General features: G+C 42.0%; 2 protein-coding genes across 3 annotated transcripts; one reads left to right on the top strand and one right to left on the bottom strand.

Moving 5' to 3' along the window:
• Positions 1-65,915: 65,915 nt before the first annotated feature.
• Positions 65,916-205,342, bottom strand: LHFPL6 (LHFPL tetraspan subfamily member 6). Its single transcript, XM_035542456.1, has 4 exons — positions 205,065-205,342; positions 202,793-203,352; positions 81,152-81,250; positions 65,916-67,037 (listed from the first exon to the last, which is right to left on the bottom strand). The coding sequence occupies exons 2-4, from the start codon at positions 203,175-203,177 to the stop codon at positions 66,919-66,921; spliced, it is 603 nt and encodes a 200-aa protein (XP_035398349.1). The 5' UTR covers positions 203,178-203,352; positions 205,065-205,342; the 3' UTR covers positions 65,916-66,918.
• Positions 205,343-218,849: 13,507 nt separating this feature from the next.
• Positions 218,850-270,898, top strand: COG6 (component of oligomeric golgi complex 6). 2 transcript variants are annotated; one of them, XM_035542595.2, is made up of 19 exons: positions 218,853-219,061; positions 220,275-220,418; positions 221,217-221,288; positions 223,090-223,148; positions 234,872-234,983; positions 236,571-236,653; positions 236,886-236,956; positions 238,047-238,140; positions 241,501-241,629; positions 241,738-241,829; positions 246,181-246,245; positions 247,984-248,075; positions 249,765-249,882; positions 259,032-259,163; positions 259,684-259,851; positions 261,740-261,847; positions 263,388-263,441; positions 265,338-265,417; positions 269,014-270,898. In XM_035542595.2, the coding sequence occupies exons 1-19, from the start codon at positions 218,951-218,953 to the stop codon at positions 269,159-269,161; spliced, it is 1,932 nt and encodes a 643-aa protein (XP_035398488.1). In that variant the 5' UTR covers positions 218,853-218,950; the 3' UTR covers positions 269,162-270,898. The 2 variants fall into 2 exon arrangements, with proteins under 2 accessions (XP_050571404.1, XP_035398488.1); XM_050715447.1 differs by lacking the exon at positions 263,388-263,441 and having other exon boundaries at positions 218,850-219,061.
• The last annotated feature ends 17,460 nt before the right edge of the window (positions 270,899-288,358 follow it).

Raw genomic sequence — 288,358 nt, 5'->3', positions numbered from 1 at the left:
ATAAGGTAAGAATGTATTAGAGATTTCATCTCCTCACTATAACTGAACCAAGTAGCATTTTCATCATCAGCAAGTAATCAAAGTGCAGTTTATTTTACTACAAAGCCTGCCCTGACTTGGTTGGGATGTTGTTTGCTGTTCTGGACGTATAACTTGTGAAAACTACCTGTACACAACAGTGCAGCTTCCATGAGCAGGGTAGGAAACATGCCCTTCTCCGTGCTTTACACTATGGCAGCACTATTGGCTCTTATTGGGTACAGTCATGCATTACAATCTGCTTTGGACACCTTTGATGCTAAATAGGAAATCCCCTGGACAAACCTGGTCTGATCAAGCTCTTATTTGCCTACAGGATTTTCCTAATCCGCCATTTCCCCAAGCATGATATTAGAGTTGCTTTCATATATGGTGCTGAGATTGTCTGTGATACTTAGTTTTGTTCATGCTATAGATATGCCTAATTTATTCTCTCTACACCCTGACTCGTCTTTGGCATTGTATTTTCTATTCAAAATGCATTTGTTGTATTAAACCATATATTTGTACAAAGTGAATCTCCATTTATGTTTCTAGTCATTATTGTCTGTTTTGTGTGATCATATGAGCGTGGAGATCTTATTTATGTAACAATACTAGGTCAGTCTCTTGTTCTGTCATGAAGACATCCTGCCACCTAGAAGCACTTGAGTTATGACCCTGGCTTTGCTACTGGCATCTACTCTTGCTTGACAAGTTACTTAATATCCTTGCCTTGTACACATAAGAAATTTAAGATCAAGAGAAATCCAGCCAGTAGGGACTGCACCTGTGACCTTTGGCTTTAATGCATGAGCTTGTATTATTTGAGAAATTCAAGTTAGTTAGTCACAGATGAAACAAATTTACCTTTCTCTGGCTAAAGAAATAACAGGAGTAGGTGTGAATCAAGGGGAAATGTTGTCTTTTATATCCATTCAAAATCCAATGGGGAACGCACTGTGCTATTGCCTATAAATCATTTTGAAAGTGCTATACGTAATGGCAGCCATTAAGAGTCAACATTTGCCTACAGTTGTGGCGTCTGAGAAACCACGCTACGTTTTCTGAAATAGGAATGCTGGACTATCTCAGCACTATAGGCTGACATTGATGATTTCATGGCCACCAGTAAAAAGCTAGGACTGAAGTGCTAAATGTTACCTTCGGTATTGCTTCACTTTATGTCATTGCATGGCAACAATGGTATCATTATTCTTGCTGAAATGTTGTTTAATGTAGAAGCTGGGGCTGCTGTAAGCTCCTTCTGATGCCAATTGCTGCCAGTTTACCATTTCCAAGATGGACATCATGTTGCAGATGGTGAAGTGAATGAGCTTTGTCTGTGAACATAGCCACAGGCACAGTCAACAATTGTTTGCATGCTTGCTTTTGGCAAGAAAAGCAATTTCAGCCACCATGATTTACCCTTGAGTTCAGCATGAGAAATGATTAATTTGCTTGTCCTGCAAACCTTAGTGTTCCTTTGGGACAGCCAAATCCCCAGAATACTTCAGATATGTAGAGGTGCAGAAAGATCAGCTGTCTGCTGATATTGCTTGCATAGTTTTTGTCTAATGTATGGCAGGACCATGGTCTCCCTTTTAGAAGAAGAGGTGAGTCCTGATGAAATAAAAGCTGAGCTCGTTCACTGGACATTGGAGCATGGTTGTACTTGTGCTTGATTCCTGACCGCAGCTGGTTCTGATCTCACTGTGAGTTAGGTGCTAAACCATTGGCTCCCAAACTTCTCAGATAGTCTCAGACATTTTTTTATTTTATATATATATATATATATTTCTTTTTCACAGACTGCCCGTGAATCCTGAGGGAATTCATGAATTTAAAACCTATTACTGTGTACTATCATTTCACAGCCCAGCCAATAGCCCTCAGGACAGGACACATCCATAGGAAGAAGAGCAAGACGAGAAGATGGTGGGACAGCACCAAGCCCAAAACTCTGTAGTACCAGGCTCCAGCTGGTCTGTAGTTTTATGGACAGGTATTGATGCTGGACACCCAAATCCTTCTCTTACTTAACCGGCATAGGGTTGCAAACATTAGTAGGACTGTACCTGTCAGTGGGCCTTTCCTGAGCCTTTGCAGCAATTTTGGTAGAACCTTCTGTTACATACATACAGACTGATCTGTGATAAAAAAATGCTAAAGTGATGTGGTTATTCAGGTGCTACCAGGATACGGATAATAATGGGCATAATAGTAAACTTTCAAAGGTGAGCAATTGCCTAAGGTAAGGCTATGGAGCTTAACAGGCACAGCCACGATGCAGATAATCTGATAGTGTTCAAGCATTGGGCATTAAAAGCCTTGTTCCCTTGGGTTGCTTTGTACTACCCTACAGGCATAAAGGGAACAGAAAACCACTGAACAGTCTTTGCTTCGGAGCAGCAAATTCTTCAGATAGAGGAGACAGAGGTTGTCAAGAGACAAGGCTATATAACAACATGATACAGAAATTAGAAATATCCCAGCAGTGTCAGTCTAGCACAGGGCTTCCAGAGGTCCTTCTTCCAATTTATGACAACACTGAAGATGCCCTAGTTTAGATCAAGGTTCTCCTATAACTATTTAGCCAGGGGATTTGAAGGTCACAGGCCTACTGTAATGCTCCCCCTTGTCTGCAAAGGGCACCCCGTTTATTTATACCTTTAATTTGACCACAGCAGGTTTTTACTCAGGCCTGTTTTGCTTTGCCTAGCCCAGGGAAAACATATAGATTAGAGCTGGACAATATCTGATCAAAACTTCTGAGGCAATGAGAACAGCGTGTAAAATTTTAAGGCCGCACACAACTCTGCCTTGTGCCTTCCTGTGGTTATATTACATACATTTATTGAAATTCAATTTGTAGTTAGGGAATGAGAGGATTTTTTTTAAGGCAGTTTATGGCTGCAGGTGATAGAAAAGGCATAAATCTGCTAGTGCTGAAGTTTCTGGCCAGTGTGACTCTAAGCAGTTGTTACTACGAGTGTTTCACCAACCATGGGAAATCTCAAACAAATGCCATAAAATTTTTCTTTCACACAGACTCCGAGTCATTGTTAAAGAAAAGAAAGTTAAATCCCTATATACTTTTTTTTGTGAATTTTGTCTTTCTCCAATTTCCCCTTTTTGCCACCAGAAATGCTTGGGAAAGTCGCAGGAGCATGTCTTAGAGGGCATAGTTTAATGTAAATAAGACATTTTTAAGACCTTTTGTGGTGAAAAATTTCTCGACAGACATTTTCCTGCAAATAGCCCAGAGCAGTAAGTAATAGACTTTCCCTCATCTTAAATAGCTGTTTCTGAATAGGGGATAACAATGCAGTTTCTATATGCAGCTGTAGTTCTTAGCTGTTAAAGGACAAGAAACACAGTATTGCTCCCCAAGTAGCTGGCAGTGGTTGTCTCTACATATAGGGAGATAGCAAAGGTTCAATCCTGATAAAGATGATGAGACCTCCTACTGTTCTTTCTCAGCACAGGACATGACGGTCTGTGGTATTCACTAGGCATGGAGGTGCAGGGGCACCACTGTTCTGAGGCTGCAGAAAAGTGAGTCCTCAACCTTTCATGGCATTTGGGATAAAGAGTAGGCATGGATTTGTATAAATGAATGAAGCATGGCCCTAAGCTTGGGGAGCACCAAGTAGCAGTTTCATCAGTTTTACACTTCACGTGTAAAATATTTATTTTACACTTAGGTATATTGACACTTCACAGGTCAATATAAGGAAAATGGACATAAATGGAGGGTCTCGAGTTTGTGAGCACTTGGATAAACAAAGTCCTGGTGTAGATGTGGAAAGTGAGCCTCTCCTCCTCACATCATGTAAAGTTTTATAGAGAAACTGGAGGAAAAGTTTCTAGGGCACTGAACCAGGAGAAGACACTTGTGAAAAACATTGTAAATCCAATCCATCACACTACCTCCTCTTATTCCTCCTCTCCATCCTCTCTTCTTATGTTCTCTGTCCACTTGTTGCATCTTGTCCCTAGTTAGCCTGTCAGTTCTTTAAGATGAGGATAATCTTTCCTAAATGTTGTACTTACTCAGCGTGACAGAAGCTCGAGAACCTCTGGGCTCTCCTGTAATGAACGTAATATATAATAATAACAAGATGTCATTGAAAAATGAGCCTGGTACTGTGCAGAATAATTGAGAATAATGTTAGTTTTTAATAGGAACACTTTTTTTTTTTTTTGCTCAACTATATGTACATTTTGTCAGAAATAACGATTATCAAAATGTTGAGATTTGCAATTTCCTCCATCATTTCTTTTGCTGTTTCTTTTCTCCTTCATTTCATTCTGTCTCTGTTAGATATTTTTCCTTGTTTCCAGTCTAAAATGTAAAAGGGATAAAATTCAAATTCCAAGATAGATTTTTGAGGTTTAGGCTTCAGTAAAAGAAGGAAAATACTGAAATTCAATTTTTCTAAACATTTATTTTAATATCAATTTTCAACCAAATTATTTTAAGTCAAATATTTACACCAGATGCAACAAAATTAGTTAATATTTCTGGTGACAAAATATACACCCCCCTTCCTTTTCTAGTCCTTCCCTAATGAGCTATCTGTCTTCTCCCCCTCTATTTTCCTATTCCCCTGCATTTTATTCTCTCTCTTACTTTCACTTGTACATGCAACACCCACTGACACAGTTATTTTGACTGGTGCCTTGTATCTGTGCATAGCAGAGAGACTAAAGCAGAGCTCTGATTTTACGTCTCTGTGTATTCTCCAAGCTCTTGTCCTGCCTCTGCGATGCTCACAGCTACACAAAAGCCTATGGGAATATAAACATTGTTTTTCATTTCTTTGGTATCTCCTCCAGCGAAGAAGAAAAACAATCTTTTCTCCTTCCCTGCTTTGTCAGAGGTAACAAAGAAGCCATTGTCTTCATCTCTTGCTTGGCAAGTTTCAGAGGGAGAGAAAGTTGGGGAAAATCCCTACCTACAAAAATAATAGTATGCATTATTTTTACTGTTACAATTCATTACACTGAGTCAGTACCTGGGAGCCCTCCTTATTGCTAGGGGCCCCTCTATGCTGGGGTGATACACAAAAGGACTGATCCACAGAGCTTCTTTCTTTTTAGGCATTTCTAGCACAGACTGGTTGCTGATGAAAAGCACTGGCTTGGCAGCAATAGGGATAAAAGTCTCCTGTTCCTCTGCAGACAGCACAAGTTTCCCCTCCCTTCTCTCCCGCTGGCCATCACTCAGGGAAGTGAGAGCCCTTCAAAGATTTCCAGGTCACTGGGCCACCTGGCTGTAGGTGCAGAGGGCACAACAGGAGGGAGGCTTGAAAAGTCACTGTGGGATGGGAGAGGAGAAGACCTCCCCACTACAGCTCTACACTTGGATGTGTAGGGGCTTTGCAGAGAGGCTGAAATATTTCCTCCTTCCTTCCTTCTGCCCCTTTTCAGGATTCACGCTGGTAGCTCACTCACTGGAGCTGGCTCTAATGCAGTGTGGGGCACACAGCAACTGTGGCATCGTCATGCAGAGGGAGTGTCGCTGCCTTCAGCATCGTGCCCTTGAAACTAGGGAAAAACTTACATTCACAAGAAACAAAGAATTCTGCAGGGGAATTAAGACACAAAATTTTATGATTTTTTTTTTCAATAGCCTTTATTACTCTTAATCTTTCAGTGCCCAACATTTCTCTTGTTTACATACCTCTGCTTTAAGTATTCCAAACTATTTAGCTTCTGGTTATACTAAGTGGTTTTGAAGTGGAAAATGGGAGCTCAAATCCAGCATCCATTCATTAATTTCAGAGAAAACCATGGTGATTTTTAACGTAAAGTCTATAGTTTTGCAATTTTTTTTCCTTCTTTATTTTTTCTTTTTTACTGATGCACTTTTAGGAATTGAAAGTGTTAAGTAAATTAGATGGTCCAGTGAATCTTTTCCAAGCCAGTGTGTTGCTGGGAATTTGGAACTGGTCCATTGCATTTCTTTGAAGCTCTTACTGCTTTTATATTTTGTTTTCTGTAATAGCCTAGTTAACACAAAGCACATTCCCTTCAGAGCCTCTCGTCAGCTCTGCATTTTGTTTGGTTTCTATTTGATTTTTGGACTGTTTCTAATTGATTTCCATTAATAAGGTGCAAACGTAGGTTTGGTTGTTTCTTTTTTTTTTCCCCTAGTGTGAAAAGAAACAAATAATATAAAACATAAAGTTTATTTGGATTATATCCAAACAGTTAACTCCCTTTAGTTTATTCCCAGTAGAGGTTTCTTTGGGGATGCATCATCATTTCACCAGCAGTTTCTCTTCTGCTTCTGTATTTCTTCAATTAAAACTCAGAGTACAGTGTGAACTTTGTTGCCTTTTCATGTTAAAGAGTACCACACTTGCTTTGATAATACTCCAGAGTTATACTATGAACTGAAATTATGCTGAATTTTGCATTCTGACCACATTTTATCTTTCCTGTAAATCAAACATATGTATTTATTTGGAACTTAGTCCGTGTTAATTTCCTGCTATTGCATAGCCACGGAATCTTAATATTTTTTCTTGATACCATGTCATCCTTTATTTTTGACTGACTAGAGGGGGAAAATTAGAAAACAGACATGATCAAAAGTGTTGTTTCTGAACAGAGCTCAATTAAAGTGAAGCGTGAAGCATAATGCTATAAATAAATGATTGCAAACACGGTGTACTGTTACTTACCATAGATTTTTAAGTTGCTGTGCACTCTAATGCTTTAAAAATTATCTTAGACATAAATATTTCTGACCTGGCACCTTGCATTAGCACTTGCATCAGATAGATTTTCTTCAGTGTTGTCCTGCATTCCTCCAGGCCCTCCAGAGACGAATCAGGTTAACCTGGAGAAATACATTTAGATAAAATCTAAATATCTCCCAGTCTCAATATCCTCTATGAGGACCCCCAGGTCAGTGTCTGTGGGCACCACCAGCAACCCTCACCTCCAGCCTCCTCAGAACCTGTCTCCAGGCTCCCTGAAAGCCACAGGCTCTGCTCCAGACAAGTCTCACCACCAGCATTTTCACCAGTCCAGGAAGGGATTCATTGCTCATCTCTGCTTGAGATCATTTGGCAGCAGAGCAGCACCGCCAAGAGCTCACTTGTGCCTGCTCTCTGTGCCTTTCCTCGGAACAGCAGGAGATGGAAACAGGACAGATTTCACCCATACTGGCACAGCGTGTCCAACCTGTCTATTTGCTTCTCAGTGACCTACTTTGTCAGGCACTCGTACTCATGAACCATGAATGTTGTAATTCTTTGCTAGCCCAGCAGAAACGTTTGCTTACCACTGCAAGGTGATTTTAAGCTGAGAGAACCTGTGAGCAGAGCCCTCGGTAACATTAGGCATCCTGGTTATTTCCTTGCGGACAGTCCTGAGTGGCATGTACGATGTACACACCAGTTCACGTGCACTGCCACCCACCATCAGGTAGAGAACATGCTGACTATCAAAAAAATTCTTCTCTTTTTTTTTTTTAATTCCTTTTTTTTGTTTTTTTTTTTGTTTGTTTGTTTGTTTGTTTGTTTTGTTTTTGTTTTGTTTGTTTAAATTTGGTGGTAATTTTGCATTTATAACATTTCGTTAGCCTTTGCGGTGCATCATTTCATCGTGACCTCACAGCAAGGCTCTGTGTGCTTTCCCCCAGTGTGATTAGCAGTTTTAATAGAGGCAAGAGAAAGAAAACATGGCATTTGTGGGTAGTGGTCTGCTTCACTTGGTGTAGGGAATCATTTCCTTGTGGGTCATTAACATTCACAATAGTGTAGCTTGGTAATAATGTGGAAAAAGAGTCGTGTGTCTGTGGGCTGTGTGAAGTGAAGCCACAAGCCATGTCCAGACCTCTGAGTCACTGCTTCTGCCTCTCGACGCAGCTGAGCATGGGGCAGGAAGCCCTGGCTTTGCACACACAGTGCCCCAAAACATCTGTTCTAGCCCTCTTGTTGGGAGTCCATGAGAGATTATAGAGGGGCAGATTTAAGGAGTGGGCTGAGAAAGGTACACGTCCTCCTCAACTAACACTTCTCAACTCGGTATGCATGCTTCATATTTTGTCACAGCTCGTGTGCTCACTGGTGATTTTTCAGAAGCTGCTTAGGATTCCCCAGTGCTGACTGATTTACATGGGATATCCAGTGGTCCCCTACTGGAAGAGATGCCTCCAGTGCCATACTGTGAGAACCTGCTTGAACTACAAGAGGAAGGACTACTGGCACAGTGCTGCTTGTGAATGACCCTCAATAGCTCTGCATAGCTCCATAGCTTCAGAACAGCTTTGGACCATCCCCACACCACCTGCTATGATTGCCTGTACAAAATTCTACAGTATGGTGGTGACTATGGTCAAGGCTGAAGGATGTTCCTCAGTATGAAACTGCTGACAGACTGTGCTCTGGAGGATTACGAAGGGTCAGGTTCATGCACAAATTGTGCATGGATCAAGTAAATAATGTTATCAGTCTAGAAACCAATCCTGTCATTAACATTTTATTGAAAAATATAATGCCAGAAAATTCATGCTCCAACATTCCCACCATTCATCTGTGCAGTGCTACCTAAAAGCAACAGAACTCTTACAGAACAAGAAATGACTTTGATCTGACAAGGAAATAAAGATTTAATTTAAAATGGTAGAACAAAAGAGCCACCAGATTTGACTCGTGATTTTAGGAGATTGATTACAGTCACCTCAATTCCTGATCTACAAAGTTTGCGTATTTGATACTTGGCCACATTATGGAGCTCTTCAACAGTTTGGAGCCCAGCAACCGTTTTTTGACCAATTAACAACCTGCTACTTACATCCTGATGACCTCTGTGCATGGGCTTATGGGCACAAACTCTTCCCACAGTTGTTCCCATAAGTAGCAGATCTAACTATTTGCTATTCTAAGCAAACCTATTCTTTCAGCTCTGCTTAATGGATAAAGGTGAGCATCTGATAAAATTAGGGGGAAAATAAGATTTCTTTGCATATTACAGTGCTCAAAAGCAGTTCACACACTTCAGCTTTGTGGTTGCTGAAAGGTTACAAGAGACCAAAAAACAACTGAACAAATACATGAAAGAAGAATATAGTAGGGTAACTACATGCAAAGTCACCAATTTGGGGCAAGAAAGCCTCTCAGCCACAGTCCTCAGTAGTGTTCTGAAGAAGCATCTTGTTCAATTTTTTCCTTGGCCATTGCTATCAGGACCCTTCAGAGGCCAGATGTTAGGCCAAGTAAACCCTCTGCCTGACAAAGCAGGGATGTTCTTACAGTGTTATGAGGCATTCTGGGACCTGTGAAACATTTGGCACACCTAGGGTCTACGGATAATGGTGGGAGAGGAGGATGGATGTAGGCAGCTGAGTCTGCGATAGGAAGGGAGCTCCAGCACATTATCAGAAGGCCCAGCTCAAGGGCAGTAGTGAGATACAAAAGAGATACTATCCATCTCCTACGTTTGGCCCAAGCTTTATACAGCAGTAGCACTGAAGTCCCAAGGACATCTAATTTTAGATCAGTGAGGGCAAGACTGAATGCAGTTACATAAAATTCTCTCTTACCAAGCAATATCTCTGCTAAATATTGTTGTGCCGGGTATGAAATTCAGCTGCTATATCCAAAGCAGATCTGTTAAATAACTAGATATTATTCATCTGTGGTAACTAATGAGGAAAACAAGATAATTAATTTCAGTATTTTCTTGCAACGGGAAAGCTGTTGGGCAAAATATGCCAGACAAAACATCCATACAGAACCGTGTCAGTAACTTATGTGTTTAGTTCATTCGCATTCTTAACTATGAATAAAAGGGAGAAATTAAATGAGAATCTTTAATTGTCGCATAATTCTTCTTAATGAGTACATTCTTGAGTACCAGAATGATGATGTAAGTTTATGAAACAGAGATCTGTCTTCCCTTAATAAGAAAAAAGGAAACGATACTGTAACATTGGTTAATTATTGCGCAGCCTTTCACTGTGGATTAAAGGTCTATGCAAACTCAAACTTAGAGAAGCCAAAAGATCTAATACAAAGAAGTACGTGTGCTATCAGAAAAATGAGAGGGTTAGGGGGAAAAGTCTAGGAAATGAAGGGAAAATAAACAAGGTGAAAGCTAACAGTGATAACTGTGGTACGAGTAGATCCATTAAGGAATGTATGATGCAGGAATTACGAAGGTAATGGGACTGCTCACCTGCTTAAAAATAAACATGCAGAAGTACTTTGCTGGGTCAGGGCGAAGTGCTTAGAGAGTAAAACCCATGGTCAACAGAGACAGGAGAGCCCAAGTCAGTGAGACTCCTCCTAAACTGTATAGAAATAGAGCGGAGAATAAGTATGTTTGGAAGCTGAAAACTAAAAAGCTGTTAGAGCTCAGTGATAGCTTTTACTCCACCTTGTACAGCAATAAGCAATTGACAAAGCTCTTCAGCCACTGCCTAACTTTAAGCACGCAGATTTGCAATGACTTCAGGTTTAACTATCAGTATCTTCATTTTCCCACCTATGCATGCTTGCATGAAGTTCACTGCAGTGTGTTCCCATGCTGGCTCTTGACTTATTAGGAGTTGTCCACATGTATCGGCAAATTCCACTTACTACGTCTGTCAGACGTATGCTGTGTTGTCTCAGAGACAGGCTGTGAAAGGTGCTGAGGCTGCTGCTCATTGGATTCGTCTGTAGGGCTCATTGCTTACTTGTCCTCACCACTTTGGCTCATTTTACACTTGGTTGCAAGCTCTCCAGGAGGGAGCTGCTACAAAACAGCACCCAGCAAAGATCAGTGCTCCTCGAGGCTCGAAAGCAAGAAATGTAATTGATGGAGTGTCTCATTAAGCTTGGGTTTGGTGACTGTAAGAGGTGAATCAGTGCAGAATCAGTCCGTTTTGGGGCTTTTTTAAGATGATGCTTTAAGGCAAGACAAATATCTAAGTGCCTTATTAATTAAGCAGGCATCAGCAGGATAGCAGAAGTGCAAGATTTCTTAGTGTAAGGAGAAAATTTTCTTCCATCTTTGTCTTAGACGTGTATATACTTCTCACAGACAGATGTCTTGGATATGTACCCAGAGGTGCTACCTTGGTGGTCTGTCCACACCAGCTCATAACAGCAGAAACAACAAATTAATTGTGGAGTAGCTTTACTCGTAACCTTAACCTTGATGGGACCTTGGGCACATCTGAGGGTGGCTTGTCTCCCGTGGGACCTGTGATACCCAGTTTACCAGAACCGAACTAGAGCCATTCAGTGACACATCCACCCCTGCAACACCTTGGCTTTCTGGACCTGTCCAACAAAAGTGTCTCACTGAAACACTTTTCACAGGTACTGGAATGCAGTGAGACATTTTCGTCTAAAAGGAGGTGAGTGGAGCAAGGAAATTGTATTTTAACAAGAAAAAACAGTAACAGAAAGAATTTTGCAAGCCCTCTGCTGTGTAGGCTATAGGCAAAACTGTGGCTTCCCTAAAGTGAGTGAAGGTTTTGCCATTGCCTTTATTGGGACCAGAACATCCCACAGTGTATTCGCTTTGTAGCCAATATTTTGTACAAGACTAGGGATGTAACACGAGAAAGTGAAAAAGAAAAAAGAATGTGTTCAAACACTATTCCTATGGCCCGGAGGAAATCACCACCCTTCTGCTATGTGGCAGTTTCTATGTGTTTTTGTGAATCTGGAATGCAATATTTCAGTGGGAATTAAGCAAAAACAGAACAAAAGGAAATAATCACAAGGCATGAGGGCATTATTTATGAGTATGTTCTCTTGACATTTTCTGCTCCAGTAATAAAAAAAATAAGGGCAGCCTAACTCAAAGTAACCAAGTCATCTTTCAAGCATTCAACATAAATAGATACCACTGCATCCCCACAAGAGAAAAGAATTGGGGCTGAGTGTTTGACCCACACACAATACACACAGTCCCTTGTCTAGTTTCTGCCTCTCCATCCCTGCTGGTTCATTGCTCCTCAGGGACGGTGTGAAGCAGACTTGTGTGCCACAGTGGCCATGCAGACAGGTGGCGGTGGTGGAGTCCTTGGGAAGGCCACCCTGAAGGTCGGTGTGCTGTTTAAATTTTCACTGCAGTGCTGTGATGGCTCTAAACCTCACAGCTGGTTTCAGGCTCTGGCACTGAGCCTGGTTAAAGAGACAACTTGTAACTCAGCTTCTCCTTCCATGCAATGCAGTGTCCCACTCTTTCTTGAGGCAGTGCTTGTCAAGCCACCCTTGAACAGATCAAAGCTTCTGCTGACAAGTATAATTTGTATAATTTAGAAATCACCACCATTATTCAGATAAAAGTTTTGGAACACCTTTTTTTTTTTTTTTTTTGGGCGGGGGGGTGTGGGGGTGTTTTCATTATTGCTGACCTGCTGGCTCAGAATTGCTTCCAGAAGGTCAGGGTGTTCTTTAGATTGCTTTGTTGGAGCAGCAATATATTTTGTCGAGGCCTGAGCTGACTCCCTGCAGCTTTGGACCATTACTGAGTTCGAGCCAATAAAGTGTATGCCCTCTTTCCTTTGCCTGCAAGTCAAATCCTAGTGTTGCTCAGTAGGACACCCAAGTAATCCCTGATTAAATTAGATTTCTCTGAGCAGAACACTCAGGATGTAGCTGATGACACAGCCCGACAAACTGAGCAGCCAAACACTACTGTAAAATACAAGCAGCAAACAAAGGGCTGTCATAAAGACTCAAATCTTGGCTCAAGAAGCAAAAGGTACTGTTATCAATTTTCACTTACAAATGGTACACTAGTGACTAGAAAGAATAGCTAACCAGAGGAAACTAGTGCAATTTAGTCCTCGTATTATAAGTGCACCCCATGAGACCTTCTTTCTGACCATCCTCCCTGTATCACAGAGGGAAGGCTGACAGCAGCACCCACCCTGCTTGCTGAAGCTTGCTAGCACTCAAAGGAAGCAGTTGCTCGTATTTATGTTCCACATTCTTCCATTGCTCAATATCCAAATATTTCACAATGCAGATCCAGTTTCTAGAGTTCATTTAAAAGAGAATTCTTGTTCCAAGCTGAGTTTCCTGTTACAGCCTGAATCCCAACGCGGGTCATGTGCAGCAGTTGGCTCATGTCTCTCTGGAGATGCTGCACTGCTGATTTTATAAACAACACAGAGTAGGAAATGGGTGAATATGCTTCTGATTTGAATAAATTAAATCTGGCAGACGTAATTCAGCCCAACAAGAATACCCGTTGTTCATGGTTTCCAGAGCATGCTGTGCGACTTTCTCTGGAGGAACCTGGGGACAAATCTGTCTCTGCACGAGCAAAACTCCCTTGTATGCCTGTTGGAGTAATGCCGAGCAAAGACAGCCATTTGATACTGGAGTCTGAGTCCCTGCAGACCAGAAAATGAACTCTGACCGGAATAATGGAAAGCAGCCTCTGCTTTCAGCAGCCTCAGCACTGTCTGCCTAACTCTCCCGCTGCATGCGTGGAGCCTCTGGTGTGGTAAAAACATAAAACTTCAGTCCTGACCAAGCTGCTGCCTGGCTTGTCTGGTATGCGAGAGGGAGGCAAGCATGGCAGCGCTCGTGATGGTTCGGGGGAAGTTCGTGCCTCGGCTTCTCATGGGGAGGCAGAGCAAATCCTGCCAGGGACTGCAGCAGGACACGTGGGGAGGCTCTCAGGGAGCCTTGTGCAGAGTAGTGGCATTATGCATGGACAGGCATCTGTGAACACGCTTGGTTGGATCTTGTCTTCAGCTTGGTATTGGGCTCCAGTGCATGGAGTTACTCCAGCCAACAGGGACGGTCTCAAAGGCTTAGTGGGGTAAATCCTCTTTTGGATCGCTTGCTCAAGGGATACGTACATCACAGTTCAAAGGGCTATAGTCAAAAACCCTACCTGAGACATGAACGCATTGGTCTGGAGAAGAGGAGGCTCAGGGGCAACCTTATCGCACTGTACAGTACCTTATAGGAGGCTGTAGAGAGGTGGGGGTTGGTCTGTTCTCCCACGTGCCTGGTGACAGGACGAGGGGGAATGGGCTCAAGTTGCGCCAGGGGAGGTTTAGGGTGGATATTAGGAAAAACTTCTTTACCGAAAGGGTTGTTAGGCATTGGAATGGGCTGCCCAGGGAAGTGGTTGAGTCACCATCCCTGGAGGTCTTTAAAAGACGTTTAGATGTTGAGCTTAGTGATATGGTTATTGGAGGACTTGTTAGTGTTAGGTCAGAGGTTGGACTGGGTGATCTTGGAGGTCTCTTCCAACCTAGACGATTCTGTGATTCTGTCTTAAAAGACTAATTCACATTTCCTTCCCTCAAGTACCACCTGGTTGCCAATGGTGGTTGTGTGGGTACCTGAGCACAGCATGGGTTGTTTGACAAATTTTGGAAGATCATGGTCCCTCTACACTTTTGCAAGCCTCTTCTGTATGCTTGAAGTGGAGCAGAATGGAGAATTTTTTTCAACATTACCTCATTAAAAGTAAAACGTATTTGTTGTTCGACAGCATAGGGCCTGGTGCTCCAGTCCTGCTCCTGCCCAGTCTCCCTTTGCCCACTCTTCTCTGGCTCCATGAATTCTGCTCTCAGGAGAAAAGCGCTCACTCCCCCTCAGTGCCTTGTTGTCAGCAGGTCTGAACTGGTGTGTGAAAATTTGGAAAACTCCACAGGCTGTGAAAGGTCCCAGACCCAAGCCTCCCACATGCACAATGAGTGTAAAAACCGTGAAAATGTGGGTGGCACCACAGCACCATGCCAATGGAGATGCCTTAGGGCAAGCCCAGAGACAGCTTTTCCTCTACCTACCTACTTATTTGATTTTATTTTAATTTCCTGGCATTAGCTTACTTTACCCTCTATATGTAAGGCTTTGCCTAAAAATAGGTGTTTGGCTCCTTATATAGCCCATGGAGAGATGCGTGCTTCTCACCAGCTTCTTTATTATGGTCCTTGGAAATCTTCAAGGGCAGCTCTGGTGGAAGCTTGTGATGTTACCAAGTATGAATTTAACAATAAAAATATTACCTAGTATTAAAAAAAAAAAAAGCTGAAACTTGGGCTTGGGTGTGCTGTAGTTAACCCAGATCTACTTTGCTGGGGCTTTATGCATGTGCCAAGTACTTGGAAACCCAGTGAACCCAGGGGAGTTTCTCCTGAAGCAAGCTCCTGTAAAGGAGGTCAAAATGAGGGTGATGTCCTACAGCAGCCTTGTGCCAACCAAAAATACTCCTGCTACTAGCAGTGCTGGTCCTGCCTCTCTCCTCTGACTTTCCCAAGACTGATTGTACAGTTCTGGCAGCTTCAGTTTTCCGTAGAAAGGAATGGCAGCCTCAATTGATCCTATAACTTTCTTTGTTAATTTTCCGTGTTAAAAACACCAATACAACACGTTGTTTGTGTGTGAAGGAGGGAATTTCTAGGTGTATAATCTGTGAATGCACAAGCACACAGAGATGACCCTAACTATGCCTCCTGATGCATCCATTCACCAGCACGAGCCCTACTTCTCTCTTACTCTCATGAACATGAATCCAAAGCAATCCCCCCATATACTGCGACTTCAAATAAGCTGCAAAAAGTTGAACTGGGCAAAAAAAAAAAACAGACCAGCAGGTGTTTGTTTTCTGAAGATTGTCTGAAATAGAATAGTTCTTTAACCTTTTAACAACCTAGCTTTTGGCCTTTGAGCACTGCAGTCTGCACACATGCACCACTTCCACTGGTAAATCTAACTTGCAGCAATTTCGCACTGCTTCCCAATATTATTTGTTCAGACATTGAATGCTGGAGACATAGGAAGTGAAAAAAAAAAAAAAAAGGATAGCAGAGCATCGCAGCTAGCATGGCCTGTTGCCTCCTGAGCCCAGGGAAAGCTGCTGCCTACAGAGAGCGGTGGCTTGCTGCCAACATTACATGGACTTTTGACTCGCAACCCTACGGAAAGCTTCTCCTGTCTCTCCCAAGAGGTGTCACCATAAAGTATCGCTTTGCTGCCATGCCATTCACAAGCGTGCGAGGCCTGGCTTAGGGATGAAGCTAGCTGCCAGGGATCTGGCATGGTTTTTCCCCAGCTTTCCCTCTGATGTGCAAAGTACAAGGGCATGACTGAGAGCTGAGAAGTCCTAAATATTTATCTTGCATCTTGGCTTACAGAGCTTTGCAATTCAGCTGGGTTTCTCTGATCCGACAGCCTCTCTAGGCTGCAGGAGCAGATCTCTGATTATTTAAGAGGAACAGAAAGACCTGCTCAGCATCTGAGCCAGCACACAAAGTCCACACATGCAACGCTGCACTGCAAGCTTGGCCTCTCATTCCTGTCCCTCCTACTAAATTGTCACCAGCCTCCACCTCTCTTCATTCCCATTTCTTGTGTTTCTCTTGAAACCTGGAGGACTACAAGCTGCCTCTCACCACATGCCAGAGATCAGCCAAGCGGGGCTGTGGCTGTGGCTGAGATACCAGCTGGTCCATCCCTCAGCAAAAGGCATCTTCCCACAGGCAGATCTGAGCCCTCTTTCCAGCGCTGAGCATGGCACCAACTTTCCTGCAGACAAAAGAACAAAGATTTGACTCTCTCTGCTTCCTTTTTGCTTCCTATAAGCCCTCTGTGGGAAAGTTCTGTTTTATTTGAATGCGCCATTGTTTATTTATAATTTCACTCTAGATGTGTGACAGATTCAGCATGTGTCACCCAGCAGGGAAACAGTAGTAGGCTGGAGAGTTAACAAATACACTGCAGTGAAGCCAGATGGCCTGTTTTCATAAGGAGCCTCTGAAAGATACTCTATCACAGAGATTTTTTTTTCCTTTGGTGCCCAAGATTTTGAAAAAAATATTGTTGGTGCGTATTAACTCACCTGCGAAAGCATCACGGGTCTGTGCTCTACTCTGTATTTCATTTAACACTTGCTGTGATCAGAAAAACATGCAAACTGGTGCACTGACCCAGCCCACCAGCCCGTCATGCTTTGTCCAGAAGTGGAGACAATAAATAAAGTGCATAAATAAATAAATAAATAAAGTTCTGAGCATCTTCCCAATTTCAGCATACGAGGGGTGCTGAGGTCTCGGGGTGCTTGTGTCCACCATATATAAGGTCCAGCAATGCCCCCAGCCTGGACGGGGCTCCCTTGCACAACCAGCTCCATCTCTTTGCAGTCAGGATTTGCCCAGAGGGTCCTGCCTGACTTCCTCCTGGGAGCGCCCAAGCCTGTCAAAACTTCACTGCACATCAAGGGCACTTGGCTCAGTGCTTGGCTCTTGCCCTTGAGAGATTGCTCCTGGGAAGCAGCTGACTTGAAAGCAATCTCAGAGCGAGTACTAATAAAGAAGATGTTTGCTGGAGGAGCATGTAGTTATGCTTACGTTTTTCCCAAAGGACCCTAACCCCAAGGAACCAGAATTTTTCCATTTTTTCCCCCATCATTAGAGAATGTTTCATCTTCTTCCTTATTTTCTCATCTCTTCCTCTTTCCAGCTACCAGCTGGGGTGGTTCCCAGCTTCACAGAGCTACATGCATTTTTCTTTGGAGAGTGGTGGTACTGATTTCAAGCCCTAGCCAGAGGGGATAGCTCGACAGAGAAGGTGAAGAGTCCTGCTTTCATGAGCACTTTTCAGGCTCATGAAAAATGGAGCATGATCTTATTGCTTTAGGTTTTTGCAGCATCAGAACACCGGAAGGCTGGCTGCTTGGAAAAGAGATGGGAAAACTGATTGCTATCATACATGATGTGGCAGCATTTCTTGTGGTCAGCTAGGAGAACGTAGACACTGTTGAACAGCATTGAAACAGAGAGAGTACACAGCTAAAACTGAACTTACCATGTTCGGTTTTAAAAGGGAGATGTCTAAGGTGGCCCAAGAGGGGCTGCCCAGCTGAGATGGTAGAAGCACAAGACAATGAGGTGGTAGGGGTGGCTTCAGTCAGATGCAGAGATGCCAGAGTTAACTTCAAAGGGTTCAGCAGATAATCACAAACAGGCAGCCTAGAAATGCAAATAGCTATCTATATCAAAGAGTAATGCCAGCACAGGGCCTTGCTGGGCATTATACCATGTCTCTACAAGCTGCTTCCGCTTAGAGGTGAGCTTGGAGAGGCCCAGAGCAGCACGTGTGTAAGCAAACCACAGCGTTGTTGGGTCGCTATTGACTTTGCACCTAACTTTAACTGCTTTAAGGAGAGAATAAGTAATTTGTTGATTTGAAGGTACAGGCTGTACTGTGCCACTAACAGGCTGTCACAGGTTTTTGAAGGAAAGGTCTTTGAAGGAAAGGACTGTAAACTAGTGATTAGGTTTTGCTGTTGTTGTTGTTGTTGTTGTTTTAAGTTTGACAGCTGAACTGAAGTAAATATATGTATATGTACATTTATGATGCATCTGTAATGCTGGTCTGAACCAATTTTGGGAGGTATACTTGAAAACTGGAACTACTTATTGGAAACTTGCTTTTGTTCATTTTCAGCTTTTAAAAATAAAAGCAAAGGACTAAGTTCAAAGGGAATTTAGCTCTCACGTACAAAACAAGTGAGAGGTCACAGTGGCTGTCAATGTTAATGAAGAGAAAAAAAGCCCCAAATGATCCTTACCATAAAAGTCTAGTGGCACTGACTGGTCTCAGTCCACACTGTTTAAGCTTAGCACTTTCCATAAGAGATTTGTCTAGGATAGAGATCATTAGACATATCCCAAAAAAAAAAAAAAAAAACAGGGAGTGAGACACCTGTAAACTGTTAACTGTTATCCCTGATGGATGATCAGGGCTCAGGTTCTTTCCCTGGTCTTAGTTTGGCAGTATTGATATAGCTAGCATTGTCACTTCCCTTCCATTTGAAGCCTTATATTTAATAAACTTACCTAAGCTACATTTAAAATATTTTGCTAATTGTTTGAGAGCAAGGTTTAGGTATATCCTAGTTATCCAGAAAGTACCCCAAATTCCTATTTTGGGGTGAGCCATTCTCAGTCTGTCCTGCTGAGGCTGCTCCTTTTCGTTTTACAGGAAAGAAACTAGTCTTTGACCCAGTGGGGAAAGTAAAATGCTGAGAAACAGACATAAGACTGTCAAAAACAGACCCAGAAACAGGAAAACGGGTCTTCTAATGCTTCCAATATGTATGACCTTTTTTTTTTTTTTTTTTTTTGATAATTCCTGAGATTCCTTGGTGATTTCATCTCAGTTTAAAAAGAGTTTCAGGTCAACCTAAATGAATTTGCTTTTTAATTGAATTGTTCTTTGCCCAGATCTTTTGCAAGATCCAGAGCCCTGGTGGTCCAGAGCCCTGGAAGTTTTCCACTTTGAAACACAGGAATGGTACATAGCCAAGACCCTGCTTCAAGCAGAGGACAATATGTGCTTGCACTGCAAGAAATGGAAGTTCCTAGAGGAAAGGAAAGATCCTACATGCACACATGCATGGGAGCAGCTGTTCCAGGAAACAATATATCCAGGTAACTGCAGGTACAGATCTGTTCAATGTGGTTACAAAATCACAGTGATGGAAAGCGCTTCAAGAAGTTATCTGATTCTTTCTTCACCTGAAAATGATGCCACCCATAGGTACCTTTTTTCTGTCAAAGTTGATCTAGGTGATAATCAAGTAGGCTCTAATTCCTCTACTAAGTACTCTCTGCTTTCTCTAGCAATCACCTCTACTTCCTCTAGAATCACCTCTTCCTGGTGATTCTGCAAGCTATTCATCCTGACCTGTCTTCTCTCCTTTGGATTAAAGATGTGATTCACCCCAGTGGTCTTTACTTGTAGGTCTTCTTTTCTAGCCCTGTGATCACTCCTGGTGTTTTCCTCCTGACAGTCTTCTTTTGGATCCCCACAATCATATTGTGCAGCCCCCAATATTGGACACCACACACCTTGCCTGGGATAATGCAGGTGGGAGAAATCCTGGCAGCACCCTGCAACCTGCATTCCTGTTTCGGCATCCCTGTGTGGTGTTTGCCATCTCTGCATGATGCTGGTGGCCTGTGTTCAGAGACTTCAGGAATCTTTTGGACAGCACTTACATCACAACTTCAAACAGTGAATGCTTTAGATTTGAAAAGCTAAATGTTTATGTGGTCTTTGAAGCAGAAGCCTCCCTTAAAGTGGATGTTTACATTTATCCGATTCATGTAATTGCCAAAGCGTTTTGGAAATGTCTTGAGGACATTTTCTAAAGTGGGGCCCAGTCTGGTGGAAATGACAGGAGAGAGTCCCTAAATGTTTCAACAGTCCTACCTCTCTTTCTGTCTCTGGCTGCGAGGCAGAAATGCAAGAAAATGTATGCAAACTACAAAAATAAACCAAAAGCTGGGGTTTTGTTGTTTTTGTTGTTTGTTTCTGTTTTGCTTAGTTTTGTTTTGTTTTAATCACAAGTATGTGAGCTATGTGAGCTTGGGTACAAATTCAAAAATGTGAATTTCCCACTGGATTTCCTCTTATATTCCTTTATATATGCATAAACACTGATGTGTATGCACATGTGCATATACATGCATATTAATGGGAGGTATCTGGGCTATTCTATAATGTGCATTTGTACATATAACAGCAACAGTGGGTATTTGGTTTAGCACACAGATATACAGAAACTTTTCCAGCTTCAGTGTGTGCAATCAGGCAAAAAATAAATGTATGGCAGATGTACTAATATGGTGGATCATAAAGGTATGGTAAGAGCTGTTGTAATGTTTCAGAATAGTGTTTCAGGCATGAAATAACCCTAGTCTAATTTATTCATATGCTTCTGAGTGTAACTGAATATAGCAGCTCTGAGAAGCTGTACTTCTTAGAACTAAATATCTTCCTAGGAAATACAAAATAGATACTGTTCAGACTGTTGATCAGGTTTAGTTGCTTGACTTCTACAGGTTACACCAGAACAACACATTCACAAAGTTCTTTGCAGAAAGACAGAAAGAAAGGAGTATTTGGACTATAAAGTTTTATTCATTTAATATATTGGTATCTACCTCTGAAGGGGGGGGGTGTGGGGGGGGAGATGTTTCTGTATTAACTATGCTGCTATCATAGAATCATAGAATTACAGGATGGCTTGAGTTGGGACCTTAAAGATCACCCAGTTCCAACCCCCTGCCTTGAACACCTCCAGGGATGTGGATACTGCTTTTCTGGGCAACCTGTGCCAGTGCCTCACCACTCTCTGAGTGAAGAATTTCCTCCTAACCTCTAATCCAAAACTCCCCTCTTTCAGTTTAAAGCCATTACCCCGTGTCCTATCACTCCACCCCCTGACAAAGAGTCCCTCCCCAGCTTTCCTGTAGGTCCCTTTATGTACTGGAATGCTGCTGTAAGGTCTCCCCAGAGCCTTCTCTTCTCCAGGCTGAACAACCCCAACTCCCTCAGCTTGTCTTCATAGGAGAGGTGCTCCAGATGGTGCAAGAAATCTTGTTAGCAGATAACTGGAGAATAACCAACTCAGGCACTTTAGTCTTTTCCTTCTTTAGTTGGTTTCTGTACTTACACAGAGATTTGCAATTAAAAGCAAAGTCTGTAAATGTAGCTCAATCCGAAATAGATGCTGTCATTTAAGGAGGGTATTTAATCATTAAAGAACAGCTTCCTGCTGTCTCATTATTTTCCTGTTCTTTTACTTAAGCCAGTCTGTTTCCACCTACTATAAAATCCAGATTAAATAATGTATCAAGCTACTACAAGTCCTAGTTCTACTAGAATTTGGCAGCAGTCCTTGCCTTCATAAACCCATCATTGTACGAGATATGTCTTTATTGGATATTTTTTCTAAACATAGAACTGTGAGAATTTGGTTTGATATGGAGTAGAGAGAGACTGAAATTATTTGGTAAAATAGTTCCTCTTCAGAAGCCTTTTTTTTTTTTTTGTAAATAAAGAAATAAATAATATTAACTAGGTTAGAAACAAGCTGCCTCCAGAATCTAGAAGATGGGGCACACATATGGATTGAGGGAAATGTCCCTGTGTCAGTGAATATTTAATTGGTTATGCAAAGTGAAATAAGTCCAAAGCACATCAGGAGTCCCTCAGCAGGATGGGAAAAAATCCAAAACAGGAAAATATTAATGAGGTACAAAATCTGCTTTCTACATTCCTTGCAGTATGGCTACTCTCTAATGGCTTTTGAAGATCACAGATGCTTATAAAAATAGCCACTTTCTGAACTTGGAACCTGAAAAGATCTTACTTTAGATGTAATGGTTGCTTTAGAAGTGGTAAGTTATGCACATGCAAAAAGGATATATTGCACAGCATATTTTTTATTTCCGTCTTGTAATGTTGCAAGCAGAAATAAAAAGTAAACATGACTACTTGAGCAATTTGATATACTACAGCTTGCTTCAGGCTTCTCCACTCTACCGCAGTCTTCAATTTTATTGTCATCTTTACTTGAATGCAATGACTAGATAGTACACTAAAGCCATCTTTTGTTCACCTTGCATGTACAAACCACAATATGTAGTGCCGAGAGTGCAATGCACAATCTGAGACTGCAAGTCTGGAGCTCCTACCAGAACGACTGCAGGGCTGCAGTGTCCGATGCTATCTTGAGAATGGGAGGACAAAGTTACTGCTGAACCTTTTTGCTCCAGAAAAATACAAAAGTTACTTTTACAGTACTCAGTGATGGAGGTTTTATCATTGAAAGGAAGCACAATATGCCGCGTTATGCTTCTCAACAAAACAGTGCTCCCCCTCAGACAATTCTACATACAAAAAGGCTTTCTGCTTTAAATGACATATTTATTTGTGGGTTGGTTGGTTTTTGTTTGTTTGTTTGTTTGCTTGTTCGTTTTTATTGAGCAGCATGGCAATCTGGAGTCATGGTATCTCTGGCTGCCAGGTTCAGTTTAGGGACATGGTGTTAGTACAAGATTTTTCAAACTGTTAGCCCTGTAATGCAGCATGAAGGCAATCATCAGGCTGGATTCCTTCCCACTTGTACCTAATTGCCCATACCAGAGGCTCTATAGAGAGCTCTCCTGCATGTCTGAGAAACCAGGTCTGTTTTACAGCAAGGTAAAGTCAAAGAACAAAACATACAGCTAAACTCTGGATAACATTTGTGTCTTTATTTGCTGCCCAAACAAGTTTTCATCCATGTAGTCTGGTAAACAGTGCTGTGTCCTGGTCACTTATAACCAAGATCTTGGAGGTCTTTTCCAACCTGAATGTTTCTATGGTTCTGTGTTACACTGGTGAGAGGCTAGTCTCTCATGAGAGAGGTCATGTGGAACATGTGGAACAAGGTAGATAAGGCTGCAATTTGCTAGGTCCTGCTTTTTTGCCACCTAACCCAACCCATAAAAGTGGCCTAAAAGAAAGCCAGAGAGGGACTCTATCAGGGAGTGTAGTAATGGAACAAGGGATAACGGCTTTGAACAAATGGAGGGGAGATTTAGATTAGATGTGACGTGGGGAAGAAATTCTTCACTCGGAGCACAAGCGTACATGGGAATTAGGGCTGAAGATGCACCTTGCTTCTCTTCTTTTCTGTAAAGAATAAGACGAAATTACCTAAAAAACAGTGTTAAAAAAAAAAAAAACAGGGCACAGGATGGGAGGTGCAGGGCAGTCCCCGTGGCCAAGGGGTAGCCTTTCTCTGTGGCAAGCCAAATGGCCCGGGGGAGCCAGCCCCATAAAAGGCACTCTCAGACCCCCCAACGCTCCTCCTTCCTCCACGTGAGTGCATCTTCCAGGCCACTCCCAACACAGCCACCCATAGTTGGCCACGCTTGGGCCACTCCATCACAGAGGCTTGCTGAGGTCACAGTGGCCACCACTGCCCCACCTTTGCTGTGGGCCCTATAAAACAGGCCCCCCTGGCACTGGCCCTCCACTCGCTGAGCTTCTAGGCACTCTGACAGCCTGCTTGTGTGGCAGGAAGAAGAGCCGAAGCAGCAAGGCGAGTGGCAGCCCTCGTTGGTGTGAGAGGACAGCGATGCAGTCCCAGCAAGCACCAAGAAAGAAGGCAGCTGATGAGAAGGAGAGGCATCATGGGCGGAGGCAGAGCACCGGCGGCACAACAGACACCAGTGCCCAAGGGAGCTCTGGCGCGCAGCCCACAGACACCTATAAGCGGTACCATTGGCACCGCAACGATGCGGGGAACAGGCCAGCCCCTCAGCCATCCAGCGACAGGGGGCCTGGGCCTTCCCAGTGACGCAACGGCGGCGTGGGGAGAAGGCAGGAGGGTCAGGCAGACAGCCGTGTGGAGCACAGGCGTGCCTATAGCCCACAACAGAGTGCGGGACCCAGCCATGGCCGTAACACAGACGGCAGCGTTGCACCCACAAGTGGAAAGGAAGCACACAGTAGCACGGGACCATGGCGTGGAAGCGGACGACCCTGTGGTTCAGCACCCCAGCCTGGAAACTTCCCGGATGGAAGGCATCCCGTGCGGCCTGTCCCAAGAAGGGACGGGCTTGGTCATCAGCCACTCCGGGCCATGCACAGTCCTTCCCGGCAACTATACAGCAACAGGGGGTCTGGGCCTTACTACCATTGGCACAACGGCGGTGTGGGGCAAAGGCGGCAGGAGCGTCAGGCAGACAGCCATGGGGAGCAGAGGCGTGCCTATCGTCCAGAGCACAGTGCAGGACCCAGCCATGGCCGTAACACAGATGGCAGTGTCGGACCCATGCATGGAAATCAAACGCACAGTGGCATGGGACCTAGGTGTGAAAGCGGACAACCCTCTGGTTCAGCACCCCGGCCTCAAAACTTCCCAGATGGAAGGCATCCCATGCGGCCAGTCGCAAGCAAGGACGGGCTTGGTCATCAGCCACTCCAAGCCGTGCACAGTCCTTCCCGGCATCCATACAGCAACTGCAGGCCTCGGCCCTACTATTGGCGCAACAGCGGCATGGGGCGAAGGCAGCAGGATCAGGCAGACAGCTGCGGGGAGCATAGGCGTGTCTATCATCCGTACTACAGTGCGGGACCCAGCCAGGGCCATAAACCAGATGGCAACGTCAGACCCACACATGGAAATCAACCTGACAGTGCACGTAGGCATGGAACTGGACGACCCCGTGGTTCGGCACCCTGGCCTGGAAACCTTACAGACAGAAGGCATCCTGTTTGGGCAGTCCCAGGCAAGGACTGGCTTAGCCTTCTGCCCAACACCGAGGAGCCCATGGAGGTTGATCCACCAGCAGACATGGAGGAACCGATGGAAGTGGATCCACCTCGGCCAGAACAGACCTGGGACTACCGCGGCGCGTCTTTGCTCTCTGCTATCCGAGCACAAAAACAGTGTCGCAGGAGTGCCCAGCCAGCCCCCTACTGGTCGTCGCACAGGCTCCATCCCAAGCATTAGTTTGGAGCCCCCAAACACCATAGCCATCCCGCAGGCTCACCTGCAAAATGTCCCGGCAATAAACCACTCTGTTGCCAATTCTCAGGGGTTGTGTGAGTGCTTCTTTCCCATCCCCCAGTCCTTGTGCCAGAGGTGGCATCGCTTCTGCACAGAGCCTCGAGGAAGAGCGCAAGAGAGGACCCAGCTTCCTTCGGGCTGCTGCGCTGGGGTGACAGGAGGAGTCCGCGAGGGCCACCATGCACCTCTAACATTTGTGCAAATAGTAGACTGAGGGGTGAGAATAGGAGTGTGTAAGCAATTATAGGTGTCTAATTTCTTATCCTAGGAGTGAGTTTCTCTAGCTGAGTACTTGGTAATGACAGACGTGGAGAAGGCTGAGGTACTCAACAACTTCTTTGCCTCTGCCTGCACTGGTAGGCGGGCTTCCCAAGTCTTTCATTTCCCTAAACCCATAGATGGATGCTGGGGGATCAAATCCCACCCACTGTAAGCGAAGAGCAGGTTCGAGACCACCTGATGAATCTAAACAGGTACAAGTCTATGGGACCTGACGACATGCATCCCAGAGTCCTGAGGGAACTGGCTGATGTAGTTGCCAAGCCTCTCTCCATCATAGCTGAAAAGTCCTGGCAGTCGGGCGATGTCCCTGGTGAGCGGAAAAAGGGAAACGTCATGCCCCTACTCTTTAACAATTAAAACAAAGAATTGAACAAAGAGCAGTACTCTGCAACAATTAAAACAATCAGGAGACATTTCTTCTCAGAAAGAGTGGTCAGGCATTGGAACGGGTTGCCCAGGGAAGTGTTCGAGTCACCGTCCCTGGGGGTGTTCAAGGAAAGGTTGGACGTGGTGCTTAGGGACATGGTTTAGTGGGTGACATTGGTAGTAGGGTGATGGTTGGACCAGATGATCTTGAAGGTCTTTCCAATCTTAATTTTCCTATGATTCTATGATTCTAAGGTATTTAAGATATTAAACATATAATGCTGGGTGCCTGGATAAGAAAGTAATTTGTTATATTATCAAGGGAGAGAGAGCAGTTTCTCCAGAAGACAATTCAGAGGAGACTGGTGTTCCACATCACCACAGAGAGAATTGCAAGCTAGCTTTCTAGGCATTACAGTTAGATACTCAAAGTTGGACACTGTGGAAATATTTTTGCCACTGGAATATGGACAACACCCCCTAAAAGTAGCTGAGGTTCTTCCATAACATGGTAATAGTCAGACATTGCACAGGCAGACTATTCTTGTCCTTAAAGCATGTCTCCAAGTTAGTGGGATACACAGCCCTCTGAAAGTGCTTGTTTCTCTATGTTGCATGGAGAAAACACTCACAAGATTTCCACATAACAGATGCGCAACTTTTCCACGGCTACACTGAAATGGGATGAATCTCCTTAAAAGACAGTTCAGTTATGCAATTCAAATTAGGTTGGCAGACAGCTGAATTTTCAGAGTGAGGCTATGTTCCATTCAGAGAGTGAAAGATATATTTTCCATATAGGAATCCCTAACTTCTTACAAATCACTACCGAATTGTGTGCGCTTATCAGAAGATCTGTTATGCTTTGGACTTACAATGACACATACGTTGATGAGAGAGGAACACAGTATCTTTGAGGAGAAGCTGCAACAGTCCTTCCTATGTACCTAGGAGGCTGAGGATATGCTGTGTCTTTGAGGACATGCTGGGGTCCAGCACAGAAGGAATAGGGGTATGTTTAGGTGCTAGGACAGGAATGGGAAACCAAGACAGGGACAGAGCAAAGGTGTGGGCTGCTTGAGTTTTCTTGCAAAGGTGGCATTCATCGTACTCCTAGAAATGACATGCAGGCCATATCTGCAAAGGATTATCTCTGGACAGCAGGGACTCTGAGGAAGACACGGGTTCCATAGGTGGCAAACACCAGTCTCCCAAACTAAGGGAAAACAAGTCACATGCAGTCCATCAATGAATAACTTAAGGACTGGCCAGTAAGCACAAGAAGACAATTTTATCTCTGTATTGGAGCCTTAAACTATGGCTTCGTGCTTATCTCTGTGCTCCTTCTAACCTTAAAATTTTCCACATCGCTGCACTTAAACAAACCCCGTATTCAACATTCAAGAAGTGTGATAGGGCATGTGAGTTCCCCTCATCCATGTTATGGAGAACTACTTGACAACTAATCTCTAAGTATCACTAAATTCACGATAAGCTTCCATACTCAGCCCAAGGACAAGAAGCTGTATAGACATTTGCATATCAATTTTCTAACGCTGGTTTTTACAATAGGAGCTAGAGTCGGGCAGCTGCAGCATACATTTATAAAGCTTACAGCTGTGTTCAGTGATAAGATAAGAGGTTCTTTGTAGAGACCACAGCAAAAGCTTTGTCAGGGACTGAAATGACACTTTTATCTCATCATGAAAGATGCCCCTTCCAATGGAAGTCTATCTGGCATGACGTTATCATTTGAATTGCCTTTTTTTTTCATGGAAATGAGAGGAAGGAACCTTGCTGATTTATTAAGTAGTTTGTCTTGTTTTTATTATTATTTGTAACATTAAAAGAAAATTAACTGCAGCAGAAAGATTTTATATTCATCTATAAACTTGGTTATCAGCATCATAATATCAGCCAACATATAAATAAAACCAGTAACTCCAAATCTAGAAATGGAATATTTAACATCACTGTGCCACAGAGGAGATGCTCTGGTTATGGATGAGCAGAAACTTGGATTATAAAGCAATTTTTTATGATTATTTTGCTGCTTGCAATTTTCCGGAGCAAAAATTTCCCAGGCTTTTTCTAAACCCACAGGCATATTTGGGTTTTATTTTTTTTAAAAATCTGTGATCTCTTTCTCAGTTGCTTGATAGCAAAGCATCTTGAGAAGGATTGAGAGGTCATCCCATTAAGGAAGCCATCCATTAAGGAATGATTCTGATATGCTGTATACATTTGTTCTTACCTGTCTTTAATTATCTGCAAGGTAGGCATCTAGTTTAAGCTCATGATGTGGTTCTGCCAGTAGTGAGTGGTGGATAGAAACGCTAAGAGAACAACTCATTCCACCCATGCTGACACCTATTTTCCATTCACTGAAGTCTCTGTGTCTAGCTTAGATGAGCTGGCTACTTAACAGATAGTTTTAACATAACTGAGACGAATTCCACCCTGAATTTAAATTATTTCAGCTTGTAATGTTAAGGGTCCAGGACTTCTGCCTATATGGTCTATCAAAAAAAAAGGTAAATATTGTACAGGATCTTAGGGGATGTAACCTTTGATTGTGTTTGCTTCAGCCTCTCAGGGAAGCTTCTAGTGGCTGGAGGGTGAAGCTGAGGTACAGTTTTTAATTGTGAGTAATTAAGGAATGCAATGACTTAATTGTGGTGATCAGCTCTTTACTACTGGCAATTTTAAGTTGAATCCTATGTGGTTTTTGTTTGTTTGTTTGTTTTGCTGAAACAAGAATTAACTCCAGGAAATCCTTTGGTCTGCTATAGCAATCTTCATGCCAGGTTATATCAGCCCACCATACATCCACTGTTGTATTAAGTCAGGTTTGCCTCACAGCTTTAGCAACTTAAGGGTTGAGCAATCTATGTTGTCTATAGTCAATGGAGAGAAATAGGTACTTCCAGACAGACATTTTGAGTAACATCTTGTATATACACAATAGAGCTACTCTGCAAATGTGGGTCACCTGTCTGATCTCCACAGCTCTCTGTGTAAACAGTAATTCATATGCTTGAGCTTGTAACAATGGGGACCCTAAAGAAAGTGTAAAAATTTATGGTCTTGGAAAGTGCTGAGAGCCATATCCAGAGCACTTGCATATACATACTGGCAGATGAGTTGGACCCCTCCTCTATGCTGCTTTCAAAGTGTTTAAAACTCTGTTACTGCAATTTGGGACACATTTCTGATGAAATCTACATGAGAAATGAGTATGTAAAAACGTAGTAGATTCTCCTGATACACAAACCATATATTTGGATTTTGTTATCCACATTAATTAATATTCCTTGCAACAAACTGAACACCTGAAGTCTTTAGTTGGGAATAAAGGCATACGTGATAGGAACAGTGCAACTTTTATTTTCTTTTAAATTCACTTCCAGATTATTAAACACACTTTGCCTGAGTGAAAATTTAATATTATGGGCTATGGTGCTAACTATTGTATAATACAAATGACGAGTAACAGCGTGCCTCATTATTACACTCCTGCATTCAGTAACAAGAAGAGCTGTGGTGTTGCTGTGATCCTCACACTTTCATTAATCTAAGCATTGGAGATGAGACTAGACCTCTCGCCCTTTAATTCTGAGATCTCAATGTTCTGCTCAGGTAACAAATAACTCAGTGGTCCAACTACTAAAATTTCATCAATAGGTATACAGGAAGGAAAATATCCATCTGTACAGTATAGACCTGTACAGCATACATTTGCCCTCCTTTACCGATGAGAGAATAGTTCTTCTCAAACAGATGAGGTGAATATTATCAAGCCTCAGAGTTCACACTCCAGCTAAAAAATTACTATTTTCCAGAGAGCCATCTACCTGAAACTTCAAAGCTTTCTCCATTCTCTGGATTAGTAGACTGCCGTATGTGTAAAACTGCAGTCCAGCAAAGCATATCAGTGTGATTTTGTGTTGTATTTTTATCTGCTCTCACAAACTCCCAGTTCCTTCAACAAAACTCCTAACTTCCCAAATTTCCCAGTATTTCTACAGTAAGGACAGTGAGGTTCGTGAGCAATGGCACCACACATCAGACCCTGAACTAGAGCTAAACAAAAACTGAAATTCCTTTTCTATCAGTTTTGACATTTTCTTTCCTTTTAGATCAGGTCAAAAAGATGAAAGAGCAGAACAAGCTCTGAAAACAGACTTGAAAACTCTCTAAAGTATTCTTTTTGATACACAGAAATAAAAGGCTCTGCTGTTCCCCAGTTGAAAGGTTTCATTTAAAATTAAGGTGACATTGAAGTGCATCTGCCCAAGGAGCCCCGGCACACCCTGTACCTTGCAATTGCAGTGCCTGAGATCCTCACTCTCCCTGTGGATGGGACTACAGGCAGACTATGAGAGCCCAACACACTACAAGGAGACAAAGAGTTCAGGTAAAAAGCAGATTTGCACTATGCTTGAAACTTAGAATGCTCACATTAAAATATTTCAGTGAATCAGAGTGTTTTATTTTTGAGTAAAAACAATATTGACTAAATCTAATATTCTTGTGATGCATTTTTTTTCAAAGGAAGATTAGGAAGGCAGGAGGGCGTAACAAGGAATGCCAGATTTCCTCAAAAAATATTTATTTTGATAGAACAGCATTACCTTTAGAAAAATCATTTCATTGGAAAAATCACAACATTCAGAACGTAACAATTTTCGATGCTCTCTTTCACAAAGATATGAGAGACTAATTCAGTCCCGAGAGAGCTGGAGGGATTTGCTGTTTGTTTTGTTTTTAGAGGAGGATATATATGCAGTCCCACTGGAACTGAAGGAACATCACAGACCAGAATAAAGATGCATTCCAAGAGATGTCAAGAGGAAAGCTTTTCCAGAGCCAACCTCTTCAAGGGCTTATTACAGTCAGTGTTCTCAGCCAATTGTAGCTTTAATAAGAGCTGAATTTACACACAAACTTTTGGAAAGCAAATAAATAAATAAGAGGGGGAGAAGAGAACTTCTTAGCATTCAGTATAATGTTACAAGCATAGCATCAGAGAAAGCCATGCATCTGTTTTATAGCTGGTTTATATTCTTCTCGTGTGCGCATTTTATGCACATAAAAATTAACAACCTTTGACTATCCATTTGTATTTATAACATCTGCAGTACCAATGGGTGCAGTTCTCACTTCTCTGTCCCAGGCCTGCTAAGCATCCTAATTTGGAAAGAAAATGCCAGATAACTCTCCAGGGAAACATTCACAGTGTCAACGTCTCTTGATTCCTAGACATCCTAATGCCACCAATGGGAAGTCTATAACGAAGAAAATCCCAGTGGCAGCAAAGCATGGTACAGGCAGAAATGCTGGGCTTTGCTTTTTCTGTTCAAACCAGCTGAGGTATAACTAGATGCAGCCTGGGATTGGTGTGGTCTTTCTGCTTCTGGGGTAAATAATATATTTTGACTATGTAAGTGAAAAAGAATCATTGAGCAAGATGAGCTCAGATATTCAGATATTCATAGTATAAGTGCTTCCCCAGTGATCCTAATCAGAGCTGGATGGATTACCCCAGGAAAACAACACTGTCCATGAGTACCTGGACAGTGAGTTCTCTCTCCCACAGGTTCTTCTCTGTGGGTACTGGAGTTTACCACTGAATTACAGGAAAAAAATATATATATAAATGATGATGATGATGATGATGATGATAATAATAAAGACGTCCAGAGAATTGCTTGTACAAATCTCTGAATCCAGCAAGTGGGACTATTACTGTGATATTTTTAAGAGAGGTTTTAAAACAGAGAGAGAGAAAGGGGGTGAGCATTTTCTCCTCTGCTACAAATTGCTGCAATGAAAATGTTCCAGGTGGCATGCAGCTGGTTTGATTCAACTGTTTTCATTTGCTGAGAGGCTCTCTAGCTGTGAGGAATTTACTAGTTATTTTGCTGATAAATTCAAGATTTCTTTGGCGCATGCTGTGCAGGGCAGTATCTCCAGAGGGAAAATGAAAAGTTTCTGATGAGCTGCATCCAGGTAATACAGTTAAATTGCATCTGCCTGGGATTGCCAGCATGTACTTTGAATGTTAGCCCTTCCTCATCAGCAGCAGCCAGAAGTGAGGTAGTGGATTACGGTGGGAAGCTGTTTGCAGAGAAGTGTTGGTGAGGAAAAGGTCAGCTCACAACCTTCAGGTGAACAATGAGTCAGCTGAGCTGGGAAATTGTCTTCCCAATCTGTGGGGAAAAATCGCATATATTTCCAAAACAGATTGTACCAACCAGAATATGTGATAAGGCTGTCTCTGAGACTGCTGTTGAGGCTGGCCATGCCCGTGCCCCATGGCACTGCCAACAGGACTGTCTGCAGAACACAGAAGGTCTCAGAGTGCTTCAAACAGCCAACCTGCAGGGAGACCTTCATGAAAAATAAAGAAATAACCAAGGCATCCATGAGACAGAGAAACACATTTGGGCAGAGTTTCCTTCACATTAGTCCTTATAGTCAGCTGGGAGAACCCGGCAGATCTACTCAGTTGTTACAGAACCTCTCTTCCACTGACGGAATGACTCCTTTGCAACTTTTGCACTAGAGAAATAAGAACTGTGTTTGAAAATGTGTTTTGCCAAGCAGGGCTTGTTGTTTGTTTATTTGTTTGTCTCAGCAAGATGAATATCACCCAGCTTAAAAAAAAAAAAAAAAAAAAAAAAAAAAAAGCTCTACACATTTATTTTGCTCGTTTGCTGTGCTGTGGGGTGAGTTTGCCTTGGCTAACACATACTCACAGGAAATGAAATAAAGACTGCATGGAGAGGAATAACTCCAAAATGAGCAAAACAACTGAGATAATTCTTAGCAGTCAATATTGGCTGTGTGCAGCAGTGGAAAGGAACTGGGGCTCAGAGCTATCGGGTTGCTTCTTCTCTTGGACTGAATTAGGGGTCATAAGTTACAAGTAAAAAATAAAAAATAAAAAAAAATAATTAAATTAAAGGAAAAAGTGAAGGAAGAGCATTAGGAAGAATGCAAATATTTTTTTGTGTAGTGACTAAATCTCACTTACTATTAAAAAACAATGTTAATTTTAAGATGGAGCAGGTCCTTCCACCCTGTGTGCTGTGTCCCCACTCAGACTGGTGCTGCTGCAGGGCTCACAGAGAGCAGCAAAGGGTTGGTGAGGGCAGCAGGCTGCTTTTGGGTCGGCTGAATATGTTTGTGATGTCTTAGAGTGTTTGTCAAGCACAACCTTACTTCCAAGTCTTGCAGGCTTGGACTCTGACTCTTAACCAACCTTTGTTCCCTCCAAACATGTTTCCTTTTCATTGTCAGTAAATTATACAGAGCAGTTTATCCAATGACAAAGGCATAGATAAATATTTTCTTCAATGCCAGAGAATTCAGATTTTTTTTTCATTATAATAGGGTTCTCCAGATAACATTAGTGCAGATTTGCATGTATAGGAACATTAGTTTCTGACTAGGCCTTGGAGAATACTAAACGTATTATTTTACAGTAAAGGAAAATAAGGAAGCAAGACATTTTCAAAGACAGTGCTTTATATTTTATTGTGAGCTTAGCAGCTAGTAAAATTTATACATTTATCAAATTAGGAATCAGTTATCAAGAAGAGCAATTATCAGAAAGATTCTTCTCTCTGTTACAAAATTAGCTATTCAGCTTTGGAGGCTGCCATTTCAATAACCTGCGAGAAATTCCATGCTCATTTTTCTATTGAAGTAAATGAGGTCAAACTGTACCTGTGACCTTAATACTGGTGTGATTTGTGCTGCAGAATTCTGGAAGTCCCCTTGAGAATACTTTTCCAACTCAAGAGAAATATTACACATAATTACACAGCATAACAGCTCTGCTTTTGTACTTACTGCATTTCCAAAACCTGGTGTTATAAAAGCATAAACTTGTATTAACTAACTAGCAAATTCTGACACATGCACATAGCTATTTTATTTTCATCTTTTATACTAAAGTTGATTTCTCTAAATCATAAGATGCTAGATTCTGGCCACCAATCCATCCAGGCAGCCAAAGTCTGCTTTAGGTCCCAAATTTGAAATAACTGATTTTTTTTATTATTATTTTTTATTTTTAGCCCTTTGATACCAGCTTTGTTTTCTGACAACAAATTTCAAATGACTAAAAGAAGTTGTTCTCTTTCAGAGAACTGACTTTTTACAATATGCCCTTCACATGCTAAGCCAGTACTTGGGAGGCTTTAGTCAGCAAAACATGAAAGTATCTGCATGGTAATCCAGTGCCACTAAAATCTGTCTTTCCACTTCAGGTGTATTGGAAATGACTCATCAGTCATATACAACACGATATGGAAAACAGATAGCTCTGTATTGCTCTTTCACATCCCAGTATTCTGACTTTACTTGACTTAACAAATGCCTGTCTGCGATGAATACTAAAATCAATGAGCAGAAGTTCCTGAAGGCAGAATCCAGAATGTTGTTCAAAAGAATTACCAGTAAACAAGATTCAGAAGTTCGTTTTTGGAAAACAAGAACTTACCCTGGGCTTTTCTGTGTTCACATCCATGCTTCTGAAAATTGATGTAGTCAGATCTTCTCTCTCCAATTCGAAGCTGGCTGACTTTGCCAGGCTGGAGTTGGCAACTCCAGCAATTTTCTCCACCCCGTGAAGCCAGGAAATGTGGAAGCCAAGGAATTGTTTCTCCCTTAAAGTGTGTTTTCGACAATTCACATATGTGGTATTCAAGATACGGGCAAAAGTCTGCTTTGCTTAGCTAAATATCAGAACTGGGCTTCCTGCCATCCACATCCTCATAAACAGGTTTGGCTCAAGTCTCAGAACTGTGTGAAATGGAGGAAAACAAACCTACTTTTTCAGACTTTTGAATTACTTTGTGTCCTCTATACAACCCTAGGCCACATCCTATTTTAAGCATAAAGGAAGGTCCTTAAAAAATTTCCATTCCTTGATGGTAATTCTAATCCAGCATATCCCACTTCATTTATCTCCAGGCAGAAAGTCCAGTGAATGTCTTTAAAAGCATGGTTTTGCCAGTTACACCACATGCTTCTCACATTCTCAGTGACAGTACCAATCTAATTCCTGTCAGTAATAAAATCCCAGGAAGGTCTCTTGACTTGAAAGGGGAAACATAACCCCATTTTAAAAAAGGAAATAAAGGAAGGCCTGAGGCCAGTCACTCAGCCCGTAGAGAAGGCTCCAGGGAGACCTTACAGCGGCCTTCCAGTACCTAGAGGGAGCCTACAGGAGAGATAAGGAGGGACTCTTTGTCAGGGAGTGGAGTGATAGGACAAGAAGGAAATTATCCACTCAGAGGGTGGTGAAGCCCTGGAACAGGCTGCCCAGAGAAGCTGTGGATGTCCCATCCCTGGAGGTGTTCAAGGCCAGGCTGGATGGGGCTTTGGGCAACCTGGTCTGGTGGCAGGTGTCCCTGCCCATGGCAGGGGGGTTGAAAGACATCTTCCATCTAATTGGAAGATGTCTTCCAACCCAAAGCACTCTATGATTATTATGATATGATTCTTTCTTAGAAAATCTTTCAAGCAAACCACCCTTTTCTATAGGAATGAAAAAGAAAAAAACACAACCTTTTCAAGTAGAAAGAAATTAAAAAATTTAAAAAAAAAAAAGAGAGAGAGAGAGAAAAGAAAAGGGGGGTTGGCATGATAAGGTGGATGTAACACAAGATTATTGCAGTTACCCCAAGGGCTGCTCTTACACTTGTCAAACGGATCCAGACCACTCTTATGTTTCATTGACACTAGGCCCACAGAGGCTAGTCTTTCCTAATATGACCCTGACTGTGCATTCAGCCTCATCACTTGAGAAACGTATTTAGTTTTTCTAGTCCAAGAAAAATCACCATTTTAAATTGAATTCATGTGAGAACACAAAGCCAGTTTCCAGTGGTGCTTCCTTTCCCCCTTCCTTCCAGACCTCTCTCCACTTTGGAGCTACTAGGTTCATGATTATTTCTTTGCAATGGCCATCATGTTGTTGATTCAGCTCCAGCTTCATTTCTGTAGAATTCTCAAATTCTCCTGCAAGAACAGCTGTCTGTTTTTTCTGCTCCATAATTTCCACCTTTCAGTGCTTAAGTGAAGCTTACCCTTGTTGCAATCCATCCATTCTACTTATTTTAGTTCACTGAACCCATTTGTCAAGACTTTTTGAATGTTAATCTTCTCTTCCAAAAATTTTGTAGTCCTTCCCAGCTCAATGTAATTTACGAATTGTCACAGTCCTGTTTTCTATTCCTATACAGGTCACTGATGAAAATTTTGAACAGATCCTGAGATGGATCACTGCAGAGCCCTGATCATCCCTCCTTTCTGACAGTGAATCATTAAAAAATATTGTCTACATTTCATTGTACAGTTGTGTTCCCAACTGTGTTAAGACTTTCTAGGCCATATTCATTAACTTTTCTTTTAGGGCTGAGAAAAGGAAGGTCTGATATCCTAATTCCCACCTCTCCCACCCCCATTTTTTTTTCTGATTGTGTGGCCATGATAAAGCCTTTACCTATTATCTGTTTTACCCATTGTCAGAGAAATGTGGGTAGTGCTATTTGCTAACGTTCCTCACAGTTGTGCTGCAGGGCTTCATTACCTGAATTGGAGATGCTATGAAGGGAAGAACTTCTGCAGTAAATGCTCCAAATTGATAAGGGTCCTAGTGAAGAGCACCCATCTATAAAGATGGAAAGAACGTGATTACCTCTCATCTCCTACCAAAGCTGAACTGTTTAATTTCATTTCTTCAAGAATAACAACAAAAAGAACACAAGATAAATTCTTAAATCAAGGCAGTGTTCATCCCCCTCCTGTCAGCCACAACTCACTTCTATCACTGAGCTGTAGAAACTCAAAATGCGAGTTGTAGAAACTCTAAATGCTTTCTTTCATCTCAAAACACCACTTCTTTATCAATTTTATCTCTCAGAATTTTAAGGTATTCCCCTCAGAGCACTTGGAAACACCTCAAACTGGACTCCTCTGCCACCCTCTGTCTCTGATGTAGAACATAATTTCGTGAATGACAAGCGATGACCTCTGTCTTCCTGTGTGGGCTGTTCTCAGATGGTTTGTTCAGCACAGTTCTGGTCTTTATTGCATAGTGCTTCATCTTTATAGCCGTTATCAGACATTTATATCACTTTCCTCGTATGCTGGGTATTATTGGCAGAATGTCCATTGTACAGTGCATCAAACACATACTGGAAAATTGCTTTTGGCAACGATTCTGGATTTTTGTTGTTGTTGTTTGCTTCAGCAATCAGGCTGTAGCACACATGATTTGTACTTGTTGCTTTGCATGGGCTTTGGACTCAGAACGGGGAAAGACAGACATGGTTTTCATATCCTCAGTACTCCAGTCTTAGACAGGAATGACTCAGAAAATGGGATTGGATGTGATAAAAATCTGATACATCTAAAACTCTGTTTTATAGACTACAGTTTTCATATACACAAGGAATCATTATTTAAATATAGGTCCTATTTCTCTTGTAAAACAAGAATAACAACACTAAAAACATAGCTGCTCATGTAGCACAGCTATAATCTTTAAAAAGAATTTGCTGTCCTTTCCTTCCTGCTCCCTTTGTACCATTGAGGATGAGGAGGACATGTTGTATGTAGCATCACCCCGAATACCACAAGCACTTTAGAATGCTTTCATTGAAGATTAGCCTCCTTGCTCTCAAACACAAATGTTTTCTTCTATGTGGCAGAAAACGTCACCAGAGCCTTAGACTCTACCTAATCCAAAGTCTGGAGTTTGGAGAGAACCTAGCAGATGACGTGGCTAAACTGTCTAAATCAGGCATGGATTGTCCCTCCACTTATCCCCCAGTTTGAAGTGTATCACACGGTTTGACTGAGGCTCATCTTAGACCAAAACACCCTTGAAGAAGTCAAAGGCAGGTGTTCCCACGTTAATCATCTTTACAGCTGAAAATTCATGTTTTATTCCCAACTTGAATTTGATTGGCATTAGCAACCGTACAACGGTTTTCATCATGTCTTTCTCTGACAGGTTAAGAAAAATAATAACAACTTGAATATTTTCTTGTCATGTTAGAATGTAGGTTGCCTCTTGGTGGTGTATGCAATGAGTAAAGGCAAGTCCATGCACCTCTAATTATAAGGCACTTCTCTATTACGCTACAGTTTTTGTCACTATTCTCTGCATCGTTTCCAGCTTTTCACAGCTTCTTTAAGGTATAAGCAACATATATGGCTACTTGTTTTGGAGAAGCACTGTTTACGACTCAAACAACACTTCACCATTCTCACTGAAGATTATATTGACTATTCAGGAGTAGGTCATGAAGTAGTTTGGAGACATCATGCATCTAGGCTTCATGGCCTACCCAGAAACATTAGGAACAAAAATGTTCTTCCATCGTCTTCCTGTTCCAACTGACCAGGCACATAGGAAGAAGTAAGCCCCTGACACATCTCCCCCCACCCTCTGGCCTTTCCCTGTGAGGGATGGTGGTTTAGCTCCCTAAAAGGAAAGACTGGTACCCACCTGGATCAAAACTTCACAGACATTCCTGCTGTTTTCCAGGTATAGCGCTCTACAAAGGGTGGATTGCATCAGCACAATTCAGCTTCAAGCATTAGATCACTAAAAAGAAATAAAGGCAATACATATAAAATATTCTAAGTGGTGTCTCAAGCTGCTCACTATTATTTTTTTTCCCTTTCTTCTACTCCTTCTGTTACTTTGCCTATTCTAAATTCTGGTTGTAAAGTCTTTGGGAGAGGTACTTTTTATCTCTCTGTAGAGTAGCTGGCACAAGAGATCTGTCTGATCTAAACAAGGTCTTTGAGTGCTACCACAAGGCTCATGAATAGTGATTACAGCTTCCAACCAGTAGAGAACTCAGCAACTTTTTCAGAGAAGTTGACCTATTTAAATTGTATATCCAGGTAGTGCTTACAGCATTTTATTAATTTGCTCTAACAAACAATCATAGAGAGAAATGTGGAGGATACCCAGGTATCCTACAGGTCACATTGTGTACCAAGAAATGAGGGCCTGTAATTACAGAGCCAGTTTTGTACAGAGACACACTACTTATGAGCTTGAGACTAAGACTATCCTTATGGGAACTGTGGGACCAAATATGAAGTACTAACACTAGATCTTGTGCACAAGACAGTGACTGGTTTGATGGGCTGAAATAGCTGGAAAATTAACTCCTCAGAGCACATCTAGCTTGTCAAACATTGTTAGTGTGACCCAGATCTAGCACAGGCCCATGTAGTTTGACAAGGATTTGGCCTCAGCTAAGTGTTTATCTGACCCGCTGTTGTTCATTCCAGGGTTTTCAGATTCTTAGTTCATCTCAATGCCCTGAAAGGAGCTTCTGAGACTTCTGGAAAAATTATACCATGGTTCAGGAATGCGGTTTTAAAATGCTGTCATCAGACAGCAGATCTACTTACCATCTTTCAATCTGCATTTCTATTCCTGAATTGTATCAGAAGACAGAAAAAAAAAAAAAAAAAAAAGGATAAATAGCAACCAATAAAAGGCAAGATTCTAAAGAACTCCCTTTTATGAAAGATAAAATTTTTCAAAATGTAGAAGTTATAAACAAGTAAAAAAAAAAAAATAGTGAAACACTTTCCCTCAAAACACAGAACATAGATTAATCATTCTGGTGCACGTGTTACATAAATCCAATGTATGAAAGAGAAGAGACAGATGTCATACTGAAAAATAAACTACTAGGGTGCTTATCAAAAGTGACAATACTCCTACAGAAAAATATTGCTGCTCTGTTGCAACAGACATAAGATAGTGTTCCATAAGCAAAAATAATTGTCTTTATACTTTATGTCAACAATTTACCACCTCCTACAGAGATGTCAGCAAATATCTACCTAATCCAAAACATTTTACATATGAAAACAAAAAGCCAAGTTAGAAAAGTAAGTATTTAGCCAGATGAAATGTAATGGCTTGAACACTGTGTTAGAAAGGAATGGTTGTCTAGTGCTTGAACTAAACAACCTCATTTACATTTACAGATTGAGATGCATGGGGCTACATTTATGCTAGTAAACAAAACAGGGCAGTTAGCATACTCTTGTTATGGGGACAAATGGGATGACACATTTGGTATTCATATGACTACAGCCTCTTCTCCCTAACCAGAAGAACTCACCCACTCCACCTGTTGGGAAAAACCCTTGGCATGTGATGTTTCCTGAGATGTGCCTCAACATTGCTTGTGAGAGTGTGAGTTGGGAGGGTTAAAGCTGGGCAAGGGAATGTGATATCCATTTACAGCACAGATGTCCATGTGCAGGCACTGCTGTCCTGTTAAACTTAATACTGAAGCCATGATCAGGGCCAGAGCTGGCCTCAGTTGTCTGCAGTGCTATCCAGTAAAAACTGTGGGTGCAAAAGGGTAAAAATGAGAAGGCAATGTGAGATGTATCTCACCAGTCTGCAGGGGGTGTTATACAGATGACTACCTCTGTTCTGGTCCTTTGGGTTTCCCTTCATAGTCAAAGAAGACAGACATGCCAAGGCCAGGCGGTCAGATGACTTAAGGTCTAGTTGTACCCATTTTTCTATACAGATTATACAGGGCCTCTGGACTACTTTGTGTGTGTATGCATGCATCTGAAGATAGGAGATAACACTCCCACCCCAAAAGAACAAAAGAAAATGACAAATGGGATATTTCTGGTATGTTGTTCCCAAAATATAGAAAAACTAAGATTGCAGAAAAATGTCACTTCAGAGCTTTAAGCTATAGTAATTATATATGCCACACAAGCAAGAAACCACACACAATGTTAAACAAGCTTATTCTAAAATAACCCATTCTCCCAAAAATATTGCACTTCCTCCTTATCAGAAAGAGAATCATGCCAAGTCATGAACAGGTTGAGAGTTAATTTTTCATGAAGTGGTAACAATATTCAAAGTCTGTAGGGTAATAATAATAATAATAATAATAATAATAATAATATCTGTATGATTGATATGGAGTACAGATTTATGTGGGTCACACTTCTGTCCACCTTATAGCTGTCTACAGCTGTCTACAGACACCAATAAAGTAAGGTCAGGTTAGTATCTTATTGGTAACTGGGGCTGCTGATAAAAATCGCATGGTACTAAATGCTCAGCTGCAGATAGGAGTGCACACTGCTAATAAAAAGGGGTTAAAGTAGGACTACAATAAATCAGGCCAGATGTTGACTGATTTTGGCTCCATTACTTTTTTAATGTCCAATATTCGATTTTATGTGAGTGGGAATATTAATGAGTTTTTCTTCATTAACAAAAACCTGAGAGGTGAAACAGGGAAAAATCATTGATTAATTTTGAAAATTTTACTTCAAAGCTATATGTGAAATGTCTCTAGTCTGTAACAGGGTCCTTGTGGTTCTGTGTGATAAAATGTAAGACCTATCATTCCACGTAAATAATTTGTCTTTGTTAAATATGTAGTGATATGTCTGAGTGATTTTTTTTTGTCTTGCTTTGGTTTTGTTGCAGAAAAATGGGAAACCATAATCAGCAAGAGATGGAAAACAGTAATGTCAGCACAAGTACAAGCTCAGCAGAATAGGAATGTTCTACCTTCTGAATATGCAGCTAACATTAATCACAAGGCTATGTAGCCTTTGGCCAGGCTCCAAGGGTGGGAGATGTATTGCTTTAGCCAACAGAGGACTCCCCACCTCCCTTAGCCATGAGTGCTACAAAAAGATGCTGAGGATGGTTCCAAGAGCATTGAGAGCAACATAGCTATAGAAGATGTAACACATAAGCATGAACATCCTTAACATACACCAAGTCTTAATGGTAAATGTTATGGTTTACTTTCAAAAAAGTGATTACAATACTTAATTACGTGCAGAACATTCTTACAAAAGAAAAATGGTTAACTGTTAGGAACACAGTGATCTATTTTGCACAGACAATAAAAGATAAGGAATATTTCCAATAAAACCTTAGCTTCAGTAGAGTTTGAATCTTCCTTGGCTCCAGACAGTTTAAAAACTGCTGCTGGAAGGCCAGGCTCTGATCTTCTTTTAAACAAGTCTTTTAAGAATAAACTAAATTGATTTGGATTTGCCCCAGATTAAATTAAAGCAGGATATAGTCCATGTTATGGTCATTTATAAAAGTTAAAATGAAGCTCCAGGAATATCTATGCATTTTTTTCTATTTAATTATAAAAATATTTGATTAAAAAAAAATAGACCTACGTTTTCAGTACAGATTACATATTTTAAGATATAGCCTGTTCAGTTTTATGTTTTAAAATCCCATATTCTACTCAAGTTGATTTTAATTTAATTGCAATTTTTTTAGGTTCCATTAAGCTACAAAGCAAAACCAACACTGGCCTGAAAGGTCTCCAGACTTTTTTCTCAGGTGAATACACAGTCTTCCAGAGACAGCAAAGGCTGTGGCAGAAATTTAAACTTGTGTCTCTGCAGCCCCAGAACTTCTCAGCCTGGAGCTTTTGAAAAAGCTCCTCCAGGTCCTCTTTTATGTCTTGCTTGAAGGAGCTGAAGAATGCAAAGCTGCTTATAGACAGCGAGTGACTTCCTTAAAATCTTGTTGCTTCTTCTGTCCAGGGAGAGGCTTGGACGAGCCTTAGCTTCCTTAGGAGCAGGCTTTCTCCTGTTTGGAAAAACAGGCATCTATTGGATGCACTCTTGAATTGCAGAGGGTGATGGAGGGAAGAGGGAAATATTCCCTTCTCTGATATGGACACTAGTCTCTCCAGTTTTACTTATTTGTGATGTCTCACCCAGATCTAGAGGGAGGGATAGAGGGATAGAGGGAGGAATGGACGGAGGGACGAATCCTGCTGAGTCCCTCACCCAGTTGCATCAGCTGGGGATAATTGTTATGCATATCCTGTTAACCTTGGCATCTATCCTAGGAACTGCCTACTGGAGTGTTACAGAAAATTTAGAGTCAAACATTTTAAATATATTGATCAGATTTGGCTCTAAAATCCTTTTGAAATGGATCTGGATGGCAATGTGATGTGATACCATCTGGGTTTTTCTCCTGTTTGGACATAGAGTGGGTGGATGCTTTGGCACTGACAAAACAAGAATCTTATCAGAGCAGTCCATGTTGACACTTCTCCAACGAAGTCAGTGCCAAATCTCTTTGGGTGAAATCCTGGTCTTCTTGACACCAACAGGAACTTTGCCATTAACTTCACAATGACACACATTCTGTTTCTATCTTGAGTTAGCATAAGCTCAAGACTCATATCTGGAATAACCTCACAGGAAAGAACCTATGAAGCATAGGTCATGATACATTTTTTTATGTGGCCTTCTGGCACAGATAACGCAGCAAGGAGCACTGTTCACTAAAAATATAGCAGGTGTAAAACACTTATTTAAAATAAACTTATTGTTTAGCCTTCCTGCCAAGCAGCTCTTTGTATGCATTAGCTTGAAAACAATTGAAAAAGGCCATAGCTAGCTGAAATGTAAATGTTTGGGTTAAAGCACTTCATAAAAACAGAACTGGTAACTGGACAAAACAAAAGAAGAAAAGCACAAAACGCCCTTACTTGGCGTGAACACTGACAGAGTAATCTCTAAAAAAGACAAAACCATCAAATACTACTGTGTGTTCTACTTCTCCGATTACATTTTCTATTTACCTTGGCTATAGTCATTTAGCACCAATGAAGCTCTGACAGAGGAACAGTGATGACTAATGGATGCTATGGCAGGTGGTATACATTTGAACTTTCCAGACATCAGGCAATAATTGCTCACATAGAGCTGTGGAAAATATGTTAAAAAGGAAAATCTGGAAGGTCCAAAGGTCCTACATTAGAAGAAAAACAACAAAAAACACCAAAAAATGAAGATTCATGTTGCTTTCATTCTGGTAATAAAGCTGCAGATGTGAACTCTGAATACGTCAACAGCTAATTAGCTGCATCACAGCGGTGCAAATCATGTGCTGCAAAGAAATGAATGAGAAATCTCTTGCTGTATCATGGGAGTCATTAAAAGTATATATAGCTTGAAAAGGGAATACCAGATTTGTGTTCCTTAGTGACTCCTATTGTCATTAAGAATGCACCATTAATGCAGGCACAAAAGCAAGGGGGAAAAAAAAAGGCTTTAAGATCTTTAGAAAAGCATGTTCTTGTAATGTCAAATCTGGGGCAGATTATTTAATTAAAACCCTTACATAGCACACTTCACTTTACAGAGCAACACTTCATTTTACAGAGCACTTTTCATCCTGGAGGATGCAAAGTGCTTTCTGCACGAAGGTTAGAGCCGCCATGTAAGCCCAACAAAAATCCTTGAAAATGTGCAAATCTAGTTCCAATAAAGCCAATAGGCAGAAGCATAAATTACTGTGTGAGATTCAAGGTAGCATTCAAAGAACAAACAGCCTGTAAGAGCAAAGAGTAAGCATCAATAGGAGACAAATTGAGTATAAATGAAGTGAAAAGCCCATCAGTGAGACCAGTAGGAAGGAGCAGCTAATTAAAAGGAGATTGATGAGAATCAGGATGGTTCTCTGCCCCAGTTTTAACCACCAGAGTGGAGAGTGGTTCCGTGCCTCTCCTCCCTGATAGCCACAGTGAGGTACTCCTGAAGGAGGAGATGGCAGAAGAACAGGTGCTGGAATAAACTCAATACTTACAATACTTACATGGCATACCACGCCAGGTTCAGGTGATTTACCCCCAGGCCCCTTCTACAGATGCTCGTGCATGAAGTAGCTGAGCTGCAGACTGCATTTGTTACAAAAAGCAGCCATCTTTCCAGAGAACTGGGAAGTAGTACGCATTGCATACATTTTAAATTTGATTCTGGAAGTGATCCAAGGAACTACAGATCTCAAAGTTAATGATTTAGATGTGGGATTCCAGTTGAACTGATCATAAAGCGCGGAAGGGCATAGGCGTATGGGCTTGGCTCACCATCCCCCACTGACAATGCAAAAGGTTTGCAGTTGTTGTTCACCCCACAGTGATGTCCCAACATGGGATTAAAAAGTTATAATTTAATTAATAGTATTGTTCCACAGCTTCTTTTTGCACTGCCTTACAGAGCAAGGATGAACAAGAAAGTTACAGTCAAGAAAAATAAAAGGTGAGAAATTAAAATACGCTTCTTTATGCCTCATGGAAAAGACTGCTCTGGGAATTTACTAAGAGGATCCAGCACACCTGAACAGCAGGAATAGCCAGATCTGTCTGAACTGATGGCACCATGGCATTTGTAGAGGTGCACTGAGTGTCATCCTTCAGAACAGAAGCTGATGGCTGATCTTGAGAGATGAGTACCAGTGAGACTTATGGGGGGAGACAGTGCCCGTTTGACTCTTTCGGGGATTTAATGCCATCTGCTGAAGGCAGAGATTTGCTGCCATGTTGAATTCAGGGCTAGAAACTGACCTAGGCTGAGCAATGATCAGATCCACCGAGATGTTGCATCTATGTACCATAAATACTCGGCACACCAGTGGGAGGCCATCTGGCAGCATTTGAACTCCACATCACTTAAGTGATGGGATGTTCAGGAGAGGCCACTGGGTCACCATTTTTCTTAGATAAGCATATGGCATGTTCTGAATGACCCCCATACCAGGAAGTACTTCATGACAACCTCAAGTGATAGGCGGCTGCTACCCTTTTATCTGTGTTTCCAAGAAATCTAAGCACATTAAAAGCCACATCTAGCACCATAAATGAAACTGGCCAGAGCCATGCTTCTTCCCTGAGACCAAGTGGCCTGGTATGCCCACATCCATACAGGTAAACCATCTTTGTATCACTAAGCATTTTAGCACCAGTTCAGTCTGCCCAGTGGGAATAGCCCTTTGACCATGTTAGTCCCAGAGCTGTGCCTGGGGAAAGTCCAGAAGATTTGGGGCTGACACAAACCAAAATCACGCAAGGAGCCTGCTGACTTATGGTATGGGCAATCGTGTTAGTGCCTGGGGATGTGGCCTCGTTTTGTTTGTGTCTGCAGATGCAGGGCTTGTGACCAGGCACAGAGTTAATCTGATAAACGTGGTCAATCTTTTTTAGAAATGTGCACTCCCAAGGAACATAGAACAGGAAGCATTTCATCTCAGCCTAAGGTAAGGACCTAAAATAGGATCAAGCCCTTCAAAAGCCTATTTCTCTTCACTCGAATCAAAGAAAATTAGCTCAGAAGTGAGCATCTACAACTCAGACATTTACAATGAAGTGACACAAATCTTTCTCTGAAGCTTCTGAATCTGACTGTAAGAATCAAAAGCCCCTAATTCCTAGATTTGGCTCCAATGCTGATATTGCCTATCAGTATGCATTCCTTCCTCAGTTTACCTACCTGCAATTAGAGTTAGGAACAACTGTATCCTTCTGTAGCACTGAACCATAACAAAGATTAGCTAGTGCATGTTGCCAGCAATAGTTTTGCAGAGGAAGGGGGTTATTAATCAAGCCTGATACTTAAAGCAAGTCTCTCCATTGTGCTTTAACTATAGCAAAGCACACATCAAGCAACAAAGGGTAGGGGAGCCTCAGACATGGCATCGGCAATTTCCAGTACATTTGCTCCACATGCCATGGCAACCACATTATTGTAGCTGTCTCTACCCCTAATATGTGCCCTTGTTTCAGACGTTTACATTGTCATGTGTATTGGATATGCAAGCTTCAGGCTTCTGCCTCTAAGTGAAGGCATACACTCTTTTTAACCTGACCTCCCTCATCCAAATACTTGTTGGCTCTTCCTAATGAGCCCATCCATCTTTGCTTGGTGACAATTCAAACATGTCAGTTCTTTGAATAGCAGAAAAGATCTTTAAAACATTTAGGAGTGATCTCAAAGCAATAAGACATCTTGGCTGAGCTAATAAATACGCAGCTAATTTTACAAAAGAACCAATGGAAAAGGAAATGTATATATGCAGTCAATGGTGTCTCCAATTCTTGACATCTTTGGATAGATTTATCTTTTTTTAATTTTTTAATATTATTACTTTAATCTTACGTCAGCTCCAAATAGAAATTATTTTTAAACATTTCTGGGAACTAGAAAAGTTGAGTAATCCTTGAGATAAATTTATGGAATATCTCCATTTGGGGGGAAGGCAGGATACTGACCTTGTGTGCTTCTGACCACACGTGGTCGTGAGCATGACAAAGGTGGCAGCAGTTGGGAGGAGTGGCAGAGGCATTGCATTTTTCAAATCCTCTGAAAGATCCAGTTGCTTGTACTTGGGAGGGTGTTTGCTCACAGCTATTCTCAGAATGCTGCCACTTGTCCCATCAGTATTTCCCTTCCTTTCCAGAAAAGAGCTTCAGCCTGAAAGCGGAGAGAAATGGACTTGGTGTACACTGAATGCAAATTCTGGAAATGCTTCACTGAGGAAAGGCAGAAGAAAGACAGTTTCTGGTTCAGAGGCAATAAAGAAAGAATATTATACATTGAATTATTCTTAAAAGTTTTTTAACAGGATTGGCTAAGGTGGTTGTATAAACAAGATTCAGTGTTTTGTTTTGAGCATGGATCAGTTAGGCACAACCCTCCAGGAGATTCAGTTTGTCCAGAAAAAGGAAATTCCTAAATATAGTCCACAATATGGATATGTCATTCCATAGATTTCTTACTTTGCCAGTGAAAATTTTGGGCCAAGAATTTCCTCCTAAGAGAGCTCTGTACATTGCATTATGAAAAAGAAATGTTTTCCTCTGCAGGATGACATGTTAATGTACAGAATCATCAACAAAATGAAAAACACAAATCTAATTATGTCTTTTCATTTAAAAGCAGTCAGATATCTCAGATGAAAATGTGCTTTTTCTGTGTCTTTAAAGACTGTAAAACTCTGTAAACCTTACTGATATCTCTGAAGCCATAAAGAATAAAGACCGCATTACATTAAATAATTTGAAAGCTAAAAATACATTTTTATTACCAAGTACTTGTAGAGAGAAGGGACCTTAATGGATATATTCTTTTATCAATTCATTATTGCTATTGCTGTTGTTGTTTTTATTGCTATTACTGTTGTATTGTTATTCTTGTGTCTATTTTAAGCCACAGTCAGAACTGAGGTTTCACTGTAGTTTGTATAAGTGATCCATAAAATCTACATAATAGATTACTTGTACTGCAATACATTACAGCATGAAGGGGAAGGTTTACTCGGTGAATGTTTTCTCAAAGGACTATGAAAGAAGTCTCAGAAATAAAGTGTGACCGAGTGTCCTCCTCCCATCGCACAGCTCTGTGGCTGCATAGCAGCCATTTAGGCCAGCTTGTCTGGCAACACTTTTTTCCCAAGTTTTTCAGTCATTAAAAAGGCTATGTTTAGTGTACCCTTGCATTAAGGTGGAAAAATATAAATCCTCCCTGCCTTCCAGAACACACACCCAAGATATTAGTGCTTGGGATTTCAGTGAGAGCAGGGTCTTCTCAAGGGATTAAGTCTTCTCTCAACCAGCTGTGAAATCCTCTTTCATCACAATACGTCTTTCAACATGGGCTGCTGCAAGCACCTGAGTCCTGCTGGGAAGTGAAAAGACATTGGAGCAAGGGAAGGGGGGGATGTGCCTGTCCTTCCCCCCGTATGGGGTGAAGACACAGCTGGGATAGCTATCTGGAAGGGAAAGCATTCCCAGATACTGCAGTCTAGGCAGCCACTTCAATTCCAGTTATTCACCAAAAGCATTAAAATGGGGAACTTCCTCCACAACACCAGATTTCTCTATGCATGCCAGGCCAGACCAAGCCAAAGGAAACTGTCTGACTCTTACCTTGCCACCCACCCCTGATGCTCATGCCCTGGGCACGTCGTGCTCTCCTGTGAGAGTCTGCAGAACAACCGAACTCCTGGGGCTCAAGAGCAGACCAGGGCTATGGTGGTGTTACAGGCCCTCAGTCTGTACATCAAGAAAAACAAAGAGGGGAAAAGTAACTCGGTTCCAGAACATCATGGGTCTGGTGACAATGCTTCAAAGGGGAGCATAAAGTAAGGCCAGGTTTATTTTGTGCATCACCTATCCTTATGTGATATAAAAGCCCTTAGGCCTTACCCCTTACCCCTTGTTAATCATGGGTTATTTTATATAGCCCACAACTGTGGGCTCACCCGACCCCAGTGCAAAGTGGAGAGAAGGGGCTCCCTCTGAGCACAAACCCACACACGGTCACTGTTGCTGCTTTCTTGCGTCAGCCAAGGACAGTAAATTTCCAAACAATGTAGAAACAACAAGAATTCTCCATAGAAGTATTGTAACAACATGCTCCTCACACAGCTTCAGCAAACCTGCTCTGTGATGGCCGCTGAGGCTGGGGATACAAACATGGTTCTTGACAAATGCAGAGAAAATATTTAGCACAAAGCCGAGTGTCCAGCTGGTATATTGGAAATGTTTGACAGATGTCACTGTCACATCCATCTGGATTGATTGTGAGGCCTTGGCAACATTGTCATTTTCTGAACTACTGCTCGTGAAGAATGACAGTCCCTACTCCAGCCCTTGTAAAAGACATTTCGATTTTCAGTCCCTCCGACACTAACCCAGAGCAGACACCAAAAGTGCTCTCTGTTCATGAGCTACCTCCTCACAATCTTTCAGAGTCCTCAGCTCACCTCTCTATTCCCCTGTCATTACTGCTGCTCCTCCAGTATCTCTCCCTCCTGGATGTTCACACAGTTTTTAAAAGGGAGGAAATACCAGGAGATCCAGTCTGGCGATGCATCTCTGACCTGGGAGCAATCACCTCAACCATCAGCACAGAAAATATTCAGGAAAATACCTGTGAATCCATTGCAGGCAATCTGGGTCACAATTCAGGCAGAGATTTCTCTCTTCATGAGGATGGTATGTGGGCTCTGATCCTTACCAGACCCAGAGGCAAAGAAACATGATCAACAATGATGACACAGAGTTAATTAAACATATCAGATGAGGGTTGATCAGAAGGACTTGTCTTCACTTGGGAGCCAGTCACAGGAGCCAGAACTCCATAGATTTGTCTCTTCTTCTCCCTTTTCCTCCCATGTGAAGATAAATCTATCGCATTCAGCTATGAAATTTTGCTCTGTTTTAAACCTGGCTAGACCAGGCATGGGAAATAGCAGCCAGTGACACCTGAACTGCAGAGAACTCTGAGCAAAAAATATGACATGGGAAAGAGCTGACAGTGGATTGAGAAGAATCCCAACCCATGCATTTGCTGACAGCTGAAAAGGCATCAGGCATCTCCATGAAACAGCTTTCCCCCTCCTGGGCTGACATAGTGCTGTTGGATCCAAAGGGCACAAATGCCGGCTGCGCTGCCTGACATGCTTCAGCAGGGAGAAATGCTGCAGCCCGTGTCTGGCAGGGTGATGTGCTGTCAGAGAATTTCATAGCCGTAGGGCGCAATTACCAAAAGCTTTGGCGTCTGCTGTGCTTGATCTTTGTTTAGGTAGAATCAATAGGCTGGTACCCGAGGGGTGCCCAGCCAGAGGCAAAGGGCAGGGTGTGGGGAGCATGGGGTGAGCATCCTGCCCCACACAGGGCAGATGAATTTGTCATGGTGCAGGGGCTGTGGAGCAGAAAGGGGGATTACTGGGCTGCATTTGGTCCCGGTAACTGCTGAGGGTCCCTGGCTGCATGCAGGGCTGGGAGAGCGGGACCAAGCAATACGTGTATGCAAAAAGGACAGCCCCGAGGTAAATAGGAATGGGGGAGCAGAACAGGGGCTGGCGAGTTTCCAGGGGAAGAGGATTGAATTTTATTGGGAGTTGTTTTATCCAAAGGACTTTGATACTCTGGTGGGAAACAGATAAGGGGACTGTGAGGGTCCCAGGTGTGCTGTGCAGGTCTCACGGGTGCTGTGGAGTGGGCTGTCAGCCCATCCATCCCAGCTGCTTGGTTTCTGCTGCCCACCAGCAGAGTGAAGAGGCTTTGAAGTGAGAGTTGGAGCTGTGCGTGCCCCAAACTGGGGGATTGATGGGTTCTACCTATGGTGGGAGACTTGTCAGAGTGTCTCTATTTCAAGCTGGTTCAGGTACAGCTGATCCATTAAAGTCCCACCAGCTCCCAGGAAGACATGAAGACAATGCAGTTTATATGGCTGTAAAGCTACCATAAGCATTGGGGACCTCAGGATAAAGCTAATTTCACTCTCTCCCATGTTCCCTTCCTCAGCTCCACTGCACACAATCTTTGGCTCCTTTAAAGCACTCAGCAAATAAAATGTCTGAATATGTCAGATATTTTTTTTAATTCGAGGAGCTGGAAATTGCATGTAAAATCAAAATGAAAAAAATAATGTAGTTCAGTCTGCTTGCTTATGAAGCCTCAGTAGAACATTTTTCTCTGCAGTCTATGCATAGAAACAGCTGAAGATCTTTTTTTAAGACCTCCTTTACTGAAAAAATCCTGTACTGATGAGTGATGTTACTAAATATAAAAGCGGATCTCTACAGTAGCCACATTAACAGATTGCTAAGTATTATGAGACAAAAAGTGCTTGTGTAGGGCTGCAAAGAGGCAAAGATAATGCAAACTTTGGAATCAGATAAAGGTGACCAGCGGGACTGTGAGTCAGTAGTCACAGTATGTGGAGTCAGAGCCAGCACAATCTGGAGGAACCAAAACAAACACTGCAGTATTTTTGGAAGGGGAATGCTGGCAAGCATAGCTTTACCTGGGCAAGATGCAGTGCAGCAGATGGGAAGATCCTGAGGGGGAGAGAAACTCAAAGGTGGGAAATTAAGCCTCATGGTCTTTGGCAGTCAACCAGGAAGTCGAGAAAACTCAGTTGGAGCTGTACAACAACAGCGGCAGCTTTTCCTCCACCTACACACTCCGAAGTCATGCCCTGAGCAGATGCAGCAGTGTGCAGGGACACAAGGCACTGGCCTTGGTGGCCCGGTAGCTGCGCGTTGCTCACGACTTGCTGGCAGCCATGGTGGGCAGCCATCCTGCTGCTCCTTGGCTCTGGAAGGCTTCTTCTTGTAAGGAGCTCGCTCACTGCGACATGGTGAGGGAGTTAGAGTCCTGGGAGTGACTTTTTTTTTCCCCAAAACTTAGACCTTCCACCCAAACTGCCAGGAGTTAGGTGGAGAGATCCTTGCACAGCTAACTCCATTTGCTTGCAGGGCAAAGCTGTTGGTTTAGATGGGGCACTTATGCCTTATGGTTTCTGGGAGGGGTAAAGTGAGTGCCATTCGGCAATTTCTGCTGTTGATCATCATCTCTGCTGGCTTCCTCAGTAAAGAGAGTCTGAGATCTACCCTGAAAAAGTAACCTCTGCTGTGAACGGATTGGGGAGAGTTACAGAACTGTAGGCCATGAGAATTCGGGGATGAGCAAAACATAAATAAGCAGAGAAGGTACCTGACTCAAATCTCCAAAACCAAGGACCTGGGAAGGGAAGATGAGCAGAGCAGTGTACATTACACCCTGGAGGGCATCCAAAGCATCCAAGGAGATGGTAAGCTTTGCCCAGAGGCCTGGCAATGGCAATGAATGCAAACAGTCTCTAGAGTCACCAGGAGGGACTCCCTGCTCCCATTAACCCACCTTGCATCAAATCTCCTCCCCTTGTTGTGAGGTGAGGACAAGGAATTCCATCAAAGTTAGCATGGAGGGTTTCCAGAAAGGGAAAATTGAGAAGAAGGTAGGGCAAACTGACTCAGGGAAGCAAAGTTATTAAAATGCAAATCAATGTAGATAAAAAGGTTTGGGGAAGAGAAGTCTGAGTTTAATTCATTTAAGAGAGCAGAGACGTGAGGAACAGATCTGACACGAATTTCAACAGTGGTAATGCCATTACAAATGTTATGTGTGTTTGTGTGCTTCAAAACGGTAATAGGGGACACTGAGCTATAACGTTTGCTAAAATGACTTTTCTCGACACCTCTTAGTGCCCACTCCTGCACACACATGCACTGTGTCAGCCCATCCAGAATCCCAGTTCACATCACTAGAAAAGTACCCAGCAGATTTTTTAGGAGGAACGTTTATTGTAACTACTTCCAGTTAAGAGCACTTAAGCTACATTTATTTGCCAAGTAGTGTTGACTTCCTGATTTTTATGTCAAAGCATTTTTTGTTTCAAAGGCAAGCCATAAAAGTAGATTCCCCAGTCTCTTTTCTCAGCAGCCCAAGCAATGCAGCACTGAAAATCTGTCTTAGACTGAGGTGGGGATAATTTTTTCTGAAAAACCGTTGTTAAAATATTGGCAGCACAAAGCTGTTTTAACACCACTGATTCCAAACAAAAGGAGACACAGACATGAAGAAATTAAAAGACTAAAAACAGAAGCATATTTTGATTTCCCAGAGAATACAAGACATGCAGGAGTTGTGTTTGTGAAGGATTGGCAGGATGAGGAGTTGCTGAACTGGGAGCAGCTGTCATAGCAACCACATCCAGGCGGAAAACTGGTGTCAAGTCACCTGGAAGGAAATTTCCCCGCTCAGAGGAACACTATTTGAGAAGGAAAACTTTGGAAGCTGTTGGCTGAGGCACCTTCATAAAACCTGGAGGATGCAGGTGAAGGAGTGCCTACTAGACAGCAGTGATGCTTTGTAGGAAGGGCAATGGTTTGAGATAGAGACCTGGCTCACAGGCTTAGTTTTGCCTTTGGTTTTTACAGGCAGCTCTCAGCAAGACTACATGAAGGTCCACCTCATGTTCCTTCTCTCTCAAATGGGCAGAACCATTCACCACCTTTGCAAAGTTCTTGGAGATTTGTCAAAGGAAAAATACTGTGTATCCTGACGTGCACCTGCAAAGACGCTCAAGCTTTGATAATGACTTCTGGGTTTTAGCAGGTTGCCTTTTCCTTACCTGTGGGGTGGTTTTTGCACTCAGTAGCTGGGGGATAGCACCCACTGGGCACATCTGGCTCCCCTGGGAACAAAAACCTTCCCAAAGCAGCCTTCCTCTCTAGCTCCAGCTACACAAGATCTCAGGTCTTATGCATGCTGCCCTGGCACGGGCAGCCCTGTGCTCACAGATTCATTTTTAGTGCCCTGGTCCTTTTGCAATGTCAAATGAGAAATATAGACTTTCAATAAAAGATAAAATAAATAAATAAATAATCCACGGACAGACTCACAAGCTAGCAGGAGACAGGTACCAGGATATCGGGCATGACTATATGGCATGACTAGCTCATAAAGTAATATAGCTATATCTGAATGGTATTTTGTCTAGGCTAGTTTATCCCATTTCTCAGAGTACTCCTACCAAGTTCCCCTGAGTGACTGTTCAGAGGTGTCTCAGCATTCTTTTTGTAGTGCCATTACTTTAGTATAGATAGATGTATAAGTTACATTTTTATGAGAGATCCGATTGCTTGCATTTTAGTCCAGCCCTCGCACATTGAGAATAAAAATTGTTGTCATTGTGCAAACTGTAGAATGCTAAGAATAAGTGGGTACTTTGTCACCAACAGTAACACTGCAGAAAGCAGTCCAATTTTCTTCTTGCCTCCCTCAGGTTGCTCCTCCATCGCAAAAGCTCCCCAGTGTGTCCCCTCATCATATCCAGCTATTTTTGGATGCCACTTCTCCACAGGCAGTTGATCCACAAATCAAACAAAGCTAGGAGTCTCCCAGTGTTACGGAGATTTTCTGAGGTTTAGTCCTGAACTGATATCACATGACAGCTGAGAATATCTTGACTTTTTTCATTAGGCATGGCTCACAAGAGGGAGCCCATGCTGTGCCCATAATCCAAAGCCTCCTTAAGAAACCTCTGTCAGGTTGTGACATAACCTAAGTTCTGTCAGGTTCCGGAAAAGAACCAACTTCAGAGTTAAAGAATAATGATGCAACAGGGCCAGTCTTATTAAAGCCAGCTCTCATGTTCAGTGCAAGAGGCGTAGGTTTTAATATTGGTGAAGTCAACAGCTACGTTCATGAAACTCGCAGTATGTTTAAAGTGTTTGCAGCAATTTTTTGTTTTCCCTGCATTAATTTTCAATACAGCAGTGTACTAAAAAGAAGACAAGTGATACAATGGAACGCTGACAATGTGGGACAGTCATTATGATATCCTTCAGATACTTGAGGTGACATTGTTTTCCCACAAAACAAATGGCTTATCACAGACTCCATTACTCAGGAGACAGTAAACAGTTTCCACAGTGCATGCTTCTTAGGAGCTAAAAGGATCTTCAGGACATACTTCCCTTGATTGTTTGGAGAAAACGTTTTTATGCGAACAAGTCTAATTTCAAGAAATAATACTGAGCAACATAGACGTGTTTCTTCTTCCTTTTTTAACCCATTAAGAAAACACAGACGTCTGTAGATACCAGTGTAGATTTAGACAACTGAATTAGGAAGGAGATTGGTGAGGGGTAAAAGCTGCAAAGCTAGAGGTAAATAAACTGGGAAAAATAGCTATAATATAGATAACATCTGGAAGTGGTCTTCGGGGTATGAGTCTCACAAAGCTGGGCAAAGCAGAAAAGATGGTTGGTGGACTAGGTGTTGCAATTTGGTCTCCAAAGCGGATTCTCAGTAAAATGTAAGCTAATTAGGAAATGTTCCTGCTATATACTTGAATGCCCTTTTTAATTTCCATGGTGCTCAAGATTTTGGTAGTGAGCATTCGGTCAGTATTCTCAGTCAGGCAGAGCACAAGCACTTCAATTCACCTTTGAGTCAGCTCGAGGCATCTTGTGTGGAGACAAGATGTACTAAATCAGTCCTGCAGGTGGTCTGAGTTGTCATTTTGGACATACCTATTAAGGTCATGAGATATACTGGAATTTCTTATCTTCATGGAACTGTTACTTCCTCATCCCAGCTAAAACCATAGGCAGCTAAAACCGTAGGCATAATACCATAGGTAGCTCCCTGCCCTGAAAAACAATTTACAGAATCACAGAATCACAGAATCACAGAATGGCTGAGATTGGAAGGGACCTCTGGGGATCATCTGGTCCAACGCCCCTGCCAATCACGGTCACCTAGAGCACAGCATGGCATCCAGGTTTTGAATATCTCCAGAGAAGGAGACTCCACAGCTTCTCTCAGCAACCTGTTCTAGTTTGTGCTCCTTGCCTCTTGTCCTATCACTGGGCACCACTGAAAAGAGTCTGGCCCCATCCTCTTGACATTCTCCCTTCAGATAATTATACACATTGATAAGATCCCTCCTAACCTAAGATCCCCTCTTACCCAACTGTTAATTTAAAGATTAAAACATTGTCTTTATTTGGAGGATGACCTCTTTTTGTTGTGTCCTGGAGATTGGCTGGCACTCAGGGCAGTTAGGGTGGCTATCAGAGTCTGTGTCTACCTCCTTCCCAAACTACCTGCTGGCACAATGTGCACAAAAGTTCTCAATCACCTCTGTTTATTTGCTTATCTCAAGTGCCATGATTCAATGACTTATGGTCCTTAGGGAGCTGGTCTTTTTTCTAGCCCATTCCTCTCTTGCCTTGCAGAGAGATTTTGACAAACTGGAGGGCTGGGCAATCACCAGCTGCATGAAATTTAACAATCAAGTGCCAGATTCTGTACCTGGGATGGGGCGACCCTGGCTATATGTACAGGCTGGGCGACAAAAGGCAGCCCCACAGAAAGGGATCTGGGGGTTCTGGTCACAGCAAGCTGAACACGAGCCAGCAGCGTGCGCTGGCAGCCAGGAGGGCCAACCGTACCCCGGGGTGCATCAGGCCCAGCACTGCCAGCAGGCGAGGGAAGGGATTGTCCCGCTCTGCTCTGCGCTGTGCGGCCTCACCTCCAGCACTGTGTGCAGTTCTGGGTGCCACAGTGTAAGGAGGGCATAAAACTATGAGAGAGTGCCCAAAGGAGGGCTGCAAAGATGGTGAAATGTCTCAAGGGCAAGGTGTATGAGGAGGGGCTGAGGTCGCTTGGTTTGTTCAGCCCAGAGCAGAGCAGGCTGAGGGGAGGCCTCATGGCGGCCTGCAGCTCCCTCACGAGGGGAGTGGAGGGGCAGGCGCTGAGCTCTGCTCTCTGGGGACAGCAACAGGACCCGAGGGAACGGCCTGGAGCTGGGACAGGGGAGGGCCAGGCTGGGTGTTAGAAAAAGGTTCTGCACCCAGAGGGTGGTCAGGCATTGGGACAGGCTCCCCAGGGCAGTGGTCACAGCACTGAGCCTGCTGGAGTACAATAAGCGTTTGGACAACGCTCTCAGACACACCGTCTGATTTTTATGTAGTCCTGTGTGGTGCCAGGAGTTGGACTCGATGATCCTTGTGGGTCCCGTCCAACTCAGGGTGAGTATGATTCTATGATCCTGTGATGGGAGAAAAACATCTCAAAATTGCCACACTGTTCCTGAGGTCTGTCCCCACCCAAAGTGTTGCAGCTGGTTAAAACATCGTCTCAAGGTCAGCACGAGGGACCAATACCTGTGCTGCTGAAAATGCAGGACAGCTTAAGACTGGCCGCCCCAGAAGCTGGATCGTGAATTGCTGTGTTTCTTGAGCAATGCATTTCAAGGACTGTCAGCACCTTCACTCCGCATTGCTATAAAAGGAAATAAACATTCAGATTGACTGAAATGGCTCCAAGCAGCTCAAAACATTTTATAATTGTGCTGAAGGCAGCTCTGAATGGTCCTGCTGTCTTAGCAGCAATGAAAAAGGAAGAGCATGCTTTGCTGCTAAGTACATTTACTTCTTGACTGTTGAAATCATCTGTCTGAACGAGGCTCAGTCAGCAATGTTTCCTAATTATGAAAGCCAGTGAAGTGCCCTGCATTGAGTGCTGCATTCACAGGAGTTTTACTGTGGCTCCCAAAGGAAACTGTATAAACTAGACTGCCAAGTCTTTTGTATAAAGCATTTGTCTATTTAAAAAATACAACCCTGAAATGTTCATGTAGAGAGTGAGAGCATTTGTACCAATGAATACAATGGCTTCCACCAGGAAGGGCAACATTTTGTAGGAGCAGGATTAGAGGAGGAGAGAAGAAGGGACAAGTGCAAGGCTAATAAACATTTAATTAGACCTCAATCTTTCTAATATTGGGTGAGCTGGGAAAAAAAAATATAGATAGATAGATAGATAGATAGCTTCACTGTCTGAAACAGAAATTATTGAAAAAATGGGAAGCAGCCATCTTTTGTATATACACGAGTCTTCTGATGCAGCATTGGGAATTTCAATACCAAGGCTTTTCATTCAAGTGTATTATCAATATCACTTAAAAACAGGTTTTCAGTTTATCTTATTTGTAGGCTCCTATCATTTTTCAGCAGTTTCTGTCTAGTCATCTGTTAAGTCTCTCTGATTGCTTGTTTGATAGCTGCAAGTTAAGCATAGCTATGCTGCAGGCCACAGGTCACACAAAATCAGCTCCTGAAAAGGTATGCTTCAGTGATCTGACACCATCAGCTAAAAACTCTTTCAGATTCCCCTTGAGAGACAGACTAGCCCAGAAAGCTGCCCGATAATTCACATTACTAGATGTTGACAGTATGCACAGGCATAACAACCTACAGATTGAGAAGTCATGAAACTGCTTACCAGTACATGATAAAAACAGTCACTCTTCAGAGAGAGGCAAATATTGCTTCTACATGTTGACAACAAATGTAGATTGCTTAATATTTCATTTCAGTTTTAAACACTTAATGTGCTTCGTCTTGGAATGTCACTGCACATCTGGGCATGGCTGGCTTTATTTTCTATATGCTGCTGCCTTGTAAAAAGGTAACTTCCTTTTTTACCACAGATTGGTCTGTTGCTTGTGGTGTGACTTCTTCTTGCACGTTTTTTTGCCTCAAAAAAAATTAAAAGATATTAGTGATTACTACTCTATAGACATTGTTGGCATTGTCATTGTTGAATTGTTTAGACTTGGATATGACAAAAACTCAGGAAGTAAACTCACTTAATTTACAGCAGTGTACTATGGCATCTTTTGGTAAGGGATCGTCATAACTCTGAAACTAGGTACTCTGATCAGTTGGTGTGAAACACCTTGAAACCTTCCAGAAGTGTCTGCCATGCTCTGCAGTAGCAAATTGCAGCAAAGGGTTGGAATGTGTGATGTGGAGAAAATGGCAGCAGATGCTCCCTTCACAGCAGGCTTTTGAGAAGGGATAGGGTCAGGTTCCTGAGGGGGTTTTAGGGGACACGGACTTGTTGAAGTTAACACGCAGAAGCAGGGTGACAGAGTTGCTCTGCAAAAGAAGCTCTGATTTTAGCCAGAGAGGTCGGTGTAGCAATGCACATAGTCTTTTTAATTCCTGTGTGCACCATAATTAGATATTAATTCTAGAAGTGTAGAAAATTAACAATATGTTGACAACTATTTGAAAACAAATAAGCTGGCTGTATCTCACACTCATAATTCTTAACATGGCCCCTGAGCTCCAGAGAAGTATTTTGTCCTTTCCAATATTTTGTCCTAATTACAGCTTGTGTTTCAGTTGAGATTTCCTTTTGGTGTTTCCTTACCAATAACATTACCATTCAGCAGAAGAAAGTCCTTTACTAACACTTACTCTTGCTGGGAAGTGGGAGTTATTTTACTTTAGGATAGGAACCAGGAGCCCTATTAATAGATTTGGAAGTATTTGTCCCATGTGCTGTACAAATACAAAGCTTACTGATTATTTTTAGAGGTATAACATAGAGGAGAATAACCCCGATGCTTTATATGAAGAATTACTGAACCACAGTGAGTTGTAGGTACAGAGCATCTATTACCACCAGTAGCAGGGTTCTCAATGATCCCCTGGTATATGACCACATTTCTACTTTCTGTTCTTTGTCCTTTCCATCTGTCAGTAGACAGTCCCTTTAGACCAACCCAGCCTGGTAATATCAGCTAAGCACTGTAGCCTTACATCATATAACAGATTTTACTTTATATTCTTTGAAATGTTCATTATGTTCATTAATCCACTTTTAATTTTCTTCTTCTGGAACAGGCAAGATAAGGATGCACAGCTGGCTTGCATCACAAAAAAGGTGTGATGTGGATTTACTATCCAAATTCAGCTGCTTGTTCTGCTTGTAAAACCAGTAAAACATTATTTTTTTAAGTTTCTGATTTGTGAAGACAACTCATAAATAAAGGCTAATTGTCAATATTATGTTTTGTATATTTTGCATTTCTAGGACCTCGTTTTAGTTAATTCTCAAATGATGAGGAACATTTAGATAAGTGCAAAAACAAAAAAGGACAATTTTGTTTATAAATTGTACATACATATTTACAAATATGCCTGTGTGTTTTCTCTATAGGAAACAAAGCTGGACAGTTAACCAGAACATAACACAAAACCAGGTATAGAAATTTTATTTTTATTTTTTTCCCTCACTGAATCTGTGCCTGATTTAAGCCAGTGGGCTTTTTGCCATTGGCTTCTATAGCTTTTGGATCAGGGTCACGGAGTTTGGTCCAAGTCCATTGAAGTGACTGGGATCCTTAACAGAAAACAAAGTATTCACATGAACAGTTTGCTTTCCATTTAGCAGCTACCATAGGTCCTGAAAAGCAGTCATATCTGACGGAGGTTTAGGGTACAAGGTAAAATTAATGGGCTTAGGGGCAGAGGGATTTGAACGAAACCACACGCTCTGAAGTCCTGTGTAGCGTGCTGCCATCCGCGACATGATGAAGCACTCTTCTTTGATGATGAGCTAGAGCAAAAGTGTTTTGCAACAGGATTCTGTCTACTTAGCCCTACAGTCTAACATTATCAAGTGTACTTATGATTTTGCTGGCCAATGTGAAGAGGGTCAAAGTTACCCATAGCTCCTGGAGAATGAAAAGAGGGTGAAGACATTCGTGTATGCAGAGAAGGGCTGTGTGCAGTTTTGAAAAGCACCTGAAGCACCTGAGCACCATGGCCACTGCAATTGTCTGTACCCCTGGTCCATGAGCCAGGGTCTCATGCACCAGGGATGCCGTAGGATCTGTGTGTGAGCATTTTCTTCTGTCCAAGGTGGGACTGCCTCTGAAGGGGACAGGCAAGGTGGGATTGTTCTGTCTTTAATGTGTTCTCTTGGGAGCACAGGCAGTGGCTTCCATACATGTCCTATAATAAACATGTTTGGAAAAAGACCTGTTTACAGACTGACAGACTTGCTCCTTGGGCTGCTGACTCTTGCTGTAGACAGGAGCTAGTGGCCACTTCCCATGATGACAGTAAACTCTCTGTTCTTGTCCCCACGGATTGTGTGAGGCACAGCTTTGTCCCTGCAAACATAGACCTGCACTTAGCACAGGCTTCAGGTGAGAGGTGGCTGCTCTCTGCTCTAGAATTGTTTTACCATTCCCACTCTGACAAAGCCAAACTGATTTGTGATGACTCTGGTGGAAGTCATACTTGGGACATGCTTGGAGATAGTCATACTTCTAGAGATGCTCTTTGAGAAGACATCTAAGGGCCATAAGTTATCACTGTGTGGAGTATGCTTAACATATAGTTCAGCTGCAGCCAAGGAAAGGAGAAAGCAGTGCTTTGCGCCCCTGTGATGCAGATACACATAATAAAGTTGTGCCGTATGTTCCTTTCAGATTAACATTTTCCTTGTGATGGCTTCATTTAATATGCTCATCATAACAGCATATCCCTAACATACTCATATTCTTAGCAGATACATCTAGCAGACTAAAAGGCCATAAACTTGTCCCTGAAAGGAGTCAGATTCTGTCCTTTCTCAGGGAAAACATCCCTGTAAATTAGCTAAAGCATCCCTATAAATTTCATTTTGTTTCTTGGTGAGGAACCTGAGAAAAAGCTACTGAGTTATGTTTAACCAAATAACCATACTTCCTGCCAGTGACAGGACTGAGCTTGAAGCCATGTTCCAAATTTTTCCTCACTTTCTCTGATCCACCATTATTTAAAAAACAATAATAAAAACACTTAATACTTACTAGAAGGCATATATTTAAAACCCTGTCTGCTTAAGGGATTACACTAAAATGTCTTTTCTAAAAAAAGACATATCTAATTTCATCATTGTCTCTCTGAAAGGTTAAGTAGGTAGAATAGAATGAATGCTTATTTTGATGTACAGATTATCTGTCTTGTCATTCAGTTTGATGTCTTCCATAGACTATTTCAAACTCTAGAATGACAGATAAATTGCAGTTGCAACTGATTTATGAATTTTCTATCACGGAAAAGGAAATAGAGGAGTTAAACCAACACAGGAGCCAGCTAACTCTCATTTCAGAGTCAAAACATTTTTTAAGTTTTTGTTGTTGCTGTTGTTGTTGTATTTCCACAGACATACATTAGTATTTTTGGGAGGGAGCAAAGTCTATGGCATTTAGTGAAAAACTGTCATCTGTTAACATGCAAGTCTTGAAAAGTAATGGCTTTTATTACACAAAGAGCACAATGTGCTCTCAAACTCCAGACAGGGCCTTCACATGCCTCATATTTATGCAGGAAAGCTTCCCCCTTACTTAATGCTTAAATAACAGAATTTGCACTTTCCCTTTCAGGAAATAATGCTCAGGACAAGAAACTTGGCACTACACACCATGCTGTTTGGGAGATGAAAATCCCCAGCTCTCTGAGGTTCGGGTGGGAGAGTTTCCTACTCAATCTGTGTTCTCCTGAAGCCATTCCCAAAGACCTCACTTATGTAAATAAACTATTGCAGCAAGTTCCTCCACCTCCACTTGTCTCACTCAAATTTATGTATAAATTCCGAACCTCCACAGCTCATTTTTCCTTCTACCCTGCATATTTCTAGCTTTGTTGATGACCATTTTTTCCATATTTGGGTATTCAAAGCAAAAGTTAAACACACAAAGGCAACAGGAACCCAAAGTCTCATTTCCACTGGTAACCCCCTGTGACCTCGTTTCACTGACTGGGAGCAATCGGCATGCATTTATGAAGAGTAAATTCTGCCAGACCTAAACATTGACTTACGTGATAAAACAACTGCTTTTGTGATTGAGGGAAGAGCAGTGGTTATTATTTGCACTGATTTTAATATGTTTTTTCACACAGGCTCACAAAGTATTTTTGTACCCAGACTGGGACATTACGATCAGAACAGGTGGACAACCAGATAAGTAAAAACCTTATTGGATGGTGAGACTTGGAGAGTCTTAGTTAGTGGCTAGACTCGGATGTCTGTGGCAAGCAGGCTGTCACTGGTCTATCCTGGGACCTCCCCTGTTTAATGGCCTTATGAATGACTTGGAGAGGTGGGGTGTTCTCATCGAATTTGCAGATGACACCAAGGCGGGGAGACCAGTCAACACACTCAAGTGCAGGGCTGCCGTTCAAAGGGACTGAGACAGGCTGGGGTAGCAGGCCAACAGGAACTTTATGAAATTCAACAAGGAACAAATGCCAAGTCCTGTACCTTTGAAGGAAGAAGCCCCTGCCGTGATACAGGCCAGGGACTGCATGGCCATGGAGCAGCTCTGTAGAAAGGACCTGGATTCTGGGGACAGCAAGCTGCATAGGAGCCAGCAGTGTGACCTGGCAGCAATGGTGGGCAACAGCTTCTTGGGCTGCATTGACAGGAGCAGAGACAATATCTGGAGACAAGCGATTGTCCTCTTCTTGTGGCACTTGTCTGTCCTGTAGGAGCCAAGGGTTGGGATTTATTTGGTTTGGCGAAAAGACAGGTGGGGGGAGGGGGGGGTTGGTGGCGGAGGTATTAATGATGACCTGGAAGGTTGGACTAGAGACCTCCTGAGGACCATTCCCACCTGACTTATCCTGTTGTAGCTATCCTATGACTTATCTTAAGGTAGTATCTGATACTGAACAGTAGTCTATGGCCATACAACTTGTTTCTATATAGATCCAGTATTAGGAGTGAGGGAGGAAACTTGCTGCTCAGTGTATTTGTTGGAAGTATACTGTGATCATTGATATCCATGTTGCGAGTGAGCTCCGGAATAAAGAGTTACCTGGAATACAGAAAATGTCAAATTACCCAGCGAGTGAGACTTTGAAATAACAATGTAGTTGAAGAGGGGAAACTGCTTAAATAGTTTTAAAATAGAGCTTGATAAATTTCTGAACAGGATTACATGATACAATTGCCAGTAATGGCAGAGACAGAATTCAATAATCTAGGAGTCTGCCCAAGCTAACATCTTTTGTTTTGACAAATGTAAGGCCAAGCTCCTCATCTTCAAGAATAAATAAATGAAAAATTAAATATAGTAAATATTGTAAATATTTAATTGGCACTTCATATTGAGAAATTGAAAGCAGTCTTTTGTCCAGTTCAAAGTTATTGGAGTTTGTAGCTGTGATAACCATGATAATAAATGTTATTTATATTCTAGTGCAAATGGATATCAGAATGAAAATGAACAAATAAAGACAAACCTAATTAAGATGTGATTGGTTTATTCATATCACAGCAGCTGAAGGTTATATGATAACCAGCTACAGAGCAGGTGCAGCATATATATCATTGGCCTGATTATTAAAAATCAGTACTTCATTCAAGTCCAAATTAAAAAGGAGATTGTATACGGATTCAGAGAAAGTCAGTCATGCTATATTGTATGGCATTGTAACAAAAAATAATTTTCTTTGTGAAGTACTTGCATAGTTCCAGTTTATCATGATAAATCAAGCCAGAACCTGACCACAGGAAGATTTAAACAAATTCAAAATGTTCTCTATGATGCAAGGACTAGGATATAATCTAGGGACGGTCAAATTTAGAATAATAACACATATTTTTATAGCCAAGTCATTGAAACTTTGTACAGCAAACTGCAGTATCAGTGGAAGCAAAGACATTTCCACAGTTGCAGGCCGTTGAAAGGCAGCATTTTTCTATTGAGATACTTGCCAAAGATCTAGCTGGTGCCAGGGGAACCACAGCCAAAGTTGTGTTTATACCTCTCTTGGTGTTAATAAAGCATCAATCCACAACTTCAAGGGGCAAACTTGTACTTACCATGAAGATATACGGAATGCCACTGACCTCGAGCAGCAGGTTTGGAAGGGCCCTGAGTACTCATGAAAAGGGGTAAGCCTAGAAAACCTGGAAACAGGAGGGAAGAGTGCAGTGCTCCATGTCCCACTGTTGCTGGTGCCACTGGAAGATCTTACAGGGAGACAAACTTGGCATGGCATGGTTGGCATGGTTCTCCGCAGAAATGTAGTTGGATGTGATGTGGCTATTATGGGCTAATTTGCGAAGGGTAAAGTACAATTTTATACTCACCACACAGCACCATAAAGTGAATAAATACCACTTAGCCTATAATGAAACTCAGTAAAATCCAGTTCAGCAATATCAGGATTGATCTCTGTAACTGACGTTGCTATTTCCATAAACCTCTGAAAAGCTGCCCGGTGTAACGTATGGAGCAACCGCACAATTTCAGAGTTACAAGAGCTTCACGTGTTATGAACCAGAAGAACTGTAACTAGAACATACATGGTAGCTTTGAAATACACTATGACAGAAATATCATATTGAGAAAACAGAGCAGAAAAACACATTTGAATGAGCATAACGTTAGTTAAAGCCATGATTGAAAAGCTCTTACAAATTCCCATTCTTCAAGTTTTTTTCTTAAAGAAAATAACTTTTTTGTTTTGTTTTGAGTTTTGTATGCACAGTGACAGTGTCTTGTGGAGGGATTACCTCCTGGCAGGCATTTAATCAGTGTGGCTGCTATTAAAAAAGGAAGGGCTTCTTTCAGTCAACTAAACAGGGGTACACAGCACTGTGTGAGATGCTGAGTCGACAGCTGCCAAGCCAGAATGCAGAAGGTCTTCCTGAAGTCCTGCATCACGCCTAATAGCATCAGGCAAAAATGTTGGATATGCTGGCATGTCTCAAGTTATAATAGACATCTATCCTCAGGCAATGCAACTGAACCCTAAGTGTATGTGTTTTACAGGGAAAAAGGATACAGCATGGTTTAAAAGTCATGATTATTTCCGTGACACAACCACGAATTGCAAATATTGATCAAGGAAAAATTTATTTACAGAGATTTTTCAAATACAAACATAAAATAGCACATTTATATATATTTTTTTTTACAAAAATGAATATTGAAATAATAAACATGGTACAGCACAATACAACATCAATGAGCTAAACATAACAGCGACAAAAATCTATGTCTGGAAGAAGTTTCCTGTCAGTCATACATAACCAACAGAGTTCTACAGTACTGTAAGTGGAATTTTCAATGGACAGAAAAACGTCCATTTACTGCACTTCATAAAAGTACTATAGGCAAAGGCTACATATGCCAAGTTATTATGTTGCATTTTTTGTAATAATGCTGAAAACACAGAGGCTTAATAAAAGATCTATAGGGCTGAATAAGCAGTGGCTAAATGTTTGGGGAAGAGAAATGTGTAGAGAATATACAAAATACTGAAATACTGATAAAGTGGCTTATTGGTCCTTTTATTAAGTTTAATGTATAGATTAAAAAGTGTTGTAACACTGAATTTTAAACCACCAAAAAGAAGTTAAAAAATAAAAAATAAAAGGAAAAGAAAGAAGAATCGCACCAAAAAGGTTTCCTCTCTACTCATTTTGTGCCATGGTCATCATCTGTGTGTGTGTGTGCTTTCAGGAACACCATGCTGAAGGGACCACCAGGTACTACCCCAGGCCTCCAGCACCATCTTCTCACCAATCCCTCAATTAATTCGTGCACGCAGAATGTCACAATTTGCCAACATGGAGCTTTCCTTGCTTACACAGTCATGTATTTGTGGAGTAGACCACAGGTGCGCTCTGGTGAAGAAGCCCTTCCCCATCCAGCCTGGTGGGGTGGCTTTGGTCCACAGTCCACCCCGTTCCCCAGGGCTCCCAGCACCACCCACCATCCCTCCCTGCACCATTTCGGAGTGAAAGCACTTAAAAATTTCCTTTTTGTTGTCATTGTCGTCCAGAAGGCGCCTGCAAGCCCCTCATGCTCCTGGCGGCGGCCCATGCCCTGGGCCGCTCAGTAGGGGTACTGCTTCTGCTTCTTGCCCGAGAAGCAGGCCAGCCAGGTGCACACCAGCATGGCTGCGGCTGCGCCCCCACCTGTGCAGTAGTAGGCCCAGCCAATTTCGCAGGTCCCTGCAAGGGAAACAGAGAGCGACATTATAGGGAAAGCAGAGGTTGTTGTTTCCAAAAATATGTCAGCAGTGGAGAAGGCGCCCCTTGGCCTGCCAAGGCCAAAGAGAGCCTGTGGCACCATTTTCCACAGCAGCTGCTGTCAGAAGAGGGCTTTTCCCCCCTTTCTCTTTTTCTTCTTCTCCAGACAGCTTTTGAGGGTTTATTTGTTTGTTCCAGGAGTACACCCGGTGCCAATGCATGTCATACAAGATGGGGCCTGTCTCCCTTCAGGAGGAACTGGGTGGATCCACCTCTGCCATCACTCAAACTGAACTCAACTGCAAGCCATCAAGTGACAAGGACAATCATGTCCCACTCCCACTGGCATAAATCCTGACCAGGCCACATTGAAATGCCTTCTTTTATTGCTTTGCCCCTGCAACCAAAACCTCGAGGAAGGCAGGGCAGAGAATTATTTAGGAGCTATTTTCTCTCCCTAAATCTCTGCTCTAGTGGTATGCATTTACTGACCAAATAAATGAGCTACCAGACCTCTAAGCATATATTCGGGATGTGTGGTTTCATCTGTGATGGAGATGCTCCTGCCTGTGTAGTCACACGGTGAGAAGGGGCTTTGAAAACTGCTTTCCAAGAAGACTGATTTGGGGCGGCATCAGAAGCAGCACAGCTGTACCTGCCATGCCATGCTCCACAATCCCGTGCATTAGGACCATATGGCAGATGTCTCCATCTGGCAGAGCATGATATGGCGTAAGAGACAGAGCAGGACACTGGATTTTCAAGAGGTGAAATAGAGGCTCTCTAGGGCAAAGGAGCACAGGGACTTCTATGACAGTGGAATCTACAAGTCCTGCCTCTTACGTACGCTGCCAGTAGGGTCAGCAGGCAGTGTGCACGCAGAGCAGTGACGGAGACATCAGCAGTCCAATGGTATCATAACAGTATAGGACTAATAATGACAGCAAAATGGTTGTGTGCTGGTGCAGTGGAAGTAAAGATCCCAGTGGATCCCAGTACTTTCACAAGTTGCCACCACAAGCAGAAGAGGCGTAAGAACTGATCCTTAACTCCCACTAAGGTCAGAGTGCCAGTGAGCACAAGGTTTAATTAAAGTGCAAAAAGAGAGACACTTACCCAATACCCTTATCCCTACCCAATGTTTCCACCCATTACTTAAAACTTCACAGATCTTTAATTCAATGTGTTTTAATAGTGTCACAACAATATAGCCTTGAATGCATTCAAAGGCCTCAGTAATGGTACGGAGCCAAAGTCATCACCAGTGAATAGTGTTGGGGAATCCCACAGTGAACCATAAAGTCATTGCTCCCCTTCCAGGCACCACTGTGCCTGCAGTAGATGAGATGATCACAAAAACAACAGCTACTGAAGAGACTAAGCCTCCTTGCAGAGCTCTCAGAAAATAAAAAGGTGACTGCTGTTACTCCTCAGAATTTCAGTCCATCTCAAAAGTCACTTTCACTTTGGCTGCACCATGTTGGTCATTTTGATTTTGACTGCTTGGGACTCATTACAACTGAAGTTCTCCTTCTCCAGCTGAAGTGTCCCCGTCTTGGGTGACATCTCCCTGCTTTGAACAGTGAGTGCTCTCAGTAAGGTACAAGCAGCAATACAACACCTCTTTTCCACCCTCTGGAAAAAGCAGAAAAACCCATTCTCCTCCCCTCCAGAGAACAGGAGGTAACAACAGTTTCCAGCTAGAAAAAGCTGAAACAGGTGGCACGTCCATACTCTGTCCTAATGGTGTGCTCTAGGGTCAGGCTTTGGGTCAGGCAATTATCAAGTCTGCTAATCCTGCCTTAGGCACAAGATGCACAAGATGTCTGTACACCCCAACATGTCAAAAGCATTAGCATGCCTGAAGGCAAACAGCATGTCCATTGACTGTCTGCAGGATACTGGCAGCCTTGTAAAGAGATGTCAGTGGGAGGCAACGCTTATGTTCGTGGCTGCTCTGAAGACCTCAGGATGACACCACAGCATGCAGTATACTGCATCTTTTCTTCAAAAGTATCAATTTTTTTATTAAAATGAAAGGTCGAATGAAACAAAAATCCTGACATGACCGGAGGACTTCAGGAGCTGAGACCTTGGTTTGGGCTCATTAGTGTCTCTCCTTAATATGCTGCAGTAGAGAGATTTATTTGCTTTTGTAATCTTGTTATGCTCTGTATATCGACACCATTTTTGGCTCCATTACAGAAGACCACACAAAGAGTCTGACTTCCTACAGAGAAGACCATCAGAAACCACAGGGAGCCACCAAGTGCCTGACAATGTCTCTGACACTGATCCTTATCTGACTGCACAGCAGCTCCTAGACAAACCTGTCTAGAACAATTCATTTGCCTGTACACACAAATCTATGACTTATGTTGAGAATTTCAAAACCAGAATTAAGTAGATACTGTATGTCTAAATCCATTGGGCTGCTTTGAAAATGATAGCATTTATACTAGAGTGGGAGGTGCTAAAGCATTTCTTTTGATACTATGGAATCCACCTGATAGGTTTTTTTGAACGGCTAGGTATTCTAAAACTACTAAAGACTTGTAGTGGCAGCTTGAAAAATTAAATCTTTCTCATCATGATGCTTCCAAGTAGAGAAAATAAATGTTAAAACGCTACTTTAAAAATAGTTTAAAGATTTGCCTGCTTGCATTGCCCAAAGCTGTGACCTATATGGAACAGAATGAAGTAAATTTCACCTTTTGCATGGTGTTATTTCAACTTCTGTGCAGAAACCATGGGAGAAGGGGAAAGAGCACCTGATACATATTAAGAAGAAAGAAAGAACTGTTAAGTCAGTGTCAGAGGTGTGCCAACAAATACAACATGCACATTTCAGTCTTGAATGAGGAGAATAACATTTATTTCTCCATATCATGCTCCATTTACCCTAAGGACCACTGTCCTACTTAGTGCTCTAAGGCATGGCAGGCAGCCCCTTGATCTAACAAATGCAATGTAGTTCACAAGTGTGAGCTGGGTCAAGATGAACAAATGCAAGAACAGGAGAGTGCAGAACAATGGATGAAAGAGTAGGGAGCCTGACCTTAGAGCAATAATAACATAGCAATAAACCTGGCCATTATTTCCAGCCTGTGTCAGGAGCAATGGGAGGCCTCAGACAAAACAGTTTGATCTGTACTTGGATGACGCTGAGCAGAACAGCATTTCAAGCTATTGTGCTGAATAAGAACCTGCAGCAGGGAAGGTGTCTGAGGGTATAGGATTTAGCCATACTTTTCATTTTAAGTATAGCTAAGTCCTAAGTTCATAGCTAAGTATAGCTATAAGACCAGAGAGAATCCATTTCAAAGGTACCTGTTGAATGATTGTCTACACTGCTAGCCACATGGCAAACTGAAATAATGGTACCCCTTTTATAACTCTGTATTGCACAAGGAAAAATAAATAAATTTGAAGTTAATTTTTCTGATCTGGTATTCTCATTTTAATATGTGTATGAGCTATTTTAATCCACGGTACCCTAAAGAAAGTTGGTTGTCAATAATTGGGTAATTGAACTGCAATTTAAATTGCAGAATTACTTTTGTTTCACTGTGATATTAAATTCTCAATTTATAAGAAACATGAAGATTTATAAAAAGCAGGGTTGATGAGTAATTAAATGTAGCACAAAATGAGAAGAAATACACCTATAGAAATGTTTTATCATAGAGAAGATAGACTTCGCTTTCTAACTTCATATTTTTACAAGTATTGTAATAACAGGTGATAACAGGTGCTGTAGAAGAACCCTTTCTCATGTTCAGCTTTTATTTCACTGACATCAGTGGGACTAGTCATGTATTCAGAAGCAAGCAGATGGTTATGCGCCTTGTAGAACTGGGCTTAAATTTGACCATCAAGTAGGGCATTTTGCCTTCATAGAGCCCATCATATTAAATGTTAGAAACATTACATTGCAGTTTCCCATTTTCCTGATTTATGTCAAATCTGTAAAATGAAAAGCAAGACTACCTGATAGAATTAAAACAATTAAGTGAAAACTTGTCAATTTTCACGCAAACACAAAAGCTGTTGTTTTCCTCAAGGGAGCACAGGAATACATATATACGTGTCGAAGTGTGCCAGTCTGCTGGGGGGTGTGGAGAGGCATGCAAGAATGTGTACATGTTCTTGCTCATAAGATTGCTGGATCTGGTTTCACGCCAAAGTAAATTCCCCACCAGCTCAAGTACTCTTCTAGCTGATAGAGATGATGTGCCCACGGCAGCTTCCTTCTCTGCACAGAAGTGGTGTTGCTTTTAACGAAACAGTCTTTACCTAACAGGTATGGAGGAGAAGTTGTGGCTTCAGTTCTTTTTAGTTCTGGATCTTTTTTGGGGGGAAAGGTGGGCGGAGAGGAGAGGGGAAGGCAGGGAGGAGAGCATAAATAATTGGAGCACTTGCCTTCTGGTTACTCAGCGAAGCAGGACTGTCCAAGTCAGCTCAGGTAAATTTGTAGCTGGCCATTAAGAACTCTGTTCTCACATTTGGTTTTACTGGGATTGGCAGTAAAAGAGTGTCAGGATTAACTCTGAAATCAGAGAATCACAGGTCTCACAGCTATAGGGCTGGGTGGCCGCTTTCCAAGCAAATAAAAGGAGGCAAGAGTGGCAACATTATGTCCCTCTCCTTTATAAAAGGACTGAAAGAAATTGCAGCCCCCCAGGTTAAAGGACAAAAGCAAGGTGAATGAGGACAGTACCAAAAAAAGACTCAACAGAAAGGAGTCCCATAGAATATAAGACAGTACTTGCTACATTCAAAGAAGTCAAAGAATAAGAAAGGTTAGTTTTGCAGTGATGGATGAGCTTATTAGAAAACACTTCTACGCCTTGTCCTGATTTCTAAGGTAATCTTCAAGGCTGTGATATGTGTCCCCTAGTTCCCTCTCACGCTCCAAAATATAAGACAAATAAAGATTAAGACAAATCTGGGAGTGAGTGAACTTTGGCAACAGAAACTCTGTGGATACTTGATCTCTTGTGGAGCTGTGCCAGGATCCAGTTGCCGAAACAGAGTTTTACCGGGATTTCTACTCGTGATATCTTATAAAAAACACATAGTTATCAAGGTCCTGGAAATAACATATGATGTTCATCTAAAATAACTAATAATTGACACTTATCCAGAATATGAAAGTGTCTTGGATGCAAATTTGTTAATTGCAAGACTTAGTTTCTTAAATATTTGCACCTTCTTTGCTGTTAATGTTAAGACTATCCTGAGCGTGCAGACTGCCAGTATTTGGCAGACTCTATAATCATTTAACCCTAGCTACAGCCTCTTTTCCAAGATGAAGAAAAAAGGTTTTTAGAACTACCCAGGCTGAAGAATACAAATGATACAGCTTTAAAAATAAAACCTACAATTCTTTCTTGCAAAGCCTGTGCAGGAACTCTAATTAACAGCTTCATATGAGAGTCCAGTACTACAGGGGAATGTGAATTCATGTAATCAATGAGGGTGTTGGAAAAAGTAATCAGTGAAGAAAGCAAGGAATGTGATGTTAAGGAATATACAGGGATTTGGAGATGTGAAAGCCACAAATGAATGTAAAAGATAATCAGCTAATTAATAAGAAGGCATGATTATTTTGAAACAAAGCCAAGATAAATTAAATAGTTGAAGAATCTTTTTTTTTTTTTTTCTTGACACAGTTACACAACGAAAAACCATCATGTGAAATCAGCTACAAAAGCAGGAAAAGAAGTCAAAACTTGGAATGCATCCAGAAAGGATTAAAGTAGTTTCGTGAAACAAAGAAAGTGCACTATGTAAGGTAAAAATGCAGCTGAACAAATAGTTTAATATGCAATAATGAATTTGGCGAAGGTTTTTTCTCTCTGTCTGTTGTATGGATAGGACTTTCTCAAGGTCTTTTAAAAAATATATTCTTTCCTACACATGTACAGATCAAGCTATTTTGCTTAATTATAATTGGTCAAGTCAGTTGCATGGGCATTTTGGTATGTAATTAAATGCACGGTGTCTCATAAAGTCCAGAAGTGTAAAAATGGCAAAGGAAATGACAACTTTGAAATTCTCCAGCTCTGCTGTTTGCAGACACTCCCATGGCTAAATCTCCCTTTCTTTGGAGGATTGCATGATTTTGTTTAATCAAAACTCAAATTTGCTGCATGAATGTAAGGTGGAACAATGGAAGAGGAACCGATACCTCCTCCAATACCTCTTCAATGCTTCGCTGAAGAGCGAACTTCAAGCTATTTTAAAGACCTAGTGTATGAGATCCCCTGCAACACTGTCCTCAGGGACAAAGGAGCTGAACTGAGCTGGCAACTCTTTAAGGATGTTTTCCTTAGAGCACAAGAACTGTCCATCCCTCTGGGTAAAAAAGCAGGCACGGAGGGCAGAGAACCAGCACGGCTGAGCAAGGACCTGCTGGTCTGACTGAGGTACAACGTGGAAATGCACAGGCAGTGAAAGCAGGGACACATGGCCTGGGAAGAGCACAGGGATGCTGTCCGGGTGTGCAGGATGGAGGCAGGAAAGCCTCTACTCTGCCCTTGTGTGGCTCCACTTGGAGATCTGCGTCCAGGTCTGGGACCCCCAGCACAAGAAGGATGTGGGGCTGTTAGAACGGGTCCAGAGGAGGGCCACGAAGATGCTCAGAGGGCTGGAGCACCTCTCCTATGAAGAAAGGTTGAGAGAGCTGGGGTTGTTCAGCCTGGAAAAGGTTCCGGGGTGACCTCATTGCAGCTTTTCAATACTTAAAGGGGGCTTACAAAAAGATGGAGAGCGACTTTTTGCTCAGGCAGGCAATGACAGGACAAGGGGGAATGGCTTTAAACTACAAAAGGGGAGATTTAGATTAGAGGTTAGGAGGAAAATCTTCACTCAGAGGGTGAGGCACTGGCACAGGTTGCACAGGGAAGCTGTGGATGCCCCATCCCTGGAGGTGTTCAAGGCCAGGCTGGATGGGGCTTTGGGCAACATGCTCTGGTGGGAGATGTCCCTGCCCATGGCAGGGGAGCTGGAACCAGGTGATCTTTAAGGTCCCTTCCAACCCGAGCCATTTTATGATTCTATGACCTTGTGACAATTACAACGCTCAAAATCTCAAGAGAATAATAGCTCATGTCCTGGTAATGAGGAGCTCTCCTAGCTCACTGGAAGGAGTAAGCAGTAAGCTCACTTACTGCAGGAAGTTATATTAATTTCAACTCTCTTTGGACATCCACAGTGCAGAAATCCACACTGGACCACTTCTCCAGATTCCCTCAGGAGACAAAGGGGAGTTATAAAGTGTGATGTATTTCATCTTAAGGTAGTCATCTAAGGTACATATGGTGGACCCTGCCCTGGCAGCACCTATATTTAAATTCCTTTAACTATGAAGGGATCCCAAATAACTACTTCGGTTGCCCTTTTCAAGCAATAAGAAGCAGCAGGTACTTGCTCCCAGGTGGTCTGAGTCCCCACCTGTAAGTTCCTGCTTGTCTCCATTGACTCCAGAGGGTCCCTGCATGGTCTGACTCAGGCCCTTAGGTTAGACAGAATACATGTGGACCTTGACATAATCACGAGAGGCTTACAAAGAATTAAGAATAGAAGATAGCTGGGTAGCACCAGAGAGGAAAAGTTCCTTGATGAAACACTTTCTTTACTAGCACGTAGGCTGACTCATTCATTTATCTGAGAACTCAGCAGTTGTAGCTTAGGCAAGCTTACAAAAACTGCACTCAGCCACAGTCAAAAAACTTAACTGGTAAAATCTCGGAGTTGTTTGCAGAGAATCTGTGAACAAAGAACCTGGCTTTGTCAGACAGACTGCTCATAAAAATACAGCTTTGAAGCCCTTGCCTTTAATAAGATTCTAATAAATTGTCATACCCTCTAAACACTTTTCTTGATAGTGTTGGCACGGTATGTCAACACTCAGCCAGATGCTGAAATGATGCCACCTAAGGCCAATTAACTAGTTGACAAAGCTTTTTTTTTTTTTTTATTTCACTGCTTTCTGAGTTGTTGGTTTTTTTATGTTGTTGTTTTAGTAACTGCACTGTTTGCTTTTAAAGATCATTTACTCAAATATTTCTATAGCAAAAAACAATTATCAAGTTAACAGTTCTGTTTAAGATATTTCAAAGCCTCTATAAGTGGCAAACGAGAACCTTAATAATAACATTTTCTGGAAACAAATAGCCCTGCCTGCACTGAGAAGCTTCTGAGAACTTTTGAGGACAATTCAGCTTCTTGTTTAGTTCAAGATGGGAGCCAGCCTTTTAACTTTTTTAGCTTACTCTCCAGACAGCCACTCAGGCCAGGAGAGCCTTTTCATAGCAGTTCAAAGACAGACCACCACGGAGGGCAAGCAAAGGTGCGTGTTTGGAGCCATCTGCCTGGGTTGCTTTGGTTGCTGCTGCAGCCTTGCCCCAGGCCTAGGATGTCCCTGTGCGTGATGGGCAGCAACGGAGCATGACAGCTGGAGAACATGAAATAACTGGAGAGGATCTAGTAGGACTTGCAGAAGAAAGAGGGAAGGGGATGTTCCCAGCCTTGGAAGGATGGCATGAACTCAAACAAGCACAGAATTCCTTTCAGGCAGGCTGTGGCAGCAGCACCCAGGTGGGTAGGCAGGGCATGGCGTGCCTACAGCCACACCTGAGTCGTGCAAGCCCTTGCTGCCAGATCTGCGATTTTCACTGCCTTTATTAGCAAAGAAAAGCATCACAAAACTCAAAGATGGACCCCAAAGGTAGGTATGCACACCAAGCTGTTTCTGTGGGATGCTCCTTAGCACAAATGATCACCCAGCGGGGAAAAAAAAAAAAAAAAAAAAAAAAAAAAAGAGGGCTGAGGCAGGACACACACAACATAAAAAAGTAATATCTCACAAAAAGGAGTAGGACATAAAATATTCTGGAGCACTAATCACCCAGGCTGAGCCCTGGCTGCCTGAGTATGCTGTATCCCCTGAAAGGAAGAGAATCTTTTTCAACGTAGTTAAACTTTAAAATTGGAGTTCATCTTAAATATAGTGTCTTCATTCTTTCAGGTTAATAAGGTAAGTGCATAATATCATTTCATACATCTGATGGTAGGGGAGTGGCAGCTGGAGGTGAGATGAAATTTCCTAGGGCACCTAAAATGGCATGAGTCATCTACGTTTAGACAAATGAATCTCACTCTAGATAAGCATTTTGCTGTTCAGGCATTTAGGTGTTGGTCTTGTGTTGCTGTTTTACCAGATGCCAACCAAGGCTTGATTTTGTGAATTAAACTGAACATGTCCTGTCCTCTCCAACACTTCCTGTGGGATTTAGCTGCCTCCACACCCATCACAACTGAGATAAGCATGCAACAACTGAGCAGCCTCTGCATATGCGTCTAGGGAAATTGATGGCCTAAAATGAAGTCTTATTGAGTTTAGACATTCAAAGCCAATTATAATGTAAACACACATATACACCCACATTGTCCTTTAAAAAAATGTGCAAGTTCAGAAGTTTTCTTCACACAGTTGAAGTTTTGCAAAATATGCATTCCTTTGCAAATATCTGGTGCAGCCTTACTTTAAGGCAGGCCCCCTCACTTTAATGAATTTCCTGCTCAAAGAAAACCAAAAAAACAAAAAAAAACAAAACAATTTTTCAGCTGTTATTCTCAGGTGGTACACTTAGGAATGAAAACAAACCAAGGTATTAGTACCTCGAGCTTGGCAAAATTGAATGTGTGCTATATGATATGCTTATAAAGATGGTTGTTTTGGGGAAACTGCTTGCTAATTCCTTTTGCAGACCACAGGATTGTGCACACCCCCCAGTCAGCAGCTCTGTACCGCTGAGCCTGGCATGCCACATCAGTGATGTCCTGCATGGGCTCACAGGTGACTCTTGGGTGTAAATAATGCAGCATAACAATAACAGTTTGCACGGTGACAAGAGATTACAATTGCAATCCTTCCTTAGACGTTTGGTAGAAGAGAAAAGCAGTCACTTAGCATGTGCACTGGTAGTTTATAACTCCAGGCTCTACCTAAGGTAACAATAATTAGACAAAGGACTTTCACTCAGTCACTGACCAAACAATTAGGTTGGTTTTAAACAGTAACATCTTTCTTCTCACCCCTATTTACTAATATTGCCCTCCTTCTAGGAGTTACCACTCGAAAAACGTCACCAGAGGACTTCTCTGGCTCATAGTCTGATGGTTTGGTGGGAACTCAGCTCCACCCAGGATCCAAACTGGGATGCCACAGTATGGAGCACTGCCTCCACACAGGTCCCACCAAATGCTGGGGAGCTGGGAGTCACAAGCAGAGGTGCACAACAGAGACCCGCGAACAACACGACCTCAACCCTGCTGCAACAAAATTTGACAGAGGTCGTTTGTCAAAGTCCTAATTTCTCACTGTGTTTTTTCATGTTGGCAAAAACAGATTGCTTGAGATGAGCAGACAGCAGGTCCTTCTACAGGTGCACCAGTCTGTTTAGAGGTTACTCCCCATCCTCATTAGCAAAACAGCCCATCTATTGAACGTGATTTAATCAACACATGGGGTTGTCTTTGGCACAGTATCTTCAACTGAAGAATGAGTCCTCTTTGTAGAGATCGAGTTGTACAAATGCTTTCATTTGATTGAAAAAAAAAATCAGACCAATTAAATACACAAATGTTTAAGTAAACCATTTGGACGTAGTTCACTTAATAAAAAAACAAATATCCAATTTTAAAGAGAGCAGCAAACCTCTGGGCATTTCACAATGTCAGCTCAGGTTTTCTAGAAGAGAATAACCTAATCCACTTACATGTAAATGAAAGGCATGGTTATTTTTCCTGCAGCCTTTTTAAATATTGCTTTGGAATTTACACAGAAATGTGTGTTTGATAGGGGCGGAGGACAAGGGTCCCCTCTTCACAATCTGGGCTATTTCAGCACTATTTGGAGAGCCTATTAGTCTAATGCCTTTTCAGAGTGCCTGAAGACACAGAGAAGCATTTCTTATCTAGCACACCCACTAAGGATTAGGCTTTTTATGGGTTCTTAGCATTGCTATTTATTTCTTCTATCTAGTTATGAGCATATAACAGACTTTTTTTTGTCTTGTTTTGTTAAAGCCATTTTCATTTAATTGCTAATTTTGGAATATTTCTGGTTAGCATTACATTTCAGATAGCACAATTCAGCTGCTTCTCAACTGAGTCCTTGCAGTCCCTCCTCTGCACCTGCCTCCTGCCCTTCTCATTCTCCTGTGATGTACACGCAGCTCCTGGTTTTTCTTTTCTACATCCAATGTCAACCTTTTTTTTTCATCTTATCTTTTGCAGGTCCCCAGAAAATCTTACTAGCTGCTGAAGCCCTACCTTTGCTGGCTCTGTGGTCAACCCTGGTAAGCTTTGATTTTTACTAACACACGTGCTCTCCAAGGCCCACCTCGTCCGTGCTGCACCAGCTGCTCTGCCATCCTTGAAGAGGAGGCTGAAGCTGTCTCATGTTCAGCATTCCTCTGCTTTGAGAGTAACCACATGCACCAAATCAGGCTTCTGTTGCCGTCCTTTCTAGCACCCCTGGCAGCAGGAGGAGCAGGACCAGCACTCCCATCGCCACCATTTACCCCATCAGCAAATCAGCCCAGGGTTTACAGCAGCTCAGCTTTCCTAAGGGAAGATTTTGAATGCAATGCGTGTATGTGTGGTTCTTGAGGCAACTTGTTTCACAGACTCAGGAATAGAAAGCATATCATTGTGGCTTAATCAGATTAGATATTCAAATGAAAGCAATAATTACTAAAATTTGTCTTGAGAGTTGGTGAGATTAAGTCTTTGAAACATCATTTTTGGTCTGCAGGCTATAATGAGTAAACCAATCTCTAATGATGCAGAAACGACTAGAGGGTTTGGGTTATCATCAACCAAAAGATATTTATCGAACAAGATGAGCAGCATGGCTATTAAACAGACTTTGGACAGTACCGCTTCTTCACAAATGACCTTGGTAACACAGCATCAACCAAGCACTGACATTACCTTAAAAAAATCAAAGCCACACATTTAAATTCACTGCTGGTGTATGTGGAAAAGAAATGTTTTAGTGACAGAGCTGCCTGGTGAAAATCACTGCAGCAGATTTCAGCTCTCATTATAATCTGTTAATGAATGTGTTAACATACGATTCCTGCAGATCAGCATTGCCACCAAGTCTAGGCATGCACAGTACATGCCCTACACAGGTCCAGAAATAAAACAGGAGTACACACCTTCACAGTTAATATAGTATGTTCCCTGCTCATGTTCCTTATGTGTACCTAGATGGAAAGCTGAAATCTTTCACATGGGTTTCTTCACTGCCTTTAATGGTAAAATGACTCAATTTAGGCAAACAAATTACTCAAGAAGCAGGTGTTGAAGGTGGTCTCGGAGACTGCTTTGTGAGCACAACTGTTTAGGGTTACAGTTTGTAGCTGCCTAAGTAATGCCCTCAAGGAGTTCACACTGGCGTGAGACCCACCTTCTCACGGGTTTTCAGAGAAATAACCTGGAAAGGTAACCCTTTTCTGCACTCTGGGGAGAGTGGTGAGTGAAGCCTGGGAAGGGGCAAGTTATCAGGAGGCAAAAGCAAGTGTCATGGGAGCAAGTTTTCCATACTTCATTGAAAACAAAATTAAATATTAATAGCTCAAAAGGATATTGAAGTTCAGAATAACAAGGTAAAGCTACTAGGGCACATTACACACCCCCTGAGCAACACCATTAAGGAGATGCTGGTAACATCATCAGTGGCAGTGGTATAGATAGGTGTTGCTGTTGGTAATGAGAATTTCTGGTCCCATGCCAGAGCAAATGCACTTCAGTACACCACAGGAATAATGTAAGGGAGGGTGACCTGGAGCATCTCTTCCAAGTATATATATATATTTATATATATTTGAAGCTATTTGTGCAACCCTTTACCTTTTGATCTCAACTGATTTGAAAATCATAGAATTGTTTGGGTTGGAAGGGACCTTGAAGATCATCTAGTTCCACCAAATAGAAGAAACATCTCTGAGTTAGAAACAAAAACCCTTGCTCCTGAAGCCTGACAGAAATATCAGGACAAAATAAAAAGACAATGCAGTAGGATTGCATTTAACCCCAGGAGACCATTTTTGTCCATTGTTCTTTGCACTGTGATTACTGCCAGGCTTCCATGAGCTGTCCACACAAAGCTATGGAAAGAGTTTCTGACAGTAATCACAAGGCTTAGCTTGCAGGGTCTCAAACGGAGAGATGTGTGTATGCCTTCCTGGGAGCTGGAGCTCAGTGTGTAAAGAGCTGGGATGATCAGTTTCTCTTGCTCCTGCAGGAGGATTGCGGATCCCTTTCTTCCTCGAGTGACACAGGACCAGAGAGTACTTACAGAGCAGGATAGCAGCAGCTGCATCCATCCTTCTCGCTAAACAAGGACTTGCATGTTCATTCAATCAGATCCTGATCATTCACATTGCTTGCTCCTTAGCTCCCCGCTTGGCCTCTGTTTTCTATCACCCCAATGAGCTCTCTACAAGATCCTCACCCCATGCTGTGTGGGTGTGAGCCCAGCTTCACCGCATCCTTGGCTCTCATTTAGCTCAGTGCAGACATCACCAGTAAGACCAGTTGCTTGCTGCAGAAAAGGCTGTCATAGGGAGCAAATGTTATTTACCAGCTTCTTGAGGTTGTGAGTAAGCAAAACCATATTCCTAAGCTTTGTTTAGAAGGCCATATGCATGCCAGACTGCAGAGACAGCTAACTGCTCTTAATGTGAATTGCCCCAACCCGTGACATGATGTCTTTGATCTGTCCCTGTCCAGATCTCTACAGATGTTAACTCACTGATCACAAGACTATCAAATCTGATGTCTTAAATGTAAATATACATATATAAATTTCTTCATTTATTTTACAATATTTTGCTGGAAAATATTTCCAGAAAGCCTGAAGTCCCCTGCCTTAGCACCACGTCAGACACATGCAGTATGAATACCCTACAGCACACAACTGGGCTGCTCCTCCAAGCCTGCGCTCGTCTCTTTTGCTTTCATGGACAACAAACAGAAGAGCATAATGTCCCTGAGATGCTCTGATGATGACTTACCCAATTCAAACTGGTTGGAAAGGTTACCACAGGTTTGTCTGACTTCTTCGCTGTCCCAGCCAAGAGGATAGAGAGCACAACCAGAGCCAATCAACAAACCTACGAGAGAACAGAAAATAGAAGTTTACACAAGCTGCCCCTTCAGAATCCCAGATTTGAAACAAAACAAACAAACAAACAAACAAAAACCACTCTTTTTGTCCCGAGAACAGTAGGAAATCATTTGGACTTGTACTGCTTTAACCTGCTACATGGTTTTACAGCTGGTCGGTGTGCTGGAGGCAGCCTTGGCGATTCAGCATCAGATGCTGTTGTGGTTTAGCCCGGCTGGCAGCCAAACACCACACAGCCGTTCGCTCACCCTCCCCCCTCCCTCTCCGGGATGGGGGAGAGAAACGGGAAAGTGAAGTCTGTGAGTTGAGATAAAGACAGTTTATTAAGACAGGGAAAAGAATAACAATACTACTACTACTAATAATAATAATATTAATAGTAATAATGTGTACGAAATAAGTGATGCACAATGTAATTGCTCACCACCCGTTGACCGATGCCCAGCCTATCCCCAAGCAGCCAGCCTCCCACCCCAACCCCGGCTAGCCACCCCTATATATTGTTCAGCATGACGTCAGATGGTATGGAATACCCCTTTAGCCAGTTTGGGTCAGCTGTCCTGGGTCTGTCCCCTCCCAGCTCCTGCTGCATCCCTAGCCTGCTCGCTAGCAGGACAGAGAGAGGCTGAAAAGTCCTTGGCTTGGTGTAAGCACTGCTCTACAACAATTAAAACATCAGCATGTTATCAGCGCTCTTCTCATTCTAATCCAAAACATAGCACCCTGCCAGCTACTAGGAGGAAAATTAACTCTGCCCTAACTGAAACCAGGACAGATATCAACCTCAGCTTCTGTCTGAGAGCTTTTAAACTCCCCTCATCTCTGCAGAACTGTTGCATACACTGCTTGGAAAACTCAACACGGGGTTAAACAGAAGCTGTGTTAATCACAGCAATTACAAGCTGATTGCTTCTGATTAATAAAACAACAATCAACCAGAGTTTATTGTGGTTCTAACAGGAGAAAGTGAACTGACAGTTGTGCTAATCCCTCATTGTTTTCCTTTGTTTTTCACCCCTTCAAAAGTCAAGGAAGAGTCATTTCATGTCACCTGATCAATTCATACCACAGGTACATGCTGCACAAAGTTTTCTCACATCATTTCAGCAAAACAACCGAGCTCTTGAGCCATTCTACCTGTTATTGTGCTCGGCTTAACATTCGCAGCATGCTTTGCTTTTGCCAGTCCTCATCCTGTCCAGAACAGATGTGCTTCAGCTAAGTCTTTTCCTTCACAAGATCTTGCTGGGAATCACCCAACGGGACATGATTATTTTGTAGAAGTGGCATTTTTATGATATTGCATTCTCAGCTGTCACTGCAGCAGCAGCCAAAAAGCAGGTGTAGCTGGCAAAGATCTTTCTGTTATTTTTTTTTTTTTTTTAACAAGGACAGCCTAAAGAGAATAGTTGAATGTGTGCTAAATCATTTAATTTTACCTCCTTTGTGTCAGATCTTATTTATACGACTGGAAGTGAGTCACTATGTAGATAACAGCCTGGGTGCACCTCATACTTTGCAGGATGAAGAAGGAGACATTTCCTCAGAAAGTTTGCAGCATGGGTTATCAGTGGTGCCTTTTACCTGTTAGGTAGACTGGGACAGGGTTTCAAGCCCTACAACCACAGCTGTCTGGCTTTGTGCAAGTCCTTTGTCACACCACCTCACTTTTCCTCTCTTGACAATCGGAATAAAGACAATGTGCTCCCTGGCAGAGCTCTTCTGGTGGTATGCTCCTAGTGCAGTAAAGCCCTGGATGTGGTGACAGAGGCACTGGGGATGTCACACCAGTCTCACAGGAGTCCTGCGTGTGATTCTGACTCAGGGCCTGGACGTATCTGTACATTTCTACAGTCTCTATCCTCACGATATCTATGCTTTTCATCTTGCTGATGCTCCAGTAAGATATAGAAATCATGTTATTATTTTCTTGACTCACTTAAAGACATAAAGAAGCCCTATCCCATGTTTCTCCTGATGTTTGATGTTCTTAGCATCTTAGCTGTTAGCAGAGGAACTCAGCAGCTCCTCCAGGCCTACCTGTCCCTGGCTAGGCCCAATATTAGAACTTCCCCCAGTAAATTCAAATTTCTTCCTGCTACTCAAGTCTACTCCTTCCTTTCCTCACTGAGCAGACTCCGCCTGCTCCTCTCTCCATATCTACGTGACATAATAGAAAAGAAATTCTGGAGGCAGGCCCCTCACAGATGTTACAGTGACCCACAGCTGTAAAGGCAGAAAAGCAATTAAGGGCACATGAATGCTAGGCATTTTCAGAACTTCACCTGACCTGGATATGGTTGCTTTTAATGTCCTCACTAGCAGCATTCACGGTATCATCTGATTTTTTTTCCCCAGGGCTGCAGAGCTGACAGCAGCTGGTAGGATCCATGTAAACGAGAGTGCCTTACACTTAAATTCTCTGAAAGGATGTTTCTCAGACAAGAGAACTTCAGCCAAAACTCAGTCTATATTTGTCAACGACTGCTTAAGATTCTTGCAAAAAATTCTCACATGAACTGTTAAAGCAAGAAGGGCACTGTGAAACAATCAGAGCATGGGGTGGGGCAGGACACTGTGGGGCAAGGAGAAACTTCACCATTGATGATAAGAAAGGCTGGGGAAGGGACGATAAGCACCCAGGCACCAGAGACAGTCTCACAGGGTGATGGAGCCTTGGCCAGCCCTGTTGTCTGGTTTCAATCAGCTTGGGCCCCAGCCCTCACAAATGCTTGAAGGGCTGCATTGAGAGGGGCAGGGAGGTGTGTGCAGGGGTAGGAGGGCAGGCCGAAGGAGAGCAGCCGGAGCAGCAGCCAGCCCTTCTGCACAAATAGGTCCTGGGAAAGCCTTCTGCACCGCCCTTCCAGGAGAGCACAACAGCAGCACTGCAGGCAAGTGAAAGGACTATTAGCATGACAATGCTGCCCCTCCAAACCCAGAACAAACTCTTGCTCAGCACTTGCCAATTACTCTCCTCAGGTGGCAAGAGCCTCTGGTGCGCCCTGCATTCACAGGGGGCTGTTTGTTTTCAGCTCCCTTTGAGTTTTGTTGCAGCAATAGGTTGTTGCTTGTTGGTTGTTTTTTTATTTTACTTGTTTATTTATTTTCCCACGAATATCATTCACAACACTTTCCTCTGCCACCCTCCAGAGCACATCCTCTTCCAAACACCTCGTACCGATTCACTCCGTCTGCCCCCAATGCTACATTAGATACAGAGGCTGCAGGCCTTGGCTACCAGACCTCAGCCAGGCCTCTTCACCCCCGTTTCATAACCTCTCTCCCTTTTCTGTATGTACATCTTTGTAAACTCAAAGTCCTGTTTCAGTCAAAACAAATTTTGGGGGTCAGGCTTTGCCACTTTTAAAACCTATGGGTTCTTAAAGTACCTCATATGAGAGTGTCTGGACTTGAATTAAAATCTAGCCTCTACTTTGGTCTAAAATGCAATTATTACTGATTGATAAAAATAATTACTATTAGAAATAATCCTAGATTTCCTTGTTTCTTTCACATAACCAGGAAACTCTTATATACTCTACAGAGTAACAGCCTCGAATGTAAGCTTTGTTTAGGCACAGACATAATTTCTAGCCCTGTTCTCTGATCAAGTCATTTAAATCTTGAGAAATTAAATTAGGGGATGGTTGAGAATGTACTAGGAGAATAGAATCAGGACCTTTTTTGTACTAAAACCCCAGAGATACAGTTAAAAATACATTAGTAGTCCAATATACTATAATGTTAAGTTGCTCCAAAGAAGCAACTTCATTCCCATGTGGGTAATTATCCTCAAAGCCAGCCCATACTGTTTAATAACCAGAGTAATTACTGTCTAATAACCCACTGCCTCACCACTACCTGTGCCTCCCAGGAACGAATAAACCCAATACAGACAAAATAGCGTGCTATGTCAGAAAAACTCCCTGTAACGGGGACAACTGCTTTTCCAGTTGAGTACGCAATTTGGCTGAAGTTTCTTTCATGGAGCACAATGCTGGTGTCACCACGGACCCCTCTACCAAGAACCCATTTCTGACTGACCAAGGACAGCAGGAGCAGAGCAGTTAACACCGTCCCAAGAGACTGTAAGGTCCAAGTAGGACTAGCATTGCTTGGGCGCCAAGCTTGTGGTGTGGTCCCCAGGTGCAAGGGGCAGCATGCTTACATGCTAAGGTCAAGGTAGAAAGCCATGGGCAAACACACGCTCCATTTAGCAACCACAAAAACTGCCAGAGAGCAAGGGGGCTGCCAGGAGCACAGTGCCACATCGCCATCGGGCAAAAAGGCTTGCACCTACTGGCCAGAGGTACCCAGTGGTCACAATTCCTAAAGCTGTCATTTTGACATCTCTTTTGATCTGTTTTTCAGTTGGTTTTGATGATTCACCTTCAAACATTTCCTGCAGTGGCACAGATAGGCTGGTATGGATTTAAGTCTATTGACAAAGCAGTTGTGTTCCTGGTTCTTCTCATAGAAAGGGTGAGGGCCAAGCTCATGGACCTACCTTCAGTGCATTTCCACTAAGACTTAGAGCCCAATAGTCATCAGACTTTAAAATTTCACAAGTTTTGCCTTCTACCCTGTGGCACGTATATATGCATGATTGTGTGTGATGGTGCAGGATCTGTCCCGCTGCTTTCAGCAGGATTCTGCATGACTGCAACAGGGCTAGTACCACCACAGTCTGCATGGGCAGCAAAGTTGGGAACTGGCACTTCAGCTCCCTTATTTTGTGCAGTAAGTGTGAGGTGTGCCTCAAAGCCCATGATGTTAACAGGACTTGGACAAAAGCCCTCAGCCCCCTCCTCCCCCCCCAGTCAATCTACTCGTGCTTGTAAGCAACTCAGTGTGTGGATCCAGACCCTGGGAAAGCAAAAAGACTGCACACTATTATCTCTAACAATTCATACATGTGCTCTCATCCTGTCTGTTTAATCACAGAGAACGTAGATTCCATGGAACAGCTGAAGCCTTCATTTAAGTAAGTTAAATACAAAGGTCACAGACCCAACAGAAAACCTTAAGCTCATTTTGCTGCTTCAGTAGAGAGAGGTGGCTGGTTTAGCTCAAGAGTCACATCCCGGCCTGCCCTACAGTTAATGTATGTAGCTAGCTATTCTACCCAGGGCACCACACCCATCTTTACAGCTGCTTAAAATGCTTAGGATGCCTATAACATTCCTTGAGAAAGGGAAAAAAAAAACCACAGTGCTGTAATTACCATCATCTGTCATCTTCCATTATCCGCTTCAGTCATTAAAAGAAATAGAAAGGGTAAGGAAATGTGCAGGTTCCTACATGGCTGCTTCAGAAAGGGGTGGCAGCTTTGAGGTGCTGATTGCTGGGATGGGGCCAGTGGGCAGCAGAGGTGCTGGTGGCACATGGCTGCTGTTTGGGATGCTGCACCATGTGCCATGGGAGGTGTGGGCACTGTCCCAGACCACCTCTTCTGGAGCAGTTCTGCATTCAGCATTGAAAAGGGCTTCTTGCCCTGTGCTGAGCCTGAGGAGCCATGAAACACTGTTGTTGCAAGCGTCATGACTTAAACACAGCCAACTTTGGCTACGCAAAGCTGGAATTAAGAGCTTGGCTTCAATGTTTAAGAGTCCCACCTAGCCACTTGGTTCTTTTTATAGTCCATGCAGGGAGTTGGATACTTCCAAAAAGCAAGCTAAGACCAGCCTATGTGCTAGGTGAAGAGCTGCCCAGACCTTCTCAACACAAAACACTGGACCTGCTTTCAAAAACCCTGAGCCAGTGGTTACCCCCACGGCAGCTGTTGTGAACCTGCAGCGGCACAAGCCCTGCCACCCCTCCTGGCTGACTGCACTGACCTTATACAAGCAGCACACCACAACTCCCTGCGGCTGCGGCATCCCCAGGTCCTACAGGTTGTGACACCACAAACCAGGGGAGGGGATACCTCAGTAATAAACTACCCAGAGTGATCCTCATCCACCCCACTGCCCTCCCTGTCACTCTTGCTGCAGGTGTAATGCACGGTTGTACTTTAGCAACACTTAGTATCTGAAAGATGATCTTGTTTGTCCGGAGGTGTGATTGAAAATAATTGCATCTAGCAGGTTCTGCACACAGCTGATGGTGCTGAGCAGGGGGTGGTAGGGAAGGGGCAGTAATTATATTAGTGGTTTGGCACAGATGGAGGTTTCATCTTTGAAGTGATAAAGGCGTGATTTGTGGATTGTAGCAATCCGCTTCCTCCAAGAGGTAAATATCAACCACTATTAATAACCCCAGGAACAGCAATTCTCAAACAATAGGTAGAGAAGGATTAATATAACAAGAGACATAACCAGATTTTTCTACTTCACTGGGCTCAGTAAGGCCAACAGCGATCAGGAAAAGCCAATGCACAAAAACTGAAGGTTGCAATTCCCTGTGGTGGGCAGTCCTCAGCCTGCTTCTGTGGCTTGAATAGGAGCCTCCACCCAACGATGTGCTTCAATAACCCTTGCAGGCATCACACCATAAATAATTGTCTGTAATTCTCATAACAGTCCATAGCTAGCAAGTCTTGGTTTACAGGCTCAGCTCTTCCTCTCTCTTCTTGAAGTCATAGTGTGCCCAATTGTTTCATGGCTCTTTTCTGTTTTGTTGCCAGCCCATTTGATCATTGTGTCCCCAAAATCTGTTAAAATAAAGCCAAACCTTCCCCAGTGTCCTTCCTTCTCCCTTGAATAGTATAAACCTAAGTGCATGATTCAGACAAATCTGATGGGAAAACCCATCAGTTTGGTCAATAAAGAGAGGTCATGATGGCAGTAAGTGGGGCACTTAGCATTGGACTTAGCCTCAAAGTCTTGCCGCTAGAAAATGCATTTTCAAATGGGAACAGAACCAATAATGGTTTTCCTTTATTCTGGCCTTTTTAAGTGTCTACAATGCTTTTCGGATGGACACTGGAAACTGTATTCCTCATTGTACATCCCAGCTACAGTTATACCGTGCCAACATAGCCAGAGGGACTGCCTAGGTACCAGGAAGGACCTCTGTGGGCAGCAGGCAGGGACGGTCTGCCTGGCTGTGGCCTCCTGGGAAGCCTTCTGCACCTGGAAGGAGCCCAGGGCCACTGGGAAAACACACTGAATTTGCACCTAGAAACAAACAACAAAAAAAAGGAATGGATCAAGCTTGATCCATGCACTGCTGAGAGAAAATAACAACAGAACTGAATGCTGCCTGTTGTGCAGTTCCTTTCTAGTGGGAAAAAAAATCTTTAAGATATGTTCCTCCTTTCTTTCCTCTTCTCTTCTACTTTCTCCCCTTTCTCTGACCAAAAAGAAACCTTGGATTTTTTTTTTTTTTTTTTTTTTCCCTAGGCATCTCTAATGAATGCCGCTCATATCTGACAGATATTCAAGCCATCTGGAGAAGCTGACAGACAATAATTTGGAAGTCAACCCTTTCAAGACCATTTTAATGATGATTTTTCCTTTCACATCTTTTCTCTATTAAGCTGGTCTGAATCTTCAAGGATGATAGAAAGTTTTCACACTCCCATCTGTCACTTGAAGGTATAGTAATATCTACAAGCAAAACAAAACCAATTTTTAGATGAGGCACAGACTTTGACTCTCTGGTTCTTATGATTTAAAAACTCTTCTCACCATTTACCTGCTGTACAAGTGAGCCTGCAGTGTAAAAGTAAAATTGAGCTGGCACATGAAGATTATCTGCTGCTTTGAGATGTACTTTAGCCAATAAACAATGGGGTTTGAAAGGGATTGGATAAAAACCATGATGTGAAATACTTCATTTTCCCTCTTCAAGGTCACACTCTACTGCATCTCTTGACATCATCCCTCTGTCCTTTTGTTTTTCTGTTGCCCCATTAGACAAAAGTAATTATATCAGTCCCTTCCACTACTGCTCAGTATATGTTCTCCAGGAAATTCAGGCATGCACTTGACCTGGGCTTTTAGCATGTTTAAGCCTGAGATCTAAACTTTGGGCAGCAGTTCTCTGCCAAATCAGTAGTCACTGAACATAGGGCATTTAACCGGTTCCTTGAGGCTGAATGGAAAGTGCGTATGTTGAGAGAGGTACAACTGCATAATATGAGAATAACCTCAACAAGGGAGTCACTTCTCTGAGTGCAAAACACGACGAAACATAAGAACAACAGAAATCCCATAGAACAGAGTCCTACAACAGGTGTTGCAGCTGCCTGCCAGCTGCCATCACACGGCACAGCAAGGAGCTGTGGTGCTAACTAGTGGCACCACCTACCTGATCAAAGGTGGTGGGCTCGTTACTAGAGGTGCTTCAGGCTTGGAGGGGGAAAGCCTCACCCAGCGATGCTGTGCTGCTACCCACCAGGTAGCAGAGTAATGGCCATGTCTGCTTTATTTGTCCCTTCATTTATTTAAAACAATGCTGAAGATTTCAGAAAGTGAGAGTCAGGGACAGGAATAAGCCAAAAGAAATGGAGAAGTGGGAAGAGTAGAGAAATCACAGATCTGCTAATAAACAGAAGTGAATTAGTAAGAGCCATTTGATAAAAGCACAAGTGGCAGCACTGTGACAGCTGCTGCCATGGAAAGGAAAGATCCAGCTCCACTTTCAAAGCCATTCAAAATCAGTGCTGGCACAGGGAAATCCAGGAGGCTGCAGCTCCCACCACTTCCAACCACTGAAAATCACCCCTGGAAGAACTTGTAGCTGGATTTTATAAAGCAGCAGGACTCATATCCCAAAGCCTACACGGGTTGGCACTAGATAATAGAATATGCAAAAGTTTAATCTTATTGTATGTATGCAGTAGGAGGAGTAATATGATTTTTGAGAACGAGTTGAATTACAATGTCTGCTAGATGTTTCACTGAAAACCCCTTTATTACTATTTATTATACAGCACCATTCACATGCAGAGGGATTTAGAGAGATCCAAGAAGACAGGCACCTGCTTGTACAATTTATATCTTATTGTTTATGGTTAAGGGAGGCTAAGGAAGACCCCAGACTCACAGTGGAGGCTATCTAGAGATCACACCAATCGATTAGAGAATGAATATTCACCAAAGCAGGGACTACAGGCTGAGTCCCTTACCATCAGATCACACAGTCCTTCTTATATTTCCATTCTCTCAGACAATGAAGATACAAGTGTTTGGTACCAACTAGGATGTCCTTGGCTATTGTCCATGGCTATTGTCCATGGCTATTTCTCCCGGCTAATGAGTGCTGGGTGTGGGCCATTGGATATAAGAGATTTTGGCATCACGAGGTTTTCTCCTTTGGGCTTCATGCAATGTGTGCTGGTTGTGTCCCCGTGGATGAGGTAAGTGGAGGAGTATTAAGACTGAACCCTACAGTGTGTAGCCACGAGGCACAGCATGAAGCAGTTTGGATAAACCCAGACTTGGCTGCTTTTGTCAAAGTGAACACCTGGGGGTGTGAAAGTGATTATTGTGGTCATGATTCAGGATTGGTCCTGCTTTAAGCAGCAGGTTGGATTATAATTTGCTTTCACAGAATCACAGAATCATCTAGGTTGGAAGAGACCTCCAAGATCACCGAGTCCAACCTCTGACCTAACACTTACAAGTCCTCCACTAAACCATGTCACTAAGCTCTACATCCAAACGTCTTTTAAAGACCTCCAGTGATAAGACCTCCTGATGTGCCTTTCAACCTGTAAGACTTTAGGAATCTGTTTTTCCATCGTTCAGGCACCTCAGCTTGAGGCAGTGGGGGCTCAAGTCAAGTGTTTGTATAGGACTACTGGCATTTGAGTGTGGTATCCTACCTGGAAAACTAGCTCTTGCTCCAAAAGAGGTTTTCCTTTCAAAATGCCTTATATGTCACAGGGCACAGGAAATCTATGAAGATGCCTCTGAGCAGAAAAATTAATTTGGACCCTTGTTAGTATAAGCAATGGAGTCTGACAAGTTATATTTCTCATCCTAAAGAATACATACAGATAACTCTATGTTTAGGACACATCGAAGTCTGCCTAACTCTAAACCAGCAAAGATATTCACATGGGACTGAAAAACATGACACGGAGCCAGTCGGGAAAGCCAGACCCACCTGGACTGGCAGATGGAGGTAGGATAGCCAAGGGCATCTCGAATGGGAGTAGACACCTAGGTCAGCCACTGAATTGTGCTCCACCAGCAGTACTGACTCAGAGTGGGATTTGGCTGCCCAAACACAGCACCTTTCACCAGTTCCAGCACTGTTCAGGATCTCACTTGGCCTCCAGCTGCCTGCCTGGAGAAACACAAGTCTCCCCAAAGTCCTCTCACATACCTGCCAGCCCATGCAGAGAGGTCTTGCAGACCCTAGGGTATCTCTAAGAGCACAAAGCATCTAGATTTAGGCTAATGAGTTTCACCCTAGATATCTATTGATCTTAATGTAAACTTAGAAACCTACTTCAAGGGAAAATATCTGTATTGTAAACACCTTCAAAAAAACCTGTATGAATCTGTAATTAAATCATGCCCAAAGTTACCTACACTTTATTTTGAGCCTTATCTTCTATCTTTCTGCCCTCATTCTGCCCTGAAGATGCAAATGCCTCAATTCCTGTCACGAACCCTGCCTTCCTTTACGGGAAATGACCTGAATGTTAGGGGAGAACAGACGATTAAAGGAAAAACTGCCGTGTTCCCAAGTGCAAACCTGTATGCTATATCCTAAAATTATTTCTATGGAAACAAGTTGCTGCTTCAAAATGACCCTGACCTGTCTCAGTTGCCACCACCAAGCTAGACCACTCAGGACTGGCTTTGGCGAGTCTCTGCATAGTTCCCCACAGAGTCATCTATGAAAAAAAAAAAAAAAAAAAAAAAAAAGATTGACACCTCTTGTTCTGGAAAGGGTGTGACCTGGTCCTGCTAAAGGCAGAGTGAAGCTGCAAAGTGGAACTGAAATGCCTGAAGAATTCCCTTGACTGTCAGCTCATTTTGTTTGGCAAACCATGATCACTGCTTGTACATTATGAGCTTTATGGAAGAAAAAAAATGCCTGAGAGTTATCACATGCCATCAGACTTCTTTATGTGACAACCCATCTGTATGCTCACCCCATCATTTTGTGGCTCAGAATCAAATGCTTGACAGTTCAAAGAGTCTAAAGCAGCATATGGCATACGACATAGTGTATTTCAATAGAAATCACTCCATTAGAAACACAAGGATGCCTACTGTAATTAATAAAGAGTAATTTAATAATTATCTTCTCAAACTACATAATTCTCCATGTAGCCATAGTAGTGAAGGGGATATTCTTTTTCATTAATATGAATTTTGATAGCACCTGGTCGCTGGATAAAACCAGCCAGAAGCTTTGCAGAAGTGCCAGGCTCTAAGGATTTCCCAGTACGTGAACCGATCTCATGGAGGACCATGAGGAGAGAAATAAGGAAAGATATTCCATGTCAGTGAATATGCCTAGGTTGACAAAAAAGATAAATGGGCAGGCATTGCCACATCTTTTCAAAACAAACTAAGCAGACTGAGATTGTTTGTAAGCACAAGGAAAAGTCTGCAGCAGAAATTCAGCCCAACTCTCCTGAGCACCCCTTCAGTGATGTCGCCTCTAGCTTATCCCAGCATTTGGAAATAATCAGACATGGATTATATCCCACAGAATTGCTTTTCCATGTTTATTAGATTAGTAATCTGTGAAGAAGAATAGTTTGTAGATGCTGGATAACGCAACAAAGCTGTCCAGACAATTACTTCACTTTGGTGGCAGATCACCAGAATGAGAGGGGAACTGGAACCGATGCAAAGCATATATCCAGTAGGGGAATGCTACATACCAGGTCTGCTCCCCATCAGTCTAGAGGACACTTTTCTATAAAAGATAATTAGTAAGATAAACTACTATAATGCTGTAAAAGTCACTGGCAAACACAGCTGACACTCACTTTTCCCTTTCCACTATTTTCAGTGGTGATTCACAGGCCTTAGCCTCCCTCTACTCTGCTAAAACGTACACACCAGCTTAGTTGATACACAGGCTCATGGTCATCAAACACATATCTCTACAGTGTAGAGCTCTCTGATGGATGTCATAGACATCTGAAGTGTTATGAAATACCTGAAAATTGGTGAAGGAGAGGGCAGTTTAATTTACTATTTGCTACTGTAGCTGCAACACTTTTTAACAGCTTTTTAAAATACCTTCCACATCCATGAGGCTACATGCAGAGCATGCAGTTAAGCACATGAATTAATGTATGCATGAACAGAGGTGTACTCAGTGCAATTTGCCTTTGTGCTGAAATTATCGTGTAAAATTAAAATAAACAGAGTCCAGTCTAAGCCGTAACAGACTTCATGTGAAATGAGTCATTCCTGTGGCTTCCCCAGTTAAACTGAAAACAACTATAGCCCCATTCTCAACTACTTTGTTTTCACTAAGAGGAATGACGAGGTTCATCACACCTCCAATGGGAACTGTGTAGCACGCAAAATGCCCTTTGCATACTGTCAATTTTTTTTTCCCCACGATTTTTACATGCTCTAAAGTTTGCTCCATATGACATACCCAAGGAAGGGATATTTTTTTATTTTTTAAAAACAAATTGAAAACACAACATTTTCTACGCTTTCTTTCCAAAGGTGTTCAAACTCAGCAACTGAACCAATTTGCAGAGGAAAAAATGCTCTATCAAGTCAATTTCCCTCAAATAGGTCCCATTTTTCAGTTCGTCATAAAGTGTGACAAATCATAATTTTGGAGAGGAGCTGTAGTTTCTTACAAATATATTGCACATCTGTAGTTCAGAAACATATGGTGCTGCCACTTATCCTCTCCAGAGACAATCCATATGGACAAACTTATCAAAATCCCAAGCATACTTAACTCTTTCTAATCTAACTGGTATGCTTCGTCTATGATGGGTTCAAGAGTCCACCTCTGATATCATTTTGAAATCTTCTCCTCACCCACCTGTGGGTTATCCCAGAGCAATAGAATAATGTCTCAGCACCCTCCAGCTCTTCATGTTGAGAGTCTTTTGCTTTCTGTCTTTCTCCTGTATCATTTAGGAAACTCTTTTATACACAGAGCATACTTACACACACACAGACACAAAAATATCTTGGAAACTTGGGTTGGAATTGTCCTATCAAGAAGTCATCTAACCCATCCTTCTGCCTCAAGTCAGGATAAGCTCCCTTGTATCTTCCAAGACAAATATCTGTCTTATCTCTTCTTAAAAGGCTCTTACAATGGAGATCCCACCCTTTTCTAAGACAATATGTTCTATTGTTTCTGTGTCTGCAACAGAAGCTTTTCATATTGTCTAACCTAAATCTTCCTTCTGATAATTTAAGTTCACTCCTTAAACCACAGACTTTGCTAAGCCCCTCTGTTGGGTTTACATGGCAAAGTTTTGGTAAACGGGGAGCTGCAGGGTTGGCCTCTGTGAGCAGAGTCCAAAAGGTGCCCCATGTTAGATAAGAGCCAGTTTCTGCCAGCTCCAAAGTGACCCACCGCTGTCTAGAGCCAAGCCAATGTTGCCTGTGACTCTGGGAGGGCAGATTTAGGAAAGGAAGAAAACTGCTGTGCAACAGCAGCTGGGAGAGAGGTGTGAGAAGCAGCCCTGCAGCCCCCCAGGTCAGTGCAGCAGGAGGGCAGGAGGTGCCCCAGGCACGCAGCACAAGTTCCCTGCGGCCTGTGGAGAGGCCCCTGGTGGAGCAGGCTGTCCCCCTGCAGCCCATGGGTCCCACATGGAGCAGATCTCCACGCTGCAGCCCCCCCGTGGAGGAGCCCCCGGTGGAGCAGGTGGATGTGGCCTGGAGGACGCTGCGGCCCATGGAGAGCCCCCGCAGGAGCAGGCCCCGGGCCGGAGCTGCAGCCCATGAAGAGGAGCCCACGCAGGAGCAGGGGTCTGGGGGTGGCAGAATCCCATGGGAGGGACCCCACGTGGAGCAAGGGCAGAGAGTGACCGTGAAGGAGCGGCAGAGACGAAGCGTCAGGGACTGACTGCAGCCCCCATTCCCCGTTCCCCTGCGCTGCCTGGGGGAAGGATGTAGAAGAGGGTGGATGGGGGGAAGGTATTCTTAGTTGGCTTTTAGTTTTTCACTGCTCTAGTCTCTAAGTAATAGGTAATAAATTACATTAATCTCTCTATGCTGAGTCTGTTTTGCCTGTGACAATAACTGTTGAGTGATCTCCCTGCCCTTATCTCAACCCTTGAGCCCTTTTCATCATATTCTCTCTCCCTTTCCCTTTGAGATGGGGGAGTGAGAGAGCAGTAGTGGTGGAGTTCAGCTGCCCAGCTTAGTAAAATCACCACAGCCCCTACTAGGGCTCAGAGAGCACAGTTTTTCTTCCCCCTTGCAGCATCTTTGTATATTTATGAAGATTGTTGGTGCATGGGACCACCCCTGGACTTGCCTCCTCTCCACCAGACCAGGAAGTCTCAATTTTTCATTTTTTTTCCTGCTAGAATTAGCTGTTCCATATAGCCTTCTCTATCCGGAGAAAGATTCCTGTGGCTGCTGACTACATCTTTCTGATTTTTCCTTCAAAAATTTAAAAACAATGCTAGAATACTATCAGACCAACCAAATAATGAATCAGACTCATTGCATTCAACTGAGAGAAGTGAATGAGGGAGAAATCAAATTAAATGAAGACCTTGAAGGTGATGGTAGCAGTAACTAGCAAAACCCTAAAATGAACTGTGTGGCTCTTACAGCTCATTGCTATTCTCTCTTCCTACAAACTTTTCAGAAACGGTGTTTATGATCAGCAAAAGTCTCTTCAAGAACAACTTTGCTATAAAGGCTGTCCTTGATAAAAGCCTATCAGTGCCTGGATGCCATCCTCAGCACTTAATATTTCTGCTCCAATTTACAAGATCATTGGCTTAATGGATTAATACTTGGTGACTGGAGCATGCAATTGCTAGATACAAGCATGCATTCTTATTGGGACCTGGGAGTAGGGAGTGCTAAGCAGCAACAGTAGCATTTGTTGGACCTCCTACAGGGACTGAGGGAGAATGTAAGCAAAACAGATCTTCAAAGAAAATAAACCAGCTATGAGATGAATGTTAGATGGCTGCAGAAGCAATGAATGATGGCACTTAGACTATTGATAAAACCTTTAAGGAGAAAGAGGAAAAGTCCTTTTTTTTTCCGATTTCTCCTTGTGTAGAAACCATTATCTTCATTCCTCATTCAAAACCAGCTGTCTTCTGTGGTCCTCACTGGCCATTTGTACCACTGATCCTTGCTTGAATTCCCTCAATTTATATTTCAGATCTGATACAGGTGACCTTGTTAATGGCACAGTGTTTACTGTGGCACAAATAAAACCACCTGCAAATGTTTCCAAGCCAACGTTGTTCAACGGAGTTGTTCATCCAGCAAATAGCCCAAGACTGGATCTGGGGCTATGTTTCTGGTGTGCAGGCTGCCCCAAGCTGGGTACAGAAGCTCAGCTGCAATCCCTACGTTGCTCTTGGTTCCTGCAGGTGGCTCATGCTTGCTATGATTTTCACAAAATGGCATCCTGCTAGAAAATGTTGATGAGGGTCTCAACCTTAGAGCCCTCCTTGACCCCTTTGACATGTGCCAAATATTTACATGCTACTCGATCTTGTGTCCTAGAGTGCTGGATAGTTACAGTAATGCTCAATGCAAAAATGGTACGATCAAATTAAACCCTCTTCACAGAAAAAGAAGTTTTACCAATGAATTACAAAAACATGACTTTGTCTTATGGCTTGGACAAGTGCTGGAGCAGCTATGGCCCCGTAAGGGCTATGGGGTATATTTTTAGACTTCTCAAAGTATTGCCATTTAGCACGCAAATGTGCACGTGACCTTCTACAGGTACTTTTGACTGCCAGAAATTGTTCAAAACCAAGTATACTGCATCATGAGAGAAACTCCGTCCTTCCTTGGCTTTCTGCTTAAAATGAGAGTAACACCCAGCAATTGCTTTAAGGGAAGTGATATTCTCTCCCTCCTGGATCTGACAAGACTTTTCCTTGTCTGACTTATGTACTCCAGGGGCAACTCCACTGTAACACAAATTATCTCCAGAAGGATCAGAAGAGCCCTGTAACTAAGTCAGAAACATGGAGATCACTTTCATCGTGGCTTTTCTGAAATGTAAATGTTCCTTTTAAAATGATACCATCACAGCTTCTAGGTCCAGCTGTTCATCCTTTTTCTTTGTATTTCACTTCCACTGAATCCTTGTTCTGAATTATCAGAACAATAATTAGATTCAGGAACGGGGGGGCAGGCATTCATATTCCCCTGAGAAGGATAGATAAAAGTTTCATTGCTGAAAGCTGATGTGCCAACAGTGGATAGTGGGGAATTGGGAACCCTGCTTAACTGCATGGGAGAGTTAAGTTTATTAATAAAACAATTTAGATAAACTCCATTTATGCGTTATTTGAACAAGTACCTTGGCAACTCCTTATTTAGCATCTTGAACACATCAGGAATTTTAAAGAGGAGGACTGAAATGTTGCCTCGAACTGTAAAAGCTTTGACAGAAGTGGGTCTGGGAAGTAATGAATTGATTTTTTTTTTCCTTTTTCTGCTTCTCCTTTTTCTTCCTCCAACTAAAAACAATTTTCAATATCCTTGGCATAACTACTTTAATGAAGCATAATTTATTTGATCCTTACACAGCCCCCTTAGGATTACTTCTTGCAGATAGCCAATTATAAACTCTTACATACTTTATAGCCCTCATTATGTGTGACAGAGGCACACTAATAAATAATGCAAAACCCCTTTTATACCCAGTCTACCTTGTGAGAAAACAGGGGTCTGGTATGGAGGGAAAAAGCATATTGTAATGCATTCTTATTTCCAAATGGACTGAAAAACTTTCTAGCTTCAGCTTGCTTCCTTGGGACACTTTTTCTTCTTTTCCCAGACTGGACTCCTGTGGCTTGATTCATTACTAGATAAAAATCAAGTTTAAATAGAAGTGGACCATGACACACAGACTGTCACTGCCCTGTCACTTCCTTGTGACATCCTGTCAGCTGCAGAAAAGAAAGGAGGTCTGGAAGCAGAATGACCAGGTTGAATACGAATGAATTGATATTCAATTGTAGGCTTTTCACGGTAATGAAGCAGAAAAGGCCAAGGCCCAAAGAGCACTTCTCACCCTGCCCACTCTGCCTTTCTGGTGCAACTTCCATACTCTGCCAGTGCTTGGGTGAAGGCTGGGAGGAAAGTAAAACAGCTCTGACTGTCCCTCAGCTGGTAGGATCCAAAGAGCAAAGTGAGTACTATTGGAAAGATGAGGTTGAACATACATGTACAATGTCCCAGTGGACTGCTTATAAAAGAAATTTTGTTTTTGTCTTTAATTGACAGGATGCTACTTTTTGAAGCAAAAGAGGTTGCACCTATAATGGTTGAAAAATGTTGCCATGATCACTACAGAGACCTGATGAGCCACAAAGGTTGCAGCCTGCCCCTGTCCCCACGCAGGATTATGTGCAATCATTGGTACTCACAATGTCCCTTGAAGTCTTTCCCTATATGAGTAAGAGGGGATACTAGTTCCAAAAGGCACAGGGATTTCTTGCCTTTAAATAATAGTTATGTGGTGCTTGGAGACTTTGGGGGACAGCAGCAAGAAGGAGGGAAGGTGTTCATACAGACAAAATTTCATTGGGTAAATTGCGATTTTATTAGAGGACTTAGGCTGAACTCAAGCTCATTTCAACTTTCTATCCTTCTCTTTAACTAGGAAAAAGAAAACTTAAAACGAAAAATCAAACCAACAAGCAAATAAACAAGCCCAGCTTTTCCAAGTACAGAGCCCACCACAGCCCTTGCTCCAGGAGGACTGGGCACTGCTACCTCCACAGCCTGGATGTGGCGTCCTGGAGCCTGAACACACAACTGTTGGCACCAAAATGAAACATTATTCCCCAAATGACACATATCTCCAAATAGTGTCAATGTGGCCACAGGTAATTACACAGTCTGACTCTAGCAGACATCTGGGTCTACAGTATCTTTCAGTATCTCCATGTGGCTTAATGTAGAACAATTGCATAGAAAGAAGAAAGCAGAAGGAAAAGTGGCTGTGTAACATAAATGCCTTAGGTATGGTTAAGTTAAAGCCCTGCCACGGGGTCCTGCTAATTAATACAATTAACTCAGCAGACCTTCATAGCTGGCTGTGGGGATGGCAATGAACAAAAGAAATAAAGACATTTGACTTTGTGCACATCTACAAAGAAATTATCTGCCGTATTAGCTACAGGGTTTGACTAATGTACACTGAAGCACTCACCTTCAATTAGCCATTTAACCCAGCAGATCAAGCTGTGCTCTGAAGAGGCTGAGATACGGTAAGTGTTCCTCTTGCAATAGCAACAAGGGCTGGCTACTGCCAGAGGATGCAATAAGCAGGTATAATCCAATGGGCTGGCAAATCCCACATTTCCAGCAATGAAAAAAATCCGTGGTATCTTTTCCATTTTGTACCCTCCTCCACTTATGATAATCTCAGTGGCTACCTAACTACATTTGAAGCAACATGTTCCTGGGAAATGATGCAAAAGTGTCAGCTAAAGAACTGATCATCTACTTCAAGGTTTATGAGCGCACCTTTTGTCTGCTTTTAAAGAAGTGAAATAAGAATAAATTAAATATGAGATACTTTTAGCAGTTTGCAGGCAACAACAACAAAACTTAACAGTGTAAACACCTGTAAATTTTGGTTAAAATGTCCCTTGAAATCAACTTTTATGTGAAAACTGACCAAGACAAGGTTCTGGTATCTACAGACTGGTTCTTAATCTGCCCCTGTAAAACCACAATGGCAGTGTCAGAGTAACTTCAACAAGGTCAGCAGCAGGAACCTGGGTAAGGCGATCTTCCCACCTGGCTGCAACTGAGGTATGGTTTGAAAGGCTTCCTTCTCCCTACCTGAAACCCTTCTGTTTACAACTGTCCCATCATCACTTCTTCCTCATCTGCCCCAGCAGGATAATGCCACAAGCATTTACAAGGCTGCTTGGGAACTGACACAGTAGAATATAAGCATTTTTTATTTCCTGAGGGCAAGGGGTGCCACAGAGTCAGGAATAAGAGGCTGGCAAGTGATAAATACTTAAACAAGTTTAAGCTGTCAAAAAAAAAAAAAAAAAAGAATTTGTGCAACTGCGTCCCAGGTCTCTAAGCATAACAGGTCCAGAAGAGTTGCAGAAATCAGAGATGGGAAAGAACAAATTGTATCCATTCCCTCCCCTCAGGAGGTTTAAGACTACCCCACCGTAGTCTGTGGTGCTCTGTTCCCTGAAGCATGTTGCTGTCGTCTGTGCTGAAGACCATGGTGCAGCCAGTCCAGTTTCAAAGGTCCCCAAGCAATAAAGTTTATGGCTTTCCTGGTGCAACTATTCCATGGCCAAGTGGATCGCTTCGGTCTGACTTCTGAGGATTGGTTAAATGGAGACTTATATCTGTCTCTCACGAGAAAAACATATTTTGGAAGTTAAGCACCTGCACTTAAGAGCTCTTCTTCTGTGGTTTACAGGACACAAATATGACTGGGGTGAATTTCATGTCAAAGCTGAGCAGATCTAATGGTATGCTAACACTGAAAGGAGTAGTTGGTCCCTCTGTATGTTCCCAGCTATGTCATCTTGCCTCTTCCTTTGGGCCATTTCAGGCTAATATGAGTCAGTTCAGAGAACTACATTGGGAAAAAAAAAAAAGACTGATTTTTATATGTTATTCTGCTGGCTTTAACTCTCAAATGTGGCTTACTGGTGGGCAAAAAGTTTGTCAGAGGGCCACCTCCTCCTGGGTACCCAGTGAATCACCTATGGAAAATTAAAACCGTAGTCCAGGTCAGGCTGTTTTAAGCCCACTGTTCATCCAAAATGACCCAAACAGGTCAGGAGTGCAGCCTGCATACATCAAGGGAACAAGGGCATCCTATCAGCAATCTGGCAGCCCACCGAATCTCAGAGGGGTGGGCAGAGCCAAGGGGACCCACAGAGGGGACCCACAGTGCTGCCCATGGCTGAGAGCGGCTGTGGAGCAACTGGGTAAATTGGGCTGACGAAATAGCTTTGGAGGCAACTGCACAGAAATGAGACAAGGAGGGCACTAACAGCTGCAAATGTGACATTGAGGGATAGTCAGAGGCATATGAAATAGGAGCAGGATGAAGGCTAAAAGCTGAAGGGGCACCAACTTTCAAGAACATGGGAATAGCTTCTATATTAAAGGCAGTTAAAAGGCCAAGGAGGAAAAGATTGTGATAGGAGCCATAAACTTAGATTACTTGCATCAATAAGGGAGAATAAACTGTTGTGGAATATGAAGGGGCCCTCCAGTCAAAAGGCAATTGGTGTTGGTAAAGAGGTTTCTTAAGAGATAATCCCTTCTCAGTTCTCTGATATACAGCCTTGCTACTGTACTACCCAAATTCGTTTGTTATAATGACCTGCCTAACTGCCTAATAAGTATCATTCCGTCTGTCATCAGAAAAGGAGTTCATGACTGCAATAAAAAGCTTGGATGCGATTCAGCAATCCAAAACACCACAGCTCTAATTTATTCATTCATTTAGTTTTCAGTGGTGCAATGACGCCGGCCACAATGGTATTACATGAGGCTGGTTTAAGTATCCAGGAGAGCTCAGAGAGCGGAAAATTCAATTCCCATTGCCATGGTGAGCGATGTATACCACTGAAGGGAGCTTAACTCCCAGGGCAAGAAGGGTGGTCTCCCTGCAATATTCCCTTTGAACACAGGCACTGTACTCACAAAGAGCATTATCAACACTCAGAACTCATTACTCCTACAGGAGGTGAAGATGCCTCCAAATCTCATCTGGGTGGAAACCCCTCCCAGCTAGTGGCAGTGCTGGAAATATGCTGCTGACAATTGTCAGATAGATTTATTGTATCACGAATTGCGAAAAGTCCTCTGCAAAGCTGTGCAAAGGCAATGTTTTCTAAATCTTTGCGAACTATCACGAGACGGGCTTTCTGAGGGCTCCCCCATTATTACCATGTCACTCAGGTGACAATAATTCAGCTGGTTTGGGATACTTCCCAAACAGAAGATGGTGTAGAGATGCAAACAGCTTTCTCTACTGATTCTTTGCACCATACAACGAAGTTGGGTGGACAGTTGGTAACATTAATGTCCCCCCTACCCCAGGGGTGCAGCTTGCCTTCCCTCTGAAGAGACATAGTCAAAGGTGTCTTTGACACCCACCTTCTGGTGCCCACCTTCATGGGGTGCTGAAAGCAGGGGTGCACGAAGCATCACACATCAGTGCTCACTGCATGTACAGAGGCTGCTTTGCCACGAATCAGGATGGAGTTGCATTGTACCCAGCTGTACATAGCTCCTGACAGGTCTACAAGCACTAGTCAAGACAATGTTGTTCGCAGAACTGTATAAAAGAAGAGTGGCTTCCATGTTCAATTACATTTAAGCCTTCCCCAGTGATTAAATCTGTCTCTTTGCTCGTCTCTGTCAGTTAAAACACTTCCTGTATGTAAAAAGTGACTGTTGCAAATGAATGATGTAGATGAGTCTCAGTAAAATTCTCCCATCAGTAGGGTCCATGAAAAGTGAGAACAGAGAAACTGGGATTTACATTCTCTTCTGAGGGGTTTTCCAGGCTGGAATCCCCTTGGTGTGCATCCTGCCTTTGCTAAGAAGCCCTTCTGCTATGGGAATGCTATGCTTTTTTCCTCCAGCTCTTGAAATCAAGGACAACCCTTATTCTGTTATGACTACCTAGAGCAAATCCCCCAGCCAGATGTCTTTCCTCAGACAGGGGATGCTTTTACCAGCAGAGCCGTAACACAGATAGTTTTTAATGAGAGTGGGAAGAGAGAAAGGCAGCGTGATATTTCACTTAAATACCAGTTCAAATCAAAAGTTAGGGCTGAGCTGTCTGCAAGAATAATCTGCCTCATACCAAGAGGAGAGACAACGAAAGAAGGTCAAGGTAAGTCAAACTGTTTTGCATTTGTGGCAGGGGAAGCGTTTGCCCGCAGGGGTTGCCGCAGCTCAGTTGATGTGGGGCAACTAGTCAAGCCCTGCATATTTCAGTGTCGACACAATGCCTGCATTTCGTGGATATTTCCAGTGAGTCCATCCTGCAGTCCCCAGGGTTGCTAGAGAGGGGCTGACTACACGCAGATCCTGTGGAAGACAAGGGTGACTTCTGTGTAACCTTGTTCCAGCTGTGGAAATACCTGCTCAGTTTTCACTGACGCTCCTCAGTGGGGAGGTGGGAAACTGGATGATCCCTTCAACAGCATTTCCAGGTGAAATTTTAGAGCAGAGGTGTCCAGAAGCAGTCCTTGCACTGGGGGCATTGGGCACCAGTGGCTGCTATTTGTGAGCAATGAAGAAGAAATGAAATGCTTAGGAGTTTCACTTAGCTTAGCTTAGTTGTGAAAGATTCCCATTTTGCCCATAGTAGAAGAGAAAGAAAATAATCACAAGGTTTCCTGCCTTAAGCTGCGATTTTATTTTAATAAGACCTGCTTTTCCTGAGTTTCAGTAGAGGCAGATCTTGTCTGACACATTTCAGGTGAGCTAGTGTGACTGATTATGTACAGATGGAAGAAGCTGGGGACAAAGAGTAGAAAAAATATGACATTAATATACAGCAAATCCTATTTCAGCTCTTGGAAAGAATATTGCTTTCTCCAGGGAGCAAACAAAATGCTTATGTCAGAAATAAAATAAAATAAAAGATCCAGAGAGTTTATTATGTGTGGGTCTCTGTCCTCACCTCACCAGCAAAAAAAAAAAAAAAAAAAAAAAGAGTTAATGCTGCTGCTTGACATTGGCTTCACAGCCAAGGAGATTATCCTGATCCTGTTACGGAGGTGGGAGAACGGCAGCACCTTTCCTAAAAGGCGGGGACGGGACAGGCGGCTGAGCCAGCCCGCTCCCTGCCTCCTGCAACCACAGGCTTGACGGATGGAGCTAAATTAGGTCAAATAACTGCAACAAAGGCAGGCAACGTGGCTCAGAAAAACAGTGCGGACGAGGAGCGGGAGCCCTGTGCCCGATTTCAGGGGAGGCTGCGGTGTGTGCGGGGGTTGGGTTCGATTTCTGCCCGAACTCTCGGGAGAAATGCGTTATCTATTGGTGTCACTTTGCCAATTATTTTAATGCGATACTTTACCAAATGAGAGTGTAGGGTTTATTACTGCATTAAATGATAAGCCTAAGGTCTTCGTCGAGGGAGAGGAGACTCGGTCTGAAGCAGCACACCCAGGCCCTGCCAGGTCCTGCGGCAGCTGGTGACTGAATGCACTGCTTCCAACAGCTGTACCCCCATTTCCTCCCTGCCCTCCCCCTTCCCCGTCTCAAACTTCCAGCAAGGAATTCTGCCTTTGTCATCGTTCAGGGCGTTGGTGAACTCTAACCCCCCTCCAGCAGCCCCATGCTATGTGTGGAAGCATCCTCCTCCAACTCCCCAGCAGGATCAGGCCCCAGGGCTGGCCCCTGCCTGTGCCGCGATGTGTGACAGGGCTCTTCAGCATAAAAACAGGCTGGGGATTTGCAGCCATTGAGATGGTATTGTCAGAGGATTTAAAGCATTAGTAGGAGGGAGAATGGGATTAATGGATGTTCCTTCATTTCTAGGCTATCACTCCGTCAAGCACAGCCAAGCCTAGGTGACACATCAGCACCAAAAATGTGGGAAGATGCAGAAGAGGCCTTGTTTCAGCGACACTGAAGTGTCTTAATAATGGTGTTTATTTTCTCCCTCTGATTTTCTTAAGCACATTACAAAAATAACATCAGTTCCTAATTTCCGTTTCTAGATGTAAAAATGCTGTGAGGGGTACCTGCTATGCAACCTGCTCTGCAACTCAATTACACTACGACTACAGCTGTGAAGTCTGATTTACAAGCACATTTTCAGATACAAGTCAGCAGGATCAAAACACAGTTTCTGAAGGTGGAACATTTTGTGGGGGCAGCTTTCAGGCTGTGGTAGTTTCAGGGCTTCAGGGGACAAGAGCTGGACTACAAGGGTGGAGAAGCTTTTGCCAAATTTTGGTGTGTTTTGGCTCATGCCTGCATTAAGAAAGAGATCACAGCCATCAATGGTTGTGGAAACCAGATGCTACTGTTTGGTTATTGAGGTTTTATTTCCAGGAAGCATGTAAATCCTCTATTTTATCAATGCATCTTCTTTCTGTAGAATGAGTGACAGATGGAGTAAGTGGAAATTGCATAATAAAATGAGCAGAAGTTCATATCAGTTTGAATTTGTTCAGACACTGATGATTATCTCGTGCTTTGAATAATAGACATATGCATGTCTCTCAATAAAGCAGCAGTCTTTGAGCCACCATGTCACAGCTGCAAATTTTCCAAAGTTTTCCAAATAAAATAACTGGTTTAGCCACCAAAACCTCACAGGGTTGTGGTATCTCAGAAAATTAGGCAGCCCTGACTTTTCAGGACTCGCTGGCTCTTTTGCATTAACATCAAAGTCCCACAAATGCAAAACCCACTGTGGGTTTTATAGCATGTAAACAGTCAAATTAATCTGGAACTTGCTGAGAGATTAACACAAAAGAGCAGAAAGTTGCAAAGCACGGTTTTATTATATCATCACACTCCACAATGACCAGCAGATGGATTGTGAAGGTTCAGCGTTATTAAAGTCCTGGATTACACTTCTTTTGGTAGAGAGACAATATTCGCATGTAGTATCAAGTTCACTGAGTAATAATAATAATTATTATTACATGGCTTGGATGCAGTGTGATCAGTTTATGTGGGCAAGCACCCATGTTTTAAATTTCTAGCACTCAAAAACACTGAATAGAAATAACCTAGCTAAAGAGCCAGTGTTGCCAGATAGCGCAGAGACAAATGCACCTGGACACCACCAAGAGCATGATCCACTCCAAAATCAGATCTGCCTACACCAGATCTGGGCCTAAGCTGTTATTATCCATGAAGTCCAGCTGGGGTTGTGCCCAGTGACTGATGGGCAGTAAGATTAATTTTATTTTCTGAGTCACTTGAGGGCTGCAGGCTGCTGGGGCTGATCAGTCAGTCCAGCCTGTAAACTAGACTGGCTTGCTGGGAAATGTTAAGAAAGCTGAACTTCAGAATGGCCTAAACCAAATGTATCAAAGTCACAAAAAAAAAACAGACAGAGCTTGGAAGGGAGTGATGGGGACAAAAGGCAAGGGAAAGCTGAAACAGGAATGCTTGTAAACTAGGAAAATGCAACTTTTGTGAGCTAAATAGCAGTGAGACGTGAGATAACTGGAGGGAGCTGGAGGGGACATGGAGTGATGGGAGGAGAGGTCGTATCGGAACTTGAAGTGAACACATGGGAACAGGAGACAAGCATGAACAAAGTGTCAGTTCAGAAGATTAATGAAGAGTCAAGAAAGTAATAAGTCAAGGATGCTTTCTGCACAGAGGGATAAGTTAAATGCTTTTGTCCCATGGGAGCATTTCTGAGTTCAACTGTACTGCTCAATAAACCCCAGGCTGGGAGGCTGGGGCACTGTGTGCTAGGTGGCCACACCATGCACCACTTTGAAGAGTTAAACCTTTCCTCCAGGGACATCTAACTCCCCTTAGCACCAACTCGGTGTGCTCCTGGGGAAAACCACAGATCCAGAAGGCAGTCCAACAATTTTTCACAATTCTGCTGGTTCAGGAGTACTTTTAAGTGATCAGAGAGGCCATTTATGTCTAACTCACTGCTCCTTAACTCCATCAAAATAGAACGAAATATTTCTAAGGCACATAAAATTCAGGTCGCGAGCTTCTTCAAAGACTTGAACAGTTCAGTTGCTATGAATCACTTTGTTATGAATCGTTATAAAATCTGTGAGACTGCTTTTTGTTTATCCAAGAACAATCAAGACCTTCATCACAGGATTCCCTCTGTGCAAGATCAGTTGGTGTATTGAACAGTTTCGTATTGTGACATGAACTAATTTTTTGAGAACACTTTTTTTTGTAATAGAGTATTAACTGCATATGCACAATACTGAAGCATAGTATTTTTCTGCATGGTTTTGTTTCCAGCCACGTTAACAGGCAGAAAAAAATACTTATCACTCACAAATGTCAGTTCTGAAAAATAACTCTAAGACACAATAAATCATGCAACAAAAATGCTCTAAGAAAGCCCCTCACTGTTCCATTCATGCCCTGGAGCTTGCTGATCATTACATATAAAATACATGCTTATTCTAATAAAACGCATTAAGATTTTATGGCACAGTGTCTTGAAATCACTCCGAAACAACCCAGAAATGTCATTAGCAAGTGACTGTGCCATGTGAATTATAGCTTTTGCCCAGTGTATTATTTCATACTCTGAGAAATCTGATCTACTCGAATCATAATTATTTTCGTTTCCATCTAAACATTAACCTTGCTCCATCTACGGGTGAGTGACTAACCTGGCTCCAAGTTTGTTCCCCTTGGAGAGGGGAGCGCACGTCGGCCCAATAGGAAAACAAAGAGCCAGGCTCTGTTTCATGTTAAACTGAAAACATCTGGTAACATATTTCTTGTCATATTTGGTACACCCTGAACGGCTACTTTGAGATAGCAGGGCAAGCACTGGTATATCAGAGGAAAAGGGGTAATAATGTGTTATTTTCTCACTTGGCAAAGAAGATGCTAAATAAATCATGCGAATTATTCAGTGCTGAGGGACATGTTGCATTTTCTATTTCTGCTCTTTGCTCAGTCTGACATGACTTCAGTATAAACAGAGGTGGGGAAATAGGCCTTTTTTAATCTCTGAAGTATGGCTTTCTCAATAATCATTGCAAATTGTTTTTTTTCTAGGTGAACAGTCAGAATCTGGGTCATTTAACACAAGGTTAAATCCCCACCTCCATCATCTCACAGCTCCCTCTAAAACTGGGCAGGCCTTCCCCATTTTACTCCTTATCATTTCTGCATCTCTTGGATCTGTGTGCAGAGATGAAGAGCTGTGCTAGCAATTCTCTCTGAACCCTAACATCCCCCCAGAAGTCCTCAGGAGGAGGATGCTCATCGATGCTCCACTTACGTGCAGCCACATCCTGCTGAAGAGAGTGTGTGGAGGAGGTCCAGCATAAGCAGCATTCCCACAGATATTTATGCCTCCCTGATCGGAGCTCAGATCGGGCAAAAAATTATGACACCTGAAAGTACTCTACCAGAATAGCAATAAACATTAACTAATGCAACAGAGTGCCTTGCTTTCATGAAGCCTTTCTTCACAAGCACTTTAAGCAGAGGATTACAGTCCCCTCGACGTACTGTAAATCCTGACTGGCATGTTGGATACCATGAATCACATTCCTGCTCTGAGAGTTGCTGCCAGACAGCGACTGGTCCCTGAAGCAAAGGAAGAGAAATGCCCCCTCCATGGCCTCGCCAGTGCTGGGCAAGCAAGGGCAGGGCTCGTTTTGCACGAGAGCTACGCGTCCATGAGTCTAATCAGCATTGTAAAAACATGGTTTCAATGTCTCGTTATGCTGCCCTGCTAACTTGTCCCAGCTGGCTTCCTCGGTCTGCTTCATCCCCATTGTGAGAGACACTAAAATCATGCACAGTAACTCGGGAAAATCCCATCTCCCTCTCCATCACCAGCCAAACCAAGACAATGACTTGGCTTTTGCTGCATCCTGACTGTATGTTGGTACAAGAAAAAGTATGCACATTCTTAGCTTAACCCATGGACACAAACAGGAAGGGTAACTGTGGGGCCAGGACCCCACAGTGCACTGGAAACACAGCTGCTCTGCTTGTCTGAGAGGCTCACCCAAAAGAAGTCTGACACGGGCTGGGGGGGTTATTTTTTTCACTGTCCTTTGTTGTCTTCCTGGAGTCACCCAACCACTTTCACAAACTCATGCACATTTGTGTTTGGGGGAGGGAAGGGTCTCAATCCATAGGTCTTTTCAAAGGCAAGCACTTTGTCTTACAGGCAGCATACACTTTGAAATATATGTTGTTCTGAGTTGCAAAGTTAGACCAAATGTGAGGCTGGCCCAGGTATTTTAACTTAACTTCAGCTGAGATAAATGTGCCTTTCAGATGTTCTCATTACACCTGATCTGGCTAGGTGGATACTGCTCCTTTGGCAGTGATTACAAAGCAGATTTTTTGTAGTAGCCAAATGGGAATAATCCTACAAAACACTATTACAAGTAGATCAAATATAAATAGATCAAATATAAACAGATGTAACACAATTACAACAGATCCCATTTTGAGAAAGGCTCTCCAAGAGGCTGGTTACAGTATCAACCAGATTAATATTTCTTCCTTGAAATTTTGAATAATGACTCAAAATATAGTTAAATGTTATATTCATATTCCCCCAGAAAAGATGAGCTTAAAACTTTGAGACGTCAGATAAGTACCATATACCACGTACTTCTAGCTTGAAACCAGAAAGCTTCAGTCAGTGTGGGCATTTATAATCCATTATTTTCCATATTGTGAAAAGTTCATCTGTCTGGTATATAGCCTTCCTTGTACATGATGTTGCAAAGTCATGTAAAAAAACACAAATCTCTTGTAAACTAAAAAGAAATGAAAGATTCCAGTGAAAAATGTAAACAGGAGAAATGACTCAAAGACATGGAAGGAAATAAGTAATCTAAACAGCTGTTGTATTAGAAATGTAAAAATAATTTGAGACATAAGAGAAACATGATCCCCAGTGAGATCTGTGCAGCTGTGTAGATATAAAGATTTATTGATACAAAGTTCATATTGTGATGTCTTTTCCACTCGCAGAGATGCAGTCAACATGTCATATTTATTTTTTCAGAATAATGAAAGTAACAACCCCAAAAATATGTTTCTAAGGAAATGTAATATTTAAATTTTATCACAATAGGTGAAAAGTACATAAGGGAAAGGTTGAAGAAGTGTTGGGGAAGGACAGAAAAGATGCTTAGAAGAGCAGACTGAGTCTAGTTCAACAATATCACAGGTTCCATATTGATCTGGAAGTAAGGAATCCATCATCATAATTTCTGTAGTTATGGGACTCTTACTGCTAGAAGAACCTTGGATCAACCAAGATGAGGAACTCAATTACAGAAGATGGAATAAAATAGATAGAATGGAAAAGGGCTCTACTGGGGTGTCTCATTTTTCAAAGAAGAAACTTTTTTTCCCTTTCATTCTGAAATATTTCTTAGACTGAAAATGGAACCACTGCCCTAAAATAAGGGTGAAAGGCAAGGCCCAATGGGAAATGCCTAGGACATGTGAACTCCGGGATCACAGAATCACAGAATCATCTAGGTTGGAAGAGACCTCCAAGATCACCTAGTCCAACCTCTGACCTAACACTAACAAGTCCTTCACTAAACCATATCACTAAGCTCTACATCTAAAATGTATCTCATAACAAAGCTTTCAATTTTGTTTCTCAGGGCTAAATGCCCCATCAGACAAGTTAGGTACCCTTACCAGACAGATTCCTCTCTTTCTGGAATTGTTTGATCCTCCTGAAGTATAACATAAAAGTCTCACACCACAACTCAATGCTCACAGCTTATTTACCTTTCACTTAACCTATAAAGTTTTGTTTGGTTTCGAAAAATCTTGAGAAATCTTAACATTCAAAGTTTGATATTATTTTGAATTCTCGGAAATGGAAAATAGGAAACCATGTTGCAAAACAGGAAGCTTTTTTTTTCCACAAGCTCTTCCTCATAGCAACTTGTAAGAATAAATCTCAATAGAACTGAAGTCAATTTTAAAACCTTTTACATTTTTTATCAGACATTCCTTTCTGGCCTTTTTAAAGAAGATACTGCTTGTTCTGTCTAGCTTTTCCTTCCAAGTTGACACAAGGCTTCATGTGCTAAAATTCTCGTGGATTCTTCACGACTGAGTAGAAAGGCTTATTTTTATCTTTATTGAATTAGCTACATAAAAGCCAGATCTTTTACATTTAACAATTTACAGTCAGATGCAGTGAGATAGTTTCAGTTTTATAGAGCATCCTTCAATAAATGAAATCCTAGCAAATGAAAGTTCAGCACTTAGAAATACACATCTGTTCAAACTGTCATGTAAAATCTTTTGCCTTTAACTTCTGTCATATCAAAGTTTCCACTTGCATCTAGAGCTACAAAGTCAGACTGATTGCCAATGTTTGAAATGGATGAGTCCTTTAAAAACTTTCTCCGTTAAAATCATATTATGCAGTCTTCAAAGCAATAACATCAGAGATATTAACAGCCCCAAAGGCTTTATTTTAAAGACCTCATAGAAAAAAGGAAATACTTTAATATTAAAAAGACTTCTGTATAACTCCTCGTTCAGGGCATAGGGGTAGAAACTCTTTTCAAAATATGTGAGACATCTTTTGCTGCAAATCCTGGAGCATCTCAGACTGGGTGATAGATTGCATTAGCTACCCTTCCATTGCTCCATCCATGAAGAGAAACACCAACTGTGTTACTGTTGATGGCACACGGACTGTGACAGCATCAATAAAGGAGGGGGTACCTTGGAAAGTGTAGCAGTCAATATGCAAAATATAAATCGATCACATTTCTTTGCAGCTTTAATAGCTATTGCCTGCCAGCCTGAAGCTGTTCAGACTTGGTTAAGCATTCCTGATAGAACTTGGAGGACGCAGTAGGACTTGCTTTCAATAGGTATTACCTATCTCTTGTCAAATCTTCCTCAACCTGCCTGAGAAGCTATTCACACAGCTTCACTTCCAGTAACCATGAGCCTTTGGGAAGACGCGCATCACCTTATGGCATGTTGACTTCCAACAAGAAATATTTCTCAGTGACCCAACAGCTGTGTAGTGCCCAATGCAATGTCAACAACTGAGAAAAAGCAAAGATTCCCAGAATGCTCCCTAGACCTCTGTCACATAAGATGACTTAGTGCTGGGTGAGTTTTGCATTTTTTTGAAGCTTTTGCATCACAAACACGCAAGGACCTTAGATCCTGAATCTGACCTGAGCTTTAGTTTAGCCTCCTTCTCATTGGTGGCAGTGTGGAAGCTGTGGCATGATGGAAATTACTTTAACATTCAAACATTTCAGGAAAAAGATCCTAGTGATTCTTCCACATCATACACATAAACTTCTAAGACGTCCTCAGCAAACTTTCTGGCTAACACCAATTGATGTTAATACATGCAAGCAAGAATGCAGTATGAGATGCAAGGATATTGCCCTTAATGCTCTTTCCTCAGCAAGACAAGGATGAGCTCATCATAGTGCTAAGATAATGTCTCTCTGAAGGCAATCTTGTACATGCTCCCTGATCTCCGTCTGTGTCCTTACGAGGCACAGATATCAAACTGCAGTAAAAATGAGGACAGAGCTATGTAGAGACCCCTTCAGCATCCACACCCAGTGGCCTCCCAACATGTTGAGGCTCACTGCTGGTTTGTAGCCCCCTGATCTCATAGTAGGTCCCACCAAGACGTACCAGGATGGCACCTGTCTGCTTTCCTGCAATGCTTCAGTGTTGGACCGAAGCCACCGGAGGACAGAATTATTTTCCCTCTCCTTATTTACTGTTGGTTCATCTTGCTTGAAAAATGGCTGCTTGCCTTCTCTGAAAAGCACCTAGTGTTTTCTGATGTCATCTAATGCAGGTTCTTATCAGCTGCTGTAACAGAGCTGGCATCTCCATAAAGCAGCACTCCTTACTGTATCACAGCAGGAAACTACAAACCTATAAATATCCAGGTCTTTTTGTCACCCAGCTGTCTGAGGACACGTCTGAGAAAGAGGGTGAAGGCAGGAAGGCTGCCAGGATCAGGATCTGTGCTAGGCGGTCAGGCAAGGAGCGGGGAAAATCCTCTCTGCTACCTCAGGAGGCTTCTTGTCAGAGCTGTCATGCAAACAATCCTCAATTTTAAGAGCGTGCTCAGGAGGCAAATTCAAAAGCTTTGTTCCTTAAGCAAGCCATGTGTTACGTGGGTTTGCTTTGAACTGGAAGAGAAAAATAGGGTGCTAGACATCTGGAATTCTTCATCTGGTGTATCAATGCATTGCCTTGATCTTTCCCTGATTCTTTCATTTTATTTATTTATTTATTTTTGAATTTTAGTTCTGAAATTTTTTTTTGTGTTTTTTGTTTGTTTGGTTGGTTGGTTGTTTTTTTTAGTTCTGAAAGAAAAATTCCAGTTTATTTCTGGCAGTCCTACCACCTTTCCGTAAGGTACCTTAAAACAGTTTCCTCTTTCTCCTTCCCAAAGCTTTATTTGTGCCAGAGAATGTCACAAAAACCCTGCATACATGGCAAATACGTCCACAGAAATGCTCAGAGTGATTTTATTCTCCAGCAGTTTACCTGGTCACTACGGTCACTTGCTGAAGAAAGAAGGAAAGCATCCTCCCCCACCTCCTCCCCTAGCATTTAGTAGATGTAGTCCTTGTGCAGGGAGCAGATGTCAGAGAAATGGCAAGAGCTGTGGCCAGGCTGAGTTAAATGTTTTGTCATGGAAGTTCCCAAACGAGAGGAAAGATATAGTTCACCAGTATCTGGCAGACAACCTGCAGGCCTTCCAGCCTCTTAAACTTTGTTCCAGATGCAAATCATATTCGAAAAAAATCATGCTCTAAAAAGAAGGACTTGAGATATAATAAATTTCTATGAACAGCTTTAGACTTAGGATCCACATTTATGACACTTTAAATGCAACAGATGGATACACATAATTAGCATCCTATCTGCATATATTTGTAGATAAGAAAAGAATACTCTTAATGAGCAAGTGGGGAGCCTGTATTTTCCCTATGTTCTGCAGGCCTCGGGCCACAGCTCTACCTTTGCACCGTATGTAAAATTTCTACTGGCATCACAAGGAGGAGTGCAGCTGTGAAATGCCTTAATCCTTTAAAAGTGAAGAAGCCTTTACATGCCCTGCCTCTCTCACCTGCCTTCTTTCAGTGTTTCAGAACCTGACGGGAAGAACAAGAACAACTTTAGGAAAGAATTAATTCAGCCACTGTTAGACCATCTAGCTTTCTAAAGTCAGATGCTTTCTAAAACAGACACTGATTGTATGGAGCCTGCCAGAGCTCCTGTTACAAAGCTGACCCACTCCCTTCTACTGTTGCCAGTAGATCTCAGAAAAGACAAACCATTTTTGCTTATATGTCATGATGGATGCTCCAGGCACAAGAAATACCCATTACAGATCATCTTATTTCTTCTTTCAGAGATCAAAATTAATCTTAACAAAAAAGGAAGAGAAGTCGAGAGATTATATGTGCTTATAAAAAACGTATGAAGGAGAGTATACCCTTGATTTTTGAACATTTAACTTTTCGTGCTTTAAGCAGACCAGAGTTTGCACTCCAATGTTAACAGTGTGCATTCTCTGACTAAAACAAGCCTATGCTTCATGGGTTTTCATTTATCCTGCCACGATCTACTAAAGCAAAAGTCAGACATTGATAAATAAGTCAGTGGAAATGTAAGGAAATAGTTATAAAGTGTCTTACCTGTGCTTTGATAGAAAGAATATCTACCTGAATGTTGTTTAAGTCAGAATTGCTGAATTACCTCTCCAGGAGCACTGTGAAAGAAGGAACAGCTAAGGAGGCAGTGGAGGAGGCAGAGCTATGGACCAGTGAACAACCTCCATGGGGGAAGGATGTGAAGGAAACATTTGGTATAGCTGGCAAGAGATGTGGAAAGAAACAAGCAGGCTTAATTGAAAAAAGGAGACCTTGCACTTCTGTAAATCCTGTTGAGGGATTTTTCTCTACCAGTCCTTTATGCAGGAAAAATAAAATAAAATTGAAATCTCTTTGTATTTAACTTGAAAACTGGACCATTTTTTTTTAATCGACATTTTAGTAAAAACAAATTTAGACGTGAAATTGTGAATTTGATATTTTCTGACAAACTTTAGAAGGAAAGTCAGATGAAAAGTTCAGATTTGAATAATGCAACTGCTGAGCAGCAGGGACAAGCAGTTACAGACATAATGTGTGGAAGACGATTAAAGTCAGAAAGATGTGTCTGCAGCTTCAGCACAGCAATTCTTCTGCCATTTTTTTAATTTGAAGAAAATTAAAGTAGGCACCGTATGCCAGCAAGAGGAAAAGCAATAGATTTATGGCTAAAAATCTTTCTTTCTCTTTTTCTTTCTTTTCTGTCTCTTTCAAAAATGCCTTTTCCTAAGGAATCATACAAACGGAGCAACTGAACAAAAGAAACTATCAAGCCAAAACTATGTCAATAAAAGTTCAATAGTTTTTGTTACCGATTCAGCAGAATTTGAATCTATTCAAAATCACTGTTTTGATCTATTTATATTTTATAGGATTAAAAAATCTAAACTTTTGGATTGTTTTATCTCAGTATTTTTCATATCGATTTTGTTTCAAGACATAAATGATAATGACTATCTTTCGGATACTAAATGATTTAACTTTATAGGAGGACTAAGCACACTGATAACAATATACCTTTCCCAAGGAACAGAATAAAACTAATCAACCACAAGAAACCATGTCTGAGCTTAACAGAGGCAGAGAGTACTGCACCTGTTAAAATGAAATTAAGGCACCTATTCTGCACGAGAACTTTTTGACAAAGGCATGAATTTGATTGCAGACTAATTTCAGGACTGTGGCATGCTGCAGGTCTCCCTCAGCCATCGGATAACGGGGTGATGGTAACAGGAGCCTGCGGGCAGCTCCCGCTCAGTGACAGCGATTGCCCCACATGCGTGGCCCTGCCTTTATCTAAAGGTGCAGCAACAAGCTCTCAGGAAGAAATCCTCTTTGTTTGACAGCACAAATGATGAACAGAGCTGCTTTCTTGTAGGAAAATCCTGTAAGAGCTTGAATGACCAAACTGGAGTAACTGTTGCATGCCCTGAATGTAGACCATCCAATACTGCACAGCTCAGGGTTCCCAGCATCTCACAGGACCCAAGATTAGTGCTACTGCCTTCCTTGTTAGCCCCAACAAATGGCATCTAAAGCAGTAATTCACAGAATCACAGAATCATCTAGGTTGGAAGAGGCCTCCAAGATGACCTAGTCCAACCTCTGACCTAACACTAACAAGTCCTCCACTAAACCAAATCACTGAGCTCTACAAAGCACAGTCTGAGTGCTTTTCTTACCCAGGTGCTCTGGAACCAGAACCTCCTGGCCATGACTGTGCAACCGAGCCGAGGCCACTTTCCCCAGAAGGACTTCTGTCTTCACAGAAAGTGGTTCTGAATGAAGAGATAGTGGGCCAGTGCCAAAAAGCAGATGGAAAAAAAAACAGTCAGTGCTCTTCTATACCCATGGATGCTACTGGTGTTACAATTCATATTTCAAAGTTGCAGCTAGTGAGAAAATCAAATTTACCATTTCACCCTCTGCTCTAAATGCCTATGATTTTTTTTATCTTTTTGCAAGCAGAAGAAAAAAAAATGAATGATCAAAACTAATCTAAAGGAAATAAAGAGAATTTGTCCCTTTTTTTTAGGAAAAAAAAAAAACAACAGCAGAGATCAAGCTGCTGGAAAAAAATGCCTGCTGCTACGTTTCATTTTGACATTTCTTTCCACAGTAAAAGTTAAAAATTCATTCAGCCAAGACTCAGTGAGACACAAATAATTGTGGGAGAGAAGCAGAGAGTCACTGCATTATTTCATTTGGTAATAACAGTTGTGTTATGCTCCCCACTGACAGCAAGACATCTGGAGGGGTTCAGCAGAGGAACAAATACCTGGGGTCAGCAGTCCTCCAGATGCAGGGTGCAGTTGCAGGGGAGTCCAGTCCCAGCAAGGCACTGAACACCACTAAGGGTTATTCTCATCCTCACAAGAGCTCCTGACACCTTCAGACCCTGCCAAGCCCATTAAAAAGGTGGCAAATTAACGAGACTAAAAATCAACTATAATTAGAGATCATACAAAGCCTTGCCTTTATTTCGCTGACGGTTCTCGGCCCTAATAGTGACTGAGTGACACAACAGCATTCGCTCAAAGTCTCCCTCATTCACAAAAATTCTAATTTAGAAAATATTGCCATTAAAACAGGAAAGAGATTAGAATGACCCGATATTTCATCTACAATATATATATATATATTTCTTTTTTTTTTTTAATTAATTGCATCTATGGAGGAGAGCTCAAATGAAAAGCAGTAAGCAGTTTCCAGAGTTTTCTATTTTTCATTCTATTTTCCAGCTGGTCTGAGTCAAGCTCAAGAGGCACAAATGACTTGTGGAAAGGACCGGACACAGACAAAATCAGTAATCCAGGCAAGTCAGAGAACCAGCTCCTGGAGAACTGCAGTATTTTGCTCTGAGAAGGAACGAACTGGCTAGTGAAATACTGCTGTGGCATTCATGAAAAAGAGTAGTTGCTACATGAAATACGCATGATAAAGATCTTCTAGGATATAAAGAGCATTGTCCAGAACACTTAGCATGTATAAACCCCCCAAAAGATGCTGACAATGATGTTTGAATGAGTACAGAAAGAGCTTTAGCACTCCCTTGCTGACTGATGTATTTTCCTTTCAGCATTCAGTTTCAACACATGCTGGAGAGTCATTAAACGTCAGGAGAGATCCTGTTTTGGAAATGAAGATGTCTGTGTGGGCGTAAGATTAAATGTTCCTCCATCTTTCAAGCGACTCAATGTCTGAAAGACCCAAATGCAATATTTTGGTAGAAATGCTGCTTAATCCAAGCCTAGCCATAACTTTAACCATTCATAAAGATCTGCAAAAGGGCAAAGTATGCTATCTGTCATTATACTGAATAAGGAGATTTTACATCCCTTCTGTTCAGAGCTTGATTCTCTTGGCTGTGTTCTCAGGATTAAGCAAAACAGAACAGACAGCAGGATTTTATAATATCCTTGACATGGCTGCTACCACCTCTAGTTATTTTTGGGAAGTTATTTGTCTGAAACTACAATCTGTTCAGCAAATGACAAAAACACAAAGTTGGGAGAGATGGGAGCTGGAGGGAATTTTCTACAAGGAGCATGAACTGTGGTCATGGGGTGCAATTTGTATATTCAGAAGTTGCAGTATTTTGTGGGACTAAGTGTGGTTGCAGGTCCACAAGACTCTATATCCAGATTTAGGATTCAGAACAAAAATTGCAATAGGCACACAACGTGAAGTACTGAACAGGTAAAAACTCACTACGATTATTCAAGTTTGATTCATGTATAGATAGATAGATAGATAGATTCATATATAGAGATTCATATATATATATATATATAGAAAGGATTACTTTTTCCTTGATGACTTTGTTTCAAGAGACCTAAAGCACTCTAATTCAGGCTGGGCCACATCTTCTGTCACCCAACAGCCATCACAAAACTTAATATGCATCCTGGCTAATTCAACAGAAATATGACCACGGTTTCATGCCTGTCCCAGATCACTCTTCTACGGCCAGGTGATTTTGCAGTGCCAAGATCCAGAACTAACGAACATGGAATGATGGCCTGATTTTTATCTCAAGGACTACTGGGTGAGGAGGAGAGCTGGATACTCACAGCGACCACCTCAGATAATCAGTAATGAAACGAGAGGGGCTTAACACACTTCAGCTGACTCTGTCCCTGGCATTAAGCATTCAGCATCTGAAATTCAGCCTTCTGCAAGGAGATCCCCATCAGTGGTGAGGCAACATAATCACTGGTTACTTTTGAAATTATAAACCATGTGTTATACCCTCCAGATTTCAGAAAGAAAAGAAAAGAAAAAAAAAAAAGAAAAAACACCTGTGGCTGTGATTTGTGGTGAGCTTCCTCCACCAAGATCACTGCGGGCCATGCAGATTAAAACAGCATGCCTCAGAAACTCAGCAATTCTCCCCGGCGTTATGTGATGGATAAAGTGTGTTCCTGTGACTACAGCGTGGCGTTGAGTCACATCCACCAGAATCCAGCAGCCCAACCGCTAACATTTGGAGTTTAACTATCTGAGATGAAACCGTGTGGTTTGGCCACAAGGTTCAGGCAGTTAGGTGGGTCGAGGGGTGCTGACCCCGAGAGATGACAGAGGACCAGGGCTGTGGGTCTGAGCTGTGACCCTCCTCCCTTGCTGGAAACCTGGGTGTCCTTGGGGCTGGACGGGATGGTGCAAGGAGGAGAAGCACAGTCCCACCGACTGCAAAGCTCAACAGTAATCAGGCAGGAGCATTATGGAAACAATTACAGTGCCTTTTCTCTGGGGAACAAGGCTCTCAAATATTGTATTACCTTTACTTCCAGCAAAACGTGGTATTTATTTTCAGTTACACAGTGTATACATTATCTGCATGAATCATTAGTGCTAAACAGAGTTATAAAATGAGAAAGCAGATGATAGCATTTTTAACAGCGTTAAGCTATACAGTGAAGGCTGCTGTCAAGTGAGTAAAACACCAGAGCTGAAACTGAAGGAGTTCAGTAAAGAAAATGCAGAGAGAAATAACTATTGAGTAATCCCCTATATTATTTCTAGCAGGATTATGTCATAATTGGCCTCTGTACTGAAAATGAAAACAGCATTGGATTGAAATACTAATCAGATAAAGACAGATTTTTATTTTTTATTTTTTTGTATTTGTTAATGAAAGAAAAATCCCAAACAAATTCAGCACCTTGAACAATAGCAAAGGCTATAAAAAATGTTGCTTCTGGCACATTTGTCCCAGGGCATTGCCTATTGCCCACCAGTTCATGAATCCACCCAGAGCACCTCAGTGCCAGATGTGGTTCCCTCCTGCACCTCCCCTTCCCCAAGTCCCACACTGGGGTCCCCGCTGGTGACCCTAGTCCTGAAAACCTCTTCAGCAACCTCAAGGCAAGCTTCCAAATACTTTCAGGATGACTAAAAGCCACACTTTTCAACACGGCAACTGCTCAGCGAAGGGGAAGGGACGGGAGGAACAATGCTCAGGGCTTGCAGGAACCAGAGGTTTTCCCTTTTGGGAGTGCTTCACCTGGTTTTGTTGCAGTTCAGTTTCGTCAAATAAGGGAAAACACCATCCTTGGCTAATTTGGAGAAGCCAGTCTTTTATAATCTTTCACTTGTTAGAAACGATCCTGGATGAAGAGATCAGAGTGGCTAAAATAAGTTTTAAAAGCCGGCTTTCAGGAATAACTTGCATTGTCAGGCAGTAAAGGAGTCCCCCGCTAGCGCATTTTACAAGTAAATCCTCTCCTCTCCCCACAGTGCCCACTGTAATATCTACCTATATCACTATTATTGTTTTCCTGACAATTTCTCTAGCTCTCCAAAAAGAGAATTTAAAAGTCTTGCTGTTCCTCTGAGAGTTCGTCCTTTGAAGCCCATTAAATCTTCCTCTGCTATGTACACCTCCGAGACAATAAACTGCTACACCATGATTAATCAGCTCGGATCCAGATATATTTGTGAGGTGGAGATGCTCTGAGAATGATTGAAGAAGTTGAAGGCTATTAGAGCAAACAAGAAAAGAAAGAGAAAAATGAAAGCCCCCGTGCACTAATTGGAAGACAGGGAAAAAAAACAACAAACAAATAAACAAAAAACAGGATTTAAAATAAAAATAACCTCTTCCTACTACTTGCAGAATGATGCCACTGAACATCATGCTGCTCTGAGGAAGAGGGACAGAACAGTACAGGACAATGATGAGTCTCATGGGGGAAGACACTTGGACACTACAGTGATACAGTGATGAACACTGTATGGAAAGGGAAGGGAAGGGAAGGGAAGGGAAGGGAAGGGAAGGGAAGGGAAGGGAAGGGAAGGGAAGGGAAGGGAAGGGAAGGGAAGGGAAGGGAAGGGAAGGGAAGGGAAGGGAAGGGAAGGGAAGGGAAGGGAAGGGAAGGGAAGGGAAGGGAAGGGAAGGGAAGGGAAGGGAAGAGAAGGGAAGGGAAGAGAAGGGAAGGGAAGATGGCCTGTAAGGAAATGGAAAATATCTAGATAAAAAAGGATAAGAGAAAAGGATATGATAAAATTCTGGTACTTAAAATGAAGAGTGAAAAATAGCTGTAAAGATTAGATTCCTCTCCTCCTTTTACATAAAGACCTTGGTTTAATTTTGCCTTGCTTTTAAATAACCTGGGTTAAAACCAATATAATCCTAATTGACTTTGAAATTGCATTTTCCAAGCAAACACCACTGTAGTAACAGCTGCTTTTAGAAAATGTATGTGCCTGCAGTGGCATGTACCTGCTATGCAGCTCTAGTGGCAACGATCTAACAAGAAAGCCACCGTGGAGTGAGAGCAGATGGTAAGACAGAAATAGAGAGTTTCTGCCATTTCTTTTTAAATAAAGAACAACCTGGGGGGTGAGGGAGGGCAGAGGAAAAAAAAATAAGAAAAGGAGAAGTGCGGAGGAAAAAAAAAAAAAGAAAACGAGAGCAAAGCATATGCAACTTGAAATTAATGTAAGACATAATGATCTGCACACAATTAAAACGTTCCCTAGCATGGACTTCAAAGGCATACTCTGCTTTTTGCAGTTTGCATGTGTCTGTTAGCACGGGTTTCTTCATTCAGTGACTGTTCATCAGTTTGACTCTTCAGGCGACATCCTATGGCTTTAGTACCCGATATCTGAAATGAGAAAACACTACATCTTGCTTTTAATTTGTAAGGTTCCTCACATCCTGCTTCCCCTGTTAGGCAGTTTTCACACTCAAGTTTCACTCCCACAAGAGGTGCTGCTGTAAAAGGATTTAAAATGTTTCCTATACAACCACGGCCTGAATATATATCATCCCTCACACACCAGCAGTGATACGGTGTTGCCCCATAAAGGAATGCAGCCCACGTAGGACCAAAAAGCCCAGAATGAATTCAAAAGTCAAAGACAAACCTCCTCTGAGGTGTCATGACCTTATCTTCTTAAATCTTGTTGGTTTGCATTCTCTTGAGGGAGAGGACACCCCTGACCACATCCTCTTGTTTTTATAGTTACTTTTTAAAGTGTCCAGCGACCACTGGGCCCCGAGGAATCCCAACTACAACCAAAAACACACCACAACTGCCGTCCGTGTGAGCATAGCGAGGACGACTCACCGAGGCATCTGGCACAGCACCAGCATGATTCGTCTTGTTTGGTGAACTCCACAAAGGACTCGGGTGTCTCTCGGCCACAGAGTCACGTCCGAAAATAAGATCAAATTAAAAGGTTCAGGGCTGACGCCAACCTGTGCCAAAGTGATAGTCAAACTACTCCAGCTACCTGCAATCACCTTAAAATACTACAAAATAAAGGAGACAAAATGCAGGCAAGCTACATCCTAATCTCCATCACTTTCCCCACTTCCTTTATTTAAGCAATAAATTCCTTAAGTTGCTACTGGAATCCTTTCTCCGGGCACCAAAACTAATTGATCCCTCTGCAAATGGGTAGTGCTGTTCCAGAGGAATTGCAAATATGGTGCTTGTCAGCTCATTTGATAGCACTTGATATATATGGCAAAGCCTCTCGACTTTGTGATCAAAGTTGCACCGACACTTAGCCAAATGAAAGCCCACTTAGAAGTACAGGGGGAATATGTCCAAGGTTCTGAGCAAGAATATGAAAATTATTCTGATTTTATTAATTCTCCAAGTTGGCACTCAGTCGAACATCTTTCACAGATACCTTCCCATCACACATTATAAAGATGCCTCTTCTTTGCTTTCACCTTCCCCTCAACAACAGCCTTCCTGGCAGAAAACAGAGTGTAAAACATGAATCCCAACACACAGTGAATGCAAATCAGGAAAAAGGCATTGTCCCTGCTGGCCATCATGTCACAACTTCCAAGAAGTCCCAGGAACAACATCATTTTGAGGCCAAAAATTGTTAAATGATTAAAACTCAACCAGATGCACCGTGCAGCAGAAGCAGCCTCTGCGGAAATTTCACGAAGGTTATCCTTTGAAAATGCTAATCAAAAGAAAAATGATTCGCTTTGGTACCAGCCAATCTTTAAAATAACAAAGAGCTTGCTCATTTGGGTTGCAAGACTATTTGTGTAAAGACAGGAAGAACATAGGTTTAGCATAATGATGAGGTCACATTGTTAGAAGTGAGCCCCGATGAACACGTCCCGAGGGGCCACCACCATACAGCAAAGGAAATAACCACCATGGTTATTTCCATTGCTGGACTGCAGGGATTATTTTTTACTCTGCAAACGGCACTCATCACTTCTCATCAGTCAAAAATAAGGTGCGTTTTCACAGTTGAGCAGTATGTGGCTTTTGCTTTGCAGAGTCCATACCCCTCTCTAAAACCCACTGAATTATAGGTACTGACAGGCAGTACACGAGATACATGTACATTATTTCAACTAAATGTTGTTGGTTGGGACATCCAAGAATCTAGATGAGAAAAAAAATCCAAAACAGAGAAAACATTATCCTTGTTTTCTAGTAGTTCAGCAAGAACTTCCCAACTTTCTGTATGTTTGTCATTTGTAAAGCTGCCACCAATGACTGGAAGGGAAAGAAAACCCAAAGAAAGAAAACTGACGCATCAGAGCCTGACCAACATTCAGAAGTTGCTGTGGAAAGCATGGGTTTGTGATTTGTTAGGATGTGCCTACAGAGGCACAAAACAGTCACAGCCTAACTTCACTCATTGCCTAAGAAGGCAAAGCAGGTTTAAGTGCAAACCTATTAAAATATGAAAAAGTACTAGTGCACAAAAAAGTATTGCTGGGAGAACGCAGTCCTCATAAATACATCTCTGCAGAGGTGAAGCAGTGTCAGCTCAAGTTGCAGGTTGTCCTGATCTCCATTCTTGGAGATATTCAAAACTTGTCTCAACAGAACCTGAACAACTTGCTTTGAGCAGCAGCTTAAACTAGAGACCTCCAGAGGCCCCTTCCCATCCACATGAACTTGTGACTCTCTTAAGACAGCTTGGAGCACAGGCAGAACTGATTGCAAGCACCTGCACTTCTGCAGATACCCCTGTTGTACAGCAGAAGAGACCTAGAGAAGAAGGTGCCATTTGAAACAAGAAAACACTCATTAATTAACCCTTCTGATGCCACTTGAGCAAGGTAGGCATTAGCTGCACTTCACAGTTCAGGGAACTGAGTCACAGAGGGATTGCTAATGTACCCAGACCCACACAGTAAATCAATGGACGGCCTCAGGTCCCAGGGTGTTTCAGTCAGTGACCTTGCCCTCACTTTGTTATTCCACGACATTTCTCAGAAGAATCGGGGATTATCAGAATATGCCAGTTAAACAGAAAGTGGTTCCTATTTTGACCTCACTCATAAGAGTTCTTTGAAGTGATTAATTTGTTTGTGCATTGTAATTTCATTTACACACAGTTCAAAGGTGGAACCTTCTCCTCTTCTATGGAAGCAATTAGAGCCTGTGCTTTTTCCCAATTAAGTGACCCCCTGTCTTCTTCTAAGGGGTTGTAAACCAGAATTAAGATGATTCTGGGGAAAAAAAATAAATCTATAATAGTAATTCGTGCTAGTTGGCCCCTGATGAGGCACTGAATTCAGATGATGAAGTGAATTCTTCTATCAAAGGATCTTATTCAGCTGAGTTGTGGGAATATCCTTCTGTGATAAAAGCACATATTAGTCAAGAAATAGCTTTCAAGGATGGCTGCTGCCAACCAGCGTAAATCAAGGGCTGCAATTGATTAACTAATTTAAACACTAAAGACAGCTTTGGTTGCTATGGCAATAAAAGAAAGGTCGAAACCCTGATGACCTTGGAGGCTCATGATCCTCTGGAGATCTCAGAAACTAAAGTCTGGAAATATATTAAAAGATATAATGCTAGCCAGATTGCTTCGTAATGGCTTGACTGTTTTGTCAGCTGGAAGGCAGACTTCGCAGCACGTTTCGCACTAGTCTCCAGTGTGCAGATAGCTCTGACTGTCTGATATCTATTCAGCTCAAAAATCAGCTGGGACATCTGAGAGCCTGAAACATTTTCTTTGAGCTACATTGTTGGCCTGTAACTCTCAAATATCAGTTCCTTTTTAAATCGAGTACTTCATTAGCAAGTTCTTATCACTAAGTTAGCTTTCTGGGTAGCTGCTCCTAAATTCATTGTACTTTTCATCCTACGTATCCCTTAGAGATTTGATTCAGAGACTTCTGATGCATAAAAAGCCAGGCTAGAAAGTGGCAGTAGTGCTGAGCCTGAACAGGAGAAAGGAACACAGCCCATGGAGTGCAGTGGACCTCCGACTTGCACCACCTGAGGATGTGGCCAGTGATGCTTCTGAACTACCCAACCAAATGTTACACCCAACTGCTGTTTAATCTCAGCTGTCCTCAGCAAAATATCATTAGCATCCCTCTCCACTTATGTTTCTTACCCTGAGAGCAGCAGGGAACTTAGAGACTCTGCCTGCATCAGGTCTGAATTCAGCTGTCGTGTTTTATTAACAGGCATCTGTGAGAAGCAAACAAAAATAAGCTGACTGTGTGACCACAACAGCCTTATTGTGTAAAGCATTTGCCAACAATGCCTCATGTTTCAATAATCGCACAGGCTGGTCAATTAGCCCTTTTTTTTGAAAACGTGCTCTTTTATTTCAAGACATAAAAAATATTCACGTCTTGTGTTTGAGGACAAAACCTGATTTCTTTTGTCAACATGGTAGGCAGCTTTTCTGAAAACAAGATCACTACTGTGCAGAAGGGTCTCACTGTTTCAAAATAAATGCCGTTTCCAAGTGAAAAGCCTCAGAACATCAAGATTATTTTATCCCACGTTGCATTCATAAAGCTTCAGATTACATTCCAATCTCACTTTCTAGAAAATATCTAAGCATGCTTTCCTCAGTTTTTAATTAAGATGTTTATCTATAATTGGCATTACATTAGCATTGTATTGTACGTTAACCAGGGTAGCATCCACACTTGTTCTACTTTAAAACCACAGCCACCAAAATTACCACTGCAGCTGCAAATTGGCAAAAATCCTGGAGCGAATAGATTCTTGAGCACTTCGTATGTCTTTAGATTAGCCATTTTGGCTTATTTGTCTGTTTATAGGGTTTAAAATATTTTATGACCTAGTCAATAAATTGGAGGTGCATTTCCTACCCACCAGGGCATTTTGCAGACTTCAGGAAACGCACAAAAATGTTGGTTTTGCTTAGACACCACAAAGGAAAGCAGGAGGAAAAGGAATCAGTCAGCTTGTTGGCTTAAGGAGGGTCATAAGTTGGAGGATCTGAGGAAAACACTTGAAGTTTTGTGTGACAATGACATTCCAGGCAGCGTCTGCTTCACCTTCATCAGGGCAGGAATAGGTCAGCAGAGAGCATCAGCTCAGCTGCAGCAGTCCCTTACTTTGCTGAATAAAAAAGCATTCAGTTGCCTGGCTTTACTTTTCCTAACAAGAGCCCACTCTGGGAAAGCTCTATGGGATATCAGGCTCATTCAAATAAAAAATATTTTAATTGCCACATATCTTTATCCTCTCTTTTTTTTTTCTGCCCTGCATCCATGAAAGCTTTTGTGACAGCTACATGCTGTTTATTTATGTGAGAGCAGATTACGGCCCACTTGGGAATGCCAGTCTTGATGCACAGAGCTCCCTCTGCACTGCTCCAGCAACAGCAGAGGGACGCATCCTTCTGCTATAAAACTGGAGGGTGCTGGGGAGGGTTTGGCCTATAAGCTTCATAGCTCTCAACATAGCCTTGGACCTTACTGCATGACATGGATATGTTATAAATCTCCACCTCTATTCACAGGAGAAAGGTGGTCACTGAAGAAATGAAGTTTTCTCTGGTATCCACCCAGATATCCACTTCTTTTCCTCCTGGAAAAGAGGATTTCTGAAGATGAACAGTAGGTGCTTTCTTCACTGTGAAAGCTGAAATTTTCACCAGGAAAAGTGCCAAACAGGAAAGTCATGGAGAGCTTGGTCCCTACACTCCCCGTCCTCTTCCAAGTTCCCAGCTGCTGTTCCTCCTCTCTTTGGCACTTCATAACCCCCAGCTGAAAAATAAAAATAGCCTCTGGGTCTTTTCTACAACATTTCTAAATCTTGTTTCCCATCAGAAGGATACATCAGTAGGATAGGGTTAACAGCCACATTCAATGGTGCAGTATGTCATCCTTGTGAGTAACTGTGTCAACAATATGGGGGATATAATGATTGAAAATATCCACAAGCCATGAGTGGACCTCATCACAGTATTGTAGTACTTAAAGGGTGGCAAAGGAGAGGGTGGAGGCTCTCTCTTCACAAACAGCCCCATGGAGAAGACAAGGGGTAATGGGTACAGGCCGCACCAAGAAAGGTTTCCTCTTGACAGAAGAATGACATTTTTTACAACACTGAGAACAACCCATCGCTGGAACAACCTCCCTAGGGACACAGTAGAAGACCCATCACTGGAAGCTTTCAAGATGCAATTGCACAGGGTGCTAGATAACCTCATCGAGGCTCCCTTTTCCCACAAAAGGTCAAACCTGATGATCTTTCAAGGTCCCTTCCAACCTGGGCTGATCTACGATTCTATGAACTGCCTCTCCTTAGCATTCACACTCCTCTGCTTTTCCCCACCCATACTTCTTTCTTTCTCTTGCCTTCATTCTCCTCCCAACACCAGATGACATCGCACTACACCACCCCGGGGGCCATGTGCTCCCCTCTTGGCAATAACGCTCCTGGGTTTCCCTCCGTGGTTACATGGCACATGCCCAAGGTTTACAACGGAGGAATGTTAATAGGAAAACCTTATTGAACCAGGCAGACGTTTAGCAGATTTTCCACTCCAGGCTGACAGAGCACGGGCCGTCGATGGGGGCTCATCAATCGCTGGGCTGTCTGAGCGCGGCACGGTTTATCTCCTCACACCAATTCGCCACAGCGAGCAGCAGTCGCTGCAGCAGTGCCTGTGCTAACTGGTACTTGATGTGCTCTCCCAGCCTTTTTTACAACCCTGCTCTTGTGCGCTCTGCATCTTGTGGCTGTGAAAGTGCCATAAAGGCTTTAAACAGAATGGTTTTACAAAGTAAAGGGTGAGCTTGCATACCTTTTTATAGCCTTTGTGATTTTGTTCAGTCTTTTCCTTAAAATACATTTGTCCACTGTAACTGTTAATCTGTAGGTTATTGAGCTTCATTGGTCATCACTTAATTCATTTGACCTAATATCAGATAGGCCTTTCTTTTGCACCCAGGTCCATGAGGGAGTCACCTGAAGGCCAAATCCAGCTTGCAATCCCAGCTGAGCCCATGTGCCTTCTGTGGTGGCCCCAGAGGGGACAGGCATTCACAGCCACCGCTATGCCCACGCCTGATTAAGTGCTTGAGGAAATTGGTGACCACATCTTTGTGGCCCTCCAAATAATGGCCAAATGATTTGGCCCTCCCAAACCATGATTTCACCTGAAGCACTTCAGATGATGAGAACATCTAGAGCAGTGAAAAACTGAAACGAGTTTCAGCTTACTCCTTCCTCTGGAAATACCAGCTCAACAGTGCAGAGTACTTCCACAATGTCCCAGAGCTGCCAAATCCCAGCAGCTCATGAAATTCCTGAAGCTCTGTGCTGGTCGAAACACAGTGAGCAGTGTTACCCTAGTGTTTCCAGCACGGGAAAGGGCAAGGCCCATGGGCAAGGAATGTCCAGCTCATGTCTCACACACCTTTCTCTGAGTCAATTCTATGAGGCCAAGATGGGATGGCACCCTTAGCTTGGGACCAACAAGATGTGTCCCACAGGGCAGAAGAGGAAGCACTGAGGAACACCTGGGAGCCACTTCTTAAGGTGAACTGGGGGACAAGAGAAGTGTTACAATGTAGGGAGCAGGTTGACTATTTGGCCTGGGCTCTGACTTTAATGGGGCAGCTGAGTATTTTCAAAGCATATTTCATTTTTGGCAGTTTTCTTCCCCTCTGGTTCTTTTGTATCCTGTGTGGAAAGGTTAAAAATAGCATTTATTACCATGGATCAACTGATCATTTTTATTTGGCAAACATTGTCTTCTCAGTTCCAGAAGGGAGCAATATGCATTTGTTTGCACGTGTTTAAAAGAGGCTCTCATCTGATGAAGGAAATACCAGTGCAACAAGCCTGCTTTTGTCTGGTGCATTCCCTCACTCCCACCAGCAGAACTGGCCCATGCATATTACCCTTCACTCCATAATTCTCTTACATGATTCAGTAACCCTAAGCAAAGGCAATGTGTTGTCATCCATTACCAGCGCTTTCCCACCAATGCCAAATTGTTATAATCACTCACTCACCCCAGGCAGTCCAACTCTATGTTTGATATGCAGGCTGACATTCATAGTCCTGCAACATCTGAGGGTTTTTGAGCTCCCGTTTTCAGAATATGTTTGGGCTATATATTCAGTTGACAAATAAAGTAATAATATTAAGACAAAAGTCATCTTATGCAGTCTGAGCGCAGGCCAGCTTATACAGCAGAATTTGATGTGCCTAAGATTTGATTGATGCTCACCACATAAATTCCCCTAGTAATTAACCTGCAGTAATAACTCCCAGCCATGCTTAGGAGACCACCCTCATGCCCTCCCCAACTACAGACTCATCATTTAAAGTCAAATGGCCTCGTGGCTGCTCCTGGCAGGTTGGGGGGGAATGAAAGCAGAAACATTTCTGAGAGAGCAAGAAAAGGTGGGGAGGAGGGAAATGACAAGGCAGTCAGTTCCCAGCTGATATTTTCATTTTGGAAGGATGCATTCTCTTGTTCATTTCGCTGACGTGAATTAGGTAAGTGGATGCAGTATGCAGAGGGTGGGCTGATGGGCTGATGATGAGGATGGAGGAATTCCGATCAACAAAGACAACAGAGCTCAGGAAGTCTCTAAACCTATGTTCAATTTGCCTGCAGCAGTCTAGCAGGCCTGATTCTCTATTATGCTAGAAATTGCATCCTACTGACAAACTAAAGTGAGCTTAGATCACCAGCAATAGAAGAATCCCAAAGGTATTTAAAACCAGAAGAAATGACCCTCCTGCTACCTACAGAAGACTCCCCTCCCTTTGTCCCTTTGTCCCTTTTGCTGTGTATCCTCTAGAAGCATACACAAGGAGCAGACAATAAAGGCTGTCACGCTTATGGTCCTCAGGATAAGGAGTGCATCAAGGACTTAATTGAAGTGTGCTACTCTCCTGCTACTTGTTTCCCAAAGCCTGTAGAAAGATAAGCATAAATTAGAGCAGCTCTGAAGTAGCTATCTTCATATCAGGATCTGGCAGACCTTGCAATACACTTTGGAAAACACTGGACCCCAAAATTTCCCATGGTAACTTACGCTATCTTTCACTTCCGAAGTCTTTCCCTAGTACAGAAACAGATAATTAAGCCCAGTACATTTAGTTCGTTAGTGTATGGCTGTGTATTTTGTGATTGGAAAAAAAAATAAGAAAAAATGTTTTAAAAAGTACTACAAACATACTTTAAAAGAACAAGCATGGGATTTTGTTCCATTCAGCATGCCAGTCTCCCAGGCTGTAGCAACAGGAGTGTGCACCCATATGGTTAAACCAGCAAGCAGCAGTGTGCCTGTGGAAGAACAAGAAAACCTTTCAAAATGTTTCAAGCTGACCCTCCCACAGACAAGCCTTTGGAACAGACACAGAGGGACAGAAACCCTTCCTGAATGTTAAGACCGCAAGCAGGGCTTTACTGGGTCAGATCAAAGATCCTCCTAGTTCCCTATCTGGCCATCTGAAGAAGAACAGAGCCAGCATGTACAGACATTTCCCCAGATACTCCTCCAGGCTTGCAGGCTTTGCAGCTCAAGGACTTTGCCAGCCAAAGGCAATTTCCTTAAACTCAACAGCCCGTGTAGAATTTTTCTGCTATGAATTACTGTTTCATAAGAGGCAGTTCAGCATTTCCACCAACTGCTATGAACATTACTTACTACCTGTGTGAAGAAATAACTTCTTTTGTTTGTTTTCAGCTTGCTACTTGCTAATCTTCTTTGATGCCCTTTAGTTTTTAAAATGGATGGGAGGGTCTGCTGTTCACTGTTCCTTATAACTCATAAGCCCATGCCATAACCTTTTCAGTAACCTCTTTTCCAAGCTGAATAGTCCTACCTAGTTAGCCTTTCCTTATGTAAAAGCTAGTCTGCAGCTTTTAGCAAATGTTACCATTTTTATTACAGTTCTCTCATTACCTCTATGGTGCAGTTGACCTGTTTCTCCTCCAGACACCAACCACCAAGCTCACATCCCCTCCATCCATATCTACCATGCAGGCACATTTATCACATATTATATTTGTCCTATGCCAATCTTATGTTTCAGATGTTTTCAGAACCAAGTAACAACGTGATAGCTTCTGTGGCATCTTTTCTCTCTCTCTGCCCCCAAGATCTACTCAGCTGTAAAGAGATTTCCATTCTGCACACACACTGTCCTCTCTCCCCTTCAATTCATTTACGTGGAGTCACCAAGGCAATTGTCCTTACGAATGTGTGAGTGTCTGCTGAAGCTGTCCCACTGCATTATGGAGGATCAGGGATTAATGAAAAGAGAAAGTGCAATAAAACAGCACAGATAGCATATAAAAGGGGAATATTGACAATGGAGGTGAAGTTAAAGTATTTTATAACAATGTTCTTTCTATGCTTGGAATTGACCATCACCTAATTTTGAACAAAGCTTTTGTCGAACAGCTTAGTTCAACTTTCTTTTTGCTGTTGTTCAATTTTCTTTTTGCTGTTTGTGATATTTATGCTAGCGTATGCCATAGTGCTGGCTTTCAATAACAGGGATAAAGGCCAGTTATTGCTGTGACTATGTAAAGAGATTTGGGGGCCCTGGGGTTTGCTAGGGTTTTTATATCTAATTGTGCTCACCTTGAGAGGGAGAGTTACATTGCCACTCCACTTCTCTGCAGTTGGGATTTTTTACTTGAGAGCAGGAGCAAGCTCTTTTGTGGGGCTGAATGTACAAGAAGGCTAATGAAAGCAAAATCATTTGATCAGAAAACTGATGTTCTAATGAACGCAAATTTGGGCATTGTAAGCAATGTGGATTCCACCTTGATAAATCACCCACCTCCTTTCTCATTGATTTAGTGCAGTAATAAAACACAATAGGCTCCTTTTTTTTTTCCCTCCCCTCATTGGGCTGTAATGATTTACAATTGCTTTTTTATTTCCTTTCACACAGTGCCCTGGAGCTGCCTCCAACCTTCTCCCTATAAGCGCAAAGAATCCGGATCCTTTGTTCCTGGGGAATAATGCAATATTCATCCCCTGCCAGCAGGCTGGCTGGTGGGAGGCAGCCCAGACATGAGCCAGCCGCTGCCTTCCCTCCTCGCTTTGAAGACAGGCCTCCTCACCTGTGTGACAGGCAGTCTGCACCGTGCGCCATGTGACGGGGAATAAAATCTCCCCTGCCTCAAAGAGACTGCCCTCCCTTCTTCCACTGAGACACCAGGAGGTACTGGGAAGTGCCCTGAGAGCACTAATAAGTTGCCGTGCTGTTATTAATTCATTAGCTGGAGTGAGGAACTGATGGTGGATGGGCACGGGCGTCTGGAAGCCGCTTTTCTTTGCAGCGGCTGAGGGAAAGGCAGCGTGCTCCCCAGGAGACTCTTTGGAGATCTAAGCCTAGCAATGACCTCCTGCTGCTGTGGATTCACAGCACCACGGCTGGTAAGGGACCACAGATCAAACCCGCTGATGGCTTTGGAGCTTGGTTTCTGGTGGGAACTCCGTCTGGAAGTTAGCAGCAAGCTCTGACACGAGTGCTGAAAGGTAGCAGTGAAGCTCTTCTCCCTCCTTTTCACGTGCACCTGTGCAAGCCTCACTTTTAAGACGTCTCCACGGAATCTCTTTAAGCACAAAACAGAGCAAGGTCTTGACTGTTGCATCTATTAGACAGGGCGGAATAAATGACTACCTTCATTTATACCAGTCCTTCTTCCTACTTCTCCATCTTGTCATTGAAGTCAACAAATCTATCACTGTTAGAAAACGAAGGGTAACAGCATCATGCATTTAAATCCGTATTTCACACCCAAATGAAGAAACTTGACTTTGCAGTAGGGTCAAGAATCAGTGAGGGGGCTAAGCAGAGTCCCCAGCTCTGAATATGAAATAGTTTTGATTTGGGTTTGAGAAAATGCCAGATTTTGGATTAAAGGTGCCATTATGTTTGAGTCCATAAACTCTTCAGATGCAATACTTTCACTGGCAAGCAGAATGGATCCAATGGAAGACCGCATGTGTCCACCCGCACACTTTGCCTTCCCCTGTATTTAAAGCCTGATACACTGTTCCACTTCTAAGTAATAGCTGTAAAATCTCAAAAGCAGACTCAAGAAAGGAAAACCCTGCACTTCTACAGAAGGGAACACCATATTTAGCTCTCAAATGACTGAGTTTGGAATTGTTCCGTAACGTTGAATTTGCAGTGTTGAAAACAAGTTAATCTACGAACAAAAGACAAGGCTACAGGAAAGCAAGTCATCCCTGTGCTGTTACTAACGATAAATGTGTGTGCTCTCAGCCTTGGCAATACAATGCACTCTCCCCAGATGAGTAATATGCTCAAACAACCAGCCCCGGAGACAGAAAATGGGACAATTTATTCCATCTTTATTTAATGGTCAGCAAACAACATACTATAATTAAAACAGGTTGTATCTTCCATGGCATGCCCAAGGATTTTAAGCACATGGGCCTTCCATGGATACACTGGAAAGCAAGAGGGAGATTTCTCAGTAAGCTCTTTTCAAAAACTAACATTTTAAAAATGAATTAAAACTCATGTACATAGAGTGAGACTGCAGCTTGGACCACACACTCTTGCAAGGGAATAAGAAACTCCTCCAGCCATTATTTCCTTCCTATGGCTAATGTAGGCACAAAATAAAAGATATCCACTCCCTTTACAGGGCTGGTAGGCAGCCAACGATGGAACAGGTGAAGCCCTCAAGCCTACTGGCCAGTAACATGAGATGCTTTACTGCTAGTTCATGGCAGCAGCAATTGCTTCCCAGGTGCACAAGTAGAATAATTGCTCCTGCTGGGGGATGCTGCTGGAAGCCACAGGCACATGCTCACAACACCACAGATGATATCCAGCACAAGGGTAGCACAAAGAAGGGAGATGCAAGACCACGAGTCCTCCTCAACACTAGCTTTTGCGGTCTGTGCCTCCTTTGGAAATTGTTCCTTTATTTCATTGCATAACCACTTAAAAAGCACCTTCTTTCAAGGATGATTTGATCTATTTTCCTTTTTTTTTTTTTTTTCCAGCCACTAAAACAAAAACAGGGGTGGGTTATTGGTTAGCACTGGCTGCACTGGTTTCATACTTGTTTTTTGTACTCTGCTCCCCACCACTCACACAAGGAGAGACGCACAATGAGCCTTCCTGTAGACAGCTCCAGACTTGGTCATAAAGGCTGGGAGAGGATGTCCACATGTGGTCTTTGTGTGTAACACAAGCAAGAGACCATCACACATGTTGTTAACTGAAGTTAACCACAACTGTCTCAAACTGAACTTTAAGAGCAATTCAGGTGCCCAGGCAAACACATCTAGTGCCATTTTAGACATCCTTGCAGACAGAAGATATCTGCACAGGCCTGGCAGGTACGACGAAGGACTTACCCTCCGGAGTGTCTAGAGACCCAGCGTGCTCTAAGGCTCACGATGGGCAGCAGGCACCTCTGCTTTGGCACCTAAATGGGTTCATTCATCTAAGTTTCTTCACCTACGTAGTCAACGGATAGAGGCAGGCACCTCTGGAAGGTGATTATCCCATGCTGGGAGATACATATCTTAAACACCAGTTTTGGCACTGGCAGCACACAATTTTTTCATCCCCTCTTTCCTCCCCATACTCTACTGCTCCTCAGAGGTGTTGGCGCAAACATTTTGAGAGGGAATCCCGTGAAACAGATGACAGAATTTGTCCAGCTGAAAAAACATGCATCTGAGGGAGGGGGAGAGAGAGAAAGAGAAAGAGAAAGAGAAAGAGAAAGAGAAAGAGAAAGAGAAAGAGAAAGAGAGACAGTTTGTCCTGCCAAGAGTGCTACTTTAAAGTATTTATTTTATATGTATTTCATCTATTTAAAATACAAATTCAAGGACATGTCATTTTACAGTAGGTATTTGACCCTTAGGGAGCCGAAGCCACCTGAGGCAAAGCTGTCCCTCTTGTCAAGGAGCTTCCCTCATGTAGACTCTTTGGACTCTACCACCACTGCTTTGCCACTCACAGGGAGGGCTTTACTGTTACACAGAAGAAAAAGGCATGCACATCTATTCCTGTGGCAGCAGTGGGAGCAGAGGCTCTCCAAGCCATTTGGGTGGTTGCTCTGGACTTTTGGATTTCCAAAATCATTTGTCACCTCAGCACCAAACTGTGGCACTTGGGCTATATTTCTATTTATCAATGAAAACCTGTGCTTCCCCCCAGTTATTCCTCAGAAATCACAATTCCCTTCACTCCAAGTAGGCTGAGGCAGGCTGACCGTTTCACCTTGAGTTTACCTGCTTTCCTTCCTAACAGTATACACTTCTTCTCCTATTCTGTAAGAGGTCACTGAAAATATGTATAAGCAGGGTGACCAGGACCTATCATTTTACTGTAAACTAATGAAATTACATCAGCAGATACTGACAGACTTGGAACTTTTTCAAGAACGTTTCATTAGTCTTTGATAAAATGCAAATGATTTTATTAACCTGCTGTGCTACAGCTCACAGTGCTTAAGGGTTGTTTCCCTGTGCAGGCTAATGATGGGAGAAGAAAATCAGATTTTTCACAAAAATATTTTCCATAGAAAGTTTTCAGACAAAACACCTATTGGCACATTATAGCAGTCAAGAATGTACATGAAACCTTGATTCCATTTATATAAATGGGAGTGTTGCCAGAGACCTGGGCAGAAAAGAGGGGATAGGAAAATTCCACTCAACCGCTCCTTCCCCCAGAATTCGCTGATTCATCATTTTAAAATCTTTCATATAGGTAAAGTTTTGGAAAAGTTCAAGGAGCCCTGCACAGTAGTGCAAGATTGGTTTTGTTTCGGTTTGTTTGGGTTTTTTTTTGGTCACCAGCTCCTCTGCAGTCTGCCATGGGAAAGGTCAGGAGATAAGTATCCTCTAGGCTTCCAGCATCAACAATAAAAATACATGGAGAGGAGTTAAACATATTATTTTGATTGTTGGGGGTGGTTGAACACAGAAAGTCTATTCTAGAAATAGCCAGGATTTGTGAAAGCAAAGAAAACTAGCATTAATATATATATATATATATGTAAAGGATATAGGTATTTCTATATAAATATATATTTTATATATATATATATATTAATCTTTTTTTTTCCTCCTGCCAGTGGAAACCAGATACTTTTGGGGGTTGGCAGTTTTTGATGTTAGCATGTATGCAACATTTTCAGCACTGGTACAGAATGACTCGTCCTTCAGAGTTCCACAAAACCTGAAAAGGGACCCCGTGTTTATCTCCTCTGACTTCCTGTTTACTGCAAGTTTTCTGTTCCACTCAGATGCAGCAGCACAGCAACAAAGACACTTCAGAAAATAACTATATTGAGAGAAGAATCCTGTAGCAAAGTTCAAATCTCCTCTAAAGATTAAGCACAAGACTTTAGCACTGGGCTACCACCAATTTACAGAGAAAGCATACCTAATCACACTAATGATGTTTTTGATTCTGTTTTTTTACACAACATTCAACAGAAGAAAAAAAAAATAAGTGTTTGGTATCACAAGCATATTTCCCAGCCCAGCACGGTAGATGCCTAAGTTACTGATGTCTCCATCTCTCCACATATAATCTGGAAGCTATGCAGTACTATTAGTCTGGCACAGTGCTCAAACTAATTATGTACAGAGACATGGCAGTTTTGCAGTTTTCAAGTACGGATGGAGAATCTTCGGTTGGCTCAAGGCTGCACCTTGTAACCTTTCTGCACATTGGTAAGACACTTAGAAAAAGTGGAAAGTGTTGCAACATGTACAAATAGCAGAGAAGAATATAAGTTTGAATGCCTCCACATCCTGCAAAAACTTAAAAGCAAATATCTTACCTGGCACGGGTTTGCATTTTTCAGTGAAATGCTCATAGGAACAACAGACTGGACCTATTTTCCAGGAGCCTAAAGAACAGGCCAGCAGTTTCATATTTGTCTTGGTGCTTTTAAACCAGTAAAGCCTCCTCCTTTATGTTCTTCCTCCAGCCACACACTGATTTTCTCATTTCCTGAAAGCCAGATGAATTCAAGTTTTTATTACACTTGTTGGGTTGCAGCAGTCTGATTTCTACAGAAGAGGCTGATTCCCACCCACACAGAAAGGGAGAATACGCACAAATAAGTGGCTGTGGTTGGTACACACTACGAGCAGCCTCATCTTACTTCCATTTGGATTTCTTCATCTGATCTGCTCACCTAGTCTTCCTTCATAGTCCGCTGAGAGAAACAGAAGTTTCTGAGGCAAAGCAAGACATTTAAAATTGGCCAGATGAATCACAGCCCAGAAGTGCCCATTTCCTCCCTTTGAGTATGAAGAGTGTCTAGATAATTATTTCAGACACCAACATTATGCTGTAAGCATTCCAAGATAAGGTGATGGGTCCCAGTCTAATATTTTAGCCCTATATTTTTCTAACTTACAGTGCTTCTAGGGCCAGCAGTTATCAGTTTGACTCCTGATCAGTTTAACTCATGTATATTAAATACATGATATTAGATATTATTAATATCTGATTTTAGATATACTGGTCACAAGAAAGGAAGCCTCTGAGTAGGTTTATATTATCAGACAACAACACATGGGTCAAAATCTAATATGCCTAATATTTGGCAAAAAAAGCAAAAGGAAGTGTGGATATGACCTCTACAGACAGAGAAGGGTCCCTCCTCTTGGATCCCTCCTTTGCTGTGACTTGGTGCATTCACAGCCCCTCTAAGGAGGTCCTGCTTTGGGGAAACACCCTGAAGATCAGCAAGTCTTGAAGGTGGTATGGAAAGGCTAGGTTCTGGGTCCTGTTCTCTCCTGGTATGTACAACATCTGAGCAGCTGAGGACGCAGAGGAATTTATGTGGCTCTTTGGTGTTATCTGAAAGTAGCCATTCATACAACTTAGCAAGATCTTCCAGAGCAACCCTTTCAAAACTGTCAAAGCCTGGAAACTTTTCCTTTTGAAAGACCTTTTGAAAGAATCTTTAGAAAGTGTCATCCACAGACTTTAATTTCTCAGTCACGTGGTATATCCGTTTGCAACAACATCTACTGCAGTGCCTTAAGTGCTATCAATAAATAATGGATGACTCACCCATAGCGTTCATTCTTTTTAAATAAGTGAAGAGGCTCTGAGAATACCAAATTACCACATCATTTGTGATGTCCTAATGGAGTCGCCACTTAAATCAGTTAGAGACAGGAAGTCAGAAAAGTGCAGTGATCAGCTGAGGTTTCCAAGCACAACATTAACATCAAAAAACCGGGCCCAGGACTGAATTGATTTTAACATATCATGAAAGACTTTCCTTGAGCCTTCTGAGGCGGCAATATCCAACCCTTCACAACGGTTGCATTCTGGACCTCAAGGAGCACTGATATTTAGCAGCTTACAGTGAAGCTCATCTTGCCAAACCTCAGCCATCTGAGTTAGCCATTTAGTCTGAGCAGCATCACGACCGCACCTACAAACAATGATGTGAAATAGGTACCTGGAGTGAACAAAATTACTCCCAGCTATAGAAAGGTTGCTCAAAACGATGCTGACTGCAGCAGCAAGAAATGTTTAGAAAATTTCCGTTCCATAACACCTTCAGTAAAGTGTTCACGCTGTTGTGATCCGGTCTGCCACCTTCTCAGTTAAGCTATTACAACCAGCCTGCAAATCCTACCGCTGATCTGGCTGACATATAAAAGCCTTTGTGGGGGACAGTTCCTAATCAGGGAACCACAGAGTTGCTGAAGTTGGAAAGCACATCTTGAGAACCTTTCATAGAACACAGAATCATTAAGGATGGAAAAGACTTCCAAGATCATCTGGTCCAACCATCACCCTACTACCAATGTCACCCACTAAACCATGTCCCTAAGCACCACGTCCAACCTTTCCTTGAACACCCCCAGGGACGGTGACTCCACCACTTCCCTGGGCAACCTGTTCTAATGCCTGACTGCTCTTTCTGAGAAGAAATTTTTCCTAACTAAATGTTTTTTCCAAACTAAAATTTGCTATTTTTTTCCCTTAGTCCAACCTCTCTGTTCAAGCAGGACCATCTAGAGCAGGTTGCCCAGAACCATGCCCATTCAAAGTTTTGAATATCTGGGCATGGTCCTGGACAACCTGCTCTAAAGCACAACATAAAGCACAACACAGAATCTATGATCTATGATTCTGTGATTGTATAAACTTTACCTCTTGCCCAGTGACTATGTAGTGGGTTTCATGAGTCATTTTGCATCTGAGGAAACGCGCACTACTACCGAGTGGTTTGGCCCAACCTCCTTCTCAGTCTGTTCCCTCACCACCAGTGCTACCATTCTGGTAGGTATAACAACAAAAGCAAGGACATGATGTGGCTAAAAAAGTTATTATTGGTATCGTCCATTTTCTGCTCTTCCCTGCCAAGTTCATCATGCAAGTACAGGAGCATCATGCTGACAGAGAGAGGACAGAAACACATGGCTGCGCAGGGAAGGGAGGAGTAGACCACTCCTGTCAGAGAGGAGGAGGGAAGATGACTGAGACCTTCACCTCTCAGTGCTAATTAGCCATTAAATCAACTCAGCTGCCTGTGAAACCATATCCTTAATTTCTGGAAGAGTCTCTTGTGAGGTTAAAAAAAAGCTGAATATATTCATTTTCCTTCTTCTAGCATGGTCCCAGCAACAGCTGTACCAGCGTATGCAAAGAGACATGAATTGCAAATTTGGGAGTGGCAGCTACTTAAACCAGCTTTGCCACTGAAACAAGAATTACAGTAAATGAAACACTTAAACACGCTTTTTTAGGATGGAATGAACTGCCCTTTGGAGGTTCTTTTCCTCTACAGTGACTAAAGGCATAGCCTAGATAACTAACTTGGATTAGGCAACTGGCAGGTAGACAGCTACAGGCAGCTGAGATGAATCCAACTCCCGTGGTCATACCTTGCTGGTAAGAAAGCTTGGCCTTCAAATACTTTTGCAGTTCACACATTTCACATGGAGAGCCAAAATGCCCTGTCCCTTAGCAACCACTAGAGACCATTTATTTTAACTTGCTAAAGCTTTTGACCAAGTCCCTCACTAGAGACTGTTATGAAAAATGAGTAGTCACAGGATGGGAGGTAACATTTTGTCATGCATTGGAAAGTGGCTAAGAGACTGAGATCAAAGAACGAAAATAGTCAGCTTAGTTTTACTGTGGCAAAAGATTAACAGCAGGATGCCCACAAATTCCACACTATAACTGTTGGTTAATGTATTTATTAATGATACAGAGGCAAGAGCAACAGTTAGGACTGACAGAATTATTCATGCTTAACCTTTCAGCAGCAATCAAGATTTGAGAAGGAAAAACATTTTTGTCATATGTGTGCTCTCTGTTGATACAGTTTTGAAAGAGATTTTCCCATTAGCAACCTGAACTTTTCTGGAGCATCCAGAACTTCTTTTTCAGATACATCGACCATCACTGGTGAGAGGATATTAGATTCACCTTACGGACAGCATCAGAACAAACAGTTGTCTGCTCCCCTGTAACCTCCAAGTGAGACATTAGACAAAGACGTAAGACTTTGGCATGGGGAAACTACCAACAAACACTCCACAGGCTCAAAACTCAATTCCAACTAGTATATCTGATTTAATGAAGTATCATTAAATGAGGCACCATTATGAGGTCTCCTTTGAAAGCCAAATTTCTTTGCCTTTATTTTGGTTGCCTTCTAATCTAGGTTATTGCTATCCAAGCCATTCACTACCAGCCTCTTCTTTTTTCTCTTAGTGTCCCATAACGTTTCTCTGATCTGGGGGAAATAATTATATTAATAATAGCATTCATAGCCTGGGCTAGTCTCCAAAGCTCATAACAGGCCTGGGACCCCAGGAATGCATTTTTTACAGATGAAATAGCTTGATGCAAGGACAAACTCACATGCAATGCCTGCAGCTGCAGGACCATCACAACAATCCAATGGCCAGTCTATCGTGGAAAAATGGCAAAGTAATAACATAGAGAATGTTTTCCCCGTTAATGTGGTTGGACACCTCTACAGCATTTCTTCCAGAAGCAAAGACAAAAGCTGCAGAGTTGCCTATAGGGTATGATTAATCCTACATGATATTAAACCACAGGTGTAACAAAGTTGTCCCAGAACAAGAAATTGCAAGGCTTTACAAAATACAGTCTGCAGGTGGCTACATGAAACCTTTGCGCTAAAATGATAGGGCTTTGCCATCTGAAATGCATAAGCCTATACAAAATCTAACTACCTGCTGTAAATTGAAGTACTATAAAAATAAAATTGAACAATTACCTTTTGTGGGCAGTGTAGATTGAGCTATATATCAGCTTTAACACGACTCCAAAGCAGTAAAGTCCCACCAAACGTGGCTGAAAGGGCTCCAGCCATGCCCTATTTAAACTTAGGGCTGGGGGTGCAGATGGAGTTCAGGAGACAGAATTATCAGAGGGAGCATGGCAGTGGCAGGGAAAGCCATTGTGTCACCACATCTATTCAAAATCTTGAAATGACCGGAGGAGCACAAAATAAAAAAAAAGAAAAAAAAAAAAAAAAGGCAGAGAAGCTACAAACGATGAGACCCAATTCTGCTCTCAGATACGTGCACAAGACTCCTACAGATTTCAGTGTTCTGGATGAAGGGAAATGAAGGTGTTCATGCCTATAATAGCTCTTCTTTCTTTTAATCCTTCCTTTGACATCTCTCCTTAAGCAAAACTGGCACTTGACAAAATGATTCTTCTTGGGAACAATAACAGGGCTTTAAAGATAGTTCTCTATTGTTAGCCAGTTATCCACTAATTCAGAAGGTGCCTCAGGTTGTTCTTTATCCTGGTTTGTAAATTATACTGATGATCTTGCTGAAGTAGTAGCAGTTGTCGAAAGGAGTGGAGTTTTGGGGCGTAGGATTTCTGTTTTTGGGCTGCGGGACATTCTCTGCAGCTCTCAAGTAGCAGAGTAAGAGTATTTCGTCACTGCAGGGGCACGCATCTTCCAAGGTAATGATGTTAGACACAATCTTGTCCAATCTTGCTACAGAGAGAGATGTTCAGTGCACATCTAACAGACAGGTAGGCATACCCTGACCTCCACTACTTGTGTTATGAGCTGAGCAGCCTACTGTCTGCTCTGGTCTGGAAGCCTTTATAGCCACATTACTGAAGTAACGTGCTAAAGCTAAATCTTCTTGCAGGTCTTTCAGATAATATGCTGAGAAAGAAGACACGCTTAACCCAAACACAACCTGGCGCTAGGGCAGCTTTACAGACACTGAAGGCATGCTGCTATCCTGCATTTGATGAAATCAGAGTGAAGGCACAAGACCTCCCATCAGCCTGATCTCCTTTACATCAAAGTGCTTCCTACCCACTGAAATCTGATGAGAGAGAACTAGCCTGAGGAAGGCTTACTCATAGGAGTAAAGCTTGGCTGAACCAGACCTTGGGAAGCCAAGGTAGCAGCATCTCTATCACGTACCAGTGTGGAATAATTCCCTTGACAGTCTACCTTCAGCTGGGAAAGCCCCTGATCCCCAAAGGACTTTGTCTAAGACAACCATCACAAAATAAACACAAGCTACCACCCATTGTCAGCTGCAGGCAACTTCTGCTTCTGCCCACATGTATGGAAATATTTCCATGCCAAAGTATGCAGTAGATGTTTTTGTTATCTCTCTCTTGGCCAAAGGTAATCAAAGAAGGAAAAAAAAAATCAATGTATGCATGTTACCACTTATCATCAGTTATATCCCTCACGGCACCTAAAATTCCTATCCCTCCCCAGCCTTTCGGCTGTTCTGGATTAGGCTGAACTGGAAACATGCTTTCCTGTCCTCAGAAATTCCTGGGATTTCAAAAATGTTTCCTGTTCTCCTTTAGAATGATCTCAGTAATGTTTCCTGAAATATCATGAAGTACCAACCTTAATCCTTAATCCCTCCTTGCCTAGAGTAGGCAGCAAGTAGATTAGTTAGAGAGCACATCACAAAAGAAGGGGATGCTCAATAGCCTGATAGAGAAAAATTTCTATGGGCTATATTTTCAAAGGTATTTTGGGCACTTAAAGATACAAGATTGGTTATCTCTGGTATATCTGAATAGCAGGGTAGACTACAATAGGCTAGTATCTGGCATCATGTCTGGCCTTGGGAGTTAGCTTGGAGGCTTTTGTTTGTACAGTCCTCCAAAAGATATTAAATATATTAAACAGTGGTAGATTCTACGACCTGCCCCTCAAATAATGGGCTATTTAATAAGGGTCATCTGAGGTGCTATCTTGCGTGTTATGGGTTTAGGTAGCAATTCACAGACCTATATAAATACATTCCAGTGATCGCACCCTATCACGGTTTCCTTTGAAGATACTTCTACAAGAATTAGTAGGTTTCAATACTATCGTGACTATTTAAGATTATGTTTAAATGCCTCAAGGTCAGGTCTGAACTTTTTCTCCCATGTAGGAATGTAAGACCTCAATCACACCCCAGTGACTGAATGCACTTTTTTCCCTACTTAAAAATCCATAATGTCATTAAAAATGAATACATTGTTGTTAAATAAATGCATGAAGCTCAGATTAAAGCTGTTTGTATTTCCTGCCCTCTGTCAATTATTAATATTGCCTATAATAGAGAGATTAATACCTACACAGTGGGGGATAAACATCCAGAAAACAATATAAGCTTTTTCTTCGGAAAGAGAATTATTTGCTCAGGTTTCACACCCAACGGGAAGCAATTCCGAGGCAAGGAGCCTAGTCTTGCACCAGTCAGCACACATCTGAACAGAACGAATTGCTGCTCAAAGTCTGGTCACAGCAAACTGGCAAAGGCATGGCCCGTTGGTGGATAAAACCCATGCATTAGCATCCACAGAGTCAATATGGGAGGAGACATGCATTTCTGAGTACAAGAACAAGAGTCAGAAGCTAAGCAATTAAAATTGCTTTCATGCCCCTCTGTAATTAACGTAGATCAAAGAGGACCCGAAACCATCGATTTCACCAGAAACAGGAGACAGCAAAGTTAGCACCAGCACTCGCAACTCCACAGCAGGTGCAAAAACACCTATTTCAGCCACAGGCACAAGGCTGTAATACTAACACAAAGCACCCAGAAAAAAAATACACTTTGAAAAGAAACGACAGTATTTTAACACTCCAAAGTCTATCAACATATTGACTTTGAATTAGAAAGTGCTGTTTTACAAACAAAGCTTGCATATAGGGTTTATGCTAACACAACTTTTATTTATTATTTAAGTGTGTGATGAAGGAGAAAATGATATGAGATGATCATGTTATGGGCAAAGACATTAAGTACAAAACAGAAAAAAAAGGAGGGAAACAAAGGAAAATGTGTCAAGTCATTTTAATTGCATGTTTACAAGCTGATTTTCTTTATTTGCAAGTCTCAACTGTATTGGTAACAGTATTTTGTTTCTGCAAAGCACATTACATTTAAATTCAGAGATGATGACTTTTGTGCTTGGTACCACCAAGCAAATATGTTTTGACATCCCGTTTGTTTGTCCATGAGAAACCAACTAACACAGGGTGCTTGGCAATTAAGAAGAACAAAACTTGGAAATGACCTGGAAAACAAATCAGGATGCTTTGTGTAGAACACAACCAATATGAGAGAAAGGCTAACTCCAAACAGTGGAAGCAACACGCAGTGGACTTATTTCTTTAAAGAAGAGGAAAAGAAGAAACAAGTACTTATCCACTGCATTATTCCAATTCCACAATTGTGTTTGAAAAGTGACACCTGTGTGAGCTACACTCACAGGCAATATTAAAGGTAATAAAAGTGCCACAACTATAAATCAGCAAATCTATATGGTATACATGAAGCAGAGAACAACTTGGAATTATAGAGCAGGAAAATTTCCCAGCAGGAGATAAAGGACAATAAAACTGAAACTGCTTTTGCCTATATTTGTTGCTTTTCTGCTGCTATGGTTTCCTGGTGTCACTTTATCTGTCTGCCTTTTTTGATCTGCAAGGTGAAAGTCTCATCTGCTCCATGATATTTTGTCACTGACTCCATAGAATCCTAAAACGTTGAGCTGGAAGAGACAAAAGATACAATCCAGCCCTTGTTCTGAGGCAGGATCAAACATATTTCGTATTTTGTGCTAATTCCAAGAAACTCAGGTTTGGCAAGTAAATTCTGGGCTGAACTTTTGAGTCCATTCATTCTTTATGTACAGCACTTCCAAAATGTGCTTTTTTGTTTAAATAAAAGGAATCGTAATGGATGTCAATCCTTACTGGAACCATTCCATTTCATGGATTGTTATTAGGGACTACTATTATGGAGTTGCATTAGTGCAGAATACTTCTTGTAGCAAAAGCAGCGGGCTTTGACAGGTCATGTTTCCTATCAGTCCATTGTCTGTATACACGAGGAAACAAATAATGGGTTTTATATTCAGTAAATAATATGTTGCTTGGCACATCCACAGACTTCCGTGTACAATACATTAACATCATGGCAGTAAATGATACATTGGTTAGATTAATCCTGTGCTTTGCTCCAGCATCTTGCCACAGATAATACGAATAAGCAAGACAAGAAACAAAAAAAAATGTTTAAATCCTTTAAAATTATTCCCATCTATTGGGCTTTACAAAGGAGTATGATCAATTACAAACTGAATCTTTAATATTTAGATGCCAATAGTGGTTTCCTTTTGATCAGTGAGCCTACAAATGAATTCAGATCATCTGAGAGGCTTTAGCAGCAAAGCTCCTGAAATCTCCACTGAGTGCTGCTACTGCATGTTCGCATGTACCTGATCAAAAATTACCATGAATTATTTCTGATAAGTGTTTATTAAAAGCCGGAGCATGGTAAATTGCTAAGTGTACTAGCTTAAAGCAATTTAAACAGAATATGGCTTCTTGTCACAGTGATATATTCAAGCAGCTATTCCAGATGAAGACACCCGTATTATCAGAGAGCTCCAGAATGAGAGAGCAACCAGTTGTGTCACATAACCTCTGTGCTCCTGCCTGCTGCCTGGGCTAAATTAGCATTCAGTGTGAGCCTGTCCATGCCAATGGCGGGCACTTTAACTATCAAGTGTTCAGCCACTATTTTTCCCATTAAACAGCATTTCTCTTGTGCTCAGAACAATGCCACCTACTTTTATGAAGACCTTGAAAGAGGCTTCATCAGATAAAGCACAGTGAAAGTGCAGTTAGTTCATTCTCATCTCTTGTGAGGGCTAGCAAAAGTGGCAATTTTAAGGTTGCAGTAACAGAGTCACTTCAGCCTTGTTACAAATCCAGGCTGCTCAGAATAGGTCCTCCTGCACACCCCTGGCTCTTCTTCCCTACAGTGCCACAGTTCTAGCTCCAGTGTTCATATAGCTGCATGGTGGGGCTCATCTCATCAAGTCAGGTTAATATTTTTATTTTTTTTCCACAATCTTATCTTTCAGCTGCATCACTTACCTAACCTGTATGGCAGTGCAAGTGTATGCTGATGCTGCTCAAGGGAGTTGGCAAGAACAAGCCACCTCAGGTAGGGAAGGTGGGCCAGCCACTCTTGGAGGCAGCACTGATGTCTCTGGGATGAGAGAGTCTGTATAACCACAGATTAATGTTCAAAGGGCAAAATCCCATAATGAATATAGCATTCAGCAACATACTTTCATAATTTAAGGAAACAATCATCCATCTCAAAAGAAAGTATCTACTTTTTGAATAAGGCTGTTGTACGACATGATCACCTGCAGTACTAAACTAAACTCAACACCACTGGAGTTTATTTGTAATTTCACAGTCTTATTATTACCTATATATACCATGACTGACTTCAGGATCAGCACTTTCTTCTATTAATGATTGTACAGTCACACAAATACCAAACACAACCTACTAAATAAAAGAAGGGTAGGGACTGAACTGAAGCTCTGGGCCATTGGTTTCCCCTACTCCTAAGGTAAACGCACCTCCCAGCTCTGTTTTTGCCAGATCCAAGTAGAGTTCTCCAAAATTAACCTACTCCAGATGTCTTAAGTATCAGAGATGCAGTCATTCAACACTGTTTAGCCTAAGGTCAGGGATGTCTTCCAGCCCCTCTGCCACTTAGTCAACACAGAGGCAGAAAATCCCTGCCTGGAAAAACTACAGGCTGGGGTCCCAATTACCTGAGATCCATCCCAGTGTGTGCATGGAGCCTCTCTGGAGTCCTGGGAGCCCTGTGGGGGTACTACGAGGCAGGGAATGGACCAGAACTGGGAGGCAGGACCTCAGGGCAGGCCAAGAGACACAGGGCTGTTGATCTTTGGGGATCAACAGGCTTGTTCACATTTGAAGGAAAAAGAGAAGAACGAGAGAGAAAGGAAGAGGGAAAAGTGTGAAGAAGCAGAACATGAAAAAGCAGGAAGAAAGGGTATAAGATACAGGAATGAAAGAAAAGGAAAGGCTAAAGGAGAATAAAAAGAAGGATTTGGGCCAAAACATTTATCAAGCACTCAAAGGAGAAGCAAGGCGTGACAGCATTTTGCATGAGCATAATGCAGAAATGTGGCAGGGTGGATCTGAAAAGCAGCAGTAAGATCCCAAGGAGGGTGAGCATCTGTCAGTCGGTCTCTGTCCAATTTCACGCTCCAGAGAGAGTGGGGAAGCTCAGGCCACCTCATTTTCCACCCAACCACGTCGGGCTGACACCCTGCGGCATGAAACTTTCCATGTTGTAGGCATTTACTCCTTTAGCTTGTCACCTTGTAATGAACAAGGACCACAGCTAGTCATCTGCTTATTCAAGGGAGCGCCGGGATCCTGACAGCCTGTTAAGCAAGCGGCAAAGCTAGGGAGGAGAGGAAAAGGTGTGGAAAGAAATGTGAGAGATCTCGCAGATAATGTGGAGCGGAGGCAGCTATGTAATTATAACCCTAGTTTTATTTTCACTTGACGGCACGAAAAAGGAAGGTAAGGAGAAGCTTTTAAATGAAACATGACATTCCCTTATTAAAGTCTGATTTAGACTTCAGCAGGCTTGCTGGTTTGTATACATTCCAGTGCTCCTGCAGTGTGGGTAGCCAAACAGTAGAAGTTTAATAAAATAAAATAAATTTAAATGGTAATTTCCTGAACCATGAGGGCTTGTTTTCTGAGCAAACAGTCCTTCTGGTGTTGATACCAAAGACGACAGAGCTATCCATGTTGTAAATATGAAGAGGAGTGATATGGTCTCATTTATAGACTTAAAAGTCCTGTTATGCTTCTTTGTTTCCTGAACAAACAAAACTCTTATGGAGACTGCATGGAAAAATCTCATTATTCAGACAAGTATGGGTTGCCCTTTTCGGAAAATAACTGCATTGCTGCCTGTTTGTCAAAAGCATCATAGTCCAGCATGGTCGACTGTGGCTGTACAGAGGTCCCAGTATTCGTTGCTGCAATCTGACCCAGGCAGCTTCCATTCACGTTGAGGTGGAGAAATCAGCAGTCCCTGCCGTTTCTTGGGGTGATGTTTGGTGATAAATCTGCTATGTTTTAGCCTGTGAGCCAGGGAGTCACAGGGTCTGTCAGGATCCAGAGACAGCAATCAGTAATGCCTCTCAATCATGCAGTCATCTCCCTTACGCACCATGAAGGGCTTCCCAAGCAGAGCATTTACACTAAACAGGCAGGTGGCCTTACACTTTAGACAAACTCAAAAATAACTGACCAGCCTTCATGAATGCTATTAACACCACTTTCGGACAAGGAAATGTGGGCTTCCCTACCTGAGCAGCCTGTTGCTGCAGCCACGGTTTGCCCTAACAGGTTTCAAAGCTCTTCCCTGGCTTGTATCTGCCCCCAAGGGTGGATAAATCAGAGCTGGCATCTTCTGACACAGCTTTGTCACTGGCTTATGAACATTGCCAGCAAGTGACCAGAGAGCATAACAATTATGAGCAAATATTTCCTCTAATGAAAGTAGCAGCAGCCAACAATTGAACAAATGCTGTTGGGAGGCTTTTCTGTGGAGTCCACTTTTCCGATAATGCACAGTGGGAGACTGCTTTGTTGTCGCTGAGTTCAATGGAAAATGCAAAGTTGCCATATAATTTGATATTATATGCATTTAGGGTCTGACCCAAAGCCAAGGGACATCAACGGAAGGATTATTATTGTAACTGGTAAGGATGGTGATTTGGGCTCTCCCGGACAGGTTTCCCCAAGCATAAAGCCTTACAGAAGATTATCAGTTAATTAACAACAGCACTGGAGGGATGCAACATTAAGCTTTCAAAATTACTTTTTTTAAAAACTGGGTTTTGGTTCAGGTTTGCAAGTCAGCCTCTACCTAAGGAGTGCTATGAGCATTCTTTAATCCTTATAATCCTTTCCAACTCACACACATTTCTAAGGATGCTATTCTGGTCTCTCGTCAGGGAGATTTTTGGGCTGTCTCCCAAAACTGCAACATAGCAAAGCACTGCTTTGAAAAACTCTCAGAGGTCATGAGTTTATGCTTAGGTATTTTTAAATGCTTTGTTATTCAGTGCTGCTGTGAAAAAAAAAATGCTTGATGGTTGCAAAACTGAGAACGTAAGCTTGGGTTTATAATGGTTACCTGGGGTATGGATTAAAGAACAGCTTCCTGTAGGTCCCAAGCCACCTCTCCCATTGTAACTGGCTCTGCATAGGCTCTTCATTCCATTGCAATGTCCTGAGGTTCATCAAAGTATCTGGGTCCTCGGGAACAAAACAACATACCTCAGTGTCACAACCAGGTACTGCTGTGGCAGGGCAAAATTAAACACAAGCCTGCCAGCACAAGCTTGGGACTGGGACCAGCTTTTCTTTCTGTCCAAACAGCCATGGAGAGGAGAAGGCAAGATGGTACTGCTCCAGAAGTGACTCTGCCAGTGTTCCCAGCTCCTGATCAGAAGAGCTTGATCTTTCAAAGCCAGCAGCTCTTTCAGATGTGCACTTCTGTTCACAACTGCAGAACAAGATGCATGCTACAAGAGGCAAAAGCTAATTCATCCCAGCATCATCCAAAAGCTCGTCAGAGATCTTGCATGAATAGGTACTCCTTGCTTTTTAGGTAAGGAAGACACAAGTCCACTCGTCCAGTGGGATTAGACCACAAAGTCTTTCACCATCTCCACTGGAACAAAACCTTTCCACAGAAAATGCTTTGAAAACCGGGAAGGCAAAGAATTCAGTGTGCTGAGATACGGCAGCTGTTGTACAAGCACCACCCTGATAAGAAAATGATTTAATATTGATAAGTAGTTACATCCTTTGGATACCCATATGCTTCTCAAGCAACTCATGTCACGCAAAAGCCAGTTTGAAGCCTAAATGTGTTTGGAATTAAATGCTAAGTGTGTGCGTGGGACTTAGAGGATACATAGGTTTTGTGCTGGCTTGAATGCCAAATTGCTGCCAGTGAGGAACTTTTCTGAATGTCTAAATACCAACATCTTCTTTACTGATACATACATCATCCATATATAATCGGGTGATTACAAAGGTCACAAAACCTTATCTTCAATCATTTCACAAAGTCTTGTGCAGCGACTTGGAAGCAGATTGAACTGGTCACGCAGATCTGGTCTTCCTTGAACAGTGCAACTCAGCCTCCCTCAAGCTTCTCTACAAGCCTCAGCATTTCGTTCTGCCACCGTATCCACAAGATCTGGGGTCCACAAAGGCAGAGGCTTTTCCCAGAAAACTTTCCAGGAAAGTCTATACAGATACCAGCGGCAGACCTGCAAAGATGTAAGATCCACTGCAACCTCTCCTGCAGATCCAGGTGCATGGCACCCCTGGAAACGGCATCCTCCTGAACTGCTGCATCAATTTTCAAAGAGACCTGGAGATTTCTGGTTCTCCAGAGATACAGAGGAAGGAGCTATAGGCTCTGTACTTAATGACCTCACACAGTCTGGGGACAAAGCAGACATTCATCGCTTTCATTGATAAACAGTAACTTTAATAATAGAAAAACCTCCATCACTGTCAATTACTTATACACATACGTATGCATATTCTATACAAAGAACTGAGAACAGACTTCCACATCCTATCAGCACTGTAATTGGTAGAATAACTTCTGAAATGCAGCCTTGGTTTTTAATACTTTCAAAATATTGTTTTATATCGCTCTCATTCCCTAATTTATCTCCGCCAGACAGTAAGGCAGGCTCAGAGCAATCTGAACACTGAGATTAACTAGGGTGCTGATTATCTGTGTATTAACATCAAGTCTCCGATGGTTCCCCATTGCTGTGCCACATACTGAGGTGGAGAAAAAAAATGAGTTGCTCATAGATTATTAAGGGCAAAATTCAATAAGAGATTGATCGCATATCTAATGACAAGACCAAGCTCTTTCCCCACACCTCTCTTGCTCACAAATTGCTACAGTTGGAGTGACTCAGCAGCTCAAACCTTTCTCCTCCTTGAACTTTGGCTGAGAAGTTACCATACCATGCTCCAGGGCTCTGCTCCAGGTGCCTTCCTCACTACCTGGTGGGGTAGGTAGGCTGGAGGGGGGAGCAGGGATGCATCTGGGACATGGTGGGCATCTGTCCTGCCCCAGCAGGCCCTCTGCACCCCAGGTGCTTTCCCCTCCCATGCCATACTGAGGAATTAATACAAGGATGTTACCAGAAGTTCATTTGGCACTGATGTTATCACATAGTGCTTGTGATATCAGAGGGCTGGATTTGGTAGCCCAGGTCCCCTTTTGTTCTCATGTAAGAGAGGGATGGCATTTAGGTATGGCAGAGGTTCAAGGGCAAGGCCTTCTCCTCCAGGAATGATGAATACTGTCACTGGCTGAGAGGCCAATCTTGCTTGGTTAAACCCTTGATTTTAAAAATATATAAATAAGTGTAACAAGTTCCACAATGTAGAGGTTTCTGGGAAGCTAATTACAAGCTCTGCTTTGTTCACCGTAGGTATTTTTCAATTAAAGTCACACCAAGTTTTCCCTGTGTTAACTTGCATGCCCCAAAAGCCCAAATTCTGTGGAGGCTTAATTACAGTTTCACGCTGCCGAGTCCCTTTGGTGCATCTTCTTGTAAGTCACACTTAACATATGTTATCAGCAAACTTAGGGCCCTGCAGCAACAACAACAACAACAACAACAACAAAGACCCTTAAGAGCTATTCTGCACATCCAGGAGCCTCCAGGAAAGGAATACAAAACATTTCCAGCCAGCTTTCATACCGTCCAAATGATGTAATTTATTTACAAGCCACCTCACATTCCTCTGCTACCATTCACAGGCTGAAGCATCCATAATGCCCCTACACCTATTGGGATCAGAGATCTCTTCAAAGCAGACACATTAAGAAAGCTTTGTGTGACCTCAGAAAAGCCATCCAACCTCCTTAAAGCTTGGTAAACCAAGCCATGAAATGAGCTGAAAGAAGGGCCCTCACAAAAAATATACGCTATTTCTAAATTAATCCAAACCAGCTTTCTTGGGTAACTTAATAATTTCCACATAAGGGATAAAATAACATAGTTGGGAGGAAAAACACCTACAACTAAACAAAGGACACCTCTTCTGATCTGTAGGACACCTCTTCTGAGCTGTCCACCTCTCAGAAGAGACCTTAAAGATCAATATGCTGTTAGAGAACCCTTAATTTTGTTATCAAGCTGAAGAGGAGAAAAATTACACAGATAATCAATTGAAAAGTTCCTTCTTAGCAGCTGAAGGTGGGTCTTGACTCGCTGGAGCATTAGTCTCATCCCATATGACCATACCTACATCCTAATACAACTTTTGACTGATGTTGTTAACATGAATACCTGTCTTACGTTTTCTACAGCATCCATCATGGGGATATCAAAGCAGCATAGCTCAAGGGGAGTGAGTAATTCTGAAGCCTCAATGTGCAAAAAAAAAAGTAAGTTTCCTTCCTAGAAAGTTAATTTCAGAAATCCTACAGTGAGGTTAAAGGGATTAGTTCTCCTGCTGCCACTGACTTTGCAAGAATAACACTAGATGAAGACTGGAGGGGGAGAGGGAAGGGGAAAAGGGAGCTGTGACTCTTCAAAATGCTAGTTAATTGCAAAGATTCTGCTCCTGCTTCAGATGTGACTTGCTGACAGGGAGAAAAATATATCAAAGTGCAAAGGAGATACATCAAAATATCAAAATTCAGCTGAATAAATCTCAAGGGATGACAGAGGATCCATCGTTTAAAACTCATCTAGAAGGATTTTTCAACCTGTTTGTATGAAGCAGTCTTTTTTTTTTTTTTTTTGGTGTACTGTAGTTCCATTCCTACAAAGTGAACAGTTTTTTCAAGACCCATCAGAAATGATTCCACAGAGACCAAGGTCTGTGACTTGAAGCTACCAGCTGGTACAGATAAAATATCCATGAAAATAAGGTTAGGGAGTTGTGTATCCAGTAGGGATGGGAGGTAGCTGGCTGCCTACTCTTGGAGGTACTCTACATTATCACATCACTGCATTATACATACACGGTATGTATGGCGTGATATTACTCTGAAGGTAAATGAACTTCAACAGTCCAGAAGCAGTTGCTTTAAGAATATGAATACGTTGCCTTGTTTCATTTCCTGATGTGAGGGCTGATCTCTGCTCCCTTGAATTCCCCACCCTAAGCTAGGGCGAGGCACCAGTTTCGTGAAAACATGCTTTGGAGACCAAGGGAAAGAGAGGGTGAGAATTTTTCCCCAGGAAACTGCCTTTGCCAAAGAAGCGCACAGATAATAACTGGCTGGGAAATTTCCACCAGCCTGAGTGACACTTCCAATGGCCTGAATCGGCTCAATTTCTCCATGCAAAGTTACAGTTCAACCTACTCATTAGCAATCAGCAGAAATCAATACCCCTCATTGGCAACTGACATCCTTTATCTAAGGGACACACTGTCATCAATATACAGGCTCAGTGGCATCTGAAGTGACAAGAACAAAGAAACTGGAGGCCTAAAGAAAAACTCATTCATCTACAAGAGCTGCCAAAAAAGGATTCTTCTCAAGGAAGGGCAGTGCTGTGCTTGAGCTTGGCTGTAGAAGGAATGTGCTACATGCCCCCACCCCTTACCCCCATGCCCAGGTAGGAGTCTGTGTGAAAGCCATCTTGCCCTCAGAAGGAAGCAATACAGAAAAAAAAAATGGCAGAAAAGAGTAATTTCTGGCACTGTAGTTTTTTGGAGGGGCTGGTTTACACCCTAACTGCCTCAGTTCCTGGGGGCAGCAAACTCTGCCTTGCACGATCCCCTCGAGCCCCAACTCTGGGGGCTTCTGCATATTCTGTATTCATGCGGTCCTTCTTCTTGATCTAAATTTCTCTAGCAGGAACATCTGGGGAAGATAGTTTGTCACCATCACCTTAGGCTTCCTGCTATCAGAATCCAGGTAACAATTCACAGATACAGCAGAGTATTCAGGTATACACTGAAAGACCCAGAGCGAGCCACCTGGTGCAATTAAGCAAAAATGATAGAACCATTTGGTTCATCAAAGTTCACTTAGGTTTTCTATTTAACGCTCTATTTCCTCTGAAAAGGCAGCTTATGATTTACTGAATAACACCAGTGTCTTTCTACCTCAAAAATAAAAGTTTGTGATGAAGGCATCCAGTACGTATCACCTGTCCTTCCATTCTCTACCTGTCCCTGTTGGGTGCTACCACCAATTTAGGTAATTCAGATCCTTACTTTTACCATCCTTGCCACTTTCTGGCCTAACACCACTGGCATCGCCACTGGTTTACACCCCAACCCAGAAACCATTTGGCACGGGACTGAACAAGAAGAATGCACAGGTGCATTCCTTGCTCAGCCCCCACATCACTACCGAAAGCTGGCATGCAGCATCCCACCCACTGTGGAGAAGTGTCCTGAGGTTACACCTGAACTTAAATGCCACAATATGGAAAGAGGAAATAGAATGTAAGTTTTCACAGTTTTCCATTTAATTTCCCAGTTTTCCTTCCTACTTTTCTCTGTCAGATTCCATGTGGCTTCCTGAGCTGCGACTGCCTATTCCCATTAGGGTGTACATGCAGCATCCCTAGGCCTCCAGCAGAGTACCAGGGAAATCTGCCTGCTTAAGACCTGCCCTGTTTCCTCTTCCTGGTCCCTTTTAGCAACTTTCAACAAGGAGATCTTTAGCTGATCAAGCACTACACTGGATATTACCACAACTTTAAAAACAGATGTCTTAAAATCCCCCATGGATTTTGTAATTGGGTTTCTTCCAAGGCCTTCCAGAGTCCCTTCGCCTTGCTCAGATGGACAAAACATTCTGTGGCTCTCCCCAGAAGAAGGACTAAGTTCAATTTTCCCCACAACTTCAGAAGAAATGCAGCTGCAATGGCTGAAAATGAGGAAATCTGCAGAAATCAGAGCAGGCTCCACATCCTGCTCAGGGTCAGCTCCCCAACCATAACACATGTAATGAAAGCAGTTCTCCCAAGCTAAAGAGCCGACTGCTGTGGTCAGGTATTTTAGCAGGTTCTCAGGTTTTGACTTATTGTCTGGAAACTAATCTCTCAAACGTTCAGTCCTTTCAGTAAACGAGGCAACTGCTATTCCAAAGGCTTTCTTTGTGAGCTGTTCTTATTAGCTTCATTTATTTCATGTTTTTACCCACCATTTTCTTTATATTTTGACATTAAATTCCATTTGCTGTGCACTGACCCAGTTTCTCAGTACATCTGACATCCCTTTGATTTCTTTTTGCTGCCTGCTCTGCACTTACAGGTAAGAGCAAACATAAGAAGCCTGCAGCTGGGCTCTTTGTGCGGGTCATTTAGACAGATTAGAAACACTGAAGGAAGCACTAACTCCTCTTCAGGCTTCAATCAAAACTTCCTCCAAGTTTGACACAAGTACTCTCTGTTTTTAAGCAATCCTTTGCTATACGATGTGTGGACAGCCTGAGCCCTTCAGGTTGAATGGGAACCTGGCAAGTGGCACTTCACTGGGTGTCTGCGGAGCCCAAACACAATGTCATGCCAAGTCCCATCATTACCCAGCCTCCTACTTTATGTATGTGTATATGTGCTTGTTACGACAAAGGCAATAAAAGGCAGAATAAAGCTAATAGAAGGGAGAGGACGTGTCAACCTTAACTGTACCTTCCCTGACTGTAACAACTGAACAGCTTCCAGGGAAAATATTTAGCTACGTTCATTGTGTGCAGGCTCTGGTGCCTTGCCGTCTCCACACATTTGCTGAAGTCACCCAGTGAGAAGATACATCTGCATATTTATTCACTCCACCTGAAGCATTCAAGAGTCTCAAGCATCACTGACGGCCCTGAGGATTCAAAAGCCACCTGACGAGCCCTCCTTCATCCCCCTTCCACTGCCCGGGGAGAATTAGGAGAACCAGAGCTGGTGACACACAACCACGCGAGCCTCCCCACATCAGCCCTATGGTGGGCAAAGATTCGAGGCAAAGCCACGGCTGGTTCAAAGTGGACGATGCTGTAAGAAGGAGACACATGCAGGTGCCATGACTGCGATGGGCCTGGTAACCTCGGTGGCCTGCTCCCCACCCTGTGCCAGTCGTGGCCTGGAGGTCATCATGTTTTCCCACCACCCTGCTGTGACTCCTTCACCCACAGCGTGGGTCCACCACAGGGGAGCAGCACACACATCGGGATGAAGCAGGGGACCAGTCCTCTTCTCCCTGACCCGTTCCTTCTCCATGCTCCCAAGTGTGCTTTAAATTTCCCCCCCTCGCCTCCAAGCCTTTCTAAAACCCCACGTTTTCCTAGGAACAAGCTATCCTTCCCTTCAGCTCCCTTTGGATCCGCTGATCATGGATCAGCTTTCACCCAAACAGGGATGCCACAGCCCCGATAACGCTGTGCCAGCACAAAAGGCAGCTCTGCCTCTCCGATACCTCATCATCATCCTCTCCAGGGCTTTCCTCTCAGTTCTTTCCAGCTCTCTCATCTCACAAAAACCCTGGGGCTTTTTTTTTGCTCGTGGCTCTGTGCTTTCCTCTCTTTTAATGCATGCGCGAGTCAAATTCTGTTCTTTGTCATCCCCACCCAGACCTGGAGACACAGAAGAGATCAACAAAGTTACGCTGGATCTTCATATGGATAATGAGAGCAAAAACTGGCCCTTTGTCTTTGTGTTTTAACTTCTTCCTGTTGTACTTTTATTTGTGGCAGTGTTATTGTTAGATTTGCTTTGATGTGTCTGTTTGAAATTCATTAATCTGCAGCACGCTCTAGGAAAGCTCTTTATATGTGCTCTCTACTTAGAATATAAAATTACTTCGCTTTACAAAGTATGTTACAATATTCTAAATTTATGGCATTACTATTATCTGAGGAATCTCCACCTATTCATGAATATTCTCCCTTTGTTTCAAGCCCTTCAAAGTTAGTACAGCTAATTCTACATTTTCTTCTCTTGGCATCAATCGCACATTATACTAAATGCTATTATATTAAAGATCCTCACTGCTTTTCCTGGAAACTTGCTGGCTGGCAGAATAAGATTAGATCTGGATATTATATGCAAGGCTTTTTTAACATCTTTGGTTTAAGATGCAGATAGCATGTGAACCTTCAGCAAGATGATGTCCTTAAAAGCATTAAAAAAATTGCATTAAGCTAAATGATGTCACTTCTAATCAGAATTTTTATCCCTTTCTTTCCTGATTAGTGCAGCCTGGGCAGATTTACTAAATATCTCTGCTAGCCCCAGCATCTTCACCTCATGGCATCTTGAGTCAGCATTTCTGACAGCGAGCCCACTGCCGTGGAGTGAAATGCATAATGTAAATTAGCATTTAGCAGCGGGACCAAGAAGGTCATTAGCAAATGCTTCCAAATGACCTGTGGCAATACCACCTCCTGTCCAGGCCTGCTTTAAGAAAAATCTTAATTATTGCTGGAGGGAAGGGGGAAGAGCTTCTTGCTGTTCATCTAGGCAGCTGGTGGGGAGCGATGCTGGCACGTCCTGCTGACGGCTCCGTGGGCATCTGTCCATGCCCAGTGGTCTCTGGGACAGCAGACCAGGCAGGACTGGGGCCAGGGAGCCGCTCGTGATGGATGGGGAACCTCTCATGCCTATATCCTGGAGAGGCACCCGTTCCCCACCAGGAACAAGCTGGACAACTTCATGCTTCTGCTGTTCCTTTCCTATTTCAGTAACGCTATGTGCCAAATGTAAATCGCACCACACGTTGTAGAAGTCCAGCTATAAAAGTGAGACCTAGCACATTTGCTAATTATTGGACTTCTGAGAATCTTCTCATTAATTTCATGCATGCATGCCTGTGTTTGCCCGTGTCAAAGCTCTCATCTGTACCCTAACTGATAAAAGCAATAAAAACCTCTCTACAAATTTGCAGCCTACAAATTTATTCTCTCGGAGTTTCTTGTGTAAAGTACATGCAGTTGCTTTTACACTTTTGTTTCCTTTGGAAAGAAATACAATTCTACTTTTTAATTATATATAAATATTTTTACTTAATTTAAAAAGAAATACCTTTTGAAATATTTAATGTCAGCAGCAAGCTCATTAGCTATTATTGGCTTTGCTGAGAAGGGAATCAGAAATGCCAGGTGACTGTTACTTCTCACCAAACCAGGACAGACAGTAGAGGTTCACCTAGCCCAGGACTACCTCAGATGAGACGTGTGGCATAAGGTAAAGATGAAATGTTTTGGCAGAAAATGTCTCCTTATCCTGCAGCATGAGTTTGCAGCTGAGAGATTTCCTGAGGAAGCGATAACAGCTTTCCAGCTCCACTGATGCAAGTGGTTTCCACAGGACTGAGCCCTTCAGATGTTTTCTTCACATAATATACCCCAGTGGGATGACTCGCAGAAGAATAATGCATGTGAGTAAGGATTTGTGGGTCTTTTAAGGCAGACACAGGCGGCACAGTGTGTGGACCGCTGTCAGTATGCACTAGCACAGGATCAGATACCCAAAAAAGCCTGTGAGAGATCATTCATCAATGTGAAGACTTATTATTAAATTCTGCAGCATCTCCTTTCTACCGTCCCTCGCCCCAAGCAGCCTCTGAGCACCCCTGAAGGAGCAGGTGCCAGATAAGATTGGGATGTCCATGAAGGAGCGCCATGCTACACCACTATGGGAAAATAAATGGGATTTCTCCCAGGAGAAATGAAGGCAGATAAGGGCTCCTGTGCTGTGTCTGCAACCCACCAAGCTGCTGACAGCTTGGCCCCATGCAGTGATATCCAGTGCCAGGGGAGATTCTCCCGGAGTCATCTAAAATAAAAATACTCTCTGTTTCCCATATGCTGCTTCTCCAAAGCACCGGCCTGAAAGCAACAGGTTTCCAAAGGCAAAAGGTGAGGTTTCCGAAAGCAGAGGTGAGAAGAAAGGGGCTGCAAGCTCCCCTCCTGCACCTCACTGCTATTATGGATGCTGGAGCTGCTTTGGCCAGGGCTTCTCATTTGCAAGGAGGGAGATGTGTGCAGATTTCATCTCAGAGGCGTCGTGCATGATCCTCATTTGAAGCCCAAAGCAGCCTGCACCATTGCCTGATCCCCAAGGGTCTCCCAGGCTGGCTTTACGACTCCAGCATGTGCTGGGCATGCTCCTCCACCAGCAGGACTGTGTCTCCCACGTGTGCAGCACAGACCCCAAGCCTCTCTCCCACCCAAAAAGAACCAAAAAGGACTTGCCACCCAGCTATACTTGCAAGACTATCCCAGGTACATTACTTTGCTGCCTTACAGTCAAGACACAATGCCCAAAAGGGTATCAGAAGCCACCACAGCCATCTGCTGCCACCACCAGCAAGCACCTCCTGTACATTCATCCTGCTGAGTGCCACCAGTAACACGCCATCCACTGAAGTGAGTGGCTGGGGAGGGAGCTCACCAACAGCCTCTGAAGAGCTGCAGCTCTTTCCATCACCTCCCAAATCCCAGTGAGGCTGGTGCATGGACCCAGCCCTCTGCTGCGGGCTCAGCACCCTCATCTGCACTTAAGGCTGTTCTTTTCTTATTAACAAATAAATAAAACACGGGACCAGCTACCCAAGCCCTAGAAGTTGCCTAATTAAATGCATAAATTATGTGGCAAGATACAAAAATGTGTCTGTGGCTTTGAAGGACTTTGACAATTTCAGGCAGATGGCAAGATAGGAATTAGCACTTCTTTCAGCACCCAGCCAGAACAGATGCAACACATAATGAGGGTCAGACAGCAATGCACAACATAATTCCCTTTGCTCTCCCAGGAAACACAGAAATGCTAAGTCACTGTGTCACTACAGATTTTGTTGCTGGAAACATAACAAGTGTCAATTGTCGAGGTAAATTAAGAAAGCTGCATGCGCAGAAGCTGAAGGCAGAGGAGGATCTGCCAAAGAGGCAGCACCAGCGACAAAATACTTCCTAAGCAGCTCCTCTAAGCTCTTCTCCTGTACACATATTGCTGTTTGTGAGGGGTTTACAAAGAAGGTAACTCTCCCTGAAGTAGTTGTTTCTTTCTCAGTGCTGATGGGAAATATATTAAATTAATTAAAAATTGTTAGAGGGGCAGCGATTCAAGAGGCATCTGACTACACGAGAATACTACACATATCTGTCTGGCTGTCTCGTTGGTCCATTTATCTATCAGTTACAGTATTTTAACTCACAAAACAGTAAAACAACAGAGCAAAGCAATGGAAAGTTACTCTGTGCTTCACTGCCCAAGAATTATATTCAGGAAGAAAAAAGCGTAGACATAATTTGTCAGCAGCTATAAAAATGGATCTTCTTGAGGCATTACCTGAACTTGGGAAAAAAAAGAATGTTTAATTTGCTGCCTCAGGCCCTCCAGTATTTTCTATTTTCTAAATTAATTAGAGTACATTCGCTGTACAATGGGTAGCTACAAGTAGGGAAGTGTTTCTGTGCATTCATTCAGCTGTTCATTCACAACCTGACAAACAAAGCCAACCAGGTGTAGAGAGGAATCCCTGTTCGGGTGGCAGAGTTTCTCCTTTGTTCTGCTTTTTCACTGGCGGCTTTCAAAACCCAAATTTGCATGAGTGAAAGTCTTGCCTGGGAAAGTAAGCTCACACTTTGGGGTTCTGTTACAATGCCAAATAATTCAAGCAGCTTAAATGGATTTGCAAGGTGGATGCTCAAATGCAGATTAAAGCATGAATCCACTTCCCAGAAAATCATCTAATTTATAAACGAGGAATCTTCAGACCTCAAGGTAGCCAAAGTGACTTGGCTTTTAAAGGAGATTACTGACAAAAAGCTCTGGCTACCAATCTGCCAGAGACTGACTGCATGACTCTTAAAGCCCCAGAACAAAAGATCAAAGCCTGCCTCAGTGAAGCCCAATATTCAACTGCTGGGTAAATAACTCCCGCTCAGCAAATAGCATTTTCCCAAATACCGTATCATGATTCAGATCTCCTGTCAGGTGCAAACACAGGCTGGAAACGTGTGAGAAAATGTGCCCCGTGACTTTAGAGAACAAGCTGGGAACCTGCGTGCAGCCAGCACCTTTGAACGCAGGTGTGCAGGTGCCATCATGCTCATGAAAGCATGGGCATAGCCTCACTGCAAGGTGGTGTCAGTTTAATGGCAGTACTTTTCAGGCTGAAGCCTTCAAAAGTGAGCTTTCAGCTATCTGGTTATCATCAAACCCCCATGGAGTCTCCCCCCCACAAGGCGGTGGCTCAGCAGACTGGCCTCCTGACTAGGCCCCCAAAAACTGCTGCTCCACCTTCTCAACGAGGTTCTTCCTCACCCCTCTCTGTGATTTTGCTCGCAGGTTTCTTTGGCAAACAGCTGAGCCCCACACTGCTACATAAGAGGATGTGTCCCCAAATGGAGGGGACAGGTGAGGATGGCTTCAGAGGGCAAGGAAATGCTTACCCAAGAGACTTTTCCTGTGGGCACGGCTACCAGAGGGGACAACTTCACCTCCCGAGAGGCACGGAGTACCCACAAGTCTCATTCTGGGACCAGATTCCCACCAAGCTGTCTGCTCTGTGGTCATTTTTTGCTGTGTATTATGAGTACTGGAAGACTTAAAATGTGAGTGAGGCTGTAAGCAGCCCAGCAAGACATGAGGCAGTCTACAACATCTGGCCTCCATCTATACCAAGTGTCAAATATAATTATAGGGACATGCAATAAATAGTCAGGAGTAATAAAAAGAGAAGGTAAATCTCTTGAAACCTGAACATGAAGCCACAGCACATTCACCTGGTAGAGGCCCAGGTGGCCCAGTAACGGAGAGGCACCTCCAAGAGGCTCTGAATCCGTCCCTTGGGACGTGTGCCACTAGCTTAGCGTGGAGCACTAGTGATCAACACGGAAAATATTTTTCCCAGTGATCACCACTGAGGAGAACTAAAGAATCTTGACCAAAGAACATTAACTGGTGAGCTAAAACATAAACCCTGCAGTGTTGACACAGTCTTCTTGCAACTCCTGAAAAGCATATTTTACATTCCAGCTGATTCGAGGCACGTCCTGGGTAATGGACAAGAGCACTCAGCATGCCACAGAGAAGTCTGATTTTAAAACAGCAAGCTCCAGTACTCACTGGAGAACTAGCAGATGTCTGCAGAAGAACAAGTGCAACAGGGCCTTTCTGCATGGCTCTGCTATTGGCCTTCTGTCCAGTAGTGCTCACAGCAGTGGCAGAGTGGGAGCAGAAAAGAAAAGAAAGAAAAAAAAAAGAAAAAAAAAAAGAACAAGAAATTAAGGAGATAAATGGCAGCCAGCCATGCAGAGTCAGGATTCGGTGTAATTCTCACATCTTACCACAAAAACACGTGATGTGGCCAAGAGAAAAACCAATTTGGCCCACTGCTCCTACTAGCTTTTGGCATGGTCTGCATCCTTAGAAAGAAAACAAAGAGCAAGAACACTTCAAAGCAGCATGCCTTGTAGTCAGGGGTCCAGCAATGGGTTAAATAATAGTATAAGATAATGCAGCAGTAGCACATTTTATAATGATTCTTTTTTCCTGGTTTTCTGCTGTCATTCACAATGTTTTCCCTAGGGAAATCATTTCGTCACCTCTGTGATGGCAGGATGAAGGAAGACTGACCCCTGCCTAGGAAGCCAGATTTATTCCTCTTAGGTGACTGCATCCATAAAATAAAAGCCATCATTTGCCAGCTTTCCTGCATGTCACACTTTTATTCTCTCTTATTACATATACATTTTTCTCTGTTGCTACCCTAGTAAGTTAACCTGTATTTTACCTTCCATTTTACTGGAGGTTTTTATATAAATCTAACTCTCTAATTTTCAAACTGCATCTTCTATTTCTCCCTGCCAAAATTTATCTTTGGGAGCCAAAATTTTATCTTTCTAATAAGTAACTTTGGCCATTACAGGGCAAAAAAAACTTTGCAGTGACTCTTGTGCAAATACAAAATAATCCATCAAGGAGCAAAATGTGGCCCCTAGAGTAGTCATGTCTGAAAATGCTTTGGTGTGAAATAATTTTCTTAGATGCAGTGCGGAACTTGCCACATTGTCCAAAAGGTGAAAATCATTTCTCCTACCACTATCCAGCAAAAAGCCCTTTGCAGATACCCCTATATAGGGAGGAAGGTATGCAGCATCACACCTCCTCTCTTCTAGCGTGGAGATACCCATTTCTCCTTGTTGGTAGCCAAGGGGTTCTACATCAGTCACCTTAAGAAGATATATAATTTTATATCTGTGATACATCCAACCAGCAAAGAGACCCTGTGGGGAGGCAGTATGGAGTATCAAGAGCACTGTAGATTTGCACCTGATCCTTATCTTACCTGGGCAGACAAAGGCTTTTATTATAACCCCTGTTCCACCAAGGAGTCTTGCCTATAAATATTAGTCATGCAGCCCAGAAGAATCAATTTTTATGATGATGACAAACCAAAGCACAAAACTGAACATTTATACGCAGGCTGCCGTTGAGCCATTTGATGATTCACAAATTAGTCCTGACACTCCCAGATCCAGCTTTAAATGTTTCACTTTAAATGTTTCTACTGTTTCAAGTACCCTTTAACATAGCTGGAATTTGATCTGCCTGCCACTAGGTAATTATTTAACATAGCCTCTGAGTGAGGGAAAATAGATGTTTTCAAGAACAGTTCCTTTTAGCTACTGCATTCAGGGGAGAAAGATTGGTTTTATTTAGTTTCATGTCGTAGGGCCAGATTTCTTCACATCTGTTCAGACTGAGTAGTTCTTTATTTTGCAAGTAGCTCTGTTAAAATCAAACAAAGGCTGTTTGTATTCACTCTGGCTTAACCAGAAGCACACTGCATAATCTGAATTATTTTGGTTTCACATACAGCAGTTCCTTCTAAGGGTACGATCTGATTCTTCCCATGTATTCAACCACTCACCTTAGACCTGTTTGCACCACACTGAAGTTCAAGATGCATCATCTGAAGTGTTATGCTGTTTACTGGAAACAAGAGCTGTCACCCTGACTTAGTTTTAGGATGTTCTGAGTGGACCTTTGGCAGGTGTGAAGCCTCAGTGAAAATAGTGGCAGCTTCTCTGAGTTTCACACTTTGGCAAGAAATAGACACTTATACAGGATGCTTGTCTTTCTTTTGGGGAAATGTGATCTCTTTCTTTCTCCTTCCTCCACAAAGCCGGGAGATTTTCAAAGCACTCTCAGGAAGAAAAGATGATGAAGGAATCTGTTAGGATTTTTCCCTAAATGCTTTGTTTTCAGGGATATAGGCATTTAGGATATGCCTGAAGGTTTCTTCCTGCTCATTCTTGTTACGTATGCTAATTTTCAACCTTCGGTTCATGAGTTCACTCTCTAATCAGGGCCACGACACATCTCAAGCCGTTCACTTTGAATGAAAAGCTTTTCCAAGCTGAAAGCTCAATTTACCCCTGCCAGTGACATTAAGATAAGCAGTCCCTCAAGGGGTCCGGTCCTTATCTGATACACTGTGTTCTTTGCAGGCTCTGGCAGAAATTAAGTGGAGTTTCATGTACACACATTTGGGACATGTGTTCCCCGTTGAACTGGACCTTCCATTTGCACATCAAATGAAGCTTTCGCTATCTCGTTTGAGGCCCATTCCCTTGTCGAATATCACCTCTATTACAAGAGCCTATGATAATGGCATGCCAATATATCATAAAGACAAAAGATTACTGCACCGTAGGAGGTGGCTATCAATCCATTGCCTATCATCCTGTGTAATGAGTTCCCTATAACAAAGTGATACTTTTTATATCTTTTTTGACAAATGAGTTTTCCCCTAGGGGAAGCTTCATTAGATGTCCTTCACAGCCTCCTATCACAATAGTGAGACCTATTATTTATGCTAGTAGCACCTAGGAAATTGAGATAAGGTGCTGTGCAAACCCAGAACATGCATGCATGCACACTACACTCATGTTGCTGCGTACTTTACTGGTGTACGCCTCCTGCTATGTCCTTTCTCTCCAGCTATAGAACCTGATCCAGTCCTTCTTTCACCTTCATGCTAGGGAGATGCTGCTAGTCTGAACAAGGCTTTGTCAGCCTTTTGCTGGAATCAAAGGTAGGCAATGCCATATGATGGCAAGATTCCTACTGACGGGAAGCAGTTAAGAATATTAATGCAAGTATCTGAAAATGATCGTTTAAATTGAAGTCATTAAACCAAGTTAAACATACATACAGGTGCTGCCTTTAGACTAGAAATGGACTTCTTTCACTTAAAGGAGAATTAGTTGTGAAGGGTATCTACCACCAAAAACACCAAGGGGAACTAAGGGCCTGGAGAAGATTACACTTGGGAAGGTTTTAAAGGACGAAAAAGGGGATTTCCACTTAAAAAAAAAAATCCTCTCCGGAGCTGGACTACTAAACCCCAGTGTTGCTCCAACTCACCCCTTAAATGTGTTATAGAAAACTCTAGAAAATGTAAAAGAAAATAACAACATCTTCCTGGGGATGTTTGAATAATCTCCCTGCATTGAACTGATATTGATGTCTGTCTCGTGGCATGATGCAAAATGGTTCAAATTATCTTTAGGAAGGGTATTTGCATTCCTTAAAATAGCCTGCCCATTTTAGAATAATTTTATATAGAATCCTATCAGACAGCCTGGAAGAGTGCTAACTTCCCTATGGGAAGTTATAGATGTCTCCATAAGGAGGCAAGGTCAAATGCTGTGTGGAAACTGAGCTTGGCTCTACATTAATATAGTGAGTATTCGTGACAGCAGTGGGGGACAACGGCCTTTTTAAGAGAAGAACTGATTGCTCTAGGACTGCATAATTTGTATTCAGTTGGCCATGGGAAATCTCTCTAGGTGATTTGTCACCTGGCGCTTAGGATGTTGTTGTGGTTTAGCCCGGCTGGCAGCCAAACACCACACAGCCGTTCGCTCACCCTCCCCCCTCCCTCTCCGGGATGGGGGAGAGAAACGGGAAAGTGAAGCCTGTGAGTTGAGATAAGGACAGTTTATTAAGACAGGGAAAATAATAACAATAACAATAATAATAATAATAATAATAATAATAGTAATAATGTGTACAAAGTGATGCACAATGCAATTGCTCACCACCCGTTGACCGATGCCCAGCCTATCCCCGAGCAGCCGGCCCCCCCACCCCGGCTAGCCACCCCTATATATTGTCCAGCATGACGTCAGATGGTATGGAATACCCCTTTGGCCAGTTTGGGTCAGCTGTCCTGGGTCTGTCCCCTCCCAGCTCCTGCTGCACCCCCAGCCTGCTCGCTAGCAGGACAGAGCGAGAAGCTGAAAAGTCCTTGGCTTGGTGTAAGCATTGCTCTACAACAATTAAAACATCGGCATGTTATCAGCGCTCTTCTCATCCTAATCCAAAACATAGCACCCTGCCAGCTACTAGGAGGAAAATTAACTCTGTCCTACCTGAAACCAGGACAGATGTGCACTGTAGATCATGACAGCTCTCAGTGGAAGAATTTCTGAGAGTAATGGAAGGAACACAATAGGTTTCCTAGGTAATCAGGGGGAGACAGAAGGAGTAAAGGATTGAACCACGCAAAAGAGAAAATGAAATTCTTATTCAAGATGGGCAAGAACTTCGCTAGATCAGTGTCACATTATTATATATGCTAGATCAAGCTTTATCACAAGTGTGATGGAGAGCAGTAACAATCATATTTCAGAGAATTTCAGTGTTTCTCTTCTGGTTTTACTTACAGACAGATACTGTGATTCATTTCTCAAAATATCAGAATGCAATATTTTATTGCTAGGGAGGATCATGTATCCACAGCACTAACCTGAAGCTGGGAAAGAACATACAGACTCTACTTCTTCCATAAAATACTCCAATACAGTTAACACACTGCCTCCTCAGGGTACAACAGATACCAAGTCCTCCCCAAAATCAAATCATCACACAGACTTTCCCATAGCCTGTCAAAGCTTCTTACAAGGGATCTCAGCATCATGCAAACCAGTTATGGAAAAGGAAGCTGAGGTACAGATCCGTGAAAAGATCTGATCAGGAACATCCAGAAACTGATCAGAAAAGCAAGCAATTGTGATTTCCACGCAATCTGTTCTCCAGTGCTTGGGCTTGTATCCCAAGCACCTGGCAATATAGAGGTAGGCAAAGTAAGGCAAGTCCACAGTAGGTTTTTGAAGATCTCACTTGAGCCTTTGTTCCTGCCCCTCTCTGAGGTCAAGATCTTGTTAGCTAAAGCGGTTAGCCTATGGTGATGGAAATCAGTTGTTCTTCCTCTGTTCAAGAACTAAAGGCTGCCTATAACAAACTTCGCATTTCCCTCATCCCAGTTTACCCACCCAGAATCTAGGAGGCTGTGTAATTAATTCCACTTTCAGTCAGTTGCTTAAACAAAAGCATCTGGTGCCATCTGAGTTTCCCTAGGGTATCTAAGATGTCTGCACAGGCCTGGCACATATGACATAAGATCTATGAGAAACCCACGCAATTCTGGTGAGGCAGCTGGAGGTCAGTTACGATTTCTTTGGGCATCCCAAATGATGCTAAACACCTGTGTTAAGGCAACTGAATGGAACTTTTTAGGTTGGTGACAGACAGAGTTAACTGCAGATACCGATTCAGCACATTTTAGACCTGAATTTCCCATTGCAGGTGGCCTATTTCTCATTGCTGACATCAGAGGACACCTACGGCAGCCACATGCAGAAGTCTGTTTCCATACGTGCCTGAAGCGGGGAGGGATGAAGCTGAGCCGTAGTCCCCAGTTCTCTGTTGCTTGATCCCCTAAGCACTTCTCAGCTTCCCTGCCAATTGCGTGGAAAATGCTGCCACTGGGATTTGGAAGCACTTTATATCTGCTTCGTAGAAGTATAAATAATTATGCAAGGCAGGGGGGGAATCAGGCCTGTTTTCTCCCCGCCTCGCAGAGATATGAGAAAGACACCATGAAGAGTAAAATAGTTGAGTTGGATTAAATTTACCATGTCTGCAAAATTTTCTATTAAAAGGTTACCTTTGATATAATGCTTCAGCCTGCAGACTTTCGCTTCCCGACCATTAAATTCTGTTGTAATAAACTTTAACAATATGCATCATTATAGGAAACTTAAATAGGCTTCGCTTTTGAGTGAGGCTCTCAGAGACAGTAGAACAGAGAGAAAAAATGCAAGGTGTCTGGCTGCTTGAGTATTTAAGAAAAGGTGCTTCTATTTTAACTAATGCCCATAAAGAGGGATTGGGAATTCTACGTTTTCAAGGTCGGAATGGAATGGGATCTGCCTGAAGAACTCCTGATTTCAGACCCTGCCTCTGCCCTTGCTGTATGGCCTTGGGCAAATCACAGCAGCCCAGACAACCACTGAGCCCCTCAGTTCCTGCTGGGATTCAGCCCTTGGGACAAACGGGTTGTAAATACTCACCCCTCTTACAGAAGAGTCATGACAACTGCTCTTTAAATTCTTCCTAGCATTGTTCTCATATCTGTGCGGAAAGGCTTAGAAAATATAAAATGGCTTGGTATTATAACAGAACAGTTGGTGGAGGTTTAGAAGCAAATTTTGGGGTCACTCCTCTGCTTATAATGGGCATTGCAATGCAGCATGGGCAGCTGCAGAGAGCCTAAAAGAGCATCAGTCTCCTTGTTATTCCAGTGGGTTATGGAGACATTTGGCCTCAGGTATATTCCCTTTCCTATTCTGCTGGTAATTCATTTGTTTAAAGTGTAACATAATTGTCCTCAGGGATCATGCTACACTCCTTTTTAAATCCTTAAGTACGGCGGCTATTTAACAGATCTTCTGTCACGCATGGGTGAAATGAGAAAGCCTTTCCTGCTGAAGAGTTACAGTACTTTACACATCTGTTTATGAAGAAGAGGGGATTTATATCTTATTTTATTCTTTGTGTACTCTTGGAACACCAGTGTTAGGATGGCCAGGGAGCATACATACATCAGCTAATGCTGCAGTTCACAGCCTGGTGTAAAGACAGAGAATGATAGATGATCCTCACTGTGTGTGATGTGGAGTTAGACAGGGGCTGAAATTTGCCCACACTCTTGAAATAACAAATTCTTCATCCTGGCTATACAAGGAAAGAAGCAGACACAGCACCACCTCCGCAGTCTTCTGAGAGGCAGAAGCAGGGAAGTGCTAAGACAGAAATAAAAACACAAATACACTCCTTCTCCAATTATTATTCTGCTTTCCCCCCCAGCTTAAAGAAGGTAGCCATGCCCTACGAGTATTAGATTCCTTGGGACCTTCTCTGTTCCTGTGGTTCAGTGGGAGATTTCAGCTACTCAGGAGTCTGTGGGTTGGCTTGGCTGCCCGGGCCCCTGTGTACCTCTGGGAGAACCACTTCTTTCTCTTGATGAAGTGAGCACAGACACGTCCCCAGAGCGGCAAGAGGTGAACAGCACAGCCTGAAACATTGGCTTGCGATTTGCATTGCAGTGTCATTTGCAATCAACATGAGACTCCGGTGCCCTCCATTTAAGATGCTGGCTTTCTTCCCACTAGACTCAATAATACACTTAATTCGTACAACACCCTAACACGTTATTTTATTTCTGGCAGTGCTTATTCTAAAGGTCAAAGGCCTCCCTGGCTTTCTCAATCGGCAATGCTATTTCATTTAATTATTTTCAACTGCAGAAGGCACACCTCTCATCTTTCCTGAGGCATGTTTGTAGACACAAAGGAACTGCAGTCCACAGGGCAACCTCTGTTAATGAGTGCAAACAGGGATTCCCCAAACTGGTTTGTTCTTCAGAAGAAGGAAAAAAAAATAGTAAATGAACAGACCTGCTGGTCCAGGAACTCAAACTGACTTACAGGCAGGAGTGACTATCTGAGCAAAGTGGCTCACAAGCACCCACCCCAGAGGCAAAAGTATATAAACGTTCAGTATAGGTGATATCTATTGGGTTTGGCTCTGATTAAGGGAAACGAAAGCGAGAAGAAATGTTCATTAGAGACAACACACTGGCTTTGCAACTTCACTTTAAATTCAAAACGCTGCCTGTCAATGGAGAGGGAAGAAGATACACTGAAAGGTGGAGTATGCTTTGTCTTTAGACACAAGTGAAATGCTGCCCCTGAAGCCAGCAGAGGCCAGGGTTTGACCTTATAAATCTTGGTAGGTCCTAAACTGACATGTAATTTATTGCAAACAGAAAACTCCATTTTCTCTTTAGATTTGAAAAAGAAACAAAGACTGGTGGCCATTGTAGATCCTCTTGATCCTAATGGTAAGATCCAGGAGACTTCGTTCCGTGGTCATCATTGCCTACGTTTATTGAAGATAAAAATTTTCTCTTCTGACATTGATTCACCTGGGAACTGTGATAAACATTCAAAGAGTATGTTCACTGTAATAAAAGGTAATCTAATGAAAACCCTAATTTACTCAGGAAAACAACAAAGCTCTGACTTAATGTACTAAGCGTTCCTTCTTGCAGAGCTCACCCCATTGTAGCTAACAGAACGTTGCCAAGAGCAATGCTCTAAAGACCAAGGCTAGGGATGAAAAGCCCCTCCATGTAGGGCCACTGGTATTGACAGGCAAAGATCTCCACACGTCACTTTGTGCCACCATGTCCTCATTGCTTGTTCTCCAAGACTTTTGCTTCAAAACGGAGCATTTTGGAGCTCCATCCATTTGGAGCTGCTGTCCTGGGCAAGGAAAGGGGAAGTTCTTGTTTTAAATACGTGGAAACCAGGGCAGTTCCTCATCCTCAGGCAGGTTTGCGAACCAGTCCGGTGTTTACTTTTGACAAGGGAGGAAGGGAAGGGTGTTTGCAAGCCTCTGTTCTAGCGCGTTTGCCTTCCTCGCTGTTGGGAGGCGCAGACTTTGTTCTGACCGTGGGCTGGGCAGCACGGCACAGGCCTGAAGAAGCCTTTCTTCTTGGCCGAATGCGTTGTTTGGAAGCTGGCGGCGGCTGCTGCTGCTGCTATAATTGCTGAGTTTATTGCTGCCCGAAGCAAATGAATGAGTAGGAGGAAAAGTAGGAGGAACAGAAAGTGCCATTAATCTACTCTTTGCTGAGTTTGTGGGAAAAAAAAAAAAAAGACAAGCATAATTCCTGCAGGCACTCAGTGTGGTGATGAGCACAACAAAAGCAGTCGGATATTACATATTAGCATATTTGGATTGAAGAGGACAATGGAGATCTCGTGCCTTCACAGCCCTGGAAGCCTCTCACCAGGCTGTCCTGTACTGGAGGTCTCACTTGGGACTGTGCTGAGTTTGTGTCTCCTTGCAGCTGCTGTGGCAGCACCCGATCCCATGCTTACTCCATCAACAGCTCAGGATGCGACCCCTCCTTCTTGCAAAGTTAAAGCTCCCTTCTGCAAAGCACGGAGGGCCGGGTCTAAAATAAGTATACTGCATAAAAACAAGAAGTATGTAGGTATCATCTTGTCTGTAACCATCTTTGCTCCTAGACACGTTTGCTCAAAAAGCATGGGGTACATTATAACCTCAAATAATTTTCTTAGAAAAGACAATCTATCAGCATTCTGTATAGAAGGAAAATGTAGAAATCTATCCTTTACTGTAAAGGCCACTGAAAATTATTTTTCAAATGAAGCAAAGTTCATAAAAATATGAACTCATTTAGAGATCGAAATAATTTATGGGAGCTTTTTAATAAGCTATCAATAGCCTTCCTGCTGCACTAGTTCTGGTATCATAGAGACCACATAAGGGTATCAAAAAGGCAAAGTATGCAGGAAGAAACTATTTGTTGTTGTTATTGTTAAACCAACTGATGTAGCTAGGGAAGTAGACAAGCTTTTGAGTACCCAGTTCTTCTTCAAGTCGTTTCCAGAGAAGCAAAGCGTTTAGCCCAGCAGTGGAAACAGCACATGACAAAATATTGATTCATTTGAGAGTGAAACCCTGTGCTGATTAATGTGGAAGGAGGCCTACAAGTCCACTGCAAAGTCTTCAAGGGATGGAAATAACAAAAGACATGGCGGGAGGGTGGGGGGGTGTCAGGGGTAATTTTTTGCTTCTAGGGAAGCAAATGATAGGTAGAGCTCCCTAATCCAGCAGGTTTCAGGCTCCTATCTCAGTGTAACTTGTAATTACATGATTTATTAAGGAGTTTTTTCTTGTTTAAGTTGACAGAAGGAGATAAGCCAAGTCAATGAAACTCCACAGCCACCTCAGATCCAGGAGCATATCAGGAGTTGTGGCACAAGAGTCCAGGCAGAGAGGAAGGAGAATTATTTTAGGTTGTTGCTGATTGAATCTGCTGCTGGGACCACCATTTAAAATTGGAAGTGTATTTAAAGTGGAATTGACTCAACCAAAACATTCAGCAAATCCCCAGAGATACGGATGCAGAACAACAGTGGCAAGCTTCCAGCCTGCAATAGCAAGCGTTCAAAATCCTCTGCAAATAAATGACTTCAAGGCTCTGAAAGGATAAGAAAGGACAGCCAAGCCAGACAGATCCCAGGGTATATTCCTGCAGGCCCCAGGCATGCACAGCTTCAGCTGACTTCCAGTCGTGTCCGAGGAACATCAGGACCATTGTTAAGTGACTGCTGCCTTCGTGCAGGTGACAACCGTGACTGCCTTTCACCACAGCACCGTGGTTTACATGAGGACATATGAGCGGTCATTTTGGTTCAAATGAAGGGTCCATCTAGCCCAGTTTCTGTCTCCAGCAGCATCAATAAGAAAAATAAGAAATGGGCAAACGTTTACAGTATTTCCCCCACAGACTATCTCAGCTTCTGACTATTTTCAGCTGAGGGGATTTTCTAAGCCTGATGTGCTTTGCTTGGTTAATAATCCTTTGTAAAATCTCTCTTCCAAGCACTTGCCCAGTTTTTCCTTTATTTTCTTCATTCATAACATCCTTCGGCAGGGAGTCCCATGGGCCCATTGCCTGTTACACTGAGAACTGCCTTCTTAACCTGGCTCCCAAATAACTCCATCTGATGGATATTTATCCTTTCTCAGGATGAGACTGTGAATGTTAAGCCCTTACCTATCCTCTCCATATTCAGGATTTGTAGTTCTCTAGCATTTCCCACCTACGTTGACTAATTCAGGGTGATGAATCCTGGTCTTACAGCCAGTTACTCTCCTATTCCCTGACCCCACAGCAAGGCAGAGCCAGTTATTTTGCCCCCAGCATCTGCCAGATAGGAACATGTGGTACAGGAGAGCATAAAGATGGAAAGAGACCTCAGCCCTGGGCTACTGTGGGGGAAACATGATCGAACTCAGCCCCATGCTCAGAGAGGCCCTGCTAGACGGCACACACGCCAGCCACAACCCAGCTCTTGGTGGTCCCTGGTTGGAGAACAGAGCTCTGTGCATCTCCTGCCTCAGGACGGAGGAGGAGAAGGCTGCACCCCTGCAGTGTGAGCCAGGGAGGCCCTTCTCCATCGTGTGGCTGAAGACCTTTCAGCAACCAGGCACAAGGCAGCAGCAATATGCTAGGAGCACTCCGAGGGCTCCAGAAGCTTTTGAGATGCAGAACAGTGGGATGGTCCCTCGTCCCAAAAACTTCTTAGTCTAAATAGGCAAACAGTGTTGTAGCTTACAATTGAGTGAACAGTGTTGGCTCTATTTCACCTTACACAATTTATGTATGTATGACAGGAGCTATAGAGATGTCTCCTACATTTCACATTACAGACCTATTCTAAATACCTCTGCCTTAGCATAATAATCTGTTTCTCTCATTCTATGCTTTCTTTTCATATTTCTTTAGAAAATTAAATACAAAACTATTCTCATAGAACAAATAGGCTTTTCATATTAAAAAAGAAGGTAAGTATTTTCTATAATACAAGTTTCCAGAATCATTCTGTCTGTCGTTTGTGAAATGACTGTACTTTCATTAGACAAGACAAATTATCTAGAGCCCCAGGAAAAATTAATTTCATGGGGATATGAAAGATTGAAGACCTATTGGTAGAGTACAATATATGCTTGGCAGATGTCCCCTGCCTAAGGCATGAAATGGCCCAACTATTATCTTGTCTGTGGTTCAAAAGTAATTGTACACATTGCACAGAGAGAAACACACGCTCACAGAGCAAGCACCTAGAGATGATGGATATCACTATTGATACAATTCGCATCTAAAAACTCTAAGGGCTGGAAGAAGTATTGTAAATTTTAAAAGGTAGTATGAATTCATTAACTGCAAAGAACACACACAGTTGCATTCAAGGAGTAGGGCTGTGACAGTAATTGCTGAATTGAATATTTTTAAAAAGCCCTTTTGTTCTTACTGGCATCAAAGCTATTGTTGAACTGTGCTGTACTGTCAGCAACATGAATATTAGGGGTTTAGATCCATGCATGTGAAAGATCAAAAGCAGTGATGAAGGATTCTGTAATTATTAGTAATTGCTTCCCAAGTGACCTTTTTTTTTTTTAATAAAGACTCTTTCTAACAAAGTGTTCACTGAAGACTATGGGTTGAACTCATATTTTCATAGCAAGAACATGAGCCCATGGAAATTATTTCACACATTATCATCATAGCTGGAAACTACCCCTAATAAGAAATACAAATGGTACATAAAATCTGGATGTCATTATTATGATTATTACTTGTAATTTTAATGCAGATTACAATGCTACTTTTTCACTTAGAAGAATTTAAGGACTCAAAAAAAAAGAGAAGTCAGTTAAACTAGCTTTCAGGTTCAGCAAAGTCTTTGTTTCTCTGTATTCAGAATAGTTTCATACAAGCAAAATATAAATGGTGCATCAGCTGTGAACAACTCTTGTCTTGTAAAAGGTACTTCCCAGGCTCAAGTCTCCAGCCACTCACAAGGATGTAAAACCTTACATGGACATATAACTACGAGTACAGACACCAAGAGAATTACAACAAAGCCAAAAATAAGTGCAAAAGCCAAGTCATGCCCTCCTGTCACATACCAGCACCCATCCCACTGCCAAATGAGATCGGACATGTGACTTTGGAGCCTCATTTTACATTTGATCCTTAGATTTGCTTTGGAGCTGCTCTTGTTTATTACAGGACTGAATTGGGCCTGAATAAATAGAAATCAAAACCATGGAATTATTAAAAATAACTCATGCAAAGAAATAATAGTTGACTATATGTCTTATAGGAATACATTCAAAATATCTATGAAATTGTGATGTTCTAATTTCCAGCTGTAGTATGAGGCAGTTTTCCCCTATTCTTTGCTGAGGACAAAGACCACTTGTGAGGACATCACCTACACAACAGCTGTATCTCAGTCTAGACAAGCAGCAAGAGGGAGCAGCTCTACCACGAGCTTGTAAAGTCCTGTACATTTCCTAGTGGGGCATTTTTTTGAGTGTAAACCTGCAGCTGTACAGCTTTGGGACTTCTTCCTTCCTAGACATCAAAGCCCAAATGCAAAGGTCAAAAATCATAAAGTACAAGAGACATTGGCAGGGGAAGGAAAGAATTTGGGCTTTCTGGGGGCGATGTCCCAGCTTTGCAGGAGTGGCCCCTGCCTTCCCCCAGATCTGATTCTAGAAACAACATGTATTTAATTTTAAGTGCTGGAATTGTCCTGTTAAAATCACTGCTATGGGTTAATTATACTCTCATGCTCCTCAGGGCAAAAACCTTACTGCGTCTGTCTGCAAAGTGCCTGTTTGGATGCTATACAAATTAATAAAGAATAATAACAATGGTGCCAGCATGAGAAGGCAGCCCTCATGAATGGATCCTGTTCTACTGAAACCAACGGGACTTCTGTTCACAGCTCAGAGCCTTCCATTGTGAGCAAAAAGCAATATTCAGTATGTGGTCTGTTTGTGACCTCTGAAGAAAAACACACAGAAAACCCCTTCAAAATATTCATTAATGTGGGCCAGCTTTTTGTTTCAGTTAAGTAGCTTTGTTCAATATGCTAAAGCACCCTACTGAACTCATCACACGGCACTGCTATTTCTTGTATTAAACCCTGTTATCCTTCACAATACGGCCTCCTTTACCATGCCAAATGGCTTAATTCCCTTGCATTTTCCTTTCTGTCATGGTTCAGTCTCCCATCTCGCTCATGAGACACATTGATACTATAACATATATATCTGCTCCAGGGTAAATACTAATTTATCACACTGGGGAGGTATGAGTTCTGCCCTGACATACACAAGGCTGTAAAAGGAGACTTTAAACATCCAGCCCAATAGCTTCATTATTCTCCAATGACTCCCTCAATATCATCTCTCAAAATAAAGCCAATTTTTCTTCGCTTTCATCAGTGCAGATCAGGATGAACACCACTGAACCCGGTGCTTCCCCTCTGGTACGGAACAGACAGGACTGGTGTCTCCAATTCGCGAAGCAACTGGGGAAACAAATCATGTCACTGTTTTATTTATGTTTCATCTAATTATTCATGGCACAGCTCACATTCATCCTCCTTAGTGACTGGCTCTATTCTACACCTCCCCACCATAGCTCACCTATTTTTCAACATGGATTTTGATATCTGTTCAATGTGCTGTTACTTGTGCCCTGCTTTCCCTGCAAGTTGCGTATTCTTGTGCCAGGGTGTGATGGCAAGGGGGGAAATTCTGTAAATCTCATAGGGGAAGCACCGAGAAAGCCCACTGGGGTGACATATTAGATGACAAGAAACACGGAGGCCCATTCTCCTTTTGATGCAAGGGAGATTTACAGACACAGTTCCCATTACCATTAATGGTAGTTATGCATATAATTTGTCCCCATACTCCGAGAGGAAAATAAACTTGAGAGAGGAGAAATAGAGGGTACTCAAGGGGAAAATATTTAATATGTAAAGCCTGTGGCTGCCAGTTGGTAATGAATGTGGCAGGCATAATAATGGTAATAATAGGAAAAGACACCTACATATCTGAGTTAAGGTTATTGTAATATGTCATACCTATAGAAAATGAAACCATCAAGGAAGCTACTAAATAGAATTTTGAAGAGACAGCAAGAAAATATACTCAAGACTAAAGAGAAAATAAAAAGGAGAGCAAAAGCAGGACTTGGAATAAGCCAGTAAGGAACTCGGAGAAATCAGGAGTGTTTTCACCTATGGAAACATCAGCCACCTGCAAGAGCACCAGGAGGACTGGGGAAGGGACAGAAGGAGAAGGGATGCCTGCAGCATCAGGCAGAAGGCACAGAGGTATTTCCAGCCACAAGAAGACAAAAGCAAACACGTTCAGAGGAGACTGGAATAAATCAATTTACAGGACAGTAAGTGAATCACACTGTTCAATACAGGAGTGTTTAGGTAATGAAATTATGGACCTGAAATAATCACAGAGGCTACAGTTTACAAATCTGTATTAAAGGGGGACTCTCAAGTGGTGGATCCTAGTGGTTCAGATACTTCGCTAGCGCAGACAGAGTATTAGGATAGCACTGACACTTCAGGCAGACAGGCATCATACGTGAAATCCCATGTCATGTTGTACCGTCTCCCTCATGCCAAAATCACTGGCATTTATTCCTCGCTGTTCCTTTTAAAATACAGATAAGATGCAACTGCAGCTGTGGTAGGAGTTATCACAACATTAATATCATTAACTTACATAAATAATGCATTTAAGATTGTCTAGAAGACTTGAGAGGTAATTGTCAGTGGGGAATCACTCACTGAGTCACCTAGGGTGGCTTCCAGGCAAGTCCAGACGTTCATGCAGGAGCACCACACAGCAGGAACACAAATGACCAAACCTCTACCCTTTGGGACAACAATTTTGGAGTGGAATCAATGACCCAGCCAACAAACTGCTCTCTCCTTTAACTGTAGAGCCCAGGAGAGCAGCTTAAGGCAGGAATCTTGCCCACAGGTGGATAAATCCCACCCTGAGGGACTTGGTTAGGATCGTAAATGAAATTTCTGGCCTGAATTGTGGTTTCAGGCATCTCTACAGCTGCCTTCTTCTGTCTCTGAACAGGTACAAGCCTCTGACATGAGTGGGGCTACATGAATTTTAACTAGGAACTTGGCCCACTGTATGCAAGACAGACAGAACATAAATCAGGAATAATTATTCTAGGACAAAATGGAGATCCCATTTAAAATACCGATGAATCTTGGTTACATAGAAAAACTATAACTGAGTTTAAAGCCTCTAGCTGAGGAAAAGCAAAGTAAATCCACGTTTGCGGAAATGTAAATTATGAGGAAAGACTGATCAGATGTTGCTTCTATAAATAATAACAGCTCATTAATTCTTACTGTTAATCCACACATATTTAAAGAACTCCCCAGACCCTTTTACCCCTATGGAGACTCATCCCACTTCTCAGATGAACTTTAATTTATGCTAGTAGCAAGATCTCATATTTCTAGGACTTCATTACTTTTAAAAATCCTATTACAGTACGTTTGCTGCCAGGCTAGAAGATATTACCATAAATAATTGAAAACCAACGACAATTATTGAAGACATTAACAAACTGCATTGGTGTGTGTCACACTTGAGCCTTACTTTTCAAGCACATCTTTTCATTCATGGGACAATTTCGTCCCTATGGAGTGGGTCATGAGAAAGGTCTACCTAATCCAGAAAAGGGGTTTACACGCTTCATGGCTTTCTGAGTAGTCTGCTGTGCAGACACAAATTTCACATTTAATTGCTAAGCTTAATAAGAGTACAGAGGATGCTGCCGTTATCCGCATGGGCAAATGCACAGGGTCTCCCATCACGTAGATACACAGACGTGATCACCCAGAGCAGATCTCGAAGCCCAAATACAAAAATTATTAACGCTGCCCCTGATGCTGAGTAAGGCAGTATTTGTATTGCCAGTGTTAGCATTCTTCAGAAAGACTTGTCTGATTTGGAGTGTGAAATGCAGATGGAAAATCAATCAGGGAAAGAGGCTTTCCATGTGGACAGCAGGCTACCACTTCCTTCCAAAGCTGTCCTATGGGATGTGCTCAGTGCAGCAGAGCGTAACAGATGATAAAGGATTATGCCATGGTATCCCTGAACTGATTCTGAAAAAGATTGTGAGGTGTTTTCATGCCCTACAAAGCCAGCTTGAAGGAGGAGAACCACATCAATATGTGGCATGGGTGTCATTATCCGCACTCATAGATCATCTCCTAGTCTTACAAGAGACTGACTGCTACCACACATGGCTGTTTACAGAGGGCAGGACTCATCTTACCAAACTTTAGCCACCTTATATGAGCATCTTATATGGATCAGAGCTAACTGAATATGAGCTAATTGTAAAGATCTCTCCATACAGGCCAAAGGCACCTTCAGCAGAAGAAATATTCTCTATTAATAGAGGTAGGATCTAATACAGGTGGGGCCAGGCTCCTGCTGGAGGTGCTGATCTCCCTTCACTGAAGGTAGAAAACCATGAGAGCTGGCTGAAACCATACGCTTTAAGATCTGAGGGTTGCCAAAATGAAAACCAGGAGCGAGAAATTACGTGCACATTTGTGACAAGGACTAACAGAGTGAGGCAGATGACTGCGAACTCTGGTTTATAAGAGAAGGCAAAACAACTCAAGATTTTTGTTTTAAATTGCAATACAAGTAAAGTCTGAGTTAAGATATGATTGCTGTCTATATAAATACATCAGAGCTATTTAAGCTAAGGGTCAACACTGGCCCAAGAGCAAATAAGTACGTACTAACAATACATTGTCCTGCCTGGAGACAAAAAGACTTCTGACCATCAAAGGACTGAGGGTCTGGAACAGCCTTTCAGAGCAGTGATACCTACTATTTCTGGAAAGTCACTGCTTGTAGAGAAGCTACTCTGCTATCTTTATGGCATGCTCAAAGACGTTATCACAAAGCATTTAAAACTGCTTGTGTAACCCTGGTTGAAGTACGGGATGCAGAAATATCAGATAACTAATTCTGAGCCAAGAAATGACCCACTCCAACGTGAGAGATTGTGCGCGTGTCAAAAACAACTCCACGTTTAATCCGAAGTGTTAGGATAATTTAGCACGGTGGTTTAAAACCAGCCTCTTTTTGTTTGGCTGCCAAGTTCCAACCCCAGCTTCCCTGCGTGTCAGGATCCAGCTCTGCATTGTTATCACCGCCACCGGGATCACGAGTTTCCCCTCGTGCCCAGCCGGTTCCATAGAAAAACCAAGAGATCGTGAGCACCAGCTGCACAACGGGCAGCCATGCAGTAGGAGCTAACTCCAGCAGCCCACTGCAAATTAGAGATGTGAGGAGAGGGCTAAAATAGAGCACAATGAACTTGGGCTATAATTTTGGTATTGTGGTTTTCATATTTATGTTCATCTTAAAATTACATAGTGTGCCAGCACCATCAGACCTCAGACTGGACCTGTAGCAAGCAAATACACAGCAGAGCAAAGGGAGAAATAAAAACAGATTACATTATTTTGCACTTTAAGTGAGAGATTTGAAATCCACTGGGTCTCTTAAAGGGGCTCTCCTGTTCACAGACACTGAGAGAGCAGTGGTCTGAACTGGTGGTACTTAGAATAAAAAGCACGGAGTGAATTCAGTTCAGCCTGCGATACCAGTGCAATTCTTTGGAGCTTGGTAAGATTTCTGGAGCCTCTGACAGCTTCTGCTCCGTTATTTGGAAACAGAAAGCTTCCAGTAGATCAAAGTCCCTGGGAACACAGACACGTCTGCATCTCTCCTTTTTGTAAACAAAAAATATTGAATAATGCTATCCTCAGTAAACTTGCTCTTTGTGAGTTTACAACCACAAATAGAAGAAAGTTGCATTTGGAGGATCGTGACTTAAGTTTAAAATGCTACATGAATGCAAGGCAGATTAAGTAGTGAAGCTACTAACGCAACATGATGGATCAGTTTGGCGTGCTATGTAAGGAGGATGCTAACAGCATCATAAAGCACCCAAGCATAATAACAAAAACACTTTAGCTGACAGGGCTCTGAAAAATACCTTATTTATGAGTGCTCACTTTGCAGAGAAAAAGCCTCAAATTTTCACAACCTGGTTGCAGGCATTAAGTAACAATCAGCTCCCAGATAAAAGTGCTGTGATGTATTACGACATTAGGTTTCACAGAGAAAGCCAGCCTGTGTCATGATTACATGCAAAATTAAACCCTAAAAACTGTATTAGAAATATCCATGACTTTGAATTTCAAATCTATTTTCTTCCCCCTAGAAAGTATTGTTTAAATGTTAGGTACAGGAATCCCACTGACAAGCAGTACAAGCTTGAAACCATCCTGGAAACAAACAATAAAACTGCTTCACTTGGGCTCATTAAATATACAGTGCATAAACTCTGGCTTTGGAAAGCTCATTGGTGGAAGGTTTCTTTCTTTCTATTTTTTTTTCTTTGGGGATTACTGAAATCTCTGCATTATCCACTGAATAATGACAATGTTCTGCAGCCTCGAGCTGTGACTAAGGATTTGGTCATCGATGCTAAAAGGTAGGGAACCTGGAGGTTGCCACTGCAAACGTTATAATAGCAGCATTATAATAGAAGTTAACTCTTTTGTGAACAATTAAGCATGCAACTGCGTTTATCCCATACATTTCTCACTTGCAGTGTGTACTCAGAAAAATCTGACTGTGGGAGAGAACATGCTGCTTTTGTGATGATGCTGTTATGTTCACAGAAGAAAAAAAGCTCTCTCAGGGTAGCAAAGCTCTGTTAAAACTTCTTGCTCTGTAACTCCCGACATTGCTTCTCAGGACGTTCTGGCTGCCTCGCTTACATGAAAACGTTCACTTACCACATTCATCATGTAATGCTACAAGCGCATGGACATTTTTGGGGTGATGCACACAGTTCCTGGTTTCCTCCTTGTGACTACTCATTCCCACTCCCACAGCAACCTTTCAGTTGTGCCAGCACAAGCATTTGTGGAGTCGTGCCGAGAATCGGATAGGGGAATTGATCCAGCTAAAAATAACTTTTTTTTTTCCTAAGTCAGTTTTCAGGCAGAGTGGTTCCTGATGGTTCACTTGCGGTGGGGTGGTGGAATGCTGGTGTGCTGTGGGATCAGGAGGTGGGGCTGCTTGAGCAGGACACCTACCTGCTACTCCAGTGCCCGGCTATGCTTGCTTAAACTGATTGGGACATCAGGTGTGAGTTTTCAGAAGTGTGTCACTGTTGTGAGGACACTAGCACGGTTCTCCAGCCTGCTTGCCAGGGGTTATTCTGTGCTGTGACCCTGCCAAACACAATTATTAACCACACTTGCAGAACACAGACAAACACCAAAACTGGCAGAAGCCCTTGGGCCTGATGCAGGCTTCTCAAATGCCTTCACAGGACAGAGCCACAGCTAATATCAGGTCTTAGCGAGGGAGTCGGAGGGCTCAGCAGCAAGTTACCATGGAGAGATGAGACCCTCCTGTACCCTTCCTGGGGCATGGGCCTGGCCATGTAGCACAACGCCACACCATGGTCTGGCAATACCTGTGGTTTCTCACCCACACCAGGAACACAACAGGCATCCCCACACAGCCATTCCATGCCAGATTTGCTAAATCCTTATGCTTGCTATTTATTGCACTTGTCCTTCAAGAAATAAATGGCTTAAACAAGAAATGCAGAACATGAGGAGAACTGCTAGATGCCCATAATCGTTTTCTAAAACTTTACTAACGAACTCAGGCCAGGCCTGAGGTCCTTATCTCTTAAAGAAGATGGGAAATAATGAAACATATGCTATAACCTGGAGCACACATACAAAAAAAACCAAACAAAAACAAACAAACAAGTGACATTGCTGATCAATGTAGAGACAGGGATAGAAATGATATCAAATAGAAGCTGTCCTTAAATACCTTGGGAAAGACTGAAGAGAAACGGCAGAAGTAGAGCAGCCAGTGGATGAAAGGGAGAGGAAAGAAGGTGAAAAACTAGTGAGACATCAGTAAGCAGCATTGTAGGTATTGGGAAATGTTGGAGCAATGGTGGGAGGACAGTTTGGTGAGTAGATGTGGTGTCAGCACTTCCAGACTAAATGTGTCCAACAAGGAACTGGGCTCAGCTTCCAAGTGGTGTTTCATCCTCTCCCAGTGGCAAACAACACAGAAACAGAAGACTGTAGAGACAGGTGAGTATTAAAGGAAGGACTTTGGAGTCAGCCTTGGCTGGTAAAGAAAGGGAAAGATCTGAGCCCTTTGGATAATACCAGGTTTGCAGTGTGCCAGGGATACTATAGGCACTTTGGTACCAGAGCACACTCCATCAGCCTTGGGGCTCCTTGCCACCAGTTGCTAAGTAATGTTCAAAGATAGCCAAAAATCTATCAACATGTTCTGTATTTTTTGTCTTTAGTAGGAGGATGTTACAGTGCTGTGAGGTGTCCACTGGCTCAAGAAGAGTTGGCTATAGACAACTTTTTCATCCAGACTCCTGTCTCTCCTCTTCTTGCCTCTCCTTGTCTCTCTTGTCTCCTTGTCTCCTCTTCTTGCCTCTCCTTGTCTCCTCTTCTTGTCCCTCCTCTTTCTATGCTATAGCATAGAAACTTGAAGAAAACAGCAGCAGTACTCCAAACCAAAGGAGCAAGAAAAAAATCTAAGTGCAGGTGTAGATCAATGCTGCAAAAAGACGGGGATCATCCACAGAACAATGTTTGGCCTCACAGAGAATAGAGTATCAAAATGTCATCCTGGGAACCCCTTCACTGCTTGTATTCTTCCTCAGTTTCACCAAATTGTTTGGGCTACTCCTCCTGGAACTATTACTCCTCAAGACCAAAATTAAGCTTTTAACTTTGGGAGATGAGTAAGTAAGCCTCTGAGCAAGCCTGGAATATAAAATTAACCAGCGTGAAACCAAGTTCTTTTCTCCTCTCCCAAAACATGCAGTGAAGCGATCGACATCGAACACCCCGTTGTCTCCTCCAGGCAGAACCAAGGAGCTGGCTGGCCAACACGGCTCCTCTGCAAGCAGTCATCAGGGTACCTAGGCTTTCCATGCAGGCCAAGGAAACTGCACAGAGGTCCCACCAGAGCAACCCAGCAGAAACCTGCCAACCTGCAAAAAACCTCCTGAAGAAGTGCATCCGTTCACCAGGCAGCTTGCACAACCTCCCTGGGTGGTGGGTATTTCTGTCTGGGAACCTGGGCTGAAACACTGCTATTACTGGGGTGAGGCAGCAGTGGTTTGTTAATAAAAGCACTGGATGAATGTGGCCAAGTAGAAAGGAACATTAACGTTCCAAAAAATAATTTAGAATTTCTTTCATTGTTCCTGTATCAGCCTCCATTAGGCAAATTTTGCTGTCTCTCTGGGAGTTGCCTTTTAATGACAGTGCATTTTATTTCCCAGTGGGTAACTGAGTGGCATGATGCAGATTAAGACAGAGCAGATTCAAGTCACGTTAGAAACCACTGGGAAACATGTCTGGTTCATCATTGTTTTAAGGTAAGTTCAAAGAGTTTTTCCGATGTTTTGATCAAAATGAACAGATTTTAGCCTACTGTTAAATTAATGAAAATCTTTGCTTCTTTAAATGACAAACTAAGCACTCTTATGGAAAGGGCTTGTAGCTCAAAGTCATAGCACCGATTTCAAGTACACAGCTCCCAGAGAAAGGTATAAACATAAGCAAAAGAAAGGCAAAGTTACGTTTGAGGACATGCAATAGAAGTATTCACAGTGATAAAAGTGCCAATAATCTCTTAAGTTAATATCTTATTTCCGCTGAGCTGAATAACTGTAGATCCAAGTTACGTCCATGAAGAGTTAGGTTATATGCAAGTCCAAGAGGAAAAAAAAAAAAACAAAAACATAGGTCACACGTTCCTTCATTCCTTTCCTTGTAAAGGGAATTGGGACGGTTCCTGTGCACCACAGAAAGCAGGCAGGTATTTATCTGGATTTCAGATACACTAGGAGTGAACCTGGAGAAATCCCATGGGAGCCAACAGCACTGTCCTGGCGGTAAACAAGTGAATAAGAAAGTATAATTTCAGCTGACAGGAGTATAGACTCCAGTCACTTCACCACTGCTTATGGCATCAAAAAGGACACATTAAATACAGCAGCATGATAAGAAATACCTTTATTCAGTAGAAAACCCTGCCTTAGAGAGGAAGTTGAAAGCAGTTTTAGGCAGTAATAACTTCAGTAGGAGGTTCTCTCTGGCAACTGTTGAAAAGACTGAAGAAGATATTCACACAAAAATGCCTCAAACCCCAGAAACTTGACAAGATTGGGTTACGACGCTGAACAGGAATGTTTAAAGCAGCTGGCAACTGTATAATTTATTTCACCTGTCCTTTTCATACTGCCAGGGAGTCTGCCACATGTCTGAGAACCAAGCTACATCACTGGATGCCTGATATCACTCCAACCCTTGTGAACAGATGAGACAAAAAGTCTCCTTCATTTAATTGCCAGGTGTCAAGCTAACTCTATAAAGAGTGTGGAAGGTGCTATATGCAACCGATCAACCTGAAGAGACTTATCTCTGTGACTGCTGTCTATACAGCCATAATTAAATCAAAGCAGATGGGGGAGGCACTGAATAATTATGATTGCAAGATAAATAAAATGCTGGGTAAGTAACTTCAAAAGTATAATTTAAGCATCTTACATAAATAAAAAGTATCAGCATCTTTTGTGATATGTTTTCACACTGAGGTAATTCAGAAAATTAAAAATAATCATGAAAACAATAACAAGAAGTATTAAAATATCAAATATATGTGACATGCATAATAGGCAACAAGTACAAAGTCATTCTGACTCAATCATTTCACATGAAAATGCATATATTCCATTTCTACGTGTCCTCTGCTAGCTGCTTGTGCAAATTAATCTTGTGATCACATTATCACAAGACTTTCTGTTTGGCACTTTTCCTTACATGGCAGCACATAAAAGAGCTGCCCCACTACTTCATGGGCCCACCTCTGTAGGGTCCCATCACTGTGATGTGCCAGAGGGTCACTGGCCTGGTGGGCTGAGTTATACAGGATTCCCTGAAATTTTTGCCCTGGGGTATCTCAACACCTCGGTTCTTCTTCAGGTATCAGATGTAGATACCAAGTCTTCTCTTTGCACTGGGAGAGGGATATAGGGATATATTTCAATGAGATGGTTCATACTCTGCTGAGGTACCCAGGTGAACATCCCCTTTCTGAAATCAGAAGATATGAAAGAAGAACTCAGACTCCTGCAGATTAGGGGCTAAAATGCAGAAAGAGAGTGGAGGGAGATTTTCTGCAATGTTTTGTACCTGTGTTCCCCTGCTGCCCTAATACAGGGATATCTCAAGAGTAGTTCAACTGTGTGTGTTAGCTTGTGACCAACAGTGCTTGCAGTGTAAGCTTCTCTCTGCCTCAGAAATGCTAAGCAGATAATCCTGTAGTCATAACTCAGTGTAAGGAAGAGGCATGTTATTACACCTGTATATCGAAGCCATGTTTCCATATAGCAGCTGTTTCAGTGGCTGCTCATGAGCATAAGACTCGGAAGGTCTCTAATCAATACTTACTTACCCGTAAGTTTTATAAGCTACCTTCAGTAAGTTTCTAGCCTCCTATTTGCAAAATGGAAATATTCCTTGCATCTGTGCCAAGAAACACTATGAAGATAAGGATTTTATGCAAAAGGTACTTTTATAGCTTTGAATATTGTATTCTGTCATTCAAGTTTGCCAGAGATGACATCAAATTTTGTGCCTGAATAATGAAAAAAAAAAAGAAAAAAGAAAAAAGAAAAAAGAAAAAAGAAAAAAGAAAAAAGAAAAAAAGAAAAAAGAAAAAAGCTACAATCAGTTTTAAGTTCCCTCAAATCTTACTTTTTCTGCTGTTCTGTTTTGCCTTTATTACCCATCTCAAAGACTGTCTTTGTTCAAGATACACCTGCCTCCTCAGTTTTACTTCTAAATATTTGGAGAGAGGCTGCAACAAAAAATCTGGTTGTAACTTGCGCATTTGTATTTAAACCTGTTGAGACTGTAGGCGTCTGCCAACAATTGCTTTCCATTCTGGTTTATGTACTGTTCAAGCTCACTGAAAACCATGCCCCCTCTCCCTTTGGTTTGCAGCAACCCAACTCTATTTTCAAAGTGAACTTTTATTCATGATCTGGAAGCAACACCTCTGACCATCTGTTTGCAAGACAGAGGATTCTCCATTGTCCTTGTATCTTTACAGGTTAAGAAAAAAAACCCTCTGATATCTTAAAGAGAACCTGAGTAGTCTGGATTCAAGTGGGAACAACCACTACCATGATGATTAAGGCATGCTTGCTGGATGTGGAGCGAAGTACTTCAAAAAGTGTCCTGGGAGGAAAGGGGGAAAATGTGCAAAGGAATCAAAGAGATTTAATGAGAGAGACATTAATGACTTCCAGATGAAGATCAAATCCAAATCTCTGAGTCAATGGATCAGTACATAGCTCACACAACGTACTAAATCCAGAGATAAATGGAAGTAGTGGGGGTGGTTGTACTCTTGCCAAAGTTGAAATTAAGACAATTTTGCAACAAGTAAGCATTAAAATATAAACATTAAGTTAGAAAGGGGTAAGAAACTAATATAGCCCAACATCACTTCCACTGAAACCTCCTGCTCACCAAGGTCTCCTCTGACTACCTTGATCTTAGTTTGGAGTACCAGCTGGTTCTGCACAGATCTTGATTTACTTTCAACTGCTCACTAGGTGGTCTCTTTCAGACTGAAAATATAGCAACAGATTTGCAGTTTCAAAACTAATTTAACAATTAGTTTATGTTCCCTCTCCACCTAAAAATGCCGTCAAGCTCCACCACACCCAGAAAGGCTAAATTGCATTTCTCTTGGGAAGACTCATCTCAACACGCAGACCATCTTATCTTTTCACAGGTACCTGGCGTTATTAAACTACAGCTTATACCTCATTTATGAGGGTGGTGAGGCACTGGAACAGTTTTTATGAGGGTGGTGAGGCAGTGGAACAGGTTGCCCAGAGAAGCTGTGGATGCCCCATCCCTGGAGGTGTTCAAGGCCAGGCTGGATGGGGCTCTGGGCAACCTGGTCTGGTGGGAGGTGTCCCTGCCCATGGCGGGGGGGTGGAACTGGGTGGTCTTTAAGGTCCCTTCCAACACAAACCATTCTGTGATTCTATGATTTATAGTTTTCTTTTTACAGAGCAAATAAAAGTATGGTTTCTTAAAAGGCATGGTTATTTGTCCTGATGCTTTTCAAACTGGATCCTAAAAGCTTTCACTGAGGCCAAGTTAGCAATCTTTTGAAATGCAGAAAGGCCATCAATGACCTATTTAAAACAGAGATAAACACAGAAAAAAATACCTGACAATTTGTTCCATTTTCTTATTTTTATTACAGACAGACAGCCATGCAGCCTAACATCACAACAAAGTATAAATTTTGACTATTCTCACGAGGGCCACTGTAATGAAAGCATTTGCTTGCTAAGCTTCATTGACTGAAAAATGTCTTGACAGAGTACATTTAAGAACGCTGCTTATCTGAACTGTTTCAAGAGATTAGTTTGCATACTAAATATGCTAAAGTTTCAAGATTTCCAAGTAACTTATTACAGGACAAGTAACTTGGCACAGAGTCTTGAGTTTTTTAAGCTAGTGCCATAGTAAATACCAGCTCCACCATCGCACACACCCTCACAGTCTGTCTGTGGCAGTAAGCCATTTTTGCGGATCTCTTTCCAAAATCCAGGCTACGTTCTGTCTTTCAGCAAGCTATTTCTCAGTGGTTTATATTTTCGCTGTCACCAGCATGTCAGGAAGACTGCATATCTTTTGAGCTCTGATTAATTTTGCTTTGACACCATTGAAATGCCAACTATAAACTTTAACTCAGGTTCAGAAATGTTAATCAGTTTTGAAATATCCATAGATTGCATACATATTGAGGCCCATAAATACTCAGTGGAACCTGTCAGAAGCCGTATATCATTAGCAGTCTTGCCTCATTCCAGCTGAAGGGCCACCAAGTCATGTGTTCATCGGCACTGATACTGGAATATGTCATCTCGAAACAATAGGATACAGTCGTGTTTTAAAGTCTCAATAAGACATAAAATATGAAGATAAAAACTCTTCTAGGATTTATACCTTCCTGAATTCTCAAATAATCTCTTGATTACTCTTTACTCTTTCAGATCTGCCACTGGCCACATTGGAAAAACATTTTTAGAAATTATGGATGTCTCAGCTAATCCTGTCTATTGAATACCTGCATAATTACATGTTAATCATAATGTGATTGCTGTGATTTAAACCTCCGCCATTACACCAGATATACAATTTAAAGGAATCTCCAGACTTCAGGACATAAACTAATGATTAATTATCTGAAATGGGAAGAAATATCCCCCAGAGCTATCTTGTTGTTGAGCAGTCTGCTAATTACACTGGATCATCCTGTGCTGGAAACAGCAGAGTACAGATCCTGAACTTCATGCCTTCGTACTAATACCAAGGAATAATCCATATTCTTATGTTCAGCTTAGTAGGAAAAAAAAGCTCACAGGAACTTTTTACTTGTGCCTTCACCCATACCCCAGCGCACTCAGCCAACCTGGAAAAAACAAGCAAGATTTCAGTCCGTAGCCAGAGGTCCGTGCACTCAATCTGGGCTCTGGAAAGACATTTTCCACCCCCAGAAGAAAGGATGAGGCCACCTCTTCCAGCCAGCTGCGAGCCAGGGCTGACTTCAGCAGCACTGTGCCAACTTAGACACGCCGTTTATCTGGCTCCCTGGTTGCAATGGGCACACGGCTCTCGCAGCTCTCTGGCAGCCGCTGCTCTCTGGAGACACCAGGGGACATTTGGAGACACTGCTAGCAAAGCACCCTTGCTTTCCTGGCACTCCCCAACAACTCAAGCCACTATCTGAGATGGAAACTACAGCCTGCCAACCCGCCAAAAATATACGTGTTATACACGTATGCATAAGGCTGACCAGTGGGAAACCCATGGGAAAACCAGGGGAAACCTTTCCCTGCAAGGGAGGTGGGGAGCTGCCCATAGCCTGCAGCTTTCCCAAGGTGTTTAAGGTCCTGCTGAAGACTGTGTGCATTTGGAAATATTTTATCAGCAAAGAGAATTATGGAGACCCTTGGGTAGAGGGAAGTAAGCTGCTCCGTTTGTTAAACCAAAAGGACTTGAACTAATTCCTTTGAAAGGACAGAAGGAAAAGTTTCATCAATCAGAAGTCTCATTCTGAAAATGATTTATGGCCTCCCACGCCCGGCTGCCCTTGGCTTGCAGTGAGACACGGCTCCATCAGTCTCTGAGTTATGCCTGCATGCAGAGCTCGCTTTTAGGCACTTTTAAGCTTCATTTTAATTAGCTTTTTAAAATTTTACTGAGAAGCCATGACACATTATTTTTGCATGTTCTAATTACCCCAGCAGACTACAAAAGACTGGCATTTCAGACAGGCTGACGCTCTGCAAATGAAGACCTTTTAGAGAACACCTCAAAACCACCTCTACCGACACAAACCTGCCCAACACCTGCCTGGGGCACAGACTTGAGAAAACACCGCTCTGTGTTGGGGAGGAGGAAGGGGTGATGTGACCGAGAGGTGCCAGGTCCCTGCTGGGGTGCCCACCCTCCCTCACCCCACTTACCAGGGACCAGGCATCACATACTAAATGGAAAACCACCACGTCTGCTCTCTGTGTTCCTGCACACATACTTGCACACACACCTTCCTCGCAAACCAGCTTCCTCATCTGGTTTTGAAAAGAAAACTCCCATCGTTACCTAGCCGAGGTTTCACAAGGCTTGTCTCACAACCTTAGGCTGTCAATTCAGCAGCACTCCGCTAGCTCTGCTTTTAAAATAAAGCTGTGATTAACCTGAAAGAAATGAAATTTGCCTTTTAGAGCAAGTTCTTAAACTGCACTTTTGACAGTCTTGGATGATAACGACTGAGAAGGAAGGGAAGCAGCTCCCTTTTGTTATCATCGCATGCAAAAAACACTTGCAAGCTGACCTGCCATCCCATATATTAGTTTTCTACATGGATTTGCAACAGTATCTGCATCGCCTTCCCCCACCTGCTCTGCTGAATTATTATGATACAAGCACTTTGGAAAAAAAAAAAAAGAAAAAAAAAGTACAATTTCTTGAAATTACACTAGAGTCAAATGTTGATAAAAAGGTGTCACAGAGGGAATGAAAACTAACTGCTGTGAAATTTAATGAAACCTACTGTGTGCCAAAGGCACTGGCAGCCAAATTGAATTTAAAAAGGTGCCAGGCAGGGAAGCTTGTAATCGGACTAGCCACTATGTTAGATGAGATAAGCAGAATGACTTTTCTCTATCACGAGATCAAAACAGACGGCAATTCTTATGCATGAGATGAAAAGTTACAGTATTTATCCTCCCAGCTTCCTGTGTTCTTAGCACCGGATCTCCGGCTTAGTGGCCTCAAAGGGAATTTGCCATCTCCAGCGCAAGGCTTGTCCCAGCCCTTGCAGGTCACTGAGCGTTACACAAAAGGGCTCTTTCCCGACACAGTTTTTATTGCAAATGGTTACGGAAAAGGGGAGCAAGCTAAACAGAGTCCTTAATGGCTCAGCATAAACTGTCTTCAGCCGTGGTGTCCCTTTCCACCGTCTGGGAAGCGATTTGAAGCCAATGAAAGAGAATATAATATAAATATAATGCAAACACAAGAGAAGAAGGAAGCAATGGACAACTTTCAACAGATGGCTCGGTGCTCACGAGGAGAATGGTTTCCAAAACATCACCCCCCTGTAGGAAGTTAAGAAATCAATTTACTCCTTAATTACACAGCATTATATTGAAACTCTTAAGAAAAAGCCTGATCTGTCAAACAGAACTGCACTTACATTCATTTATGGGAGTAGTGCCTCACACCATGGCAGCACAAGGAACTATAAAGCTGTGCAGCCCATCTTATCTGTTGGACATGGCTTTCCCTACATTCCTTATTTCAGTGCTTTGCAGAGTTACGGGTGTCTTGGAGGATGGATGGGAAGAGCACGTTGGTATTTGCCTTGGACCCCGGCCACACAGCGATGCTCTGGGTCTGCAGCTTTGCCTTGCTGATGGGTTTCATCAGCAGTGACCTGGCCTGAGCAGCCAGACCCTGCTCACCCTAAAATACTGCACAGAGAGAAACCTTCTGCTAAGAGAGAGTCTGGGGACTGAACATAGCTCTCCAAAACCAGCCATTGGGATTCCTATAAAAGGAATTCTTGTAAAAAAATAACTTTTATAACAACCTCTTGATTTTGCAGAATGTGCCTGCAACAGTTTGGGGGTTTGTCTTGGCTGTAAAGAGCTTTATGCCAGTGTTTAGTGCCGTTCTTCATGTTTTTACTGCTGTGGCAGAAAAATACTTGAAAATGAATGGAATTCCTTGAAAGCTAAAGCACAAGGAGAGGAGGGAGCAGGCAGTAGATGCTGGACAGCACAGGCCAGGTCTGAAGTTTTGTATTTTCCTGCATGCAACCCATACAGCACCTGAAAACCCCTCTGCATCTCAGCAGAAGCACACGATACGTATGTCTGAAGGTATTTCAAAATGTCGTGAACTCAAAGTGCCCCCAGTTTCCCGGCCTGACTTTGTTTCCGATTTCTTTGCAGTAGCAGCTGTCTCTCCTCCCGTAGTGCTCTGCACGACGAGTTTCTAGAACCGCCTACATTACGACAACCACCACCAGAACGACAGCAGCAACACCATATGACTGAAGGTGTTTGTACAAACTTGTCAGGCAGACGTACCAATCTCCAAAGGACAGATGAAGTTGTAGTCATACAGCAGCATCTGGGCCAAGCCAAGGCAAAGCTCAAAACAAAATCCAAAGACTCTTACACGTGCACTCAGAAAGATCCCCTAACATCACACTACCCCAGTTTCTATATATTTGTGAAGCTAAGTGCTTTTTAACATGTCCTGGTAATCCATTCCAATAATTGGCATTCAGTTGTATTGTGCCTGACGTGAATTGCTCGTGATGCTCTGAATATCAAGTTTATTCTGATTTTTGTAATGCATTCATAAATAGGCCTTCAGTTAGCTGCAGACTCAGACGAAAGCTCCAACTTGTGAAGAAGTCATGAAGCACTCTTAAGAGGCCTTAGGGCTATTTCTTGCACTCCACTGTGCTCGTGGGTTCCACATCCGTTCACAGGGCGCTGTAATTCAGAAGCAGCTTTTGTTATTTCAGATTGATCATTCACGGATCTCAAATCCTTTCTCCTCAATGCAAGGGACAAGCTTCATAACCCTGCGTGTTTATTAGAAAACCATTCTTCTCAAATCAACAATTTCACTTTATATTACAAAGGCATCTTTATTGGGAGACAATGTGAGACAACTGAACTGTCAGATTGCAAAGGGAAGGATGAAATCTTTACATTACTACAGAAATGATACGGTGTTCATCAGAACACTGCATTTTCTGCTTCATTCTCTCTGGAGCTTTTTGGATCAAGTTAAAAGATAAAAATAACAACAATTTGTAATAGGTTCTAATTGTTTAGGTTTTCTTTCATTAACATTTTCTTTATTTTCCTTCCAACTACTGCCAAACTCACTTAAAAGTCTGTTAGCCTACAAATTTCACCTACAAATGAATTCAGAGCAGTCAGTCTTCATGAAAGATTGGGGTTTATCAGGCTTATGCAGAAACAGATGGACTCAGTTCATGGTGCAGCAACCCTCTAAAAAGACAGAGTTTTTTTTGTTTGTTTTTTATGCATTATTCCTGATGCAATTACTATTTAGTATCCAGAGAATTAGGTAGGATCTGGCATCCCAAGAAGTTCTCTGCATTGCTACACAACACCAACCTCCTCCAAATCCCACTAGTGCAATGAGTCGCATCAGCACTGAGCTCCTGGTCCTGCCCTGCCCTGGTTCCCATGGAGGAATATTGTTGCTGATTTCAACAGACCAGGCTCTAAGGTTTTCCTTAGAGAGGAAGGCCAATCCAGAGGGGGAAAAAGTCTGTGGCTGTTCTCAGAGATAGCTGTGACATCAGGGGACTGACAGTAGAACAAACAATGTAAATGAGATCTAATCAAGCCTAGTGAGTCAGCCATACCACCAGCATTGTCAGCGTGCATTGACCTTGCCCAATTTCTCATGCCTGAGAAGACAGGACAGCTGCTAGAAGAGATTTGTCAAAAGCAATATTGCCTCTCCAACCGGCAATGTCTTGTGGTGGCAGAGTCATCCCAAAACTGAGGAGAGGTTGCCCTTCTTGGTCCTCTGAAAGTTAAGGCTACCACCATATGGTCTGAATGCCACTTCGGGCCTTAGACTTGAGCAACAGAGAAAGCTTCACATCTCTAAAGTCAACAAAGATATCTCAGAGAGACGAAGGAAATCCTTGAACAGGGAGACAGGCAAAATGATGGCCACCACAAGGCTCGTGGCTGTGGGTGAAGTTTAGGCGGTACATATATATTCTCCCCCCCCCCCCCCCGATTTTGCTCTAATCAACACAAACGCAGAGGATCTGAAGTGAAATAAGTCTGAGTTTACTTTGACTGCACCAGCAAAATAGATTATTTGCTCCCCTGCCTCACATTTCCTGAAGTTTCACTAGGTTACGCAAGCAAAGCCCTTTGAAATGAAGAGCATCACAGAAGTGCTGAGCATCATTGTTCCTTTCTAATGAAAGAGGACAAAAAGAAAAAAAAAATCAAGAAGCCTGAACTTTATTCTGAAGATAAACAAAAAAGCACTCCAGGACTTCTTTAGATCAAAAATTCTGTCCTTAATGCAAAAATCTACTTTAACCCAACACAGCTGCAATAATATTCAAAACATCACTTTTTTATTCAACATCAATAGGAAAGCCAAGAGAAGTAAAGTGACTCTTTCCAATATTTTAGCAGCATCTTTTATTTTTTCCTAATACATCAGCATTTCCATTTTAAATGTGCTTTCAAGGCATCTAAAATCTAACTTGCTCCAGGCTGAAACTTGGCATGTTTCTTTCCCCTGTATTTAGCTGAAAATTGTATTAGGAGTGAATTAATTGAAATAATTGGGAAAAAAATAAAAAGAAGGCCTGTTTGGGGTGCATAATTCACTATAAACAAGCTAATTCACTTGGGTAGTTCTTTGAGAAGAAACTCAGCCTTGGAACCTCACCCATTTTAAAGTAATGTAGCAAACAAATAATCTTACCTCTAAGACAGAAATATTGACGTGATTTGTACTACGTGTCATTGACTTCAAAGGACATATGAAAATTTGCAGCTGATAAGGGTCTTGCCACTTTTTTAGCAAGATTTTGAAAAAAAACAGAAGAGTCAAGATATCTCAACTGGCTGGTGACAGAAAAGAACAAAGACCTAAGTATGAAGGCTACTCTCAGCATCTTTTTTCTTCTTCAAGTTGCATCTCCGATATTCCAAGAGCATTACAACTCACTACTTGCTCTGTGCTGCTCGTGACCTTGCTGGCAGGGATGTCCTCTGATTCTGCACTTTGTGCCCAGTAATGTTTATTACTGATTCTTGCTTGCTAACCTGCTCCATTAAAATGGTTGGTGTTAGCTTCAATAGGAAATCTTCGCTAACTCAGGTCTCCTTCGTTCGAACTCCTTGGGGAACAATTGCACAAAGAGCTGTGCTGGTACATCTGGCAGGGAAGCAGCCTTTAGCAGGGCTCCACAGAGGACTGAACCAAGGTGAAGGCAGTTACGGGAAAGGGGATTGTCTCTTGAGAATATACTGAATGTCAGTCCGCGTGTTTTTGTAAACGCACTGTATACAAGTACCTGCTAACTTTGATTCTCCTCTAGTCAGATTTGGTGGCCTATGCACAGATGAAAGATTCAAGCAATACAGGCTACAGCCGATTAAGCGAGTAAAACTCTTAAGTAATGTCATTTATAAGCCAAGAGCAACAGAGGACATATATTGCATCAGTTCAGCTTTGGTCCTGAATTTGTCTCGTATTTTAACTCCTCTTTTCTGTCTGACTAGAGCAGAGAGAGAGATGGCTAATCTTCAATAGAACATATGCCACAAAATCTGCTAAAGATAACATCACCTTCTAAATTCCCTTGTTCTGAACGTCTTCCCAAACACTTCCGTGCCTTACTCAGCTGGACTCCAAACCCAAATCCAAGAATTTGACTCTGCGCTGTATCACAGTATATGAAGGCACCTTGTAGTGCTGGGAAGCAAATACTGAGCATCAGCATTAGCAGTCACAGAATGCAGTTCAGCAAGTCAAAGTGAAGCACAGTCAAGCTAAAAAGGGATGAAGATGCAAAACTATACACTGCACTTAATCTCTTGGGGGATACCTGTAGAAAAATGGAGTGATAGCTGGTGTGAAACACATCAGCTATGAAGCTGCTTTTATACCGGTTTTGGTAAAGAAAGCACAGCATAGCACAGTTTAAAGGGATTAAAAGCAAACTAACTGATGGATCTTGAAAAAAATAATAATTGTAATGATCCTTAAGTGAATGTGATTTTGCAGTGATCTATTCTTGGTGCTACACTTCTTAATATTTGCATTAATGATCTGGAGGAAAAGCAGTCAGGGTAATTCTCCACTGGAACAACTTATGAAGATCCTGCTTTTCTGTAAGTAATTAAATTCAGACTAGAAGGAGAAGTTTTTTGGCTATTTTTGTGTGTGTGTCTGTGGGTTTTTTTTCCTCTCAGAGATATACTCTTGTTTAAACAGGAATTATATGAAGGCTGTCTTATGACCTGTGCTACAGCAGACCTCAGTCTAAATAGTCACAGTGCTCTCTGCTGACCTTATTACTGCTGAATCTACAAGGCTATGACATGACATATAATCACTCACAAGCCACATTTAATGGTGCCCTGTTCCTTGTATGCTCTTCTTCTGTTACCTCCTGGTGAGGCATCTGTTCCTTTAATATGCCCCTCTTGCAGTGCCTGTATAGGTGCATGAATACATTGGATTAATACTTAGCAGGCAGTTTGTCTAGGATGAGGATTGCCCTGTCACGTCTACATGAGCAAAGTCACTGAAGCTTTACATCTGACAAGAGGAAAGAGAGGAGATGTGGCAAAACAGCCATGAGCAGCTAACTTGCAGGGGAAGAAGAGTGCTTGGTGTTGGATAGAAACAGATACCACTCCCTAGCCTCTCCCCGGAAGTTACCCCTTGAAAAACATTGTAAGCTAAAGAGGATATAAGAACTAAAAAGCTCTTTTTGTGTGTTCTTATGGCTGTTTTTATTTTTTTCAGGTGCAAATTTCAGGAGGAGTTTGGGGGAACATGTATAGATGGAGGAACTGGATGAGATAGGCTTGGAAGAACTGCAAATGAGTTTGCAGTTCACACACTCAATATTCTCTCTTGATGGAGCACTAGTTATTATTCATAACTCCATAACCGGCAAAAACTATTCCTGAGCAGGCTACGGGTGATGGAAACAGCTATGGCCACTATTGGCATGGGACACTTGGAGAAGGATTCTGGAGCAATTTTGTATGGCGCTGGGAACTTTTCCCAGAAGGCCACATGTTTTCTGAGACAAAATCAGAAGTTGCTAAGCTCTGCATCCTCTTCTTCTCCAACTAAATGCTCCTTTTAGCACTGCCCACTTAAGAGCTCTCCGTATTTTCTAACCGGCAATTAAAGGACCATTGTTTCAGGAGTTTTAGCACTCCCATGAGACACGAGGGAAACAAGACAGAGAAATAAGGAGAGGAAGAGAAAGTGGTGCTGAAAACTTTCCTCTTTACTAAAAGGAGCAGCAAAACTTGTGCATTTCTTGGGTACAAACAGTGAGTGATGAGTACTAAAGATGACAGTGCGAGCCACATGGCTGCCCACAATTACAGAGAGTGCTCGCTTCTCACATGTCACTCAGAATCAAAGTCAAAGTGTCAGATTCAGAGAGGTCTCCAAGTCAGGAGGTTATTTCATGCTCTGTCCCCTTGGATTCTTACCCCCCTGAGCTTGGCTTAGCTGTCCTACAGAGCTAAAGGGAATCCTGAGCAAGTGCGGATTTCAGCCATAATTCCTGCGCGCTGACCGTTTTAATGAAAAACTTCACCTTGCCAGCGTAACGCTCTTTAAATTGACCATCCTTGCAACGCTTGCGTCTTTTGATCCACTGCCTCACATAAAACTGGCTAACCTTTCAGTTCATTATGTTCTTAAAATCATTGCTCTGCATTCACAGAGTGAAGCTATTCACCAAATTAGTATGTCATATCAGAGTTACCTGCCCGCAAATTTCTAGTCTCCTCACTTATGTGGAATTGACTTGCCAACACACAATGAAAAGAAGATCAATAATTACAGACTCCAATTTGCCATAGATTTGTTAAACTTCACTTCCTGCTGTCATGCCCTCAATAGTTATGGTCAAAGATGCATCCCTGCAATCTGTTATAGCTAGATTACATATCTCTCTATCTTCCAAACATTCAAAGGAAACCAGCTGGAAACACTGCACTTACTGCTATCAGTGAAGACTGTATCCATCTACATAACTGTGCCCTCAAGAGGTTACAGACAGCATAACTTTCACCTCGGTTGTCAGCTCTTCGAAGCACTTCAGCAGCAATGTTCACGAAGCATGCTGCTGAGATACTGCAGCAGCAGTTTGCAGACCATAAACTGCAGGCCACTGACAGCCACTGAAGAAATGGCCAGCTTTGGGGTGTGTTGGCTGCTTCTCGTCGCCCACTACCATGTTTTTGCCTTGGAAGAGGCTCAAAATAGCACTGTTTTTCATGTAAGCAATTGCTGCAATGGCTACAGAGCTGCCACATGATCATCCATGGGAAAGGAAGTGGTTCCTATAATTGCAAATGGGAGGAAAAGTCCGTGATGCAACCTTTCTATTAGAAACATAGACTCAGCGCATCCCAGAGTCGTCTTAAAATATACTTATGCTCTGTAGCCGGGATTATCTGAAATAGCACACACAGGCTAAGTACGTAAAAACAACCAGTATCTAAAGAGCTCTTCTGACTGCACAGATCTGCAGTTTCCTGCAGGCTCTGCCACTCAATTTTTTATAACAGCAGATTTATGGTATAAGCACTCATGAATAATTCACTCGCATGAGTTGCCACATACAACTGGGGGAAATCCCAGCTGTAAAACCTTGGCACCGCTTAGCTCGCACTACTTCTGTACAGGTGCTATTCCACTGACCTACTTGGAGTTACACCTCCTTTGCCCTGCTGGAAGAAGAGGATCAGGCTGTTTGCTTACCACCTCTGGCAATTACACCTCCCTGCCACCTCTTCACAGCAGTAAACATGTCTCCAGTATTGGATTAAGTTAGTTTTAGCAGCCCTGGTGCTCTGGCCCACCACAGCTGCAGGGCAGTCTCCATCTCACCCACCCACGGGCCTCCTGTAATATGCCACTGTCAATTGGCTAAGTTCTCCATCAAGTCCATGTTCTTAAATCATGCTGAGAAAATTATTTAGATCCCAGACTAACAGAACATCATTAAAACTTTAAACCAGCTACACCGAGCACGACTATGCTGGTTTCTAAGTTCAAGAACAAAACAGTTTATTCAGACACCCATCCTCTGCCACTGAAAGCAGCAATCCTGTTGGTGCAGGTGACTCAGATGAGAAGAAACAGAAAGTGAAACTGCCTCCCCATCTCCTTGCCCAATGCAGAGAAAGGCACAGAGGATGAATTAATAGCATCTCTCAGTACACTGCTTATTTTTCCGCAGGCTTTTTCTTCACAATAAAGATGGCAGGGGGTTCTTTTACCCCCAAGAAAAATATTTGTGAGGGTTTTATTTGGTTAGATCTCCAGCTGGAGGCCAATTAAAGTGACAATCACAAAAGTGCCACTGAGCCACAGTCAAAGCACACCCCATGGTATATAACTAAATCTATAATGGTTACACAGGGAACAAAGACCTGGCATTCCTAGATAGCAAATAATCTGAACAGCTCATGACTATCTTGATTTAAAACAACCTAATAATTACAGAGCCTCATTTCAACATCTGGATAAATGTTGTCATGTCATTTAAGCAATGAAGCTATGCTGACTGATGGCAGCTAAAGATCTGATGAAGGATGTAAGGATCTGAACTTTACCCTAATCTGTGCCTTCAATTCAGCCAAATTATTGCTTGCACCACCTGGCCTCTCTCCCTGATGACCCCACAGTCAGTTTTTAAGCAGGTTAAGAAATGACGGGTTCTCGCTTTGTTCATTTCTTACACATTTCCAGCAGCGCTGAGCGAAATGAGAGACAACCATAAAACCCAGCAGAGGGGAAAATTGGACATGCTGTGTAAATAATTTCTGATCAGTGAATAAAGTTGTTGGCAATTTTCATTTCCTATCACAGGTTCACGGACCTTTGAATTGTCACCAACTGAGGATAAGCGCTACATGCTCACACCCTTCCTGGACGGAAAGGATGCTGTGCTGTGCTGATGCTCCTGGGGCAAGCTCCAGGAGCAGTCATGGCATGGTCTGAAGAGTCCTCTTTGAGCATCCTGCCTGGCAGAAGGGTGCACACCTTCAGTCCACACCATGGGCACAGGTTTCCCCACACCTCCCGCGTCCCCTGCCCGTTTGTCCGGCCACCCCCTGGGCTGTCATCTTTCACCAAGGTGGCTGTAACCAGACCCAGGCATGCAGCACCACCAAACGCAAATTAAAACCAGATGAGCAGAGGCAGCAATTGGAAGGAGGGGGGCGGTTAAAGCACAAGCAGAGCCTGTGATGGCTCTCGGTGAAAACAGCCAGACCGAGTGGACTTGCAGAGCATCACTGAATCGAAAATCCTCTCCACCCCCCGGCTGCCCGACCGGAGTTTTATAATGGAGCAGCCTTCACGAAGCAGCAGCTTCCAGCAGAGTTAACTCTCAAGCAGCTGCTGTGTTTTCCAATTGTCAGCCAGATTAAACACAGGAATGCAGCACCGAGGGAAGGGTGAAGTGACAGGGGCAGTTTGCTGTAAAGCACGGAAAATGCTCAAAAAGTCAGAGCCAGGGCTCCTGGCAGCCAGGAGAGAGCCATGCCAACATGGCCTGGCTGAGGGCTTGGCACGGGTCCCTTCCAGAGCCTCGGCTGTGTCCCCTGAGCCACACCGTTTTCATCTTGTGCCTCCTCCCAGCTGCATGCTGGCGATGTGCACGTACTGCCCTGTATGGGTGCATCCCAGTTTGTGGGGCAGAGGGGCAGAAACCCCCTGAGCTGGGAGCAGACCCAGAGGGACATCCCAAATGCTGGCGCCTGGGCAGAGAAACTCATCCCCTTACGGGGGCGAGCGCACGCCGAGCAGCACAAGGTGACAGTGAGTGCCACCGAGACGCGTGTCAGTGATGACAGGAGAGTGATGATTTACTCGGAAAACAGCCCTATAAAAAACACACTGGAGGATCCTGCTTATTGTCTCATACCCTTCAAACACTCCACAGCTAAGGCCGTGGAGTTCGCAGGCTAAAAAAAGGAGGGGAGGTAATTCTCCCACGCACTGTCTAGACCACAGGCTACACAAACCCCACGCCCCACCAGGCAGCGTGGACCTGGCAGGGCTCCTCCTGGGAGCTCGTGGGCCACATCTATGAGGGATAAAGGTCCCGTGCTTCCAAAGGGGGCCACAGACTTGTTGCCAGATGGTGGAGGGAGCTGTTGGTGACAGGAGTGGGAAGGAGAAGGAGGAGAGCCAGGGCTGTCCTCACAGTCACACAGCCTCTACTCTGCAACGCCTTGCAGGGCTCTGCAGCCCCCATGCTCCTCCAGGTGCCACCACCTGAGCTGAGCTCTGCTGCAAGCATGCCAAACCTCCTCGAAGACACTGGCCCACGTTAGTCGGTCTTTGGCACAAAGAGCTGCACTCAGCACGCTGAACCTGTCGTGCAAGTCTCAAAGGTCATACAACAACCGAGCAGGGATTTAAGCGCAAGAGAGCGACCACAGGTGACCAAGCCTTTAGGCCACGTTCAAGCCATCCAGGCAACCAGCTCAATGGTCAAGGGAGCCAAGTGGTCTCCCTCACTAGCGGAAAGTTTGCATCACTCCCTCCTCTCCCCAGCGCACCGCACGTGGACACCTGCAGCCTGAAGACGCCCCGTCCCCGCACGAGCAGGCAGCACTTACCCCCCAGGAACTGGATGCCTCCTGCCACCCTGCCCACGGTCCTGGAGATGAGCTCGGACACGCAGCAGCCCATAAGGGCCGTCAGGGCCACCAAGAGGAGCAGCCCGCAGCCCAGGCCCGTCACCACCGTGCAGATCCTCCACTCGGCGCTGGGGATGGCCTGGAAGGAGGCGTAGCGGCCGCACTGCTCCACCATCACGGTCGTCTGGCGGCTCTCGTCCCGCACAGGGTAGGAACACCTCCGGAAAGTGCCGAAGGAAACAGACTTCTCCAGCTGGGACCCCAAGAGCCAGTAGGGCATGAAGAAGCCCACGCAGGAGGCCGCAGCACAAAGGAAGGAGAGGAAGGCCCAGACCACGCCGGTGCAGGTGAGGCTGGAGGCCATCTTTGCGTGCGTGCAGAGCCCCCTCACGATGGGGAGACAGGAAAGCCCCTGTGTGTTTTAGAGGAGGTTGGGGGATAATCCAGAGTCTCTCAGCCTTGACAAATCCTTGCGCTGGGAGAAGCCCGGATCCTAACAGCGAGGGGGATGTTTCCTCCCATCATGAAGACAAAGGTCCCTGATGAAATAACAAAAAAAGGAAAAAAAGGCAAGTTCAGAAACATTGAGATTAGGGAAAATCAACGTTTATCTGCCAGAGCATTTCTTCCTGCAGCACTTTTCATGAAGACATCGCACACCTCTGTCCCATCCTTGCGAGTGGCCACTAACACCGCTGTCGGCGGCTGTGGGGACAGTGACAGGAGGCGGCGCGGCCGTGCAGGCTGTGCAGCCACTGCCAGGGCTTCCCTGCCTACTTCCCTGTTCACTTCTCGCCCCCGTACATCTTCATCTTTCCCGGGTGAGGTCTTGCTTGTTATCCTTCCTCCTGCGACGCCTGGGGAATGTACTTTAGATGGGGCCCTGCAGCTTCAGTGCGAAACCGTCCGCGGCTTTTCAAGCCCGGACCCCTGTGGCAGCAGAAAACCTCACTAACACAAAGCCTCCCCTTCTTTGCCTCTTCCCAGCCCAAAGCCAGGACCTTTAACTCCTCTGCTTCCTCCTCAGAAAATTCCCAGCCTCCGAGCTCTGTACCAGCATGACCGAGCGCTTTTGGCTGTTGCAGAAACGCTGCTTCCCAGAGGCTGGGGGCACACTTCTTGTTCAATCCATGCTGGATCATTGCTCCTACCGCATTTGTAAATTTATGATCATCTCTCACCGTTGCTGCCAAACTAATCCTGATAGCTATTTACAGGGGCTTTTTTTCTAAGCATGATTAGACGCCAACCAGTGAACGCAATTAATGTGCCGGCAATAAAATTAAAACTACTTCTGCACACGGAGGGAATGTAGGGAAAGAGTCTGGAAGTGAAATTAAGCATGTGCACCGCACAGAAGTTTTGTTTACTTTTACAACACTGCAAAAAAGAAATCTTTACCCTAACGTTGGAAAAGGCCTGTGCCGCTTCGCAAGAAGCACACGCCTACCTCCTCGCAGACGTAGCCCATCTGCAGAAATGCCTCCCAACCTGCAAAAGCCCCAAACCCCGAGGGACAGAAACTTGGCGGAGGACATGGGCTGCCCCCATCCCTCCAGAGGCATCTTCTCGGGGAAGGATCCGCCCGTGCCTTGGCGTGGCACCAAGCGGCTACAGCAAAGTGGGTCACGGCACTCGGGGAAAGCGTTCCCTCAACCGGCAGAAGAGGCACGGCTGGAAATAGGGGACAACATGGAGGCTTCCAGGGGCAGGACCCTACAAATCCAGCAGGACCCTACAAATCCAGCAGGACCCCCCACCGCCCGCCGGCTGCCAGCCAACGCCCGGGACTCTCTCTGGGGAGCGGGACTCGCCAATTTGGCCCCAAAACCCCGGCCCTAGAGCAGGAGGGGGCGGCGGAGAGCTGGGGGGGCCCCCGAGGGAAGGCGGGGGCCGGGAAGCGAAACTCGCCGGGGTGATGCGAGGGGAAGGCAGGCTGCGGGGCGGGCGGGGGCCGAGGGGCTGGCAGGGCTGCGGGGGGGTCCGGGGGGAGCAGGAGGACGGAGAGGGGAGCGGGGAGGGGAGAGAGGTCCGGAGCGGCTGGGAGATCCGGGAAAGAGAGGGGGAGAGGAGGGGAAGGGATGCGGGAAGGTGTGGGGTTGGGAGGGCAGGAGGGGAAGGGGGCCCGGGGGGTCCGCTGGGACGGGGAGGGGATGCAGCCGGGTGTCGCTGCGGGGAAGGGAAGGGAAAGGAAGGCGGGGGGGAGGGAGGGAAGGGGGTCCCGGGGCTCCGGGGGCAGCCGGGTACTTACTCGCAGGCCGGTACCGGCAGCACATGGGCGCCCAGCCGGGGGTGGTGGCGCGGGGGTGGCCGCCCCAAGCGACTGTTCCCTTGGTCCTCCGGACACGGGAGGGACCGGGACCCTCCCCAGCCCGGCCTCCCCAGTCCTTCCCTGCCTTCCTCGGCGCGTTTCTCTCTCTTTCTCTGCCTCTCTCCCCTCCCTTTCCCCACGTCTGATGCCTCGGGAGGCAAGGCGCTCCGCCGCCTCTCCTCCCACTTCCCCCGCCGCCGCCTCCCCGGGCGGGACCCGCCGCGGTCGGGGCCGGGGGCGAGGGGTCGGGGGGTCGGGGGGAGCCTCCCCGAGCCCTCCCCGGGCGGAGCTGGGGGGTCCCGGCTCCGCGGGGCCGGCCCGGGGGGGTCCCGGCTCCCCCAGCCCTCCCCCGGCTGCCCGCGGGGTGTGCGGGGCGCTGGAGCCGGGGGGCGAGGGGGAAAAAGCCGGAGGGGTGGGAGGGTGTTAAAAAGGGGAGGCCGCAGCCCTTAGATGGGGGAAAAAAATGGGGAAATCTCCCGATGGCGTGCGTGCGAGCTGCTGCTGATCCAGCGTTTTGATCGCAACAGTTTTGGGAGCTGGGCTCCAGCGAGAGCAAATGTGAGCGGAGTACCAAGCAGCTCAGCCCGGCTCCGCCAGGGCCAGGCGGAGAGGGGAGCCCCACTCCCTTCCCACCGCCTGAAGTGGGAAACTTTTGGGGAGGGGTGGTGCAGGCAGAGCCGCTGGGAGACGGAGATTTCCTCCTCCTGCTTCTTCCTCTCCTCCCTGCAGCTGGAATAAATTCCCGCAGACAGAAGACAATTTTATGCCACGTTTAATTTATGTCGGCACCAGACGCGCAAAATCTCTTTGGTAATGTTTCTTTTACAGTCCGGGAACATGGCGTGTGATTTAAGTACTGATCATTAATATTATTAATGCTAAATGGAAGTGAGGTTTATTGTGCTCAGTCTGTATTTACACCATTTAATAGTAACAACAGTCATGTTCGGAATTAAATTATAAAGCCACTTTATTGTTTTTTGTTTTTTTTTTTAAAAAAAAAAAAAGATTCTCCATTTTTTCCCTGTAATGTGCAGTCTTAAAATCAGAACATTACTGAAAATGTGTGTTTTCTCAAGGGATAAAAAATGGATGGGGAAGTACATAGCAAGATCTAGTTTTCCACTCTAGCATTTCAAGCATATTCTTTGAGGAAAAGTGCTTCAAACAAAAGAAGTAGGTTACATATAGGTTCAGTGCTGGAAGCTATGCAGTGATGTGCTTCACAAGGAAGACAATAAAGGCATACCCCCAAAATAGCCATGCCTACCCCCCCAGCTACGTCCACAGAGCCTACATCTGTATTAGCAAGTGTTGTGGATCAGCCTGACCCAATCTATGCAGCAAACTGGTTGGTGCTCAAGACCTGATGGATATTCATGTGTTTTTCTTCTGATTCACTCTAACCTGGGTCTCTAGCGCTCAAGACTCATTAGGTGCCCTTCTAAAGCCTTTCTTCTTGTTTAGTCTCATCTGAACAGCATCCTCTTTGTGTACACATCACTGCAGGGTAAACCAAAACATGGTTAAGGGAGGATGATCTGGAGACTCGCCCCGAAAGTGTGCCCTTGATCCACGCCAAAACACGAATGGGGATGTGCCCATCGGGTGACTTAGTGAAAGGGCGCCAGGATGACTTTCCCAGGGGTGAGAGCCAGAGCCTGCTCTGCAGCATACCTTGCTGGCACCCTCCCCTCACATCAGCTTTCTGTGTGGTGCCAAGCCTCCACCCCGAAAGTGCACCAGCGCTCGGCTCCACTTTTGCACAGAGCTGTGCGCTTCCCGATGAACGCAGGTGCTCTTCAGTGACCGCTCTCGTGCCTTCAGCCAGCACTTGGCTCGGGAGTTTCATCTCCTGCTGGTCATTTTCCCAACATGGGAAATGACAGGGGTACGAAGCTAATGTTGTGATATTTGAACCGTGCTCTTGGTATAAAGAAAGAGGAGCATAATGTACTATTATTATGTTTGCAATTGCCTAAAGACCTGGTCTTACATTCTGTCTTTAGCCAAAGGCCTTGGTTAGAATGAAACAGTGATAAACGTATCTAAATTAGGTGCGTGTTGGGATTAGATATGGGTAGAAACTGCTTGGCATTACAGTGAGTGTGCAAAAACTCTATTTCACACGCGTAAAGCTTCTCAGCTAAAACTAACTTTGTAAACCTAGGGAGAGGCAAACAAGCCTGCATTTATTCATGCAATTTATCTCTTCCATGGTATATGCCAAGGTCCCCAAGTCAGTGTTTGCTTTGCTAATGGCATCTCTACAGCAGTCCATTTGCTTCCCTTATATGGCTTTTATATTCACTCCCTGAGCTGCTGCCATTCCACATTCCCTCATGGAGACTGCACACTGCGTTCTGCATCTCTCCTGGAGCATCTTATCTTGCCAACTGTCTCCGAGTGCCCCCGCAAGCTGGCCGCGTGGCATACTCACTTGTGGGGAAATAAGCTTTATTTCACCATCCATTTTCTGTCAGAGAGACAAGTAGTTTTGTTTTGATTAGGAACAAATTAAACACATTGCATGTATAAGTTAACATCCAAATTCTTATTCCTTTCTTTTTTCCCTAATGTTTGCAATTCAACATGCTTCAGCTATATCAACATTTGCTGCCCTTTTCAGGGAACCTGGTGCTTAGATGTATTTTCACTGTGGAAGCCAAAATATTTCAACACACATCTAACCTGTCTGAAAGAAAAAGGAGGTTATTACATGGCGCTTCTGGACCCACGGTCTTTCTTGTAGCCACAAAAGCAGACACCTCCTCAGAGCTGAGCGATAACAAAAGTCCTGGTCCCCAGGGTCTTGTCTATACTGAAATAGCAACTGGTTTTAGATTTGGTTCTGGTGTTTTGATATTTAAGAGAATCCTCTTTTGAGAGAGCCTCAGAGTTGGTGGCAGGAACACGAGATGTGGAATTCCCACTGCTGGAACCACCAGAAGTCAGACTGGATCAAACGCCCACGAACACACTGTCAGAAAACTGCCTTAGCAGGGAGATGGGAAAATATGCTTATAGATTTTACCATCTCTCTTCTCCCTGATCCATTGACTAAGCTGCTGTTACATCTGGGGTCCTACAGACCTGATGGAGCTAATCAGCACAGCAGAATAAAGAGAGAAAAAATCCTGTCAGCTCACCTAAATCAATCCAGCTAACACACATCCCAGCCTCGGCCAAAGAATCTCTCATTATAGCATATCCTGTAAAACAATCCACCGCCATATAAAATGCCATAGGGGAGTACGTATGTTCCTGAAAATGAAACAGATAGTGAAACTCCATCTTGTTCTTCAGTCTTTAACAAGAAAAAGGAAAAAAAGAAGCTTTTCTTTTGCAGGCCACCATCTGGTTTTCTCTTGTGTGGTCCATAGGAGAGTGATAGCGTCTACATGGTTCCGAGCATCTTACAGAACTGGATCTTCAGGTCATGTCTGTACTCGATTTTAAATGAAAAAGAAAGGTGTAGGCACAACAACAGACTTGAGGCTATGTACTGGGAGCAACAGAAAGTCAACTCAATTATTCAAATATAGTCACTACAGACCAAGCAGACAAGTATTACAGGGAGCCATCTGATAATTAATACATTTACTTTAAATTCTGCACAGCAGTAGGAAAGAAACAACAACTAATGAGGGGGGAAAAAATATGTAGAATCTCAAGTCTAACACCTGCAAATTTCTCAGCCAGAGGAACGTAAGAAAATAAATTCAAGTCACTAAATCATCATACATCTGTACGGTATCTCTTCCAAATCAAACACATTGTATGTTTTCTAGTGTGGGTGGAAGTGGACTCCAGAGATTTGGGGCTGTCACATTTGAACCTAAATCCTGGCCTAAAAACTTAGCTCTAGGCAAAACATCCTCTCGCCAGTTCCTTTCCAATACTGTATTACGATTAGGATTTATTTTTATGGTGGTTATGGTGGTAAATTTTACAGATCACATTACCGAAAATTCATGAACAGGACGCATTTCTGAAGCACAGCTGCCTCACTGGATACACTGCTCCTGTTGCTAACATCGGTCGTGATCTCTGGACGCACCTACAAGTAACATGCCAATGAATAAGAAAGAAAGGGAAGCATCCTTCGTTATGTGCAATAAGCCCTCCTTATGCTGTTTCATCTTTATACCGTTATTACTTATTATGTATTACATAAAAGCCACCAGGTGCTCCCAAATAGCAGCTACAGAAAATCAAGCTCCTGATTATCTCTTTCGTGTCCTGTTGCTAATGAGCCTGGTGGCTGTGGGAGAAGCTGGGGAGGTTCATTCTGCACCAGCCCCACGGCCAAGGAGGGGAAATGCCTGCTCTGCCCTCACAAACTCTGCCAAGGTGATGGAGCTCGGGGGTGACAGGTCCCAGACCCGTCCTCCTTCAACAGGGAATTGGCCTAGTCCTGCATAGATGCAGGAAAACTGCACGGGTGATTTTAATCCTAAATTTGCACTCTTCCCAAGTGGGCTTGGAAAAATAAGGAACGGCTGGATTGTGAACAAGCGATTTCTCAGACACTCATCTACTGGCAGCCCGTTCTCTGTGCATATAGACCAATGCGAGCAATTTAATCGTGGCATCTTATTTACCAAGGGAATTTGTCTATCTTCCCCAGACGTTGTTTCAACAATGTACAAAGTGCAGGTCCTGCCATGGTGCCTTGTTGCCCTTTAGGGAGCACATCTTTGGGGAAATGGTTGTTTAACCACTTGTTCAACCTGATGGGACAAATTTTTTCCCTTTGAATTTAAAGCCTCAGTTAGAGATTGGCTTTCATCACATTTAGAATTCAGAGGTGGAAAGTGCCAGTGCCTGAGTCCTCAAAGGTAGAGGGAGGGGAGCCTGCCAGCACGGGGAGACTGGGTGCCCTCGTGTCCCTGCTTGGGTGGGAGGTGACTCCGTGGCTGCCCCCAAAAGGGTTTGGTGCTCCTGTCACCGGTTTTGCAGGCTGCTGGTGGGGAAGGGTGGGTGTGGGAAAGGTGGGGGCAGGGATCTGAGCTTGTTTGTGTTCACCACAAAATTTATCTGATTCATAACTACCCTGTTCCAGTCCTAAGGTTCACAAGCTGCGTTTGCAGAACATGCGAGGCTGCCTTCCCTGGCATATTTTGCATAAACTGTGTGTCTTTGTGAACGGGATGCAAGGCGTCGCCGTGTTCCTCCCCCCAGCCTTTTGCTGAAGGACTGAGCTGAGCTGCCTCTCCCCCCGAGCTGCAGCAATCGCCTGCGTCTAAGTCACCATATTAGAAAACATTCCCGAGGATGAGGCTAATGTTTTCTGGTGGGTTTGAAAGGAAAGCTGAAAATCCTCTTGTTGGGGACAAAGGGCAATTCATCGTACAAGTGAAAGCTCATTTGCCCCAGATCACACACGGGGGTTCATACGGCTCTCAGGCCCTCTGAGAAGCTGGAACCTCTGGACTCTCGCTTGGCTTCATTTGTGGAAAAAATGTCACGCTAGCACTATGAATTGAAACCCAAGCAGTGCCCCCTTTCTGGTTTATCCCCTTCCAAAACACAGCACGGGAAGAAACAAGTTCAGCTTTTAGAAAGCTGTCTAAAATCAATATATAGCATCCACATATACATACATACATATATACAGTGATGTGTTATGCATATATAACCTACACATATATATAATAAAAATACTGCACAGGGAGTCGGTGAGACCCAAATTCACTCTGTGCAACTGTAGACCCCAGGCTACCTGAACTCTGCTGTGGATGGGGACGGTCAGGCCCCTATTCAGCTACATATTCTAGCCAAGCCTTGTGTGCACAGGGCACCTGCAGCAAGCCAAAGAGGGATGTATCTCTGTTAATCTTTGGCTTTGGCCCGTGTTTTCCTTCCACGTTACAAGTTGTTCATCCTATGCCATTAAAAAACACTTTTTCCTCCTTCCATCAAAAGCTGTGTGCTCCGGAAAGAGCTCTTACCAGCATGTAAAAGGGTTTTCTCTATATTTTGTTGTAGCAAAATAACATAGTCATAGACTGTGCTTCTGCAATATAACTACATATTTCAATATTCCTTTTTGTGATGAAAAAGCTAATTAGCTAGGTCGTTACAGTTGCCACTTGTAAAGGGGAAGATAGTAATACCATTAATGTGCTCACAGGAACTTCATTTATATTACCTCTTAACCTTTACAAGGATATTATCATTTCAATAATTAATTGCTTTTTGCCATTTAATTTGCAGTTTACCATTTTCAAAGGAAATTACCCATTAAACTGAAGACTCTTTAAAAAAAAAATCCTTTCCTTAACTATACACCACAGGCTGTCCTTAGAAAAGCTAGATATTTTGTAAGCCACTTTCACATGTTTGTCTGAGATGAGAGGACTCTGTGGTAGCTCTGAATATTAGATAACTGCCCGTCCCATGGACGTTTAATGATCTGGAGCAAAATGAGGCAGAATGGGGACGAGACAATGATGAGCAGGGAATTAATCCTTACTCTCTGCCTCCAAATTCAGGAAGGCAATGCATCCTTTCTCTTTGACTGATGCAGTGAGAGTTGTCTTCCCTGTTCACAACCATCTTGTTTCTTCAGCTGAAGTTGATTTACACTGCAATATGCATACGTGAGTTCTTCTGTTAACTTCGGCGACTGAAAAAATAAAGGAACTTTGGCTCAACCTTGTAAAGCACAGAAACGCTGGCCATGAGTCACCAAGCACTTATGCACATCTTCAAGCCAGTGCCCGACACTTTGGAGAATGAAGCTCAACACACGTATTCCTGCTCTCTCTCAAGCTTCTAGTAAAACAGCTATTCATTTCAATGAATCAAACATAAGCTGATATCCCCATGGAGCTGTGCTGGCACATTATCTCTGTTACAGGTAATAAAAAATTGTGCCCAAATCTCACCACGCTAAAAGAAAAATGGATTAATATTGGTATCTGAGAAAAGGAGTCATGCATCCCAAGTAGGCTTATCTATGATAAAGTGAAACACATGCCTCTGAGAGATGGATTTGGATAGGAAGATGGAGAGGAGGTGACAAAGCGAGTGAAAAAATGAGATACAGAAGAAGGGGAAAGAGAAGAAGCAGATATGAACTAGATTATACCATTGGTTTATGAATGAATCTCTAGAAGTTTTTGTGACTCAGGTGCAAAAACTAAACTAGCCTTTGGGCAGTTCCACCTTTGCAACTGGCAAGTCAATGATATGTCACCCAAGATGATATGCATCTGCCTGATATGTCACATGCCCACAGGCACCAAGTGGATCATTTTACTGTGAAAATAAGACTTTCAATTTACTTTATTGCAAAATAAAACATTGTTTTATTTTTATTTTTTTTCACTCCCTTCCCCATGAGTATAAGAAGAGCATTCACATACAGTATGTCATTTCCACTGCCCTGATGCTGGGGCATACTCTGTATTATTTGCAGAGAAGCCAAAAGCCACAGTCAGACCTTTTAGGGGTAAATGAGGTTAATGATCTACCATACGAGTGTGCTAGGCTCCTAGTTGAGAGGACTAGGCAAGAACCTCAGGATGAAATGTCTTCTAAACATCTGTTTCTTTCACTCCTCTGACAGACAGGAGGCCTGGACAATTAGCTATGGCCTCCACCCTGGACTTTTAGATGGCAGAAGATTGGTGAGATGCATCCCGCCATAGGTATTTAATTATGTCTTCAGGCATCCAAGCTCAAGAGAGCGAGAAGAAACTCAGGTCCTATTCAGAGCTCCCTATATCAGCAGTGGATCAGCAATCACACCACTGCTAAAGCCCCCAAATAGTCTGCTTTTTGACAAGTGGGAGGAAAGCCTAACTCCATGTCAGCATCAGCATTTCTTGCCTTCACATTTCCGCAGTGAGGCACAAATATTGCTTGAAGACAGCCTGCTAATTTCTGCCAGTTAGTGCTGCTGCCTGCTGCTGCTTAAGGCACCTGATATTTCATTTTATGGTGTTACTCTGCCTATATTACCAGGGCTCTGGATTTTATCATACAAAGGGCCATGTATGGGACAGAAGTAGAAAGAAGCCACTAACCATCAAAATTAACATTAAAATATTCAAAACCTCCAGACTGGCAGTTCACCCAGCATGAACTTTGCTTTCAGAAAGGCATGTGCTCTGCATGCACAACAGTGGTTTAAGGTCTTAATGCTGACGTGAAGTTACCTGATGCATGAGGTACAGACAGACTGACGATGTTCTGCAGACAGCTCTACCTGCATGGACAGGATAGTCCTTGCTGGTTGGCATGCAAAAGGAAGCTTGGGGTCTATCCTGGGGAACTTGATAATCTCTTGTAATTAATACCATAATTGGAGGTGCTGGAAATGCTCGTTGAGTTCCTGCCAGGGAATGTGAGTGTTTCACAAAGCTGTTGAGGCTGTACTGTACACCAGCAGAAGCAACCTACTCGGCTGCTGTAGATGCTTACACAGAACCCCTGCGTTGGCAAAATGCTCGTGTGAGCAGCGAAATGTGCAATGCTTGTTCCTTCAGATGTAATCACAGAGTGACGTCAATACCATCCAGCCATCTGACAGCAGCCAGGATGGCAAGGCTGAGCTGTCCTCCCTCTGCATTTCAAGGCAGGCAGCCTATCAGCGTCACCAGGCTTCCACCTGCCATCCCACGGCCACACGGCGAGGCCAGGATCGAGCTATTCCTGTCTATTCCTGGCAGAGCTGCCCAGGCCGAGTCCAGCCTCACTTTTGCAGATCACAAATGTACACAGATGCACCAAAGACGCTGAAGTTTAGAAAAAAATTGCTTCCTACAACCTTTGCTGTCCTTCAGGGACATAGTTATTGGCTTCCAGTGTGTCAGTCGTAGGGATGCCAGCCCTGCAATAATGCCATGAAGGCAGAAATGACCACCAGAAAGGGACGGCAGATCATTTTAGCAAGAAACCGCAGGCTTAAACACACTTCTTCTGGAGGTGGGCAGATCTTTGCAGAGAAATTGTTTGCAGCTCATCTGCAGTGACTGAGACCACTGTCAGCCATTAAGTAATAAGTTATTTTTATCCACTGCAGCTCTCCAGCATCTCTGAGGGTGATGGCATCTCGCCAAGGCTTTGGAAAGGCTGCTTGAGCTGACACACAAAGATGAATGGCTGAGGCAAGCCTGGAGGACACTTCTGAGACAACTTTACAGAGGGAATCAAGTCTAAATATACCAGGTAGTTCCACAGTGGAGCTGCTGAGAGGTGGTTTTTGCTTCCCTCCTGAGAGACGGCACAGAGTGTGACTTCTCCTGACATTTTGGAAACTTACTTTTGCTGCTATAACAAAGAAGTTCCATTAATTCTCCCAAACAGAATTGTAATGAGTACTAGGGAAGCCTGTTTTTTGCACCTGTACATGCACAATTAGGTTTATGTCATAATGCTGCAACAAAAATGGCCATGTTTGTGAATAGTTTTTGTGACCTGCACTAGCAACATCTCTGAGGTGCAGTTTCACAAGATGGCTTTCATCAAGAATTTCAGAAGTAGAAAGAATTTTTCTTCTTTTTTCTAGGTGCAAGTTTGGTTTTCACTGAAGTTAGTGGCAGTGCCATGACCAATGCTATTGACTTTGCAGGGGATTCAGCCACATAGTCTAGACAAGAGCTTCCTTAGAGAAGTCCAGTAGAGGTCTAGAGCTGAATATATTTCAACCAAATCCTGTTAGCTTTGCTGACACAGTATCTCCCCTGAAATCAACGGTTGTTTTTTTTTGCAGGAGATGAACAGCAAGATTTCATAGGTTTGGTATGCATTAAAGTGCATACTGTACTGCTGGCGTTATCTTTTTCAGTGAGTTATAACAAACAGGAGTTTTACAGCTCCTCAACCAGGTGGCTGATTCAGCATCACATATATTATAGCCAATACTGCTGACCGTGAGGCATGACAATAAATCCTCAAGTGAGATAGCATGAGCTAACCAAAAACTTCAGAACTTTACATTTTTCTGGAGCTTCGAGGGACACAGACATGTTTTGCTACATGACTACAGGTTACTGTCAGGGTGACCTCCAGCCAAATCACTCATAGAGTCATACCTTAATTTACAGAATGGGGTCAATGCTGTCTGAGCTTTTGAAAAGTAGTTAGCTTAAGGAATGGGCTGGTTTGGTCTGGTGAAAAGTATCTACAATAGTAACCTCTTTCTTGACAACGACTCCTTCCCCAGCTTTCCTGTAGGCCCCCTTTAAGTACTGAAAGGCTGCTGTAAGGTCTCCCCAGAGCCTTCCCTTCTCCAGGCTGAACAACCCCAACTCCCTCAGCCTGTCTTCATAGAAGAGGTACTCTGGCCCTCTGATCATCTTCATGGCCCTCCTTTGGACTCATTCTAATATATCAATGTCCTTCTTGTGCTGGGGACCCCAGAGCTGAAGGCAGCACTCCAGGTGGGGTCTCACAAGAGCAGAGCAGAGGGAGAATCCCCTCCCTCGCCCTGCTGGCCACCCTGCTTTTGATGCAGCCCAGGATATGGTTGGTTTCCAGGCTGCAAGTGCACATTGCTGGCTCACGTCAAGCTTCTCATCAACCAATACCCCCAGGTCCTTCTCACCAGGGCTTCTTTCAGTACATTATCTGCCCAGCCTATGTTTGTGCTTGGGATTGTCCTGGCCCAATGCAGGACCCTGCACTTGGGGAGCCTGGCAGAGCCGAGTTTGACTCATCTGATCTTCTTGTGAGCAACCTGATCTAATGAAAAGTATCCAGGCACATGGCAGGGGGAATGGAACTAGAGGATCTTCAGAGTCCCTTCCAACCTGAACCATTCAATGATTCTGTGAATCTTCTCCGGGGACCGTGACACAGAAGGGTGCTGTCACTTCACCAGGAATGGTGTAGCTGAGCAGCAAGTTACAATGGCCAGCTTCCTGCAGATACTCTTCCTTGATACATCTGAAAAGATCAAGGCCGACAAACTGTATGTAACAGTAGCATTGTCAATAGTCTTTTCATCTATTACACTGTGAGAAAATACTACTAATTTTGTATCATACTGAGGCAAACTCTATTAGTCTGCCTGTCCTTCCTTCCTTCCTTCCTTCCTTCCTCCCTTCGTCCCTTCTCTCCCTCCCTCCCTCCCTCCCTTCCTCCCTTCCTCCCTTCCTCCCTTCCTCCCTTCTTCCCTCCCTTCCTCCCTTCCTTCCTCAATTTGTTTTCTCATCACTTCCCTCCTCCTTCTCTCCCTCCCCCAAAGATTCCTCAGTCTCTTCTGTTACTCTTCTTTTAATGTATTTTTTTATTTTTTATTATTTTATTATTATTATTTATTATTTATTTTATTTATTATTTTATTATTTTATTATTTTATATATTTTTTATTTTTAATGTATTTTTACATTCTCTTCACAAAAATTCTCCTTTCTCACTGTCATTTGCTTACGATGACACTTACAGCAAGAGCTATTCTCCCCTCTCTATATTTAAGGAAACATTCCCTTTATGTCGTGCTCTGTCACAAATCTTTTGCTACAGGGTGGGGAAATGCTAGGGAAATACTAGGGGCAGTAAAATACCAGCTCCGGCCACATCTTTGTCTGATCTCAGCCAATCTATCTATCCAGTGGATTTTTCTTCTTATTTAGCCTTTTGAGGAACAGATTCAGGTGACTACTGCAAATGCTTTTGTCTTTCCCTACAAAACGCACACAGAACTCCAAGTGTTTGAAGATACAATTGCAATATTAGCTTGGGCTACTTAAACAACAGGTGGCATTCCACAGGAGTTGTTCCACAGGATAAAGTGTGCTCCTATCTGTACTGCACCAAATGTGTGTTCTGTGAACACTTTCACCATAATAAGGAACTGAGATAAGCGAATCAACGGAATACACTACGTACCAGACGTTTCTTTGCTGACACCTGTAGTTTTGCTGCCATATCTAGCTTTAGTAAGGAAAATTATGCTTGCGTAAATTATGCACAATACACAAAGTGTCTTCTACTGGTACACAGAGACTGCTATCTGAAATCAAAGCACCCTCTTGCAGTTACAGATCACAAACGCCCAGTCATTTTATCCCATAATGTTCATCTAGTTGACTTAACAGGAAACTATTTGCTGGTGGACAAGCAAGTCAGAAAGAATGCCACGTCAAAAGTTCCTTCATGACACTACGACATTTACAAGCCATGAGACAGCAGCTGAGTTTTAGGCAGTGATCTCATTGCGTGATCACATTTGAATTTTTGTTTTTAAAAAAATCCTTTATGAGGAAAAATCTAGCCTGCAAACATTATCCACATAATAAAAGAAAGGATTTATTTGTTTGTTATTGTCTTTGTAGATGCATCTAATCTTCCTAAACACACACACACACACACAAAATATATATATATATGTATATAAGCCCTGGTGCCCTTATACAAATGCTTCTCTCAGTTATAGGAGATTAAAATGTGTTCCCTTGATTATTTCTTTTTATTTTTCTTGGGGAACACATGCACAGATAAAAACATATTGTTTCAAAATCCTATAGGTTACTGCCTTATCTAGAAGTAATCTGGCTCATGAAAAAAATTCATGAAAAAATACACTTCCATCAAGGAGCATCTGAAAGCAAAACTGGATGCTTTAAAAGACAGTACATGCACCAACTGTCAGAGGAAAATGTTTGCGGTTCCTTATATGTCTGTGGTATAACTTGCTGGATGAGGCTTGGCAATGATCTTATCTTGACATTTGTGATTCAGATGTTCAAGTCCTTCTGAGTTCAAGGTGTGCCTTGGCTGTGTCAACTCATCCAACAGGTTAACGGCATTTGAATCTTTGTTCAGTCTGGTAGCAATATCCAATGTATAGTTGGGATGCGATCTTTCTAATAATGTAGTTTTCTTTACATGCTTAGATATAATTGCTCACATCTGTGACAGCATGCATCTGTGACTGCACGCTGTTTTATCTCTCCATTTTAAGTCTAAAGCAGATTCCTGACATGGAGAAGGGAGATCCTGGCTCCTGGAAGCTTGGTCAGAAGTAAGGGACATCTAGGAAGAGGTAAAACCAACAAAACAGGGCAGAGGAACAGAAGCTAAGGAGGGAAACTAGGTGTCTAAAAATACATGGAGATCTGTTTGCTGACTAGATACAAGAAGAAAATGACATGACAGGAAAAAAACAAACCTCTTAGTTAAAATCTGTTTCAGTAAATGATGAGCATAAGAACATGATGAACATAAGATTTCCCCATTTTGACATGCTTTTACTTTCATTTGTATTACTATAATAATAGCCCATTTCTTTTACTTTTTTATTTTTTATTTTTTTAAGTTATGCTCATTTACACAACAAGCATGAAATGAATACAGCCATGTGACCTCAGGAAGAATCTTTTTTCTTATCACAAATCCCAAACTTTTCCTTGTTCCCCTGAGAATCGCTTGTACCAGGGGTCGCGTATTTTGGTCTCATAACCAACCCGAGTGGTACCGAACCCCATTTCAGATACTAACAAAGTATGTTTGAAGGATTACGGATAGGTATTCCAGGAATGCAGTATGTAAGTAAAACAGGGAAATCTTTTACAATTCTAACTTTAAAAGGTTAATCTTTTAAAGCTCCTCGGTGGCCTCTGTGAGTCTGTGTCCCCTCCACACCCCCCAGACGGACTAAACTCGGCTCCCGCACTGCAAACTGCAGGATCCCGGGACCGTAGCCGGCACCACGCCCCTGGAACAGGCACGGGGTGAATTTCTGCGTGTCTGTCCGTGTGTCTGTCTGTCACACGGCGCCAGCCTTGCCCCCTCGGGCCGGGCAGCCGCAGGAGGAACCAAAGGCCGGGGAGCGCGTTTCCTCGGGAGCCGCTCCGCCGCCGCACGCAGCCATGGCCGACACCGCTGCCCCGCCGCAGGTCGCAGCCCCGGCGGGCCCCGGCATCAACCCGCTGGCCCGCAAGCTCAACAAGATCCTGGAGACCCGGCTGGACAACGACAAGGTGGGGAGGAAGGCTCCGGCCCCGCCGCTGAGGGGGCAGAGGGGGCGGCAGGGCCGGGCCGGGGGCCGCAGGGCCCCCGCGGGCTCTCCGAAGGGAGAAGCGAGCCCTGGCGTCCCCTCGGCTCCGTCCCAGGGGGGCAGGCAGGGGTCTGCAGCGGGAATTAGGAATAAAAGCCGGGTTTGGGCCTCCAGGGGTATGCCACGCATCTCTGCCCGTCCTGGGGACGTTGGCGCTGCGTAGTTCGGGTGGCACCGCTGAGGCTTTTCCTGATTTTGTGTTTTGTAGTTATGCTTTAACCAACTATTAGCCTTCTGGTTAAAGCTGTTATAAAAAAAAAAAAAAGTAGACAGAGTCTTATGTTATAACATATAAAAAGAAGAGAGACTCATTAGTTGTTTTAGTTATTTACCAACTGATCTATAGCATGTTTTGGTATTATTTTATCTAAAACCATGTTCGCCTGAATTGGAGCCGGCAGTGTGCCCAGGTGGCCAGGAAGGCCAACAGCATCCTGGCTTGTATCAAATAGTGCAGCCAGCAGGAGCAGGGAGGTGATCGTCCCCCTGGGCTCTGCTCTGGTGAGACTGCACCTCGAGTGCTGTGTTCAGCTTTGGGCCCCTCACTACAAGAAGGTCATCGAGGCCCTGGAGCGTGTCCAGAGAAGGGCTACGAAGCTGGTGAGGGGCCTGGGACACAAGTCCTGTGAGGAGCATCTGAGGGAACTGGGGGTGTTTAGTCTGGAGAAGAGGGGGCTCAGGGGAGACCTCATTGCTCTTTGCAACTACCTGAAAGGAAGGTGTGGGGAGCTGGGGGTCGGCCTCTTGTCACAGGTAACTAGTGATAGGACTAGAGGGAATGGCCTCAAGTAGTGCCAGGGGAGGTTCAGGTTGGAAATGAGGAGACATTTCTTCTCAGAAAGAGCAGTCAGGCATTGGGACGGGTTGCCCAGGGTGGTGGTGGAGTCACCGTCCCTGGGGGTGTTCAAGGAAAGGTTGGACGTGGTGCTCAGGGACATGGGTTAGTGGGTGACGTTGGTGGTAGGGGGATGGTTGGACCAGATGACCTTGAAGGTCTTTCCCAACCTTAATGATTCTATAATTCTGTATGCTACTTTTTTCTCTAAAGCAGTGAACTTGGGGTGGCTGCAGACTATGCAATATGCTTCTTTATAACCTAGTGAAATGTTAATTTCATTTTCTCTTTTACTTCTTAGGAAATGCTGGAAGCACTCAAGGCTCTCTCAACCTTTTTTGTCGAAAATAGTTTGCGCACCCGAAGAAACTTGCGTGGAGACATTGAACGACGAAGCTTAGCCATAAATGAAGAATTTGTCCACATATTCAAGCAAGTTAAAGAGGTAGCAGTTTTACAGTTTGGCTAGCTATCTTGTTGGAGTACTGCTGCATAATTTTAAAAAAGAAAAAGGAGTTATGAGAAATTGTGATTTTTCTCAGACAAATATGCATTTACAATAAAAATGTTTCATCATTTATACCGTTTGATGGAAACATTGTACATACAGCGGTGATATTTCAAACAATTGAAAAAAAAGATTCAGGTGAACATTGATCTTTAGGGATGCTTTTTCTCCATTGATTATATAGGGTCCCTAGAGCAACTATAGAGTGGTAAGACCAACACGGGTTGAAAGAGACCTCAAAAGATCATCAGGTCCAACCTTTTATGGGAAAAGGGGGGCCTAGATGAGATTATCTGGCACCCGGTCCAATTGCATCTTGTAAACCTCCAGTAAAGGGGGTTATGCCATATCCTTGGGGAGATTGTCCCAGTGGTTGATTATTCTCATGGAAAGAAAATTTTTTCTTCTATCAAGAGGAAACCTCTCCCAGTACAACTTGTACCTATTGCCCTTTATCATCTTCATGTGGCTCCTTGTGAAGAAGGAATATAACTACAGTTTTTCTGCAGAGGGCAGGTTCTCCAGCCCTTCGGTAGTCTTTGTGGCCCTCCTTTGGACTCTCTCTGGTCTGTCTACATCTATTTTTAATGGTGGGGACCAGAACTAGACGCAGTACTCTATGTATGGTCTGTATGTTTCTTGTAACAGAGCCATCTTGTTTTGGTGGGATGAGACTGGGCCTAGGCGTAGCATTTCTGATTTAAAACACAGTTACTGTTATTTTAACTTATTTAGGAGCTTGAGAGTATAAATGAAGATGTTCAGGCAATGAGCAGCTGCTGTGAAGATATGTCCAGTCGTTTGAAGGTAATATATGAATAGATGTGCTCTGCATATTTTTCCTTTAGGATGTAACTATTTTATTTTAGAAGAATAAATAGTTATTTTGGAGGATTAACAGTGACACAGATGTTTCACTACTACGTGTATTATGTATTTTAAGATATTAATGTTTCTTTTTACTTAAAAAATGCGTTGAGGAAATTATTTTGCTTTCTTCCAAGTTCCAATTTTGAATGTAGCGATATACTTTTCTGAGAATATCAGGGTAGTATTTGTGTTTGAGTGGAGAGAAAATATTTCATTAGATTACATGTGTGACGGATTAAAGAGTTAACTATTTTTGTGGTTTTTGATTTAAAATTTGAATCTTTTACATTGACTAAAGCTGTTGAATTACATATTCATATAAATACCTCAAATATATTTGTAAGTAATTATCTTGTTATCCGTTGAGCGAGAAAAATCTAGTGTATGATCTTGATTCTGTTAGTTTTGTCTCATAACATGTCTAAGGATGCCTTTGTGCAACAAAAACAATTTGTTCCATATTAATCCTGAAGCCACAATGTAGGTGTTTTATAACACATTGCTAAATCTTACCTGGTTTCAATGTGCAAGTTCAATATTCAGAACAGTCATGAGTTTAAAAGGATTATGGATACTGAAGTGTAGATGTTTGCCAAACCAAATCTGTTCTGAGTATAGCACATAAATTGTAGCGTGTGAATGAGGATTCTTCACTAAAGTCTCCTGTGATAACCTTTCCTTTTTCCCCCGATGTGTACTCAAAAGGTAATTAAGTGAAGAGGTTTCATGGAAATTATATGTAATCCTCGTGAGAATGCTTGTAGTTTGAACTTGTGCCAAAAAGTGTGAGAATACAGTTAGCCCGCTGCAGTACTTAATTTTCAGTTTTGGAAAGCGATGAGTAATGTAGCTCTGAGGTCTCCCATCTCTTTGAATGCTGTTAATCTGGATGTATTCCCTAATGCAGTTCAGGGCCAGTTTGACTGAACTGTCAGATGTGGAAATGAGTCGAGTGTCCATGCAGCTTTTTGTTCTTTTCTGTCTTTAGATCATGAAGTGTAGCTGTCATCTGTGATTTTTTTTTCGTTTTACAGTAGAGCCATCCCACGGTGATTTCTTTTTCTGTTAAAATCAGTGGGTAGTTTTGTGCTGTGCCCCACAGGAGGTTTCTGCTAGAGCCCTTTAGCACTCATAACTTGTCTTAATTCAACACAAGTTTTCTTTAGCTGTGTGAATAGAAAGTAAATTAACAAGGCCAGGAATTAGCACTTGGTTGTCAAACGTTTTGCTGTTTTATCTGTAATAGGACATCAAGACTTGCAAGCGTGTGTTCAAGCTGAATAAGATGACATCAATGTACTTAGAGAGAAAACAACATATGAATAGGAGTATCCATAGCATATAAGGCATAAGAGTGCTAAAAGAGTGGTCTATTAAGATTGCAGAACAAATATAAGATATGAAAGGGACCGTGTATTCATTAGTCAAAAAGCTCTTTACCTTTTTTATTTTGTAAGGTTGTGGTATCATACAGTCCAAACAACAGGCCGGCGTGCAAATATGAATATATATGATGATAAAAATATGTATAGGTAAGATTATTGATTTTTTTTTTAAATGCCTGAAAATTGGGAGAGTTAAGAAATACTTACTAAAAGAAGGCATTTTATTTTGAAGAGTACGCTCCTTAAACAACTTAGTTAGAAAGGTTCAAAAGTATTATATATTTTAGAAATGGTGTAATGCGTTTGATGTGTTTGTGCTTTTCACATTCTTAATGATTCTAATTGTATTCTAGGCAGCAAAGGAACAAACCCAGGACTTGATAGTAAAAACAACAAAGCTCCAAGCGGAAAAGTATGTATGCCACCTTATTTATTTCTTGAAGACATGAAAATACTGATGTAATTTTATTTTGGGTCTGGTACTGCCACTATTATTTTTGTGTAAGGACTTTGGTTTTTTTTGCGTTTGTACTTTGTTTTTAACACTCTTCTGTGTTCGTAGCTCAATTAGAATAAAAATGCAGAACTCTTAAGGTTATTACTAAAGGATAGAAAAAGCTGAGAATGTGTTAATGCTTATTGTCATAAAAATTGACCTTTTAGGAAAGAGAATCAGTTATAGTGGTACAGTGTACTGAGTACAGATTTGCTTTACCTAATATCAGCTGATAATGTAAGTTAAATAATTTTATAATAGATACAGACCTACATGAGATCACAGTTCTTTAAACATCAGTATGTTATTTTCCATTTTGGACTTAATTTCTAGAGTAGAGTTTTAGAAACTTTTAAACTTAGAATATCTTATTTGGTAACAGTTAAGGTATGTTGGCTTTTATTTTAATTGTCTGAAGTTAGTTTTTTTTCCTCCAATTTAGTGTTCCTGTAGTGTAATGCCAATGACTGTCTGATTGGTATTTCCTGTATAATTCAGAGACATGCACAAATTTTGTGCAAATGGACAAAAGTATCTTTTATTTGCTGTGAGCTTTTTCATGTTACAAAGAAACATTTGTTACATAAAGGACAATCACTGAACAAAGCAAGGTGTGTTCATATCTTTCAAGTGAACTCCTTCATGCTACAAATACGTAAATATAGAGAAATTGTTGGCTATTGTTTTTGTTTATTTTATTTTTGTGACCTAATATTTGTCTTTAAAGGAAGGACAGCCTAGGTTTAGACTTCAAACCCCAGTTCCCTCCCTCCCTCCCACCTTTCCTTTGTTCTTTTAAAAAGTTTGTGACCTTGGGCTAATTCCTGTGCAGATGAGACCTTACCAAAAGTAGTTCAGCACTAAGTCTTGCATTAGTTTTGTGGGCTTTGCGGTGGAGTTAATGCTTCGTATCCATCAGGAATCGCCCTTGTGCAGGGACTGGACATTAGAAGAGAGAGTTGGATTGTGACCTACTTTTCCATCTTTAAAGCTAATTGTGAAATATATAGGTACCTTAATAAGCCTAATGTAGACCTCTTTTTTCCTTGGTTCTCCAGCCTCTTGTGAAAAAGATTTGTATTTTGCTATTTTCAGTATTTTTATTCATAGGAAGAGGATAATAATACCCTATGACAGGTTCATGTAATCTTTATCGTTTTTATGGCTAAGGCATCTTGTTTTACAGCTTTAGCCTTTGTCAGTTTAGAAGGATGAATCTCCTTCCTTTATGAACTTTCTTCTGAAAATTATATATAGCTCACTAGAGATTAGAAATAATTATTTCCAGTGATAAGTTTCTAGTAGAAGTTATGACATTGGATAGCTCTGGGTGCACTTTCAAAATTAATGGGCTCATGTTGTGGACTTCAGTAGGAAGTGGATTACCTCTTGTGAGAGTCCGAATGTGAGGTTAGAGTATAATCTGTACGTATTTTAAAGCTGAATGTACAATAACTGCATAAAGTACAATACTGGTTGGTATAAGATGAAGGATTTGGCAAAGTCACAGCTTAAGTAAGTGAGCAGAAGCCAGAGCTCAGAAAATTTGTTATTTTGAAGATGAGGGTGTGAGGCAGTAAGGTAGAGAAGTGGTCCTATATTTTTGTGTAGTCTCAGGAAGAGGAATGCTGCTTTGACTCCTTGCTCTGAGGCAGAGTGGAAGGTACCAAGACCCATCCCATGTGCATTATGTCTAATGGTCTTAAAGTCCATTAAAGGAGATTATGTAGATTCTACATCAGTACTTCCACAATATATTCCTTACACAATAGCTTACTTAAAAGGCTTCCTGCAATAACATGTAAGGTACAGAACATCCCTCTAGCATGAGGAGAAATAAATATCAAGGAAGTAGCCTGTCCTTCTAAGGCATTCGTTGACCTCAGAATGCACACCTAGGAGAAAGTTATCTTTTGAAAGGCTATTCTGTAAGCATACCATGAAAATACTCACACTAGCAGAAGCCAAACTGTATTTGTCATTTTACAATGTAATGGTTATGGAAGACTCATAGTGCCATATATTAACAAGGTTAACTTTTTTTTATTTTTCCTGGCTAAATTTATGTCAATTTTAAAGAAAAGAGTTGTTGTTGTTGTTGTTGTTAATTTTATTTTTTCAAGCTACAAAGAGAAGGCTGTTTTGTTCCATGTGGGATATCTGAGTCATCTCTTCTTTTGACTCGTTGAATGATCGTTTCTTCTGGTGCATCTCCCTGATTTAGATCAGGCACAGGAAGAGACCTCTGCTATCAAATGTTAGGGGTTTCTTGAAAAGCTGAAATCTTGCCTACAGTCAGAAAAAATACTGGTCTTGAACTGCTCGTCCCTTCACCTTATAAGGTGACATTTCTTAGCCGACAAAAGAATAAAAGGTGAAACTGGGGGGCCATGCCTTCTGTTCTGGGAGTTGTCCTAAAATGCTGATTGAAATGCAGAGAAAATGAAAGCTGGGCCCATTCAAAACCAGGGCAACTGAAACAGTGAGTCTAAAGCAAGAACAGTCAGTCTAGAAGGTGGCAGTAGTTGCTGAGGATAATCATTCTTTAGAATTCTTCCTATAAAAATGAAGATGTATCTTTTCTTACCTTATTGTGGAAGTTACAGAACTCATCTGCAGATTTCTTCAGTCCCAAATTTCTATTTCTATCCTCTGTAGCCCTACTGTTTCATTTTCTTCTGAAAAGCCTATAATAAAATAATTAGTTGGAAGTTTATGAAAGTTCAGTGTAATGTGTATTTGTACTCAAATAGGACTAATATAGGAGATTTTTCTGTGTAATTTTTAACATCTAAATATTTTTTCAAAGCCAAATTCCATTTTGCATACTTCAAATTGGTTTTTGTGAATTCTTTAAGTTCTTAAATCAGTGCTTTTGAATTAAATGTTTTTAAACATTGCCCTGAAAAATAAAATTAATGATGTTCTTCTTTTTTATATTAGTTATGTGCTTCTTTTTCCCACTAGTAGTTGCCGAACATTTTGTAATAGCAGAGATAACACGGTCTTTCATTTTGCTGCACCAGTTGCTTACACTGTCCTTGAGGAAAGTTATTTTGGCTCTGCCCTTCTCACAAAGTTCTACATTAAGTCCTCATCTCTTTTTACCCTTTTAGCTATTTTTTTTAATAACTTCAGAAATTATACTGTACTGGGTTTGCTGTACTAGCTATAGATGAAAAAAATAATTCCTTCTATCATGATTAGCATTTATCTGGTTTATTTCAGCTGACTGTTTCCTCCTAGGAGGAAAATATTTTGATTTGATTCAGTGTTCTAAAACTGAAGGAAGGCAGTAAACTTTCAGATGAATTTCATATATTTAAGACAATTAGGGATTTACCTTTTTAAAAACATGTTATTTTTGTATCTGACAAATTTTAGGGAAAATGAGCTGATATCTTCACTCAGACAATCTGATGAAGTCAGGAAGTTACCTGTGTTAGGCAAATAATTGAGATAGTAGTTCACAGCTTTTTATTTACTTCCCTTCATTTTCTAAGAACATAGTTTTGTGGGTGTTAACTCTGTTAGCTCTGGTTTTGATCAAAGATGTCTCATCTTTCTGTAGTCTTAAGACCGTTTTCAGTAAATGACAGGTGGAGCCTTTGACTTGGGTAAGCCCTCTTTGTGCCTGACTTGTTCTTGGGGGAAGTAAATTTTGTCAAAAAGTGTTACTGTTAGTATCAAGTTTAAATCAAACTGAAATTAGAAGAAAGAACAATGTTCACTGCAAAATCAGGGAAAGTCTTTTTAACTGGAGTTGTAACTTTATTCCCTGAGATACACAAAGCAAATACTTAAAGGAAGCATTGGAATACTGTGATCTGTTTTCTTAGATTGCAGTGGTTTTTGACCTTGCAAATGTAAGTATCTCTTCACAATTTCTTCCGTATGTGGCATTTGAATCTGCATAGTGTGATTTTTTTTTCTTCTTTTTTTTTCTCCAAGAACAGTATGATAACAGTGAAATATGAACACTTTAAGTGAGGATGCTTATTCATGCTTTTGGCTTTGCCAGGTGTTCTTTCCCTCCTGCAGTACTTGCAGAGGAGTGGCTGTTAGTGGTTCTACGCAGGGACTTGGTTTATTATGCTCACCTGTTATTTTTTGCGTAGTTTTGTCACTACTATTAACTGTATTTCAGTTCCTAAGTTCCATTTTCATGTTCCTAAGCTTCTTTTTCTAGCCTCTCAAATTTGTGATTTGAAGGCATAGTGGTCCCTCTGCAGCATCATGTAGGTAATGAGCTACTTGGGACTTCCTATGTTGGTAACATATGCGATTAAGACACTCGGTTAAATAGTTGGAGAAGAAAATAAGATGCTCATCTCAGATTTCAGTTAAAACTTTTGCATTCTCAAATGGTTTGCTTTGTATTGTACATTAGAAGCAGAGCAGTTTTCCTTCACATTATTTAAGTTATGTAATCTGCTTAATGTAGGAACTAGTTTTTTTTTTTTTTTTTTTTTTCTCTGGTGTCCTTAGAAATTGAGATCACAACTTGATAGAACCACGTAATGTGAAAGAAATAATGTGTAGTCTAAACCATTTAGCCCATCTCTCTACAACATAAGATTAATTTATTGATGTTCGGTGATGTAGAGCGTTTAATAGAATGTTTTAATGTATTTCATAATAACCTTTGATAATAAAGAAAAACTGCAGCAGTTAATTTAGGCAATTTCTGTGAATTGCTGAAAATCCTCTTCAGTATCTTCAGTAGATTGCTGTACATTTACTTTAGCAGGCTAATGTTGCTTTCAGGTTGCATTAGGCTTTGTATGTATAGTAAAGAGTAATTTGTTTTCAAACAGCATCTGCTGTTTCTTAAAATATGTGGGTTTGTTTATTCCCTTTGCTAATAGGCTGACAGAAAAATGATCTTGTTCCTTGAAGTGTAATTTTTTTTTTTTTTGATAAAAGCTTCCTGTGACTTGTCAGTTCTCTTGCTGTATGCGAGTTTAATTCTTTTTTCTTCTTTGTATGAAGCCAAAAGCCTACTTGCAGTACTAACTTCTTCACCTTAGACTGGGAGCAAGTTTCCTAGAGCTCAATACAGTTCCAGAACCAACAAAATAACAGTGCAGTTCCAAAATTTTGTGTGCAGAATGGCAGAAGCCTGGCTTCATAGTAGTGCTAACAGATGTTTAATGTAAGGTATTTTGCAGGACTGTTTTTGAGGTCACAAGTGACCGTTGTGGACCTAACAATTGAAGAGTGACACCAGAAGATAAGTTACAATATTAATTCTTATAAAAGTAAATAAAAGTGATTATGTGAGTGGATGCAAGTGCACAGGGAGATCACAGCAAGTAAGCCTGCAGTAATAGAAAATAGATGAGAGTCACTTTTCTGGCAAGAAAGAAGACCGTAGTCTGAAAACTGTATGAAAGAATGAGAATGGAAATGGATTGGACAGTTATTTTTGAGACAGGCTAAAAGATTGCAGGGCTTTCATTAAAATTATGCTCTTGAACACCTTTACACGTTATCTTACATTGCTAATTTCTATTATTTGTAATCTTAAATGGAGCAAAATTTGTTTCAGTTTCAGAGTCCTTATTAGTTATGTTGATTCTGGAAAATAAGTTTTTGTAGTACTAGTATTGTTTCGCTTTTAAAAACACAGTTAAATGTGATTTCTGAGCCTATCTTGAAATGTAGCATGTACTTCAATTTGTTCTAATTGAATTATGTTGAAACTTGCTCTTTATTTAAATTCAACAGCCACGGTTCTTGGAGTTCAGTGAATGGTTTGAGTGTCACCTCAGTGCTCAGCACAAGCTCAAAAGTCTTAGGAAAAATGCTTCTCAGTGAATATCTGCTGCTTCAGTAGCGCTGCTTCAATATACTACAGGTCTCTCATGCTTGTCTTTTAGTGGGTACTTTTCCATTTTCTTTTCTGTTTTCAGAAACAACTTTTTTGTCATAGTCAATTTGGAAATGATTCAGGAAGTTCAGCAGTAGTTGTAGGAGGTTAGAGAGGTATGCTGAGAAAAGTGGTGGTTTGCATTGATGAGATATATTTCATGCCTTGACCTTTTGAAACTTGTAGTTACATTTATTCCTGTGAAAATTCGTCATGAGAAAAAGCAGTAATTGCCTAAACTGAATTATAATTTGGGGTATATGCGTGTGAATGTTTGAAATTGTGCGCCTGATTTTCTTTCCTGATTTGTACTGCAGTAAAGCATAGGCGATAGGGCATAATGCAGGGATCAAAGCAGCTATAATGAATCTGAAGAAGAAAAAAAAAACACAAAACACTAATTCGTCATATTCTGGCCATGAGCAGCAAAAAGAAAAAAAAAAAAAAAAAAAAAAGCCTGATTTCCTGCATGCTCAATTCGCATGAGGCATATTCTTGATCAATATGAAATGAGGCATGGATTTACAGATTGAGAAACATTCCTCAGAAGTGCACAATCAAATATATGATAGCATTCCTGACTGATGTTTGTGTAATTTGCTCTTAGGAGAAAAGTCCCCGAACAGAGAGCCCATGGTGTTCCCTGGAAATTGATTTGGGTTCTTTGTTGTTTTCCTAATATCTGATTTAGTTTTCCTTTTGCTGCTGGTTAAGCTCCGATACTACTCCAAGTTGATACAGAGAACAGCGTGCTGTTTCCATGCCTTTGGTGACATTTTACAATTTGATGACAAATTTGAAGACTAGACCAAGCAGTCCCATTTCAAATGCCTTTCTATCAGATTGTATAAAAAATGTGCTGAAGGTATCAGTCTGTTTGATGTGACAGTATCTCACCTCAAGACACAAAAGAATCTATCTACTGGAAACATACTTCTTTTAAATCTCTCTTCGCAGGTTAGAAACCATGTATTGTATCTTAACCATTGCTAAACACTGATTTATCTAGTAAGTATATACATCAAATGACTGCTGTGAAGTTCTGCATGTGAAAATCTTAGCCAGACTACTCTGTAAATAGAGATGATGTCCATAGAAAGCCTGATGGTTATGTAAGGGAAAAACAAAACCAAAAAACTCTGTGACTTTATTTACAGCATATAAGCTTTTTAATTTGAGTGTTTAGTAATCTGACAAGGTTTGAATCATTTTGGTGCAGTTAATATCTTCTGTTGTTAAACTTTTCATTTAACATTTTTGATTTTTTTTTTTATTATCCATTTGTTTTTAGTGTGGAATGTATTATAGATTACACAGGTACTGCATTGCATGTTTACTGTCTTTAGATTGGGACTTCAGATTGAAGATACCTAAGTTCAAGTCCACTTTCCTGCTGTCAGCTCTCGTTTGCATAATGTCTTTCAGAAACTCATCAACGTAGAATTACTTAATTATTTTTGCATTTTGTACCTGCTGCTGTTCTTGAAACACTTACTTTAAAAGCTTGTTGTTCTTTCAAGCCTTTTCCTCATTTCCCACCTAATTCTTAGATATAAATCATCCATTTGCCCATGCGGTCCTTTATCTTAAAGAATGTGAGTCTTTTTTTTTTTTTCCTTGTGTCTTCAGACAACAGTCATCTGTCCTCTCAGCTTTCAGCTGGAGAAGATTCTTAGGCAGACCATCTTGAAGTCTCTCATAAAACAGGTTCTCCATTCCCACTGTCATCCTGCTAGCTCTGTTCTGATGGGAGTCCACTGTTCTTGAACATAGATGATCGGGATTGTGATGTTTTCCAGATGAGGTCTCACTAAAGCTTTCTGTAATAATAATGTTATTTTCCTTTATCCCGGAAGCATGTTAGACAGTTCACTGTGTGCCTTCCTGGTTTTTACTCTAGCAGAAAATTTAATATATTCTAAGGTGGAATTGGTCACCAAATACCTTCACGTAATGCCTGTGTTCTCTTTTATTGAAAGATGTCTGTTTGACAGCCAAAATGTACCATAAACATTTGTTCTACAAATGCATTTTTATTTATGCAGCTGGTACGTATTTTTAAGAATGGATACTTGTGTGTAGGTTTTTTGTTATATAATTGCACATATTTGCCTTCCACAAAAACATCATAGAAATTTTTCCAGCTTCTGCTAAAGAGCATTTATAAATATCTGTTGAATACGGTTGTTATTTTTTTGAGTTATAAAATACTAAAAATATCTTTGAGTCTTTAAAAATATGAATGTTGAGTCCTCAGTAGTGCAAAATGAAAGGACTTCCAGAAAATTATGCTCTGGCTTCCTAAGTAAAGGACAGTAGCAAATTTTTATGGTATATTTAGTGGTGAGATAGGATTACATTTTGGAGAAGTCTGTTTCTCCTCCACCTCATTTTTCGAGCTGTCTAGGTGATAATCCTAACAAACAGTGTGCATTTGTGTTTAGTTTGAGGGAAAAGTCCATGAAGTGCATAGTTTTCCCAGCCTTTTGAGTTCTCTTGCAAAAGAATCCTGTCTCCGTGGTAACGATTAAAGCGGGGGAAATTGCTCTTTGTTGGAGTCCTGTCCCCCATCCAAGCTCAAAAGTCCACCAGTGCTTGGCGCTTTGCTGCTTTGCATCAGCGCTGTGCTCCCGCGCCCTGTGAGCCTTTATGCAGGGGTGACTTTTGTAGGAAAAGAACCAACAATCCTCTGGGATAACAGCACGGTCTGGCTTTTCTTCTTCTGTACTGCGCATGCCTGGAGCGTGAGTTGAGATGACAGAAAGGGCTGTGGGGTCTCGAAGCGCCCGAGTGTCTCCACAGGTTCCGGTTCCTCTGGGATGTAGGCAAAGTGGCCTTACTCCAGCTTTTCTTGTGGCCTGCGTGTTCTGGGCTTTGCACAGCACGTAACACAGTGAAATAACTGTAGCAAGTTTGGGTGGTACTTTAATCTATACCCCTGCTTTAATAAGATTGATTAAATTCTGGTTAAAAATCTGTTCGTTTATCTCTGAGGAAATATCTGTGTCATCTAATACCCGTGTGAATGTATTGGTCTCATTAATACTGGATGCTGCCATGTAGAAGGCAAAGCTACAAAACACACGTGTGTTTTGCTACTGATCCATCATCTTGTAGGAAACAGGGTCTCTTTGTCATGCAGGTTGATAATCGAGACAGCTTACACAGTAAGTGTAAGCAGGGATGGCTAACCTAGTTTTTGAAACTGGATTCAAGTAGTTTGTTGAAATCCCATGTATTTTGTGCAGAGCCCAAACGAAGTAGCTTTATCAAAAGTCAAAGATGTGTGCTTTTGGATTTAGGATAGATGCTTTTCATCACTTCCAAATCACTGTCTTGAGAAAAATAGATGAAACATTGCTGCCACCTTGAGGCGGTTATTTTCGGCTTACATTGTGAAACTTTTAACTTACCAGTATGTTCGAGAGCAACGTATTGACACTCTTATTTTTGTAAGTAAATTACTGAGAATGTGCAGAGTGGGCCAATGAGCTGTTATGGCAGGGGTTAGGCAAGACACAGGCAGAGATGGGAATGGCTTTAAAGCACGATTTTTGATGGAGCCTTGTTCTTTGTAGCAGCAAAAAAAATAATAATAATTAAAAAAAAATAGGGCTGTGTAGAGTGAGGACTCTCAGAAGGAGAGAGATTTGGTAGTGAATTTCTCTGTGATTGTTCATTTGCAGGATTTCATTTGCAGGAGTAAATGGGGCACAGAATCCCAGAGCTGACTAACAGGTGTGCCATTTTGTATAGTTCCTGACTCTGGGCCTTGTACTTTGGAAGTCTACAACACTAATTCCAACAAATACGCAAAACAAACTGAAAAAAAAAAAGGTGTGTCTAGTATACTGCACTACTTAAAATCAGGCTTCACCCTGCCCCAGTGTGGAGAAACTATATAGGCTACTGCTGAAAGCTCCTGAAAAATATATTTTAAAAATCTGACAAATGAGATGTAATTGTAAATGGAAATATTTTGTAAGAGCTGTTAAAAATCTTTATGCTCAGACCAAGTGCCTCTACATCCCAGTTGTTCCCGTGTTTACGGGAGATCTCATTTCTTCAGCTGAAACCAAAGATAATTTTGCATTTGCTTTTTTCAGCCTTTTTTCCTTCTTCTTTCTCTTCCCTAAAGGGAAGGATAGTCCAGCGTAAAGCTACTCAGATTTGTAGTTAAATACAAAATTGGGATCTCCCTCATGAGAGAAGAGAGCAACTAAATAAAGGTAATTCACTAAGTAACATTGGCTGTTGTTTCAACCAAATCAGGTGCTGGTGACATTGATGGATTAGAATTCCTCGTCACAGTGGTGTGGAACAGCAATGCGTTGCTGAAAGCACCGTCGTTTCATGAAATCTGAAGTGTCCGTGCCTGATTTTCAGTTTGACTAGTTAAGGCATACACATTTAGTTCATGTTTATATGCATTGTGAAGCTGTCAATGTAAAAGCATAACAGCAACATCTGCATAGGACCCTTGTGAAACCTGACATGTCATTTAAAGATGTGGTATTAAATCATGAGAAGTTTTGGTTTTCTCTTTTGTCTACACTTTTTCTATGTAACTTAAATACTCGGCTTTTTAAAATTATTATTATTTTTTCTGTTAACAGTTTTGGATTCCTTTCCTTCTCGCTTTTCCATGTGCTATGACAATTGCAAAAAAAATTGCAAAAAAAAATTGCATTTGACCTCTTAAAAAGTTTGCAGAACTGCAGGGTGGGAAGGTCATCCACATCTACAGAAGGGAAGTTTGTTTTCTGTGCTGCTTCAGCTGAATGCAGTCCAGAGAATAGTTGGATAGTAGAGAGCTGGTAAATAAGTAAAAGCTTTATTTTCAAGCTTTGGTCTTGTAAGAAAATTTAATTATGGCAGCCAGTATTAGAAGTGGACCTGTCTGTCTTACCACTCTATAATAGCAGTGTATTTATGTTGCAATAAGTACACTAGAAGCTGAAATGGTCTTAAAGTAAATGATCCTTGTTCTTCTACAAATAATTAATTCCGTGTCTTCTCAACGCCTAGAAAAAAAAAGTATTTATTTCATGGAATGCTCTGTACTCAAACCACAGTTCAAATTTCTGCTGCTACTGGAATTCCAGTCCCTGCCTGTGGAATAAAGTGAGATTCATTTGGGTCCTTCAGTGGTTGTAAGGTGTGTGACAAAACGCATGCTGCCCGCAAGATGGTGTTTGGATATTAAATCCCTGTTGTGTTTATTTCAGGAAGGGTAACCAAGAAGGCAATTAGCCATTACATTTTGATTGCTCATAAGATTATTACATTTGTATCCCCTCAGTATATTGTTAAACAGAAATGCATCTCTTCTACAGAATGGTAGATTAATCTAATGATCATTTTCTCATTTTGGATGCTGCAGCTTTTTGTGTCTTTCTGAGAACATGAGCTGAAAGCCCATTCTTTCCTGGATGAATTTGAAAGGAGATAATTGCAAGCATTAAATTGTATAAGTACAAAGTATTAGGATTAGATATCTTGTGTTATAAATGCTAAGGGAATATTTGTAAAGAACTTCCTAGTTTTTAGATGTGTTAACTTTACGTTGTTTTGCTCAGTTAATATGTTCAAGGTAATGGAAAATTGTACGTGAAGATGTAACTCAAGTGTTTGATGGCAAATGTACTATTAGAATTTAATAGCATTGGTTTCTAATGCTTATTAAGTTTCCAGAAGTATGAATATGCAAAATGAGTCTGAGATAAGGATTAAAAGCTAATGTCCTTTTCACTTTGTTTTATTACAGTCAGCGACTAGAAATGAAAGCACAAGTCGCAGATGCATTCATAGCAAAATTCCAGCTGACACCGGATGAAATGAACCTCCTTCGAAGCACAAAAGATGAGCCAATTACTGAGGTAACTCAGCAAACATTAAAAGCTTTGCCCTGAACTTAAATATAAAAACATCCTAGCGGAATTGTACATGAGATCTTATTATCAGTTTTGTAGCTTCATTTTTCATGGAGAAATGTACCTTTTAACACAGTGGTAAGTTTCTGATGAGTTTGAAATGTGTGATGAAAGATTCTAGTAACAAGAAAGAAAATCGGCATTAAATTCTAGTTTGTATAATGAGTTTAAGGGGCAATAAGAGCTATCATGTTTCTACACTTCAAAAAGACCTTTATTGAACCTCAATTTTTAGCTAAGATGTTTTAAAATTACTACACGCTCAACTAAAGCAAATGAGAAATTTGGTGGGCTTCAGTAATATGTAGTACTGTCCTTGTACATGTGCATGTATATGTATAGATAGGTATTCAGGGACTTGAAATAATAAAATTTAGAATTTTTTCTCATTATTTTGTTGATGAAGCTATTAGGTACCCATTCACTTTTAGCCACCTTCCAAAACAAGTTTTTGAATCTGTTCAGGCTTTTTTGATAAGAAGGCTTATTGTTCTGCAGAACAAGCAAACTGAATAATGAGAGAATTGAGTATCTTTAATAGATTTTATTATTGTAGTTGCATGGAAACCTTCGCTTTAATTGAGACTATCTGCTGAGATGCAGTATCTCATTTCCACAGGCATCCTGTTTGCAGTTAAAGCATTATTAAAGACATGGAACAGATAACCATAAACAATGCTAATGAAAGCATAAATGGAATGTGTTAAATGATTATGCACTTGAGTAATTGCTGTATGCTTTTGTACCAATTACTACCATGAAAGAATATTCAAGTTTCTAAAAAGCACACGTTGCAGGCAACGACAGCAACACCATGCCATATATTCAGTGGTTGGTTTGCAGCAGAACAAGTATTAGTCCTTGTGATACTTTGAGCTACCTAAAAAATATTCAGAAGCAACTGAGATATGACTGTAGCTGTGCTACTGAAGTTGCAGACTTCAGTAAAGTCATGTAGGTGCTTTTCACCTAAGATAGAATCAACCAGTGTGTTTAGAACATCATTTAAGTCGGACCCCTGTTTTGGGGAGATTTTTTTTTTCTGACGGAAGAGTGATTTGGGTTTTTATAAACATAGGGTCTTCAACACAGGCGATGCAAGGCAGTAAGTATGTTGAATCAGTTGAGTACTTCACTTAGAGAAAATATGTATTTTTACGTGACTTGAACCAGAACGGAACTCTATTTTTCTGAGGCAAACTGTGTTCAAGTCACAAAAGAAAGAAGCAGTTACATCTGAATTGTCTGGGCTCCTTCCTGATGTTTGAAAGCTGACATCATAATAAGCCTGTTTGATAATGTTAGTATATTTCTATTAAGGCTATCAAACAGTAACAAAATAACCTTTTTGTACAAATGTCCATCTAGAGTTCTTCTAGAGGTTTTTTCTTCACTGGTAGTGATAAGTTATTTGGGGTGGAAATATCCTTGAAATCCTCAGTTTAGTACGTATGTAAAATGGGGAGTACAGAGTGCTAGAGGTGTGAATGATATGTTACTGCTTTTTGACCCTCATTTTATTTATTGGTTTAGGATTTTTTCAAGGCTTTAGGACGAGTAAAGCAAATTCATGATGATGTCAAGATTCTCCTCCGGACAAATCAGCAAAGGGCAGGGTGAGTGTTACTTAAAAGAGTGCAAGACAATCATTTGCTAGTTACAAGCAGAAGTTACAGCAAGGTGTCATTTTTACTTTGTATGTCTGTATACAGTATTTCACGTCAAGATGAAGAGTAGTAACGTTTTTAAATTTTCTTATTTTTATAGTGCTACTTTTATTTGTTTTCACATGCGTATGGTAGTACTACCTAAAATAGTATTTGCAAATAAAATCTTTTTATCATGTAGGTTGGAAATTATGGAACAGATGGCTTTACTGCAAGAGACGTCTTATGAACGACTTTACAGATGGACTCAAAGTAGGACTACAATTGTTTTTACGTTTATGTATATTATGATGATGATCCCTTTAATTTCTTGATGTGGATTGAACTCAGTAAAAACCCTTTCCAAGATTCATTAATGAGGCTTTGGGTTTGCTTTTGTGAACTAAGTGATTAACTGGAGATTCTCCCCTTTTTGTCCTGTTTGTGTTATTTATTTCTGTTTTCAGATGTTTCTCCACAGATAACAATACTTACAATTTGGTATTCTAAGCCAATTGTGAAGTGTATTGCATTTCATTTTCTTGCAGGTCATAGGGAAGTTCTTGTTTTTGACGATTTGCTAGTAACATTTAGTTTAGTGTGAGGAGTGGCTTATTATTTAAAAACAAACAAAAACATATGGGGTTGAATGATTTTTTGAAGGCTTGTAGGTGATTATTTTTTCATATGTTTTCTGGATCCAACTTTCAGTGTTTGATACAACATGTTGATAGCGTAAAATGTAGATGCTTTTGAATTACATCTCTTCTCTGTTGACAGGAAGAGGTGTGAAAAAAGCTGGTGCAATAGGAGATTAAATTAATTGGCTATTCTTCTGTGGATACTGAAGTCTCAGATAATAGTTGCAGTTTCACCTTAATGAAAATTAAGCATTGTTATGCTGTTGTGTGATTTAGCTTACGTGATTTCCACATTCTTATATGGAATGTACAAGATTATATAGTTACGCCATTAAAGCAAAACAAACAAAAAGCCCTCACAGCTTGGTTACATACTTGCTTCCTTTTTTCTTAGTAATTTACCTGTAAAGTGTCAGTCTCTTATAAAGGAGCCTAACAGAGTGTTGATGGTTGAATGAGTTAACACTTATACATGGGTGCAACCACATAATAAGCTTCATTTAATTTTTATTCTTCTTGAGATTAGCAATGGGCATCCATTTTAGTCAAAGTACTGCTTAAGGAGAGAGTTTAATTACTTCAGTACAAACAAGGCCAGGTAGCATATTCTACAATTCAAAATCAAAAGCCTTTGAGTTTTCAATCCATTTTCTTGTTTATCAACCTGGTATAAAAAGGTATTGCAGTGTAAAGAAAGCACTTTTACCTCTGTTATTTTATAGATGAGTGCAGGACTTTGACACAAGAGTCGTGTGACATTTCTCCAATTCTTGCTCAAGCCATGGAAGCCTTACAAGATAGACCAGTCCTGTATAAGTAAGTAAATGTTCATCATCATCTCTAACAGAAATGAGTATTTTCAGCCTTTGAAACTTAATTTAAGTTCTGTCTCTGTGAGTTACAGCGCAAAGGATAGGGACAATTTAGTTTGCATCGAATTTAAAAAATAAAATCATAGTTCTCTAAATTCAAAATTTAATATGTACATAGTTACATACTTAGTTACATAAATTATATACTAGTCTTTAGTTCTTGTCCAGAATTTGCTGAAGGGACTGTTTAACAGGAATTAAATGGTGGTTCTTAGAGACAACTTAACCACGAGGTGGCACTCTAAGAACGTTTTATATTGGGGTGACCGTACACCTGAGGAGGTACTGTTTTACCTTTAATCCTAGTACATTTAGTTTCTTTGGTTTTGAATTTTGGGTTTGATTTTTTTTTTTAAATGCATTTGCCATGTTCTGCAACTATTGCAAATTACTCTTAGCCACAGGCATGCAGGACAGCAGAATACTCGGCTGTCTTTCAAAGGCTATCTTTGTCGTTAGCTGTGTCATACTGTACATTTTCATGGGTAAAATGTGTAGTGTGAATGGACATTAAACATCCTGTCAGTACGAGAATCCGTGCACATCTCTACAGGCTCTGTCAGATCTGCTAGTTAATTACAGGAAGAGTTGGTGCCACTTGACCTCCCCAGCTATTGCTTGTGGTGCTAATGCTCCGTACATGCACTACAGCCAGCTCCTACATTAGGCCAGAGCTGGGGGTTGCAGAGCCCTTTTTGCAGTCTGTCCTCCGGGCCCTTTTTCACAGCTGCATAGGATTGTTCACAACATTTTGTAGGGTTCTCTATAAATACGTATTTTCTGCAACAAATATTTTGTTTTATGATGTTACTTTCAGACTTCACGAAACTATAGTTTTGCTTTCTTAACATTTAAAAAAAATAAACTATCTTCTGTATAAACCCACATCTGGACAGTTTAAAATGAATCTGCTAAAGAGACTTAATTTTTCTTCTGACATCTTTCTTACAAACAGCAATACTAACATAACCAGAAATAGGACAGTGATAGCACTTTTTTTTCTCACAAAGGCAAAAGCAAACATTACCGTAGAAGATGGAGCCATGTCTCTCAGCATAGATAACCATGCTTAATTACTTTCTACAGCAGTATTGTCAAAATAGCAGTACTCGTGCTTTATAGCTTAAATCTGAAGATTACTTATCCACCTTCGTACATACCAACTTCTGAGTTCGAAGTATAACAATTATCCCATAGAAGAAAATTTTGATTTGTTGTTGTTCTTATACATTTTAGCACTGCTGCTAAACTTACTTTTTCTTCCAAATCACAGTCCTTGCATCTGATAAAGGTTGTGATTTGTTGGATGAAAGTAAGATGGAGAAGGACAGGAGTTTAGAAACAAGACTACAAATTCTTGTTTAGTTATTTTGTGTTATGTTTCCGTAACTTTAAGGTGGAAGAAAGATTGTACCATGGATGGACTTTTGGGAACTGCAGCCAGTAGGGATCTAAAATAAATGTTGGCTTTTACTTCCTGTTTCTAACAGAAAAATTGAAAACTGTTTCAAAGATAGTACATGGAGTCATAGCTGGAAGCAGTGTTCTTCTTCCATCCTCCACTCTGATTTTCAAAGCTTTTCCACTACCTTCTTCCTCTCCCCACTAATGATTATTACTTCACTGGGTTCTGGAAAAATTGGAGCAGAGCTGAAAAGAATACAAATGTTGTTTTCTTACCCTATCATGAACACATGTAATAACATAGTATTAAATACTGTGTTTCTAGTGTAAGTAATAGTTACTAATGATTTTTTATGCATGCAGGATTTTGTCATCGTAATACCCTTTTCTACTGAGAGCAAAAGGAAAATGAGTCTTTTTTTCTTTTTAGACGAAATTGTCATTACTTACTGCTGTTTTCAAAACAAACAGATCTTATTGTGCTTGTATTTTTAATGATATAGCTGTTTATTGGAGGGGAAAATGCTGCTGTATTTTTAATGATATGGCTGTTTATTGGAGTGTGGTGGGGAGCTTAACTGGTTTCTCCAAACACTTGAGGTTTTTCACTGCGGTGTTGCTATTCCTGGACTATGGGTAGTAAGCAGGTCCCAGAACTCTTCCACTCCTAATTGCATAATTTTTGTGAGTAGTGATTTATTATAGGCTTACCAGCCTTTAAAAGATAGATAGATAGGTAGATAGATAGATCGATTGATCTTTATTCTCCAAGTGAGCAAGTACAGTGTGGGGGGAGAAAAAAGATGTAAAAAGAAGTTTCCTGATTCTTCACTGTGTTCTCTCCTTATCCTCCCTTCAGTAATAACATAGAGCAAAAAAAAAAATAACGAAGGATCCATTAGATTATTTATAACATAAGAGAAATCTAATTGAACTTACACTGTGTCAAAAATGTTTCAAGTTATTATTTCCTTTTGTATTTTGTCCTCCGCATCTGTTTAATTGCGAGCGTAGTGTTCATTTAACTTCAGTCAGTGAGTAACATGCTTTCTATTATTATTATTATTATTTTATTTTTATATCTGTTCTGCTGCTGGGTGTCATGGGTAAGTGACACCAAGCCTACTCTGTGGCATTTCTTCAGTTATATGGGAAAAATAAGCAGTTGTGTTTTTTTGTTTTTTGCCATTGTAATTTGTGTGCTTTGTTCAAAATACTTAAATTCTGTTGTTGAAGAAAATAAGTGTTCCATTGCTAGCAAATGTCCTGTTTCTAAGCAGATAAGCAGGGATATTAGCACTGTTCATTTCCCATCACTTGTTGTTGTGCTTCAGCCCCAACAGGAAAGTAGCCTGCTCCAAAAATGAGCTGTGTGTATCTTCTGGGTGCCTCCTCTATTACCAGTATGCCATTTGGTATTATGCAGTCTGGGCTGTAGTGTCCGTGCATTAAATATCTTAAGACTCGGTTGATTGACATAGAGCAACCATCAAATAAATAACTCTCACTATTATTCATCTGGTGGCCTAGAAGAAGGAGATGGAGAAAGCCTTGTGTTGTGGTGCAATAAGTTGCTGCTTCTGTCATTTAGCTGTGAACCACATGTGAACAGGAGCTCTAGACCTCTCAGTACATGCTTATGTGTGCAAAACTGAAAAAGGTGATTTTTCATTTATTTGTGTGTGATAAGCAAATGGAAGGGTCAAGGAAAAGCCATCCTTAGTATCTGTTAATGAGGAGTCAAGAAAATCAGGAAGTTCTGTATGCTTTATAGTGGAAGCATTGGTGCAAGTTGTCTAGAATTGTAGAAATGGTTACCTGTATTAGCTGTAAAGCTGAACTAATCAAGTGTGATGAGGTGAACTATTTTGTTTTACTCATTTTCATGTTTTGATAACAGGTACACTCTGGATGAGTTTGGAACAGCTCGAAGGAGTGCTGTAGTCCGTGGCTTTATAGATGCTCTTACTAGAGGAGGTCTAGGAGGTACTCCCCGCCCTATTGAAATGCACTCCCACGATCCTCTGAGGTACTGTGCTAATAAGAATGTAGAAGAAATAATCCTTTTGCCTGTTCACACTTCAGATCCCTCACACCGTAAACCCCTGATTTACACAGAAATTTCTGTCTTTCCTAGGTATGTGGGAGACATGCTGGCCTGGCTGCATCAAGCAACAGCTTCTGAAAAAGAGCACCTAGAAGCGATGCTAAAGCTTGTAACCATTCAAGGTAGTACTAGATTTTGAAACATATATTGGGAAGTGATAAGAAAATAAGTTAAGAAGTGTGAGTAATTTCTTAGTCCGGGCTTAAGTTATGAGAGCTGAGCTTTCATTTTCCTGGAATTAACTTCAGAATAGCGTAGGTTGCATTTTGCCAAAAGAAAGCCCTTAGCAAAGAAGAGTACTTCAAATTTTACTCTCTTCATTTTACTCACAATAGGTTTACACTAAATTTCCAGAGGGACAAAGTGTTCAAAATTGTCTCTCTGAAAACATTGTGATAGGGTTACTTGTTGATATCTTGAGGATTATTATCCCTTGATCATTTGCTTAGTAATTTATTTCAATAATTCTGTTCTTTCCTTCCTACAAGTAAAATGGAATTTTCTTCTGTCTTGTAACGCATCGGCATAGCTTTCTGAAGGTCAAAGCAGGCCACTCATAGATGCGTGAAGCTTTTTAATATCAAGGCTCTCCTTTATTAATGCATTTACAGATTCTAACACAGATTCTTCAGCCCCTTTGCTGTCTTTTAAGTGGATTGAACCATGCTTTTAAGAACCTTGTCATGTAGTAGCTGTAATGTGATTAGCCTGTATGGCTTAAGCCAAAGACTTACTAAACAAATAAAACATGTATATTCAGTTGTAACAAACCTCAACGTAAGAGCTGATGTTTAATCTGTAATTTGGTGGGTTTTTCAGATTGTATGTCTTAATTGAGTCCTGCTCTGGGATTTAGAGTTAATATGCATTCTCATTTTCCTTGCTGCTGGAAGTATTAAATAGCTTTTGTAATTAAAGGTATATGAGCAAGGAGGTTGTTTAAAGTAGGAACTGTTGTAAATCAAACCAAAGGAATGTTGTTGTTTTTTTTAACTACAGTTACAGCATACTGTAGAAGTGATTTTAATTTTATATAGTGATAATATCTCAGAGAGACAAGAACGTAGACCTCGTGATGCCTGTATGGTGGAGAAAAAGACATGGTAATTCTGTACATGAAGACCTGATGCTTTTGCTGTAAATGGGGAATTGTTCGGGAAAAGCTGGCCATACAGAGGATGTTACTGCATCTGCTTCTGCAGTTGACTGTGCTATTGCCCAGTCTTCCATTCTGTTCTGAAGTTCTCTTCCCTTGTGCAGTGCTTTGTTTAACTATTAAATACTCTGGTCTTCTGGCAGGAAGTCAGGCTCAGATACTATGTCCTTCTAATATAGATATATTTTGAGAATTTCAGCCATAGGCCAGAGTAAACTACTTGAGAATACAGGGGATAGAAATGTTTTGGGGAAAAATTTTCTAAAAATATCACCAGGACAAAGCTTTTTTCCCAAGGGACTAGTATAAACAAGAGTTTCATTATGTGTCTGAAGCAAAAATGTTTTTGTGAGCTCATCAGGAATGGCTTTGCCATCACTGTTGCCCAGTTTTCAGGAAGCATAAGGAGGGATTCTTATCTTCACGCTGGGAGCAACAGAGACTGGAGGATGCATCCGTTAACTATTCCTCTGCAGCTTTGGGAAAAATTTTGATGATGATGGTTGTAGGATAAGGTCTTGAAGATGAAACAGTATTTAATGGGATACCACTGAGTTTAACAAGAAGCATGAAGTGGAATTGTGCAGCATTATGATTCAGATTAAGTAGATCAAGATGATATGCCTCATATCGCTGTAAATCCTGAGTTGGTGCTGACTAATCCAGTGAGTACAGTGTGTGTTGTACTGAGAGATTCATGTTGAATTATCTGTATTGTTGTACAGTCTTCAGGTGTCTGGTTGTACAGGTTACAGCAGAAGTTAAGTTAGTTTAACTTGCCCATTTAAAAAATGGACATCTTGTTGATTTTGATGATAGATAATGAGAGTGATTTGCGTCTCCAGAAAGCAAATCTTCCTAACAAAATGTAGGTCTGATATAGGCATTTCTAGAGGCTTCATCAAAACTGTTTGTTCTGTTCTGTTTTTCCCTGTTTCCTATAGAGGGAGCCCAAGAAGCTAGCATAGATTAGGCAATTAAATTTGAAGGCAAAATTTAGGTGAGATAAGCTTTCTCTGTAGTAGGTCAGTCAAATGTTTTAACTTTAATTTCAGCTTGAAGAGCTTTTTGGAAGTAGAAACATTTTTGTAATTTGAAATCAGGATTCTCTGAGATCAGATTATTTTTGAAATTCTCCTATAAAGTCTATATAATTTCAGGACTGTGGAGAAGGTGGTAAATTACATCTAAACAAAAATATTCCCCCTTTCGGGGGGGGGGGGGGGGGGGGGGGGGGGCGGGGAGGGAAAAGAAAAACCACATATCTAGCTATCTACAGATGGAGGCAGATGTAGATTTGGTCCCAGTGGAAGCAAAACTGTGTGAATGCTATTTTGGAGAGATGTTCACAGTTTTGAGTGTAGAGAGAATGATCTAAATAGCCCACAATTAAATATTCAAGAATAACTTCTAAAAAGTTTTATAAGCTTGCAAATGTTAACCCTTGAACATTAATCTGACCAAAATGCTTTCAAAATTTTAAGCATTTAAAACACATTCAGAAAAGATTAATGATTTTGTGTTGTACTGGACAGACATAAAGCATCTGGTTCTCTTCTGTGGAGCTCAGGTATGCTGCTAGTAGGGAGCTTTCCAGTCCTGTGGGTAACTTGTACTTGAAAAGAAGGGGGAATTGAAGGCATTCTGTTTAAGAGAAGCAGTAGAAACCTATTTTTCATGGAGTTGCAAGAAGCTAACTGGAGAGCAGAAGCCACATGAAGGTACAAGAAAGATGTCTCTTACAGAAGGGTATGCAGAGAAAAATTATATATGGTGTAGCAGGAAGCCAAAAGCATATGTTCAGTAATGAACTGTTTCCCAAAAGTGATTTTCATTCCATAAGAATTGTTTAATCCATAATTCTTCCATGTCACAGTGATGTGCTAATACTTGCAACAGTTATATAGTCGATTGTGCTGGAAGATTTACTTTTCCTGTTTGCTGAGTCTAAAATATTCTAATTGGACATGAAAGTGTATTTGACAGCACAAGCATGTGATATATAAAAATTGTAATTCCATCTCCCTTGGTATTTAAACTCGTATATTTTTGCAGCTAAAACTTTAATATCCAAGAATTCGTTATTAAGTCAATCTGGTCTAGATACACGGCTGCAAATGTGTGCTCATTATATTGATGAATAAAAGTGGCTGTTCCTACCAAAAATTGCCTAAGTTATTAGGGTGTGTCTGGGAGTTAGCCGTTACATAACAGGCCACAAATCTTGTGGTTTGTAATCTTGCTATCTTCCTTAGTATAGGTACTTTAATATACAAACCTATTTTTATTACTTACCAACGTAGTATGCTTCAAGACAACTACCACGCTGAATTTAGTTGTTTGTGCTTATGTGGCTTTTCATGTATTTTGGTCTAAAGAGGCTTTGTCACACATCTCTAATCTTCTGTATATATATTTTTTTTCTCTTAGAGGTATTCTCTTCTAGTGTGAAATGAGATTTGCAAAATATAGCTTCAGGTCACCTGATTTTTATCACATGTCACAGTCAGTTTGTTTACTGTTCATTGCATGGGTCCCATCTGAAGATGAACTCCTGTTGACAAGTTTTAAATTAGAATTAAAGTATTGCTGTCTCCATAAATCTATTCTGAGTTGTTACTGAAGTGAGAGCTTGAAGATCTGTTGCTTTCGGTTTGATTGATTTATGACAGTGCTGGTTGCCGTGCAACAATTCATTTGTGTTTCACAATAAGATAGGGCAATATTCTCTTTTGTATAGAGTTTGTTCGCTGAAAGATCAGTTTCAACTGCTGCTTGAGCGGAAGCATTTGCAAGTGCTGTAGTACACTGCAGTGTGCAGGTACATGTGTGATTTAATTTGTAACACTACAAGGAGCACATCACTACCCAACACTGACAGATGCATGTACTTACAGTTCCGGCCGTTCAAAATGATACGTACTGTTGCTCCTTGAACATCCCAGTGCCTTTTTTTTTCCTGTTTAGTTTTAGGAACTGCTGATACTGAGCCTTATTGTGACAGTTTCTGGCTAGACCATTTACTCTTCCCTTTTTTCCTTCTGCCTCAAATCCCCAGGCACTGCATTGTGCTAGGAAGCAATCGCATCGCGTAAGGTAGTGACTCTTCAGGACTCTGGTTTGTCACGCAACCTTTTCTTAATGGCTAGATGTGAAGTTCAGTGGAGGTGTAAACTAGTCCTGTGGAGAAAAGGACATGCAGTTCATAATGCTTTTTTATGGATGAATAGCTCTTACATTTGTTTATTTGTTTTATAGTCTTGAAGAAAAGAGAATTAAATTTGCGTAATCTTAGCATGTGCTTGCTTTAACTATAGGTGTGGAAGAAAATATTCAAGAAGTAGTTGGGCACATCACAGAAGGTGTCTGCAGGCCTCTAAAGGTGAGGTATATTGCTTTCTTTAACACTCTAAAAAGAAATTAAAAAAAAAAATAAAATCATTCTGTAGTGTTTTTCCAGATCCCATGTCCCATCTGTATAATGTATTTTCATTTTTGTCGGTTGAGTTAGATTTTCAGCTTTGAATCATAAAGACCTTCAAAATTAAAGGTTCAGTAGTTCATGAATATGTAGTTCATGGTATGGTAATAAATAGTTGTATAGTGAGAGATACTAAGATAGTAAATCTGTATCTTGATTTTCTTTTTCTTAAAGTTTAATGGTGCTTAGGTGCAAAAATTTAGCTTTAGGATAAGGGTATAAGAATGGCTGTAGTGGGTCAAATGAAAAATCATTTTAGCTTAGTACCCTGTTTTTTGTAGCGTCTATTTTATATGCTTAGGGGAAGAGCGTACAGTTTGTGCAAGTGTGTCAAAATCTTCTGTGGAATGGTTTCTTCGCCTGTTTGTGGACTTACTAAGGACTTACTGAGCCATAGCTCAGCTTTGTGCCCACTTGATCTGCTGTATTTCTGGCATATCCCTCCACAGCTTTGTCTTAGTTTAGTCACTGGAGCAGTACAGAAGGAGTTCTCAAAATCTTTGATCACCTTGTTACCCTTCTCTGGACCTTTAGGCTATACTCAGGCCAAGAGACTATACTCAGTACTATGCCCCTGCCCAAATGTCCTTTCACGCGGTGGAAATGGGTATTTGTATATACACGTCTGTACATGTGCATGCTTTGAAGAACAAAGTACACCTGAATGTTGAAATGAACTTTGTGCATTGAGCTTTGCAAATAAGAGTCAAAAAATATTCTGCATTTTTGGTCTCTGACCTAGATGCCAAGGGAGCATAATCTTAGTTCCTTCTCTGTGCAGCTGACGGTGACAAGAAGGCACTGCTGCACATTGTGCTCCTTTGAACAGCAGACAAATAACTTGGGAGGGCGGGTGGCGGCGGGTGATTTGTGTGTAGCCCTTTCACACACAGGCACGTGGGAGAATAGTGCAGCGATAAGTCACTGACTATCACTGCTTCATGAGTGCCCAGAGCTTGACCTTGGAGCAGCCTTTTATGAGTGAATTGAGACTGTGTGTACCATGGAGACAAGACATCGACTGTCCAAGTGTAAAGAAAGTCAGCACTGTTTTGGTCTGCGTAACCAGTATCTCCTGGTTGAGATAAACAGGCTACATAGCTGTTTGTTAGTTATAAATAATTACATACCGGTAGCAGGTATGTGATATTTCCTTTAATAAAGGAGAGATTAATCCAGGTGAAGTTTTGTCTTTTGGGTAAAATACCTAACACTTCGGGTGTTCAGAATTGCTGCATGATGCTAATGATCAATGGTCGTAGTTTAGGGATTTTGCAGCTGTTCTTGCTCTGTTCAGTGCTGGGGAGAATTCCAGTATGTACTGGTGTTAATTCATAAAATGATCTCATTATTTCGAAATTACAAGTTGCAACAAAAACCTATAGAGAAACATTTGCAGCAGTGGGATTAGTTTAGTTTAGTTTTTAAGAATACACCTGCTTGTTTTCTGCGCAGGGGCTTTGCACCCAAGAAATACTTCGGTTCAAGCAGAAAGTTAGAGTTAACTGGGCATTGTCTCTTGTTAAATTTATTTCTGTTCAAATTTATTTCTCAGAAGTCAGCATTGTATTGTGTATATAAAATCATAGATGTTAGCTTTTAGGATGTTTGACCTGAAGAATGTTTGTTTTTAATGCAGGTTAGAATTGAGCAGGTGATTGTTGCTGAGCCTGGAGCAGTTTTACTGTACAAGATTTCCAATCTTCTCAAGTTCTACCACCATACAATCAGGTATACAAACTACAAAGTACGTTAAGGATATATTTATTATTATTATTTATTGTAAGTATGAAGATTAGTATATTAAAAAAGGTATTACTGGCCTTAGCAGATGCCATTTATCTGTTGACTCTCATCAATTCATATGGAGTCTGCTTTGGAATATGGCATCGATTGTTAAAATTTGATAAATAAACTTTCTTTGTTGTGTTGATAGATGTTTTCTGTAGTGTTTTATGTATTTTTATGTGTGTATATATATATATATATACACACTAAGATCACAAAGTATCCCTTTGAGAAAGTGATAGAATTAAATTCTCTCTAGAAAATTTATTTTTCTTCCTTAAACGGTTACGTTTGGATACAATTTTTTCTGATTGTGCACTTGCATTTTCCTGTTGAGAAGATGCTTGCCTTATTCTGTAGCTGGCTGTTCAAGGCGCACCAATAATCTTCCAACCGATCAGGTGCCACCAAGATCAGTGAACCAAGAGAAAAGCCAGAACCGTTATTTTTTATAGATTGTGGCATTTGCAGTAATTCATACTGGTTGGAAATAGCAGTAGCAGGAAAATCTTCATCCACAGCCCTGGACTGAACTGCTGAGAATTTGAGTCGCTAATATAACGACTTGAGCTTATTTTCTGGTATTTAGATATTGGTTAATAATAAATGACTTGTGGGCATCTCCTCAAGTCCTCAAGTGTGATGGCACTACAGGTCTATGGTAGAACACATATCGGACCTATTTTTTCTTTTATAATATTGAGCAAAACATTCCTAATTTTGTTGTCAAAAACAGCTGAAATATTTTTGCCTTTTTTTTGTCTCCAGTGTCAGTTTCCCAGTGGTAGTAAAGCAATTGAATATGTGATGTTAAAATGGAGGAGGGTCTTAGGCAGTCTTATCTGTTGCTTTCTCTCCTGCTATGATACATTGCTTAAAGACCACTGAAGTACCTTCTGTCAGCTGAGTAATTTCCTCCGTATACAGGAAGTTCACCCAAATAATGAAGGGAAAACCCACTTTGAGAAACGACCCATTAAATGCAACAAGATTATATTCTGAAAACCAAGCTGCAAGAATTAGCCCTATTATGATGCAATTAATTTTTTACTTGCAATTTTTGTAGCTTCGAAGTGTTTTTACTACAGACAAAAGGTAAATTAGTGAGATGTTCATAGTCAGGTGAGGTAGTTTAAGGTTTATGCAGTAGTTGTGTTAAATGTAATAGCTTGACACTCAGAATAGCAAGGCATGAATTCTTGTGTCACTGGAGATGCCTCTCGTCACACTGAAGAGAGCTAGGATGCTATCCCTAGAGGACAATATGATAGAATAAAGTTATCAACCCTTTTTGTTTATGTAATCTGTTTTGTATAACAAGTAGATTTGCAGAATAACAAAACAAAAATCCAGTAAACTTTAGAATTATACTAAAATGTTTGTGCTCAACTTTATATAGGCTGTACTTAAAAGTAATATCTGCTTGATGACATGGTTGATAATGCTTGTAGTCGCAGTCTTCTTATGAGTGAATCTCTCAGAAAGCCACTATGGAAAACTGTTTCCTGCAATGATTTGTTGTATGTTTTGAACTCTGAAAAATTTGTGTTTGAAATGCTGTCTAAAGCTTCTGACCCTGTCATATTCCTCCCTCCCTTCAGATTATGTAGTTAATCTTAATTTTGTTTTCAGTGGTATCGTGGGAAACAGTGCAGCCACACTGTTGACAACAATTGAAGAAATGCATTTGTTGAGTAAGAAGATATTCTTTAACAGTCTGAGTCTTCATGCAAGTAAACTCATGGACAAGGTTTGTTTCAACATCATGCGGCTTTCATATTTCAAAACAAAAACTTTCATTTCTGTTTTGTCTAGTAAGATTATTAGATGAATAGCTGTTTTAGACTTCAGCTTTTCCTAAAATCAGTTTTGTTGTTTTTATATTCTAGAAAAGGGATATTGTTAAAACTTAAGTTTTTTAATTCTTTAATTACTGTTGGTAAATATGTTTAAAAATAATGTTATTAGCAGCATTTGATAACAGAGCAGCAGAGAAGTTTACATAGTTTTAAAATCTATGACAAACAAAAATATTAATTGTGAAATTTCCCAAAGTGCAGTAAAGCAAGGTCAGCTGATTGAGCTAGATCATTTATATTAATGCATCGTCAGATCAGTAGTTAATTAGTCATGTGTGTAATTCCTTTCTTGAAGTTATGAATATAATCCAGGAAGCTAAGCTGAGTAAAAGCAAAACTTAAACTTTTCTGTCTTCTATAAAAACAATTCTATACCATGAACATTGCTGGTGTTAAAAGGAGGATATACTTCCGTTAAACCAAAAAAAAAACAGCTGTCCCTAAGCCAGCATCACTTCCCTGGTATCTTTTCTTCTCCTGTTGTTTGCATTTCAGTGAACTTTCCATTCTTCAGTACCTAATACAGTTCTTGTTAAGCTCTCCCTGCTGTTTTTGTATCTGGTTGCTGATGGTGGATCCACCAAATAAATCTCACCTTCCTGAGATTTAAGCAAAGTAAAAGCAAATTGTTAGGCTGCATATCCCTTCCCATTTCCTAGGGATCTGATCTTTATCCAACATCCCTATCTGGGATGTGGTAGGTTGCCTAGGTCTGAGAATCAGGAAGAGGTGACTTTTCCAAGGCATTGCACAACCCCAGAGTTTGGCAAAGAAGTCCCCACGTTTCTGTTTTTTCAGTTTAGAAATGCCGTTTGAAAGTAGAAAACGAACACTAAAGTTTTGTAAATATGTTTCTGAATTAGTTACATTTAACCCAATGGAAAAACACAGAATAAATGTAGATTTGCAGAAGCTGATCTTTGTGCAAAACCTTGTAGTTCCTTGACCATTCACTGGGATTTTCTGAGTTTGGTCAATGTTGTTCTGTGGTCCCAAGGTAGTTTTCTCATTCTGCTGTTTGCCTCTGGTCCTGCTTCTTTGTGTTTCTGCAAGGGTTGAGGAATGTCTTTCTCAAGGGAGTAGTTGTACCTCTTCTTCTTTCCTTCCTTATATTCCAGTGACTCCTTTCAGTGATTTTATACCCTTCATCAGATGACTCATTGGTTGCTGCTGGTACCCCAGTCCCTACTGCCAAGTCCACTTAGCACATTGTTTGTTGTCATGGGGTGTTTCCATGTGAATGTAGTGTCATCAGAATAGTAGTTCCTCTGCTACTGATGTTGAGTTCATGAAAAGTACAATGAACAGAGACCGTGTGATTTTACCAAAGTATGAACAAATAAAGCTTATGGCATATGATAGCTGCATGTTAATTCCTCAGAATATTTTTTTTCCTAATGCCTAATCTGAATTTAAATATTTGTGTATTTGGTCTTTTTATGAAGAGAAATCAGTAATGGACCTTAGCAAAGATCTATGAATGTTTAGAAAGAATGTGCAAAATAGTGTTTAACAGAAGAAAATTTCTTGGCTTTAGGCCGTATTCATATCTGTTATATTTAGCTCTGTTGTATTTAACCTTCTGGGTCTTGCATCTTACTCAAACAGGATCCAGCATAATTTTTCTGCTTACATAACTTCCAATCTTTGTACTTTTGGTTTGGATGATAGGCTGTTTTCAATTTGGAGACGAGTAGAATTAAGGAGGAGTGATAAAGAAATTGTCATCCCCCAGTTAATGGTGTCTGTTCTTTTTGTGGTCACTATGGGAAGGTTGTATAATCCTCTTTGACCTCTTAGTTACCTTCCCCCAGTCTCTGGCCAAGATGTAGCTGCCTCTAGACACTGCCTTGTTTCATAAAAGAGTTGAATTTGGGTTTACTGACTTTAAATGAAGTTGGTGGTTGTACTTGCAACCTTCAATAGCATTTCAGTGCAAGTCGTTTAGGATGAAGTGGCATACCCAGCCTACTGCGTATAACATAAGATCGTAGTATTGTTCTTTCTCGTAAACACATTCTGTGTATTAAATCTGAAATTGACAGTCTTACTTTGCATATATGCCCTCTGAAGATCTTTCCTGAGGATATAATTGAGGTCAATGGATTAAAGAGACTCAGAAGTTGATTAAATGTATGAGTAACAAAGGCATCTGCAATTATTTATCAATCTGCACTTTAAGAGTTAACAGCTCAGGTAACCATAAGGGTGAGAAGGAGCCTGACTGTACTGATGTGTAGTACTTGTAACAGAGTTTTAGCCAGTCCTGGGAATCACCTTATATTATTTCCCTTTATAAATGGGCTACTAAATTGATAGAATAATGTTCTATTTCCTCATGACTAAAATTAGTTTTACTTCACAAAAAAATGCAAAATTAGTAGCCGAATTATACTCAGAGAAACATTAGTTTTCAGTTGATATAGACCTTTATTTTGTCATAAATTTAATTCTTCTGTTACTTTATTGTGTGTTAATATGCAGATAACCAACTTTTATGCCTTTTCATACGTCTCCATTAATATAGCACTGAAAGTCATGATGATTTTACTTTTCGAGGAATCTCAAGGTTGCTTTTCATCATCCGGGTTTTTTTTTTTGTTAATGTGTGTTCAGACCAAAACAATGCATGTGTGTGAGTACGAGTCTCTTGACGTCCCGACCAGCTTTTTGCTATGTATCCCACTGCATCTGTTTCCAGATTTTCTTTTTTATTTTCAAAGTACTGGAAAACAGACCTTTGTGCTTACATATATGATTGCAAAGGCTTTGCTGCTGATCCGTTATGCACAAAGAGGATACTCACTTGTAAAATTATTAAATTACTTTTCACTTCTACAGTCTGGAAACCATGTTTTTTTCATATTTCTGCATATATTTTGCATCTTAAGCAGTTGATAAGCCTCTTTCAAAGAATATCGACTGTCCGTTACCTTGATTAAATCACCATTTTGATGATAGTATTCTCTCAGTATCATCAGCTGTTGATAATAATCTAGAAATCATGAGCAAATAATTTGAAATGGAAATCGGTTCTACAATTTTTATTTCATTTAAAGAGAATGTAAGTGTTTTTGTAATTACTGTTCATAGCTACTCAGTTCCAGAAGATTTAGTCATCATTCCATATGTAACTTGACAGGGGTTTCTTCAGCCATGTGCAAATTCTCTTGTGCTGTAACATGGGGAGAACTGTCTAGATTAAATCAATGTGTTGTTATTGTGTCTTGATATGATATTTTTTTCTAGTATCTACAATTTAATAGTTGATAGATGAGCAGTATTTAAGCAAAACTTGCTCTTAAGTAGAGCTAGTTGTGAACTTCTTAGACAAAGAAGGTTTCACTAAATATGCTAACTCCTCTAGACCATCTCCTTTGAATGTAGAGGAATGACAGGACAGAGGCTTGTCTCTGTCCTCATTACCACAGAAAACTTAATTCCCTGGGTTGTTGATTATGCTGGGTAGAGCATTGCCTTCAAAGCTGGCTGGCCTTTGTTTCTGAAGCACAATGGGAAACTGAGACTTCAAGATGTTCTTTCTAGGACAAGAAAACAGCTTCCTGTTCACATCTGTTTTTGAGGAAGAGTCCCATATTGCATAACGAGTTTCACAGGCACAGTGCTGTATGGAAACTTGAAGGCAGTCTTAGATCAGGATTCTCCTTCTTTGGTTGTCAAATCATCATTGTAGATGGTACAGGGAAATCCCTAGTTATTTCATAGTACTTATTGGCTTGCTCAGATGCACTTTCCTATGAATGTTTTTTTCATTACATCAGAAAACCTCAAGCATTCTGGTTGTAATCTGAAAATAACATAGTCAGCAGTTCTCACAACTTCAGATTCTTCAGTCTGCGAATCTTTTTATCTTGTTCACATTCACACTTCTCAGGTGGCTCCTTAGGATCTGAAATCGATATAATAGATACCTTAAGCTTACTGTCTGAATGTAAATTCATTTTTATCAAAAGAAAGGCAGTAAGTATGCAAGGGAGTCTTTGTCTCCTGTACTCCTTGAAAGCTGCTGTGAAGCTTGGTGACAGACATTCCAAAGCCACTTTGTTTTCAGGGTTTGAAATGCAATCCACAGCTCTGAAATTCTCAGATTGTCATAGGACTCAACACTGGCATCGTATGGAAGCTGTGCATCATCAGCCTTCTGTCTCATTGAAAGTTCAGTGCATCAACTTTTATTCTGTGGGCTTTTATCCTTCAGAGGATAAAAGTGCTTTCTAGCTCTGGTAACAATGTGTTTAGGTTCTGACTTAGAACACCTTCCTTGTTGAACCCGGATGGGGTTTGGCCCACGTTAGTGTCCCCAGTCTGAAAATCTTGTTGGTATTTGTTTCTTTATAGTTTCCTTGAACCCCCAAAGAACATGCTAGGCAAGTAATTTAGAACAATAGGTTCAGTCTTTAAATATCCTTTGTGTTTCCTTTGTCCATGCACTGAAGAATGAAATATTTAGGAATTTGGGATTCTGTTTGTGTTAATCGCTGTCTGGATCTAAATAAAACCAACCTGGTACAGGTTACCATTTTACACATGATGATAAATCCAGGAGAAAATACTAAATGCAAATAATTATCAGAAAACAAACGGGTCCAATGAAACTGGAAGCGAAGTTAATAACACCTAGAGCACTGAAGTGGATGGATACTCAGTCCTCTCATGTTGAGAAAATTGGCATTTAAAATCACGAGTCCACTGGTGAGGCACTTTAATGAGCCTGTTACACATGGCTCATTATGACAGCATGTTTTATTAGACCAGCTTACAGTAAGGGAATTTTCAAGCGCACCTGTCCTTACTCTGGTTTCAGTAATGCTCCAGAACAATTATTGAAGGAAAGAATTTATTGGGTAATATTGGTGATAGGGGGACAGTTGGACTAGATGATCTTGGAGGTCTTTTCCAACCTTTATGATTCCGTGAATAATTTCGAACACTGAAGTGAATAGAATGAAAGGTATCATAAGGGTACTGGAGAGAGATTACGCCAAACTAACCTGCCAGCTGCTGTCTGAAAAGGATGATTATTAGTAGAGTACACAAGGCCAGGCTTTGGGATTTGTTACTTAATGCTGGTCTTTTTAGACTAGATGTATGCAAATTAAATGTTACGATTGCATTATCTGTTAAGTTTGTAAGTGGGAGAGGCATTAAAGTATTGCATGGGAATAACTGTAAACTTCTCCCTCATAATTTGGTTCCCATCAGAATGAAGCCTCTTAGGTTTCTGGGAAAACAGCTGTGGGACAGATGAAACGAGGTAGGTTGATGTGGTCTGAGTGATGTTGTGGTCTGAGTGGATCCATGTGAACAAAGGAAAGCTAACAAGTTTTTTTTCTATTGTCTGTTCTTCCAAGTCCAACTTAAAGCTAGAAAGAAAAGCATGCCATTAGGCATTCTCCTTTGGAGTCTGTGATAGAATTCTAACAGGGCTGAGGAGAGCTTAGGCAGTTGCTCTGAAGCTTCTCTGGTAGACATGCACACAAATTTCTTATGCTGCTGCTGTTTAACTATGGTGAAAGTTGTCTCATTTTCTAGAATGAAGTGTCTGTTGATATGAGCCTGTTGTAACTGAAAGGGTGAAATACCCTGATACCTTTTTACAAGGTTGCACATCTTTAGTGCTTTGTCTCTGCCTCCATGCCAGTGAGGGTTTTAAAAGTCTAACTTAAAAGCTGATTAGGCCCTTCAAAAAGCCACTAACATTTTCATTCTCTCTCTTAGCAGTGCATTCTTTGAGGAGTTGTATACTTAAAATTACTGTTGTCTTTTGTTTAACACTACTATCACTGAACTGCAGAATAGACAAGGTCAGCAGGTCACCTCTAGAGAGGTCACCTCTAGTGGTCTAGAAGGTCACCTCTAGAGATCATGTAGTCCAACCATCCTGCTCAAACAGTGTCATCTGGAGCAGGTTGCTGAGAACTCTGTCCCATCGAGCATCTCCAAGGGTGGAGACTGCAGAACCTTGTGGTGCAACTGTCTCCAGTATTTGACTAATTTCACACTGAAAAGTTGTTTTCTGTAATCCAGTGGAATTTCTTGTGTTTCAGTCTGTGCACATTGCCTCTTGACCTGTCACTGCTCACCACCAAGAAGAGCTTTGGCTCCCACTTCTTTACTCCTCCTGTGAGGCATTTATACACATTGATGACATTCCCCCTGAGCCTCCTGTTCTTGGGGCTGACCAGTCCCAGATCTCTCAGTCTCTCCTTGTATGAGAGACATTCCAGTGCCTTCACGATCTTTGTGGTCTTTCACTGGACTTGCTCCAGTAAGTCCATGTCTTTCTGCACTCTTAACTTTCTAATGTTCAGGTAGGGTAGCATGTAAATAGTTCTGATTGTGTGCCTGTAGAGTGTTTTCTGGTGCATATGTGAGCTTCTAAGAACACTGCTCTCATTGGTGTCTCCTCCAGTACTTACTAGAATTGCACGTAGTCAATAGAAACAAAAATTGTGCAAGATTACTTGCTTAGTAATTATTCCCCACTGACTGATACGTGGAACTTCGAATTTGAAAACTGAGAAGTTTAAATGAAGATGCAACCTTTTATACTAAACCTCACGTACAACTTGTAGCATCCATTGTTATTTTAGGATAACTAGTTTCTGTTTTGTATATTAGATTTTTAAAATTGGGATTTTTTTCTTGTTTTCTTTGAATGGGTGAACAGCTGGTTTGACTACTTTTGGCATGTCTGAACTGCTAGTTACAGCTGATTAGACACTTAATACTGTTAGAGTATGTTTTAATGCTATTGAACTGGCTGCTACCGAACTCTTCTGAGAATTTTTTAGCTAGTTCTTGTCTGGCTTGTGTGTGAACCAGGTACTTCAAAGGGTGCATTTCAAATCTATTTCTCTGGAAATAGCATCATTTATAATCATTTTTCAGTTCGTGTAAAAACATTCAGGACATGACTTTTTTTTAATTAGAGCAGCAATTTAGTTCTCACGAATTGATGTCAGTAGCTTCATCTATAAATTAAGATACACCTGATTTAAAACTTTCTTTTTTTAATTCTGAAAAAATCACCCTATAAATATAGGGTGCAAAAGGTCGGAATTCTCAATGTGAATATAGCATTGCTTTAATTTTCCTTACACTTACTGATAATTCTGCCTCTGTTGAAATAGTTGAGAATTTCAAGCAAACCCCAATAGAATCTAATGATCTAAGCCTCTTTTCCTTGTGGTGTTTTATTCTCCAGCGATGTTGTTCCTTGTTCCCATCTAGAAAACAGCGGACTTCAAAGGAACAGGCTAAATGAAAGATGAAGCTGATTTAGAAACTTCTGACCATCATCTACTTCAAGGGACAAAAATTCTCTGCACAAAGAAGCCTGAGATTATCATTGCCATGATCTGTGTGTGTATTGGAAGTGAAAGCCCTATCAGTCTCTACTCTCAAATTAATGCCAAAATATCCCTGAACACGGTCCAGTTCAGGTCTGAGAACAGGCTGTTCAGGGCACAATCAATACCCCTAATAATAACAGGAATAAACAAGAAGGAAGTCACTGCTGTAAATTTCAGTAGACTTTACTACTAATCACCGCTGAATAAGTGCCTTTTTCCAAATTAGTTTCTTCATTGCTGGGAGAGTATTTATTTTAAATTTTCAAGACTATTTATGCCGAACAACAACTGTTCTCTGAACTTATTAGTTCCAGTTTTCTATTAGTTCCTCGAATTCACTATACTATCTCTTGGAAAGTGAGCACAGAGGAACATTTTGTATTCAGAAGGATGCAAAAGAGTTCTTGTTAGCGACAGCTATGGAGCCTGTTACCTGTGGCTTGAGGGTCCATTCAGAGCTACCTTCTTTTCTTGCTGAACAGGAGTCTTAAAGGCTTTGCGGAGGTGCGTACTGCCTACTTCTGCTGCTCCCACACACCTTGAGCGGCACAGGCTAGTTCCAGACCAAGCCAAACTTCGTTCTCCCCACATCCTTTCGGAAAGAGATTGTGCTTTGATGTGTCCACTTGGTCTGTATTCTTGGGGGTCTCCTTACTCCCACGTGATCCAGCCAGACTTGTGTTTACCCTTGAATAGGCAGGAGACAAGGAAGAGGGAGAAGGGTTGGCAGAAGGAAATGGAACCGGCAGTTTGGGTTGTCATAAGGGTCTGGAAGCAGCAGGAAGCCAGTTTGAGGCATCACTGGAGACAGGAAGATACAGCTACGTTTCTAGTGAAAAAGAAAATGAGATGTGCTATGTTTTTTATTATATAAACATTTTGTGAGTGATATAATGGGTATTTGCGTGTTAAAGTATGTGAGCCTGTGTTAAAAACGTCATGTAATTGTAGTCCATGTCAGGTGCTCCAACTCACCTGCCTCAGTGTGTTCTTCATGGTTTTTAAATATCTGGATTCCCATATCTCATCTTTGAAGTCAGCCTGCATTCCGGTGCTTGCAGTATCACTGCAGTTTCGTGAGTGTACTTGAGTTAGCTTGTGCTAGTTCATTTGTATACCGGTAATTTGTGGTACAAATTTGCTAGGGATTAAGACTGTTGCATCTATGACTACTGCTGCCTGGCACAGCTCTCATGTCCAGCCACTCAGCATGACAGGGGCTATGCAGCCTTATCAAGAAGATGGCTTCATTCATTCTGTTTGCACTAGATTATGGAGCATTTAAAAGAAGCCTTGCGCAAAGTGGACTCAGTGGTGCCAGCAATGTGGCTGTTCTCTGGTACCTAATCTAGCAAACGTATTTTTTTTTTTGCTACCAAAACCTATAGTGTTTGTGTGTATCTAGATTATAAAGTAGGCATGATTTGAGTGAAAGAAGAAATTTAGTTTTGCTTGTTTGTCACTGAATGGAGTGGTTATTCTGAAAGTTGCAGGCAGTTATAATCTGAAACATGCAAGATTTGTCCAGTGTCAAATTAAAATTCTTCTCTGCATGGCTACATGTAACTTTTCAATTAGGTGTTTGTATCTGTGTTATCAGATGTGATGGTGTTTGCTGTAAATGGAATTTAAAACAAACAAAAATGGATGATCTCATTCTTTAGGTTGAACTCCCACCTCCTGATCTTGGCCCAAGCTCTGCACTAAATCAGACACTTAATTTGCTACGAGAGGTTCTGGCATCTCACGACTCATCGGTTGTTCCACTGGATGCTCGTCAGGCTGACTTTGTGCAGGTATAAGGACGTTTGACTGCTTTGAGAGAAGGGGAAAAAAAAAAGTACATTTAAGTTAGTCTTGGTCCATTAATCTTTTTTGTCTGGTCCTATTTTGGAGCCTTCTACCAAACCTCAGTTTTTAATGTGAATAAGATGGTGACTAACTAAGTGGATAATTGCAGTACAGTATGGAGTGCTACTCTTAACACAGTGTCTAAATTCTGTTATCCAATTACTACTCCATTAAGTAAATACTCCATCAAGATCGCACAATTGCCAATTATCTAATGTGGGTTACTCTTCCTCCTGCTAGGTTAGAATCTGTTCTTCTCAGGTTTTTATACTTTCCCCATCACTATGGTAGCTGATCACCTGCTGACAAATCCAGTATAAAACTGCTTTCACAGTTGGAAACTCTCATTTCTCTTTATTCTGCTTTGGGGAATAAATACATGATAGAGACAGAATGATCTTAGAAGCCCTGTGTGACATGATTTCCTCCTCCTTCTCTCTCTTTTCTATGTGTTTTCTATTTTAGGTTCTATCTTGTGTGCTAGATCCATTGTTACAGATGTGTACTATGTCTGCCAGTAATTTGGGCACAGCTGATATGGCAACCTTCATGGTAAATTCGCTTTATATGATGAAGACTACTTTGGCTCTCTTTGAATTCACTGACAAACGTCTAGAAATGTTACAGTTTCAGGTGAGCATAACCAACCCAAATAGAAAATAAACTTATTACTGTTTTTTTTTTCTTTTTTTTTTTTTTTCCAGACTATAAGTCATGATGTGAACATAGTTATCTTTGATTATGTTGGTTTTGGGTCACTGTTAAATCAAGGAAATGGCATAAGAGGGGGGGGTTCTTGTCAGAGGTCATAAGTAAATACCAGATATCAGAGCTGATGATAGTACTCAGCATCTTTATACACAAAATTATTAGAAAAGTTAAGTTTTGTTTTGTTTTAGTTGCAGATAAATCCCTATTGGTGAAAAATTGTCATTATCCGAATTGTTCTAATACTTACCTGCAACTTGAAGCAAATAGTAGTTGAAAGCTCAGTCAAATGTCTGGCTGTGTTCATATGGGGTTTTAATATGGTATAGCTGAGCATTACTAATTTAGTGCTTCTTTCTACCTTTCCTTTCCCATTTGTTTGGTTTCACCTAATGTGCCAGCGTAATTGTTCATATTTGGTACCATTTTGAAATGGAAATGTAGTTTATGAACCATTCACTTGGAAAAACCTAGGCACTGCCCATTTATAGTTTTGCTACATGAACATCTCTGCAATACGTCTCAGGAGAGTTTTGGAGCTTGAGGGCTTTGAAAAAAGTCACAACTTCTTATTTGAAGGCATCAGTGAAGATTGGCTGTGAGACATTTTTCCCTATCTGCTCCTAATTTGAATTTCTAGTTCCTTTTAGCATGGAAACAAACAAACAGACAACCCCACCAAACTCTCTGGGGCATTTTGAATCTCCATTATCAGAGCTCCTTTTTCACAGTAAATGTTGCAATTGATTTATTCTTAAAATAAGCAGTAGAACTGAAGGTTATGCATTTAATATCATTTGCTTTCTTCACACGTTTTACAAATACAGGAATAGATTGAAAAAATTCTTTAAGATTATACCTAAGTAGATTAATAAAGTGGAGGTAGAATGGCATATTAAGTAAGAGAAAAAAATTTCATAGAAGAAAAGAACTCCTGAAGACAGTTAAAATCTCCAAACTGAAAGATTATGACTTCCCTCCTAATGTATAAAGAAAAGTACGTTTTTCTAAGCAATTTTAGAACGTAAAAATGTGAACTCTTAAAATATCACACAGACGACTTGCATTTTACTAGAGTTTGATATATTATGAATTTCAGCTTTTCTTTAAGAGAAGAGAAATAAACAAACATGGGGTAGTTGTCTGTAAAAAGGAAGTAATAATGTATATATTCCCCAATCTTCCTGAGACTACTCAAAGGTGATTGCTTCTGCTATGACTGCATTTATTTATTAGGTTTCTCGGCAAAGTGAAGATTATATTCAGAATGTAAAATACATAGAGATATATTTTTGTATTAAGGTAATTAAAGCAAAATTATTAGCTGTAACTTTGTTGTTTTTTCAGTCAACTTTTTTCAAACACACGGCTATCAGTATTGAATGTAGAAGCCTTACTGATCATGTTTGGTTTCAATTTAATTTTCCTTGTGAAAGACTGGCATTTTTTTCCTGTTGTTTATTATAAAGCTTCCATGCTGTTGTCAATATTTTCAAAGAATTATAGTAAAAAAAAGATACAATGATGTATAAGGGTTTGGGTTTTTCTTAATTTTTAGTGCTGCTGAATTTACAAATACAAAAAAAAATAGTCTCTTCTGTTACACAGAAAGAATCAGCTCTGTTTTTATTATTGGCTTCTCATAATATGAAAGATGTAAATGGATAAAGTAATTATGCTGTTTGTACTTGTGCTTTTTCCTTGTTTGTTGATAATTCTCATGTTATTTGTGTTTCTAGACCTTTTAACTCCAGACCTAGTTATATTTAATATTCTCATGCACATTTATAAATATCTGACATTTAAATTTCAGATTGAAGCTCATTTAGATACGCTCATAAATGAACAAGCTTCCTACGTCTTAACTAGAGCTGGTCTAAGTTACATATATAACTCCATGCAGCAACACAAACCAGAACAGGTAAGATTATATCTTGGATGTATTCAGACGGTAGGGCATACCTGCCTAGTAGAAGAATTCTGGCACTATTATTTTTACAAATTAATTTTCCTTTGAAAGCAAAAACTCAGTGATACCTGTTGATTTTTCATATGGGACCAGGGCTGTTAGACAAAGGTACCTTGCAAGTACAGGTTTTCCCCGTGCTCTATGTTCTAGCAGGTTTGGGATGCATCAGTCCTTCTGTGCAGCTTATCTGTGTACCGTCAACAGCCTCTGCACACCAGAGGCATCCTGTGCATTCTCAGAATAACTGTATAGGTAGTGTAATATCCCTCGGAATGTATTAGAACAAAGCTGGGTCTAAAACACAAGTAGTGAGTATGTGTACCACTTCCATCTAGAATGTATCAGACCTATTGGGTATGTAGCGTTTGTTGTTTTTTTTTTTTTTTTCAAGTGCATGCTATTGTACCATACATAAGAGTGGATGCCTTGCGTGCATTCGACATTTACTGCATTTTTTGTTCTGTGAAAAAATGTTGGAAGAGTTTAATAGTAATTTGAAATCATGTAGCTTTTTGTCTTTATTCACTGCTCTACCTATCTGAGGACCAAGACAGTGTGATTCTCAGGGTGAAAACATCAGATTTCTTAGGACAAGTTGAAATTCAGAGCCTGGAATTTAGCGCTCGTGCTCTTTTTTCTTTCGAACCACTGTTCATACATGATAGGTGTTAATACATCCCCTCTTCCCTGTGCCTAAGATCTTTTGAGAAGAAGGTGAATAATGGTGTTTTCTGGAGAAAGCAGTACTGTGTTACAGAGCTTCATGGTTTTTCTGCGGCCAGTATTTCTACATGAAGTGCCCAAGCTCAACAGATTTTTAGAGAACCATTTGAAGTGCAGAAATAATCTGATTAGTAACTCGGCTTGGTTTCCTATTCATGAGCCTATCTCCTCTTCTAAAACCAATTTCAAACAGACCAGGGCAGATTGTTTAACAGAATGTGGGTAGACTTTCCAGTAGCAGTTTTCTTTCATATCTGTCCTTCTGCCTGGCTGCAGGAGTGAGGTTCTTAGAAGGTTTGCTGGGAGGTTAGGCAGCATGTAATGCCTTGTAAACACAGAAGAGTTACTAGGGAGCAGAGTTGAATTTTGCACGGTCCAGGAACAGATGAAGAGATGGAAGTTGTCCTCTGTAGTTCTGGAACACCAAGCGGATTTGGACAGTCGCCAGTTTCTTTTTTATCACAGACCTTGTAGAAAGCATTTTCCTGCATTTTTGTCATTTAATGGTGAAAAAGGAAGAAAAGAACTTGAAAGCACACATGAAAAAGTCAGTATTCCAAGCCTTTGATTCAAGGGAGTGGCGGAATACAAATGAACTGTTACAGCACTTCCGGTATTGGCGTGGTGATTCAGTTTCCAAAAATGTAATATCTTGTAGCAGGACCAAGTAATGATTTAGTACTGAACCGACTGTAGAATTTATAGTTTTTTGTCTTTTTCCTTATGCTAGATTGACTTCTTTTTTCCCCCTTTGATTACTTATTCTTAGGGTCCTCTTTCAAATTTGCCAAGTTTGGATTCCATGTCCCTGAAGGTAGCGATGGTAAGCGTTTTACAGTTTCATAATGTAGCAGTGTAGCTGTGACATGGGAAAGAATTCTTTTAATGGTGTTATGTAGTAGACATTCATCTAACAAGCTGTACTCTTTAAGAATAGCTAAGTTACATGTCTGGGAATACTTTCTTCATTTGTAGTAATTGGACCACTTGAAGTAATAAATTCATAAATTATTTATGAGCTGGTAGTAATAGAATGTTAATTTCTAAGTCTTGAGAAGCAGGACTTTATTTGTAAGAACGTTATCCCATGAGTCATCTTAAATTGCTAAAAGCAAATACTTAGCTCTAATTAGTTTTAATCATCAAAATTTATTTTTTGCCTGAATGCTTTGAAATATAGGTTCTGCTATCATTTATAATTTTGGTCCTAAGGCTTTGATTTTATGCAAGTATTTCAGCTAAACTCAGAAGTTAGGTGCAGGGCATATGCCGCAGTTAAATATATATTTCTTTAAGCTGAAAGCTGCAATGTATTTTAAAACAGATTATTAGCTGATGTTTTTTCTTAATGTGTGTGAAGGGTATTTTGCATAGAGATTGCAATATCATAGTTCAGTAGACAGTAGCATATGATCTGTCACTCTTCTTGCTTAGCCAAGTTTAGCTTTATTCTGAAGATTTAACTGTAAATAAGGGCCGCTCAGCCAGCAGTGCACACATACACCATGGAAAATGTTCTAGGATAAATCTAGACATAATACAGTGGCTTGAATTTCAGGGAGGGGAAAGGCTGTTTTTTTTTTTTTTGATTAAGAAATGGGTCTTTTAAAAAATTGTATGTTGAATCCCTTCTCATTGTGTCAGTATAGCCTGTTTTTCCTCCATTAAAGCTCTAAACCTGCGAATCCTAAGCTCCTTGGAAGAACAGAGCTCTGGCACAGAGCGCTCGGTGGTTTACTCAGATCAGCATGCATTCTTACCAATATTTATACATTTTGCATTTAAAATATCTTCAACTTATCACAGCCTTGTTGACCTACAAGAAATTTAAAGACTGCAGCTTGGAGACCATCTTTTTAAATTGCATATATATTACTGATTTATAGTCATACATAATAATTCTACTTGAAAAGTTAGAAAAGAATACAACTCTTATTTTCTTCATAACTTTGTTTAATGTATGCTTACGTGAACACACTTGAACCAGAATGGAAGCCAGTATGCTGAAATTAAACCCGCATAAATCCCATCTGTCAATGTAGTCTGCTTAGGATTTTAACCATAGGAGGGAGGGAATACTTACAGGTAGGTTCACTGCCTCCCAGCTTAACAGAAAATCAGAGCGCTGTGGTATTTTTCACTGTTATGTGGGGCAGGAGAAATAAGCCTGGAAGCAGTTCATGGAGCCTGAAGTAGGTCCCTTGGTCTTGTTTCTCCCAGCATAACTGCTCATTAGATTATTTAGCAGTGGCTTCATGTAAAAAATAGGAAATAAACATGTCTAACTTGGACAGGCTAGATTTTAAAAGTCTTTTCCAACCGAAGTGATTCTGTGATTCTCTCTGCACTGAACAGAGTAGTTCTGATCTTCAATGGTGATCTTCAGTATGCGCCAGCTACATAGAAAACTTGGGTGGTTATGGAAGCCGCTTTCTCATTTTTTGCCCCCCCATCTGTACTCCTCAGAGTCAGAAACTTGAAATGTTGGTGACAGAGGTGCTGAAATTAGACGTTTGGTTTCGATAATATATTAAGCTCCACCTTAAATATTTGTATATTATGTTAGCTTTGGTTTTAAATGCATAAAAATATAAAATTGTATCAAGTGAGAAGATGCCATTTTAAAGTAGTCCTTTTTCGGAGATCTGTATTTTTATCTATCCACATGTAATAGCAAGTTCTTCGTATGTTGATCTCATATTCTTTTTCCCACCCCTAGGCTCAGTTTGATCGCTATCTGTCTGCTCCAGATAGTCTGTTAATGTCCCAGCTGAATTTCCTTCTGAGTGCCACTGTGAAGTAAGTATCTTAACTTCGAATTTCTATTATGCCTGTATAATAATCAGAAAGATGAATTTGATTAGGTTTCAGCGGATCATGATGAGAATTCAAGTTATCAGCTGTAATCACATTTGCATTGTACTTCAGTTCACAATTCAATTTTGTTTTGACTGCCCTCTATTTGAACAAACAGGAATATGTAATTTTGTAACTTTCTGAAGTAGTTACTCTTGATTTAACAGACTCTATCAAAATGAATTACCTATTTTGAACGTGTTATGCTGTGTCAGCATTCTTTGTCAATTTAGTTGTAAATTGTTTTAGAACTATTTTGTAAGCATTCTAAAGATAGGTGAAATATTTAATTCTCTGCTCAAGATTTCTTTTATCCCCACTGCTCCATCAAGTCTAAAATTATCAAATTTGTTGTCTTTACTTAAAGTATTGACATTGTGCCATTGAATATTGTGCTGAAATTACTTTTACATGTTTTTTAGTGATTTTTTCCTTTGAAATATAGAAGTGAGAACTTTATTATGTATCTCTTCTCTTGTTTCGTGAATATGTTGTATAATAAGACAAGTAAGGGCCAACTGAACCGTAAGGTTAGGGAAAATGCCAAGAACTTATTTCCAATTAAATGTGAACCATATGAAGACAATTTGTAGTACTTAAATTCAGAGAATTATATGCTGCACTAATCCAAAAGCTTTCTTGACGTTATTTTTTGTGTTTTTGTCAAGAATGGAGGTTACAGAACATACGAGAAATGGTGACTAGCACGTCACATTTTGATGTGATGTTCTTAACATTTGGATTCTCATTACTGCTACCTGTTCTCCAAATGGGTTTGTATTATGGCAGCTTGTGATTAAAAAAAGTGACATATGTTAAGGGAAAAAATACTTACTGCTGAGAACTTGCTGCTCAGGCTCTCCTCATGCAGAGACTTCCAGTTTCATGCCACATGCCTGGTGCATGGCTTGGCCTGGGGGACATTTTTTTCATCAGTTTGTTGGGTCTCTCTGCTAGGGTCACAGTTCCAACAGCTCAGCAAGCAGAGCTGACCCTCTTGTGTAAGAGTTGCCCTGCACTGGTACAGGTCAAACAGGGCAGCTTGAGCAGTAATGTAACAGAAGCACTGGAACTTCCACTTCTTGGTGTCAAGCTCTTAAACCTGTATGTTGGCTCTTGATATACTTTTTTTACTGTAGGTCTCATTAACAGTCATAGTAGATGAATTTGGAAAGCCTCTATTCTGCATTGCTAACACAAAACCTATTTTTAGAGGCAGATTTTATGCTACCATAAAGACTCAGGCACACAGTGAAATTACCTTGACTTAATCATTTCTTTCTATCAGATGAACCAAGATAAACTGGTCACGTATACACTCTTAGACTTATCCCCTTTATGAGCCTTTTAAACCTCTCTTAATGTGAATTTGGTTTAAATTGTGCTATCTTGTAACAGTGGGCAGCTGAGAGGTGAGTGAGGAGCTTATGTGAGGATGATTGCTATAGCTGCTACAGCTCAGCCTACAAAGGAGTTTATTAACCTCCTGTAACGTTATAGGTTAGCTTCTGCACAGAATTAATAATAAAAACTTTCAAAGATACATATTTACATAGATGGATGCTTGTAGGATTCAGTATTCAGTATTTTCTGTAGTAAATAAACCTGCAAAACTCTGAAGTTTCTCAAAATTCAAGTAAAACATTCAACCAATGCTATCATTTTTAATGACTTTAGTAGTTCAAATTTTCAAGCTAGTTTTGCAGATATTTGTGGTCCATTTTGAAGACTTCTTCCTTGAAGTCACATAATTGTAATCTCCTGTTTCAGTTGTTGAGCTGGAGCCCGACGGTTCAATTCTCAAAACCAGACCACATGCTTTTGTTAAGGGAATGTTATATACTCAGTGGCAAAAAAATTTAAGCTTTATGACCATGAAGAGCATTCCCTCCAACATTTGCTTTTCAAATTCCTTTGTTCATTTAAAACAAAGTTTTAAGCTGTTTATTTACGTGGTTGTTGGTCTTGTAAAGCTCTTTTTGTTTGCGTTGGATCACAGAAACTGAATGCTGGAATTACTATTTTTAGAGAGTGCTGCCATTTGTGTTAGTGATAAAATGTATCATGTTGTTATGGCAACTGAAATCCTCATGCACTGATTAATGACATTGACATTAGTTGATGGAGAGACTCATTTGATGCTGTTTAGTCCTATGGAATATTTTAATAAACTTTTTTCTTTTAATTTAGGATTATTTTTTGCAATACAGTTAGTCTTATACAAATTCTGTGTGCAATACTTTCTTAAAGGGTTGTCACGTTACAGTAGCTTAGTGATCCTAACCTGTGTTCAGAGACAGTTGTTTACCTGAAAATGCTGAATACATTATAACAGCCTTTCTAGATTTGCTATTATAAGGACAGTCTGTTTTTCAGGTATTTTCATAACCTAGTAATAGGGGCAGTTGATCATGTTCATTGAAAAAGTGGATACTTTGCATCAGAATAAAGTGCAGTATTTGTCTCCTCATCTTTCTCATAGCTTCCATTTGCTAATATTTCCTGAAAATACAAGGTTCTACCCACTTGGTATTCGAGACTCCTTTAACTTGTCAGTCCGCACTCACTGTGGTCCAGAGCTGGTAAATTTAGCCCTGATTTCAGTGGATGCAGTTCTGGTGACTTTGTTCATTGGCTGCATAGTTTAGCAGGGCTGAATCTCGATTCATGATTACCTCAGTTTCCTTAGCTTCTCTTGGTGTTCTACTTGCATGGGTTTGGCTGTAAAATAGTTGTAGTTACTGGTTTTGTTAAATAAAAATGCATGTGGAGCTGTAAACACGTTGCCATGGTGATTAAAGCAAACATGCAATTGATAATGTAAAATAAAAGTATTTGATTGTCTTCAAAAAGTATTAAACTTTCCTGTTAACTTTAGCATGCAATCTCCATTCATTGTTACTTGTTTAGATAAAAAAAAAAGAAATAAAAAAAAAAAAAAAAGAGGATACAGACTTTATAGCATTGTTGGTAAAAGCCTGTAGTAGGTTTTAAATCTCTCACCACTATCTCTTCAGCTCTTCCTCTGAGAGATTATGGAATAGGTACAGCCAAGATAAAGCAAATAGAATATATTTGCTGGTAGTTGGGGATGGGGACAAAAAAAACCCCTTATATTTACAAAGGTCAGCAAGAAATGACAAAAAGTAAACAGTAGATCACTAAGAATATCAGTCTTAAAAATTGCAGAAGAGTGCAGGTGAACAACTAATGTATGCAAATTAAAAACTAAATTAACCTTCTACAGTTGTTTCCTTCTACGGTTTTTTCATGATTGCAGAAATAAAAAAGCTAATTTCTTGTTTATCAAGATCATATATCTGAGTTCATGTATGTACAATACAAACAGATGAAAAAGTCTTTTGTTGTAAAGCTTTAAATAGTTTTCATGTTTGAAGTAAAAGGGCTCTGTAATGTAACTGACACTGAATTTTTAATGTGTATTTGTAGACTGTACTGTGAATTCCTTGCATGTAGTACTGTTACATTCCCTACAATTTGCAAATTATGTGGATGTTTGTTTTATTTTTATTTTTTAGAGAGCAGATAATAAAACAGTCCACAGAACTGGTCTGCAGAGCTTACAGTGAGATATATGCAGCTGTAATGGATCCTTCAAATAAGTATAAGGATCCAGAAACCATACTACACAGATCTCCTCATCAAGTTCAGGCACTTCTCTCATAGTCTTGCTTCACCCAGATTTATCTGAATCCATAATTCTGTCTTTGAGTATTTAAATTGAGTTATTTTTCTGTTTTGAATTTTGATGTATAACTATATGCTTAAAATATGTAGGAATGCAGTTTTGTTTAATCTGTTTGGCAAAAGTCGAGTCTTTCCTGTGTCTTTGAATGCCTTCTATAGGCCAGAAAATAGAATATAGATTAAAAATTATTTTAATGTATTCCTCTAATGGAAATGGACCTTGACAATATGCAATTTATTTGAAAAGGAGAGTAAAGGAGAGAGAAGCCTTTTCTTTGCCATGCATGATCCTTTTGACCAGATGTTGAACCAGTGTCTCTTATGACCTCACCAATATTTTTGTTTGCTCTTTTTCCCTGTTCTTTCACCCTTTTTCTCAGCCTATCATCAATACACACTGATACTGTTTCATTTTAGTATGGCTGATATACTTTGAATGTCTCAAGTCTTTCACAGCTCATAAATCATTTTAGAATATATGATGCAGTTTTCCAAACCTGTTGATTAAATCTTCGAAGCAGAATTCATATATATATATATATATATATATATATATATATATTTTAATCCATTGTTTTTTGTTGCTACTCTGGTGGTTTTTTGTAAGAAGGAATACTTGAATAATTTGCATGTACATAACCTGGAACTTCATGCTTTAAGTTATTTTTATAATTTTATTTTACTAGAAAGATTTTTTGCTGCAGTTGTTCTGTAGCAATCCTTTTATCAGCTGAAGCGTGCAGATCTCTTAAGGCTGGGACCAGTAACAGTATAGGTTAGGAAGATCGTTTGCACAGTGGTGTGGCCATTAGTTATTTGTATGCATCAAGGGGGAGATGAGCAGTCATTCATATTGAATCAGTTATATACTTAAGATGGATGCTTTTGTCAATAATTATATTCCCCATATAAAACATATGCTTAGTGGCAGTCAAGTCTGCACGTTAGTGTATGCTCGTGAAATAGCAAGAAATAGAGAATAGCAGCAACAATGCCTTTTTAGTCTCTTGGAAAACTCATTGCACGAGTTAGAAATTAGCTTTGGTGGTAATACCACACTATAATATCTTCTTTATGGGCATAATTAGTTAGTATATTATAAAAAGATTTGAAATTGTAAGTGTCCCTGGAGATCGTGGATCAGGCATAAATTCTTTTGTAAATGTGAATGTTAGGTTTACTCTGTTTGAATGCACTAGAGTTGTAAGATGAAAAAAAAAATCTAGAAGCTTAGGAAAATTGTAATGGAAAATTATGCTTTTACTAGGTAACGCACTTAAATTATTCAGAATTTGTGTTACCGTAGTATATATTCAGAAGGCTGTTCAATGTTTAATAATGTTAATATTGCTTAATATGCCTATAATTATTATCTAATATGTGAGAATTACATTAGTTGTGAAAGGGTTATAAATTAGCTTATTATTAGATTAACATACTCTTAAGAATGAACTTTTTCCTCAAATTATACTCAGCCTCAGTCTCAAGTAATCAGTCAGTAGTTTGCATGAGGATTAGTAAGAAGTTGCTTCCTGTCTTTCAGTCCACCTAGAGACTTATCCATGATTTTATCTTCACTGAGTAACAATGCAAAAGCTATAGAAGTTGTAACTTGTAAAAACTAAAATCAATCACTAATTTTGGTCTGTGCAGTTAAAGTAAATGACAGGGTCACAAGAGAGCAAATACATCAATAAAAGGCATTTGATTTACTGACTTCTGTCTTGTGTGTTTCTTCTGCCTGCCTTCCTACAAGGAGGAAGGAAAAGATGATGAGATTTTTGACTTATCAGAACTGCCATGATAGAAATGGCACTTTAATTTTACAAATACCACCCCAGGATTTCCACACCAGGACCCGTGATGCTTCAGTCCTCTAATTGCTCAGTTTAATGTCTGACCCGTAAGTGTTGCAGTGAATGGGATCGTGGTGGGTGGCAGTACTGGATCCGTATACACACCAGTTGTTGTAGATCTGACTTGAGTATCACGGTGCATCAAGAGATGCTCACCTGGGCTGGTTTAGTCAAGCACATCTGCTGTTGGGCCTTAAACACTTTACACAGAGGGGCTTGCCTTCATAGAGTGAGTCCGTTATTCTGTGCTGAGCTGCAGCACGCTTAGGAAAACTGCAAAAAGAAGTATTTGAATACTGGCACTAGCAGGCAGCGTGCTCTGCATTTGACATTCAGACGACCCAATTCTGAAAGTAGGTGAGTAAAGGGCTTCAAGCGCTTTTGTGGGAAGTGGGAAAACTGGGTTCTGGGCCAAAGGAGTTTGGAATCAACATCCCTCTCATTCCTGGAGAGCACCCAAACCCTTCGCTTGTTGTGCAGCTCGAAATGGGACAGCTCTGATGCTTCTCTCCTAAATTTAGCAGCTACGCAGAAATAAGTGCAAAGCATGGGAGGCATGAGATACAACAAGCAAGGAGGGGTTTGGATCTGTGAGATGTATGTGGGAGCTCTCCTGAGGAGTCCAAGATTTACATCTTCTGCCGGTTGTTACTTAGGGGCCTTACATTGACCTCCAATTACATGAGTCCCAGAAACAGAATCAGTATCCCAGGACTTTATCATGCACAGATGTATCAAGCAAACAGTTGAGACTGAGTTGGACCCAATGTTGTACACCAGCACTAGTGGCAATGCCTCTGTCTTCAGTCTTCTCTGTAAAGCTTTCTCATCACCTTTCTCTAAATACGTACACCATGCTGAAACTAAAATATAAACCTTGTTTTAATTGCAGCAGTCCGGCCACAGTGATTTTTTTTCTTTTCTAATACAGGAAAAGAGAAACTTAAGGAGGTTTGGAAAGGTGATAATACATTTGTTTTGTAGCGTTTAAGTGCTCCTCCTTATTCCCTGAGATTTATGACTCTAGCCCTGAATTTTGTCTGTTTATAGACTCTGCTGTAATTATTTTTATTAAAGTTTTTGAAACGTGTGTTAGAGGAAAATACTTTCAGAACCACTAAACTTTTCCATTCATTTCAAAAAACCTCTAGCTGCTATTTAATCCCTTCACTTGCCTTGCTGAGTCACTTTGCAGTCAACCCAGGAGGTGGGGAGCTTAGCAAATTTTGAAAATGAAATGGAGGGCTTAGACGTATTTTCATGAGTAAAACACCCCTTTAGAAGCAGCGCAGACATAGGTGTGGGTTTGTTTGAAGTCTGCTGCCACCTGCTTCTGAGGGAAAAATGCCGAAAGGAGCCATTTGTGTGTGACGAGGGCACCGATCCAAAACAGCCATGAAGGGCTTGCTGCCATAAATCGATGCTAAGCCCATGTTACGTTTGACGAGTCAGGGGAAAGAAACCGGCAGTAGGAGTGAAAGGTATGCCGTAGAACTTAACTCCTTCACGCATTGGGATTCCTTGCTAAAGGTTTTCAGAGCCTCTCCGCATCCTTTCCCCCGTTGCATTTAAAGACTTCACAAGCTAGACCTCAGGACAGTCTTGCGACTGTGGTACCAGTTCTAGCCAAGTAAAATGAGGTTCTTTGAGGCATCCAGTGACATACAAAGCACTAGTTGAACTTGGAGCCGATTTGTTTCTTGAAAGAAGGGGAAAGTGAGTCAAAAAAGGGGAAGTGAGCGTAACTTAAACCTGGATGCTCATCCTGAGGGCAGGGGAGGCCATGCCATTCATAAAGCATCCTTCATGGAGGAAGGGCTTTGGGCACTGTTTTTTATTTTGATTCCAAATGAAAACCAACATTTTCTGTGAAAGGGATGTGGCCTGATTCTGTGTGTCTATGGGCCCTGGGAGGGCTCAGAAACCCTCAGACCAGGCTACTGAATAGCTGTAGCTCTGTAGCCAGGATTCCCGGGGCACCCCGTGTTTTTGGGAGCACACCGAGCAGGCTGCAGGGCTGGGAGCAGGCTCACTGCTGTCTGCTGGTGGCGCACCTGAAAAAAAAAACCACAAATCTACAGGTATCCAGCCATCCATTGCGTGGTAGGGAGCCAGCTTAGTTTGTCAGAATTAAGCTAATTTTTTCAAAAAGTTTAATTTTGCTGGAGAGGTGGGTATGCTTCTTGCCACACAAAGGTCTACTGATATCCCAGCTGTTTGCATTTTTGTGTAAAGAGCCGTTGATGTAGAGGTGGTGTGGGGAGAAATGGATTAAAACCCAAGCCATTGCTTCTGCCTCAGTCCTTGACCAACTGTCCAACCCCTCAAAGGTAACGTGGGTAAATCTTTGGTAATCTCCAGAATCCCCTGGTGCAAACTGATGGAAAGACAAAGTGCAAAAGACACCTGGCAATGTGCATTTAGCCCTATGTTATGGCCTGAATCAGGATACAAACCCCCTCACGCTGCAATTGGCTTTTTTTTTTTGTTTGTTTAAGAGAAAAGCTTATTTTGACTACCTTGCATTAGCAGTAAAGAAACCTTGCTCAAGCAAGATATGGCAGAAATATGTTTGATAGATTACTGTAGAGGGGCTGACAAAAAAAAAATCCTGTTGCATGTTTCATATTCAGACAATGAAGCTTTCATTTGCTGCCTCGTTCACAGATGTGGTATTGTCAAATTGCAGGAAAATGCCTGGCAGACTGTATCATCAACTATATTTAGGGAGAAAAAAATTCAGCACACACTATTTATAGAAGCCACACAAATAAGCACAGGGTTCTTATCAGCCAAAGATAACATTAGTCGTGATTTATCAAAGTAATCTTTATTTTATGGAAAATGGATAATAGGGCGTAATTTAATCCTTTGTGAATGTAATGTATATTTCAAAGGGTTCTTTCTTGTCAATAAAACCATTTGTTGTACTCGTTAAACTAATTAGTCTTGTTGCTGTTGCTTAGGACAGGATAAAAGATACCCGTTAAAGAAACGGGGAGGAGAAGAGGGGCTTGAAAGTTTGTACACCAGACTGTGTTCCTTGCCAGCCACCCTTCGGACCGAAACAGGCTTCGCTGCGAGCCTGTGTTCATGGAGACGGTGCAGAAGACACAACTGCCTTTTTAAATTCTGGAACAAAACACCCCAAAAATTCAGCTCGTCCCTGGGCCTCTCAACCGCTGCAAGCACCAGGGGCTCCCCCAACCTCCAGGCTGGTGGCAGCCCAGGCCCCGGCCTGGCTCTGGCACCCAGTGCCGCCGGGGAAGGCGGCGTTCCCGGCCGCTTCTCTCTGCTCCTTGCATTTTTTCCACCATATGCAAGCACATTCCAGGAGCCGTGCAGAAGGCGAAGAGGGAAGAAAACAGAACGGCCTCAGTGCTCCCCGCGTCGGGCCCTGGCCGTGCGCATGGAGCGAGGGCAGGTTCGCGGGGCCTGGCTCTTGCTGAGGCTGGGCCGGGGCTTGGCTCTGCGAGGGGTCCCGGGGCAGTGCCAGGCTGCAGGCAGGACGTGAGCTCATCCCCTGGATCTGCAGCTGACCTTGAAAGAACAGAGTCAGAAGTGGGAAAGAGTCAGAAGAGGACACATTTTATTAACTTTCTCTTTTTTTTCTTTCTTTCTTCTTCTTAATGTTTTTGGTGTCCTTGTTTGTAGCCTAGCATCCTCGTGAACTTTAAATAGGAATTTATGAATGATTTGCAGAAGATGACTCGCTGCTCTCAAAAGACCAGCTAAGCTCTTAAAGATCCTTCTCCCTTAGAAATGGTTCAGAAAATGTCCTCAGAAGGGCCAAGTTACGGAGAAATCCTTAAGGAAGGGTCTTGTCCCTACTGTCTGATCTGTTCTGCCTGGTCATCCCAGTTCCTTGGTTCTCTTTGTACCCTGCATTGTAGAAACTGTCCAAATATAATGTTTCTGATCCTGAAACATTGCATCCAGAAGTTTCACAAGTGCTTGGATCTCCTGGACACGCTGGTGAGGAGATGGCCTAGCTTCCAGCTCCCACAGCCCCACTGGCGAGCTCGCGGAGCAGATTTGTGTCCTCCCACCCCCTACTGCTCTGTGTCTACATACTGTGGAAACAACAAACATCCCTCTCAGGATCCATCCCCACCAGTGTCCCAGCCAGAAACCTGCATCTGGTGCTCCATCCCCCAGCAGCAGAAGGGAGGTGACAACGCTCGAGGAGCCAGCATGCCCCGGAGACTTCCAGCACAATGACCCAAGTGCAGCATCCAGGGCACTTGGGAGCAGTGCTCCAAAAGGCTCTGACCCCAGAGATGCAGTCCCCTGTTTGAGGACAGGGTGCCTTTGAGGCTGTCCCACCTGGCCGGCTGCCCAGAGGGGGTTTCAGCTAGCCAGAAGTACATGGCAGGGCCCTGCATTGAGTCAGGCCATGCCAGAAAGAGCAAGCGAGCTTGATGGTGCACAAGGGTATCGCAGCAATGATAAAAGCATGTCAGCTTTCCCCTTACATGGGATCACTTCAGGGAGGCCTTTGATATTTATTTTTTATGTCATCCAGAATGACAGAAGGACCAAAAACTGTTTCACAAACAGCATATGAATTAGACAGCAGAGTGAGGAGCACTAGCCATTAGTCCTTGTTGTTGTTTTTTTTGTCATTGGTGGTGATTTGTTTTGTTTTGTTTTGTTTGATTTGGTTTTGTTTGGTTTTTGTTTTTTTGATGAGATCTGAGGCTATTTTCAATCCCCCTCCTTCAGGTGCAGCCCCCATACGGCAATGCCTGAACATAAAGCTGTAGTACAAAAGGTGATTCAGAACACTTACAGAGTGGATTCGAGCATCTTTTTGAAGTAACAGAGAGCCAGGTGGCCTCTGAAGACCTCTGAAGGGTGCCTTGAGACAACAAATCAGCTTTTCAGGTGCCAGTATCATGTCAGAGCCACTGTGGGCCCATGATGAGAAAAATATACAAGCTCCTGCTGCCTGTTCAAATTACATTTGGGACAAATTAGAGGCTTTTGGAGGGGTTATCTGGCCATAGCAGATCTTGTAGTGCTGGAGGTCAAGGAGATTGCAGCAGGATACTGACTTGGGATGCAGGCCCATCCTTGCTAACACTATTTTGCTTTTTCCCTCTGATTCCTCATTCCCTACAAAGATGACAGACTGCTGAAGCAGGTGGCTAAAAGCAAGAGAGCAGCAGCCTTCGTTTCCCCTGTGCTTCTGTGCAGCCGCCCCCTCCACGCATAAAGCAGAGCCTGGAGAGGGGGGGTGCCCTCCGCAACTCTACGTGCAGAATTTGCTCCACTAATCCCCAGTGCGCAGAGGAAAACAGCCACCTGCATTTTTACCTTTCATTTGAACACTGAGTGATGCGACTTTTAGTTCAGGAAACTGATAAGGACTGACAAAATTGCAGTAAGGTGAGATGCGATTTTTTTTTTGCCAATATTTTTTTCTGTGTGGCAGAAACCGCGTTGTCTTTCGTAAACAGGTGAAGAGGTGTCTGTGGTTGTGAACATGTTCTTCCTTTTTCTTCTTGGAAATCCACTCTCAATTAGTCGGGAACATTGGGTAAACTGGTGCTAATGAAATAAAAGGGTTTATTAGGTTACACAACGGTATGCGGGGGCTTAGGGGACAAAGTCAAACATTTACTCAGGCTAACTTTAGGGAGGGAAAACAGCTAGGGAGATCACAAGGGAAAGAGCTGAAAACCAAAACTTCACCAAACCAGGCAGATTTGTAAGCTAAATAGGGAATAAAGAATACAACAAGGCTGCTGTGTGGAGAGAAACTCCTCTTTTTCTGACTCTCTGTTGCAGTTACCACCTTTCCTCCTGCTACAACTGAACTCTGGCATCAACTTTGCAGGGCTAGTGTCATTAAAAATGCACTTAATATATACAAGTAACTTCAAATTTGTACTGTGCTGTGATTTTTTTAACTTTTAGTCCAATAGGTGCTGAGAGCCAAAGACAGCTCCTGTTTGACACATAGCTCCCAGAGAGCTCAGCAACACAGCACTGGGGCTCAGAGTGATTCTTTTCTGATCAGATGGCAAAAACTACTTCAGAAGAGACTAACAGTCCTGCAAAAATGCTAATTTACTCCCTCAGACAATGCAGAGAAGAAAAGTTCAGAGCGAGCCACCTGCCCTGGGTGGGATTGAGCCCTGAGCCCCAGCTCATGGCCTAAATTGACCTTAAATGCCACAGTCGCAGCAGAAATAAAGTAATTCACTGGGCACTTAGCCAGCCAACTACATACATACACTCCTGCCTGCATTTTTCTGGACAGAAAGTGAACATTGTGACCTCTCTAGGACCCTTTGGAGCACTGTTTTTCCCAGCACACCCAGGATGCCACTTGACCTGAGCATTGCAAGTCTCAGCCACAGAGTATGTACAGCAAAAAATGAGGGTGAGAGTCCTTAATTACCACCCTCACCTCCACCTGACACCAGTGTATAAAGCTGGGTAGGGATTGCTCAACATGGACTTGGCAGGTATCATTTCTCCTACCTCCTAAAGTCGCATTTTCTCATCAGGTAAGTGCATGTTGCTGGGAAATGAGAGTGCACTAGCATTTCTGAATTTGATTTTCCTGATTCTCTGGGTGCAGAAATGTGTTGTTTGTGTCCTAAGATTAGAAACAAAAGGTTATTAGCTTCCTAGGTATACTTACCCTCAATGTATTTTCTGGAGACATGATGGGTCTAAAAGAGGCTGGTCTAGAAAAGTTGTTAAAAGCGTTGCCTAAGTGGGCACCAAAGTCAGCCCAGGGCTCTGTTACAGGTGCCTCTGACCTGGGAGGGATGGCAGAGCGTGAAGGCTGGGAGCACCTGATTTAGTTTATAGTTTATTTCTTCAGTAAGTTCCTGATGCTGTAGAAACTTAGGCATACGTTTTAGTACATGAGTAATTATACTGTGTGTGTATGTTTCAAATTAAACAGGGGGTTTCAAAAGAAGGGGGCATCTGCATATCTGCATGAACACTGCCACCCAGGGATGAGTAATGCTGGAGCTCATTTGAGGTTTGGGCTCTCAGCAGAGCCATGGTAACCTCTGAGAGTGTCCCAGCACATCTGAGTTACTTCTGAGTGCAAGTGAAGTCGGAGAAATAATGTTCTTCTGGCTGAGGATTAGCAAGTCTAACAAATGTGCTTAGAGGAAAACTCCCAGTCCAGCTCTCTCCATGGAAAAGATCATTGACAGGCTGGTTTCTAACAAGCCAATAGAAGTTGATTCTTGCTGCATTTAAGTGTGTTAGAACTACAAGCAAAGTTTAAACATGTTTATCTGCTGCTATTTCTGCTTTCAAAGAATCTCTCATTAACCTCAGTTAAAACTAATCTAGTCACTGCATTATTTTTGTATCCCCTCCTGAAAGGAAAAAGAGGTGGATTTCATGATAAACTGTGCTAACTTGGACCTTGATGCTATGTCGTGTTAAATAACAGAGCATGGAACATGGAAATCCTCAGTTGTGGTCCTTTTCCATATATGTACTTCACAAAACATATTTCTTAATGGTCTGTATATTTAAGCATAATCTTCACTAGATGTCCTGATTTCTCCTAAGCCTATGGAAATACATAGAGCGCTGTGAATTTAGATGTGTATTTTCTTATGAAGCCTCTTCTTTTGAGTTTCAAGAAATAAAGCATAAAACATTTGCAACTTCTTTGACTCCCCTATATACACACTGTTATTTAATATTCCAGCTGCTAAATGTATTGCTGATGTAACCGATTCCTTGTGAACAGCCCTAGCTGCAGCCATGATTAGAGGCAGGTTTGGGCACCAGTGGCGTAGTGAGGGGCAGTGCTGGAGCAGGGGAACCAGCACGTGCAAGGTACGCTGCGAGTGCAACGGAGTTAGCTGAAATACCTTAATCAGATCAAAAGCAAATTGCTCTGGCAGTCTGTATTGTACTGCCCGGATATCCCGATTCCCGAGGGCAGGAAACACTAAAATCCCAAGCCGGTAGAGAAGAGATTCAGCGGGACAGGAGGAAGTGAGAGGGACAAGGCAGAGCAAGATATATGGTCTGCAGAAAGACACGGCGTGGCAGATGCTCACCGGAGGCAGAGATTACTCAAGGCAGGAATTAAGATACAAGCGGCAGAGAAAATACGACAGGAAGCTGCTCTACACCCCGCTGGCAGGGCGCGAGGATGGAGGAAGGGCTGCTCGGGGCAGATAAAGGAGGCGGTTGCAGCCCAGGCGGTGGGGACAGGGACAGGGACAGGGATGGAGCAGTGCTGGCAGGCGGGACGGGTCTGATGCAGATAGCACAGAGAGCACCAGGATGCTCCTGCCACCGCTTGCGGGGCAGTGACAAAAACAGGGGCTGCTCCAAAAGCTGCTCTAAGAACTGGGAGAAGAGAAGGAATGAAATGGGAGCTGGTGATCCTTCCCGAGTAAAGGATCATGGCATGCGTTAAAAACAGAGCCCGGTGTGCAAGAATAAAGGCTTTTCAGGCTTCGGGTAATGACACCTCAGACAGGCCCATCTATATCAGAAGGCAGAAATGTTAAGACACCATATTACAGGTGTTTACAAGCCAGACACAAGCAAACGAAAAACAACCCAAAAGTCAAGCATTTATTTATAAAACGTCAGAGTTGTGCTCCCCTTTGCATAAACCTGATAGCCACGCAGCTTGCACTGATGCATCCTTGCACTTTGCATCCTGCAAAGCCATGGGGCCATGTGGGGTCTGTGCCGACCCTGTGCAGGAGGTGGGCAGCTCCGGAGAGCCTCTGTGGGAGATGGCTCCAGGTATTGAGCAACGTGGGAAGAGAAAGGGAGGTGAGGGCAGGCTAAATGCCATGCTGGGAGCAGGCTTTGCTTGCTGATGACCTTGCTTGGAGAGAGGGGGGATAAGCAAAGGACAGTTTTGCAGGAAAGCTTTGTGGTTAAAGCCCCAAACTGCACAGCAGGAAATCCGGGTTACGTTCCTGGTGGTCACAACCAGTGGGGAAGTTCACTTTTAATCTCCGTGCTTCAGTTCCCCCGCTCTGGGTGTCGTGAACAGCTCGGCCAGAGACGAGAATAGCCGTGGGCCCCGGCGGGATGGAGGGGGCTGAACCCAGGCATATGCAAGGAAAGGGGCCCTGTGCTTTGCTCTCCCATCCAAAACCGCAGCACTGAATAAGCAGATCTTTTATTACCCTGATGTTGTCAGTCTAATCTGAATCTTTCCGCTCCGTTTGCACCCTTATCTGGCCACAGCCAGCAGGAGGCTGGCGAGGAGGCTTCGCTCAGCCTGCACCGCGCATCCCGTAGCACCCGCTGGCAGCACAAGATTAAATCTGGTTACATGCCCTTCTTATTCTGCCTCTCCAACGGTGTCTCGGATGGATGCCAGGTCACTGCCCTCATCTGAAAAGCCACTTAGCAAAGACTAGGAGGTAGCAAGGCAGTAAGGATAGCTGTATACTTAACTGCCAGATCAGGTCTTAACGCCAGAGGAAAAAAAAGAAATGCTTAACATCAAACGATACAGAAGGTAGCCCAGGACAAAAACCTGAATGTTTGCCCTCAGTGGACCATAACTCCAGTGGTAACAACTCCCACGGGGACAAAGCTTTGGTCCTACCTAAGGCAATTGCAGGTGTAATGCCCTGCTTATTTTCTGGGTTTTGTTTATGTTCATAGAGAGGGATTATTTCTTCATTTTCCACCTAGCCAGATAAAAGCTTTTACTCAGAGCTATGTCTAATATCCAAAGAATTGTTTTTTCTACATCAGAGAAGAGTTGGCTTTCTCCAGCCCCACATTCTTCAGGTCCACTTTGCCACACCATTGCTAAGCTGGTGCTGGGGAGTACTGGTGGGACACTTTGATACTTACTTCATCGTCCTCATAAATCCTCAAGGTCTTTTGCCTTAAGAGTGAAGGTATGTTCTATACTAACTCTTTTCTTATCTTCTTCTGGACTTATCTTTTCTCTCTCAGAATTACCTGGCACCATTTGTCTTGCAATTTTGACTCCCTTCTTTTGTCTCTGCAGCAGTTTCCCCCGTAAACCCCACTTCCCGTGTAAAGCCTCATTGCCTCTCTGCTCTCTTCCTGGAGCCGTCTTCTGTCACAAACTGGAGCCAGGATGTTTTAACCTTCTCCCATAGTGCCTGATTTTAATCCCTATCCCTAGTCACTTGCGATTAATTAGACTGCTTTCATAAAATCACAGACATTTACACTGGGATTTTAGCCTGTGGTAATCTGAATTTAAGTAGCTCTACTGTTTGTTGTTACTACTTTCAATCATCTTCTTTCTACTGCAGAAAAAACTGGGGTTCAGGGTGGATTTTTCTACCATTTCTTTACTTTGTGGATCATTAAGTTGGATTCTCTGTACTAGAGGATATTCTTTTTGCTTAACCTCATCCTTTGTTTTGCTTTAAAACCCACATATCCTAGGAGAGAAGGTTTGGAGTTATTTTCCCTCTCTTTCTGCACCCAGCAGTTGTGCAAGCCCTTTCTGCTGTTTTCCATCTCCTGTCTTTTTGTTCAGAGGAACTATGATTTATTTACCACACTGCATTACATCTTTACTTGGTATGTCTTTCCCTTCTCTAAGGCATACTCCAACCACCATGTTCTTCCTCTGCTCACTGGGTTGTAACTTCCCTTTTCAGTGCCTCTCCCACTTCTTTTTCACCATTGCTTTTATATAAAGACATTTTGCTGCTCCTCTTAGCCTGTCTGAACTGGTTGGGGCTCCATTTTGAGCCTGGTTTTGTTTTTTGATATAGACTACCTGTCGTACTGGGGGAAATGGCCATGCTATGAAACCTTGCTGCATCCACGGGTCTTGAGTACTGTGTGCAGCTGTGGTCCCTGCACCTGATCATGGTTATAGTGGAATAAAAATGCTATAGAGAATGGCAATGAGATGGTGAAGAGACTGGAGCAAGCTGCTTGTGAAGAGGGACTGAAAAGGCTGGATTGCTTCAATTCAGAGAGAAGGCTAAGGAAGGATATGGCATCCCTCTGTCATCCCTAATATTACAGCTGCTGTGTGGGGCACCCAACACAATGGACCTTGGTTAGCAGCAGGATTTGTGTGCTTTCCCCTCCAACATCGCCCAGCCCAGACAGCCAGGACAGCCAGGAAGGCATTTCCTGCATGTTCCTGTCTTTCCCATTTATTGCCAAGGATCATCAAGAAACAGGACTCATGCTATTTGGGGAGGACAAATGGCTTTCTCAAGCCCCATGCTCTGCAGGTCCAGATGCATGACCCTTTGGGGTGATGACTGTTCAGAAGTCAGCAGATCTGCAAGGACTTCAGAGGGCTCAGGTGAGATGGAGACACAGCAACATTGGTGGCAGAAAACAGAGGAGAGAGGAGAGCATCAGAGACTGGGAGCCTCACTCCACCAGGTGCAAACGCAACTCTGCCCACAATAAGATGCTTTGTTAAAACAAAGAGTAACCTGGTCTAGTGGGAGGTGTCCCTGCCCATGGCAGGGGGATGGAATTAGGTGATCCTTAAGGTCCTTCCCAACCGAAACCATTCTTTGTGATTCTGTGAAAATTTCAAGACAGGAAAAACTGATTTATGGTTTTCCCCTGTTACAACATGCTGTAGGTTGCAATGATAATGCAAACAATCCAGAAAGGAAATAGAAATGATATTCCTACTCAAGCTGTTAATGAATCAAGCTGATGTGTGTTGAGGTTAAGGGAAAAACTTGGAATCATGGAGTCACAGAATAACCTGAGTTGGAAGGGACATGCAAAGACCATCGAGTCCAACTCCTGAACTCTTTGTGCTTCTTCCTTTTAAAGAGTAATTGGGAGGAAAATAAACAAAACAAGCAAAACAGCAGAATAGTACTTGAGCATTTGTAGAAGATATTTACAAGGAAGAGATACTAAACAAATCTAGATAAATTTCAATTAAAAGTGTACTCACTGTCCTGATTTACACTGAGACCTGTAAAGTTCTTTTAAGCCTACACTATTGTTGTAGGTATTTTGCACTATGCTGCAGGAGATGAATTGCACATAAAAGAATAACTGGTGATTAAAGCCATTTCCTGGTTTTACCCAGCCTTCCTCTGGGATCTAGGGGGGCTGCTCACCTCTTTTGTTCTCAAATTTCTGTCCACTGAGTGCAAACATTACAGAACTGGGGGCTGTGGCTGATTCACCAGTAGGCCACACCGCCATCCTGACGGACCTCGACAGGCTGGAGAAATGGGTTGACAGGAACCTCCTGAAGGCCAGCACAGAGGTGTCATAAGCCAGTATCTGTGGGTTTTAAAGCACCATTAGGCATGTGTAAGGTGAACAAGAGTATCAGAATGTGACATTGTGAATAAACATTGTGCAAGACTTATAACTCTTTGTGCTTAGATGAACTCCATCCTGGGGACCTTGTGTGAAGGTGGATTCCTCCCCGCTTCCCTTTGAGAACTTCTGACACCTGCTGCTTGCTCCTTCTCCCACACCACTGTACGTAGGGAAGGAATCAGCTCAGCTTTAGGTCTGGCCCAGGAAGGCAGATTTGTAATTTCTGCAATATTTGATACACACAGAAAGTTAAACATGCAAGCATAAAATTGGCAGCCCCCCCCCCCCCCCCCCCAAAATAGTCTTTTTACAAAAAAAAGGTTTTTTTTTCATGTGTGTGTGTGTGTGTGTGTGTAAACCTCTTTCTATTGTCATCATTTTTGCATTAATCCTGGTTACCTTTTGCCAGGGAATAATTTCACAATCAGTTTCAGCCAGTTCATTTTCCAGAAACCCAGACTGGAACTTAAAAAGAGATTAACTTCTAAAAACAGATCCAAAATACGCACAGAAAAGGAAAAAAAAAAAAAAAAAAAAGGAGGGAAAGGTTTGCCTTGAACCCTGATAAAGGGTTGAAGTGCAATACTGCCCTGTTGCCTATTTACCCAGTCCAGCAGGCAGCTGCATTTGATCCTGCCAAGTAAAAACAGCAGCAAAATGTTCCTGTTTATACTGGTGCTCCTTTAAACCTGTTTCAGTGGCTGTTTGCTTAGCTTTAGTTTATCAAGAAAGATACACCAGGAAAGCATGGTTCCAGTTGAAAACCTTGAAGCAGGGACCTTTGCTTGGCATCAACACGGCTGAATGAAGTTGTCCAAAAAGCCAGCCAAGGCTCAGCAAGAGCCAAGCACTGCTGAATCAGGGGGGAATGGAGAGGTTAAAAACTGGATGCAAGCCAGAGGTTGTGAAAATATAATACCTGGCTCCTACTTTAATACACAAGCTTGTGTTAGCATCTTCCTCTCCTACAGAAACTTTCCACCCACCTGTGTTACTTAAGGCCCACCAAGAACCAGACTGTTCCCAGCAGCTGGTCATTTCACCACTGACCCCGTCTGTAATTCTTCTGTGGTCTAAAGCTGGTGGTGTCTTTCTGAATGCAGATCCAGCCCTCATGCAGGCAGGGAAAAAAAAAAAAGAAAAAAGGCAACAACAGTAAAATAAATCCTTGTTGCTTACTATTTGAGCTGTCAGAACATCAGCACTGGAGAAACTGGATACCTTCCATGTCAGCAGTGGGGGGCCACTTTTATCACCTCCTCGCATCATGACTGAGGATTAAAAAAAAAAAAAAAAGGGAAAGGAAAAAAGAATGTTTCAAGGTGAATGAATCCTCTGGAGGTGCTGCAATTTGTCAGATTAGATCAAGGTTTTCTGAAACTTTTGAAGTATCTTCAGATTAAAGGCTTCCTCAGAAACTGGTATCACTCTGCTGCTGATCCACACAGGATTGTAAAATACACCTGAAATTAGTTGTAGTTGGACAACAGAGAAAGAAATCACCATCCCGGGATGCCATTGCCCTTTAACCTGCAGTTCATAGGAGGCAGGACCACACAGATTTGTTCAGGCTAACCTTTGCACTTTCAGCAGGTGTGTTTTGTTTCTGGGCTGTTGATTCTTGCTTGGCATGGTAACTTACTATGTTGTGCATAGTGCTGTGATTGCTACCTGCATAGCCCCCGTGATCTCAGATTATCTGAGGAACAGTCTGCTATTCAGATACCGTTCAAATATGCAAATATGCTCTGTGGGAATGCCCAGAAAAGACAGTTTCCCATCTGACTTTTATTTTTGCAAAGGAAGATAAACATTAAACAGTGCAAAGAACAAAAATATGATGGGGGTTGTGAGCAGGAGGCAACAGGAGAAGATAGAGAATTTCTGCAGATGAAGGTTTTTGCAAAACAACAAATATGCTTGCCTTGAAAGTCGCAGACATTGTTTTCCTGTGCAAATAGCTCTCACACAGGCTCCTTGGGCACTTAATGTAGTCTTACAAGATATTTTTAGAGCAGGGTGGCTACTGCTACTATCAGAGTGTCTAACCTCAAATATCCAGTTGATTGCTTACCTTTTAAGTCTCTTGCTTTGGCCTTGAATAACAACTAGGATTTCTGAGCCTGTGTGTATGAGCAGGAGACTTACCCCGACAAGCAGAGTGGAAAAATAGTGCAATCTGTAGAGGCAAAGAGAAGCTGTGAGTTCAAGGCAAGGTTTAGGCAATGCCAATACACACAATCCCAAAGATGAAAGATAGATTTGAAGATCATTTTGAAGGCACAGCTCTGAAAAGGTGAACAATTCCCTTTTTTTCTTTGCCCTTTTTGTATGATTCAGCTGGACAATGTGGACTTCACAAGGAGATGTTTTAGCTATTCTCAAAATACGCTTTCTGTATTTAAATCCAGAAATCTGTCACTGTCTTCAAACGGTGGAGAGCTGCAGGCATAAAGAATTGGGGTACCTCACCTAAAAGCAACTTTGCAAAGCACTTCGATGCAACAAACTATTGGGGTATGAATAAATAAAATATCTCAGACCTGAGACAACTTCGCGGTGACATTTCTGCACTTGGAAATAGCTTCTAGCCAATGCAAGGGCATTCGTTTACATGGGTGGGAGGAGGGTCTGGAAGATGTCTAGCAGGCAAAACAACATGCTCAGTAAGGCCAAGCCCCTGTGTCCCAAAAGTGAAGAGAGGGGAGGTGGAAGAGTGGCAACAGGAGCTTTAAGTAGGCCCTTAGCCAGCAGGGCTGCAGAGCAGCCTTAAATGTAAATCCTGAAGCCATTTCTGCTAAAAAAGATGTCACCACACTGACAGATAATTGACAGCTGATAACACCTCTCTTACAGTGCATGAGTCATCCTAGCGACAATTAGTACCCCAGAAGCAGCATCTAAATTAGAGGTGTAATTGCCCTAAGATATACCTTGCAGTCAAGGAAAAGAAAGAAACTCCAGACCCCATCCCAACCTCATTCTGGAGGGGTGTCTCACTTAAACTGACTATGCACCTACACTGGTGATTTAGGTACCTTGTTCGGTGTCTAAATTTAAGTAGGACAAATGTTTTGGGAGGCTGTTCTGGAACAGGGTAGAAGGCAGCAGTGGTAGAGCAGGAGATGCATTTCTGCAGAAGTATAAATCAAAGCAGTAAAGGATACTAAGAAGTGGGAATGGGTTGGTGCATGAGCAGCAAGAGCATGCCTTCTGTAGATGCCATGTTTTCCAGTAGATCTCGCTAGTATTCTTTCTAAGATCTTATAAGGTCTTTCTCACCAGTGTATCCAAGTGTCCTCCAGAGGATGCTGGTGACAGGAATGTCATCTGCCACAACAGGCTGTTTGGTTTCACCCATAACCCCAAAGACAAGAGAAAATGGTACTTTTAGAAACAATTGATAGGTGTATGCCTTGTGCCTGGGTTTACTGAGATATTGAAAACAAGCTCAAAGGGGCATAGAATCACAGAATCATAGAAACATTCAGGTTGGAAAAGACCTCCAAGATCATCTGGTCCAGCCATCACCCTACCACCAATGTCACCCACTAAACCATGTCCCTAAGCACCATGTCCAACCTTTCCTTGAACACCCCCAGGGACGGTGCCTACCATGATCTCCAACACCTTTTCTGCAAACATCAATTCCAGCCATCTGTTTTCCAGCATCTACTAGTACATGAGATTTCTCCTCTCCAGGTACAAGTCTCAGCATTTGCTTTTGTTGAACTGCATGATGCTCCTGTCAGCTCATTTCTCCAGCCTGCCATACTGAGATTATTTATTTTCCATAATGATTAAAATTTATTATTGTGGAGGAGTCACTGCAAAACACATGATTTGCTTAACATGCTTTAAAGCTCTCTCTTAAGTACAAGAAGATGTCTTAAATGGACTTCCAACATTTTACTGTTACTATATAAGATACATGAACATGAAGGCAGGTATCATCAGTCTTTAAGACTTATGAAGAATTAATTTAATAAGTCTTTAAGAATTTGATCTCCAGAAATACAAAATATTCCCACCTCCAAAAATGGTAATAAGGATAGCTAATTCCTTGCTAGATAAGGCTCGGGCTAGCTTTGTGATTCAAGGTCACACAGGCTGTGTACCTTCTGAAGCCCTGTGGCATAATAGCATTGTATCTACAGAGTGAAAAATTTCATGCAGATTAACCAAGTGTTCACACTACTTGCATTTTGGAGGATGTGCAGTGGAAAGTGAGGAACCGGTTGAGTTTGCTAGATCCTGTGTTGGGCAGAAAGTTTATTTCAGGTGCCCAGCATATACACTAGAACAGTCTAAAAGTTAGTACCTTGCCTTAGTGGGATGGAGTCAGTGTCTAAAAGCAGTGTTATGGCTCAGGGGGAGGCTTCAGAGGCTAATTGAATGTCCCCAGACATTGTTCAGGGTGCTGGAGACATCTAGCTAATGGAAACACGGTGTGAGTTGGTCCTGTTGTGGAGCACATTCCTTGCTTCTTATTCTCCTCCTGATGTCAGGAATCTCAATGCCTTTTCTGTATGACAGCCCAGCTGCTCTTTCAGACCAGACTGAAGACTGGTCTTCCCCCCAGGGCCCTGGAGACCTGCTGACAGGTCAGTGGAGAGATGTCTGGTGCTGATCTTTGAAGACAAAGGTGGCTTACCTTTTCTTTCTGAGAAAATCGGGGCATCGCATTCCCTCTTTAATCTCAGAGCTTTGTAATATCATTCTTGACTCCTTTAATATTTGACAGGTGTTGGGGATAGCTCAAAAGGAACAGGTTTTATGTTTTCCCTAAGCATCACTACATCAGAAGCGGGATCTCTAGGCTGCATAGACCTTGGGTACAATTCCTGTCTTCTTAACGTGTGTGTATTTGTTACTATGCCAATATTTCCCACTAGATGAAAGATCTTTTAGGTGTTTTACCTTAATGTATTTAGAGGTACCAAATATATCTTTCTGTCTTTGATTTTCAAGACTAAGGAAGCCAACGGCTTTCATTGTCCATTTGCAGAAAAGGTCTTCATTACCCTGACCATCCCAC

The sequence above is a fragment of the Cygnus atratus genome, chromosome 1 (genome assembly GCF_013377495.2).
Source record: "Cygnus atratus isolate AKBS03 ecotype Queensland, Australia chromosome 1, CAtr_DNAZoo_HiC_assembly, whole genome shotgun sequence".
NCBI lineage: Eukaryota > Metazoa > Chordata > Aves > Anseriformes > Anatidae > Cygnus > Cygnus atratus.
The sequence above is the reverse complement of the archived record's forward strand: the minus strand, read 5'-3'. Positions and strand labels throughout refer to the sequence as shown.

Coding starts and splice junctions, on each gene's coding strand:
- LHFPL6 (XM_035542456.1), bottom strand. CDS start 203,177: ATGGCCTCCAGCCTCACCTGCACCGGCGTGGTCTGGGCCTTCCTCTCC. Junction 81,251..202,792: donor AGGCATCCAGTTCCTGGGGG/GTAAGTGCTGCC, acceptor GTTCTCTCGTAG/GTTTGTTGATTGGCTCTGGT. Junction 67,038..81,151: donor TTCCAACCAGTTTGAATTGG/GTAAGTCATCAT, acceptor TTTCCCTTGCAG/GGACCTGCGAAATTGGCTGG.
- COG6 (XM_035542595.2), top strand. CDS start 218,951: ATGGCCGACACCGCTGCCCCGCCGCAGGTCGCAGCCCCGGCGGGCCCC. Junction 219,062..220,274: donor CCCGGCTGGACAACGACAAG/GTGGGGAGGAAG, acceptor TTTACTTCTTAG/GAAATGCTGGAAGCACTCAA. Junction 265,418..269,013: donor CTTCTGAGTGCCACTGTGAA/GTAAGTATCTTA, acceptor TTTATTTTTTAG/AGAGCAGATAATAAAACAGT.